At 41.6% G+C, this 243793-nt stretch overlaps 5 protein-coding genes and 2 long non-coding RNA genes across 27 annotated transcripts; 5 read left to right on the top strand and 2 right to left on the bottom strand.

The window, feature by feature from the left end:
• Positions 1-2354: 2354 nt before the first annotated feature.
• On the bottom strand, positions 2355-52046 carry IFT88 (intraflagellar transport 88). Of its 4 annotated transcripts, none has more exons than XM_075083206.1 (26): positions 51586-52046; positions 50779-50872; positions 49705-49767; positions 48910-48966; positions 47166-47219; positions 45599-45662; positions 45453-45522; positions 44353-44443; positions 41068-41172; positions 39863-39965; positions 39100-39214; positions 38769-39000; positions 37142-37212; positions 36603-36689; positions 33899-33998; positions 29355-29441; positions 28521-28707; positions 27824-27932; positions 26218-26368; positions 25013-25128; positions 22102-22154; positions 20013-20078; positions 18095-18201; positions 12350-12410; positions 4051-4146; positions 2355-3367 (listed from the first exon to the last, which is right to left on the bottom strand). In XM_075083206.1, exons 2-26 carry the CDS (start codon positions 50866-50868, stop codon positions 3246-3248), a joined length of 2457 nt encoding a protein of 818 aa, XP_074939307.1. In that variant the 5' UTR covers positions 50869-50872; positions 51586-52046; the 3' UTR covers positions 2355-3245. The 4 variants fall into 4 exon arrangements, with proteins under 4 accessions (XP_074939307.1, XP_074939318.1, XP_074939326.1 ...); XM_075083217.1 differs by having other exon boundaries at positions 51623-52029; XM_075083225.1 differs by having other exon boundaries at positions 51662-51770.
• Positions 52047-59767: 7721 nt separating this feature from the next.
• Positions 59768-122962, top strand: CRYL1 (crystallin lambda 1). 7 transcript variants are annotated; one of them, XM_075083134.1, is made up of 8 exons: positions 59768-60079; positions 62629-62736; positions 79919-80045; positions 93372-93533; positions 97620-97814; positions 106407-106512; positions 118441-118547; positions 120581-122962. In XM_075083134.1, exons 1-8 carry the CDS (start codon positions 60048-60050, stop codon positions 120692-120694), a joined length of 951 nt encoding a protein of 316 aa, XP_074939235.1. In that variant the 5' UTR covers positions 59768-60047; the 3' UTR covers positions 120695-122962. The 7 variants fall into 7 exon arrangements, with proteins under 7 accessions (XP_074939235.1, XP_074939277.1, XP_074939258.1 ...); XM_075083141.1 differs by having other exon boundaries at positions 59968-60102; XM_075083149.1 differs by lacking the exon at positions 59768-60079 and adding an exon at positions 60197-60310.
• Positions 107054-127119, bottom strand: LOC142052706 (uncharacterized). The gene is made up of 2 exons (XR_012658949.1): positions 126446-127119; positions 107054-111853 (listed from the first exon to the last, which is right to left on the bottom strand). It is a non-coding gene; the product is annotated as an uncharacterized LOC142052706 (long non-coding RNA).
• Positions 127120-129151: 2032 nt separating this feature from the next.
• Positions 129152-131627, top strand: LOC142052668 (uncharacterized). The gene is made up of 3 exons (XR_012658938.1): positions 129152-129255; positions 129811-129920; positions 130710-131627. It is a non-coding gene; the product is annotated as an uncharacterized LOC142052668 (long non-coding RNA).
• Positions 131628-154812: 23185 nt separating this feature from the next.
• On the top strand, positions 154813-166550 carry LOC142052728 (gap junction beta-6 protein). 6 transcript variants are annotated; one of them, XR_012658961.1, is made up of 3 exons: positions 154813-155081; positions 155580-155657; positions 164732-166550. XR_012658961.1 is itself a non-coding variant. In XM_075083262.1 (2 exons), exon 2 carries the CDS (start codon positions 164753-164755, stop codon positions 165542-165544), a length of 792 nt encoding a protein of 263 aa, XP_074939363.1. In that variant the 5' UTR covers positions 155579-155657; positions 164732-164752; the 3' UTR covers positions 165545-166550. The 6 variants fall into 6 exon arrangements, 3 of the variants coding, with proteins under 3 accessions (XP_074939363.1, XP_074939373.1, XP_074939379.1); XR_012658962.1 differs by having other exon boundaries at positions 154906-155077; XR_012658964.1 differs by lacking the exon at positions 154813-155081 and adding an exon at positions 155297-155457.
• Positions 166551-187911: 21361 nt separating this feature from the next.
• On the top strand, positions 187912-193733 carry LOC142052666 (gap junction beta-2 protein-like). Its single transcript, XM_075083112.1, has 2 exons — positions 187912-188002; positions 191034-193733. Exon 2 carries the CDS (start codon positions 191053-191055, stop codon positions 191728-191730), a length of 678 nt encoding a protein of 225 aa, XP_074939213.1. The 5' UTR covers positions 187912-188002; positions 191034-191052; the 3' UTR covers positions 191731-193733.
• A 10514-nt stretch (positions 193734-204247) lies between these two features.
• On the top strand, positions 204248-217679 carry GJA3 (gap junction protein alpha 3). Of its 7 annotated transcripts, none has more exons than XM_075083081.1 (3): positions 204248-204497; positions 206275-206365; positions 210403-217679. In XM_075083081.1, the coding sequence occupies exon 3, from the start codon at positions 210420-210422 to the stop codon at positions 211953-211955; it is 1536 nt and encodes a 511-aa protein (XP_074939182.1). In that variant the 5' UTR covers positions 204248-204497; positions 206275-206365; positions 210403-210419; the 3' UTR covers positions 211956-217679. The 7 variants fall into 7 exon arrangements, with proteins under 7 accessions (XP_074939182.1, XP_074939154.1, XP_074939191.1 ...); XM_075083053.1 differs by having other exon boundaries at positions 205981-206365; XM_075083100.1 differs by lacking the exon at positions 204248-204497 and having other exon boundaries at positions 204534-206365; positions 210403-211908; positions 214473-217679.
• Positions 217680-243793: the final 26114 nt, after the last annotated feature.

The raw sequence follows: 243793 nt of genomic DNA, 5'->3' as shown, positions 1-243793 counted from the left end.
GTTACGCAATCTCTAGTGAAGGATATTCAGGGTGAAACATGAAATATGTGAATAAGAATCCTTTGATATTGTGGAGTTAGGTTTGTTTAGAAACAAATAAAGAAAATTCTGCCCAGGTAATGATTTATATTTGGCTATTTATGCTGCCAAGATACTTGCCACCAAGGTAACCAACTGGAGTGTCCACAGCCTATGCTCTAAGAGGCTATTCTCAAAGTACTTTTTCCCCGTTTGCTTCTGAAGCAGTAATTCACATAAAAGAATCTAGAGAGAATCAAGACAACAAATGTCTGTTTCAAGGGACAGGACTGCTGCAATTACTTTCCACAGAAACTGAATTTCTGCATGTTTTGTAAAATGACAGTGACTCATAGTGCCATTACCAGAGAGCCTACTGTACAAAGAGAGATTTTTCATACGTGTAAAGAGAAAGGTAACTTTGTACCTAGCTGAATCCAGCATATCCTGAAGACAACTTACAGAATATCTCAGGTCTGAGAGGTCAACTGAGGATTGCTTAATATTGTGACCAATATATTTTTCACGATAATACAAGCTAAAATAGCTCATGAGTCAGTTCCTCAAGAGGATTAGCATTTTCCTGGGTTTAATACGGCTGTCTTCCTAAGATTAAAAAAACCCCAAACCCTAATATAATAGCAGTCCTACTGCATTTACCAGAATTTTATTCAGGAATTTTAAAAGATCTACTAATTCCAAAATCATAAACACAAAATCAGGGTTTAAGTGGTGCTGGAAGCACATACCTGCAGTGGGCCTCCTGGAGATGAAGTCTGTTTTGCACGACCAAACCTGACTAAATGTTTCTGCTTGAATTTCTGGGATCAAGGTAGACTTATTTAGCTCATGCAGTGTTTCCACTCCTGCAGTTTCTGAGACCTATCTCGGGACTGAGGGCATCCTACATCGCAGCAGGGAATACAACTCACATTGCACCCGAGCTAAATGCCAACCAGGATAGCTCCAGGACAGGAGCAGGGTCATCACATCAACATAGCACAATAATCATAGATAACCCAGGTAATTATTTTAGACACAGCACCCACTGGCATGGCCATGCTTCCTTCAAGACCTGAGCTGCATGAATACGCAGGTGTGTTCATCTACCAACAACGTGAGGCCTTCCAACAACATGCTGACATAGCACTTTGGACAAGCACACCACTTCTTCTGAATAGATTCCAGTTACATTAGTCCCCTTCAGGGATCACTCTCCAGCCCTGAGACCAGGTGGGATGTCCCATCTTATGTTCCCTCACACAGCAGAAGAACCAAACATCTACAAGTTAGGAAGCAGCCAAGTTAGGCTGCATTTAAGCTGCTTAATGCTTAATTAAGGTTCCTGGCCCAGGCTAACATTTGGGTACTGCAAGGAAATTGTCCAGGAGATTGCTAATAGTCACGGGCCAAATCTCTACCAGGGAGTGGGCTACTGGTCTTACAACATGGATGGTTACGCTCCTCTGCTTGGGCCTGCCCTGGCAATATGGCAATGCTAGTAGAGACACAGCCATAGTTAACATAGTTTTGAAGGAGCTGAACCTGGGCTAAATCATTTTGACTGTGAGCAGGACTTGTTATTCCAGTGTTGGAGCTGGATCTCATGGCTTTCTGTAAGTTCAGAACAACCTCAACTGTGCTTGCAAAGTAACGCGAAAATACATCATAACCCAGAGTATTATATAATCAGATCCTCATGCTATAGGAAACAACTTGTTCCAGAAGTTCCTTGGAGCCTGTAGAGGAGTGGAACAAAAGTATAATTCTTTGTTTGTAAATCACAGAATTTTACATAATGTACAGTCAGGCATCTGGGCAAACTGAACCAAGAAACTGCTGCTGATCAAAATCTCTGATGTCCATAGCAGTGTTTCTATAGACTAAGTCAGCCTGTAAACCATATTCTAAATTATTAGTGAGTCACACCACCTTATCCTGGACATGACTATGCGATTGCAGTGTTTGGTTAGATGGTCTACTCAAATGGTTTTGTATTAGAAGACCATGACAGTTTCTTGCCTGTCTTCTCCTTTGCCCTGTTTCACACTCCTACCATTGTGCCATTAAAGAAGTATTTCTGACCACTTGCGAGACATCTTATGAGACCAGGCAGATGCTTTTAAAACCTGAAAAGAACATGTCACAGAGATATGAAGAGAACTTTCCAGTGCCACTAGTTGGGAAACAGTCTAATCACCAACAGAGAATGAGCTTTAGAAATTTCAGAAGACAGAATCCTTGCATTTCGAAGTGTAATAACCAAAGTCTGACCATTAAACCAAATTCACCAATGTTTTAAAAACAAATCCCTGCTGCCCCAGTGAACTACTTTTGCAAGTATTTATTAGGAAATTCTGAACACCTGACTAATATTTTTCTCTGAAATGTGATACAAATTAGGAATCACATGTTCCTATTTAACATGTCTCAATGACTTCAGATCAGATTTGTACAGTTCATAAGCAAAATGATGATTTCTGTAACTAACATCTTTACACACACTCAACCTAGGCTGTAGAAAGCTACCTGTGGTAGCCAGTGCCACACTCCCCAACATAAGATTCAAAAGCTGAAATCTAATTAGATTGAAATCCTACCCATGCTGACCATTCGAAATAAAAAAAACAACCCTCATCTTTGTAATTGCAAAAATACCTAGGAGGTTGCCAAGAGTCTGCAAAATGGCCCTAGCTCAGCTAAGCACAGACTAAAATTAAGATGCTTTCTTCAGTATCAGTATTGAGTGCTTTGCTGAATTGGGGCCTTAGATGACCAATAGATGACCAATGTCATATCTAACATTTTCAGAAAGTCAACTGACAGACCAGTAAGTTCTGGCTTTGGATGAGGGATGCTGGACTTTCAACCTTATAACATTTCTTTGAGGTATTCTGCACTGAAAGGTGAAATTTTAGAGACTGCTGTGTTTCCCATTATCATCGGACACATCTCTGAAAGCAAAAGCTTTATGCACTTGATATAGTTCGCAATGAGTTTGAATACCTGTGTAGTTTTAATGTGTGAGTAAAATAACCTCAGCATTATTTTTTTTAAATCAGTTATAAATGACACTGCAACTTCAAATTTACATTTTTAATGTAAGATACCATATAACCAAGGTATTTAACAAATATTTTATCAAAACCCACTACAAAAATTATCACGGATTAAAGTTTTTCCGCTAAAACTTTTAAAGGGAGAAAAAGTTATGAGAGGAACATATGCTATTCTGGAAGCAAATCCTCTCCTAGTTCTTCATCAGCAAAGTCATCTTCCTCAGCTCTTTTTCTTGCGGCAGTTTTTGGTCTTTCTGCTTGTGGGCCAAGTGGATCTATGTAGGAGGCATCTAGGGTTTAAATACATTTGAAAGAGTTACCTGCAAGTAATTTTAGCTTTGTTTCAAACACACCCAAACACAAGAGTGGGTTTTCACATTACTTAGCTGTAAGGTGTCTTTGAAATGCAGAGCAGAAACAGCATAGGAACACTGAAGAAGAACAAGATACCACATTCGGGAAGCGAGGCATGGCACAAGAGCAAAAGTACCTGAGTGCTAGCGATAGAAGCTTTTTTCCCCTTCTTTTTTAAAAATATATTTCTCTTTATTTTATTACAGTCATTAAGGGAGAAAGACTTCTGAAAAGTGCATGGAATAGAAGACTGATGAGTTGGTTAAAGGAAGGGCGTTTTAGGACATATCACATTCCATGCTGATTTGGGATTTTAAACCCTTTTGAAAATTCAATTTTAGTGAACAACTTATGACTGCAGAACTTGAAGAACTGACTAAAGGATGCAGGAGACAGATATCAAAAGTAATGAATATTTACATGGGCCACACTTCTTAATATTTACAATTGCTCTATAGTGAGCTCAGAACAATGAAGCTAAAGCAATTCTTCACATTTATTCCATAGGAAAAATGTTTTCCTAATTGTCTAATTATACATGCTCTTCCAAAAAGTTATTTTTCCACCTCCTCTTTCTTTGAGGGCCAGGAAAGTAAGAAGATATAAGATGCCCACTTGCCTATTTCTTTAGTGCCACTGCTTTCATAGGGCTCACTTGTCCCAGGCAAAGCTTTTAGTTTGGCGCTCAGTCTTTCCCCTTTGGTACCACTGCTATCTGGGGGTGGGGGAGGAAAAAAAAAAGTTGAAGACAAATAACATGCTGCTATGTTCTGTGAAATCATGATAAAAGAACAACATACATTCAGCTACTATCTGTCAAACAAGATTTGGATGAAATCATCTTTTCATGATGGATACAGTACACATTTGTAATAGTGGTCATTAAAACACAATGGACACTGTGTCCACATGTTTTAATTTTTTTTTTTAAATATACACAGCCTTATTTACTTTGGAGTAAACACATTAAAATATTTCTGCTTCAAATGCTGACATTTCAGTTGCTTATAAATTACAGTCACATTTTGGAGTTAAAATAAGCATGATAAATATAAACACTGTCACAATATATATGAACATTTCATATGTCTGTGTGCTTACTAATATATTAGTATGATCCACCTGTTGAATGCTCTCAAGGTTAAATACAACACTAACTTTGCTTTTAATTAGAAGAACATATATGGCGTGTGCTGTCTGCATGGCAGGCAGGCACAGTTAATGTATACAGACCATCCTGGCCCTGCATCTCACTGTAAACACTGTGCTGGCAGCTCACTTTGCAGCAGGGCCCCAAGGAATGTGTCGGCTCTGAGGGCTGCCTCGTGCCCAGACAACATCAGATTAATATTCTCTTGCCACAGCAGTATTCCAGACACTTTAAATGTTCTGTTCACCTCTGAATCTCTTTTTCACATTCATGGCAAGCTTTCAATCTCGTCTGCCACAACAAATTTTTATGCATTTTTTTTTCTGCTAGGAGAAAACGTTCCATGTTTGGCTTGGTATATTTACAAGGCAGGATATGCCATGCTGCCAAATACAAACATGCTCATTCACAACACAAAACAATGCTGTTATTAGAAGTTCTCCATCTGTAAGGAGGAAAAATGGGTTTCATTCAGCAAACATTAATTACAAAGTCTGGACTTAGCGACGCATTTCCATTGTCTTAAGTTCTTTTTATAAATACTGTTACTATTTTATGAAAAAATCTTCCACAAAGATGACAAAACTTTATTTCTCCATAAATACTACTGCAAACTTCAGTTTACTCAGCCCTGAACTGGAAGACACTATCTCTGCTCCAAGAAATATCTAATACATACAGTCACATGTCAAAGAGTTAATATGTTTACAAGACATGGATTACCATTGAAACATCAAAGGAAGTACACCAACCTCCCTTAGATCAATTCTCACTGACAGGTTCCATGGAAGAAGTGAATGCTTAACGAAAGATTTGAAGAAATTGAAATAAATGAATGAGTTTGATTGGGGGTGCTCAAAAGGGCTGTGAAATTACAAAAGGGTCACCTCTTGATTTCACTGGGCTTTGGAAACGCCTGCGCAACGCAGAGGTGCATGCTGAGCCTCAAAGATGGTGTGGAAGAAAACATTTTGAGACAGTTTAGAGAAGAATACAAAATGTTTAATAGGGACAGAAAGTAGGGTAGGAGTAGGCACAGTCTTGTGCAATGGAAAACAAGTAATTTACAAAACAATGAATAAAGTTGGAAGCAGCAGTAACGAAATATAAAGACAGGAACAATACAGCAGAAACTACACTAGGGAAAGACTGAACTAGTCTAAGAAACTCTATAGGTTTAATTGGTTGGTTCCAGAAAGGAAGAACTGGATGTAATGAAAATAAAAGAGGAAGATGGTATATCAAATGTTTTCAACTGTGAAGGAGGAAAACATGCAGGTTTTAGTGATACTACTAAAGGAAGGTGAAAGATTTTATGTTAACTAAAAGAAGAAAAAAAAATATGTTAGGCAAGCCAAAATGGCTGAGATAAACATAATACCACACGTTACCTGCCCTAAAGTCCATCTTACTGTCCTAAAACAACCAGTTGAAAACGGAAGCTTTCTTGGACATCCTAGGACCCTTAAGTTTTATTAGTGCTACTAGGGCTACATCCAAGAAGTAAATGAAGCCACAAGCCCAAAATCTGAAGCCAAATTTTCCCACCTTTTCTCTTCCCATCCAGTGGATGTCCAACCCTTTAAAGTATCTAAACCTCACCAACTGCCCCCCACCCTGCATAGCTTTGAAGTTTCTTGAGCACTTATTGCTATGACTGAGTTGTCCAAAATGGCCATCCTGAGCAGCAAGATGCCTGCAGGATGTTCAGCATGCGATCTGGTACCTAAGCTCTGCTTTCTGTTTGTTAGCCAATATGGTGAATAGAATTGTGAGTGCTCTTACAGTGAGCAAATGTAGCTGTTCACACAAATGTAGCTTTTTAGGCTTCAGACTTGATTCAGCTGCCCAAACACATTATTTACTGCATTTAACGAATTAAACCAACTCACCAAAAGGTTAGATTAATGATCGAAATGGTGCAAGGGAACCAGCAAGAACATTTGACCAGAAATAGGAAAGTAAAAGAAGTGCTATGGGGGGCTGGACTGTTCTTTCCAGAAGCAGCAAGTTATTTGATCAGTACACCCCACCTTGACTAAACACACCCTGGAAAAAAACTGTGAAGAGCAAGTGTCTATGGGCACAGTGTCCTTTTAACACTTAAGCAGTAAAAACATATGGATGCCTTACTACATTAGCCTAAAGACCTATATAAACTGGCTTATTGTCCATACAAAAGAACAAGAAGATGCTTAGAGAAGAGCATCATAAAGTACAGCAAGCATATACAGCAGCTCTCCAAGAATAATTTCCTAGCTTCCAACAATCTGTAAATCAAGCATGTGTTTGAGGGAAGGGGGGCAGCTCTTCATATTTAATAATGGATTGATAGATTTGCTGTCCAAGAACTTGTTCAGTCTTCCCTCGAGGCCCTATGAAATTTTTGCGTCTGTAACAACCTGAGGTAAGGAGTTCCACCTTTCATTTACTTGGAACCTACCAATCTAGCCCCACCTTGCCATGGAAAGGAGTACCCTGCCCTTCCTACCCCGCACTGCATCCCCCTCTGCATGCTGTCAAGTGGTAGCAGACTGTGCCAGAGCAGGTTACTGCTACATTTAAAACTAACCTAATGAGAACTTCTTCTCAAGTGGATTGGCAAAGTAATACAGCTCACCCTACCTCTATATGACCATTATATCTACAGCAAAAGCGAAGGGAAGGTTAACACCTCTTCTGGTAGCAGCCCACAGTTAGTTTAAATTAAGCTCAAGTCTCCATGGACTGCACTATGCTCTGAGCATACCTAACAACGTGGAAGAGAAGCATCTTTCATTTTAAAGGACATATAGAAGAGAATAAGAGGTGGTTGACATCATCTACCTTACACAGAGGTGTCAGACAGCAGCTCAGGAAGCAGGAGGTCTGGCTTCAATGCCTGCCTTCACCCACAGCTTCAAACCCACAGCTCTATCTTTCAGGAGGAATGTCCTAGTTGTTGAGCCATTTGGGGTAAGGCTTTTCTTGACACTCTGCCACAGGATGCAGGATTCGGCTGCCAATATGACAGCTATTAAAAATTCTGCTGACCGCATAACATGATCTGCCAGAGTTTAAATCTCATCTTGAAATTACTTTTTCTAGTTCTATTTGCAGATAAATCTTATATATGTTTTTACTCAGTAAGCATACATAATTCGCCAAAGATTTTATACACACTCCAGCTTTTGGATTATGGGAGTGAATTAAGTAAATTGTTTATGGTGGGTCAGTTCAGCTAACTCCTTAGGTGAGTGCCGAAGCATAAAACAGATTAAGATGTTCTCTTCACTCACATATTTTCCCTGCTCATTTACAAAAACCACCTTTTTTTTTTTTGCACACACAGCACCATCCCACAATGATTTTGTAATTAATGAGGCATCAACAGACACACAAAGCCTAGAAAATAAGTGATTATGAAGTCCTGGCTGCAGAATAACCAGACAATCGCTTGACTCTATCACAGTCAAGACTATTTGGGATGCTTATAGCCCTAACATCTATAACATGCTTCCATGGTATACGAGGAGATCCTTATTGGCTGGTAAAGGGTGTTTGATTATGGGATGTTTGTTTGGGATGGACAAACCCATTTCCCCACTGACATCATTACAGGTGAAATGATAAAGGGAAAAGACACCTAAATTATTCTTGCATGATTTCCTTCCCAAATTCATCTGTGCAGGCTTAGGTAACGAGGAGAACGCAAAGTGCTTAGCCCTTCATGTTCTGAATTCAACACTGCTTCTCTGGGCTCCTGTCCAAGGCTCCATGGCTCCTCTCATCCAGTACAAAATTCCCCATTCAGAGAGCAGGGCAAATGCAGAGACAAAGTAAACACTGCTATGGTAATGTATTCTTAAAGTCATACTCTCCCTTATCTATAAAAGGCTTTACGCTATTGAACAGTAAAAATATCTCTTAGGGCAGTAAAAACCAGAGTGTCCTGACTTTGAAATTCTGGAAGTTACTATCACATCTCTGAAAAACACGAAACAGTGAGTATGAAGAAAAGAAAAGATTATTGGAAAGGCAATCTTTGAGAATTGCCTAAACTGAGATGTACAGATGTACTGTTAGGTCCCTTCAGGGTTGGGTTTTTGGGTGGTTTTTTTTTGTTTGGTTGGGGTGTTTTTTTTTTTGGGGGGGGGGGGAGGTGGGCTGTTTTTTTTTTATTTTTATCTTTTTTTTTTCTTTCCCCTTTTTCTTCCTCATTTTTTAAATTAAGAAGAAGAATTTTAAGGGAGCGTACCAATGTCATCTGCTTCCAACATGAATCAAAAAAAAGAAAATAAATCTGAGATTTATGGGGAGAAGAAAATGTCACATTTTTACAATAAGAGTGAACAAATGAGCTCAATTTTGGGTACACATTTTAGATTTAATGATTATTCTTCTCAAGACAAGAGCAGACTAACTGACTTCATTCCCTTTCATCTTAGCCTCCTCTTTGGAAGCAATTTTTGATCATATTTCCTACAACAAGGAGGCCTGAATTTTTAATACTCCTAATGTAAATAACCATATAGGGACAAAATTAAGGGACTGGGAAGCCTGCCATATGAGGATAGGCTGGGAGACCTGGGTTTGTTCAGCCTTGAGAAAAGAAGGCTCAGAGGGGATCTCACCACCATGTACCAGTACTTAAGGGGTAGCTACAAAGAAGATGGAGACTCCCTTTTTACACTGAGTCACATGGAGAGGACAAGGGGGAATGGACACAAATTGCTCTTGGGGAGATTCTGATTGGACACGAGAGGGACATTTTTCACAGTGAGGACAGTCACCCATTGGAATAACCTCCCCAGGAAAGAGGTTGACTTGGCCACGTTAGACACCTTTAAGAGTTGCCTGGATAGGGTGCTGGGCCACCTTGTTTAGACTGTGCTCTTCCTAGAAAGGTTGGAATAGATGATCCCTGAGGTCCCTCCCAACCTGGGATTCTGTGATTCTGTGAAAATACTTGGGGAAAAAAAACCTGTTAGGAATGCCAGCAAGTATGGGGACAGTGAGCTGGTAAGAGGAAAGAAATTAAACATGCATCATACCTAAAATATTTGTAATGCATACACACTTCATTTAGCTAGTAAGTACTTTGAGTTAGCTAGTACGTACTAAACTAAGGAGGGTTCAGTAATGATGGCAAATCCCTCATACGGTATAGGAAAATGATCCCTTTTTTGTGTTGGCAACACCACTGGAAAAGATTAATCTTAAAATGTATACAAATATTTTTATTTTGAAGCCATTAATTTATCAAAAGCATACTAAGATTCTGAAATGAAATAACCCATGTTTCTATTTCATATGTGTCTTCACACAGAAATTTCTTACACTACAAAATACAGACTCATAACCCAGATGAATAACACCAAACATTAGACAAAATGTTTGGGTCTTCAGGTTTCTCTCAGTCAACCTCAGTAAAAGGCAGATAAACTACAACATTGTTGTTAACATCTGTTGCTGTGAGCGTGCAGCTTCTTCATTGATAAGGTTCCCCATCAGCGTTACTAGTTAAAAAAAGGGTAATGCCTTTGACTCCTTCTAAAAAAATACAAGTAGTACATCTCACTGCAACTTTTGATCAGGAATCCCATAAAAAAGTTAATTCCCGGCTCAATACAGGACCTTCTTTATACCTCTGCTTGTTTGCAGAGTCATTTCGAGAAAGGTGGATCTTTGGCACTGAATTTGTATAACAGAAATTTCTCAAACATGCTCTTATACAGACTTGCTCCCAAACTCTGGTTTTTTTCCATTCTTTCATGAATTTGACATAATGTCTTGCGCAACAATCTAAGAATTACTGATAGGACAAATTCTAGGTCAATTCTGGCCCTGCTTATGCTCTCATTCTCTTCATGTTAGCATCTTAAATATCTGTGTTTGCTCTCCTCCTGTTACTCTGGTTATGGGGGGAGAGAGTAATGCCTTGGAATTCCTGGAGCTTGCAGTCAAAGCTTCTCATGTGTTCAATTTTGGATGGGAGGGGAAGGGAGCTTTTTTATTTTTAAATTTTTAAAAAAGGGTACCTTTTCATAGGTATTTCTGTCTTTAAAAGAAGTATTGACAAACTGGTAGTTTGTGGGATTAATGTTGTCTTAGGTTCTTTCCAGCTTGGTCTTTATTTATATCCTCTTTTGCTAAATTACTGACTCGCTCCTGATAACATGCCCCTTTTCACTAATGAGGGTAGGGATAATTACAAAATACAGCTGAAAGAAAAGACCCTTTGTGCTATTTGGCTGTATGCCTGATGCAATGTTTTGCACAGCTGTTAATACCCTTGCCTGCTACCAATGCTGCTCTTCATTCTTATTTATTATAAGCCAAAGTGGATCTCCACTTTATGACAGAAAACAGGTCCCCATGCTGTCTCACACTGCTGTTTTGCTGGCACCTCTAGCCAGCTGCATGCTCACAGGGCTTATGTAACAAATGAAAGTCCAGAAACATTTCCATCCATCTCTGTTACCAAAATAAGGAGTTTCACCCCAAGAATTACTTTGGCCTAAGGCCCAGAACAGGTAAAATTCAATCCTAGGTGGTGTTTTTTTTCTACATATCAAGAAATGATTTAAGAGCTTCTCTAGTGAAACTACTGAGCTGAAAAAGGAATAAGATCTCTCTGAAGCATCCAACACTCATTCTTAACTCTTAGAGAACACATGAGAGCAGTATTCATAAATGTAACAGCGCTCCAAGTTCATCGTAAGATTACACTAGTAATTTCCATGACTTTTCATGACCCTACAGAATTGGGTAAAATTAGTAAAGCATCTGCTATGTAGGTGGAGAAATAAAATTATTTCTCTGTAAAAGGAAGGGAAGAGAGGCAAGAATTTATAGGGTACCTCTTTTTATGAGACCCACTGATATTAAGATAAACCAAATGCAGAATACAAAGAAACCATTTCCTATTTGGGTCAAAATGGATTTTTTTCCAGGTGTCTGAAATAGCCTGAAGTCTGCTAGTTTCCTTAGAGCAGGAGCAGGGAACAGTTACGTTTAACATTACTAACATTTCATGGATTTAATAATGGGAGGGAAAAATCATTAGGTCTGCAATATGCAGGCTACCTAGTGCAGAAAAGACAAAGCAGGCCAATTTCCAGACTTATATTGCTAGAGTTTTACATTTATGAAAGTCAGCATTGTAAATCTATAGGAGCAAAGAGACTTAGCAGTCAGAGAGCAAGCTTTCCTCCATGGAAGACACTAGTACTTCAACTCTGCTATGCTGAGAAAAGGGGAGAAAGGAGCTCAAAGACAGTACATGTGTCATCTTATTACAGAGCTGGCTGCACAAAATAGCCTCTTGAACTTGTAATGAACACCTAATGTAATAGACTAGAGGGCATAAAATTCCCTTTTCTCCATGTTAAATAAAGACACAATGAATTCCTGTTTTTCATGGCTTACATGTTCTGTTTTGTTATAATAAATGGTTCCTTATAATAAATACTCTGAAGTTAATGGGATAAAAATGTTCAAGTCCACAGTACTGAAAACAAGTAGGAATTTAGCTTCAGGAATACAAGGAGATCTGTATATAAATCACAAATCTTAGACCAAATCCATGCTATTATACTGTTTGAGGTTTCATACAGCAATGAGATAATAAAAAAGGATTAAATAAAATTTGTGAAGTACTTGCATATTACTCAATGCATATTTGTATGTATTTCAGAATGTAAGGAGGTTTTACAAACACTAAGAAAAGTATTTTCTTTAGGATCCTGACAAATGTGATATTTAAGCAGAGGCATTAAGTACTTACCACCACCAGCACTTCCTTCTCTGCGGCTACGTGCACTGCCATCTCTGCCAGATTTAATGCGCTGGAGAACAGTTAAAAACGTTTGCAAAGAACAGAACAAAAACCCCATTTAGTAATATATATTAGAGATAATTATTGAAAACTCAGCTTATTAATAAAACAACAGAAGAACATTAAGCTAGGCTTACTATACTGGAACTAATAAACCTTGTTTTTCAATGCACAAAATTGTCCTTAAAATCAGTATTAAATCCAATGTTTACATAAAACAAGAGTTCTATGAAATTCAAACAGAGTATCTCGATAAATTATTTTTCTTCAGATAAAATTTATACAAGGAACATGCATAAAAGTAGTTCAGATGTACCTTTGTAAAGTACAGCTGAAAAAACAGGCAACACAGCCCTCCTTGCACGAGTTCAAAGTAGCCTCTGCCTATTAACATCTTGTAAATCCCACAAGCGTTTTATTATTGCAAAGATTCAAGGGGGGGGAAGTAGGGAAATCTATAAAAAGAACTATTCACCCCATAGATCTTAAATTTTTGAATACTTGGCACAGCACTGCACAGCAAAATTTAATTTACTGTTGAGTGTTAAATGCAAGATAAAGGTGAAGGTAAATACTCTAAAAGCTGTGTTTAAGAAGTCTGCTCTCTTGCACTGAGGAAGGTACCATAAACATCTTCCAGCTGTGTTTTTTTAAGTGTTATTTGAAAACTTTAACGCTTTATCAAAGCAATACTTCCCTATCACACGGCAGATGTGGCTTCTCCTGTCAAAACACCAGATTTCTCATGCATATATCTTGTCAGTTACAAGAAGGTACATCTCAGTGAGGGACTTTTTGATGGGGAGGTACAAAAACTTGGTGTTTAAAGAACTCAGCTGATAAAGGAATCTCTGCATCTTATTTCCAAATATTAATTCAGCACCTGATTAAAATACATGCACATGTTACCGACCATGTATTCAGCTCAATTACTGTAGCTTCTTCGTTCATTTTTCACCAGAAAAATATCATGGAGTCTGGCAAAGTTGGAATGACACAGAAGAAGTGAGAGAACTTTCAAGATTCATGCCAACAGAAAAAGGAAGGACCCTTAAATCAAAACTCGCAGGAGTCAGACAGGAAAGCAGTGAGCCTAACATGAAACCAGGAATGGTCTTGGAGTGATCCAGTCTGGGACCAGAATTTCTTCTACTTTTTATTTGTTTTGGGAAATCCTCAAGTCTAAAATATGTTCTCTGAATTCTGGATTAAATATCCTATTCACAGTCCAGTGAAGTAGATGTATCAGTCCTTCAGGAAACATGTTCAGACTCTACAAACATTAAATGACTGACAAGAAGTCTGCCAGTGGAAGCTCAGCTTCCGTCTGCCAGAGGGAAGCAGTCCCGTTAAGATAGTGACCGTGTGGCATTTACTTCCTAGGACTTTACTCCCCAAATATTATAGAAGTATTGCAGCTTAAGCATATGACTTATTCCTGTAAACTTCCAAGTGAGTAGTTTATAAGCCATCCCATACAAAAAGCAGACATTTAAAATAGGTCCAGTGATTTCCACCCTAAAAACGCCTATTTCCCATGACTGCAAAAGAAATTTAGGATGATTAGTCCAGATGTAGATGCCTGAAGGTAAAGGCAGTAAGTTCCCCCCAGTACTTGCACCTATCATCACTGCTTCACACCACACCCCATCAGTCCCTCATTTTCAGTCATTAAGCTCATTTAATGGAAATAAATAGTAATGTGTGCACACATCAGTGCCAAGAAGGTTGTGTGAACTTTTACACTATTACCTGTCTTTTTTGAAACTGAAACATGAAAAAGAAAGATTAATGCAGTAAAAAAAAAAAAACAACACCACCCTCAAAACAAAACCAAAAACCCAACACATGAATGTTACAGCAAAAATCCAATGCTGAGAGAGGCAGGGAGAAAAAGTTCTACAGGGAATAAACCCCACAGATGTTCCCAGATTCTTGGCTGGAAGTATTTAACAACTTGTCCATATTTGAGAACCGAGTGAAATAAGTACTCCAGAATATTTATTTTGGTATAAACTCCATGTGGACATACTTATTCTGGGAAAACAATGCCAGAATAGCAAATTTTGATAAATTTCTACAGGAAGACAAAGTCTGTGTGCAGACTTTGAAATGTAGGTATATTACATTAGCATTTATCTATTTTCCCTTTACTGGGTGCAACTGAGAAATTGTGGGTTAGTCTGGAATTAGGAGCAGGAATTGAACCATATCTGGTATTGCTAACTGAAACCAGTGTGCCTATTGGAAACTTAGGTGGTGAAATATTAAAATTTGATAATTTTAGAACTTGAAAGTATAGTTGATGACTATATGCTTGAGGATGACAGAAGGAATTTCTCTGGACAAAAATACCTGGTAATTTCCAAAGCCAGATGGTAGACATAAGACTAAAAAAAACCACACACAAACCAATCAACCAAACAAAAAAACCTCCTCAAAACCAGGGGATGAAAACCCAGATGCAATACCAATAGCAAAAAGGAACTGCAGGGGTATTGTTTGCAAGATAGCACTGATGTTGAGATTCTGGCACAGAAAGATACTCAACTTCTAATACAGGATGTCAGCATACTGATTGATAGTGCATTCTGTAACATCTTTTTTTTTTCTTAGCACCTTTGTTCCTTAGAAATCAGTGGTGTTGATTTTTAAGAAAACTGGGACAGTGCATTCCTTGGGGGGCAGAAAAAGTTGTTCCTTTCCTTGAGGAGACACTGAACTTTGTAGATTTCAGAGTGTGGCAGACAAGACAGCCAGAAGAGGGAGATGGGAGCGTGTTCCCCTATGACAAGGAGCTGCAAGAAGGAGCAGAAAGTAACCAATGAGGCTTCAGAGATTCTGAAGAGAATGTGCTAGGAACCACAGGGGCAGAATTTTGCTGCTCTTCAGAAACTCACTGAGGTTACTCAAACAGGCTGGAAGCATGGGCCTGCCCGCAGGGGTGAAGCTGACAGAGTTGACTAGAAACCTGTTTTATTCCTACTGTTGTGGTGGTTTGGGGGGGCAAGAGGGAGTTGTTTTGTTCTGGGGGTCTTTGGTTTTTTTTAAACCTAGTGCCTTTCAGTTTTTGCTGTTTAAAAGAAAATTTGCTTAGTTTAAATTATAAATTGAATCAGGCTTGTTTTTATTTAAAAGCCTGTTTTCTTTTCTGGGCAACACACTATAGGAAAACGTTTAATCAAATATACCTTAAAGCCTTGACTAGTTAGAAGTGCCAGAGAGACCTTTTTCTCCCTTCTACTCCACTCTCATGAGACCCCAGCTGGAGCACTGCATCCAGATCCAGGGTCCCCAACAGAAGACAGACATGGACCTGTTGAAGCAGGTCCAGAGGGCCACAAAATTTATCTGAGGGCTGGAACACCCCTCCTATGAGGACAGACTGAGAGAGTTGGGGTTGCTCAGCCTGGAGAAGGGAAGGTTCCAGAGAGACATTATTGCGGCCTTTCAGTACTTAAAGGGGGACTATAAGAAAGATGGGGACAGACATTTTACCAGGGCTGTAATAACAGGAAAAGGGGCAGCAGTTGTAAACTGAAATAGGATAGGTTTAGATTGGACATAAGGGGGAAAAAAAAAGTGTTTATCATGAGGATGGTGGGACACCGGACACTGGAACAAGTTGCCCAGAAAAGCTGTGGTTGCCCCATCCCTGGAAGTGTTCAAGGTCAGGTTGGACAGGACTTTGAGCAACTTCATCTAGTGAAAGATGTCCCCGCCCAGGACAGAGGAGTGGACTAAATGATCTTTAAAGGTCCCTTCCAGCCCAAACCATTCTATGATTCTGCTTTGCAAGGTTAGTTTTATAACAGCATAGAGTCACTAGACTCCTAAACAGGAATATATAAAGGTAACACACAGAGTGAGCTTTCCATGTCATGACTGAATTATGATCACTATTGAAGTCTGAACAGTCTAAAACAACTATGCAATAACTTGTGCTACCATGCATCGGAACTGAGTGCCACTGATACCTCTGTCATTCAGGTATTATGCAATGAAGTCCCTTCACACAATGTAGTTGCAATGAAAAACAATCCAAACAAACCTTAGTTTAAATATAATTTCTGTGTTACAAAAATCTTAAATAATTTAGATTATTTATTATTTTAAATATTTTACTGGTAGCTTTTTCCCCACCAGAAAGTATAGAAATGTGTTCAGGAAAACCCAGGCTTCCAATATGAAATAAACAGGTAGAGATGTGACAACTTTTGCTTTTGTGTTCATTTTTTTTTTTAACATACTAAAGTATTAACTTTTTTAAAGGGAAGAAATTATTTTCCTTAGAATCCTCAACATTTGCATATCTATGGTACATAATTAACACCTTCAGTGTAAAAAATGCTGGAATTATATGCAAGAAAATAGATAACCTCTCCATCTCCAGGGACCTCTCTCTTACCAACAATAATCCAGTTTTAACTGGTTTAATCTCTGAGCTTTCCTGAGTAAAGCACTGAGGTGTTGGAAATTATTGTAAAGAACGTTGTATGTCACTGACATTGAACTGACACTCCTTAGAAACTAAGCAAATACACTTCAGAGAGATCTCTTAATTACGAGTTTTGCAGAACAGGAACATTATGCCTGGTCATCTGTTTTGCTTACTGATATCAATACAGGGGAGCCATGGAGGAATATTAGCCCCACAACATATGTGGATTGCTTTCTTTTGTCCATTTCCCAGGTGCTTTAAATTTTACTTTTACTGAAAATCCAAACCAATGTACTTCAGCTAGCCCCACAAAGTAAGGTCGTAGCATAAATTTGGACTCCTTCGATCAGTGCTTCCCTTTGTGAGTTTCATTTTTAAAAGGTCCCAATGTACCTGTGCATACTCAGACTCAGGAATAGAGGTAAAAGTGAAGTAACTAAGGATGCATTTACACATTATCTGACATCAGAAGGAGCTAGTAAGTGTTACTAGAAGCAGAGTAAATCAGGTAAGACTTAACGTGTCCTAACATGACTATGTAGCTTTGAGGCGGCTCACTGGATAGGAAGAACAAGCTTGAACATTTTGCAGTTCAACAGCACAGATAATGCTTCCAAACAGGAAGCTGATTTTGAAGTGTTACTTTATCACAGGAATAGCAAGAAAATGATGCACGTGCATGTACACACACACTCGCTCCCTCTGAACAGAACACAAGTTATGATCTCATACCTTTCACAGCCTGCAGCTTTTCCATGGAAATTTTTTTTCACTTTAAAAATTGGCACTAATGTGAATAATTTACTTCTACCTATATACTCTGTCAATGCTACAGCTTTGTATATAGCAAAAAGGAGTTCTAGTACATGGACAAATTCTTACACTCCCCTTCTCTCCCTATAGTTGCATTATTACTTGGCTCGTAAATACACTTTATAGTGTCTGGCAAAAAAGTAGGAAAGATGACATTCCACAGACATTGAATTATGTGGGTGGATCTAGCATTCCCATCACATCCCCATAACCCATCTTTCACTAGTATTTAAAATCACAGAAAATCTTGTGCTCAAAAAGCATTCAGACAGATACAAGGCTGATCAGTAATTCAAAACTAAAAACCCCAAACCACAAGACATAAGCCTTTCTAAACCAGGAAGTTAACACACATTTTATCTTGAAGTATCACACACACTATTTTAGCTTCAATTATGTACATAGTGTTGTTATATAATCCCACGGAGAAACAAGCTTACCTGCTCTCTTATTTCTTTTAGTTTTTCCACTTTCTTGAGCTTTGTCATATATTCCTGGACTTCTTTCAGCCCCATATCTGTGCAAAGACGAACTAAAAATCGGAGGCCTAATTGAAAAGCAAAACATTGTTAAAAAACAGGCTTACAAGGAGGTCAAACCGCAAGTCCACCCTAACAGAACTGGACAAACAGAATGGCAAGCAATGCAAATAACTGGGAATATAAGGTGACTCTAGTTCAGTATCACTATGCAAGATGTGGTATTTTGCAAATAGTTCAACATTTTCTGTGATGCAGTGTCTACATCCATGAACAGTACAAATACCATTTATATATGTGGAAGACACAAGACACACTAACTCATCTGACTCTGAACTCTTGACATCTGCAAAATATTTTGGAAACTGGAAAGCATAATAACAATACTAAGGTATTACCAAGGAGCCACTACTAATAGCAGTTTGTTGAAAACGATTTTACAAATGCCAAATGAATCAGAATGGTTTGTTTCTTCTGTTGCTGTGGTTGATTTTTTAAAGATTAATATTTCTAGAATTAAAAAAAAAAACAACAAACCAGACACAAAGATCAATTATAACTGGAGGACGGGACCAAAAGAACCCCTAAAAATAGTCTCCCAAGACACTACACCAAACTCTGAAAACATTGTTCCTATTCCTATGTGTTTGTCAATATCGCTTTCAAAGAACTGCCTCTGAAGCAGAAACAAGCATGACATGATCCATTACCCTCCTCACTGCTTTCACAAATACATTATTTTCTTTTTGTGCTAAATCAGTGTTCTGCTGGTTTAGGGAGCTCAACTTGTTCACCAAGGGATCAGATAAGCATCAGAACGAGCGTAAGGAAGACAGCTGGGAACACACAGCTGGGAAGCAATGAGTAAAGAACCATCATTTCAGCAGCAGAATGATTTTAAATCAGGTCAATTGTCTTGCCTAACTCCTACCTCCATTTTGTAATTTGTAGAAACTACATTCAGAAAAATATTAGCATTCTAAAAAACATTAGCATTCTAAAACATTTACTAAATACCCATCTGAAATATGTGTGACCAATACGAACATGACATTTTGCTTATAACTTTGAGAAGTCACAGTACTGAATTTCTCTTGTACAATAGAGCTGCATGATTCATCTTTAAAAAAAGCAGTATGTTTGTTAAAGCAGAACAGTACAATTTTATTTTAAAATACAGTGAACGTTCTTCCCACATAGCATTTAAAAGTGTAGGCTTGTTGGCAACCACCTTGTATTTTGGAATTAGTGAGGCACAGTGTGGGATGCAAGAGGATGCTTTCACAAGCAGGGACAACTATCTTCTACAGGGCTTTTTCATTTAGAGTACAGGTGTGACTGATTCTGCAAAATGCATACTCTTCAAAGTTATGCTTCCTGTAGCTTAGTTTGAAATTCTCTATGGATTTTCTAGAGACTGGATGCCCAACTATACTTAAAGACCCAAGAACAAAATCTCACCCTCTACATTCTTTTAAAGGCCTGGCTTTGGTAAAGCTTAACAATTAAGATTTTCTCGTGTCTAGAAACTTAGAGCAGGAGTTTCAACTAGCAGGGGCTAAAAGTAAAATACATCTATTTTATCATAAGAAAGATGCAATAAGTAATGTAGTTGTAAAATTTAGAAGGTATGTATGAGAAAGAACTCTAACTGTAGCAGGTTGGTTATTTTCATCTCTCTTCTTCAGCATTACCCTAATATTTCTTAAATCATGCTTTAGTGTCCTCATAGAAAACATGCAGCATTAGCATGAGTAAAAACACTAGTTCATGAAAATATTTTCATATGAAAAATACTTACATGATACAATTACCAACACACATATTCAATGTAACAAAGTTTCCTTTGATAGTTGTACCACTCAATGAAACAACTTACATTCAACGTTCTCTGGGAATTTTCTGTGAATGACTTTGTATTTCTCTAGAGCTTTCTGATAGTTACCTGCAAACAAAACAAACACCTCCTATCCATATATTGAAGCATAAAAAAGAATATCTGATGAGAAATTGATGAAGTTTAACATCATGTCATCCTTTTACATTGGGTATGTGATTTACTACCATAAGACCCAATTTGACAAAACCAAATTTAAGAGTCTTTAATTACTGATAGTAAAAAATAATAGCATCTGAGAACAGTCCAAATTACTCTGTAAATAACAGAATTAATTCAGAGGAGTTTCCTGATTATTGCCCTTTTTTTTTGACCTGTGTCTAGGACCCCATTGTTCTATTACACATCTACTAGACAAGCTGTATCAAGCATACCAGTGCTTATCTGAGGCTGCAAATCTATGGATTGGGTTAAATAGAACTGTCTAACAGCTGAGCTCTGCCTACCCTTCCTTCCATCAGAATACTAATTGTGTGTCTCCCCTTCGCCCAGATCTGGTAGCAAAGTAATTATTCTTTAAGACTTTTGCCTTCAATTTTGGCTCAGATTGATTATTATGGAAAGGACTGATAGACCCTGTGAATCTAAAACCTCGTATCCATAAAATATCTGACAAAAAAGTTTGTTGAGATATCACTACTTTTATTTTCCTAGTGTGAGACAGAGATCAAACTGACCTGCTATGTGTGAACACAGTAAGCTGGGAATTTTGCCAATGAATCGTAAATGATCTAAAAAGCAGACAAAACCATTGTTTCCTTGCTGGAAAAGTTAATCTGCTTAGTTTTGGGTGGTGCAGACTATTCTTAATTCACTAACTTTCCTAGGTCCTGTTCCTTTTCTCACTGTTGTAGTAAGTAACTGAGCAGAGTGAGAAAATGCACCACTTTATTATAGAAGTCTGTTCTGCAAAGTTCTAAAGAAGCATAAAGGAAAGCAACAAAATGGGACAGCAAGAAAGAATAGTACCATTTACATCATCAAGTGCCTTGAATGCATTTTAGGTGATGAAAAAACCCAGAAGGATTAATCTCTTTCCATTTTGCTTGTTAGTGTATTATATTCCCAGTAAGAAATATTATATTCCTCTTCCTCTGGAGGACAGGGGGCTGAGGGGAGACCTTATCACTCTCTACAACTACCTGGAAGGAGGTTGTAGCAAGGTGGGTGTTGATCTCTTCTCCCAAGTAACAAGTGATAGGACATGAGGAAACGGCCTCAAGCTGCATGAGGGGAGGTTTAGATTGGATATTAGGAAAAATTTCTTCACTGAAAGAGTGGTCAGACATTGGAACAGGCTGCCCAGAGAGGTGGTGGCATCACCATCCCTGGGGGTGTTCAAACAACGTGTAGATGTGGCACTTCAGGGCACGGTTTAGGAGGCATGGGGGTGTTGGGTTGACGGTTGGACTTGATGATCCTAGAGGTCTTGTTCAACCTTAATGATTCTATGATTCTGTGAAAATACAGCTTATTAAGACTCTCTTTTGGTTTTGTAATGCAAATATTACTTTGATATCAAAAATTTATACGTGCTCTTGAAAAGGAATGGGAATTAAGCAACTTTAAAATCTAATTACTTACGTTAGATCAGATGATAGTAAAATCATCTTTATTTTACTTATTTAGCAGCACAAGGAGTGTTTCATACAAAAGAAAAAAATCAGAACATCAGCAAAAGAAATCATACAAACATAGAATGGTTTGGGTTGGAAGGGACATTTAAAGATCATCTAGTTCAACACCCCTGCCACGGGCAGGGACATCTCTCACTGGATCAGATGCTCAAAGCCCCGTCCAACCTGACCTTGAACGCTTCCAGTGATGGGGCATCCACAGCTTTTCTGGGCAACCTGTTCCAGTGTCCTACCACCATCATGATAAATATTTTTTTTTCCTTATGTCCAATCAAAATCTACCCTCTTGTAAAATAAAGAATTCTCTCTCCATCTTTCTTACAAGCCCCCTTTTTGTATTCTTCAGGCTTCTCTTCTCCCAGCTGAACAACCCCAATTAATCACAAAAGATGTTACAAACCTCCAACCAATTACAAAAAAGTTACAGAACTTACCGCTTCTCCTGTAGCAACTGGCAACCATCAGCTGCCACTTCACTTGTGTCGGTCTGCATATAAATAAAATGAAATTATCCCCACTGCCAAACAATCGATAAGCAAAATAAGGTGCATAGCATTGATAAAGACCTACTGTTAAGCTACTTTTAAAAATTTTCACCTACCATATTGCCTTCCTAGGAAGAATTTAGCCTGTTCAGTTCACACACAGTTTACCCCTGCGTCACGCTCCTGTGTTCAGGCCTCGATGTCACTCATTTGTAGTCTTAATATTACAGTCTTTCTCCTGCTCATGATCGTGTGCACCAGACACAATTAGCAAAACTGACACTGATCTTCATCTGAGGTACAGAACCTCGCAACTGGAGAGAAGAAAATGCTAAACTGTATTCTAAGGAAGTCCCACCAGTATGGTCCCAAGCAAGCCCAAAGGATCCCTGCCAGGAAGCACACTCCCCACTTACAGCTTCAAACTCTGGCTTCTCTGTGTCATCACCTTGATGCCCTAGCTGCTACCTGTCCTCTTTTTAGCACATAATGGTCATAGATAAGGTCAGAGAAAATATTTTATATGTTTGGGCATGTACAACAAAACTCTTACACTCTTTCCTCCTTTCTTATCAAGATAACATAAAAATGAGGAAATTTTCATGTCACCAGCATAAGGACACTCTAAGCCAATGCACTTTTCACATGGCTTAAAATTCAACAGTAGCATATCCCAAAGGCACTGTGTGCTCATATTTTCAGAACAGTTTTGTACTCATTCTCCTCAGCTTTTCCCTCCAGTCACAGCACAGGCCATTTTTAACTCCAAATAATCTGTTTGCCTGGTAGTTGCCAAACAGGCTTATGGAAAGACAGCTGCTTCACCTTTTTTAGTTTCAGCTGAATGTGTCTCCTGCAAACAATAAAGGCAGCCAAGCAGACACCATAATAAAGTTTGTTTCATAGTTCAGTATGAAAATTCTAGAGAGAATAAATTGTCAGCAGTCAGCATTAGCTGCACAACTCCTTTTATTAATGATAGATTTGTGCATGCTAGTAAAACGTAAAACAATGAAAAACTGTTTCTTAATTTATTACCTAATGTTATCTTAGAACGCAACTTATAATGTAATTATTGTAACTACAACACTGAACAATGGTAAACTAAAAAATGCCGGTCACAGTTAAAATAAAATTATAATATTAAAATGTAACTTTATTTACAATCTGTAGCAATTTATAACCCATATTCATATTTGTCAGTTAGCCTACCTAGACTCTATTTTTAATACCAAATAAACACCAACACATCTATGTTCTATTATCTACTAAGAATCTCATCCCACAGAAACAATTTCTTTGTATTACAGATATATGAAATTCTTCATTATTATTTGTAATTGTAATCTGGCAATTATTCGTAAGTACTTCACAGTCCACATACTTCATGTTTCATGCACAGACTGAGTGCAACATAAAGCATAAAATACCTAGATTTTTGCCAAAACAATATTCTGAAATAATTCTTTTTAGTTTCAGCTGTTTCTTTCTAAAGTTTCTAAGAAGGCTGTGAATGCCAGCATATGCTATCTCATAGCTTGACTAAAATACAATTTTTAAGGTGGTCAGTATTTATACTGAAAAGAATACCAGCAAACCCATGACCTGTGATTTCTGTGAACTGTCTTCTGTGCATTTTCACCTAATCTACGTCTATATTTCTTTATACCACAATTTGGGTGAAGTCTATATTTTTCTATTTTGTTTCAATTTTTAATCCTTATTTAGACCTCAGATTTTCTATTCTATATTAATGTCTACTCCAACTCAAGCCCATTCAAAACCAGAATTAGTATTTTTTACTGAACTTCTAACAACTTATTCACAGTATAATCTCTCCTTGAATAATATTGTACAAATTTTTGTTCATATGCTGACTTGTTCATGTATATCATGCAGATTCATAGAACAAAATAATGTCAAATTTTAGATCTTCACAAGAAAAGCAATAATGGAGTTTTGCTTAGCCTGATGTTTTACAGGTTTCCCAAAACACAAAATAGGAGGAATTCACACTTGTTGGAGTGAATTTTAGTTGAATGAATTTTAGTTTGTATATTAACACAAAATTCTTCATGAACATATTTGTTTCCACATAAAAAGACCAATGCATGCCATATTTGAATTCTGTTTGAACTCTGCATAGATTTAAATTTGAACAAATTCTTTTTTATTAACCATTTTTCTGGTAAGCTCCCTTTCTGATCTAAATTAAAATCTATGGCTATATACTTTCTTAAGTGCATCATATTCTGCTAAAGGCCAACTTCAGCAATTCAGTTGCTGAACTAAATATATTTCAAATATCTCTATCAGGATCAATTTGATCTGTCAACTTATTTTCAGTGACCATTTGTAATTCTGCACTGCACATTTTTGCTTACTTGTATACCTTATTTATAACAGCATTCTTATGGAAGTTATGTGAAAAGTGGAAATGCAGCAAGAACTGCTAAAAGATGCATTTATCTAAACTATCAAATCCACACTGCATGAAAAAATAATAGAAAGGAAATATTTCACATAAAGCCATAGAGAAGGTGGTCTTGGTGGCTTAGGAGAGCTGTTCCCCACTTCATAACTGTGTTTAATGGCAGAGGATAGAGAAAAGAGATTCTAATACCTAATACTATCTTGGGTCCAATGGAGGATCTTACTTAACATTAATATTGCACAGTAAGAGCAAAAACACACTGTAAACAAACAGAAAGTTGAGAAAATTAAATAATATCCCAAATATTCTTAACTCTGGTATTTGCTTATAGTATTAAAGTTATCCAACATTTAATTTATGTCTAGGTGTACTTATGGGCGTCTAATCACAAAATATTTGAGTAGGCATAAAATAAAAATTACTTACAGGATAAGTGCTGCTCTTTCAAAGTACTCAATGGCTTTTTCACAAAACTGAGTGTCAATGTAATAGGCTCCAAGCCATTCAATGACCTCAATGTTTGAAGGGAAATACCGGTATGACTGACAAAATAGGAACGGTGAAAGAAACACAATTTTAGTGATAAACAACATCTGTATGTTACTTCTGGAATATCTTACTCAAGTGTTTAATTCTCCAGATGCCAAAAGTGTATAATATATGAATGGAAGTAGTGTACTATATTAAGTAATCCTAAAAAAAAAAAAAAAAAGCAGGCCAAGTTTTCTAATTACAGAATAGTTTTTAGAAGGTACCTGGATGAGTCTGTCACATTTTCCATCTAGCCTTATTCAAAATATTATTTTAAATAGCTTGCAACAGCAAAAATGTTTACTTAGATCACATCTACATGTGAATACGCTACTTAAAATGTTAAAACAACGCTAACTAATACATGTACAATTCCACACTCCAATCAGCCTGCTGGAAAACTCACCTAAAAGCATTCTTTTCTATGAAATATGTATGTACATAAATAACATTTTTGGCTTTTTAGGAATTGCCACTGAAATAGGCAGCAAAATTATCAACTCCACTAGTATTCAGATAGCAACACAGCCTTCAGTCATCCTCGCTTTACACAGATAAAAAACCTCTCAGATTGCAGCAAAGCAACTTCCTGTCTAATTCCTGTTTCTAAAACAGAAGACTCTCTCTGAACTACAGACAGTACTATAGCTGGTTTGAAATGAGAGAGTATATATATTTTAATAGTACAGCTATACGTTATGTAAACTTACATAAACAAAAACATATATATCTCCATATGCATTCTACAGATATAGCTTCCAATCAACACAGTCATGTTACATGCCTTTAAAATTACGTTTATTATACTTATTTTATTTCATCTCAGACTATATTTTAAATTAAAATTAAGGGTCAATGTAAACAATGACCATACGAAAAATGAAAGTCTGAGCTCAAATACCATGGGGAAACACAGGCTATGTGTTTCCTTAGGATTTGACTACAAAAATCAGACTTTTGTCAACTCTTTCCCCCAAAATCTCTTTTTTTATGGCATTTTTAGAAGTTTAAATGAATCAGTTAATTTGATATAGGAATCTATGACAAAATTTTCTTTAATTATGACAAAGTGCACTGTAAAAGCAATAAAGAGCATGTACCTCATAGTAATAATGAAAGGCTTGGGATTTATCACCTTCATTATCATATAATTTCCCTAACTTTGAAAGTACATGTGGATCAGTTGGTACTACACTGATCAACTGCAGGAGCCACTCTATGGCTTGATTGGGATCTTCCATGATTTCATATCTGAGTTTCCTTCAGTCAAGGACTGATGCCGATGGTATTTTGATTTCCTCAGAATTCCTGCTACTCTACATAACATGATCCATATGCTGGACAGATAACACCAGTCTCTGTAGTGTGGAGCTACATTCAAATTTTTTAGACATTGTTTTGATACTTTCATTTGTATCAGAAAGTATTTTTGTTACACTGAAGACAGACAAATATTCCGAGGCTTTGGCTGCTCTTTCACCTAAAAACCACTTTGGGCCCAACAGAATTTCAGGCTTGGTTCTCCTCTCTCTCTGTAACTTTACTGTGACTTCCTCATTCATAAGAATGAAGTGTGAGAACCAGGCAATATATTTGTAGCCTTTACAACTTCGTTAGTTTTTCATAATACATCATTTTGTCCTAAAGTAAGTGATTAGGTAAAACTGCTGTCCTCAAGAATGGACGTTTGCCTGCAGTGAGATTTTCACTGCATGTCTAAGCAGTACAGGACAGACAGTGTACTATTCTGGTCCAGAGAACAGAGGCAGCTTTAGCTGTAATTAGGCCTGCATTGTGCTCTCCTGAGTGGCACAATGGCTCAGACCTCTGCAGTAATGTGAGCTGGAACTACTGCCCAGCATGTTTTTTCAGTTTCTGCTGCACCCTAACCTTCATGAAAAAAAGCTTGTGAGTATTGGTGGAAAGCAGTTTTACATAGCAGTGGAGCAGAGAAATTCTCCCCCAGACGGGAACTGGGAGTTGTAAGGCCATTTATACTGTTGTAAAGGGGCTATGCAAGGAATAGTGATCACAGCCCTTCTGTATTTTTAGAGGTTACTTATTTTACTGACTAAAATATGTTTTTATTACCTTCACTAGTCTTAAAAGTGCAGTACAGCAACTGGAATCTGTTCTGCCTTGGGGAGGATTTTATTACAGTTTGCACATCCTCAGAAGCATTGTTGAAGTGTAGAGTATCACTGGTGATGTGCAAAGCCAACCCCTCCCCTCCTCAGCTTTTCAATCTGTTGAGCTTTTGCACTGCTGGGAGACAATTATTTTCTTACACATATGCTAACTAATCCAAAAACAGCTTACAGAACAGAACTTCACTTTCATTAACTGTATTATTTTTTCTTAAAGGTTTTACTCAATTGTGCTTACAACTGCCACATTATTTTCATAATAACATCAGCAGCATTTTAAATATTCCAGGACACTTTAATACTGAGTGTAAATGTATTCCCTGCAATGTGAACAGTCTTATAGTATTTCTTCACTTGCTTCACTGGAAATGACCATGAAGGTTGTAAGTTCTGTTCTCGTTTTCACAAACGTAGGAGAATGAATCTATGCATGATCATCCTAATCATAATGGACACTACAGTAAATTTCTAAGTTGTCATGTCATGATTGAAACACATATTTCAGATTAAATAAATTTACTAAAACCACCACCACTGATCATAATCCAGAAAAAGATACATGCTTGCTATCTGATGAAGGACTTGGGCACTATTTCGAAGGATTGCATGGAGTTTCAGAAAACAATCCAAAGCTTCATCTATCCTGTTTAACTTCTTGTATGCTAAACCTGGAAAACAAAAGTTACAATATTAATGCAATGACAAAAAGATTACTTCAGCATATTAACTGATAGAATAACCAAGAAAAATTAAATACAAACACAGCGCTCAGAGGCAGTGTAACTGCTGTGGCATTGATGGACCCTATTCCTGAAAGCCATGCTTGTAATTCTTAGCAGCTAGTATGACTTACAAAACTGATAAACCCAAGTAACACTAACCTAATCAAAGACCAAGAACATATGTAATCTCACTTTCTGAACATGATAAATGAGGGAAAAGGGAGGGCTTTTAGAGGGATATGACTCTGATGGTTTAATAATGCTAAAACTTGTGTATTTTTAGTAGATAGTAGAAATATTTATCTTCAAAGTGACTTAATCATCTGCAATTACTAGACGATGTTGTTAACACCGGTATTTTTTTGCAGAACAGATAGGAAGTACAAATTAATACCTTGCTATAAAATAAAACACTGACTAAAGTACTAATAATTGGTATATATTTCTATACAAGAAAATTTTGAAAGCCAGATTCTCAGAAACATTAGTGTTACCTTTAGACAAAAGCTAAATCACAAAAGCACCTTGGCTTACCAAGATTATAGAGCGCTTCAGTGCATGAGGAATCATTCCTGAGAGCTTCCTTATAAAACTCAGCTGCTTTTTCATAGTCTCCGTTTGCAAAAACAGTATTTCCTTTGTTAGTTAGGGCTGCAGGATTGTACCTATCGGAATTTACAGCTAAGTCTGCATAGTTAGTTGCTTGTGCCAATTCATTCTCCTACATGAACAAAACAAACATTGTATTACTCATTTGTCAGTTAATTTTTTTGCAGCTGTGGCTTCATACAGTTGATACAGTAGAATTTCAAAAGCCTGAGGATGAAAAAACTAATACATTCTTCAGTCCTAAAATACTCCTCATGTACTTGCATAAGGCAGATCATCTCTTTCAAGTTTCAGAGAACTTGACGCTTGAGACGTGTGTTGCCATTCTGTCCCATTCAGTCTGGAAGTTTCCTTTGTTGCCACAAAGCAGTATTTTTTTTTTTTTTAAAGAAAAAAAAAAATCCCCATACCCTACAAACTTCATTCACAAACACACTTGCCTAAGCTACATTCTTCACATGTTCCTGAAGTTCAGCCAGGGTCTTCAGGACCTGAGTTTTAAATGCAGCTGCTGAGCTTCTACACAAATCCCACTGCAGACATGGGCTCAATCTCACTTCCTCCCAGCAACAGGACACAGAAGACATGCTCCAAACTTCAACTACAGACAAGAATGGGTGTTCCAGAACAACGCCTCTAACATGCAGTTTCTTGTTGTTTACAGAGATTATTTAGACAGACACAAAAATTGCTACAGAGGTACAAAAGTCGCTATATAAACTGCAGTTCTTAACTGGTTTTGTTGAAGCAAACACTTACCAAATAATAAAGGAATGAAAGGTTTGTTGCAGCTGCACTCTTTACTCTGCTATCCTTTTTTTCAAACATTTTTAAAGTCTCCAGTGCCTAGAAGTAAGGTGGAAACAACTTACTTCCCAGTGAAGCAAACTTACATCATAATTCTTTCATTGATAAACTTCACAGTAACAGCTAAAATTACTGACCCATATACTCACATGCATGATAATTACTAGAGCTTGTAGCACACACTTGTAAGCACATATGCACAGAAGTGTATCTATATTATATACAATATTAATCTTGGTCACAAAACATCAAAAGCATTGGCTATTTATTACTTCTTCGAAGTCTAGGTTAGATATGGCTACCTTGAAGTACACAGGTATCTGGTAATTCTACACATATGAACCACAAGTTTATATTACTTGCTTTCACCTAATCAACTAATTAAAATTCTCATACTTATTTTTCCAGTTAAGTGAACACAAAAAGGATTTACATTAAAACACTTATTAAAAAGCTAAAAAAAGTACACAATATATTAAAAAAATATGCAACAGTAGTATTGGATTTCAACTTGCAGTTGTTTTGTGTAATAAGATGCCGCCGCCTGTCTAAGTTTAAGAAGTACTCAAACATTAAACTGAGGCCAGAAGATTTTTTTTTTTTAATCTTTTACATAAAAAGTAAGTTTCATAAACTTCAAAATAAAGAAGTTTATGGACAAAAAGTAAACAAGTTTATAGCTAATAAACTATCAAAGAAACTTTGAACTACAAAGCCAGGTTTTTTTTTTTCCATTGACTATGTGGTAACATTTGTAACTGCAGACCAAATTATTAAGAAAATCTGGCTTTTTTACACTAAATATTTATATTAACTACTCAAACTGTTAGAATATCACAGCAAGCTCAGTTCTGTCATCTATTAAAACACAGATGTGGCAACCTCAATTCAGCCATCTACATTAGCAATTCAGAAGTTTCCTCCTTCCTTTAAATGAAATCTATAAGCTGCTGTTTACATATCAAAGTGAATGTATGATACTGTATGTGGAATGCCAAAACAAACATAAAGGAAACAAGTTTTAAGTGACTGTCATACAGACTGTTTTTACAGTTACTTTACACAAAAAACATGACTGTACTAATGACACATAAATGACAAAATATATACAGCTAAATGTAGTTCATTCATCTAGACAACTACATTCCACCCAAGAACTATGAACTACTAAAGATCATAATATTCTCCTAACAATAGAAAATTCTCTAAAAAAAATACACTAACTTAAATCAGGAAAAGCATTTGAAAAGTTAGGACTTAGATTTTATGGTCTCTCAAATGTAAGACTTCAACTATGATGATGTTAAACTTTTATATAAATTTGTGACTTTCTCCAAAAAGGGGTTGGTCCCAAATATTTATGGATGTAGCACTACTATATCTGAGGTACTTTACTCTTAAGCAAAGACTTGCTGCTTCGAGTAAAAGCTGTGCATTTCTTACAATGGAATTCATTTTTTGTGAACTTAGAGCTATACAGTTCTAAGACTCTCTGAAAAGCCGTTTCCCATCGTAGCTAAATTACCTTTGATTTTACTGCTAAATGGCACCTTTGACAATAAAAATTAGAGTGGAAGTAATCTCTTTTTCACGGCTAATGAAAAGTTCATATAACTCTGCACTCTGTTAACTTACTGGTAAATTATGTTGCAGGTCTCTTGAACCATTTCAACAATTATGAGCCCTAGGATGAAAATCCATAGCAATACTCCTTTTGTCCTTGCAAAGTAGAAATGCTGTCACTGTATCATCAGCTAAATTTATGTATTTCTAAATAAGTTCTAACTTTTAAATCCCAACAATAACTATCACTCAGATTCTACAGTCAAAACGTGGATATTCCAAATTATCCTTTCCGATGTACCTAAATTTCCAGCGTACCTAAATTATTTGCTTCCACAAGTTAAACTTCAAAGCAGCCTGCCTGACCCAAGCAAGGTCTGCCACAATGTTAAGGAGTTGCATGGTTAACCTGCAGAATTTTGTTTATAAATTAAATTTCAGAGTTTTCTTTGAAATAATAAAACATTCAAAGTATCTAATACAAAAAAACCCTAAGAACGTACAATCTAGACATATTATGGTAATTTCCACTGAACTTTTTTGCTAGGACTGTTATAAAATAACATATTCGTTATGATGAGGACATACTTAAGCCCATTATAGTTACAGCAGAAATCTATTTCAGTTCTTTTTTGAAACCCAATAAAACTTTCAGCCTTGAAACTGAATATTTCAAAAAGTTTCCATTCTTGTTCTTCAGCCAAAGGTGTGTTGAGCAGGTGGTGAGTTTGTAAGTATATGAACAACAGACAGACAGGATGAATATAAGTGGCAGCTGCAGTTTTATTAGAATAAAAAAATAGACTCTCTGAAATCACCATTCTGCAGTCCCACTCCACTATTAAGTCACTCCAGTGCAGGTTAGAAGTCTTCTACCACATAATCAAAATAAAAAGAGCATTTTCTCCACTTACTCCTAACTTCCAACACCCTCCCTCTCCCTCCATCAGAACACTACACAGAAACTTCACCAACAATCTCTGTATCTCATTTTACCTCTGAGAATTGATTTTTTTAAAAAAACCTATACTGGATACTAACTAGAAATCACAAAAAATTACCATCAAAATAGTAAATTCTTGAGATCATATGACTGTTTACCTACCTGTAACACACTCACCCTCCAAAAGCTATCATCAGTAAAGCTACTAGATTTGCCCAAGATTTTCCAAACTTTCAAACTGCTTCCTAATCTCAGAAAAGCTACCAGTCAGACATGCAGTATAATAAAGGATAACTCTCTTGCTGTATCTACAGGGAAAGAGAAGAGGACAGGACAGACAGGAAGAGCAAGAGCTGCTCAGGAAACCAGAAGAGCTTAGAAACGAGAAGGAAGAGTGGGCTAGAGTTAAGCACGTGGCCCTGTGCACATCCCTCCAAGCTATGGTAAGGTGAAGGACCTTGGAAGATGACAGAGGTACTCAGCTTCAGCTGTAATTTTGCTGTTTATGATCTCTCATACTTCTTGCCACTCATGCAAACCCGGGGGCTGCTATATTCCTTCTTATTTATTCAGCATTCCTATCGCTGAATTTACTGAACAGAGCACGTTAGAAGGAAATTGAGCAAATCCAGATAAGTAAGTTTCTTATAGTTCAGATGAAACTGTTTTCCAGCTGCTCATATGTCAAACCACGCTTCTTTTCACAGGCAAAGAAGAGATCATATGACAATTTTGATGAAAACCAGGTATAAATTTTCCCACAGCCTAGAAAAATTTGATTAGGAGCAAAAAAATGTATTTGTCTTAAAATAAAACATTTTAAGAAAGCTATACATTCACTTAGATAATACCAAAACCTTAAACAGCTAAGTTGTGATATTAATTTATACACCTACATTTACAATTTATATGTCTAGAAGAAGAAAGCTACAGTTAACAGCCTACTGTACCTATTAGCAAGAGATTGGTGACAATTTTTACCATGAAGGCAGTTCTGCATAAAATTCATTGTAAGAAATGTGTATAACTAGTGACTGGAGAGCCAGTTGCAGAGAGAGATCTTACCTACATAAACACACATAAGTCATTTCAACATAGCCAAGAGTTACTTCACATGTATATTTAAAAATACAACAAAACAATGAAAAGGGAACATGGAATAATATGCATGACAAAAACTGTAAAACCACAAAGATTTTGGTAGATCCATCTTCTGAACTCCTGCCAGTTAATTAATTTTGAGCAATGATCTATACTTTTACTTGGAAGTACTGATACTGTATTTTTCCTATGACCTTCTTCATTTGCTAATATACATTGTGGCTTAAACTGCTATAATATCTTTTCAGTAATGGTGATTCATCCTAGCCGTCTGTGCCCTCCAGGGGTGTAATCTTTTTTTATAAAGAGGTGCAGAACTGTCCAAGCCCCTGAGCAGATGCTTAGTTTAATTCCAGTTTGTATTTCAATGGAAGGATAGGAGGGCTCGCTAAAGTTCAAAGTCCGATTACATTAGGGAATGCTGTGGTACATAGAGAACAGTAAGAATACCTTAGCATAAATAATAAAGATACATATGAAGTGCATCTGCATGTTTTGGTACTATAGTCAACGTAAGAGAGAAAGATTCACCTCATACTAATGAAAACACCTCCACATTGATTAGCACCATGGTTTCTAGGCTCTATTGACTGTACTAATTACAGTTCCATTAACTGTAATGGCAGCTTGGACACCCAGTGAAGACAACTAAATTTAGGTGTCTTAATTTTGACATGAACTGCATTCACTGTAACTTCTGTGGCAGAAATTTCATTTACATAAAAGTAATCTCTTGTCAGTGTTTTTATAGAATTATTTTACTGACCAGCAGCAACATAATTATGTTTCCATAAACCATTCTTTCCCTTACTGAAAAATATGCTGTGGCTAAGAAAGATATCTTTGCCAATACAGTATTAAGAAGTAGTAATGTGAAAAATTACTCTACCTGGTTAAATTCCTGCTGCCTCAAGTAAGTAGTGGCTTTATTTATTTCCAGGTCATTGGCTAACTCTACATAGTGGGAAGCTTTTACTACTTCAACACACCTGCAACAGAAAGGAAGGCACAAATATAAACAAAATGCATTTGTGCAAATGCCACTTTAAGTTATAGACTTTTGCAGCTTTCCAAAGTGAGTTTTTCTTAGCTGTTCTTCCTTTGCTGGGGCAAAGAGCACTTTGATTAAAAAAATTTGAAAGAAACCATTTTATTCCCAGAACCAAGCTCAATAACACTGTCTCAGCTCTCATATTTTTTGTCAGCTGCCTGATTATCACATTATTTTCCATCACTGAGTGGTATCTGACATAAGATATTGACTAAGATCACTTTCCAAACTATTTTCTTTGGATACATTCTATCAGTTGATTTTTCAAGCCTGATCTCCTGTCACATATACTACCAAACCCATAAACCAGCATTACAAACAAAGCCAGAAACTGCAGATTGTGTCCCTGAGCTACATAATAATAAAGTCATCATAATAAACCTCCTCTTGATTGTCCCCAGTTACTTTTGGCTTAGGGTCTTCTGCAAAACGAGGGCAGAACAGAACACAGCAGACAGTTCAGATGTTCATTCACAGATGCCATCTTCCAGGGTTTCATGTGATGTACTTTAAAATTGCCTAATCCTTTGAAGATCTTTATTTATTGCATACATATACTGTTCTCTCAAACCGTTCAGAATTAAGCACATTAAACAAAAAAGTTTGTGGGATACTTCTTTACTCCCCTTCACTTTTTTATTTTTTAAGTGGTGGAAAGACTTTTTCTTTTCTTCTAACAGTTGGATAATTTACCAATAAAAGTTTAATTTAACAAACTGCTGCTATAATTGGGTTGGCACATGGACAGTCTCTATTCAAAGTATACAAATGCCGTTGCAGGTTGGAGGAAGAATCATATTGAAAAAATAGCAATTTCTGCAAAGACATCTGTAATATAAGAAAGGACAAAAACCAGTTTTCAAATGCTTCCATTAACATCTTTTAACCATAAAATGCAATGAGCTCTAACTACTCAACTGTTCCTTATGGAATATGGCAAAATAATCCCAAGATTATGTCACATTTTAAGTAAGAAGTTATGAAGTCTGAAGATTATTTGTCCCCACTTTATTTCTGTAAATAAAACTGATCTAATTAAAAGCACATTTAATACTCAAAGGACTCATAACAAAGTGCAGTATTTGGAAAACCAAGCTCAAACTGCTGGTTAGACTTCTTCACTGGGCTTGAATACCTCAGCCTAGAAGAGCAGAGAGTAAATCTGTCCTGATATGCACAAAACAATCCCACACATCTCACCATAAGTTAGTTAGTTAATTAGCCAGAACAGATACAAAAAAGTGGTTTACTTCATGACAAGTATTTTGTGGATCGCATTAATGAAAGTGAATATCTAACAACCTTTTCCAGTTTTCTTGTGCAAAAACACAAGATACAGAGCAAACAAATCTGACTTACTCATGCTAATGAGTTATAAAGCAGCAAGCTAATTTTCATAAGGCATACGTATGACAGAAGTCAGAGTGGCAAAAGTAGGGAAATTATAAGATGATAATGATTATTAAACCGTCACACACCACCTTGTGGACTCTAGCAGATTAAACATGTCTGTGTGAGAGATTACTTCATGTTAGTATAAACAGCTTTATTAGTAAATTATAATTATAGGACTTGCAAACTTGAAAAAAAATCCTAACTGGTCAAAAAAAACTGGTAGAGGAAAGTTCTCTTTTCCCATCAAACCTCCTTCACTTCCAAAACATTGAACATATCTGTAGTGGCAACATTGCTAACAGATACACAAGATTCATCTGTGTACATGTTATCTTCCAATAAAGTTATTAAAAGTACAAAAAAATATCAAAGTCCTTATAATAGAAAACTAAAAACCAGTTAAAAATTCATTTTGAAAAGTTGTATTAACAATTTTTAAACTGCCCTTTTAGAAAGTGTGTCTATTTTATTTTGATTTAAAAGAGTATTCTGCTGTAGAAAATACCACAGAAAGCAAAAGCTAAGCTGTAAATTGAAAAATAAAGCAGACAGAAAAATCAAAATGGTAAACTCTACCAGCAGCCTATTACTGTATACACTTGTACAGAGTTGTTTTGTTTAAGGTACAGTAGATTAAATTTACATTGATAAGCATTAAGTTTATAAATGAAACGCAAATAAACCTTTCTAATAATATTCAGATTCCAGTGTTACATAAAACAGCTCTGTAGAGTCATGAAAACTTCTTAGGCACCCCAAGTCTTCATTATGCTATCTTCAAACTTACAGTGAAGAGAAGCAATCATTGCCTCCTGTATAGCAGTTGTATATTAAGATTTTTAAAAGTTCTTGAATTTTCAAATTCAACTGAACTTTAAGATGTTTTTGTGCTAATACAGAACTGTTCAAAATGTATAATCAGTAGTCGAATTTCAACAAAAATGCAACAAAATTAATTTTTAACACAGAATGGATTCTAATCCTTTCTTTGGTTCTTCTCCAAAAGAAACTGAAAATAGCCTGGACATTATATTTGACATTTGCAAAAAACTATGTTTCCCAGGCTATGTTTGTGAATCTGGTTTCATAAGTGGCATGAGAGATTGGCATATAGTTTAGATAAAGAGCAACCCCGCTTGACTCTTACCAGTCATAGCCCACTGCAAAAGATGTCTCAATTACTGGTGCAATGAGTTTAGCAGCTGTCATGATGTATTCCTCTGCCATGGATTTCCTAACAAAACAAAAAAAAAAGAAGAACAAAAACCAAAACACAAATATGTCACTATTTCAAAAACAAGTATACAAAAAATAACTTGCTTCTCCCTGCACTCAGGACAATCTTAGAAGTCAATCTAACCAGGCCCCTGCTACTGCCCTGTATCTTGATAAAGGTCTCAGTTTTTAATGTTTTTGTTTCACTGCACACTGTAGTTTTATTTTTTAAAAGGCCCAATGCTGCAAATTTTAAGCAGTGTAACCTATAGCATTTGGGGTAGATATTCTACTTCAGTGCAGTACACTAAACTGAGTGATCCAACCAGTTCTTCCAAGCACGTTCTTTCCTAAGGACTATGAGGAAAAACTTTTATAGGAAGAGATATGGACACATGAGAAGACTGGTAATACTTTCAGGAGCTAAATTGCGTGGCACCACAGTGAAGAAAGAACAGATTCCACCATTACCTCTCACGTTCTATTTGTCTTAAGCTGTCATTTTTAATGGCTTCAATCAGTAGATTTGTATGTGGATCATCCTGGAGGGGGGAAAAAAACAACTGCAAATTATGCCAGTATACATACATTTTACAGACAATATGGCTGTAAACATAAATTGATGCAAATTACATAATCTATAATGTCAGTTAGTTACTTTTCACATTTCAAGAAGCTAGCTTCAGTTTAAAGGAGTTTTCTAACCACAAAATCTGACATTTGGCATTAAGACTACTTTAATCCTGTTTTTCTACTCACATATGTGGTCATAGCTCACATTAACTACACCTATTAACCACCCTAATGTCATGTGTATCAGACTGGGAAGCCTGCAAATCAGCATGAATATTCACATGCTTAAAAATAAAAGCATGCTTCAGCATTTGCTGAACTGCACTGGTATTCAGCAGATGAGGACTTGTGTTACCTTCTCATTACAGTAACTCACACAATCATCTTGTGGTTTCTATCACACATCTCAGTTCTAAAACAACTAATGCAGGTATGCTGCGTAGACACCCATTCCTCATTTATCAGGGATAGATCACAGATTTATAAGAAATAAAGACCAGAAGGAAACTTTGTGATCTTTTTTCTGACCTCCTCATAACATTACTTGGAACAGCTGTTAAAACTATAGCTTGCCTGTGCTTGGAAAGAACTTCTACAGTCTAAAGCTTTTCTTCCAATGAATGATCTTACATAGTCTTCAACTTATTCAAGTGTTTAATGACACTTACTGTCATATAAGTTCTAATATGAGAAATTTTATATATATATCAATTATCTATAAAAAGATATGTGAGAAATTATATACATATTTATCAAATAAATATATATGCTTCATATATTAAATTCTATTTGCTTATGCAAGGACAATAGGAAGCAACAGCTACTCTGAAGCTGCAAATAGTTTGAAGACTAATTATATCTTTGATCCTTAGGACTGAAAATGGAAGCTTTGCATTACTGAAATAAAGATTGCTAAGAGAATATAAAGGGCATGCCTTGATCTTTCTATAGACGACCCTTCTAAGAGGGACCCTAAACCTATTAATTACTTTCTCCTGTTTTTAACATCATAAGCTGCTAAAAAGGAAGTCCCGTTTCCAACAAAGTCTAATAAACTATCTGTAAACTTAACTAAAATTTTTTTCTGTAAAATAACACTACAGTATTACAAGTTTTATTAGCACTTGTGAGATAGCTTGCATAACTCACTCACTGCCTTACTCCCTTCATTTTAGCTTATAAGCTTTTACTAAAATTTTATATTAATAAAGGAGGCAAAGCAGTAAGTGAGCTACGTAAGTCAGACCAGATGAATTTCAATAAAATCATTATGAAGACAATCGTGTGGTGTGGTTTTTATGTACATCATATCTCTTGAGGAAAAAAGAATTTGAACGTTCTCAATATTATTTTACACTTCTGAGCAGTACTGCCACACTAAGTTCATGCTGGTAAAGAAAAAAATTATTTTAGATACATAAGTACACATGGATTTACATATCTGGTATGGTCCAAGCATTCAATGTCTCTCCCCATTTCTCCTCATTTACCTTACAAAGACATAGTTTATTTTGTTCAAACTTACATTTGGTGAAATGTATTTGTCATCATAATCCACTTCCAAGGGAACTGCAATCAGTTTTTGGAAGGCTTTTTTCATTTGCTCGCTGTTTCCAATAGCAAAATAACATAGGATCAAGTTGAAGCCTGACTTCAGGTTTGGGGACATGCTCATTATGTGTTCAAATGAAGAAATAGCATCAACGTATTGGCCAGTTTTAATAAATGCAACTCCGATATTTTGCATTATTTTAATCCTAAATAAAGAAATCAGGATTAGGTTATATTTTTAACTATCAAGTCATACTGTACCCAAAACTTGTATTTCAGAACCATGCCTACCAGTACAAACTCACCTCATCTCTTTGTGGACACTAGGAATCTGGTCTAAAGCCATACGGTAGAATTTGATAGCTTTGGAATAGTTCCGTTGCTTTAAATATATATTTCCCATATTCACCTTCAGTCTACCTATCAAAAGTGAATGAGTTACAGCCTTTTTTTAAAGCACAGTTACAGCTTTTTGAATTGTTTCAAAGTAACAGAGTAGAACAACTTCTTAATAAGTTTCTCATCATTATAGGTACCAGTGGCACTGCACAGAACAGCCCTCTGTGAATTTTCACTCAGGAGATGAAGTAGTAATGAAACCTAGAAAAGAACTATCAATGTAAGATGTATTGTGATTTTGATTGTAAATTGAGGGATGAGGTAGAGATTATAGTGCTCTCCAGGAAGACAGCCACAAATAAGTGTCTCTGAGAAAAGTGTACTGTAGGGGTCTGAGATGTGCAAAATACTAACAGAAGCTTTCAGAAGGAGAAAGCTGAGCCAACAGAGAAAAAAATCAGTATGAGAGCAGATAGTATAGTGTGTGCTGCATGACAAAATGATATATTTGGCTTTATGTTTAGCTTAGCCTACAGAAAGAAAAGACTTCATGAGTTGGGAGAGTCAAACCACATTAAGTTATACCAAGTGGGAGATTATGAGTACTTGTCATCCACTCTGACTGGCAGACATGAGGACTGAGATCTCTGTGAGTCAACATCACACAGACGAAGCCCTTATTTTGAGTGCCTGAATACCAATTTTAATCCACTTTGCAATGTAACCTACCTCCATTACTGAACATCTTGTTCTTCACTATAACTTGATAAGTATTCAGTGCTTCAGCATACATTTCATTAGCAGCATACTGACTGGCCAGATTGAAAAGAACCTATAGAAAAACAGAATTATAGTACAAGAAAAAAAAAAAGTTCTCTCAAGTAATAAACTTGAATTCATAATAGATAATTCCAAATTATTTACCTTGGAAGTATCGCTTTTACCAGTTTTACACTTCTCATCTTTAATGGTCCTTTGTTCTTGTACATTGACATAGAGAAAACACGTTTCAAATCTGCTTATTCTAGGCAATTCTTTTATTTTTGTACTTTAACTACCACTAAAAGTCATGTTAAGTGGGCCTTAGACCTAAGTAAACACAACATTATCATTCAAGGCTATTAAAAAACATTAATACAAGATAATTCTCAGAAACTGTGCATAATTTATGACTCCCAATGTGTGGAAGATGGTCCTACGACCTGCAGTTGCTCTGTTTACGAAGAGAAAATTTTTCCTAAACTGGTGTCAGGTAAAATACCTTGACATTTTTTTCCACAGCTTTACTCTGACCTTCTCCATAAAGTAAATTACTAGGTCTGCTTAACTCGACACATTCATTGTTAATATTCTTCTCTACAGCACTACTTTAAGTAGTACAACTTTATATTCTCCCTAGGTATTTTTATGGATATTTTTATGCTTGAAGATTCAGGATTTAGGAATATTAATATATCCTATTTTCGTGTAATACATTCTCTGTCACTATAGTTCAAGTCAAAGGCAGTGTCTGATATCTCCTGTTTTCTTCTCCTGGTGTGTTACATTTTCTAGACTATTTATTTTTGAAGTAAAGGGTTTACATCTGCTATATTTTGATATGCATGTTTTGTATATGAGTAGGTAGCTGGAATAGATACTCATGGGCATCCTTCTTCACTTAAAGTTGACTACGTGGTTTGTCTGGTATTTGAGATTGCAAGGGAAGAGACTCCATCATATAAATGGATCTTTGCAATCCAATGTTAAGTTTTTAACTTCGAGAAGTCATTCACTTTAGCTTCATGAACTTCCCCTGCCCCTAAATGTAGACCGTGTCTGATGTATACTGCTAGGAGCATTACAGCACACATATGCTCAGCAAACACTGAAATGTCTCTTTAGTAGGCTTGCTACCAACACCTTTCACTCATTGAAGACTTCTAAGCACTTACTGAGTAAGTGAGGTCTAAGTTGATGTTTTCTGGAGTAGCAATTTGTTCACGCTGTCTCACCAATACTCTCTCCTTTCTTCCAGCCTCTTTTGCTTTTTCCAGAGCCTTAAATAAAATACTAAAATTTAGCAATGCCTTGAATCTTACTAACCCAAGACAGCAAAAATGCATTCAAAACAAGTATGAAAAGAACATACTCATGTCTATTTTCTTTAGACTGTACCCAATGCCTGAAAAGTAGCAATAACCCACAGAAAGGTGTTAATTAACAATAAGCAGACATACAGTTAGTCTAAGTCTGCTCAGCTGTATAATTTTAGAGAAATTCAATCACACACATATATATATGCCATAATCACTTACAACCATCGAAGATTATTCTGCTTGTATAAATCATAGGAAGTGCACATATATGTTAAAAAAAATTTAAAAAGAGGGAACGTTTAGGCTTGGCATGTTTCCTTGGATCCAGAATCCCAGTGCAGGAAGGTGTTGGAAAGAAGAAAGTGAAGGCAGGAAGTAAACGCACATGTTGCACAAATGTATACTGTTCATACACCTTGACTAATTTTGGATGCTGGTAAACTGCTTCCCTTTTTTATCTATCCATAAGTGGTATTTCACATGTACATTCACAACTTGAGTAACTCCAATATTATTATTTTATCCAATGATAATCTTGTGCAGATTGGTGTCAAGGCCGTTAGTGCAAGTAATGCTACAGGTCTACAAGTGCCATTAGCAGTCTTGTGTCCCTCTGCAAGGATGCAATGGTTAAAAATGTAACAGCTAGCACTCAAGGTAGATATGTGATATTTGGCAGCTAGCGGTGAAGGAAGTACTTAATACACAGCTTGATTCTTAGTCCTTATGATAGAAGGTAAATCCAACTTGCTTGTTTTATAAATAATGAGTTGGCAACTTTGATGACTTCTGCAGGAAAATGGATACTCTGCTGAACTTGTCAGAAACTAATACAAACATCCTAGAGGACCCTCAGAATGGTCTGGTATAATCCACATAAGAAATAAACCTTTGACATCAAGAAATAAACAACATTCTTGGCCATAAATGCAAGAGTCAAGAAAAATTAACAAAACAGGTTGGGTGATCTTGTAGTGAACATGAAATTCAGACATTATATCAGAAATAAGTTAGGATAGGTATGTAAGGATACTTGCCCTAATTCAAATAATAAATGGATAGACTTCTTTCATACTCTCTGATCAGAAACTATCAGCAGCAGAAAAAAAAATGTTTTATTACAAAGTGCAACATAAGAGGATCTTATGATGCTTGAAAGGTGGACCCATCCAGTCTAAACACCAGACTTAAGTCCCCATTTGGGTCATAGAGTTTCACTGTTAGAAGCCTTCTTGTTAACTCCCCAAGGAATTGAACTCCCTACAGTGTGGGCTGCTAGACAAAGATCTGGTAAGTGAAATCCCTCTCTCCAAAGGAGCTATCAGCCTATTAGCTCAACAGATAATAATAATAAAAAAAAAATCCTTGGAAAGGAGTATGACTGAGGTAAACCAGGATTCCAGATGGTTGGCCTAGTAGATACAAGCATAAAGGCAGTCCTCACACAGTACAGTATCATCCTGATATCAGAACTGTCTAGGCTACCACAATCAAGACGATCAATGTTCAACCTTGTCTTAATTTGATCAGTATCACTGGAATTGCTGCACAAACTGAAGAAAGGCATACGCCAGGCCTTTTGACCAGAGAAGCAAGAATGCATTCACAGCTGGGACAGCTTTTTTGTCAAAAGCAATAGATACAATGTGTCTTTGTAGTAGGCAGAAAGATATAGGATGTTATCCATCTTGGAAGTCTGAAATCTTTCAGTAATAGTCTAATACAGTAAATGTCCTATTCTGTATTTGAAAATATTCACACTACATAGACATAAAATCATTGACAAAAGTCCATTCTTGCTGCACTTGTTCCAAAGGTAAACTGCCGTCTTGAAGAGGAGCGAAAACCTTTAACCAAGTATGCTTCTAAACGAAACACTGGGTATCTCTCTACAAAGGGCAGGTCCTGCACTGTAACATGGAATCTCTCACCTACAGGAGGCCTGAAACATGTAAATAAAGGATTACTACTTAAGAAATCTGCCAAATACAGATAAGACTGTAAGGATAACATATGTAGTCTGATGAGAAGCATCGCACAGGTGCACAGTATCACCTTGCATAAGAGAGCTAAGGAGGCCTTCATTGTGTGTGGAGAGCACCAGACAATATAAAGTCCCTTCAAGATAAGAAAGCCCTCAGTGTCATTGGGTCAGCGTGGCTCCCGAGAGCTGAATCAATTCTAGACCTCAATGCAAAGACAACGACTTCTGAACAAAGAAGGTCTATCAAAAGATGGACTGCATTCTTCTTAACAGATCCAAACTTCAGCTAAGACTACCTCTATATTAAGACAGCTGAGGTAAGATTAAATGATGCTGCACCCACCACATTTCACAAGACAAAGAGATATTTTAAATTGTCTGAATCAGAGTGCGGATAGAAAAATATTCCTTTGTGCCAGACAAAAGGACAACATTTATTAAAAATGCTAACATGTCCGAACAGCTTGAATTCACTAATTACATCTATAGTAGATGTAAATCAAATGGGCTAGAGCCTGTTATTCAGCCACTACTAACTGACACGATATTGCTCTGAAGGATGGAAAGGTTAAATTGTCCATGCTGACACTCATAGTGCAACGAAAGCAATATAGGGTCTACCATATGCTATAGCACCAAACAGCCTTAACATGGAAGGATACTATGGAGGTGGATTAAGTGAGATTGATCCTGGTGCTGAGCACCAGTCCTGGATGAAAATCACATTACCCAAAAGGCCCAAGCAACGTCAAGGAAATGGAATGTCACTCAGACAAGATCCTTACACATCTGAGGATCAAATGCTGCAAAGATGCCAATTACAAGCCTTGTATTGAAGATGTGTCACCCATTCCCCATAGGTTAGACTGGGCAAATCTGTGCCAGGATGTCTAACTGATCAGACCCATTTGAAGAGGCCAGAGATATGGGGAAAGGAGTTTTCCTAACACTGAAATCTTAAATATATATGCCAAGAAACAGCTCCTACCTTATTTTTTTGGGCAATACAAAGTATCACTGGATTAGAAGAGTCACAACAAAGTTAGAATTAAGATGATTTTAATAATTTGAAATGTTTAAACGTAAGTCAGTTTGAAACATCTATATATACAAGTTGTTCTTCACATAATAGCAAAAGCAAAATCCAAGAAGATTACCAATTTCAAGTCTCCACAGCTGTTGGCAATGCAGCTTTCCTCGACCAGCTCGTTCACTTTTTTTTCCAACTGCCTAATCTTCTCTTCTGAACTGAAATAAAAATAACAATAAGAAGATTACCCCTAGTAGCATAACAGCAAAGACTAAACTTTTACACAGGATATTTTCAATAAAACAACACAGCAATGTATCACATGTCAGAATTAACTGGTCTTCCCATCAAAGAAAATATAATGTGAAACTATGCCCAGAGAAGATTCTCCAAAGATAAGACATTCACGCTTTTAATTTGAGAACAGAGACCTAAAAAACCATAAATCCTCTTATGAGACCAAGGCAGACATGCAAATTTCACGGACCAAATTTGTTCGGGGGAAGTAATGGCAGAACAAACAGATGGGCTGATAAAACTTCCAAATCAAACACCTGATGAAATGAAATATTGTATTAATTCAACCTTTATTTGCATAGATAACACTTTAAAGTATAGCTTGCAAATGCAGATTTTAATTAAAAGTTGTTATTCTTCTAGAGTTTTTCCTCAGTTAAATAATCATACATTTCAGTAGGATCCCCTATTCCTATATAGCTATATTTGAGGAATACAACTTTTGTATTGAAAAGCTCGATGACTTGTTCTGAGCGAACTCCCCAACATTCACACCAGCCTGCAAAACCTTCACAATCTCAGTTTTACCTCAAGTGCTAAGGCCAGAGTGAACAGGGGGGAACAGGAGGCAAATTCCCAAGTTCTTCCCAGAGAGCTGCATGAATCATGGTGTTCCTTGGCTGTCACACATTCTTCCATGATCCTCTACAATTCTATGTAAGTATCACAGCATTTGTGTGGCAACAACTACGTCCAGGCTGCTGAGCTTGTCAGAACCAAAGCGTCAAAGCAGATGCTCCTGAAAGTCAGTGCAACTGCTCCAGTGACTCAGCTAACTGCATGCATAAATGCTTGTGGCTCTATTCCACAAAGTTAGAAGTTTGGCCCCTCAACGTTTCATAACTGCCTGGATGTTTTTTAACTCTACACATGATTGGGTTTTTGTTGCTGTTAATGCTTTGAAATAATTTAATGCAAAACTGAACAAACCTGTCTGAATTTTTCATTTCCAGAGGTGGAGCAGGACCTCTTGCTTGGCCAAGAGGATCAAATGAAGAACCTGCAAAATTAATGGAGTACTGAAAATTGTAAAATAACATTTCCCTCTGGCAGCCGGTGATTTCTACAAACTGTACCTCTCATAGCTGCCTTAGTGTAACCTGCAGCATGCACTGCTGTCATTGGTCGAGCAACCCCATCCTTAAATAAAAAGGAAGACATGTTAAAATAATGTTCCTAAAAAATAGACTGGGGACAGCATAGACATCGGTTACGTATTACAAAACCTTTAAATACAAAAATAATTTATCACCTCGTAAACCAAATATTTTTAAAATGGTTTTTTTTCTCAAATATCCTAACTATCTACAAAGTAAAGGAGCAAACACTGTTGGAAACTGTAACAGACACAAAGGAACACTTACTACCTCGTGAAAATTTTATATGTATTCAGAATACTTAATTTCAAACATCTTATTTTTAGAAAATTCTTAATTGTTAGTCTTGAGATCTGTAACGTACTCTAGCTTACTGTCACACTGTTTCAGAACTCAGTTGCTTTTTTGATTTTAACTGACATTACAGAGAATCCTATGTGATTATGGATCAGAACATTTTCCTTGAGCTAAACCAAGAGAGGCACAATTTCTTTTGTATTTTTAACTTATTACCAGACAATGCCTCACAACACAAGAATATCTGACCCTGCCCCATGCCAGCTTATTAAACTTTCCTGTCAGGATACTGAGTGCACTAACAAACCTTAGCGGCCCTGACCAGACTCACGCAGGGTCTCCAACCACACACCATACCCATGGATCCAGGAGCTTTAAGCTCAACACTGGTCTCTCAGCCCCTGCCTAAGCTTTGTTGGAGGACTACTGGTTTCCACATCAGCCATGGCTATGCCTGGCCACATAGTCCCTTGATCCAGATTTCAACCTGTGGACTGACCTCCTGGATTGATCTTAACTTTGCCTTGTCACTATGGACCTGGCCAGTGATCACTGGTCCTAGCCGTGGCCTATGCATTGACTTTTTGGCTTGACCTCGGACCTGCCTCATCACTATGATACCGCCTTACATTCTGGACTTCTGGTTGGACACGGCAACCATTTCTGGGTGGATCCTTCTTAACTTGCTCAGGAATTGCGGGACTGGGTCCTGGCCGGTGAGGGCCCTACAATGCTGACCATCCAATTTCCCTCTGGACTCCTGGCTTGCCTTCCCCTCAGGACTAGCCCTACTCTTGATACTCCCTGATGATTCCCGTTTCTTCCCTGGGCTGACAAAAGGATATAGTGGCTATGGATATATTTAACATTAAGTCAATATACTTAAGGGTGGTGATGGTAAAGTCATTGGTAAATTGCAGCAAGTTCTTATTAGAGTATAAGTACATAAGGAAAGCATGGAAACCAGAATCTACCTTTCTCCTATTTCAATGCAAAATTATTAATTGCATGTCAATAACTGTTAAAAAACACTACACTGGTATTACTTCCAACCCTGTGCTCAAATAAAATATTCATCGCAACCCTTCATGCTTTCCAACACTAGTATTTCCAAAAAAGGACAAATTGAACCAGCCTAATAATTTGTATTATTTCAATGAACTGTTAATTACTTGTATCAAACCCAAACATGTACCAGAAAACTTCACTGTTCCCAATCAACGTTAAATATAAATACTGAAACTTTTACCTGTATAGCTCCTGTCACTGGTCTTCCCATAGATGAAGTTAAAGTTGCCTTTGACTACAAAAATAAATAAGTTGTTTGAAACTACCATTCACAAAGCATTAGAAGCCTGTAAAGGCTATCTACAGTCTTCTCAACACTGAGTTTTAGGAGTTGATCTGTCACATAATTTCATTGTAAAATTCCTGTTTACGTTATTCATATGCAATATACTGCCACTGCCTGGCAGACTTAAAGGTGATGAACACTTCAGTTAGCACAAATTCACAGTATTTTTTTTAATGTATTTGGATAGTTCTGTCAGATCTTTTTTAAAAAATTTCATAGAAATTTAACTAGGCAGCAGTATTTTCCATTATTAAATTATTGAAATTACTACCTTTAAATTGAACAAGTAATTTGCACAAAATACTTCAGTAAGATTCCGAGTACAGCTGATAAGAGATTAATATGGGGTAGATTTTAAGTCATACTTCCATGAAGAATTATTGTACAATAAATACAGATATACTTTGAAACTGCCAATGGATATCTTTTGCATTAGCTGTCATGGCACATACTGTCCTTCTGTAGCAGTGTTAAAATGTAAATAAATAAGTGTGAAATATTTAGTAGCAAGCACTAAAGGTTGCTACAAAGGTACAATACAAAGACAAAAATAAAGGGTCCCAAGCCATGAAAAAGTATTCCCCTAATTCCCACCCAGAGGCCTATGCTTTACTGTTTTACCCACTATCCACCACACATCATGACTGTTTTTCATTTTTTCTGCTAAGGCTGTATCTACATTAACAAGGACTGTAGTGCAGGAGAAGCAAATCTGCAGAGTGAAACAGGTAGTACCGTGGACTGGACAATGTTTTGGAGGTTTCTAGCTCTACCAATGCAGCTGAACACCTCAGTCATTATTATCCTTAGGAAGCGTGCACTCCTTTAACCCATCAGTGTGATGCTACACTGAACACCTGCAAATACAACTGCTAAGAAAAAACATTCTCAGAATGAATATATCCAGAGCAGGTTAACAGAAGGTTCAGAATTAAGGTTGCACTGCAATGACTTATAACAGAATTTAGGTATTGAAATTGTTACCCAGCTAACTTGCATAAGAGATCTAAAGCAACGTGATCTCCCTCCTTTACTTGTCATAAAACATAGAGGAACTTTATATCCAAGAGCATTGCCTTTTCAAATTTGACTGAGACAGGCTAACAGGTTGAAAATTTATTGGGCTGAGAGGCCAGTGGATATACAACCAGAGCATAACTTCTGTTCCCATAGCAAAACAGGTTAAGGTGTTAGTTAAGAGTTAAAATGGGTTAAGTACACCAGAGTATATAACCAACTTTTTCTGGTTAAACTAGAGGTGATTTGAAAGCCTATATTTTAAAAGACTTAATTTCACCTTGACTTTCAGAAAATTTTCCCAAGCCCAAATTACAACCCATCCAGTTCCCCTGCAAGAAAATCAGGTTAATACCTCAGAATCTACTGCCTTATACAGTTCAGAAGTTCATTTGCAAAACTATTTGGGAGAAAAAGAAAAAAAAGAGATAAAAAGTCCGTAACCATGCCTTGACCAAGTGCGGAGTTGTGAATTAATTAAAATCAATGAATATGTGTAGCTCACTGGAAGGAAATACTTAGATAAAAAGAGCTCACTTTGTGCAAGGCATTAAATGGTAAATGTATTTTTTTTTTGTAAATACCTCATTTTCATTAAAAATAAAACAGAACAAAAATGTACCCCAAATCCAGTAGCTAAAGGTCTTGAAGCTGATGTACCAGGAATTTTGGCTGTCACCTGAGTGGAAAAAAAAAAACCAAACCCACCACCACCAATTAAAAACCATATATGTTAATTATTAGTCTTTCCATATAATTTCTATAATGAATTCATAGAAATAATGAGAATTCTTTCCGTGACAATTAAAGCATTTGTAGAACCAGATTATTCTGGCAAAGTAATAACATTAATTAGACAGTTCCAGCTCTTCTTTAGACATGCAATACGTATTTCTCAAGTACAGGTGCCAATTTTATATTTACTTTTGAAAACTGATAAAAGATTAAGTCACAGCTAAATGAAAGTATGAAAATTAATGCAAATTACATTACTATGGAGGAAAAAGTGATTATAACAATAACACATGATTTTCTAAATCCCACCGTCTAGTATGCATCTCAACCCTGTATGTCAGAGCCAATAATTCTATGTTAGAACATTAAACAAAGCCCTTTCAGAAAGTATCATTTTGCTCTCTAATAATGTTTTATCTCATTTTATCAAACAAGAATATGCATTTCCAACCAAAGTTCCTTGTTTGCTCTAGCTTAGCTCCAAAACTTAATGGAACTCGTGCTCTGCTAATTTTTAACTTATTTTTCATATAAATAACTGAAGTCTGTAGATTCGTGTTAGTAGCAGACAAAAAAAAAAAGATAAGAAATTCCCACGATAATTTTGTACCAGTGCCAAAATTAGAGGCTAGGGCTCTAGGGAAGGCCTACACTATTGCAATGTACTTTAAAAAGTACTTACAGGGGGTCTTCTACCATGACTTGTTCTTGCTGCCTGTTGAAAAGCTACATCATTTTCTAAGTCCTAGAAAAGATGAGATAAAAACATCAACACTTTTAAAACCCTGACACCCAAATCTACAATTCCAGAACCATATGACTACTGAATGCAGATTGGTAGAAAAACAATTCTTCGTCCAAAAATACTTGAAGTCAACTGAATGACAGGTTTTCCTGACAATGAATAATGATTACATTATATGGTCTATCTTTTTTGGTGTTTTAGATTAGGAAATGGAAAAAACTCATTATTCTCTGAAAAATAAAAACACACTGAGGAAGCAGAGTTCAAGTGATAAAATATAACATGAAATTGTATTTCCCTCCAAAAGCTTAGTACTGTTTCTAAATTTTAACATTAACGCCTGTCATGCTAATATATTAAGATATCTCATGTCTCTGAGGTCACAACGCAACTCCCATGAATTTGGTATTGGGATTTCTCACAAGATGCCAAGTCTTGCAACACTGGCCCTGCTTTGAGCAGTGTAGTGGGTTTGGACTAAACGACCCCCCATGTTGTTCCAATTCCACTACACCAGCAGTTACCAGAACGTGGTCTGCAGGGTTACCCTAAGTCATACCACATGCTCTAACAATTGCACAGAGGACCTCACACTACTGTTATCTCCTTCAGCTGCAGCACAGTAAGAGCTCAATGACCTATTGACAAATAAGTACCTCTTTTGTCCGAAAGCTTGCTGCTGCACACTGCCTGGGAAACACCACATTGAACGTGCCTGCATGTGAATATGGCCTTCAAATACCAAGGATTTTATACTTCGTAAATTCTAACCATTAAAGCATATTAGACCTGCTATGTGATGCACACAAGTATTTTGTTGGAATACAAAATTATCAAAAAATAACTACTCAAAAAGATCCTGGTGAAGCTTTATATATTTCATGCTAAACAAAGAAAATTTCACTGCAAAGCAGTAGTACACTTGTGCATTACTGTACCCACGTCCTTATCTTGTACTTAGAAGTTAAAAGCCTATGTATGGGAAAGGTGGGAAACAGCAAATATTTTTACCTCTGTGTCAAATGTGGGATTGTAATCATTGTAGCCAGAATAAAGATCATCTTCATCAGCCTCAGGAGCCAGATGCACATTTTGCATCATTTTTCTGTGAAACATTTAACATGCCAAATATTATCTCAGTGATTTTACACAGATATCGTAAAAAATGTAAAATATAAATAGTAATAAGGTTTACAAGTTCAAAAGAGCTGCTATTTAATTTTAATTGCTGCCGTTTAAATTAAAAATAAGCTATAATTAGTGATAAAAAACTAGAGTTCACCTATAAACAATATCAAGTGGCATCACTTAATAGAATTAGATTTTCTTAAGTATTCATAACACTGTCATTAAAACTGTTTTAAAGATATTTATCATTAAATGGTCATAACAAATAACTATTACTCTTCACATGGTAGCTTTACATTCTCAGATAATTCAGATTTAAAATAATTCTCTCATATTCTAAGTTTGCCTTTATTAGGCCAAGCCATAGTAGTCAGTCTAATGAAAGATATCTCTTCCAGCTTCAAACCTTCCTTCACCTGTGTCCTTATATCAACACAGCCACAGCTATTCTCTACATGCAACATTCTTCATGTAATTTTGCCATTTCAATTCAAGCAGTTTTTAAAAACTAGAATTAACACAGCCTGGGTCCCCATGTCTTTCTTCACAAACATTTTAGTGTGAAAGACAGCTGCATTCACCTTGCAGCCTTCCCCCCACTGAGGACACGAAGGAGGTCTCTCTTTGCCTGGCTACCTAATTTCACAAACACCCAACACTGATTTCAGCCACGGTATGAAATGCACGCACGATGGCAAGTAAGCCCCAGCCAGGGCGAAGGCCGCACCTCCCGCCGCCGCCCGGCTCCCCTCCCGCTCGGCCGTACGCGGTGCCACCGCCGCCTGAAGCCGAACCGCTCCTCTTTGCGGGTTCCCTCGGTCAGCCCCGAAGCCGGGCGGCGGCGGCGATGTGCCACGGAGCGGCTCGGCCCTCCCGGAGGCGGCGAGAAGGCGCTCGAGCGCCGGCGGAGGGGCCGCGCTGCCGAGCGGAGCGCGGGGGGACAGCGAGAAACTCAGGGAACCGACGCGACGGTGCCAGCTGTGCCAACCCCTCCCCGACACGGCGCCCGCGGCCCGCTCCCCCTGCCCCGAGCGCGGCGGAGGCCGCCGGACCCGCCCTGCCGGGTCCGCTGCGGCCCGCGTTGCTAGGGGGCACACCAGCCGACGCGGTCTCCTGAGACACCACGCCTGGTCCGCAGGCGCACGCGCAGAGCGGCTGCCGAAGCCTTTGCCCCCGTGTGGGCGTCGCCTGCTGTGAGGGGACGTTCCCGCGGCAAATGGCGGCGCAAGAGTGGGGCGGGCGGTTGGGCTGAAGGGGTTTGTGCCACTGGCATAGCTCATCCTCTCCGCCTGTCAGAGCTGCCGGCAAGCCCGCTGACGCGCTGCTCTAGGGCGTGCGTAGTCGGGGGGTTAAAATACCAAAGTCGACTCTCATCTCGTTTCTGCAAATCAAACAGTGAGAAAATTATGTCCTCCAAAATACATAACTGCAGGGAGTAACCCACACAAATCCAAAAATTTCCATTACCATTTTTCAGGTGGGAAACTACTACTCTGAACTCTTTCATTGTTGATCACCAGGCTAGAGCTAAATATGAACTAAATTTGACTTTTTGCTTGTTCTAGGACTTACTCTGAATTGATCCGCAAACATTTAAACATACATTTAATTTCCTGAGTTCAGTTGTGCCTCTTTCCAAGGTGGGAGCCTGTATGCTAAGGCATAAAATTTGTGTCATATGATGGACATACAAACAAATTTTGTTTCCCCCTACGCTTTCCTCATCTTCTGGAAGAGGAACACAAAATTACTTTGAAGGATGGTGGACTCATCCAACTGCCTACCTTTAGACCATGGGATAAGGAAAACATAAAAGGAATCAAGATCTGTTTTCTGCTATAAATTACTTTGCTGTGTGCAAATAAAAGTCTGTGACGTGGATAATATTTACCGATTTTAAAGGAAAAATTTTTAAGATAAATGAGTTAGTGTTTCTGAAATGTTAACTAGAGAGAAATTAAATTTCAGAATGTGGAAAAATTCTAGACTTCTACGTAACAAGGAATCTAGGATTACAGGATCATAGAATAATTCAGGCTGGATATCAGGACCTCTCTCCCATCCTTATATCTAGTTTAAATTTCTTTGTGTTTCTTCCCAAGAGTAAAGCCAACCCACTGTAATTTGATGGTGAAAATTGGTATTTTATGCTATAGATTTGCTATCGTGAGAGAAAAGCCAATCTACCATGGGAAAGTAAATGGCTTCTTGGATAGCTGTCAAACCTTGTGCTCAAGTGCATGTCCCATACCTGAGAGTACCTCATCACAGTGCATGCCGTTAGCACGTTTCTCCAGCTCCAGACTATCGCTGGCCTGTGCCCTCTGCCCACAGTCACCGCTCACTCCCGGGTTGCTCAGCTGTACCATTTCTTCCAGTGAGCTGAGAAATTTGCTCTCAAAACCGAAAGGCTCAATAAAAACTAAATAAAAAATTAAAGGCCCTAATGTCTTAGAAAAAGGTGATTCCTACTACCATTTTTACTACTTTCTCTTAGTTGGTATTTTGGAAACCATGGCGAGTGTCAGCTGATTTGCCCACAGCAAATGGTTACACTCTGGGGAAAGTTTCTCATGCCTAAATGGGAAAGGGAATAGAGCAGGAATCTCTGAACAGGCCTACACTACTTTTGAGAGAGAAAATATTTTACGAGGCCAATTGTAACCTACCCCTACTGCCTTATGCCTATGGCATAAGAAAGCCTCAGAGAGCAGAGTCAGTCAGAACACCCTTTTCATGGTCAGGGTCTGTGAGCATCATGCAGTGTCAGGGCTTTCTGCTGCTCACCTTTCAGCCTCAAAGTCCTTTCTGAAGAGATACTCCGGCTCCCAACAAGAGAAACAAAGATAACATAAAGAAGTATTAAGACGTTATCACTCTTGCATTAACGTGTTCACGTTCCAGGCATGAACCACTTTCAGACAGAAACTTCAGATGAGACCTTTGGACATGAGAATCTTTATACCTCAAGTTTCTGGAATACAAATATTTTGCAGAATAACAAACTTAAGGTGGGAAAAATTTTCAGGTGAGTTACTTGCCACAAATGATGAACTTCAGCATAAGAAATATAGATACATTTCTAGTCCCCCTTTCTGCCTGTGACTCCTCATATATAATTGAGCCTATGTTTTTTAGATTTTTCTGATTGTCTCCAGACATATTAACATGTACCTGAGCAGCAGGTACAGTCTGTGACAAGAGTCCTAGCTCTGCTATCCACCTTGTCTATATCGGGGACCTGGGCATACTGGTGTCCAGCATATTCTGATGTTTCAGCCCACTTATCTAGGGCAGTGGAAAGAAGGCACCGTGATAAGGAGGCAATGCCTCTATCTTGTAAATTCCATCACTGGAATCTGACCATGTTCATATTATCAAACTTTCTTACCCTCCAAGATTGGGTGTATACATTCAAACCAGCTCCTGGAAGTGGCCCCTGGCCCATATGGTCCCTGACCATACTGGGAACTGTTTGGGAGAATGATAACTAGCTAACACTATAATAAGCTATTTTAACCCCAGAGAGAGTCAACTCAGGCACCTGGCAATGCCGCACGTTGCCCATCCTGCCGGAGTGTGCACCAGGGGCCAGGATCTTGGGAACACTCCCCAGCCCAACTCCTGAGGTCTCTTGGTCCAGCTACTACTTCTGACATCCTCACAACAATGAGAGTCTCAACAGACTTTTTTTATGTTTCTAAAAGCTGTGTCGTCTACAATTTTTTTTTTTGGATGCTATGAAGTATAAATAGACCTTAACACATGAAGATTTAACACAAACCCCAAAAATCTCATGATCCTTTGTGGCAATATGGGATGTTAATCATGTGTTGTGCTTATAAGATATCTCCTAACAATATCATGCTACAGGGAGAAACCCATATGATGTAACTGTCTTTACTGGTTTTGGCTAAATCCAGAGGGCAACCTGGAATGTGAAGCTGCCAAAAAAAATGTCATAAATTTAGTACACAGCCCAAGCAGTGTTGTGTGTGGATTCCAGTTCATTTTAAGTTGGATTAAGCCAGCACTGTCACTGTATGAAGCTGCCCCATTCTTTACCTACTTCCTGATTTTCATTTCTGCCCCGCATCAGTCCTCTGACTGGCAATGAGTTAGATGCTTCTGCAGCTGAAGCAAACTGCAGATCTGATCAGGTTTTTGTTCGGTTATCTTTCAAGACATCAACTACCTGATCCAGTAAATTCAGTGAAAACTTAGGGCAGATTAAGGAGAGCATGAAGCAGTACTCTTAAACAGTACAAATTTCTTTGCTTCTCAATACATGGTATATGTGTCTTTTTGCAGCAGTAACATTGCAAATAAGGACTCAGACAAACTCTTCCAGGACCTACCAGTGTGAGTTCAGGGGTTACTGGCCACCGCTGCCTGTTGTAATCATTGTTAGCGTGTACCTTACCCTTGCTCGGGCAGTTTAACTGTTCGTCAGATCAGCCACTAATTGTTGTTTTTAGAAAATGGTCTGAATTGACAAAGTAATTCTCCCATTATAATCTTTTAAAAGTCCTTTTCTGCCATTGAATTCTGCACTGACCAGGTGTTCAGAATTTTCTGCTGTTGTGTGGGGACCATTCAGCTAGCTCGACTGCCACAAACAGTGAAGCTGCGTTTAACTACTCCTCTGGGAGCTAACGGATCTTGTCACCATACCTCTAAAAATTACCTAAGGGAAATACAGAATGTGTTTAAAATTTAAGCCTTTCTAATACTTAATCTTTCAAAATATTTTTTTTAATTTGAAGATTTAAGAGTTGACTGGTAATTGAACTTAATGGTAAACAATTTTTTTTAAAGACAATTAAAAATTAAAAAGTTAAAGCCTCATATCATGCTCTTCCTGTACTTGAAAATTCAAACTTCAGCTGTTCAGTATTTTGTTGACTGGTCTGTGTTACAGCCTTGATACTCTGGGCTCGTTTATCTCATCAACAGATACATATTGCATGTTACTTTCCTCTGTTATCAAGTGTATGAACAGTATGGGCATTAGAATGTTTATATATTAGCTCATTATTTCTGTGCTGTTAAAAACACACCTCGATAGCACTTTTTAACATGAAGTTCTACCAGTTAATGTTTCCTAACATAGAAACATTAAGTTAAAGAAGCCTCTCGTCTCTTGTAGATTTAAAAAACAATTTAAAATGTGTGATCACTGGGTTGGTGAGCATAAACATATATAAATTACGTTAAGAGAATTCAAGGGAAAAAATAAAGTTTCTAGAGCTACTCTTGATGCAACGATAAGTACAAGGGTCAGAATTATGTTCAGGGTTAGGTTTTTAATGAGGAATTAATTACATAAAAATATTTTATAGAGTTATATTGAAAGTTTTTTAAAAGGCTTTTCAGCACAGTTCTAAAGGTGGAAAATATTCAGTATAGTTCTGCTCTAAACATCAACTTACTGTACAGTCTGTATTAAAGCAAGTAAATAATTCAATTTACGTACAATTAGAAAACAAACAAAACAAATGGAAGAACCTCATTATGAATAACACGTTATTAATAATGTATATGTTGTATATAGTTTGGGTTTAAAAGACATTTGCAACAGGAAAATTATCTTGTTAACAGGTATTTTTACTATTAAAGGATAAAATTCCATCTAGTTTTGCTGAATCATATTTTTGTAACATCTATTTTATTACTATTTACTTGCTGATTCCTGCAAGTAGCTTCATTAAGAATCAGCAATATTGATAGTATTTGCATAAGACCATTTGCACTGTGAAAGACTGCCTAAATTAACTACATGAACTAGTAGCAATAATCAAAATTATAGTTTTAATTATATAATAATTTTAATATAATCACTAGTTATAATTACAATATGCAAACCATTAGTTAGAACTCTACAGAACAGGAATAAAGTTATTAAATTAAAGCTATCATTTGAAGACATTATGTTTTCTGAACCATTAGGATCAGAAGTAGATAATAGAAACGTACCATAGTCCATTACAATAGAAATGTACTTTCTGGTTGCTCTGCTGAGCAAGTAACGTATTAAACCGATCAAATACTTAACAAGTGTGAACTATGCCTCTGTTTTCATCCCATGCCAAAACCTCAGGCTAGGACACTCTATATTTTAGAAGCATGCAATTCCTTTATTTTCTGCAAGGGGGAATTCACATCTCCTTCATATTCTACCTCCCTGTGGCTCACAGTTAATGCGATTTATTTCCCCGTTTATTACACGACTCTCTTACACCATCCTGCTCCTCCCCTGCAGTAAGTCCACCTCCTCTCCACAGCCAGTAGCAGATTTCAGCTCCTCACGTGGGGCAGCAGAGGAGCATGCTCAATAGAAAGAGACTAAAAACATGGAGGGATCAACTTTGCAGCTCCCAACACAAGTCAAGTCTGCTTCTACTGCTGTTGGACTAAAAGAAAGACCATGTACGCTGGTGAGTGCATGTTTGCTCCACAGGGACCTCTCCTGCTGCCAGTACAAGCCCTACTTTTCATTCCCTAATGGGGCCCAGACCTTTCACCATATTATTGGTTATAGGTTTTTGATGTGTCTGGGCCTAGGGTACCTTCTGTCCTTCCCACATGAATTGCAGAAGAGGGAAGAGAGTTACTGTCCCTCATTCATGGAGGCTGCAAGTACTGGGCCTAAAAATTCTTATCCTATTACACAAAAATGAAACTTTGCACTTTTTAAAAATAATATTTTCTTCCATTGACTTACACTTCTAAGAATTTAATTCTTTATATTTTCCTTTCTTCTTGTAAAGTTCTCTCTTTCTCCACTTTTGATCTATTCAGCTTGGACTGACCAGTGTGTCTCGTCACCACAATGGGAAATATGGCTGCTGTCATACCGTCATTGAAGAACTAACGCAGCGCTATGTGGCTTTGTCACTGATATATGGGTGCTAACAATACAGTTCAGACTTCATTGCCACAGATCTCACTTTGCCCACCAACAGAACTTAAAGGCCCTGTAATTGTTATCATCACAGCTATGATAATCTCTCAAACCTCTGTGGTAACACCTCCTGAACAGTTTAACTTAGTTTTTAATGCTGCTGAATCCATTTGTCTATCTGTAATGGTGGTTGTCTCTCATAGTCTGTTACTTAAGACAACTTAAGGTATAAATACACATCTCAGGAGGTCAAAGAATATTAAAATAACTGATTAGTACTTCCAAATAGGAGCGATGGTGAATTTATTCTGACAACCATGTTGCCAAAGCCCAGGAGACATTAATGTTCTAGGAACTTAATTTTTCTTTCATTTAAGTAAAAACTTTAGTACAACAAAACAAGCATACTCTGATCGCTTCAGTTATGCTTTGGCTAGCCAAAGGTCTTTGTGTTTGTAACACGTGCTAAGTCATGCAGTTTTGAATTAGCCTTCAAAGGAGCAAATTTGTACTTGCTAAAATGATAAAGCAATGCTTTATATGCCAGCCCACACACGCTATAAACAGCAGAACTGCCAGGGCACCCTGCACCCTTCTGCCCCGCTTCCTTAAATCTTCCCATGGCCACTTTGCTCCACCTACATTTCCCAGTTACTGGCAGGTCTCAGGTTATGTGGTGGTGTTAAGGTCAGGAAGTGGAGCAGATACTAGTTTCGTTTTCAATGGGCTGCCAACTGAGTGGCCTTCCTCACGCCTGTAGGAATTTATGCTTTTGAGATCTCTGTCTCCTTGTTGAATGTGGTTGGAATTAGCAAAGTGCTAGTGAGGGGGGTGGATGTACAAAACGAATGTGTAGGTCTTCTACTTTTTTTTTTTTTCTTGGAAACTAAAAGAAATTATAGACAGAGCTTCAAATGATAGCCAAATAAAGGTTCACTGAACTTTGTCAGTAACTATGAAACGTTTATTTTGGAAACAAATGTATTGATTTTCAACTTAATTTTTTCCAGACCGCCAAAAACAACAAGAAAACTTGTATTTCTCAACTATGTTAAGAATACAGTAATATAATCATTGATAACAAGTAAACATTTAAAATGTTAACTTTGGTTCTTTTCAGGAACATCCAGCATGATTACAGAGCAATATGTAGATGAGTAGGAACTACACAGAATTAGAAAAAATTAGTAATGCAGCATGCCAAGAGGAATGGTAGATGCTATAGAGCAGCTTAAAGATTTATGTTGACATTGTAATGTCACATTTTTTCCCAATTTTTAAGTTTTTGTGCAAAAACCAAGGTCAGCAAATTTATATTTTTGAGAACTCAAGAAAGTATTTAAAAAGTATTTTTAAGAATAATAAGGCCCTGCTTAATGTGAAAAAAGTATGCAATTAATTTCAAATTCAAACTTTACTTTGGAATTAATTTGTGCCCTTGTCAAGAAATAGAGAGCAATGGGAGTTTGATGTATTCTAGTGCTGCCTCTGGCCAAAGCGAGATGGGTCTTTGCATCCTCAAAGGTGGCTGTGAATCCCAAGACCCAGACTCTTGCAGGACTGGAAGCTCCCCTGGGGCCGCATGAACACCTCTGCGTGGCCACAGGGCTCTACCTTTCTTAATGGTAGGTTAAAACTTTGGCCTTTGCCCAAACCTCGGCCTTCTCCCACCTCCAAGTGGGTACGCTGGGCATGCCTCTGCCCCGGGAAAGGCCACCCTCCTGCCCCTCGTCCTGCAGGTGACCACCCTCGCCTGCTACCTCGTGGTGCAGCTGGAGGGTGAACGTGCAGGGCCCACCTTCGCACGCGGGCTGGCGCAGCGCTGCCCGCACACCGAGATCGTGGGGACGGCTGCGCTCACGCTGCTACGGAAGACGTGGTGGCCGTGGCTTGGCCGTGCCGCCCCGCTCCGCCCCGCGGAGAGCCGTGAGGGGGAGGAGTCGAGCGGGACTCGGCCCAGGTGAGGCCGGGGGCGGGGGACAGCTCCGGGTGCGGGTGAGCGAAGCCACTCGCGCCCCGCCTCGCCTGTGGGCGGGCTTTTTCCGTCGGGGAGGCGAAGGCTGCTGGGCGACTCGAGGAGCGGCCGCTGAGGGGCGCGGCGCGCAGCCAATCGGAGCGCTCGTAGCAGGAGCCAATAGGGGCGGCCGTGACATGGCGGGAGTCGTGGGTGGGGGCGGGCGCGCATTAAGGCAGAGGTGGCAGTGGGCCTGCTGACCTATCACGCATCTCCCGGTCCTGACCCGCCGGCATGGAGCCCTCACAGGTCGCCATCATCGGCAGGTAAAGCCTCTCCTCTCCCGCGGGTAGGTGCAGCCCCTCGCGGAGGAGGTGCCGGCCCGGCCCGGCCCCCGGGGGCTCCGGGAGCCGGTGCCCGGAGGGGCGCGGGGCCGTCCCGGCGAGGTCCGTCCCGCGGGGCCGTGGGTTTGCCGCCTCGGCGTGGCGGTGGGTGGGCTTGCCGCCTCGGCGCTCCACGGCGTCGCATGCGGCGGGCAGGTGCTAACTCGGCAGCGGGTGGGTTTCGGCGTGTGGAGCCCGCGCTGGGGAGGGCCGGGCTGGGGCAGGGGGGCGGTGCGAGGGGGGTCTGGCCAGCGGCGGGTTTGTGATGCTGCCAGAGGCCGGGAACCGGGGGGTATGTGTGAATGCACCTCTGTGGCTCATTGGGAAGAATGTCTTTGCTTAAGTCCCTGACAGCTCTGTCCTTCAAAAAAAAAAAACCCAACCCAAACTAAACAAACATCTACAGCTGAAGTAAGGCATCCTTCAGGTTCGAAAGACTGCTAACTCTTTTCATTGCAATGTTTTGTGTGTGTAAGTGCAAGAGGAGTGGAGAAATCTAAGCACAGCTTTAAGATCCAGTTTGTCAACTACGTCAAGAAACTCCTGAGTTTCTCTTGGGCACTCCTGCAGTAATGCTGCAAGATACAGCGGTATTATTTCTGACATGTGTGGGAATGCCTTGTTTCATCCTGTTCTTCAGCTGAAACTCAAGTTCTCTATTTGAAGTTAATCTCTTGGGGAGGGAAAAAAAACTTCGCAGTAAAAGCCCCCTACTCACCAATGTAACTCTGTGCTAAAGGTGTGGGCTGCAACAAACTTTATTAGTGAGTCCGCTTGAGGTCTTGGGACACATGTCTTGGCACTGTCATGTGGTGGTGACAAAGCTGGCTCTTACTGGTGGTGCTCTGGGAGCTTTTATTTGCTGTAGGTGCAAGAAGGGTTGGGAGAGCTGGTGTTATTTTGTACACTCCATAGTTCAAAAGGAAAAAAAAAACACAATCCTAAAAACCTGGTTCAAAATAAAAGAAAAAAAATCTTTTTGTCAAACACTAACTTTAAGGAAACTTAATTTAAAAGTGCAATTCAAAAAAGGTGATGCTAGCTTATAAAGATACTGATAGCTCAGATATACTTGTTTAAGTGATCCAAATGCTTTTATTTTAGAAATACTTGTTACCCAGGAGGCTACAGTAGCTAACAAACCTTGGCCCATACCTTACTTTTTCCGTAAGTGTGCGGTATGTAGTTTGCTGCAAGCTTCTGAGGTCTTACTGGGCTTACTACGGTGAACTTGTGTGTTTTTTTGTTTTAAATGGTAATTTTTGAGTGAGAACTTACTGTCTGCTTAACAACACTTTGCAAAGTTTCCTCTTTTTTTGTCCCCATTATTTCCACAGATTTCCTGCTGTTTCCTGAAACTTCCTGTTTTGTTCTTTTTTTTAATATTTAAATCAAAGGCTGAACATGTTCCTGTTTTTTCTTCCTTCTTTCCTTATCACTCCTATTGCTTTTCTCTGACTTTTACTCTCCTTTTAATCTCTTATTGATGCCCTAGTGGACTTGCTTTTTCCAGCTGCTAAAGGCAGCTTAAGTTTAATGCTAAAAATACAGTGATTTTGGAAATGACAGGAAATACATGTAATTATGAAAACCCCACTGTAACAGGTCATGAGTATGGAGTTCTGCTCTTGTCTTTGTTAAGGAGGGTTCCTTGGTGCTTGTGTTTGAATAGGCTGATGCCTGCTATAAATCTAATATTTAGATTGTCTATAAACTCACCTGCATCTAATTAAGTTAAAACCTGCATTGTTTTGAGATGTGATAAAATTGTCACTTACTGCAAGTTTCCTTTGTATTTCTCAGTAATGTGACTTTACCAAAAGATGTAGGCAGACTGTTCCTGCATGCCTCCAGCATGGTAGGGTGCTTCATCTAAAAATAAGGGTAGTGCTAAAGGTCAGTAGGTGGAAAAGCTGTGTCAAACCCATAGCTGTTTGGGTTTTTTGTTTGGTTAGGTTCCTTCCCACCCACCATGCTTACGGTACTTCCTAAATTGTAGGTGACCCATGACTGTGATAGCTGGGCCTTAGGTTTTTTTTAATCATCTCTGAAGCAGGATCCTGAACTTTTAGACCAATGGGCTGGTGTCTGTCTTCAGACTATGAACCAAACAGATGAGTTTTAAAATAATAATTAAAAAAATCTCTAATGTAATTCCATGCACCAACTCCAGGTTAAGATTGCAAGTGACAAAACTGTTGATACTTGAGCCCAGTGTCCCAAGTAGTGGTTCCTACTGTTCTGGATTCTACTGTCCTTTTCCTGTTTTGTCTTCTTCCTCATTACCTTTTCCCAGCTCTCAGAGAAGCGGCTACACAGCTAGCAAAGGATATTTCTCTGTTCGAGAATTGTTTCTTATCAATATGTAACCAATTTTTTCATCAAGTGTTGAAGAATCCAAGCTCTGTTTTACTTCTTGCAATGCTTGTCAGACCCCCTTCCCCAACATAAATGCTTCTTTATTAATTAGCTGATATTTATTTTCTTTTCAGTGGACTCATTGGTCGCAGCTGGGCCATGGTGTTTGCTGCTGGAGGCTTCAAAGTGAAACTTTATGATATTGCACAGCAACAGCTAATGAGTGCACTGGAAAACATTCGGTAGGTCACCTGACTTGAAGTGACTAGGATTGTAACAAAACTGCCATTTCTGTTACTATGAATGAACAGTCATGTCTTACTATTTAAGGGAACATAGATTTTAAGCTTGGAAGAAGGACTAACTTAGAAGTACAGGTCCTGTTAAGATTGGAAGAACTGTGCTCCCAAATCTCTCAGTGATGCTTCTGAAGACTACTTTAATTCTTAAGTAATGATTTAAGAGCTTAAGTTTAGATCTGAATTCTTGAAGCAATGTTTACTGGGATTAAGTTACCTATAGGCTAAACTTAAAATGATCCTAAGACTTTCTGCATAGAAAGACAACAGACTTTCAAAATGATATTAGGTTAATATGAATTGCTGAGGAGCCCTGCTACAATTATTAGTGTGTTATAACTAGAATTTTTTAAAATTCTTAAACTAACATTTTTTTGAATCCTAGAAGAAGAGATTACTAGTTCTACTAACGATGCAACCACTGATCAGTTTTAGCAGAGGCTGGGAAACATCTTTAGAAGGAGCAAATTTAAGAGTGTGAATATAAGAACGATTGCACTGGTTCAGACCAACAATCCTGCAGCCCTTTACTCTGTTGCCCTGTGGCGCTATGGCTGAAGCCATGTGCGTTTGGTACACGACAGAGCTACAAGTTCAAGTCCTGCCTGTCTGCTCCCCTCCCCCAACCTTCAGTGCCTAGAAGTTGCTTATGTATTCAGTAACTCTAACTAGATTTCTTCCAAGTATTTCTCTAACCTTCCTTTGAACCTGTGTAAATCCTTTTGCGGCTTCCTTGCCAAAGGACTTTGTGTTCTGCAGCTTTACTGCTCACTGTGTGAAGAGCTATTCGCTTTTGTTTGTTTTCAACCTGGCTCCTCAGTTGCTTTCTTTGGCCCTTAGTTTTTAATCTACAAGGGGCAGTGGCTGGTTGATTCTATTCACCCTCTTCTTGCTGGACCTAAAATACAGCTTTTTGTATGCCCTTGAGAGAGTGCATTTATAAAGTGGTTTGGTGAACAATCTTATATTGCTGTATCAACATTTAATTGTAAAGTTCAGGCTGCTTCATGATCAGCATCAATCTAAATAGGTTAGCTCTCCCTTCATGATGCCTTGGAGTGAAATACGTCAGCCAGTATGGGGAAGAAGCTGCACCTAAAAAGATAATTGTAGTGTGTTGCATCGTGATTGTTTTCTGTAGCAAGGCTTATAGCAGGGAGGATTGACTTCAGGAGCCCCTTGTAGATCAGTTTAGTTGTTGGAGTTTAGAAGTTAAACTGTATGTGCTATCAGGTAAGATTTGCTAAAAGAGGCTTGATAATAAAAGAGGAGGAAAATCTATCTACTACAATTTTTTTTTCTTTCCGCAAACCTCTTTCCAGGTTCAGTCTGACTAACACATCTCTGTTGTTACACCTAGATGACAGTGGTTTTTGCAGAATTGCTGTCATAACGGTAGCCACAATGAAATTCTGGACTATTGCGGAGGGAGCAGTTCTGCAGTCTGCATTACTAAAGACAGCAGCTGCCCCTAAATTTTTTTTTTCTAATGGCAAAATGAGGACTTCAGTCTTCCAAGGTTTTCGGCTTGAAAAAGTGAAGCATAAAATGTCATCTGTAATAGGGTAGAGTGCTATTTGGGTGTGTCTGTGCTGTCCTATAGGAGTTCAAAGCAGGTTTTACCTTTTACATAAGGTGTTCTTAACTCAACATATAATTAACTTGTGTGTCTTGGCTGTTGTAACAGCCTAGTTAAAAAGCCTAGTTGCAGCATAGTTTTTGTGACAAGAATACAAGCTATGTGCTTCCTTCAACCAGTATTTTAATGATTGCATCTATCAAAATATGGTCAAACTTGAACTTCTTTGTGCTGATTTTGTATCACACAACCTGCAGTAAATCCCTTTGAGTTCCTGATATTATGCTTGTGTAAGAGCTGGAGCTTGAGTATGTAACAAGGGCTCACAGGAGAGGGTAACTGACAAAGCCAGTTGGTGGCTACTTCTCTGGACTCGCTGGGATTTGCTTTCCTTTTTATCTCTGAACAGCTAGTACTTCTAGGGAAGTTTTTAGGCATAAGATTTTAGTGGAGGTTTTCTTGTTTGTTTTAGTACTGAAAAGTATTTGTTCTACTCTAGTGTGCAGTCCATGAACTTCTAGTGTATGGAAGTATTCTACAAGTTAAGGAGAAACTGGAGGGTATAGAGGACTGTTTGTAGTCCCTTCTCAAAACAAGAGAAGTGGGATTTGAGTAGTAAACCACATTCACTTTACTTCCAAAAGGCGATGATACTTCTTTGACAGAAATGACAACATTTATTATTTTATGTGACAGACTTACTACATTGACTTGTAATTCGTTCTGAATTTATGTAAAGGGCATCTCAGGGTTCATTAACCTAATTAATTCAACTCTCACACAACAGTAGGTGGGCAGCAGGGGTGTGTAGTCCTGCAAGAGGAGTGGAGTGAGTCTGGGATGGACCTACAATCATCATGAGAGCCTGCAGGTATCTGTATGGAAAATCTGAAATGTACTCTGTAAATTTATTCAGAACACTTGGTTACATGGTACAGGGGTAGAAAATAAGATTGAAGTATGGAATTTGGATCTACTGAAACAAGTAGAAATACATATCATGTTGCCACAATATCAGTAGACCAGATACAGGAAAAAAAAGGAAAGTGTGTTTACTAAGGCTTAACATGGTATGATGGATTTACTACCTATCTACCTGTTGCCAGACACGTGGCAGTCAGTGCCCTGACACACAAAATGACCACCCATTGGATTGAACTAGGTGTACTGGTGACATCATTAACCAGTGTCTGCTCTAATGGAACAACCTTTTGTTCTGCTGAAGTAACAAACTAATGAACAGCTTTATGCCACGCTTGACCTACTGAATACATGCTGTAGTAACCTGCTTTGGAAAAATGTAACTTTTCCATATCTAGTATGCTTTCTTCTGAGTCAGTGTGATTCTGATTTGAGTGCAAGATTAATAACCTTTAAAATAATGAGAATTAGGAAAATTAGTACCCTATTTCTGAAAGTAATCCTAAAACAGATGATGCAGAAGTGCTTTAGTGCATGCCCCTCAAATAACCTTTATGGTTCTTGTAATATGTAATATTTTTTCAAGTAGTTACTGTACTACTGTTCTGAACATAATTATGCTGATGATAAAGACTGATTAATTACAGTAGAAATGCTGTATTTTTTCCCCTTGTGTAACTGGTTCATGTTTTATATAGACCAGTTCTTGCATTTAGAATGGAAGACTAATGCAAGGGCAAAAAGTTTAGTTGACTCTGAAAAGGATACTAAAACTTGGATATTTGTGCATGCATTCTGAGAATTTCTTTCTAGATGTACATGCTGATTAAATATGGTGTTTACTTAGCTACAAAACTATTTCCTCCAGGACACAGGAGCAGGTAACTGTTTTTAATATATAAGACCCAAACAGTTGTATGCATGAAGGCTAAGCTAACTTAAGAAAAAAAAAAAAATCTTACACTACTTCCTGAGATCTTCTGTGCTAAAATATAAAGACAAGATTATTTTTAAAACTACATTAGTATATTCAACTGCACTAATTATTGAACTATGTATGCAGTAAATTTATGCTAGGAACTCTTTTCTATCATCTGATCCTTCCTTTCTTTTCTTAGCCCAAGTAGAAAAATTTTCTGGGACGGATTGAAGTTGACTTTGTGAGGTGGTGGTAGTACCTAGGGTTATGGGAACATATAAACCTAGCAATAGTAATTTTTACTTAGATACAAGTGAGATGCAATAGTCGTATCAACACATGGAAGTATTTGGTTGGAAGGGAAGCAACTTTGACCCTCTCCTTATTAAATAATAGGGACCCTCTTCCTTAAATTTAAATTAATTTCACTTTAATTAAAATTAAAAGAAATTATTACTGAGTTCTGTTCTTCCAGATCGGAATTCTACAGAACTCTGCCTTCTGAAAATTGATGTATGGTGCTAAGGTTGCGTGGTACTGAATCTAAACTCAAAAGTGAGGCTGTTCAGTGAAAATTACTTGAATGTGAGCTTTATCTGACTATAAGTTGCTCTTCTGCAAAGACATTTGGCCTTTAAAGAGTTGGAGCCAAGCAGTCTTGAGATCAGAATGTCACACTTCCTCTCTTCATTAAGTATTAATTTAACCATAAATTTTATTGGATGTGATATGAGGTGCAGTATTGCACTAAGCAACCTTAACTTTTTATGCGCTCTAGAAGCACAATTGCTATGAAAAACAAACAAGATGCAGGGGCTAGAAAAAAGCAGTATTTCCCTGCCCACCCCTGGCCAAGCAGAGAGAATTACTTTGAGTTCTGTGCTGTTGTGAATGGCAATCTGGAACTTGCAACGATGTGCCCAATGTATGGCAGGTTGCAGGACCAGGAAAGTAGACTGTATCTATGCCTGTGACTTTGTTATAGACAGAGTTTTGAAAGACTGTTCCCTGTAACTCAAGCTTATAATCTTTCTTGTTCCAGGAGGAGACTAGACTCTAGAAGAGACATTTGTATGCTACTTCTTGCAGTCTGGTGCCCTCTTATGCCCGCTTTGTACAAAAAGGGGAACAGCTTACTGGATTGGTTTTGTGGCATGAGACATACACTAATACAGGCTTTGCTGTCTTTTCCTAGCTCATGACATGTTCCACGGCTGTGTGGTTAGATTCTTTTCCCAAGCGGGCTTCCTCTTCCAGTCTCTGGTCTATATTGCTTGTATTGACACTGTATCAAGGGCAAAATGCAGCTTGGCTCAGGTCTTCCTTGATAGTCTTATACACCTCCTTTGAGGGGACACCTAAGTAGACAAATCTTACTAAGGTATATTTTGATCTTGATTGCCTGACACTGGCACGTGAAGCTTGTGCTAAATTGTACGCTTGATTCTACATTTCAATTTTATCCACCCCCACACCCTCCCTGAAAAGTGCAGTTAACTAGCTAGGGAAGATGGCTTCATTTGCAGAACTAACTAGAGAATGTGTTAATAGGCTTTGGAAGGGGATAGATTCCATCTTTCCAAAAGTTCTGCCTGGCATTCTGTAGTCAAAAATACCTCTAGAGGGAAATATTGTCGTCTTACCTCATTCCTGTGTGGCATCCAGTCCCTGGGCAGCTGGAATACATTATATAATTAAGGCTGCTTTTTGCAATTACAAAGGCTGTGTTTTGGCAATGGTTATGGTGTTGACTTTTGCCTGTGTTGTGGTTTAACCTGGCAGGCAGTTAAACACCACACAGCTGCTCACTAAGGCCCCCCACCCCCAATCCAGAGGGATGGGGGAGAGAATTGGAAGGGCAAAAGAAAGAAAACTCATGGGTTGAGATAAGAACAGTTTAATAATTAAAATATAATAATAATATTGTAATGAAAAGGAAAACAGAGAGACAAAACCCAGGGGGAAAAAAAACAAGTGATGCAACCACTCACCACTTGCTGCCTGATGCCCCACTAGGCCCCAAACAGTGGTTGCTGCCCACCCTGCAGCCAACTTCCCAGAGTTAATGTACTGAGCATGATGTCATATGGTATAGAATATCCCTTTGGCCAGTTTGGATCAGCTGTCCTGGCTGTGCCCCTTCCCTTCCCAGCTTCTTGTGTATCTGGCAGAGCATGGGAGGCTGGAAGAGTCCTCGACCTAGTGTAAGCACTACTTAACACATTGATTTTTTAGTTGTTGCTATCAACATTTTCCTCATCCTAAATCCAAAACACAGCACTATATCAGCTACTAGAAAGAAAATTATCCCAGCTGAAACCAGGACAGCCTGGTATGTAGAAGTAACAGGTTGTCCAAAAAGCTGGTGAAATTTCCATCCCTGAAGGCTTTTAAGGCTTGGCTACACTAAACCAAGGCTAACATCATCTTGTGTTAGCAATAGCTCTGGTGCAGGTGCAAGATGGACTGGAGACTTCCCAGGACCCCTTCCAGCCAGTTTGTGACTGTGTGGGAGACTCAGGTTTCAGGCTGGGGTCTGCATGGTCAGAAGCAGTGATGGGCACTGTGGGTCTGTTTTAGGTAGGCCAACTTTGGTTTTGGTGAGAATTTCCATCTTGAACCTAAACTTAAATAAACAAAATATTAAGAACCATAGAAAATCCTTCCTAGCAGGAAGGTTTCCCAACATAAACCTGTCAGTTTGAATGCCAGGATGCCCAGAGAATCTTGGTAAACATAATGAGTAAACTTACTTAGCTCACTAGATCTAGAGACAGCATTGGAATTGATCCTCTAAGGGTAAGAGGTGACTTGTGATGAGTTGCATACCCTGTTCATGTTCGGCAATATTGGTGACTCTGCATTTACCCTGGAAAAATGACTGTAACTGTATTTTCCTATTACAAAATCTTTGCTGCTGTTTGTGTAATGCTGGTATAGGCATCCTGAGAGTGCCATGGCTGGAAAACAGTTTGTGTGTGATAACGGAGTCAGCAAGGAGCTCAGCGGTGGCAAAGGCGAGTCCCGTGGCGCAGCACTAGATCAGGGCAGGCAAAGCGGTTCCTCGTACCTGAGAAGCCCGGCGGTGAGCAGAGCGGACCCATCAGGAGCTGGCAGCTCTCACGAGCGAGGCTGACGTGCAGCTGACGTGTGGGGCGCTGCCAGAAGCAATGGTGGGAGATTTAAATAGCCCCTAGGGAGCGTGGCGAACAGGACGAGCAAACAGGGCATGGCACATCAGAAGGGCATGGTGTGGCAGTTTGCACGGCAGTTCGCGCAGGCAGGGTGAGCAGGAGGGACACCGCAGCCCACTTGTAGGTCTACAGCTCAGGCAAGTGCTTTGGCCTTGGGCAAAATGGTGGGCACTCACCTCAGAGCTAAAACCGCTGTTCATTCAGTGAAAGCCCCTGGGATGTCAGCCTCATCCACCCAGACGGGTCTGGTAAGAAAGGACACATCTGTACAGGCAGTAGGTTGTGGCAAATGCCCAAACCCCTCTCCTGACGAAAAGGTAAGTACCTGCACGAGGTGTGCACAGGTTGATGACTTGTTACGTCAGGTGGCTGAACTGCAGAAAATGGTTAAGAGGCTGCGCAGTATTAGAGGAGCTGAGGCAGAGATAGACAGGTGGCTTCAGAATCATGTTCCTGTGGCAGACACCACTGAGAATGAGGCACCGTGGACCCTGGTGACTCAGAAGAGCAGGATTCCACATCAGCCTGCACCCTCCACCATCACAATTAGAAGCAGATATGAAGCCTTAGCAACTGAGGATACCCATGAGCAAAGTCTGCAAAGTTCCCTGCAAGGGGGAACTGTACCAGCAACATACAGTGGATATCATAAAAAGAAATGACGAGTGCTTGTGGTGGGTGACTCTCTGTTGAAGGGTACTGAGGCACCCATCTGCCGACCTGACAGGGAGTCACAAGAGTTATGCTTCCTCCCAGGAGCCAAGGTCTGAGACGTTGCTGTGAGGGTGCCACAGCTCATCAGGAAAACAGACTACTATCTGCTATTACTATTTCGTGTAGGCATGAACGACACTGAGAGCTGTAACCTGGGTAAAATCAAGGAAGATTTTTTGAATCCCTGGGGGAGCAAGTGGAAAAACATTGGCGCTCAAGTGATCTTCTCTTCCATTTTGCCAGTTTGAGGGAAGGGAGCAGCCAGAAACAGGCGCATAATGTATATCAATTCTTGGCTACGTGGTTGGTGCCATCGTGAGCGGTTTGGCTTTTACGACAATGGGGTGTTCTTCAGTGACGACAACATGCTAGGGAAGGATGGAATCCATCTGTCTAAAAGGGGTAGGGGAATCTTCAGCAGTAGGCTGGCTAATTTGGTGAGGCGGGCTTTAAACTGAAGGACTTGGGGGGTGGGATCCATGGAGAAAACACACCAGCACATCCAATGGGGGAGTAAGTCAGGCCAAGCAGTGTGGTGACAAAGGTTCCTTAGCTGTCTCCCAAGAGGTGAAGCAAAAGAGTGTAAATACCTCAAGTGTATGTACACAAATGCATGCGGTCTGGGTAACAAACAGGAGGAACTGGAGCTCTGTGCCCACTCAGAAGGGTACAACATCATAGGAGTAACTGAAACATGGTGTGACACCTCAAAAGACTGGGGCATCGCAATGGACAGTTACAAGCTCTTTTGTAAAGACAGGCAAGGTAGAAGAGGTGGAGGAGTTGCACTCTACATCAAGGAACACCTTGAATGTATCGAAGTCGTCTATGGTGATTGTGACTGCTCTGTTGAATGCCTCTGGGTTAAAGTCAAAGGGGTCGTCTCCAAGCAGGACCTTGCAGTGGGCATCTGCTATCAACCTAACCACAGTGACGAAGCTGACGAAATTATATTTGGGGCACTAGAGCAAGCTTCTGGCCAACAGAACCTGGTCCTGATGGGTGACTTCAACTACCCAGACATCTGGAAGAACAATACGGCAGCTTGCATGTCATCTACCAAGTTCCTGGAATGTATAGAGGACTGTTTCCTGATACAAATGCTAGACGTGCCAACCAGGAAGGAGGCGCTGCTGGACTTGCTATTCACAAACCGAGAAAGCCTGCTTTGTAATATCTCGGTTAGTGATAGCCTTGGCTGCAGTGACCACAATATTGTGGAGTTCGGGATCCTGCTGAGTGTGCTGAAGGTCAGCTCTAAGACAAGGGTTCTGGATTTTAGAAGAGCAAACTTCAGAGGTCACGCAGGGCTCACTTGGGAGGGATTTGATGGGAGTCTTCCATGGAATACAAAGGAGCTAGTGAGAGCTGGGAATTCTTCAAGAACTCTCTATTGGAAGCACAAAGCCAATTTATCCCCTACAAAGGAAAAGGAAGTAAGCGGAGCAAGAGGCCCGCATGGCTCAATCATGACCACCTGGGCCTACTCAAATCCAAAAGGGAAGCATACCAGAGATGGAGAAGTGGAGGATTGTCGACCGAGAACTACAAGGGCATAGCCAGAGAGTGCAGAGATGCAGTCAGAAAAGCAAAAGCCCAATTTGAATTGAAACTGGCTGTAGACATGAAAAATAACAAGAAAGGTTTCTTCAGACATGTCAATCATAAGCAGAAAAAGAAGGAAAACATAGGCCCACTGTTAAATGGAAAAGGAGAATCAATCACAAATGATGCAGAAAAGGCAGAGGTCCTCAACACCTCCTTCACCTCGGTCTTTACCAGCACTGTAGGGTCCCAGGCTTTGAGAGCAAAATTGCCAATTGAACCAAACACCGACCCACCGTTGGCAAAGGAAGAGTTAGTATATGAACTACAGGAGCTTGACCCCCACAAATCAATGGGCCCTGACGCCATCCACCCAAGGGTGTTGAGAGAGCTTGCTGACATCATGGCAAGGCTGTTCTCCATAATCTTTGAGAAGTCATGGAGAACAGGGGATGTCCCTGAGGACTGGAGGAAGGCAGATGTTACCCCTATCTACAAGAAGGGCTCAAGGGAGGATCCGGGTAGCTATAGACCCATCAGCCTTACTTCAAACCCTGGGAAAGTTATGGAACGAATCCTCCTGGGGGCCATCACAAGTCAAATGAAGCACGTGATTGGGAAAAGCCAACATGGCTTCACTAAAGGCAGATTGTGCTTGACAAACCTGGTGGCCTTCTATGACAAAGTGACTTGCCTGGTTGACATGGGGTGGACGGTGGACATTGTCTACCTGGACTTCTCCAAGGCCTTTGATACGGTCCCCCACAGTCTCTTCCTGGAGAAATTGATGTGTTATGGCCTAGACAAGTGGTCTGTGCAGTGGGTGGGGAACTGGCTGACAGGCCACACCCAAAGGGTGGTGGTAAATAGCTCTTTCTCAAACTGGCAACCTGTCACTAGTGGAGTCCCCCAGGGATTGATATTGGGCCCAATGTTATTCAACATCTTTATAAGTGATCTGGATACCGGCATCAAGTGTAGCCTGATGAAGTTTGCTGATGACACCAAGTTGAGTGGGGAAGTAGACACTCCAGAAGGGAGAGCTGCTTTGCAGGGAGATCTGGATAGACTGGAGGAGTGGGCCAGCAGGAACCTTATGAAGTTCAACAAGGAGAAGTGTAAGGTCATGCACCTGGGAAAACATAATCTGGGAGTGCAGCACAGACTGGGATCCACCTGGCTGGAGAGCAGCTCTGTGGAAAGGGACCTGGGGATCCTGGTGGACAGAAAGCTCCACATGAGCAAATAGTGTGCTGCTGTGGCCAAGAAGGCCAACAGGATGCTGGGTTGCATCAAAAAGGACATCGCCAGCAGAGATAAAGTCATTATCCCACTCTACTCAGCGCTTGTCAGGCCACATCTGGAGTACTGTGTCCAGTTCTGGTCCCCTCTATACAAAAAGGATGTGGACAGGCTGGAAGGGGTCCAGACAAGGGCCACCAAGATGATCAAAGGACTGGGAAGCCTGCCATATGAGGATAGGCTGGGAGAGCTGGGTTTGTTCAGCCTTGAGAAAAGGAGGCTCAGAGGGGATCTCATCCCCATGTACCAGTACTTAAGGGGTAGTTACAAAGAAGATGGAGACTCCCTTTTTACAAGGAGTCGCATGGAGAGGACAAGGGGGAATGGACACACGTTGCTCTTGGGGAGATTCCGATTGGACACAAGAGGGAAACTTTTCACGGTGAGGACAGTCACCCATTGGAATAATCTCCCTGGGGAAGTGGTTGACTTGGCCATGTTGGGCACCTTTAAGAATCGCCTGGACAGGGTGCTGGACCACCTTGTTTAGACTCTGCTCTTCCTAGAAAGGTTGGACTAGATGATCCCTGAGGTCCCTTCCAACCTGAGTTTCTGTGATTCTGTGAACTTTAGGAGATCTCAGGACTTTGGCTTTTGTGCATCACCATGCTCTTATGCTATGTCCTGATTCCTCTGTAGTCCTTTGCTCTGTGCCCCTTCAAAACTGTGTCAAAGGCAGATGTGTAACTGTCTCTCTTTAATATACTGCTATTGCTATGGATGAAGTGCATTTCACAGTGCTGGATCTCTCTTGTCTGTGCAGAAACATATATACAACAGGTCCAGCTTGTATTGCTGTTTCAAGAAGATAGGTGTTGTGTTGTCTGCTTACTTTCAGACTGGGCAAAACAGAAAAAGGGAAGGTGATTGTTAATGCATTCTTATGGCCAACTGCAACTCAGTATTAGCTGTTTACTATTTGACTGTTGCATGTGTAGACAGTCAGCTGGGCCCAGTGTCAGGGGCTTTCAGTTGCCTGTTTGGTCTGTTGTGTCTCCAGGTAGGTATATGGGGCTGGTGATGGTTTGTTGTTTTGGGTTGTTTTTGCCATCCCAACTACCTTCTCATTCATCAGACTTCATAAGACAGCATGGTGCCATGACTGGTTCATAGTCCTAGTCTTTGGGCAGTGGTGGTTGGCTGAACTTGTGAAGAATAATATTGGTGTTGTCTTCTCTTGTTCTCCCTTCTCCTTGCTGGTTTGAGGAGTAAGTTTGTGATTAAGTGGTCTTTAATTTTACACGTACTTCCTTGTTTCAACAATGTGGGCTGAATAGTAGGACTGCCCAATTGTAGCTGTGGATAAAGGTGAGGCAATGGGGTGTGAACAAGATGAGTTAAGTATTAGCATCACTTGCAAGGTCCTTCTGTAAAACTTAGAATAGTATTTGTAACCATGAGCATTCCAGGCAGTTTATGTGGTCAGGAGTGTTATTATAGATTGGGTGCCTTATCTTGAAGCAAATACTGTCTCAGTTCCCAGAGTAGTGTTGACACGGGCAGTCAGGTACAGCAGTAAAACTCTGGAGGTAGACAGAATGTGGGCTCTAAAAGGAAGTAGTTTCTTATGGATGTGAATTCTTCATTCTTCAAATACCTTACAAGTACTAGTCAAACTCTTCAAAATGTGAAGTCTATACAATTGCAAAGCAAAGTCCTGTGGTGTATCCTACGGACATGGCTGCAATGATGTCACTCTGTGGTCATCTTCAGGCATGATCACCCTGAAGTCTAGACTGAATGACGAATGAATGATCATCTAGGATGAATAAAAAGTCATCCAATAGAGGTCAGTGGTGCACTGCTGGATGTACAAACCAGTCTGGTTTGTGCCTTAATGTATGATAAATACTAGGGGAAGCTCCCTTCCTTTGCCACAGAAGTGGGGGCAATCCAGTACCCCAGGGGAATATAAAAAGGGTTTAGCATTTGGAAGACTTAAAACTATCTTGTGGAAGCCAGAATGTCATAAATGTTGGTGAAGGGTGTGGGGAAAAAAACCCAAAACTTTCCTGGGCAGGAAGGCCAAAATTTGAGTAATGTGTAAATTGTATTTCCTATTCCATGCTTTAAATAGCCATACTAATTTAAATAAACGGCTAGCATGAAGAATGGTGGTGTTAACAGGAAGATTTTTGTTTATGAGGAAAAATCGATCCAGCCTTAAGTTCCAAAGTAGGAAGATGGTGGTTTTGTGGGTTAATTAAGAAATGGTGTTCTTGGTGCACAGTGTATTGTGTAATGGCTTATGGCAGAGAAGCAGAAATGATAGGATGATCATCACTGGCAGAGAAAGAAAGGTATGGAACAGGAGACAGGTGCTGCAAACTTCTGTGAAAACCTGTGGAAGAACAATAAAAATCAGGTCTCTTGGTTGCTCTCTTAGTCTGTCACTCTAGCCTTTTTGAATCCCTTGGTTACCAGTCATGGAGTGGAGTTTCAGAGGACTGGGGAGGATAAGATTAACGTCATGTTGCACAGAAAGTGAACAAGAATATCACCCTTTTCTTCAAAGAAAGAAATAATTCTGCTGTCTCTTCAAACTTAAATTTTGGATTTATTTTTTAAAAGAAATATACAGCCTACGAGCAAGAGGAGGATGCTGGATTTGGGCAAGTGCACCTGGGAAACGAACTTCTGATGAATGGAGAGTTAAGACCATTTGAATTAGAGGAAACAGCTTCAAGTTGTGCTGAGGGGAGGTTTAGATTGGATATTAGGAAAAATTTCTTCACTGAAAGGTTTGTCAAGCATTGGAAGAGGGTGCCCAGGGAAGTGGTTGAGTCATCATCCGTGGAGGTATTTAAAAGGCTGTAGATGTGGCTTAGGCATATGGTTTGGTGGTGGACTTGGCAATGCTACGTTAATGGTTGGACTTGATGATCTTAAAGGTCTTTTCCAACGTAAATAATTCTATGATGGTTCCTTACCATCTTGCCTCACAAGGTGTGAAGGAATCAGAAGTTTGGATCCTCTAGTTTAGGTGCACCTGTTTCTTTACAGGTGAAGCACTGGCACCTGTAGTGTGCTGGAAGCCTTAAGTCTTGTGTGGAGCTCCTGCCTAGCAAGCTGTGGTGTACCCTGGCAGCTTGGAAAAATGGATCTGAAGCTTCCTGCTTCCTATTTTTTACTATGCAGATTGTTCAAAGGCAGGAGTCTGTGCTTTTCAGCCGTCCATTTGCTGTGTTGTTAAGAAACCAAACCAGAAACTTGACTTGAAAACTCATCCTGCTTATTTCTGTGATGCAGCCTGGAGGGGTGTGCACTTTCTTCTTTTTTCCCTTTTTATTTTTCTTTCTTTCTTGAAGTGCTTTTAAACAAAACTTACCAGAAAAGAATTTCTGACTACTTTAACTTTGGGTAGGAAAGGTCTGGGTTTTTGAGCCTAAATCCACATTTGTGAAAAGAGGCAGAAAGCTATTAATGGAACTCTTTTTTCATCGGTTTTGGACCGCATAAACTGGTAGGAATACTAATTTTGGCGCCAAGTCTAAGTGACTCCATGGAAGCATACAGGACAGACCTGAGCAGTGTCTAAAAAGTATATGACTTTTGGCTTTGTTTTCCAGCTAAGAATGAATTGAACCTTTTCAAAGCTCTTGTCCAATGTAAACAGAATGCAAGGCCTAGTTTTTACCCAGGTGTGCTCTGCCTGAGAGTCAAAAATCATTGTCCATTATCAGCTCTGACAAAAATAAAGAAGTGTTGGAACTTGCAGTACAGAAATTATTTTCTGGAGTTAATTGCTGAAGCAGTTCATTGGAGGGGAGAAAGTTAATGCTTGTAGGAGTTAGCGCTGTGCGTGCACATGTATGTGGGTTGTTGTTGTTGTTGGTTTTGTTCTTCCCAATATGAAATATGGGTGTATATTCTGGTTTAGAAGGTGCACTGTCACCTTTACCAGTTTCAAACAGAGCCTTTGTTTGCATTTTATCTACTTCCAAGTTATTGGAAATTCTTTGATTTAATGTACAAAGTCCATGGTGATCTGAAGGTATTTGTTTCCTCTGATTGATGTGCTAAACCAGGAGCAGAACTGCTCTATGCATTTTTTGGCTACTGCTAAGTAGCTACTGAGTGTTCCTTACCTTGATTTTTAGAGGAGTTGTTCCCAGGATAAGGTATTGCTGCTCTGGGTTGGTGTCAGAAAGATATATTAGGAAGCTGTTTTGTTTGCTGGGAAACAAATGTTCTCTCTTCCACTACTTTGAGGGGAAGAAAGGACATCAAAGTAACTTACTTGCAGAGCAGATGTTATGACCTCTTAATAAAGCTACGATAAAAGTGGTAGAGCCTGTATTTGCTGTATTTTCTTGGACACAACACAATATGGATGCTGTTCTGGGTTAGCGCAAGTCAGCAACCAAGCAACAGCTCGCTCACTCCCCCCACCCATGTGGGATGGAGGAGAGAATTGGAAGAGTAAAAGTGAGGAAACTTGTGGGTTGAGATAAAGACAGTTTAATAGGTAAAGCAAAAGCTGCGTGTGAAAGCAAACCAAAACAAGTTATTCAATCACTACTTCCCATCAGCAGGCAGGAGTTTGGCCATCTCCAGGGAATCAAGCATAATGGTTACTTGGGAAGACAAATGCCATCATGCCGAACATCCCCCCCTTCCTTTTTTTCCCCCCAGCTTTATATACTGAGCATGATGTCATACGGTATGGAATATCCCTTTGGTCAGTTTGGGTCAGCTGTCCTGGCTGTGTCCCCTCCCAGCTCCTGGTGCACCCAGCAGAGCATGGGAAGCTGAAAAAGTCCTTGACTAGTGTGAGCACTACTTAGCAATAACTAAAGCATCTCTGCATTATCACCACTGTTTCCAGCACAAATCCAAAACATAGCCCCATACTAGCTACTACGAAGAAAATTAACTCTGTCCCAGATGAAACCAGGACAAAGTAAAATTCTGATTCTTTGGAAATTAACAGTAGATTTAGTAAGCCAGTTCAAGCTAAAGATCTGAGGGCCCAGTGAATCTCTGCTGAGGTTTGATTTGCTTCTGTATAGTTAAGTAGGAGCTGGAGTAAGTAGTCACCTTTGGTGACTTCAGAATACTGTGGTCTACATGTCTCATTCTGAGCTATTTTCTTTGGGGAGAAATAGGCATTTCCATCATAAGACAAGATGGATTACATACTTGGATGCCTAAAAAAGATCATACAAATGCACCTGAAGGGAGAACTAAGTGTTTCTTTAAGAGAGCTGAAGATTGTCTCAGATGTGGATGTTGACAGGGTAGGAGAGATGAATCGCACTCATTTTGTTTAGGACATCTGGAGGAGGCAGCTTATTTTTTATTTGAGCTATGGACTTGTTGACAGGAATGAGCTCTAAATAAAGGGATGGTTTGACAAACTGAGTGCATTATCACATGTTGCACAGCAGATGGCATGGAAAGAGTAAAGAGAGAAGGAAGATGGAGGCAGTGATCTACATCCTTCTCCCTTTTCAATTAATTTAAAATGCTGCTTGAAAAATAGAGATGACACCTCCTGCCACCTCATAAAGCAACTGAGAGCTGAGGTCCACTTGCCCCCTGCCTGGTTTGTGAGGTCCACTTGCCCCCTGCCTGGTTTGTGAGGTCCACTTGCCCCCTGCCTGGTTTGTGAGGTCCACTTGCCCCCTGCCTGGTTTGTGAGGTCCACTTGCCCCCTGCCTGGTTTGTGAGGTCCACTTGCCCCCTGCCTGGTTTGTGAGGTCCACTTGCCCCCTGCCTGGTTTGTGAGGTCCACTTGCCCCCTGCCTGGTTTGTGAGGTCCACTTGCCCCCTGCCTGGTTTGTGAGGTCCACTTGCCCCCTGCCTGGTTTGTTCGGGATTGCTGATGTAAAGGTGGCTGCAGCGGTGTCACTGGCAGGCGGTGAGGAAATGCTGCTGCAGGATGCAAGTGCTGGAGCTGGACTGGTGACGCAGTCTGGGGCTGACACCCCAGTCTGGTGGTGGGCTGCCTGCCCTGCTTCATAAGGACTAAGGATGCTTTCTGTCCCTGGCTGCTGTAGATTGAGACAAACATATGGGGTCCCATCTCCTCTGAAGTCTCTAGATACAAAAATAAATCCAGTATTACTGTCCAGGAACATGGAGGGGCCTGGGCAGGTGTATTAAGGACTGAGGTTTGGCTTGTATAAATAAGTTTTGCCTATTTAACATGCACTGTCCTCTCTTTGGGATGAGCAATTTCTGCTGAATAATAACCAAGGGCTCAGAGGAGTTCTGACTTGAGGTAACTAACAGATTTAACCCTGATAATGGCTACATCAGATAGCTTTAGGTTGATTGTCATCAGATAGTTTAATTCCACCTAATTTCTGTGCAAATAGCTCCTCTAAGTGACTTTTAACAGTTTTGAAAGTCCAGAGCAAGCAAGCCATTTTCAAGTGTTTCAAACTGTAGAGACTACTTCTGAGGTGGCATGTCCAGCCCCAGCAATGGTGTGTATTGAACATTCATTTCAAGCTCTGGCCACTCAATTTAGTAACTACTTCAGTTTCATGACACTTTTTCTGTAGTCATTATGGTTTTTTAAGGATAGACTCCTGGCTACATGGAATGTATCTATTTATTTCTGTACAGTTAAACAGTGTTCCTGTAGTGAGGCTCCATAACAGAAGAAAAGCTGTTATTTGTAAAGGGACTTCTCCTCCCGTTAAACATGAGTATAAAAACTCTCGCTGATCCTGCACCGGTGAAAACAGGTTTGAGGTGGTGACAAGCTTGTGTCTAGAAGTAGATCTTAGAGCTGTCCATGTTTGAAGAGAAGAAAAATGTTGTAAGGTGGAGGGAGCAAAGAGGAAATTACTGAAACTAACCTTTATATCTTTTAAGTATAAATATATGCAGTGGCATGGCAAATAGCATTATACTACTGGGTTGTTAGGAAGCTTTTTAAATAATTAATGGTGGCTTAACAATGATAAAGTACTTAAATGTGTGTTTTGTTTCTGTCAGTAAACAAACAAAGCAGCTGGAGGAGTCGGGATTCCTGAAAGGAGCTTTGAGTGCGGAGCAGCAGTTGGCTCTCATTAGCATCTGTACAGACCTGAAGGCAGCAGTAGAGGGTGCTACTTTCATTCAGGTAAGCGAAGATTTGACAACTCCTAGCAAACAGTTTAGAAAGATGATCAAGAGCCGTACTGTGCATTCAGTGGGCAATGGAGAGTTAAACATCCTCACCACATAAGGATGGTTCTGCTTGTTAAAGTTCTTTCTAGCCTAGTATCTTGACATAGGAAATGGTGCCTCTTTGCAGGATTTCCCTACTCGAGAGTCCTTGCAATTTTCTTTTGGGTTATGTTGGAAGAGGCTGGTGGCTGGCTAAGCCAAGAGAGCATTGCTTATGTCCATGTGTAACAAAGACTGTACACGTTAGATGAATGTGGGGCGATGGGGGGCAGGAGATTCTTGGGGGAGAGGTAGTATCTTGGGGAACAACCACACATTCTAGTGCTGGGACTAAAATGTGTTTCTTCCTCTCGAGGTACCTCAGGAAGGCAGTGAGTATGGCTATGTCCAGGGGTGACTTCTGACTGTGGGCAGCACTGTAGCCAAAGCAGCTATCTGACAGTGTTAAGAGTATTAAGGACAGGGTTGATATATAGGGCTGGAATCTGCTGCTCAGTAAAATTGGGATGGGGAACAAGCTGTATTACTGAACCTGATAGTCTGTGGCTGCTTAATATAATGTTATAGCACTATATTATAACCATGCTCACTGGCAAGGGAATAGGTAAATCGGGGACCATTTCTGGGATAAAGTATGAATGAGTTTGCATTGGGCTTGGCATCTTCTACCCTGCATAGTCCCCCAGTATTATTCCAGTGTTGTACTATTAACTGTCCCTACATTTATGTGTGCTGCACCCAAGAATTTACAATTTATACTGTTTCAGGCTGTAAATCCCACAGTCTGCTTAGCTGCAACACATCCAATTAAAAGGGGACAGATTTCCAGACCTTTTCTTCCTCCCAAGCTGGTGAGGTGGAGGAGGAGAGAATGGGAAGCAGAGCAAAGCCTCACACAGGAGTCAAGGTGTGAATGCGCTATAGATTTTTTTACAGTGGTATACTATTTTGTGTTCAATTCCTTTTCTCCAGATCATGAAACTCTATACTGTTACCCCAGTATCTCACTCCATCAGTAATGAGCTCAGAGCTTGTCAGTTCATACTATTGCTTTCACATATGTATCACATACTTCTACTGAGTTTAATGTGCAAATTTATTGTCTAGTCATTCAATCCTGCAAAGTCTTTCCACAAATGTTTGCGGTTGTAATGATGATGACTGACTTAATTTTATGAGCTAACTTTCAGGTCATTTATGAATGGATATAACAAAAGGTACAGGTATCTGTGAAACAACACTGGTCAGCATCTTCCACTGAGTAAGAACTGAGTGTTCTTCCTACTGTCTGCTTACTGTCGCTTTACTGTTACTGTCAATGAAAGGACCTTTTATCTCATGTGACCAGTTAACTTCCTTGAAACCGTCAATTTTTTTGTTGCAAGACTTCTGGGCATTCACACTGACTGCATCAGCTATGTGACTTCTGTGCCTGTGCTTGCTGCTTCCTTTGAAGAATTCTGCTAGGTCTGTGAATCAGGACTTCCCTCTGAAAAAGTTGCTTTGGTTCTTCCCCATTCAGTGGTACCCTTTTCTCTTAACTTGCTTGATAGAGGCATAGGGCTTACAGGCTTATTGTTGAGATCTTTCCTGAAGTTGCCTTAAAAGTTGCATCACACTTGCCACTCCTCTGCTCTTTGGTACCAAAATAGGGTACCTTCAGTTTTGTTTCAAGTGAGTAGTTGTATATCACTGTTCACTGTATTGGGTACTCAAACCATATCAAAACCTTGGTTCTGGTTCCCCAGAACTGTTCTGTGACTTGAAACAGACCCTGGGAGTCCCAGGACTATGGTTTCAGTCTTCAAGGATTAGAAGGAGAAACAGAACAGTTGCAAAGAAATCACTGTTCTGTGTGTGTTTTCCAGATAATCATATGCCTGTACTGATTGCCTCTTAGTCCTAAGCATTCTTCTTCTCCATGGACTTTGAAGAAAGAAGGGATTTTTTTAAAATGATTCCTCTTGTAAATTTCTGGGGTTCTATGTGTGTCTGTCTGCTTTGTTTTGTCTTGTTTTGAACAAATTATCAATCCTATGTGACCATATTAATTTGGGTACTGCCTCAGTTTTGTGAAGGCTGCCTTGTTTGTAGCAGGCTCTCCTTGTTCTGCCTGTTTTCTTTTGCCCTTTCAAGTGTTTCTTACTACCTGGTATGGCCATATGGTGTATTTACTTTCTGTGTATGCTACCTGTAAGGATCTGATCCTTCTTACTGCCAACTTTGCATCTCCTTAGTATCCTCACTTTTATTTTACTGTCATCTTTTGAAGCTAAGCACAGCTGTGATGGAGTTCTTGGCTCTTGTTGCTCCTACAGGGATGTTGAATCTTAGTATGCTGTTTTTCCTCTTAGAGAGGCTCTTCGGCACTAAGATTTTTGAACAAGGTCCTGCATGCTACTTCAGATTAAATCAGGGATACATCATCCATCCCTCCCACCATCAGCTGATCTATGAAAGAGGCATGAAGCTAATGTTGCAGAATCAAAGTTATTTTGAGTTGGAAGGGACCTGTGGAAGTCATCTAGTCCAACCTGCTGTGGGACCAACTTACATCAGCTTACTCAGGATTTGTGCAGCTGAGTTTTTGATATCCCTAAGGATAAACACTTCTGGTCTCTTTGGGTAACTTGTTACATTTTATTACTGTCATTGTTAAACTTCTTTCCTAATATCTAATTGGAATTTCCCTTCTTGCAACTTTAGACTTGCCCCTTATCCTACCACCACAGACCTCTGAGACGAATCTGGCTTCTCTGTGTGGTCCCTTCAGGTAGTTGAAGACAGTGGTGTTGTGTTGATAGTCTCTGAATAGTGACAGTCTACCTGGGATAACTATTTGTCTTTTAACATGTAGTCATTAAGCATATAAATTAAAAAAAAAAAAGTAGTTGCAGGATGCCTGTGGGTAACAAATTGTACATGTGAAACACTATTGGTGGTATTCGTATCAGGTTATCTGTTTCAAACCATAGCATCCAGTTCTGGTTTGATATGAAGTGTTAACAAATACACAATGTATGTGGGCAAATTATTTGAACTAGTGTTTAATTTGCTCTTGGAGCGGGAATGGTATAGACTTGCAAGAATCAATTCTAGGCTCACAGCCTGATTTCAGCAACAAAAAGACTACTTTCTGGCTGAACAGTATTAAACTTTAGAAACATTGCTGAGTGTAGCTTTGAACCTGGAAGGACAAAATGAACTAATTGTGACCTATGAGTGTAAGTGTTCTGACTTTTAGTTCCTTAAAAAATAAAACATTAGTTCCATTAATGTTAGTTGAATATGGAGGACTCTCTTTTCTTGCTTAATGATATAACATACTGATCAACTTGTTAGAAGATTTCCATGAGAACTGCGTTTCTTTACTCTAGATTTCAGTTGGTTAAATCTTAACTTTTCAGATTTGGTCTTTGTAGAATAAGTCCTCTTCAAGCTTTAAAAATTTCCTTGATGTTTGCATTCTGTGAATGAACCCTGCAGATAGTTGCCTTCTATGTTGTTTTCATGGGTCATAACTTAAAACAAATGGCATGAAGTAATAAAAAGCGGAACTTCTTAAATTATATTAGTGAAGATATAAAAACAAAAAAGATGCAAGAAATAATTAGAAGGACTGAGTAAGAAAATTCGTAACAGTAATGTGATGAACCTTTGAAAACAACGGATGCCTTGATGCATATTATTTTATATATTCCTTCTCCTGAGCATTTTTATGAAGTAACTTGTCTTGATTAGTGTGCTTCGCATCATTTTCAGAAGGAAATCAGTCTGGCTTTTGATCTAAAACTGATTATTCGCCCAGTTTCACTTCTCAGAGCTTTTCTATGCATAACCTATAGCATTTGGGTGAATGTGTACTGCAAACTTCTTGGATCACTAAAAGCTTTAATTCTGAAGTAACTTTTCCGTTAGCTGAAAACTCCATGGGGGCAAATTAGTGGATACATTTGTACTATAATGTCCCTGGCATGAAACTATCAGGGGCGAGATAAATGTTTCTTAATATTGTGCTCTTAACTTTACCGCATAAATACATTATGACTTCTGTCTTTTGTCCTTATGTGACTATTGGGTACTGAACTTATTAGCGTTCCTTTCACTATTAAAAACAGATTTGAATGGATGTGTCTAGTTCCTAAATAATATAAGCTGACTAGAACAAGCATTTCTGCCACTAGCTTTTGTTTTACTTTGATGGCTTTCAAGAGCCCTTTTACTTCTAGGGGTGACGGACTGTCTGCAGACAACAATGGGTGAGGATGTCTTTAGGCGCCCTTAACTGGTAGGATAGATAACCATCCAAGTTTGGAAGCTGTGTTAATGATGTATGCAAAGCTGCTGGAAGGCACAGTGTGCAAGCATTGCAGTAACATGGCTTCTTCTGGACTGGTCACTGGTCAGCTCTGAGCACTGGACAGACAAACATGGAGCTGTTAGCTCTTAGCTGGGTAAATACAGCCTTAGGCCTGGTTTTACCCTACTTATCTTGAACACTGACTGGAGGCACCAGAAGTTATGTTTTGCTTTCTGAGGGAGCTGGTTTTAAGCATGTGACCTGACTTGCTGTCTTTGTAGAAGTTTTGGGAAAACTTTTCCTGATTTTAGGGTTTGAAACAATCTCATCTCAAAGACTTGCTGTAAAATATAAAGTCAGTGTTTGAGTTGAACTAAAAGATGTTTGGGTAAACAGCTAGCCAGTGTCACTACTGTGACGCTGCTGCTGAATGGGCTTTTGTTCTTCTAAACTTTCTAATATTCACTCCTCATGTATCCTGTGCATATAACAACTGGTTGTGTCTACTGTTACAGGCTTGAATATGGTTTTGGTCCCTGTTTCAGGACATAGTTGTTGCTATAACTGTCATCTTGCCTAGTAGTTCATCTTGCTCTTCAGGTTCTCTTTCAGTGCTCCCTGGTCTCCTTTCTAGGGCTGTATTGTATTTCCATTGCCTTTCCTGGATCACTTCCCCTGTTTTTCAGGGTAGATGGGATCGCAGTAGAAGAAAACAGATAATATCTGATTGTTTGAGAGAGGATGTGGGGAGGAAGATGTCAATCAACCTGTTTGAGATCTTATTGCCTTTCCTTGAGGGAACAAAAAGGATCTCCATGTATTCTGTCGTGGTCTGATCAGCTTGTCTGTCCTTTGAAAGTTTTGTAGGACACATGAATGTCATGCAAAAAGATAGATCTCTTCATGGCATGATACTGATGCTAGATGAAGCAAAACTTGCCTTCATTTTTTTAATGTGTTTTAAAGAAAATCCAAACCAAAGAACCCCACATAATCCTCCCAAATCTGCAAGTTTGATTTTAGAAAATGTAGCTCTGAAAATCTGTTTTGTCATTTATACTAAAGGTTGAACAGACATTTGTAATTAGGTCACTTATTCTGAGCAGTATAAAACGGCAGTAACTTGATATTTTTATTGCTCCAGTTCCTTAACAGGGTATGTTTCTGAACTGTAGCAAAGTACAAAATGTTTCCATCTAAATGCTGGATTTCATCTCACCAAAGTGCTATTTGCTTGTAACAGTATCGTGTGGTAGACAGTCTTTCAAGTTATTCAAGAGGTACTGATTTAAGAGGAGTCAGATTTCACACTAGTATGAGTTCATAAATTCAAGACAACTAAGAAGTTATCACTTCTTTAGATTTGAAGTGAGTTATAGCCCTAAAGCACAGTGTTAAGTGTCTAAATTTTTAAAAAAATTTGAATGGAGATTTAAGCAAATTCAAATCCTATGAACTCGTATGGGGGTTTCTCCTGTGCCACTCTAGTCCTCTGCTCCTCAGCAGAACAGCGTATGAATCATAGAATAATAGAATGGTTTGGGTTGGAAGGGACCTTTAAAGGTCATCTAGTCCAAGCCCCCTGCAGTGAGCAGGGACATCCCCAACTAGATCAGGTTGCTCAGAGCCCTGTCCAATCTGACCTTAAATGTTTCCAGAGATGGGGCATCTATGACCTCTCTGGGCAACCTATTCCAGTGTTTCACCACCCTCATTGTAAAATTTTTCCTTATATCCGGTCTAAATCTACCCTCCTCTAGTGTAAAATCATCATCCCTTGTCTCGTGACAACAGGCCTTGTTAAAGATATTGCCCCCCATCCTTCCTGTAGTCCCCCTTTAAGTACTGAAAGGCTGCAGTAAGGTTTTCACTGCAGCCTTCTCTTCTCCAGGCTGAACAACCCTAACTATCTAAGGCTGTCCTTGTAGGAGAGGTGCTCCAGCCCTTGGATCATTGTTGTGGCCCTCCTCTGGACCCGCTCCAACAGTTCCATGCCTTTCCTGTGCTGAGGGCTCCAGAACTGGATGCAGCACTCCAGGTTGGGTCTCACCAGATCCGAGCAGACAGACAGAATCACCTCCCTTGACCTGCTGGCCACGCTGCTTTTGACACAGCCCAGGATATGGTTGGCTTTCTGGGCTACAAGCGCACATTTTTGGCTCATGTCCAGCTTTTCATCCACCAGTACTCCCAAGTCCTTCTTGCAAGGCTGCTCTCAGTCCCCTCATCCCCCAGCCTGTATTGATACTGGGGGTTGCCCCTGATGAGGTGCAGGACCTTGCACTTGGCCTTGTTGAACTTCATGAGGTTCTCACAGACCTACCTCTCCACCTTGTCTAGGTCTCTTTGGATGACATGTCATCTTTCTGGTGTGTCAACTGCACCACTCAGCTTGGTGTCTTCTGCAAACTTGCTGAGGGTGCACATGATCTCACTAAGTCATTGATGAAAGTGTTAAACAACACTGAGAGGACCCCATCTTTATCAGAAGATTCACATTTACCTTTGCAGCCCTACCAACTACAGAGCCAAACCAAAATCAGGCTGGAAGGGACTTCAGAGGTTACTTAGTCCAACCCCTGCCTGACAGCAGGATCAGTCATACCTAGCCAACTGTCTGTCAAAAATGGGTTAACCTGTTCTTTATAATCCTCATGTGATGCGATTACTTTTTCTTGCTGTGTTAAATGGTGATAATGTGGCCCCATCATTAACAAATTGCCAGTATACTTTTCAGTTAGACCCACTGTCCTTATCTGCTTTTTTACCTTTGGCTTACAGGATACCTGTTCAGGTTCAAAATAAAGTGTTGGTTGCCAAGGTTGTGTGGCTTGTTTTGGGCTAACTAGAGTTCTTTTACATCTAAGGAGTCTTTTGTTGGCAAACATATTTTTGTTAATGATCTGGTATTTGGACATGTGTTTGAAAGCATCTCGGATGAATTTGTGTACCGAGATATGGGGAACAAATATCTGCAGGGGGGAAAAGGGGAGAACAACTTGATAAGCTCAGTTCCCTTGTGTGTATCCCATATGGTTTGGTTTCCTGCATCACCTCTTAAGTGTTTCAGGGACAGTCCCACTTAACCTCACTTCTGTGCTGTGGTGCCCAGCCAGGTTGCGTCTCCTGTTTTCCCTGTAACCCTAGTTGCTGAGGTCTTGAGTTCTAGTTTTGGGTGGGGTAGGTTTGTTTGTGTTTTTTTTTTTTTTCTTTTAACCTTCCTCATTTTTAACTGATAATGCTGACATCACCCTGAAAGGTGTGGAATAGCCTGGGGACTCCTTCAGTAACAGCTGTTTGTACATGTCTTTTGTTTCTGTGCTGCACCCCAAACCTGTATAGATGTGAGCAGGAGTGTGTTTCCTGCCCAGCTGTTGTCCCTGCCTTTACTCTCAGATGAGGGTAGTAACACTTTCTAAAAGGAGGCTGAAGTAAATATGTTTTCTCCCTGTTGTGGTTTAACCCCAGCCAACAACTAAACGAACACTACACAGCCACTTGCTCACTCCACCCCTGTGGGATGGGGGAGAGAATCGGAAGAGTGAAAATGAGAAAACTTGAGGGTTGAGATAAAGATTGTTTGCAGTTTGAAATGATGCATTTTTATTTGGCACCTTGTATTAATTAATATCCTAGTATACTAGTATAGCCACATACTAAATGTCCACATACTAAAATGTCTCAGAATAAGCATCTAAAACTACTTTGCCATTCTGGGGGGAACATGATGGAAAAATCCAAAATAGTTGCAGTCAAGTATTTGCATTTGAAATATGTAATGATTTTCAATTTTGTAAAATTACCAAACCTATTTAATGCATGAACATTTTAGGTAGTTGAGCTGAATCATAATGGCTAACAATAATATCAGAAGCAAGATTGGTATTCTGACATAATAATTAGTTCTTATATTAAAAATATTTTAATTCTCTATGTGTTTTGTTAGCTGAATTCCTAAACTCTGCAGTCAAAATGTCACATTTGTGGTATATGTGTGTGACTCGTGTTTACTGAGGAGATTGTACGTCAGTGTCTGACATACAATTCAAAAGAAATAAGCTCTATTTTCCTTAATAGAAGGTGCATCTTCAGTCTTTGAGAACAGAAATAGAGACCTAAACCCTGCAGGAAAAGACAAAACTAGCATGTCAATAAAAAAGCCTAAATAGAAATAATAATAATAAACACTGAAGTGCTACTGATAGTAGTGAGCTGTTTTGCTTAAAATATGATTTGACTTTTATACGAAGTCTATAAAATTGAGGTAATGACAGAAACACAGTAGTCCATATATGTCTGCAAGTAGAGTAATCTTGCTTTGATAACCTCAGTAACCTCAACTTTGCCAGTAGTATTGGGGAGAACAGAATTGGGTTTAAAATTGCAGGTTTTAATTTGCAGAGAGATTATTTTAGCATATGTACTTTTTCCTTCTTAAGTCAACTAAGGTTTTACAATAATCTTCATAATAATTATTATTATTTAGTTGTGGTAAAATTATATGGAATAGTTGTATTTGACTGTACAATTGCTAGCTATTGTAATACTGCTTTGAAATCTGTTTCATTTAATTACGTTTCCAAGGCTCCTTTTCTGGTATTTTTAATGTCTGTCTTTACACAGATAACCTAAATGCTGTTTAAAATCCACAAGTCCCTGCTTTATGTAGCTTTATGTTAATCAGGCTTTGTTTTAGAAATACCACATTCTAGAGTCACTTGGTAGAACTATGCCTGAAGTCTTTTCTGGGAAGCTCTTTTTTCTAGTGGATTGTAACTATAGAAGATAATGAAAGTATTTGTATAAATGGATTAGGCACCAAAACTTTCAGAAAATCTGTGTTTTTGAGATTCAGAACTTTGTCTCTTAATCCTGTGAAGATCTTTGTGTTCCCACAACAAGCTGGACATAATGCGGTTGCTGTCGCAGAAGTGCTGGCAGTCTGGATCCAGCTTGTGAGACAGTTCAGTGCTCTGAAAGCTGCTGCTAGGTCTTCATTCTTTGAGAGGAGAGGATTGCTGTCACTTGACTCTGGGAACTGTTCTACAGAAGTGCCTCAAAATTGTCAGCTAAATCGCAGCACTGAGAAGCTGAGACCACTTGAATTGCTGTAAATTATAGGTGTATAAATAGAGGAACAGAGCCAGGGTTTGTGGTATGTTTGGAGATCTTCACTTAACTGCAGAAGATGAAGAATGTCCTTGTAGCAGTCAAAGTGGTTATGGCTTCTAAACAGTTTACCTGCTACTTGAAGCCCTATTGAATTTACTGGGAAGAGGAAGTCACAGAACGCTTGAAAATTATTTTCTAACTCAGTTGTGGTTAGGGCAAGGCTACAGGGTGCTCTTGCTGTAGTAGCTGTAGCATGGCAGTGCAGTACAGCTTTTAGGGGTTAGATGGAGCAAGATGAAGGTAGGAGAGGAATAGCTGCCTAGGGTATTGATGACATGCTGTGAGCTAGGATGCACAAAGCTCTACCTCGGTTTGAATGAGGAGCCAGCTGAGAGTTTATGGGTCAGGATTAATAGGACCACCAATGTGGAAGACATTGTGGTAGATGTCTGCTACAGACCACCTAATCAGGAAGAAAAGGCCTTCTTCATACAACTGGAAGAAGCCTCACATTGCCAGGCCCTTGTCTTCATGGCAGGACTTCATCCACATCAGTATCTGCTGGAGGGACAGCAAAGGAGGGCCCATACAATTTGCAAGGATTCTGGAATGCATTCATGGTAACTTCCTGACACAGATGGTTGAGGAATAGAAGAGGGAACATGCTGTGTTGGACCTCATACTTAAAAACAAGGAAGAACTGGTTGCACGTGTGAAGGTCAGGGGGAAGCCTTGGCTACAGTGGCTGTAAGATGGTGCAGTTGAGGATCCTGAGAGGAGAAGCAAGATAAAAAGTGGGATCACAGCCCTGGACTTCAGGAGAGACAACTTTGGCCTGTTCAGGCCAAAATCTGCTTAGAAGAATCCCATGGCATTTATCTTCACTTGCAGGAATTTACATTATCATGACTCTTCATATTAAGATTGCTAGGGAATAAATGTTGTCTTGATTATATTTTGAGTATGCAGCATCCAGAATCTAGTCAGTAGGTGGGAACTCATTGTGCAGCTGTGGCTTTCAAAGTTCCTTATTCAGCAAGTCCTTGTGGTTGGTGACTACCATCAGGCTCCATACTTGCTGTTGAGAGGGCTTGATGCTGCTCCCTGTAACAGCATCTCCAGATGCTCTTACACAAAGCGGCTTGCTTGTTGCTGAGTGGTTGCTAATTTTTTACCTTTTCCATGCCAGCTTAAATCTTTGACTTTCATCTTATACTGCCATGCTTGTATAGGACAATACCACTTATTTTAGGACCAAACAACTGTGCTGCAATGCTTTATTTCAGGCCATACTTTGTTTCTTTTACCTCCCAGTCCTAATAAATCCACAACCTTGGCAGCAATTCCCATTGCTAGTGTAAGGAGAAGATATTTTGCAAGATTTTGGGGAGTGTTCTCCTAGAAGGTGGTACAGCTGTGTTGCTACCTTGGCATATATCTGAGAATGTATAGGAAGAACCTGGGTAGATGCCAGCATTTAAATATAGGTAAATGAAGTTGTATGTTTAGATGAGCATGGACATGTGTGGGAGCACATGTGGCGGATAGCATGGTGCAAAAGGCCTCTACAAAAACACAAAGATGCTGGATTTAAACAGATAAAACTCCCTAGCTTTACATGTACAGGCATTCAAATGGTTGTCATGAGTATAACTTTTCAATTAGAGGCAACTAGACCTCAATCACCTTGTCTGGATATCAGTGTTGTCTGCTAGGGAGAGAGTCTAGTATATGTTTATCTTTTTGTAGTTCTTTAAGAGTTCTGAGGCTGGTCAAGTAGCTGCTGTGTATTCTCTGAACATATATTTGAGTAGTGTAATGCCTATTAGCATTAAGCCTTTAATTCAGTACAACTCTTCCAGGAGGTGGGTTTCAAAACTTAACAACTGTCATGTTCTGATCAGGCTGTTAAAAATGTCTAATGAAGTTTAAATTGGAAGTCAGATTAATGGCAACCTTGTTTGGTGTTCAGGCCTTGGAATAAAGGTGTACTGTTCACTGCAAATGAGAAGTGTGATATCTACAAAAAGGGCACAGAAATATACAGTGTCACTTAAAATGCGCAGAGATGTGTGCTAACCTTTTTGCACTGATTCTTTGAGAGAGACTGTGGTAGCTTTAAAACCATATCTTACCTGCTCACTGTTTGATCTTCTCTTTCTCAGGGTAAACAGAATAGCTTCAGATTTCTCCAGGCTCCATAACTGACAGCAAGCGAGGTTACTGTTTAATGGATTGTTTAGAGCTTAATTTTCTCCCTGTTCTTCAGGGAATTGGTGTCTCTGAGAAAATAATTGCATGCTTGATGAGGACAGAAACTTTACTGCAGTGGTCCAACAATCTGAATACAATTGTGACACTATTTGAGAAACTTAAAGCAAATGGCCCATTCAGAAACCTTACGTAACTGTGGCAGGTTTGAGTTTCCAGCAGATTTGAGTTTGCTGTTTTGATTATCATCTGATGTGAGAGGAGTCTTAGAGTTTCAAGTTCACAATAAACCCATTCAGAGCCACTCTTTTATTAGTCTGAACAATATCTGCAGAGTTCTCTTCATCTTTGGCTTTACTAAAAGAAACTATTTAAACTTAACCAACAAGCAGGGATCCAGGAATTATAAGCAGAGTATCATTTTGTTTTGATACGGTTGTCTGTTACTTTGAGCTCTATCTGGAATGCCTAAATGACCCCATTTATCTTTTCTGCATTGTGGAACTTTTAGTACTGTTCCATCCAACCTACTTATATTTAAGACTTCAAATTACTTTTAACCCATTTACTTGGTTAAAAACTCTGGCCCTGGGCATTCCTGCCACAGAGTCTGTCTGAAGCTGCAGGTATTAAATGTCAATTTTGGATTATATTAAATGTGTAGCCTTTTTCCCTACCCTCATGTGCAGTTCAGCATAACAGGAAGGACAGAATGAAATACTGACAGGTGGGAGAAGGTTAGAGTTGGAAAAAAGCAGGTATTTTCTGTGTGTTTTAAGGGGAAAACTGAGATTTTACAAGTCTAGGATCCTGTTTGGATTTTTTTAAACCCCTCCAAAACCACAGAAGTCAAGCTGGCTTTGTTCCCCTGTTTTCTTCTTGTAGACTGAAGTCTTTCCTGTCGATTGTGGGATCCACTGTAGTTATTCTCCCATGTCCTCATTGCTCCCAGACTTGTGGACTTCTGCATGCTCTCCTTCAGGCAGCTCCTGGGGTTTACTTTGAAATTCTAGTGACTGTAAATTGTGGCTCTTGGCTCATATATGTGAAATCTCACGCAATACTGCAGAGTTGAACGTGCTCAATAGCTTTGGGAGAAGTTCTGATAGCATACATTCTACTTCAGAAATCTTTTTCAGAGTTGAAACAAATTGAGATATTGAAGCTTTTTAAGTGTGCGGGTCACTGGGGGGTGTTTCAGTGCAGGTTCCAGAACTGTACCTTGGAATCTCCTGTTGTAGTTCTGGAGATTGATTGTTTTCTTTTGAGATACACCTATTAATTTCTATCTTCTCTGAGAGAGAATACTGACTTCTATCATGTGAAATTCTCTTAAATGGAGACTGGGTCTTATTCCTCTATACTGCGTTATACCTGAGATATATTTTGGGTAAAGCAGAATAATTTTTTTAATTAAATCTCCTGTGGTACATGGTGGTCCATCTTCTGCTGTAGAGAAGTTCTTGGGCTTTCAATTTCTTTATATGTGGGAAGGTATTTTTTGTGTTACGGCTCACGAGTATAGCTAGGCTGATTAAAATAGATGGTTTGTGCAGAGTTCGTAGGTGTCAAGTTGGGATCAGTGAAGTCTGAAATATAGGGATAACTACTATTGAACTAGAAGACTACTAATACTGATTTTTGTTTTTATTCCAGGAATGTACTCCCGAGAACCTGGAACTGAAAAAGAAGATTTTTGGTCAGTTAGATCTTATTGTTGGTGACAGTGTTATTTTGAGCAGCTCGACATCTTGTCTCTTACCGAGCAAATTGTTCACTGGCCTTAAACACGTTAAGCAGTGTATTGTGTCACATCCTGTAAGTATGATGGCATTTTTTTGTTTTGTAGCATCAGTAGTATAGGTGTTAAAATGAACTGCATCCCAAACTCCTCCCTGCAGACTAAGAGATATAGAAGGACATTTGGAGTGTTTGTATGCCATCATTAGTGTGCAGGGCTTGACTTATCAGAAAAGCTTTAGTTTGGTCATTCTGTGAGCAGCAGCGTCTACTAAATTGAGAGGATATATGCATGTTTCATACTGTTGGCTGAAGATATGTTCTGTGTAAGCTGTTGTGTTCATATTGTTGCATGTTACTCAAACTACTGGCTCTCAAAATGTAGGAATTCTGTCTTTTGAAGACAAACCTATAAAATTCCCTACTTCCTTCTTGTGGCAGTTAGTCTTTTCTAGGATCCTTTTTTAGCTCCTGTTTGGTAACAGTAAGGATCCAAGCAGTGAGCTGCATGTGCTTGTCAGGTAATGTCCATGAAAGATGGAAGCTTTTGACTCTGATTTCTTCAGACTTCTGATGTAGAAGCAGTATACCTGAAGACGGAAAGCACGTGGATGAAATGCAACAAATTGTATTTGGAGTTGAATTTGCATGCTTTGTGACCAGCTGAGGCTTGGCAGTAATGCAGAAATGGCATGACTAGAGATGGCAGCAGAACCTCAAAATGGTGAAGGCTTCCTGTGAGCCTCTGTAGAAGTCTATGTGGGGCTGCCAGACAGCAGTTTATCACATCTCTTCTCAGCATGGATGAGCATTTTGTCTTGATCACTGGGATTCTTACTGTTTCTGTTTTCTACTACTCAATAGCTGATGAATTTGTTAGCCTGATTAGTTAGTCTTAGTCTGGTGTTTGACAGATCAGTTAAGAGGACTGCGGTTATAAGGGTTTGCAGTATCTGGAGAAAGGTACTGCTCCGCTTTTTGCTATTTGGTAACTACACGTTGCCTCTCCAGGGCATCCCTCAGGGTGTAAAGTAAATGTCAGTTCCCTGGGCGTGCTCAAGAGTGGCAGTGCGAACACAAAAACACAGCACTACTTCACTGTAATTTCTCTACAGCTACCTGTAGCCTAATGCTACAGTGTCAAAGCATTTGGTCAGTCCCTTTCTTACACCCCTCCACTGCCACCATTGTGCCTTGGGGTGACTGGGAAGCAAAAGGAACAAAAGGATTGGTGGTTTTCTGTAAAATTAGTTTTCATCCCCTTTTAATTAAAAAAAAAAAAAAGTCAGACTTCAAGTATGTATCTGTACCCAGGTTTAGCCTTTCTCCAGTCTGAAATTCAGTAGTTCCATATCTTTCCAGGGTTGTAACTTTCTGTAGGGCAAGAGAAGAGATAATGTCTCTTCTAGATTTCTGTATTAGGTAGCTATAGCTATGATTTTTTTTTTAATTAATTCATGAGCTTCTGCCTCTTCTCTGTTTGTCAGTCTTTGATTTTACATTACTCTTTCTTATTGTTTTCCCAAGTTGGTCTGTACCAGTTGACTTGTTTAGTCTGAGCTGCAGTCTTCATAGGAGCCACTTCTGAAACCAGGTTTTATCAGATCTGGAACAGTAGCTAGTCCCTGCATAACCATTTTTGAGGTTGCTGTTGTAAGGATAAATGTATTTTCTGAAGTAAATACTCTGAAGTGCCTTAAAATGTCTCATTGTTCTGAAATGGCTTTGCAATCCAACTAAGACTATTTTCATAGTAATCTCAGCTTCACTCAAAGGGGAGTATACTGGAGAAACTGTGAGCTACTGTACTCTTCTGGGGGCCTTTCTGCATCTATTATATCAGGAAACATGCTTGCTTTGTAGTAGTTGTTGGCTTTTGGTGTTTTTTGTTTTAACCATGGCCTTACTAACACCTTGAACGTGACAGTAGGACATGGGGAATGGTGGCTGCAGGAGGCAAGCAGTGCTCCGGAAGACACTCCGAAAACAAAAAGTGTGTACTATGATATACCAGAAAAAATTAAAAGCTAAAGTTGTAAAGCCTCTGGCACAGGTGAGCATGTTGAGGAGAAATGAAATGAAATGCCCAATGGGCAGAAGGAGCTCATCCCTTTGGTTAGCATAGCAATACATTCAGTAATTAGAAAAAATAAATGAAATCACATAGCACAGCTCTATGATAGAAATGCACACAGTACTTCTAGGTAAAGCTGTTCTCTGCAAGCAGTTTCAGGAATTGTATTGGTCTTCTGCAGAGCGGTTCATTTCTCATGTACTGTATATGCCTGCTAGGCCACGCAGCTAGAAATATGGAGATAGAGACTGTGTGCCATTGAGTGAAGTCCCTTACTGTACAGGAACAGGAAGCCAAGTAATCTAATCACCTTAAATGTATTAAGCTCTGTTAATTTTTCTTTAACTCCACTACTCCTGTTGGAAGTTGTCTTCTAATTTTTGTTCCAATCTTATTAATAGTCCATCAAATTAATTTGATGTTTGTGGGCAGCTTTTGTGTAGCTTAATTCTTCCTCTGTGTTTACTTTGTCATAGCTGTTCTTAGCTTTCATTTTCATAAGGTGAGTAAGATAAGCTCTTCTCCCTGAAGAAAGGCTTTGTACTCCCCTTCTCATTTTTAGAAACTTTCTCCCATCCCATTTTCATCCACATTTTTGCACTTTTAGTTTTTACCAACATCTATTATCTCATTCCTTAAAAAACTGTCTTCCTAAGTCTCAGTGTGCTTATTAACACACCCATATACTCCCCGTGCCAAGTTAATGAAATAGAATGTTTCAGTAAGATGACTGTCAACACTAGAAATTTATAATAGCCTCAGTCTTTCTCAACAATTAACTTGTCCTCTTCCTGATTGGAACCTGTGATATACTTAAAGGTTAGAAAAGCCTTCCGAGAATTTCTTGGTGCTTGCAGTGGTTTGGGTCTTGCTAAATTGCCTGTCACCATGCCAGTGATGGTGTCCATCATGCCGTTCTCGGCATTGGTGGTGGCACTGCCAGAGAGACTGATGTGAGAAAGATAATGTTGGAACACAAGGCTCTTTAAAGGGGGTGAAGTGTGTTACATCAGTAGTTAGAGCAGATGTAGCCTACAACAGGTTATCTGTTGGTCAGACCCTATAGTCAAAGGAAGTACTGAAGCAAGTACTGAAAAGAAGGAACATCAGAGGAAAGTCTGCTTACACATTGCTGTGACTAAATCCTGTACTTACATTTACACGAGCACAGTTAAGAACAGTTGACTATAAGAGAAGATGGTGAAAGAATCAGTAGTTAATTACCATCCTTAAAATGTCAGTGTTATTTCTAGTAGTAATTTATGATGTTAGCACCTTCTACTGCCTGGAAACTTAGACTGAGAGCTGAGTTTAATACCTTAAGAATATGGCTGAAGGACTGCTGCTTTTGGAAAGAGCGTGCAGGCAGTGTTATGCCTTTAACACTGTAACCGGAAGAACTTTTGGCGGTTTCTAGGCTGTTCGTTAGAATTTTTGTTTATTACTTCAAAAATACATAAGTCTTGACTTGGTGAGAAATTACATTTGGGAATAGTCAGGGAGAGGTAATATTTTTCTCAAAGTAGGTACAGTGTTTGAAGGTAACCTGTTCTGCAACTTTTCAGAGTATGTTTTATGTGATACCTGTTACTGTGTTTAGCATCTGTTTACAGGCTTGGGCCAGTAGCAGCTTATCTATTAAGTGTTGCATCTTACAGGTAGTATTTAGCAATAATTTTGTTATAAGGTTCCAGAACATCTGAAAGGAAATGCCTTGATTCATTTGGAAAGACAGGTGGTGACCATATGTCTTAGAACAACAAACAGCCTGCATATTGAGAAAACATCAGTTACTCAAGCCAGTATAAAGTTTTCTAGCACTGTTTGAGTGCTATCATATTTAGTGTAGCTCCATTAACTTTGCTGGGGTTAAACAGAGTTAGATTTAATGCCAGATTAAGTATTTTTTTTAATTTGAATTAATACATCAGCGTTTATTGGATTGGTGAAGTCTTTCAGGGTCTGAAGATCAGTTTCATTGTCTCACTGGAAAATATCCACACTATTAGCAAGCTATAAAGATGCTGTATATTAACTTGTTCTTTTAATGTGTTCGTAGTTGACATCATTCTTTTGTGTTTTTTCTTGAGGTAAATCCACCTTACTTTGTGCCATTGGTTGAAATTGTTCCTCACCCAGAAACAGATGCTTCTACTACAGAGAGAACATATGCCCTGATGAAGAAGATTGGTCAATCTCCTGTCAAACTAAACAGAGAAATTGAGGGGTTTGTTCTGAACCGGCTCCAGTATGCAGTGATAAGTGAAGCCTGGAGACTTGTGGGTGTATGTGTATCTTTTTTTTTTTTTTTCATATCTCTCTCTCTCTCTCTCTCTCTCTCTCTCTCTCTCTCCTGGCTTTGTAGATGCAACAAGCGAGATTGTATATTTAAATTTCCTATAAATTTGTGTCACCTATATTAGACTGTTCCTTATGAATTTGAAATCTATATTAACATGTAAATTAAAGTCAGAAGTGATGTTAACTCTACCCTAGCTAAAACCTTGACATGATGTGAGTTATAAAAACCAAAGACTGAGAAAACCAAAGGGATATCATAACTATCATTTATTCTGCTTTCTTTTCAGAATACTGTCATTTTCAGGACAACCAAAAGAACAATCTTAAAAGCGCAGAAATCAAAATACTGAGTTTTCTTTTTTTCTAGGTTGTCTCATCATTTCCTGTTATTTTCTGAACGTTGCTGGCCTACTGTACAGTGGTTATGAAAATAATATTTTAAATGGGTTTCTCTTTGGCCTTTTAGGAATTGCGCTCATAGATGCGTAGTTATTTGATACTTTTAGGTAAAGACAGATTTCTCCTCCTCCTGCCCATTCAGACTTCTAGCTGAGAATAATTTTTTGTGCCCCTCCAGCTTTTCCCACAGTTACCTGTTCTGTGCTGCAAAGTCTAATCTTTCATCAGGAAGAACTGAATTATGAGTCTATTGCTATTCTGTTGAGAAGAGATTCAACTGGGCTTGAGTAGGGCTTTTTTGTCATGGAAAGTGTTTTGATTTTTCAAGCTGTTTAAAACCACCACGCATACAAATATAGGTAAAGATCTTAAAACCAAGGTAATATTAACGTACTATTTTTAAAAGCAACTCTTTTTCCAAAGCAGTATATAAACATAGTTGTTGAACTGATTTTGCTTACCTCTAGTTAGCTTCCATAGCAACACAATGATATAAAAGAGGTGATGAATAATGGTAAGTAAACCAGTATTGTTAGGAAGGAACTAATCTTCTACTGGAGATGTTTCTTTAAACTAAAAAAACCTGTTTCTGTTATTAAAGAAGTTAATACAAAGCCTTAAGTATATGATAAGAAAAACCCTCCAGAGAGCTGTAATCATGTTGAAAGAGACAGGATGGAAAGGATAGTAACCTCTAAATTGTTCTTTAAAGCCTAATAACCATAGATGAAAAAAATATTTTGAGAATAAAAATGTAAAAATTAATACTAAAAAATTTGAACAAGGAAGGTAAGTCCGTGGTGAAAAAGCTAACTGAAGGGCAATGTTCATTGTTCAGGAGGTTCCCACACTGTAACCTTTCCTTGAAAGGAAGGGATCTGAAGCAGAAGTAGAACAAATCATGCTAAGAACAAGATTTTTGGAGCAGGAAAAAGTCAATGGGTAATGTCAGAGTGTGACGGAGAAATTAAACTTATCCAAGAATCACAAAACTCAAATATGAAGTTGATGAAATACTGATTTAAGCACCGTTTTACACACCAACCAGCATTAAACTGCAGAAATGGAAGTTAGTACTTACATGTGAGCAAATACTTTTAAAGAGTTCAAAGTGTTGTTGGGAAACTGGACCAGTAAGTCTGATAATGTGTAGGCGTATTGATACAATACCCTTGGTCAGCACAGGTATCTGAGGAAGTAATGCCTCAAAAATCTAGTAGGATTCTTTCATGTCTCTGAGAGGCATAAACTGAATTGTGGAAGTCGCTGCCATAGAAACCTAGGATGCTAAAAGCATGAATGGGTTCAGGGAACATTTAGACGCATTCATGTTAAAGGAAGACCGTGCAGAAGCAACCTCCGGTTGTCGAAGTCTCAAAGAGTGGACTGCTGGGAGCTGAGGCAGTGCATATCATTGAAAGTATCACTCTGTATTTGGTCTTTGGTTAGGGAAAGAGTGTAAGAACACTTAATTGGCTACTGTTGGAAAAGAGGTACTGATTTGAGGTAAACCTTTTCTATGAACCTGTATGGATGCTTTTTGTGTGGGTGGGGGTATATGAATAGTAACAAAGCCGTGCTTGAAGGCACTGACAGATAATGGAAGTTGCTTTCATTGTGCATCATCAAAGTTCTGGTTTTGTATAATTTTATTGCTTTTCAGGCAAATACACATTTAAACTGTAACAACTTTGGCTGTTTCCGTTCCAAAAGCCTGGACAAATACCAGCTGTCAAAGGTGTATAGTTTCAGCTGTGTGACTTCAGGCTACACTCTGCCTTTGGTGGGAGGAGAATCACTGCAGATAGTTGAGAGCTGCAGGCCTGGGGCAGTTTCTGTGTTATTGAAGTTGTGCTGCCAATGTAGACATTTTTATTGCAAGTTATGTTCTTCTGGTGTTTCTATGTTCACAGTGGGGAAAAATACTTCTTGCTTCTGATTGTTAAGACACTTTTCAGTCCTTACTGTTAAAAATGTCAGCCTCCCCATCTCTCAGTCTTTGAGAGGCTCCTAAAAATCAAGTTTTACTCACATTGATTCCTTCTGGTAACAAAAGTTTTCCTTAGCCTAAGAAGCACTGGGAGTGGAAGATAAACGACGAATGTTATCAGGAGAGACCTATTAATAGAGCATTCTTGTCCAAAATGACCACACTATTAATCCTTTTGTAATTAGATATGAAAACTATGAGTATTGGATGAGGCAATCCACCTCAGCTTGGATGCAGAACACAGACGTTCTTAGAAAATTACTCTACGAACACTGTGGTATTTTGATGCTAATACTTGTATATTGCTTTTGACTAATGTAAAAGAACAATGAGACAGAACCATAAAACATAATTTCAAGCTTATTTGTTTTATTGGTGGTTGTAAAGGTCTGAACAAATACCTTTGCTTACAGTTACATGTCATAAATTGATCAGTGCTTTTATTTCTGTTATAAATTTCCTTTAATTTTAACATGGCAAGTGCTTGAGAAAAATCTGTGGTGTTGCTGGAGGACTGTTGTATTTGCACTGCAGTGTATCAGTTCTTTACCACATAACAAGGACATAAATATTCCAGATATAAATGCTGCATGAGAACCAGGAGAGAAACATAGCAGCAGTCTCCAACTGTTTTGAAGCCACTTGAAATGATCTTAAATAAGCATCTTTTAGGTAAACAACTGTCTGTTTTTTGAGGACTTTGCTGAGATACAAGCTTGAAAGTTCTCATCTGCATCCTTTCCTCAAAAATATTTATAGTAATGGCAGGGGAAAGACCTTATACATGCACACGTGCACATATACCTTTATCAAAGTCCAAGTTCAGACACCTTGGCATGGACCATCTCTCTTTTTTTTTCTGTCAGTTGAGCCTATTTCATTCAAGAAACTAATGGAAGCTTCTCCGGTAAAAGTATTAGTGTACTGTTAAAAAAGGCATTGGTGGTGAGACAGACATGCAGGTGCAGCTGCGCTAACAACATTTATCTGGAAAACTATCACAAATGGACTGTGCAGCTTGCGTGATATGTTTTAGTTCCTAAATGTAGCTCGGCAACTGACAACCTGCCAGGCTCTCCCTTTTCTTTAGCAGTGATGCACTGCGCTGTGTGATGGGTGAGGCATGGGACAGAGATTGTACAATGCTGAGGACTTTGGCCATGTGGATAATTAGGAATGTGGATTTAAGGATACAGAAATTTGACTTTACAAGAACTTAGAAGCAAAGACCATAGATTGATTTATAGGCCTAAAAGAAGGAATTCAAGCAAGAGCTTCCCTTTGAGGCAGGAGTGCTACAATGAGATGTTTTGGTGTGGATCCAAGTTAGTCTTTTGTGTGACAAGATGTCTTTTTGAACATTGTTTTCATTTCCAAGTCATGAGCACTTGGGCAATGCAGGAACTTTTGGCATCAGTTATCTTTGTCTCCCCATGCTCCACATTTATTCCATGAAAATGCAGGTGCTGGGAACACTCTGGTCTGTCTCTTTAAGGTCACATGTCTGAAAACTTTCTGTAGGACCACATAGCATGTGTGTGATTGATGTTCTTGTAGGTTTCTTATTTATGTTAATTCTTAGGCCTCTGTTAGAAGGGTTGCAAAGCTGGTTATGATGGCAGTAAAAAATGTACTGTGAGTTGTTGAGGTTGAAGATCTTTATTCCATTCTTCTCAACCCTAAATTTTGATCTTATAAATTTGGAACTGTTAGGATAATCTGTAGCCAGGAATAGGAAAAATATGTCAAACAGCTTTCTCTGTTATTCCCTGTTACCATTTATTTACTTTCTCATGCCTCCATTGACAGTGGTCACTGGTACATCTGATTTTGTTCATAACTCCTTCGAGCAGAGACTTACTACTTTCATTTGCGTGGGAAGCACCCTGGGCACTGCTGACACTATTACTGTTGCAAAAGAGTTAGTTAAATAGTTTTTGTCTTGTTCTGAAGGTAAGGTTTTGGTTGACTTCATCCAGAAAATAAAAATCAAACAGTTTCACCAATGCTTTAGATCAGAAGTCTCGAACCTTACTCTGAACATCTAGGACTGTCCTTTTACTGTGGATTACTGAGTGAAAGCTTATGTTGGTGAAATATCTTTCTAAGCATCACCTGGAATCACAAGGAGGTCATGAAATACAGCAATAGAAATAGTGAGGATAACATGGCAGTTTTTCAGCCCTGATCTAATTTGAGTTTCAGCTCCTTTTAAGAACCTGCTAAAACTATTTTGCGTGGTGGATCATGTCTTTAGAGTCTGTATTTTCCTCTGTATAAGCTTTTGATGCTGTCTTAATGTATGTTTTCTTTAAAAGTAGGTTTTCTTTTAGGTTATAGTACTTGTAAAAGACAAGAAGAAGGGGCAATCCTGCCATTCTTGTAAATCTTTTGGAAAATAAACAGTCAAGGTTTGGCTGTATGTCCATTTTAGTTCACTTTCACAGCAGTCAGGTGCATTGGCTTCAGTCCCTAATACCTGTACCTATCCCTTCTCAGGTGACTAGCTTGGCAGTCCTTAAATGCTGGCAAGATTTTTTTAAATTCCGAATTTCTTATTAGTAATTGTATTATAATGTTATCCAGAGGACCTTTCCAAAAGAGCAAAGATAAGGTAGAGGATTAATAGAGAGTTAAACATCTAGTTCCAGTGACTCGGAATAGGGGGGTTATCATAAAAGGAAGTTTAAAGGGCCAGGGAGAAAAATACTGTTGACACTGCTTCATACAGTGAGTATGTGAGGTGAGTACAGGTGCCGTGGAAGGAGGAAGATAAAGACCAGCAAAGTAAGTAGGTGTGACGTGTGTAGGACAACAAGTTTCTCAAATGTGATGAAATGGAAAGAGATGGAGCTGGTAGAGGGATCTAGGAGAAAAGTCATATGCTCAGAATGACAGGACTGGAAAAAGATCTCATCAGGGTGTGGATCGAAGTGACTTGATTTAAGTGATAGTGAAGAGAAGGGTGTAACAAGTGCTGCTGAGAGAGAATGCATATATTAGTAGCAATCAAAAAAAAAATACTGGATTTCAGAGATACAGAGGATGAAGTGGCAAATTTGGAGACAGGAAGTACATGGCCCAGGAGGGAGTGGAGTCCAAAATAACTCTGTAGATGGACCACAGGGAGAAGAACATGATGAATTCGTAGTATCAGGAAAAAGTAAGATTGTTTTTTTTGGCCATGTCACATTTAATATGATTAGAAACCAAGTCAGTGACAGGAGCTACAATGAGGGTGTGACTCACAGATGTAAAGACTGTTGATTAAAACCAGGCAGGTTGGGTCAGGGCCTAAAGGTGGAGACTGCAGAACTGCCACACATTTTTGGAAAGGAGAGAAGGGTCCCTGCATAGTGAGGTGCACTAATAAAATACCAAAGGAGCATTAGGATAATACTTGGCATCACAGGAGATTAAAATCTCCAGGAAGATGAAATTGTGGTATGTAGTGTCATAAGAAGTGTGAAGGATCCTGAGCTAGTCTAGATCTTGAAGTTTGACTGGCCATTGGGGTCACAGAGGATTTTGGTGGAATTTATTTTAAACTAAGATCTTAATTCTGTGGCTGTGAAAGCTTCTGGTGAACTCTAACACACTTCCTATTCTCTCTGACAAGTCCTTGAGGGGAAGGCTTACAAGAAGGATTACCCAGGATGAAGAGGATGAAAAATCCCCTTGGGAAGATTGTTTCACACCTAGACTTAATGAAATTGTATTGGAACACTTTCTTGTTTGTCCTAGCATATGCATCAATCCTTGTGGAAGACACCTTTCTGACCTTGTACCCACCCTGCTGAATCATTCCACCAACTTATGATCTCCTTAACAGACGTGGGAGTAGGGTTATTCCCTAGGGGAAGGCAGTCTAACTTGTTTCTCATTTGTGTTTTTCATTTCTGAAGAGAAAAAGTAAAAAGGCTTTTTTTCTCTAAGAGGGTCTATGTGACAAGGAGAAACTGAGCTCACATGTATAGAATAACATATCCCTCAACTGGAGGGATCTGTCATATTTTCCTTCTGGTAGCAGCAATTTTTGCCTTTTAGCAGCTGTAACCATAAAACTGCAGCTATAGTCAAAAGGCCAAGAACAAAGCACTCATCTCATGATTCTGAGTGCACCTGGTCTTCAAATGTCAGTACCAGAACTGAGGACTATGGTATATAAACAAAAAAAATCAGTTTGATTGCAGATTGTTTTAAAATTAAATTCTGAAGTGTTTCAAGAGCCTCTTAACTATTTAATGCTATGTTTGGATGGAGCAGTCCCAACAGAAAAGTGCTTTTGTTGATTCTGCTGCTGTTTTTCAGAGAAATTGTGTTGTCATGTCAGGGGGGAAAAACTTTCACAGAACTTATAGTGCCTGTGTTAGTTACACTGATGCTGGTTCTGCAGTCTAAATGTGAGGCTTGCATTCAGTCCTGTCTTTACACAGACCTTCCTGTCTAATTCTTGACAAATTACCTTACCATGCCTATGCCTTACCTTTAAGTTGAAGGAAATCATGCTTCCTTATCCCTGCCATTTTATGTCTAATTAAATTGTTACCAGAGCTGCGTGTTCCATATGTGGTGGGTAGATCTTGATAATTATGTTAGCTTTTTCTTTTCGAGAGAGAGTTCAAAAGCCACCTGCAACAGCGATTCAGCCAGGCTTATTTTTAATAGGAGCAATGCCTACTAACAGATCGAGCCTTGAAGCTGAGTCTTATAAAAGGCTCTGTTTAAGCCTGAGATAATGAAATTTGATGTCTGTGGCCAGCTGTAGAAGTTATGTTGGCCCTTGGCTTATAATTTTCTTTTAAAGTAACAGTAGATGTAGCTGATGAACACAGGGAAGACACTCTCGGTGGGATTCAACTCACTTAAGATGGGATTATTACAATGTAGATATTGATATCCAAGGTCCTTGGTCATCTTTCAGTCGGTGAGGAGAATTAGGCCCTTTTAGGACACAACTCATCTTACCTTTTCTTGATGCCTGCTTTAGGATGATGCTGATTTCTTTTTTTTTTTCCCCCAGTGATTATAGAGAGACTCTAGATATCTAGCTCAGATGTCAATGTCTGTAACGGGTCAGGAGAGCTGTTCTGCATGCCCGTAACACTAGCTGATCACTGCTACAAAGGAGCATTCAAACAGGACCCTGTGAGAGGCAAAGTTAGCAGAAAAAAGACCTGTCTTTGAACAAGCAGATGAGTATACATATTGGTATTCTGCAGCTCAAAGGGGCTTGTGGAGAAAGAGGCACTGAGTAGGGAGAGCACTACAAGATAGGGTGAGAAGGCAAATTAGAAGCAGTTCAGCATGTCTTCCATCATCTTAACCAGAAGCAAATGTGTTTATGTCTCTGGGAATAAAGAGGACAAGTTCCTGAAACCAAGCTTTATCTGATGGAATTGGTTAGAACAGGTCTTAGTTAATTCCTATCTTTCTTGTAGGTGGAAAACAACCTCATATAATAAATATTATTCTTCTCAAGTAAATCTGTAAGGTAATGAACCGAAACTCATTTTTTTATAAGCCTTCATGTGCTTGCCCTAACCTGATGGGGGCATTGGCTTTCTTGTAAGTGCTACCATGTGGGTGGAACAGCAGTGCTCCACTTTTAACAGGAGAAATACTTAATTTCGTGTACTCCATATCCTAGCAGCTTTGAGATGTGAGGCTGGCAATGAACTCGAGAACCTGGGCAGGTTGAGGCTGGATAGGTTGAATGTTCAGTAAGTTCTGTGGGAGGGAGTGGCAGCTGCATAGCCTGTGTGTTTGGTCCCAGCCTTGTTTGCAGGTGACCTCAGGGGTAGTACCCACTGCTGCACCCCTGTTCTTCCAATTGTGACTCTGCCCCAAAATCCAGAACTAAGAGAATATGAAGGGAGGTGTAAGATTTAGCCAAAACTCCTGTGTTTAAAAGGGATGGTGTAGTTACTTGGGTTTGGTATAAACTCTTTTGGTCATGTGCTTACATATCTTAGAGATGTGAATGAGTGTTTATACTGAACCACAGGAAGGCTTCATAATAGGTGGACGTTTCTGGCAAATGGTTGTGTTTCTGTTTGCAAGCTAACTGCTATTTCTAGCCTTAGTTTCTATTACTTCTTTATTTTTTATATACAAAAAGTGGGAAATTTTGCATTAAAACCAAACATTCACAAATCTTCCTTCCTGTTCTACTTTTGCTACTTAGGAAGGAGTAATATCTCCTACTGATCTAGACCTTGTGATGTCTGATGGATTGGGAATGCGATATGCATTTATTGGACCTCTGGAAACCATGCATCTTAATGCAGAAGGTAGGTAGTTTAAAATGGTTATGAATAGGAAGGGAAGGCTGATGTTGCACAAGTCTCTGGAAATGTTACATAACAAACCAGGTTAGGATTGCTGCAACTATGACTTGTCTTTCTCTTCACTGTAATGATAAGAAAAGGAAAACCTATCTAAAACTTGAGGTCAGATGGAAGGAAATGGATATTGATTATGCTATTGTAAATGATCAGATGAAAGATGACAAATCATTGAAACACTAGCTGTGCTCTTTGTTTTTTCCAAGATTTTTCCCAGTGCTTTGCAAACTGCTGTATCCATAGTTCAGGACTGTCTGAAGAAAGTATTGAAAAAGTTCATCTGATAATCCAGTGTCACCAGAAACTTATTTTCCATAGATGACTGCCTGCCTCCCCTGCCCCCAATTAGGTCCTGAACGAAGTAAAATTGCTTCTGTCCATAAAAGTTTGTGCATACAAAGTTGATTGGCAATGAGTCAAGTAACAGTTCAACATCTGTCTTGCATCAAGACAGATTTTTAAATGTTTTGGGAGTAATATACATGAATCCGAGCTAAATAAAAAGGTAATTGCAGAAAACAAAATAAAAATTACAAATCAGGGTTAAAGTTTTGAGCAATGAATTTAACAAAACATGAAAACTTCAAGAAGTGAAGATCAACTGAATACATTATTAGCTCTTTGTATTACGGGCTGTGTCTTTATTCTGGTTTTGTTTGGTCCCTGACATGGTAGGTCCCTGCTCTGTTACTGGATCTTTTAGGCACTGCTGCAATACTTAATAATACAACAGTAAAATAAAAATAAGAAACAAAGATCGTAAAATACTAGTGTTACGTCTACTTGTTGGTTAGTTACTTGGCAGAAACTTTTGTCTCTTAAGGCTGACTAAGCAATTTTGACGTGAATGTGGAGTCCTTCAGCTTGTTAGTTTGGTTGTATATCGTAAATTAAATGTCACACTATGTTTGCTTTTGTGCATTGTTAGGTAAACAACATCCATCCTCTAAAGAGAAGCACCTTCCTAAAAGTTTCCCTCTTCTGATCTATTAATATCTGGCAGTTTCTAGTCCTCATAGTGATTTTAGACTTACTCAATATAAACCATAGACATCCTTTACCTAGAACAGAACAGATGCACATAGTAGTAGCCTTAAGCACAGCAATCTGCTTGGAATCTTGCAGGCCAGGGTTGTCCAGTCCTGTCCCCACCACTCCACTAAGCTGCCATGCCATCCTCTGCAGGAACCATTGATGCACAGGGTCTTCCGTTAGAGTAACTTGCTGAACTGCCTCTGCTAAACCATAAAACCAAAACAAAATGCTTGTTAATACCAAAAAAATCTTAATCCATTTTAGAGATCAAATAATACTTGTGAATTCTTTTTTTATCCATGTTTTAGACTCCTTAATTCTAAAACAATATTTACCTGAGATGAATGGAATCATATAAGTCATCTGGGTTGGTTTTGATGCTTTTCCTGGAGTGCCCTTTGGCATTTGGTGTTCTGTCATGATCCAGTATAGCTTCCTTCTTCCCATCAGGAAGTAGTAATTGCTACAATAGTATTTCTGAAATTTCCCATCTCACACCAGTTTTAGGTAACATATGCAACTGGTTGCTTATTCATGGCAGAGATTATCCAGCTTCTAGATTTAATGCTACCTTCTGTTAGGAATTTTAGTATTCCAGATCAGAGGAAGAAAAATTATGAAATATAACCCAAGAGACTGATAAAAGGGAAGAGTAGTCTTGTGGTGGGCTTGCAAAATACAAAACCAAAATATACCTGTAGAGTTATTTTAACATTATATAATAATCTCAATTCAAAATAACCCTAAAATAACATAATTAGTGCACTTCTGGATGGGGCCACTTACACAAATGCATCTTATTGGCTTGTTCAGTAACTTGGATCATGAGAAGTATTGCTTCATTCGTAGTCTTGCAGATGCATTGTCTCTGAGTCTAGAGCTGCTCCTATTTGTGTGCTGGCAGGCTGACTCAGGCTGTTGCTGAGTTTAAAGACACACAGTTTAGAGACAATTTAAATCAAAATTGCTGATGTCAGGACACATGATGGTGTATGGTCATAGTTCCGTACCAGTGCCAACTTCTTTGGTTGCCCAGTATTGCCTCACATAATATGGAATAGTATGGATGTCCTCTTGATTGCGCAGGACAACCTGCTCTGATGCATTGTACTAATAGTGTCTGTTTTTTATCAGTGGAGCAAAATGGAGGTAGAGATAAGAAACTCCTTCTATCCTGTTTGTTAGCCTGTCTAGCAGCTTTACCAGCTTCACAGCAGCTGCCTTTCTTTACAGCCAAAGATATTAATTACCCACAATCTTAAAGTCTCTGCTAATCAGTGAGGAAGGATGCTGGGGGAGCAGGAGGCATGTGAGAGAAAAATAGTGTTACTTGTGAGATATCCTGGGAGATGGAGAAGGTTGGGGTTTTTTTGTCTTTAAGGGTGATGCGATATTTTTGTTTGGTTTTGAATAAAGAATATTATTCCAGTTACTTTGTTTCTGATATCAGCGTTCGTTCTTTCCCTGTGGGACGCATGCATCAAGATTCTCCCATGAACTTCCTATGTGCTAATGCCAGGTTTCCTCCATATTAGTTCTTATGTCCTTTCCTCCATATTCATAAGTGATCCTATCAAAAGCAATTATCCAGGCCACTTTAGATTACGTGTTAATCCATGCATGAATATTAGGAGTTCTGAATATATGGCAGTGAGCCAACAGCCTTGAACATGGAATAAAATGACAGTGTCAAGTCACTAAAAGGAGCAAAAGCAGCAATTTGAGAACTGAATTGCAATGGACAGGAAGGAAACCCCTTTTCGGGGGGAAAAAGCACATACAAATTGCATATTATATTGATTGTTGATTTCAGTAAATGAAGTTAATGCTAATTTCAGTTTCAGTAAGCTCTGTCTTTTGAGTCTGTCATCTTATGATTTCACATGGCAGCATCACAACAAATGATGTTAAGTCTTTTATAAGGAACATCAATAGACTTCACTATAGTAATTTTACCTGTTTACTTATCATGGGATTAGGTTAGCAGACACAGTGTCCCTCCTGTATATGTGCTTGGCTGCCTGTGAATATACTGACGGTGATCCAGCCTCAGGAAGATTGTATCTCCTGAATCTGTTGTTTCTTGAACTATCAGTTCCTTTTAAGTCCTTGCAAAAAATAATTAGTAAAACCAGAGGCTAGTGTATCGTATGCTGTGTTTTACATGTTTGCAGCAAAAGTTCTTCATATATGTTCCACAACTGGCTGTCTTAGATCAGTTACCTTATTAGTGGGTTATTTAGTGACCTATAATTGGAATTTAATCTTGATCTGAACTGCTCGTATTAGCATAAGAGCTGGATAGGGGGAGGTTGAAGGATCTTTGTTGCTATTTTCTCTGCTGCATTTATAAAAACACCATTCCAGGATCACATGCTACCTATGGTAGTGTGGTCTTCATACAGGTGTCTACAGGAGTTGTGTGGAAATTGGGGCTGATGTATGGTCCCTATAATATAAGTGCAAATATCCAGTATGAGTCCTCATGGTCAAAATCGTGATTCTTTTACTGGAAGGGGGGACAATTCCTTGTCTTAGAGGCACCTGCCAGATTAATTGGCTTTGGATATTATGAGCAGAATGACTGCTGTATGAAAAGCACAAAACACGAAAAGGAAGGAGGAGGGGAATCATAAGCTGTAGTTCAAAGGAAGGAAATTTTTCTCGTCTGGCTAGGCAAAACATAGCCAAGCATGTTTTTTAACAATTACTGTAGACGGGCATGCTGGCTGTTTCAAAAGTAGAGATTATTTTTATTGCTCTGGCTGCTGCTTTAATGCTGCCATATAGGGAGCAAACTAAACTTTAACCCAGTTCAGGAGATTTTGTACCACAAGCTAGTAAGCAGAAGGGGTGGGAATCTCTAACATAGCGAAATCTAAGAAAAGGAAGATTGTTTCCATTTCTGTCCAACCCATGTTTTAGTGTAATAAAATATCTCAACTTAATTCAGGAGTACTTGTAAGAGGGTACTACTGAGATGAAATATCACAGTGGTGCATAATCATACAAAACCCACCTCTTTCATGAACTCACCAGTTATTTCATTCATGTTTACACACATTGAATTCACTTCCCAATAGGCTGAAGAAAGCAGTTTATAGTCCTTCTAAGACTGCTATTTGCCTCTATGCTGCTACAGGGCTTTTTGATATGAAAAAGTTTCTGTGCAGTAAGCAAAGGTGTGAATTTTTCAGCACGCTGGTTGCTGAGCACCAGCTTCCTTCTATGGACTTTCAGCTGTAAAGTGGTTCCCTCCACCTTCTGAAAGGAGCACAGGACTTTGCACAGGTTTATTGCTCAGGTCATTATGGATGTGTCCTAAAGAACACCACCTTTGTGCATCCCTCTCCCTTGTGCCAATGGAAGAATGTGTATGGTCACCAAGTGACTCAGACTGAGGAATTCATCCCAGATTTGAAACTGGTCTAACAAAAGTAGTGGTTCATATTAATCTGGTTTAATTCCTTGATCCAGCTCACAGCAGTCCTGCACAAATATTTGAGCACTGATGTTGAGTTGGTAGCACAGGGACAGTGAGAATAAAACTTTTTCTGGTGCTACCACTGTCTTAGGGTAGTTGAAAGTATTCATGCAACTACAGTTTAAATGAATTCTTATGGGAATTAATGTAGAGTAGCAAGCAACCTGTGAATTCACACCATAACTAAGGCCATGTATCTGTGTTCAGACACACCCTTGGTAAAGATAGGATTACATTTAGAAGGCTTTTCTTGGAGCTATAATGTCTAGAAATGCAATCCCTCTTTCAGCAAAACAAAGAGGTTGGGACTTTTTTTTCTCTGAACAGAACCTAACCATGGCAGGTTCTTCCATGACATTCCTGAAATATGCCCCTTCTTTTCTGTTCTTATCCATACTCATCTTAAGTCTTATCAAGTGCAGCCTTTTCTTAGATTTTACCTCCTCAAATCAACCCCACCCCAATCTTTTCAAATTGTTGATGCTATTACATCAGTGGCTTGACCATCTTGCCTACTCTTTTTGAGTCATTACAGTATTTTATTATGCTGCTCATCAGTTTCAGAGTCATCAAGTTAATACTCAGACTTGTGAGGCACCCTCTGTCTTTGCCTTGTTCCCTGTCCTTGCCAGTAACACTTGCTCTTGTCTCTTGTTTTCTTTCACAAATATTGCCTTCCTTGTTTCACCCCCCGTGTAGTGTCCTTACCAGACGGGTTTACCAAGTTTGCTTGCTTGCATCCTTCGGCTCTCATGCCTGTTTTCTTTCCTGTGAATAGGAAGGAATGAGACTTAACATACAAGAAGCTAAGATACTTGAAGATGCTTACATGCTATAATACATGAATATACTACATTTTATACGGTCATGTTTTCCCTTCTTTTTTCCTACTACTCCCATCACCTTAATTTTTATGAACCTCACTTGCGAAGAGGTCTTCTCAGGGCAATGAAGCATTTTATGCATACTTCTAAGCTAAATATCTGTCCTGAGTTCCTTTTCCTTCCTCAATGCCCTGTTCATCTTGATGGTGTTACTAGATGCATTTCACTGATACCCATGTTTGCACCGCACCAGTGCAGGTCCTTCGAGTAAGGACCTGCAAACCCAAAGTGTAGTTATGTGAACAAATTCTTGTAGGACAGTTCATTAGCTGTTTTGGAAACTGCAGCAGCTTATTCTTCCTTTGTTGGTGGTATAAAGAGCCTTGCATTTCCTAGATACATATGGGCAGCTGAAGAGCGTTGAATCAATGCTCTAGTCTAGCTTGTGATAACATGTTCCTGTAACTATACTGTACAAGGCAGAAATGCTGAGTGGGTTTGGGACTTTCAAGGAGGATAGAGTATTCCCCTTTTCATCTCTATAATCTTGTATCCACTTCTCTCTTAGAACATTTTGTTACTCATTCCTCTTCCACTCTCCACCATAGTTGTAAACGTGTAGTGGAAGGAAGATTCAGGGAACTCCTACCTTCCCTGGAGGTGTTTCTGTTCTGTGTTCATGGTTCTCTGGTGCCTGCTGCAACATCGGCCTTCTCCCACAGCCCCTTCCCTCTAACATTGATGAGGTGAGTGTGCAAGGAAGATGGAAGTTTAGGCAGGGAGCCAACAAACCACATAGACAAGAGGAAACTATTGTAATTCCGGTGCTGCAAGTTGATTCCCCTCTTTCTCTGTCCCAGATGCATCTTTTGTCATTCTTTTTCTCTAGTTGGAGATAGCGGGGCACAGGGTGGGCACAACAACTGGATGCAAGGAGAGAGGTTGATTGTTTTTAACAGCCCCGTTTGCCATCTTCTTCCTGTTTCTCTAGCTCTCAGGTGTTGCCCTGGCTGTCTCACACTGTTTACAGATGCTAATTCTTCCAGTTTAAGTTGCTGCCTGGGCAGTATCAACAGGATTAAAGTTAAGGGGATTCTGTCATATTTGTTTTCCTTCTTCTTGTCCCTATGTTCCAGTCAAGTGGTCTTCTCATCCACCTTTGCAATAGCCCTGACCTTTGAACCAAAGGACTCCTAAATCTAAAGGCCTGGAGTCAAATATTTGCCAGTTTTGAGTTTGCAGTTGAAAAGCAAAGTGATTTTTCCAGCAGTGTTCCCCATTGCTCAAGTGCCTCCTTGAAGCTGGCAACATAGGGTTGATCTTGATTACTTAAACCAAGTTAAAGATTGCAGTAGTCTCCATTGATATTTCACACTGGGAGTGCTATCTGGAGTTAGCTATTTTGAAAATATTATTATTTTAATCTTTGAGTGAGATGATATGTATATTCTAACTTTTGGTATGTTTCCTTCACTTAAGACTCAAAAGATTTTGCAGTGTCTATCCCCTGCTTGGCATGTAGCATACATGCCTGCCTGTTGTCATTTCAGCCACAATATTGAGATCAACTGTACTAATGTTGCTGCTCTTCTCTAGACCTGTAACTTTTTTTTTACCTTTTCCTATTATGCTGAGTGCATAAGGCTTATTTTCATTCATACGTTGCATGTAGTGAGTGAATTGTATTACCCAACCTGCATTTAGCATGTATCTGTTGCACTGGTGAGCGACACCCACCCAGAACTTGTTCTGATTCACTCAAGCTATAGGTGAGCTGCCAGTAGGAGCTCAATTTCCAGGACTAGCTGCTTGAGTGAGCTTTGAAGGCTATCTCCAGCTCAGGAGTCCACATTCACCAGGTAAATTGTTCTGCCACATCCAAGCATTCATCTTTCCCAAGACATTAATATTATCTCTTCAGATTGAGGCTTGTGAAAAAGATTTCTGGCACACAGTCTTCTCTCTACTTTCTCCGGACTGTACCAGAATCAAAACTACTCAGATCTATGTTGTTATTGCACAAGCTTACCAGGTGGTTGAGAGGTTCCCCATGGCTTTTGGAAGAGTACCAAACCCAAACTATTCAGCACTGGTCTAGGTGTCACTGACCTGTGTCAGCTGGATAAGCACCAGAATAACTGGTAACTGACTCTGCTCTGTTTACCATTCTTTGTATTGCCAGTTGCTCATGTTGATTTGCTTGGATTGCCATATTTGACTGAATTGCCATTTTTTATTTTGTGGTTGTCCAGCTGGCAACAGCTGCTGCCAGCAGCTCTGAGTTAGCTAGGTATACCCAAGTCCACACAGTTCTGCACTCTTCAGCCTCAGTCATTTGTACTTCTACATCTGGGAAGTTTCTATGATGTTGCATGATGTGGGGGCAAACTTTTTGCTCAGACTCCTCACTGTTAAAAGAAAAAACTCACGTGAGCAAGGTGAAAAGTAAATATCATCACCTTGTGGCTGGTGCCTGAGTCTCATCCAGAATTGTCTTGGGTTCCCAAAATTGCTCATGTGGATAGCATTTCCCTTGTAGGTTGATCTGGGTTGGCTTCCAGTGCCAAAGTCTATGAGCCCAGCTGTTAAGATGTAACAGGCAAGCACTTATGTTAGTGACAGGGTATGGTCAGTAAACCCAGATAACCAGTGATCCTTTCCAGAGTGTTTATGGAGGAGGATGATCTCTGCTTATTCTCTCAGTGAAGAGATAGAATCGTATCACAGCCTGTTCCACATCCCACAGTAATGCTTCTCTTCCTGAATCTCACTTCCTGCCAATGATGTTTTGGAGCCTGCTAGGCAATATGAAAGTTTCTGGCTGTGTGTCAATCAAGAAAACTGAGCAAAATAGTCAATTTCCATATAATTAGAGCACCTATACACCTGTATGACCAGCTGACCTCCCTTTTTGTGTTGAAGAAGGCCAGAACATGCCAGAGTGTGTTCTAGGAGCACATGCTCCATGGGTAGATAACACAAGGAAACAGGCTGACTAAACGTTGATTGGCATGCTCTTGGCACCAAATATATGTTCAAGCTACTTAACAAGCTGCTGTTTTTCTCAGAGCCTGCTTACTTCTGATACTAGAGAATGTTTCTAGTCCATTTTTTAAGAGAGTTGAATACTCTCAAGTCTTTCCACATTGCTGTCATGCAGGGACGTGTTCTCCCATTCTGTCTTTTCAGTTGTTTATCTGATGGTCATCATGACTTCAGAGTGCTAATTTCTTAAAGGAAATTCAGTACTTCCTTAAGCATCTGTCCTTTGAAAATTCTGTCTTTGGTCCAGAAACAAGACTGTTCTCCGTACTCTTACTGACCTCAGAGGCCTTTCGGAAAACCTGTACTTTTCAGGCATGTTGAGCAGTGTAAGGGATGTATGATCATAGTTGCCAGTAGTCAGAGGTTTCTGTTCCTTCATCCACCTTTCAACCTCAACCATTGAGGGTTAGGCAGGTGTGACTTCTGTGGTACTGATATCACACAGTATTGCATTCCAGGGAACTGTCTACAAGCTGTTCAGGAAAGAGACTGCTTAATGACTCTTGGCCTGAGTTGCATTCTCTTCTGTGGTAGTCAGGCCACCCCACTTACATTTCCTGCATTTTGTGTTTGGATAAGACGATGAGCAGTTCAGGTTCATGCTTCTTGGTCTGTATGATCTCCTGAGTCTGTGTGAAAGAGTTGGTGACTGTAACTACTTGCCTTTGTCTTCTGCAGCTTTCTCCTCTTTGCTTTTATAATTAGCTCATAAAAGGAGAGTTAAGGATGCAAATACTTCAGTCTCTATGGTTCTCAGAAAAGGGAGACGGTCACAAGCTTTTAGTGGTATCCAGAACACTTCCTTTCTCAGATCTAGGGTGTTCATCAAGGTAATCACATTCTTACTCGTGGCAGCTTGCTTACTGCCAGGCAAGCATTGCTCATTTACTGTTGTAGTGCAGCTCATGACTTCTTGATCGATGTACAGTGGTAAAGGCTGCCTTACCCTTTCTTGATTTTGTGGTAGTTAATAGCACTGAAAAGTCTACTACTTCTATATGTCTGGCTAAATGACTGATTTCTCTTTTTGGTGCATTTATCACTCCAGTTCCTCTCTAGTGCCTCAACAATAATTTGAGATTCCTACTGGAGCTGATGGAAGCTGGACCTTTCCCTAATTCAGCCAAGGTCTACCTGACTACCGTTTTACCCATTAGTAGCAGTTAGCTGGTTCTCAGGTTCTCTGACCATATGTTTTTTAAGATGTTCGCATCAGGGTCAGCTCTCTCTCTACCACCACCACCATCACCTGCTGCCCAATTTGGTATAATTCATAAACTTTATGAGCAAGTGCCATTAAGCAGCACAGGTCTCAGGATAGATTCCTGCAATGGTCAACTTTTACTGGCCTCCAGGTAGAGTACAACCCATAAACCACTACCTCTGTGCCTGAGTATCCATCCCAATTTTTGTCCATCTAGTTGTCCAAACATCCAGACCTTAATGTCCTGACTCTGATGGAAGAATATAATGGGAGACAGTGTCAAATGCCCTTCTAAAGTTGAGGTAAATGAGATCCACTATTTTCCTATTTTCCACAAATCCAATGATTTTATCACAGAAGGCAACAAAGTCAATCAGACATGATTTACACCATGGTGTACCCATTGGTGACTACATGCTGGCTGTCACAATCACTTTATTCCTGTGCCCAGGAATTTGTTTCAAGAGAACTTGCTCCTTGATTTTCTCAGGGGCAGAAGTGAGATTGATTGGCCTGTAGTACCCCAGATTGTTCTTTTGACCTTTTCTGAAGATGAGTGCGATATTTGCCTTCCGTCATCTGGGGATCTCAAATGATGGAATTGATACATGGACTGGCATGATTTTTAAAGTACAATAGAAAACAGCCTTGCAAGGCCATGGGCCATTTTTCTGATATCCTTGGATACAGTCTGTGTCCTCCCATGGTCTCAGGTGGGGCAGACTTCTTGCAGATAGTCACTGACTGGATCGCCATCTACTGCTGATAACTCTTCTCTTGAACCCTGCCTCTAAGCACAGAGGCATAGGAGACCTTGTCAATGAAGGCTGAAGCAAAAGTGTAACTATGCTTTACCTGTTTCTCCTGTCACTACATCACCCACCCGTTCAGCAACAGGCCCACACTTTCCTTGTTCAGCCTTCTATTACTAAAGTAACAGCAGAAGTCTTGTCTTGTTGCCCTTGACATCCTTGCAAGTCACAACTGGAGCTGAGCTTTGGCTTTCCTGACACCATCCCTACATGCCTAGGCAGCGTTGTTAAATTTTTCCTTCACAACCTGTCTGTGCTTCTACCTCCTGTAGGCTGCCTTTTTGTGCTGGAGCTCATCCAAGCCAATCTCTTGATACATTTACTTGGCTTCCTGAATAGCAGGATGGACTGTTCTTGCCCTTGGAGGATGCTGACCCACAGGCTCTCACACAGCCAGTCACCCATCCCATAGAGCAGCTCTATAGATCTGAGCTGCTCCCTTACAGAGATAGCACACCCCCTCCTTGTCTTTTGTCCTTGTCTTTCTTGAAGTGTGTATCTGTCCTCTGCAGCACTCCAGCTGTGTGAGCCATCCCACCACACCTCAGTTGGTCCAACAATGTTGTAGTTGTGTGACCACACATGGAGCTCTTTTTTCCCCCTCTTGTTTCCCAAGCTGCATGCATTTATGTACATACACTAGAGGTGGACTCCTTATGCCTTTTTTTATACTTTCTTGAGGTTTCTCTTGTACCTGTTACCTTGCACTCTTTTCTTTCCACCTCCTACGCCCCTTCCTCACTTGACTACAGGTTGTGATCTCACTTTTCCAGTGTTCCTAATATAAAGCTTTTCTCACCAGATTGGCCAGGTTTTTGGCAAAGATGCTTTTTCTCCACTTTGTCAGGTGGATCCTGTCTCCCCCTAGCAGTGCTCAGCTGTCAGAGGGCTCTGTGGTCATAAAAGCCAAATCCTTGTTGTTAACCACAGTGGCAATACAAGGTATTGATCTACAAGATCCACCTGTTCCTCATTCACTGGAGGCCACCTGGGTCTCCATGCCTTTGACCCCTTTCCCCCAAGCCATGTTGCTCTTGATATACTCCAGACCAATAAATAAAAGTAACAACAGGAATGCTTCAGCTGGTATATGGCACATACCGAACAGGAGGAGAGGAGAGGTGAGAGCACTTTCCTCGTGGACACTGGTTGGGGAAGCTTTCTCGTCTCAGGTAACACAGCACAAATATATCCACAGTTGTGTACTACACCCCTCACATAGCATTGCCTGTTCGTATGTAACATTAATTGTTTTTGCAATGAAGGCATGTCCTAAATGTTTTTTCTGTGAACCTTAATAAAAATGTGGTAGATAGAATCCATATTTCCTTGATGACAATTAGGTGTCTTAAGCACAAGAGCACACCTTCTTTTTGGACTCTGATTTAAGACAGTGCTTAAGCACAGGCAGCCTTACTGAACTTAAGTAGGAATTTCTGTTGAAATGCAATTTTTCACTCTTATTTCTAGGTATTTCAAATTATTGTGACAGATACCGTGAAGGTATGAGACTTGTTCTGAACACCTTTGGACCAATTCCAGAATTTTCAGGTGAAATTGAGCAGAAAATCAGTCAGGTAAATATGGAGTTGCTAAATGTGGTGACATTCAGAACAAAGAATGTGAGCTTTATTTTAACATTTGTACCATTTCAGTTTACTGTTAGAGGTGTCTGTAGTCTGTATTTCTTGTGTGAATGTGTACTTTGAACAAAAAGATAAGTACAGAAGGCATGTAAGTCCCTTTTCAAAGCACTTTGACATGCGTCAAGGGAAAGTGATCTAGCGGCTAATGTTATTACTAGACAGAGGAGTTAACTGCTAAAAACTATGGGTTATTGACATTAAATCCCCCATGCTGTTTCTTACCACTTCTTTCCTGTGTCCTCTACCATAATATGCACAGCTCTAAGCTTCCTTTCCTACATGACATTTCTCCCCATGTCTTCCTCCTACTCCATCTTCCTGCATAAACCGTGCAGCTTTTTTCTTCTGGGTGTTCTTTTTCTTGTTTTTGTATACTTTACAAACAAGAGCTCCAGTCTGTGATGCATGCGAATACCCATTGAGGTTAAGCATATGAGCCGTCTGGTAAGGTTATTTGCATATTTTTAAAGATAAGATGTGTTCAAATGCTGTGCTGGATTGGGACCCAGTTTGTCTATTAACATTTCTAAGCCCACAATTTGTTTATACTCCCTGTATAGGCTATCTTGTATGATCATAGGAATTAACTGAAGTATCGTTATTTCCTAACTCTGCCTTTTCATAGTTGCCTTTTTTTAATGCTTCACTGAAGAACACGTTTATGTGTTGAATCATTCTTGATTAGCTCTCAGATTAATTCCATATATGGAAGTTCTCTGTCTGGAACACCACACTTTTGTTCCTATTTATACAGTTTCAACATCAGCTATGTTAAAAAGGAAAAGGATTCTTTTATGCTTAAACAAAATAGACTGCTTACAATAACAATCAATAATAATTGTGGAGTTATTAAAATTAGAAGCTTTTGATTAGTGTGAAACAGTTTGGGTTTCTTTACGGAAAGCTGGACTCCAACGTCTGTTTCTGTGTCTCTCTGTTATCTTTGGTCTTCAATGCTAAAGATGGGTTTACAAGAATCCTTTTAGAGAGTAAAACATTAAACATCTCTTATCTTACTCCTCTGTCCCTCCCCCTGACTTTTTCTGGAGTGACTGCAACTTGCCAATCATTGGTAGCAGGTCCAGGTTTTACCCAGCTTCTCAACACTTGCCTTTTAAACCTAAGACCTCAGGTGCTGTTTTGGCAAAGATGACCTTGTGGTCTCCACCTGCACTTTCAAAACAGCTTTTTTTCTTTGAGAGAAAATCTGCACAATGTACTAGCAGGCCAGAGCTTACTAACTCTTGTTCTCCTTTCAGTGGTACATTTAACTGGCCCTTCTAAGACAACTTTGATTATGCACGTAGAAATACTTTGGTTTTTTCCATTTTGTTTTAACTATAATTTTTGCATGCTAACTTGTTCGGACTTCTACCTCTGTGTCCTCAAACAGAGCTGTAGTTTCTCTCCCCCATATTCCAATAAACAACAAAAATAATTCTGGTTTTGTTATGTGTCTTTCCCTGTCATTTCAATTATAACTGGCACTCCAAAACCAAAATGTTTTTAATAAACATGGTACCCCTCATTACATTTATTAGGAGCCAGAAGAGAGATCACAGCTTTAAAGACACAGAGGAATTTTGTTTAGAGCACATTTTTAGCCACATAAATAGCCAGGTTGCCTCCTTCCTTTTTAATAAAAGGTTATTATCAAAGAGACTAGACAGTGGCTGTGTGGGACAAACCAAGAGAAGAGGCCGATGCTTTGATGTTTCTGTAGGTACCTTCATTGCCACATTCAGGCCAACCTTCTCCACGTGGGAGCACTTTTCTTCTCATACAGGTTAGCTCATTTCCAGTCACCCATGTCAAGAATTAGTGGCCCATTGCTTGTGATAGACTAAATTACAGTTTGTGTGGAAGGTTACTTGGTCTGACGCAGGGAAAGCAGGAAAACATTGCTGGTGAGAAACTTTCTACTCAGAACATGAGATTTAATTATCTGAAATTTTCTGTTCTAGGCAATGTCTGAAAAAATTCCAGTTGTTCCAAAAGTCCTGGATGCCAGGAGAAAATGGAGAGATGAATGTCTCTCTGGTCTTGCCAGACTGAAAAAACAAATGAAATCTGACTGAGGTGCACCTTGTCTAACAGGAGAGATCAAATGAAGAGCAGATCTTCATAAAAAGTGGAAATTTTTGGTCATGCAGAAGACGACTGTGCAACCAAAGATATGCACAAATGTAGAGACCAATGAAACATTTGGTTCAAATTTGTCGTGATGTAATTCATGAATAACTGGAAACAGTTACTAAAAAGTTCAGTTAAAATTTATCAAATAATTATATCTAAGCATTAGATGTGTAAGCATTAAGTAGCTTTAGCAATATTAATATTGTGCAATGCTGGAACACAATCATGTTTTAAATAATGCTTTTTTCAGCTTCCTTAGGAATTCAGCACTTGAACAATATTTGCTTATGCAGGGATCTGAAATAGGCAAACATCAGCTGTTTGTCACTGGAGAAAATAAGCCCTCACCCGCCAATCACTGTGACAGCAAGGTTAATTTGTAAAGCACTGACTGTAGATAGGAGAATATTGTGTTGAGCAAAGAGTAGATTCACTGGCTGGTGAGCTGAGACCTCAACAGCAGTAAGGGTCATTTCAACTTAGCTCCATAACTGTTCCACAATGTAGGGGAAAGAATTACTCCTTTCCCTCCCTGTGGCACTTCTGTACCTCTATGGAGATCCAAGTGAGAGTAAATAGAGCACAATTCCCCCCTCATCCCCTACCCCTGGTTCTGTAAGACTTACCAGAGACCTACTTGGTCTTTAAGACCATGCACTTCATACCCCATGGCTTTGCCCCAGCTTAAGTCAGATGTTTGATGCTGGCCGTTGGCATTGCTGCATAAATGTGTGCCCCATTTTAAGACTTGCCTATGAGAAACAGGAGACTTTGATTTAATAGCCAGTTTGGGAGACAGCATGGTGTAGTGGATCAGTCTGGATTTTCTCCCAAGCTACTCCACGACCATGTGAGTGACCTCAGGAAGGGAGTTCACCTCTCTGTTGCCATGTCTATTTTGTACATTATCTGAAGCAAGGAGTGCTTCTTTAGGAGTCATCTGTACTGCATTTAACAGCTGTAGCTGAAGGGACCCCAGAGGGAAAGGCACAGTGGTTTAGATGTAGCATGTATGCTTTACTGCTGCCCTTCCTACAGGAGACACAACATCTCCTCCACATCATACAAGGACACAGTATACACCTGGAAGTAGTAATATCCTCAGTTGCTGCAGTGGCGTGTTTTGGTTCACAGCAGACAAAGTGTTATTATGAATGTGTGTACCCTGTAATATAGTTGGTCTTTGATCTTGGCTGGAACCTTGGGGCAGTATCGTTATGCAGATAGTAAGAATAACTTGGACAGTGCCTCGCACCCATACAGCTTGGGTTAAGCATTTCTGAATTCGTGCTAACTGGTCATGTAGCTTCAGTCACAGCACAGATGCAGAAGTGTTAAGGTGTCATTTTGCTAATGCTCAGCTCAGGGGCTTTTCAAATCTTGTTTGTTACAGAGGGTGCAGCACACAAGTTGCTGAAACTTAATGAGTTGCCATTTTGAGCTGAACAGCAGAAATGTCTGCGTGAACTTACCAATACCACTTATTTCTGCTTAGGTGTAAAAGAGACATAAAATATCCGCAAACTCCACAAATATGTTGTGGAGTCTCCTTCCCTGGAGACATTCAAAATCCACCTGGATGTGTTCTTGTGCCCCCTGCTCTAGGTGTCCCTGCTCAAGCCGGGGGGTTGGACAAGATGATCTGCAGAGGTCCCTTCCAACCCCTACTGTTCTGTGATTCTGTGATTCTGTAAATTGTATTGCTTGACATAAGTGGTGCACAAAGAACACATCCCTGGGTGTGAAGCATGGGATGGGAGGCATAATACTGAGGTTGTCCTGTGCTCCTTTATAATCAGTGGAGAGAAAGGGAAATTTGTAAGCTCCATTTATATTATCCCGATATAGACTTAAAATTGTAAGGTTTCTTCTATTGTTTTTTATTGGCACAGTGACTGGCTCAACCTGCATTTAGACATCTGAAGTTGGGGAGGTCAATCCTCACTCCTGATGCCTTATCAAGCAACAGTAAATTAATTATGGTGCTGATTTCCTCATTTTATGTATGTTTTTGTATGTCAGGTGAGGCCTCAGAGGGTTCCAGTTACTTTCAAGATTAGACCTGTTTTTCTATGAGCATATGACATTGTCATAACTAATTGCTTCTGTTTATTCTGAGATTTTTTTAAAACTTGATCATGTCATCAAATATTTGCCTCCATCTTTATTATTTGCTTATGAATAAAATATTTTAATGAGGAAGGTTTTAACTTATGTGTTCCAGTGTGATACTGTAGTGGTAGCAGTACCTAATATGTCTTTAGAAACCAGTACCCTGGCAGAATAATTTGTGGAAGTCGGTGGGAGTAAATAGAAAAGAAATAATGTGCACTCTCCTACTAATGCACACTCTGGTGTGTTGGCGACCAGTTGCCGCAGACATGAGGCTCTGCCATGAAGGAATGGCTTTCTGTGGCGGGAAAAGCAGTCTTGAGAGTGCCAGTGCACTTCTGTGTGGCGAGCTGCTCCTCCGCAGGGTCTGGCGTACAGCAAAGCTCACCTTGGAGCATCAGTTCCCACCCAGGTTCACAGCTACAAGCTGTGGGGGGAGATGCTTGGCAAAAAATGTATCTTAGCTGACATTTGCTTAGGATTTGAAGCACACAAAGTTATTGGTTGGTAAATGCAACAACACCTGGAGAGCATTAGGAAAAAAGTAGCTAAAGGAATGAGATGAGCAGTCCTCATCCCAGGGACCTGTAACCTGTTCACAATTAACCCCCTTTACTCATCAGTCATTAGACTGTGTCTGAATCCTGTGCCCAGCTTGGGGCTCCCGGTACAACAAAGACATTGGACAAATGGTAGGGGCAGCCCCTGAAATGGTGAGCCTGGAGGAGATGGTGGTCTGGTGAGGACAGGCCAGGGGAGCTAGGCTTGGCAGCCTGGAGCAGAGACAGCTTCAGGGGTACCTACAAGCAGCCCCCAGTTCCTGTGGGGAGGTCATCGAGGAGACAGAGCCAGGCCTTCTGAAGTGGGGCTGGGTGAGAAGGTAGAGGCAATGGACATAAGTTGAAACACAAGAGTTTTAGCCCAGATGTAAGGAGACACTTTTCCCCCCATGAGGGCAGTCAGGCAGAGGCACAGGTGGTCCACAGAGGTGGTGCAGTCTCTGTCCTTGGAGGTTTTCAAGTCCCAGCTGGATGAAGCCCTGAGTGTCCCGGTCTGACTGCAGAGCTAAGCCTGCCGTTAGCAGGAGGCTGGAGCAGAGGCCTCCTGAGCTCCCTCCCAGCCTACATTTGCCTGATTCTAAGTTTTATTTGATTTTGGCCTAATTTTTATCAGAAATGTTGCTCTGGCTTAAGTCAATTAACTCCAAAGAATGTATATAGATTAGTTCAAATCGTCATATATGTTGAGAGGACCTTTTAACCGAAATCAGAAGTGAAATTTAGGATGGTGTGAATGGCTGTAAATACATCTGCATTCAGATTTTTCCATGCATTTTCCCCAGGCAGATTAACATAATATCATTAAATTGTCACAACTTTTCACTTATAAAGTATTCCTTACAGAAGAGTGTGAGCCAACAAAAGTCCTACATTGTTGATCCCCAGGAGCCTCCTGGTGATGGATAAATGCTGCATTCACCACTGCTCAGGGCTGCTGGCAGGAGCAGGGTTTGCCAGGAGGGGAGGGTTCCCCGTCTCGCTTTCCCTTTTCTCTTTTTTCCCTTACTTCTTCCTCTTGGTTCTAGGTTTCTTATCATAGTCCATCACTAACTTCTTCCAGGCTATTTAGCTGACAGTTTGAACAGAACTGCTAATAGGTTTGCTAATTGGACAGTGAAGAATCCCTCCTGGGGAGCAAATCCTCAGAGCTGAGCTGCTTGTAAGGTACAAACCCCAATTCTATTGAATTAATTGGTTTAATTCTTTTCTTCAAATTTGGCTTACTTCTTTTATCCCATTACATTTTTCCTCAAATGCAATATACTACTTGTGATGGATTGCACCTGGTATTTTATGTAGACCCTTTCAGAGTTAACACCAGTGGTCCTACAACGTTGCAGAACTACTGCAGATACCGTCAAATATTTATTTTGTTTGATTGTCAGCAGAAGAAGCAATAGTTGCTTGAATGTTTAAGCAACTATTTTATGGTAAACTATGAGATATTTTGGAATAATTTATCTTGTGGTTTCTTTTTTACACAATTTCATATTTTAAAATCCTGTATTATTTTTATTTGTTACACCTATAGAATTTTCTAAATCCCTGTCTTTGTTGCACTGTGTTTTTCTTTGTTTTACCAATTTGATATTTATTGTTTTCCTTATTATGTGTACTTTACTGTTAGTTACCGCTGCCTATTGGAAGCAGAGTCCAAAGTGTTCATACCAAAGCCTTAATGCTATTGGAAATCAAACCACCTAGCATGTGTAAGATAAGGAAGACGGGGCAGATGCAGGGAAATACTCGCCCGCTTCACTGAGGGAAGTCCAGTATCTCTGTTTCCTAAATCTCTGAGTGTAATGGAAGTAGTTTGCAGCTTGCAAAACAGTCGTGTCAATTTACTTTCTCTGTTCTGTAGTTATTCTTCTGTTGAGTCATGATAATAGTTTGAAAGCTAAAATGTGAGTATTTGCTGATTGCCATACTATCTAATTGGAATGGTATTAAGAAATTGCATTATCCTATCTATACCATCTTTTAGGCAAAAATCAACTGTGCTTCATAAGGGAGGCAGGATAGTGCTTGTGGTGCTTGTTATAAAAACAGGGAAAATAATTTTGAGACAAAATTATATCATTGTCAGACAGTTTTTCAAAAGAAAGATGAGGTATGCTGCCTGTGCCTGCATGGTTACATGACAGGATTGCTTTGCCATAGCATGGAGTTACAAAAAGGTCTTTGAAAACACCTAACTGTGGTGCCCATGCAGAGATGGAGGACAGGAGCCGTCCATGAGAAGAGGAGCTTGGCAGATGTGAGCCTAGCCATTAGTGTAAGTGTTAGTAGGAAAAACAAATGGTCGTCTGCTTTCAACAGCCTACCAGGCCCAAAGAGAATTCTTCACAAATTAGTTTGGATCTAGTTAAAGAAGTGTAAATGAATACATTTGTTCTAGCTGCCCACTCATCTGCTCCTGTCCCCCGAGCTGCAGTTGTGCTGGCAGGGTAACCCTCTGCTTGCGCTGCGCCTTCCCTTTTTCGTGTGTGTGTGCGCGCGTGTGTGCCTGCTACTGCAAATCAAAGTTTGTGGAAAGACGAAAACTGACCCCAGGGGAAAACTCGCCTTTGATTTGGTAAGGCTTTGTATCAAACCAATGGCCAAGGATTTATTTCCATTCTTTTCTGTGATATCAAAAAGAGAAAGGAATTCCTCCCTTCAGCGTGTGATTCGGAGTTAAGTAGAGATGCAGCTTGAGAGCATGCCGCTTAGAGAGAGTTACTTGTTAACTGGTATTTCTTATTTTTCATTTTTCAGGTAGAACTCTCTTCTCCCCTCTGAGTTTTTCCTTTTATTGTACAACTATAATTTGAAAGAACCACTTGACCATTGAATACAAGCTACTATTAATATGTGAATACTGATAAATACTGACTTTTATAATAAGGAATAGCAGAGAGACAGGAGCTTAAATCTGGTGTGTTCATTTAAATGTGTGCACTTAATCATGCAAGAGCAATATTCAAATGGCCAGGTTTAGCTGCATATCTTAATATTCATAAAGGCTTAAATATTTCTTACAGCATATGTCGGGACCTGAGCAGTAGCAAATGTTGATTCCTCACCGTGATGTCCATACAAAGCTCTCCATTGGGAAGAGTCAGCACCCACATCCTTCACTGCTGTGTTTGATGCCACAAGGCACAGAGCCGTGGCTACACAGGTTTTTTTATTAAATGAGAGGTCCAAAGAAAAATCTAGCAATTGAAATAGCATATGCTGTCATATTAGTAGTTTCATAACAATTGGGGAAAAATATGCTAGAGTGCCCTAATTTGGAGTGTCTTTGAGGCAAAACAGGGCAACCTTGAATGTTTGACCCCTAGAATTTGCTTTGAAGCTCCAGTTTGCACATGCTGATATGTTGTGAAACGCTCTGAGGATGGTTTCAGCTGACTCCGACTGCAAGCCAGCTGCAAGTGAAGCCATGAACAAATGCAACTGGACTGGCAGTTTTTTGTATACAGCTCATAAAAAATTGGTCCAATGTCCTCCTGGCTGTGAGGAAAAGCCTGTACCACTCCTGTGGGAGTAAAGCGAATTTTAAGGAGAGCTGTTGGTAAGGGCACTGTTTCCACAAAATTCAGTGGACTTTTGAAATACATCAAACCGCTTTGTTTTCTAGTTTGCTGGAAAACAGCATGACTTATTTTCTTAAAGTATATTCAAATAAATGCTCTGTTGGGTTGCACATCCCTCAGTATTTTCCCTTCTCTGCCTGACGTTTTTTGTTCCTTCAGTGAGGATGCCCTTCACCAAACACCGAAATGAAGGGACGCTTGGAATAAAATGGCACTTAGCATGTGTGAGATTTCTTCCTGAACCCCAGTGGGAAATGGAGATTTTAATGCATGGCTTTGTACAGTTCTTCCAGCTACTTGGATTTCAGACCTGTATTCACAAGAAGCAGAGATATAGGAGTTGCAGAATCATCCAGAAACTTGTTTTCCTTTTTCTATGAGTAAAACGTAGTCTAACATGGAAAAGACAAGAGTCCTACTTGCACGTGAATATAGGAAAGATTCATGCAGAAGTTTAATTTACTGGGTTTTTTAAAGATTCTATCAAAAACAAGCTGTAGATTTAGCCCAGATTGGATGTTTGTTCCATTTAGCTTAAGCCTAGATGATGAGTACTGTTATAGTATTAATGTACTGCCCAAGGGTCCCGTAAGGGTCCAACACCTCTGCACTGGCACAACAAAAGGAGGTGTTTTCCAACAGAAGACATTAAAAAGCATCTGTAATTTAAAGCATTGTGAAAACCTTCCTTCGCATTCATGATGTGTTTAAACTTTAACATCAGGTCTTGTACTAATTTTCGCAATATCATAACAGCACATACTTTCCATGTGAAGCCACAGTTGCTTGTTCTTTGTCCGCTTTAAAGAGATAATACACCTAAGGAATACAATGGAGGCATTTTTTTGCAGGCCAGGGAGAAAGTGATGGGGCTGGAAAATCCTTTCTGTCACTCTGATATTACTGAAGAAATTAGGTTGTCATTTAGCCAGGAGTTCCTGGGAACTGCCTTGATGCAACTGGTTCTTCTGAAAGATAAATAATTTTGGGGTTGTTTTTGTTTTCCTTGTCTTGCCCAGTAATTGTTTATCCATAAACTAAAACTTTTATTATGAGTGGAGATGATTTACCGTTGCCTTGTGCTTCACTGCAGCCTCTGCCTCACTGAAAACCTTGGTAATTTCCATGTAGCACAGACAAATTCTTGTGTGCATTGCTCCTGCATGCAGCAGCAGCAGCACTTGTATAGCAAAATTACCGGTCAGCTTTATGCCCAGCTGTGTTGCTGTGGAATTTGTATTTTCTTTTTAAGCTCCACTTAAAAACTTAATGGGGTGCAATCTGTCTACTGAGTTCTAAGTAGTCATATAGAAAGTATTTCTGTGCAGTTAAAAACAAATTATTGGAATTACCACTGTAATACAAAGGTGGCAGACCAAGAATTGCAGAGCTTTCCACATTCCAGAGCACCTTATGACCACAAAACCAGATTTTCTGTTATTACTCAGCAGTGTCATTTCAAACCCATGCAATAATGGAAAGATGTAATTGTGCCATTTCAAACATATGGGGTAGTGGAAACAGGGAATTGCATAACCAGGCAATTTAAACATATGGGCAGTGCCCGTGCCTGATCCATATCATACAGGAGTTTATGGAGTAGCGTAAAGTCACATTGTGTAATTCTGTAAACCAGAAATGTTTCCTGCATTTGCTTTTCCTTGTTTAGGAAATAAAATTAACTACAAACATCATCTCCTCCATCAAAATCTGTACCAGTGCATAGTAAAGGGTGATTACAGAAGTCTGATTGATTTTCAAAGTCTGAAAATGGCTTCAGTTGCTGAAAGAGAAAACATCATACTTCTCTAGTCTGTCATTTACCCCAAAAAAAGCTATTAAAAATAAGGATATCAGAGCAAAGAAAAATATAAAACATCAATTTTCTGACAAGGTGTAGGTATTATATTACTACAGATAAAAACTTATTTCATTAAGTAATAACCTGAGCTTAAGTTTTAATCTGATCTTAGTATCCAAATAGTTTATTACAAGGAAAAACATTAGATAGGGATTAATGCAATCTTATTTAATCATTGGTAAAAGTGAGGTATGTGTTAGTATTACCCTAGTGCTCTGTATGAACAGTGCTTACTGTGTCAGCATATAGTCTTTGTTTTCAAGCCTCTTCTTATAAAAATTACAGTCCAGACCCCTCTCCAGAGTGCTGCCTCAGGAGAGCACTGCCCTGCCTGCCATAAAACTTGCTGCAACAACTGTCCAGACAGTGGTCACTGACTGTGTCCTCAGGTAATTATTGCCACGTCCTCCCTGTTAGCAATTCTGTCCACTTGTGTATGCAGAGCAATAGAAAGCCTAATTTCCACCTGCCACCTCTCCTGTAAACTGCAGATGAGTTTCTTGAATGGACCTTCCTGTGATGCCTGGCTCCTGGCCATGCTGGTGCAGCTCAGTAAATATGCAATGTGGGTAGCCTTGCCCACAGTCCTGGGTTTTGCTCCATTTCTTAGGCTCCATGGGTCTGTGTCGGCATCCTGCCTGGCTTGTTGCCCTGTTTCTGTAGCAAAGGAGTTTTAGCTGTGACGTTTAAATAGGCCAGTCTACCCAGTCCAGCTCATAGGAAGGTCAGCCACAGTCCGTTGTGTAGCTCAAAATGGATGTTAATAGTTCATCCTCACTCACCTGTTTCCAGGCTAACAAGCTTGGACTATTCACCCACATAATCAATTTTTTCCTTACAAGATAATTTACCTGCAAAAGCTAAGTGAGGTCCCTCTGCCCTAGCACTGGCTGGTCCAGGCTCTCTGTTCCATGATCCCTGATGCAGCTTTTTCCCTAATGCAGGTTACTGTCAGCTGCCACCCATCTGATGGTATTACTTCAGTGTGAGGAAAGCTTGAGAACTTGCCCTGAGACAAATACTCATCAGCAGCATGCGGCTCTTCTGCCAAGATGTGAGTAGTTAGTTGTAGGACCTTCTTCAGGTAGTCATAGCAAAGGCTCAGAAACCTATATTATCATAATTAAAAGGCAGAGGTGATCACCACTGGTTGTTAGAGCCAACAAGAAGGGCTTGAATATGACCACGGTCATGATTTATGAGTAATATGGCATCAACAACAGAGATAATTTGGAAGCTGCCTAATTAAGGCAGTGTTGAGAGAATTCCAGAACAATACATGATCACCTTGTTTATAGTAAGAAAGCACAAAGATCAGAACTGAATAAAGGTCAGCTACCATGAGAAGACTGTTTTGTTTAGCCTTAAGTCTATAGCCGTCTCTGACTTGGTAACTCAGTGAGCTTATTTTCAGTGGTGGCACTGGAACTGTCTTACTCCGGTTGCTTCTTGTAACTCCTTCTTCTGGGGTACCTTTCCTCAAGAAGTTTCTTTGAGGGAACCAAGACCTTGTGTTTTTCAGCCCTTTTTTAATATATGATCCTCTGCATGATTTCCAAGCTCATTTAGCCATATGTTTATACATTATACTTTGTTCTTTTTCCGTTCTTTTTTAAACCTTCCTTTGAATTGTCCATTTGCCATTTACCATCCACCTCTGTTTCTGCATTAGTCTCTTCTGATGAAGCTTTTCTTTATTATTGATGTTTCTCAGCTGCGCAGAGGATCATCTTTAATTTCAGAGGATTAATGGCTACCCAGATGTTGTACCAACCTCCCACTCCAGCCTCTACAGGCAAACTGAGTTTGTGGTGATTACTGATTTTTTTTTTTTGCTCAATAGATGGGATCTAAATGCCAACCTCTGGCCACCTGGACCCTGCTTGATCATGGTGACATCTCGAGGGCCTGTTTTGGTCATTCCCCAGCAGCACAATGCAGTTCCCCAGGCACAGCCCAGCTGCCCATTGGCAGCAGCTCCTCTGGATCATGTTCCTCCTGGGAGAGCGCTGTGCGCTGCTGGTGGTGGAGAGCCAAACGCAGCCTTTCCTAATCCCCAATGTTGACAGTGATGTTTGGCTTCTCCAATTTAATCTCATGATATGTTCCAAGATAAAGCTGCTCCCTGTTTTATGGCTGACTCAGTATTTATCTGTTGACTCAGTGCCTGCTGAGATCATTGTGATCTGTGAGCCTTAAAACAAAGTTATTGGCAGAAGGCATTTTTGTACCACAGGATTTTTATATTTGGCCCTACAAGGCACAGGGTGGTAGAAGCATGACCCTGGTGGCGAGCATGGTCCCTGCAATGGGGGATATTATGTCCCCATTTTAGGTTCCCAAGGCAGCTCTTCCACCCTTCAGGTCCTGTTAGTGCTTTTTCAACTCCTTATGTCATCCCTGAGCGGCAGAGACCCTGCCACAGGTGGCACGTGTGGTGGACGTACCAGGCTGCTGTGTGCTGCCCTCACTGTTATAACTCTTACTGGTGCAGCTTCTGTGAGCCCCTGTTCCCTCCAGCTCTCACTTTATTTTCTTCATGTTCTCCAGCCATGAGATATATTTTTTTGCTGATTTCCAGGCCTGTTCAGCAAATACCGTTCTTCCAAACATAGTTTTCTCAGGGAGTCCTTACTCTTTTTGTTACTTGAACTATTATTTTCATGATTTTGTGGTATATCCTGCAGTTTCCCCTGGAGAAAACTGTTTTTAGCAAATCCTCCTTTGTGGGGAAATCATTAAATGCTTAGTACATGCTTCTACTTTTGTGAGTCTTTTTCTTGGTCTGGATATGGGACCAGCTCCAGTCATACAAACTTGGTAGTATCCTCCATCCTTGGTCAAAATTCCCAGCTCACAACACCTGGGAAAACCACAGTAGCTGGGTGGAGAAAGTATAGTCTCCACAACTGAACTGCAAGCTGACTTAATTAAGGCAATAACTATGGAGAGATTTTATGACAGTATGTTTTCACCTTTGGCAATAATCTAATAGGCAGCACAGCAGGCAGCGCAGGGCTCAATAACACCCCGAGTGCAGCCTGGGATGGAGGGAGGCTGCACTTGTTCATCCTCAGGTCTCTGCCAGCATCTCCCTTCACTGCACAGGAAGATGGGCAATGGTCCTGGGCCACTGTCATTGTTTCTCTCTGCCATTTATTCATACACAGTGTGCTTTCTCCTAGCAGCCTTTTTTTTTTCTCATTTGTGGCCTCATCTAGTTCCTGCCCTAATACCCCATCTTTTTTTTTTTTTTTTTAAATCCATGCCTGTTTGGCGGTCCTTACAGTTTCCCCTTTCTTTCAGCTGCCCACTCACTGCTCAATGGCACCTTTGCATTGCTGTTTCCCCCCCCTCCGGTGCAGCAGCTCTTGGTGGAGGCCAGCAGCCATCAGGATCATCCACCCTCCCAGGGGAAGCGGGTTGGAGACAGCAGAAAGAACTGCTGTGAGGGCTGCTTAGCAGCCTGATCTCAGGGTGACACCTCGGCAGAGGTTGTTTACTCAAGCCACAGTCTTATCCCTGAGAGTGGCAAGGTAGAAAAGCCTGGATGGGGGACTGAACCCGTGTCACCCTAAGGCAGCGATAAACCAGGCAGATTTATCACCTGCTGCTCGTATTTCCACATCTCCTAATGCCCATGATTTTGTCTGATGGTTATTTTAACTGTCCACTTTGCTCCTTTTTAGGATCATGGAGACCATCTTCACACACTTATCTACACTCTTGGGGTCGCTGCTTATGAAGTAGGTTTTAAAATATTTTTTCAAGCTTTTACAAGATTGTACGAAGTTCATCCTAGGTGAAAATACAAACATTGAGAGAGTTTGATCCACAGCTTAGATTTTTTAAAAAGGTCTTCCTAAGTGTAAGTTAAGCAACTGAACAAACTATTTAGAGCAGTTCCAAAGGTCTTTGAGTTCTTTTAGATTTGAGATCGTTTAGATACACATCTCTGTGTATGATGCAGATACAATTAGTACAAATCAGAAGTCCTTCATCCCTATAAACATGCAAATTAAAAACAATTAAAATATACAACATTGCCTAATGGTTAATTTAAGCATACACCCAAAGATCATGCAGCCAGCAATCAGTTTATCTAACAAAGAGACCAAGAGGAAGATCAAGAGAAAGGTGACGTGACACTTGATCACAATAAGTAAAGGCTAACTCTGAGAAGGTGCTTCCCAAAGAGATATTTTGGGAGCATTTCAGGTGATTAAAAGAAGGAAAAAAGCTCACTGTAAACCACAGGATAAATATTCAAGGAAGCGATCCAAGATAGCATGGTGGTGGGCATCGCAGAAAGGTGTAAGCAAACATCATAAAGCTATGCAGGCAATACAATAAAATCATTCCTGGAGAGGTATGAATAAGCCATTGCACAAAGTAATGAAGAAATCACCAAGAGTGGATACTCATACCTTTTAGAAAGGGGAAGTCATTAAGGAAATGGGCAATAAAGTCAAGATACAAGAATGTAGGCCAATAACACTAATCATAAGGAAACAAATGCTGTGAAGGTGCAGGGAGTGTGGAATGAGCTCTCGGATGAAGGGCTGAACCATATAGTCCGTCCCAGCATAAGCACTGGTGTGTTGAATTAACCAGGGAGCCTGTCAGGAGGGATCAGTGTCAACACTGAGGCTGTGACAGATGAGGCAACAGAAGAGGAGAACAGCTCCAGAGGAGGACATGTACTACAACTGGTGGGCAAAGGCCTCTGAAACATCAGAAAAGATATCCAAAAACATGCAGAGCACAAGGAGGTACTGACTGGCAGGTTTTACTACACTTTCCTGATTTTGTGGAGGGTCACCTCGATGCTTCCTTAGGGGTACAATGGGAATCAGTATTGAAAGGAGCTGTGGTGAAAGTAGTGGATTGACATCAGTTTTAAAGGCAGCAGTGAGCAAGGAAGAGCCAGTCAACCCTGACAGCCAGGGAGGGAGCTGGGGGACACCGTGGGCCGGTCATGCTCATTCCTCGCAGGAGGCATTTGCTTCAGGATGCAGCACCTTGCAGGGAAAGCAATAAATCATGCAGACATTTAAATGACAACAACATCATAAAAACAAATTATGTGACTGCAGTTTTCCAAGAATTGGAACCTTTAGACCACTGTTTGAAGTCAAGCGCTAATGGCAGCCAAGAAGTTGTGGAGCTCCGGTGCTTGTCGTTTTTGTGAACAAAGATTTGGCATTTTGGGGCTGGGAGAGGTATTCCCATGGAAGATCTGAATGCTGTTCCTTGGTCGCTGCAGGTAACACAGTATAAGTAGCAGTCATATTTAAATTAGTGACAACATTCATCCCAGCTGAAACCATGACATCCATCACCCTGCAAATATAATTTTTGCCAGCTTGGATTTACAGCCTCTCATCTCCAAGGTATTCATCTAAGGCAAAGGACAAAATGTTGCCATGCTGCAGCAGGAGTTAATAAAGAATGGGTAGATGCCATGTTTGCAGGAGCTGGGCTCTGCACCACTAATTCCCCAATGGATAATGGCAAGTGGAGATGTGGCTCAGCCACTGTGTTGAGCAGACAGTGGTACATGGAACCATTCTTTGAAACCTTTCTTTGGTGTCAAATGTGTCCGATCCTGTGTGCGATGGGTGTGTTGGTGTTATTCCAGAGAGTGAGGATGGCTGCAGAAGGCAGAAGGCTGGGTAAATTAGAGATGTAAGTTTGAAAAAGCCCCGCAGATTAGAAGAATTGGTTATTAAGACCAATAAAGAGAGTATGCTGTGAGATAAAGATACATAATGGGCTACAGCTGAAAAGATTATAGAGGTGATACGTAAAGAATGTCTTGAATTAATCACTTCCTTTGTATATTTGTGTTTTGTGAATCGTTATCACTTAGCAACCCTACACTGTTCTTTTTATTCTTTACAAACTTAAACTGTTTCCTGGGGGTATTATCTCTGTCTGGCTCAGCGAAATTAAAAGAGTATCTCATTTAACATTGTCTATAAGTAGATGGAAATAGTTGGCTCCAGATGTGTTATGAATTGCGCTTAGAGACTTAACATGGTTTAGATCATAGAGAGTGGGGCATACTTGGTGTTCAACACTTTCTTATAGAGCAGTAATCCTTGGTTAGCTTTATGGATCTTATCAAATGCTTGTTCAAGCCAAGCTATGACTCTTGCCAAGAATACTTAATGCCGCATTTCAGGCGGTGAAATGTAAACCAGAAAGGGACCCAGAGGGATCGCTGGGTTTACCCTCTGCACTGAGGCACCCCCCGTCTGCCAGGGAGCCCTGCCAAACCCCCGCCCGCAGGCACCGTCGGTGCAGGGAAACATCACAGGGAGTTTTGTCTAAGGACCCCTGCAAGATCTCTCTGGATGGGGATTCTCCAGCCTCTCCCCAGGCTCCACGCCTAGTACATCTTGGAAATGTTCCCTAGTAGCCAGTCAAATCACTCTTTGTTGCAGAAGGAAGACTGATTTCTTCATGTCTTTGTCTCCATGGATAATATAAAACTATCATCTCCTTAAGAAGGTTTTATATGTTAGAGGATTGTTCCCATCTTTGTTCCTAATATTCCTTTTTTGGACTAAATGAGCCAAGTTCCACAGTTTTCCCTTTTGAATCCCTTGGTCTATATTTCTCCTGACTCTTGTCTTCCTTGAATGCTCCTTACTTTGCCCAGGTCTGCAAACGCCAAGGACCCAGCACTCCAGTTAATTCATTCAAAGACCTTAGCGTATATTAAATCACACCAAATTGATTCTCGCTTCTGTGTCAGAGGAATGAAGACAGCACTTGTCTTCTCCCAGTCCTTCTCAGACTGATTTGCTTCCATGCCAGGGCAACCCAAACTGGGCTCGGTGGTGATCCCAGCTGAACTCTGGTGCGTGTGGACCTCCCGCCCGGGCCGCCTGCACCTGTTGCCCTTGCTCTTGCACACTGTTATTTTCAGCCTTGTCTAGATGAACAGAGAGCGAATGGGTGGAGGGAAGGGAGTGGATGACGAGTAGCTTTGTCCTCCTCCTCCTCCCTGAAATCTACTGCCCATTACTTGTGGTCAGCACGGAGGGAAGCCTGGGCTGGGCTGTGAGCCACCCTCTGCTCCCGCTTCCTCCCCAAGCCGGGGGCTGCGTGTTCCCTGCCAGCTGCAAGCTATGGCCAAGGCTCAGCCCCACACTTCGAAGAAAAAAGTCTTCCCTCCCTGCACATATCCACTGTCACTGCACAAACACAGCCCCATTTGGAGCAATGCTCCCTTCCCATCTTTCTGGTGGATGAGCCCTTCACGCCTCTGCTGGCACTGGACGTCTGCTGCTGCCCAGCTGCAAGGCCCAAGCAACGGCTTTGCTGAATTTCAGCATTAAAAATAGGCCAAAAAGAAGAAAAATAGCAATTGTCTCATGACGCTGTAATACCTGATTGGAGACCTGAGATAGTACAGGCCTGCAATGTGGGCATTTACAAACATGCAGAAAGCTACCATTCTTGTCCTGAGTAATAGCAAGGAAAGCTTAAACACACTATGTCATTTTACTGGCAGCTGCATTAACGCCAGAGGTACACAGCTGAAGGTAGAGGGGAACAGAGCAATTAAACATTAAATAGCTTTTAAGTGTTAAATATATGTCTATGTCCATAGCATTCCACCAAGAGCTCCCTTTAACACCTGAGCCTCTCAAACCCGCAAGCGGTCCACTGAAGGATGCTCTCCACCAGTGCCCGGTGCTGCAGCTGTGCGTGGGGCAGGATGGACGCTGCACAGGCTGTGCTGGAGGAGCCGTGGGATCAGAAAGCGGGTGCGCACACCCTGGCCCTGCTCCGGTGCTGCCAGCTCAGGGGCTCCAAACAATCAGGAGCCTGGCATAAAAATCATGCGAGTTTTTATTGCCAAAACCACTTTTTATTAGTTGTTATTAGCGTGGGGGTTTTTATTAGTTCTTTTTATTAGAGCACTTGGCTACTTTAAGATGACTTTTTGTTTCTTCTATCCACAATCCATAGGATTATAAATGTACTGTAGGAGCTGGTTTTGGTTTGATTTCTTCTGATTGATTGTACTGTTTGCAGAGATTTTCACATACTCCAGGTGATCTAAGCAGCCCTGGCTTTTCCAAGAGAGCATCTATCATCAGCCAACACTTGTAAAATCCCTCAAACCCATGAACAGCATTGCATGGCTGTGCTTTGGGCTTTGCTTGGCATTTGTAGACAATTTTGAGATGGTACTGTATGAAGGTGCGAGAAGCGGTGCCGGTTCTCATGCTGCAGCAGTATTTTCTGGTTATTTCTTTCCTATGCAAAACCTAAGCCCTCCCCACATGTGAAGGGGAGGGGAGACTCCCGCTTAGAATCTCTGAGGGCGGGGAAGCTTTTCTCACACTGCTCTCCACTCCAGCAGGAAATGGCCCTTCTCTCCTGTTCACCAGCCCTGCGGGGAACCGCTGGAGCAGCACATAGCAAAACAGCCCTGGCACTAACTAGGCCATTCTGGGGCCATTAGTCATCTGCTCTTCCCATGCCTCACTGCCCGCGCCCTGAACAGACGTGTTCCACTGGCTTTATGAAAACCCCTCCAAAGGGCTGGCTGGTGCTGGGGGGTGGCCACCGGCCCCACTGCCTGCCACCACATGCCACCCCAGCAGCTGTTGGGGACCGTGCACTTTGAGTGACTTTGAAGCCTGCCAAGAAAAGGCAGAGGTGCCCATTGAGTTAGGTGCAGGAGGACCTGCTGCAACGGTGCCAGCCCTGAGCTGAAAAGCCGACCTGGAGCAAAAGCCCAGTCCTGGCTGGTAGGGCTGACCCTCTCTGCCAACCCTCCCAGCTGGGGCTGCGTTGTCAGGATGGAGGGTCACCATCAATTTTTGTGTCAGAGGAGGGGGGTCCTCAGCCCCTTCCTGGCCCCCAAACCACGGGCTGTGTCACATCTCAATCCAACAGTTGATGTTTTTTTTAACAACCATGAGGGATTCGGTTTGGTCTAACCCCCTGTGCAGCCGGCAAGCAAGTTCTTATCTTGACTTAACCTACAGGTAGAACAACTCTGGTCATACTACCAGCATATTTCAGGGGTTTATGTCCACACCCCTGTGGCGTACGCACTCCAGTATCTCTCAGGTAGTCTTTCATCATTGGTTATGCTTCAAGCCTCTGCAATCAGATATGGTTATCTGGGCAACAGGGAGAAATATTTACCAAAATGAAATTTGGAGGGGAAAATGGGGAAGAAAGTAAGAAGGGAGGAAAAAAGAACTGAAAATGGAAGGAAACTCAGCATTATTTGAAATACTCATCAATGTTTGTTAGAAAACTGTTTTCTCTTTTGCACATTGGCAATTCTATACGTGAAGATTTATCTCATGCAATATGTTCTTTGCCTTCTGGTTTATATGGTAATGTGATTTTTAAGATATTTGTTTCTTTCCTCTCCCACATGTTCAGCTCCTGCTAATGCTGAGGGAGGTTGTTGGTGAGGCCCTCAAGAGAACTTGGATTGTGCTGAGCCAGGGATGTTGGTAATCCAGTTCTGGATAACATTTCTACATTTTTACTGTTCTTCAGTAAATATCCACTAACTCTTTCCCAGAGTTTTCTCTTACGGGATGTTGTCTTGGCCATGATCCACAGGGGGTGGCTGAGATCTGGGTACAGATTGCTGAGCAGAGGTGTTACTGCACACTGAGATACCCCTGTGTGTGGGTGACCAACCCCAAATACCATTCACCTGCAGAAGCAGCCTGTTAGGCCAAGGAACACCCCTTCCTCAGGACCCTTTAGTCAGGACACTTTGGTCCTTGTATGAGAAAATAAGACCTTGGCTACTCCTGCAGCCATGACTTTGGGTGGAGCAGCTCAGCAACCTTGTGTTCTTCTACCAAACCCTCTAGGCATGGCTGACAACATCCTTTATCCACCTGGTTCCCTGGTGGGAGCTAGGGGAGGCAATGGAGAAGCTGCTATAAACAACAGCTTAGTAGACCATCACTATCTATCACCATCTTTGCATGTGAGCATGTTGCTGTGAGGAAACCTTCTCCTGCGGGCTGGTAGATTCTTTGTGCTTGCCTCTCCCCCTGGCTGGTCCCCTCCACACCCTGCTACATGGCTTCCCCATGCCTATTTTTCAGCAGGTGTTGTGTTGTACCTGGCAGTTGGGTGGGATGAACCCACCTGCAACCTCCTGCAACCACACAGCTCAGGGCAGGACAGACAGCGACAGAATTCATACTCACATCTTTCCTGTAGCTAGGGAACAAAGGAAAATAAAAAGTGACAAAGCCTGAATGGTCTTGTGGAGAAGATGACCTTAGGACACAGATTTGCAGGTCACAGGCCTATGCCGACAGCTGCTTGAAGTTACAGCACTCAGGTTGCCTTCTCCATGTTCTGGTGTTCCTCACCTCTAAAATGGAAATTTCTGCTTCCCTGATGGCAGATTCCACTGATTAATCACTGTGGGCTTCTCTGAGCTCCAGAAATGGAAAGCTGCACCAAAACTCAGTGTTATTGCTGCTGGTACTGTCCACAGCCCTGTGGGATTCACATGGGATTTCTGGTCTCTGCAAAAGTTACTCATCTGGCTCTTCTGGACACACCCTGACTTGTGACTGCCATCTCAGCACTTACTGAAGGGGTTAATGGACATCTCCCCCTCCTCCCTGCTCAGCGCACTGGTAATGACAGCCTGGACCTTCAGGGAGGGAGAGTGTGAATGGATCTCTTCAGGGATCTCCTTTACAACAGTAAAACGCATTCCTGAAATCATGCTGTTGCCCTGTGAATATCTGACGTGGCACGGGTTATAGAGACATCTTTGTGGACATGGAAAGCATTAAATAGTACCTACTTATTGAGTTGCAAAGGCCATGCATTGTGAACTTGGGAAAGTATGTTAGGCAGCATGAATTTTGCCCTTAAGCAATACGTAATATGTGAATAACTTCTTAAGTTTAATAACTTATGCTTGTTAGGATTTGTTTTTTCATTAAGTTCCTTTGTTACCTTCTCAGCTTGTGTACATCTGACAGGTATTATTTTTTCAATTACTGCACACTTTCTACGAGGCCTTCAGGGATCAGGGCCCTCTGTACTAGGTTTTTTTACCCTGGGAGAACGCGATCTGCAGGACAAGAGCTGCCCAAGAGACCTGTGAGCGCTCTGGAGCAGTCTGAAAGCATGTAGGTACATGCTCTGCTGCACCACCAGCCCCCAGCCAGGCCATGGCAAGGTGAAAGCACTGCCCTGACTTTGCAAAGGGGGAAGAGGTCGAATCAAGGTGAGACTTAAGTAGCTCATGTAAAGTTTTCCTTCTTAAGACTCTTGCCTCATGCCAGTGGGTCCCCCAAGGAAAAGCCCCAGGGAACACTTGTTCTCTGGGGTTAGGCTAGGAAACTGAGCGGGGAAGCCAAGCGGATGTGTTATTTCCCAAAAGGGTTTGGAAGGCCTTCTACACATTCACAATGGTGTCAACGGGTAGGAGGCGATATGTGTCATGACAAAGCTATGGAGGTATGCAAAATGCAAGTTGGTCTGGTTCCCTCTCCTCCACAAGCTTTACTCTATGCTGATGAGATGGTCTTGGAGGCACAGTGCTTAGCACAGACAGGGTCTTAAAGCCCTCAGAGATGGGGGAAATTCTGACAGTTCAGTTTGGGCTTCAGAAAGGCTGTTTTCAGGACAAATATTTTTAAAAATTAGAAGAAAATAGAATAGGCTACTTGGAGGAATAGCAGAAGTGGAAGGGTAGGTCTTGGACACCATTTAACAAAACAAGACTCAGGGTAGCAACCCAGCAAGATGAGGAAATACTTTCTACGCCTGTTCAGCTTGTGGCATGGTCCAGAGGTCGCATAGGCTTTGCAGACACCAATTTCAGTCCTGTCACTAAGCCAGCAATTGCCTGTGTAAGCCATGGCTCTGCAACCCAGGAGAAGGCAGGGTCTCTCCTGGAGGTGAGACCCTCAAGCGGTTGCAGCAGCCCAAGGCTTGGGCAGCTGGATAAAGCTAGTCCTGGGAGGGTATGGGCCATGCTGGGAAACATCAGGAAGCACCTGGACAAACCAAAACCCTCTGGGCATCTGGGCCTCACAGCTCCTCTTCCTGCTTGCATTTGGGATGCAGATTTTATGCATGGGACTCCTCTCTCATAAAGACAGGGGAAGAACAGTTATTTGCCTCTTCCTTGTTCTCTGCTTTTGTTAATTTACTATGTAATTTTGTTTTACAGGCATGCAGTAACTTTTATTTTCTTATTGGTGCAGTTACTTTATGGCTGAAGAAAGGGCAAAAAGATATGAAGTACCAGGTAAAGAAGGAGTCCCTGATGCTCAAGGCCCTGGTGATGGAAGAGAGAACTCCTCTGCTCACATAAAATACAGGAAGCTTTAACAAAAAAGTCTCAGGTTTCCCTTTTAAAAATGCAGAATTTACTAGAGTCTCCTGAACCAAGAAAAATGCATCCATGGGAAGGGAATGCCAGTAATAACAGGCCTGCACTCATATCCAGTGGTAAAAGAGAAGTAAGCAGCAGTTTCCCCTGAGGGAAGGGGGATTCTGGAAGCTAAACAGAAATGTTTATGGTTGTAAAGAGTTAAAAGACTTCCTAGGCACCTTGGCTTCCCTTTCATATCCTGAGCACCTGAGGTAATGTATTAGACCTTCGCCACAGAGAAACAGCCCATCAAAGAGCTTGTTTTCTGCAGCTCCATCTTCTGCAGGGAGATTGAGGAAACACCAGAAAAAGGAGGTGGGTAAGAGTGAACTCCAAAATTCCTGGTGGGGATTATTTACGTGTTCTTTCTGTGCAGGAGACTGCTGGTTTCTCAAGAACAGAAGCCTTTGCCTGTTCTAGTTGAAAACAACTGCTGTTATGGGATTTGCTTTGTTAAATTTAAGGCAACTCACACAAAAATTAAGCAGACTCAGTTCAATGTGAGTCACCTTTTACACACTGATCAACCCTCCCGTTCTCATTTCTGCATTTGAATTATTCTGTTAAATTTGCAATTAAGACCTTTCTGTCATGTGACTTTTGGCTTGACACCAAATAATAATAATTATCCTGCTCTAATGACATCTGTATTCTATCAGCACTCCTGCAAATGTGCTATGTAATCTATACACACATTGATCTTAAATTAAAAGACAGCATCAAAATCTGAGTCACCTTTGCACATTACTAAGTGTTCATTTTGGTTAAGCTGGCAATGGTTGCCAATCCCATTTCATACATGCCCTTACCTTTTTTCTAGTCTTTCTCTCCTCCTGGCAGAGGACCACATAGATGACCAGAGCACAGCCTAACGCATCTTTGTGTCTGCCTTTCACTTGGTTTTTGTATGGATTTTGTCTCACGTCTTATGTCAGGGACACTCCTGTGGCCCCATTAAGTTGATGGTCTCCCCTCTTGCCCACCTCTCATAGAATCGTAGAATCGTTAAGGTTGGAAAAGACCCTTAAGATCGAGTGCAACCACTAACCTATCACTGCCGAGTCCACTGCTAAACCATATCCTCAAGCACCACGTCTACCCTTCTTTTAAATACCTCCAGGAATGGAGACTCCACCACCTCCCTGGGCAGCCTGTTCCAATGCCTGACAACCCTTTCGGTGAATAATTTTTTCCTAATATCCAGGCTAAACTTCCCCTGGCGCAGCTTGAGGCCATTTCCTCTTGTCCTATCACTTGCTACTAGGGAGGAGAGACCGACCCCCGCCTCGCTACAGCCTCCTTTCAGGTAGTTGTAGAGAGAGATAAGGTCTCCCCTCAGTCTCCTCTTCTCCAGACTAAACAACCCCAGTTCCATCAGCCGCTCCTCATAAGACTTGTTCTCTAGACCCTTCACCAACTTTGTTGCCCTTCTCTGGACACGCTCCAGCACCTCAATGTCCTTCTTGTAGTGAGGGGCCCAAAACAGCACACAAGTACTAGAGGTGTGGCCTCACCTGTGCCGAGTACAGGGGCACTATCACCTCCCTGCTCCTGCTGGCCACACTATTCCTCTCCAGTCCCAGCTGAGATGAGTAGATGAAAATCTTGCATGGAGAAGCTGAACTCAGTAGTCCAAAAAAATTTCCTGGCTCTGTTTTTCCTGGGTAGAGAAAAATCTACAGCCAAAGCAAATCTGGTTTCATGGCTAAGAGGCAAATCTTTACTCCCCTGCAGCCATGGGAGATACTGAACGTGGTGGAAGGAAAACAGTTTTGCTGCACGGGGTGAGGGAAGGAAGAGCAGGAAGCTGTTTCCAAAGGGCCACCTCACTTCTTTGTTCCACACAGCAAGGCAGGAACACCCTCTGCTGTGAGGACACCCGGGAGGCTGGAGGTTTGTAAACACAGGAGATCCTGGCCAGGCCCTGTTATCTCCAACCATACAAACTGCTGAGTGCCAGAATTGCAGATGTTAGCCAGTGCATACTACAAAGGGGATGACTGGCAAGACAAAGCAATTAGGAGCCCATTCCTCACTGGGCTGAAAGTTGGGATAAATGGGAAGGGTCCTTCCTTGGGAGGCAAACCATTTTGCTGGATGACAAAGAAAGAGGTTCTCCTGTAACCTAAATGTGTCTAGCACAGACTCAGTGGGGATCTTCCCACTACATGAGTCAGCTCTGTAATCCCCACACTGCAGATTACCACATAGACATGCACCCAAAGCAGCAGAAGAAATTGGACATTGCACCCCTTCAGGAGCCATGGGTCCTCCACAGGCCTTCCTGCTGCTCCAGAAAACAACATCATCTTGCCAAACCAGGAAAAGCAGAGGGTGTGACCATCTTGCATTGCCCAATGTCTGCCCACTCAGCTGGTGTCTGCTTGGCCATGCTGGTGGGGAGGGGAGGGGAGGGGAGGGGAGGGGAGGAGGCTGGGCACTGGGACAGAGGGAGCATGTTGGCATGTTAGCCCATGGTTAGGAGCAGCTGTGGCCTGGGGTGGTTTTAGATGGGTGGATTGTCCCCAGGTGAAATCATGACTGCATTGTCTGATGGGAGACACTGGCTAAGCAGAGACCATCTCTAATGAGAAGGTGTTAAAGGAGAGGCACTTGCTGAAAATCAATGATGTTGGCTGAATGAAAACTCTTAGATCATATAATCATAGAATCATTGAGGTTGGAAAAGACCTCTAGGATCAAGTCCAACTGTCAGCCCAACACTACTATGCTTCCTAAATCATGTCCCAAAGTGCCACATCTATACGTTCTTTTTAATACCTCCAGGGATGGTTACTCTACCACCTCTCTGGGCACTCTGTTCCAATGCCTGACCACTCTTTCAGAGTAGATAGTACTAATGAGCAGAGCAGACAGGCCAGAAAGATGCTACTAGTCACTGGCTGATCTCAGCACCCTCTCTTTGCCAGTGGCCCACATGCTCCAGGGGATGGAGGACACCCCATGGAATTTCTGGAATGACCTCCTGCGGGGTGAGGGATGTATTTCTTACCTTTTCAGGTAGGATCTCATACAGACCATGAAGCATGAGTTGTACCTGACCGAGTTAAAAAGAGGCAATGATTTTACGTGGGACTACTCTGACAAGACTGGCTTAACTACCCTGGCCCATCTACCTGGTGATCCTGGTACTGGAGGAGAGATTATCTCAGTGCCTTTGATTAATGGGGACTGAGGATCATCATAGAGGGATGAGAGCCGGGAAGATCCCTTCCTCCTTTCTCTTCCTTCAGGGCCTGGCAGCCCAACTTAGTCATTCTTTCCTGAAAGGAAGACGGAAGGTCTGTCAAGACCTTCATTAGTCACTCCATCTGCATACCTTAAGTCTTTCTAAGGTTAGGCAAGTACTGGGGCTGGGGGTGACAGTACTTGAGCTGGAAAATGCTGCTAGCTTTCTGTCCAGCCCATAACTATGTTGCAGAGTCCAGTTTACTCAGCTTGCATAGAAGTGCTTTCTTAAAGCATTTTGCTTTTGAGATGCTTCTGTGAGCGTGTGCTGGGAACGGCTCCTGTTCAAATCCAGTAGCTGACATAGCAAATTCTTGCACTCAATTATTGCAAATCATTAATTCAAAGCCATGATTCAAAATTGGAGTAACTCATGGAAACCCATTATTATTCTGCCACTGCTTGTTGAACTGCTTAGATAATCAAAATGCTTGTGAGAACAGGCAAAAACTCCTGCTCTTGGTCTAAAAGGTGCAAAAAGCAGTGACATGTCCCAGGTGAGAAGCAGCAAGATGTGTGGGAGGAGAGAAAGACGATGGGGGAGGATAAGAACCATAAGCTCCCCGGACCTTCAGTCACATGGAGCTCCTCATGGTTAAACCCAACACTTTCTTGAAAGGCTCTTGCTCTCTCATTTCATTGGTAAGGTGCAAGGGAGGAATGTAATGTGACTTTTTTCTTTTTAATAGCTAGTAAGGCAAAAGCCCTTGCCATGTTTTGGGAGCCCAGCACTCCTTAAGAAAGAGACAACACAGGAGGCTTGGCCCAGCTGTCTGGGGAGAGCTGGAAAGCTCCAGGAAAGCCTGCTCCTTTTTCATCCTGGAAGTCCGGGAATGGGCAGCAAATTAATGGGGAATGTTTCCTCTAAGTCATGAGATAAAAAGTGAATTACTGATGAGGTTTCTGTTCTGCACCAGTAGGGAGCCAGGTTTTAACTCTGGCTGAAGTTGTTAAGAAATATTTGGTATACAAGGACAGTGGCAACTGCCCATTTCTATCACATAGGCTTGAGACTGATGCCATTTGCTGATTTAGGTATTGATTCTGCAAACATGTAAGTAGGTGAATACGAAATGATTCCTCTGAATGATTTTGTGGACGTATGAAAACATCTCTATCAGACCCTCATACCTCAGGGGCACCAGGGAAAATGCCCACCTGGAGCTTTGAAGATTGACATTAGTTGTGACACGTCCAATAGGAAGCTAAATAATGACATTTCTTAGATATGATCATTTACCAAGTGAAAATGTCAATGTAATAGATTATATCTGAAGCTATTTTCTTATGACTAATTGTACATCTGGAAGTGAACATGCAGCTGCATTTCCCAACTGATGGGGCAAAGTCAAAGGCCCATAAATATAATCTAACCATAATCATCCTTTCTGCCAACAGAAAGCATGGTCTTTCAGGGCTGGAACACATATAACAGTATAAAATATATATGAAAGCAGTGACACTGCATAATTACGCAGTTTCTATACAAAGCCATGGTGGAAGAGAGCAAAGCATTTGAAGGAGCTAAGTAATTTGGAAACTTTGCTGCTAATTTGTTGTGGCTCTTTGCATTTTATAAGCTCCTGCACACATCGTGTCTCTACAGCCAAATTCCGCAGGACTTAAGTTTTAATTCATAGAGCCTCTGTCCTGCAGAATATGGTTCATTTTTCTTTGCACAGCTGCATAAAATATTGTAAATATTTAATAACAAATAATATTGGAGTAGAAAAAAAAAGGCAGATCTTTAGAGGAAGACCAGGTTTTTTTGTGGTATGCCTGGATGCTGTGAAACTAAAGCAGCTGAATTATAGGGTTATACGTATTTACTCTGCCTGATTAAGCCAGTAAGAAAAATGGGCAGTTTGTGTATTTATATAGCTCTGTATTTATATATTCTTTCCCAAATTCATGTCTCTCAGTGGCTGTCAAATAGGAGCAGGTACAAGTGGTTAAACTGCTTTGCCCAAACTTTGCTGTGATGTATATCCAACAGCATTCATTCAGCTCTTCCAGACATAGACTGCATATGGCTTCTTGGCTTTTGCAGTATATGTATGTGTAAGGAATGTGAGATCAAGCTAATCTAATTTTCTGTTACCTACATAGAACCCCCTGACCTGACCCCTGGAATGTTGCTTCTGAGAGATGCCCCCAGCGAGGACCCTCTTCTCCCTTAGAGGCTGGCCTTCTTTCAGAACAGTCTACCAGTACTTTCCAAATTCGAGGTATTCAACCACTCCTGCCCAGAGTCAGAGAAAATAATTATCAGCATGATGTAACTGGAAAATTTTCAACTCCTGACATACTGTGGTGACATTTGCAGGTGGTATTGTTAGGATGCATGGGAGGAACAGGGCTTTTTGCTAATGTGTGTATCTAAGGCAATGTGTGTAGGATTTGGCTTTTTCAGATCGCTGTACTAATGTTAACTAAAGGTTGGCACATTAGTAGGTGTCCTGTGTTTATAAAAATCATCTGGCATAGACATCACTAAGGGAAGTCAGGAGGATGCTGTGGTGGAAAGGGAAGTTTTTGGCAAAAACTGCTGTTTCTGCCACTGCTTAGCATGAGGGGAACTCCCACAGCTCTGGAGACATGGAGTGAAGCCACACACAGAGACTGATCCTGACTCCCATCAGGGCAATCCAGAGAAATGTCTTGTCCTTCACCACAGTCCTGTAATCTGAAATTGAGAGGAAGGAAAACTACAGGATGAAGAGAGAGGAAGAGAGAAAAGTCTCAGCTACCTCCCAGTGAGTAACCAGTGCTGCCTTTCATGACTGCATCATGATGAGTATCTCACAAAGCACCATGCATGGAAGCAGCACCCCATGCTCCAGGTACTGCACCTGCACACTGTGGAAGGTGGCACAACCATTCCAGGTGACAGGGTGACCTCTCTGAGCTACACACCACGCATGTGGAAGGGAAGAACCATGTCCCCATTCAGCTGGCAACAACTCCTCCCTGCATGCAAGTGCCTCAAAATGGTTACAACGTATTTTTTGTTTGTTTCTTAGTTTGGGACAAAACCATTTGCATAATCCTGTAAAGCTTTGGGGTTTTTTATCTCCGCCCGTCTCTTTATTAGAGCATACTGACACCACAATAATTACATCAATGCAATGACACCAGTGAAAACCTCTGAGACGCCTGCAGTGAAGTGACTTGCACAGATTTAGCTTCATTTGCAGTTTCTGGAGGAAGTGCAGAGTGCTTGATATCAGTGCTTTCCCAAACTGCAGAATTCTCTGAAGTGCAGGGAGGGGCTGAAAAAGGGAACAACCTTAGGCTGTCATTAACATTTAGCAAAGGACAGAATGCTTCACACCAAATAAAGGTAAAAGGCTATAAACACTTTCTTTATGTTAACCACCATTGCAGGTATTGTCCTTGCCACAGGGGTGCTTTGCAAATACAAAGGGAAAGGCCAGTTGTACATTGAAGGGCAGTTGTCCTCATTTCTCTCGTTCTTAATGCATGCTCCATACATTGAAAAGCCTGGAGCATCCATATTTTGCATATATCAATTCAGTGAATGGAACCATTACCAGAAAGATGCCTTACAAAATGCAGAAGATGGAAGAGGTCAGGAAGAGTCTGACAGCTGCTAATTCTACAGCTAATTTTAATGTTATTTTAATTACCATCATGGAGAATGGAATGAAGAATCTGCGGCCCAGTCCTGTTCTCATAACATTTCATGAGAGGTTTGGCACCAGCTTTCATGTGAACAGGGCCGAGTGTCATTCCTTCATATACTAGTAATGCGAGAGGGATTGCCAGTATCTGTATCATCTGTAAAGTCAGATGGCTTTTGTAAATCAAGCAAATGAGATGAAGCCAACAATAGGAGGACCTGCAAAGGTTCATTCGAAGGGGGTCACTTATATAGGAGAGAGAACAGATGTTAGAGATGTAGGAATATTACTTCATTGCATTAATTAGGGTATACAGAAGATGCGTAGCCTGCCCTGCCTACCATGCCGGGTCTCCCTTAGAGAATTGCGCTCAGGTTCAGGAGCCTGTAAGAAAAAGAAACAAGCTGAAATGAATTCGTGGCCGAAGGAAACAAACAGTTGAAAGCTTTTGGTGAAAAGTTCTGTAGCTGATTTTCAAGAACCCAAAGACCCAGCTCTCCAAAAGCATCTTCCAAGGTTCTTAGGTATTTAAAATCAATGGGGTCTGATATCTAAAAACCAGAGGGGGCTGACCAAAAATGCCCTGGGAATACAATGGCTTTTACACGCATCCAAAGCAAATCAGAGACAGGTTAATTCACTGCAAGTGAAATTGAAGAGCATCAGCCATGCAGTGTAGGATGAGTAGAGGTGTAGGAAGAGTAGAGGGGAAGAGAGGGCTGGAGAGGTGTCTTTGTAGACAGTGAGATACTCTCTTCAAGAAAACATTGACCTATTAGTGAAAAGAGAGAACCAGAGGCAGGAGGGGCAAACACCCTGAATCTGTTCCCAGGGATACTGAAGCCAGCTGTCAGTTTGGCCACTGAGTGATGGGGATTACACTGGACAGACAAGCATTCCTTCCTCAACTTTCTTCCAAGGCACTCGACAACACAAGAAAAAGAGAAAATGGGTAAATAAAAAGAGTGAGGATGGGCCAGAAAGAATTACAAGACCAACAGGGCCTGGCCAATGCAAAGCCATCAGGGATATATGCTCACACAATATGTTGTGCAGACTGGACTGACAGCACAGGTAGAGCTGACTTCACCTGTATGCACTGAACCGAAGCGGCCAAGGGGCAGCCTGGACTCACCCTGATCATTAACATAAATGCAGACTTACAACTTGAGACATCTGCTTTGAAAAACAGTAATTCTCTGCCTGCAGAAGTGCGTGTCTACTCCTAGCATTGACATAGGATGAATAGTGGAGCAGAAGAGCAGAGAAAAGAGGACAAGATATACCTATATCTCATTTTTCTGCTGGATGGAGACAGAGGGACATGAAGAGGGATAAGCCAAGGAGATCTGGGAGACTGGGGAATGAAGTGGAAGCCAGAGAGTGGAGGGTCAGAGAAAAACCTGAACCATCATCAGAAAGTTTTAGGTGAAACCAAAAAGTTAGAGTATGAGCTAAGGCGCAATCAGAGAAGATATCCTTACAGTGGACACAGAAATCTCAAAGGAAGTGAATGGATCCAGGGCAGGGAAGGAAGGAAGAAGAGCCAAGAGCCTAGATGATGCTGAATAACATACAAACAAGGGGAAAAGCTTCTCGATGATACCTTAAAGGAAGAGAAAGACAGGTGCAGGTAAGTAGTGGAAATGAAAGAAAAGGAGAGCACCAGACAAGCACTGCTGCCTATGTAGGATTCCTAGGCAGAATAGGATTTAAAAAAATCCCACTATAGGAGGGCAATCTGAGGCACATGAAGCAGGAGAAGTGCAGAGCCTTTGGGGGAGCTCAAGAGCAGCTTTAGAGGAATCTCAGCAGGGAGGGTTACTGTGGGATGCAGTGGTGACAGCTCTGGGAGGAAAGCTGGAGGTAGGCCCAGGGCTAAAGCCAGGAAAAGCAGAGGAGAAGGAAGAAGAGGATTAGAGGATGAGTGAGAGAAGCTCCTCGGGTTGGGGAAGGGCTATAGGACCAGAATGGAGAAGCAGGAAGGGAACAGATGATGCAGCTAAAGGAGATCAGAGAGCACATCCCAGGAGAAGAGCAGGTTCGTAGGAGGGAAGGGGCAGGGGCAGAGGCAGATGACATGGGTTTGGAGCCAGGAGCCATACTGGCAGTTGGCAGCAGGAATTTGCCTATTCAGCCAGTCAGGTGGTAATTAATTAAATCAAGTCAGGCAGCAATCAGTCAGTTAAATCGAGTAACAATGACTCAATTAAGTTGAACTGGGGAACAATGAACTTGTTACATCAAACCAGGGAACAATGAACTAATTAAATCAACTGGAAGCTGCCATGTGTCCATCTGGAGCCTCAGCTAGGTGCCACTGGAGTGAGGGGACTCCCTCTGCAGCTGCCTGCTCCAGGAGAAACATCACAACAGCAACTGTGCATCGCTGCTGACAGCTCTTCTTGTCCCCCTTTGCCTAGAGCAAAGAAGGACATGGCAGACTACAGCTGGTCTGATGAAATATTCGTAATAAACCAAAGGGGTGGGGAGATGGAAATGGTCAGCTTCCAAAGTAGCAATAGCGTTGCAGAAATTACTGGGCTGTCTAAGGACAGAGAAAGCTCTACCTTTTAAATCAAGCTGTTGCTGGATATCTGGAACTGTCAGCTTAAGAAATTAACTGAGAGGCTTTCATGGGTGTCTGACAATGATTTAGTCTACCCGACCTAGCATGCAGGAGAGGTACACTTTCTAACGGCGTCCTGGAAGAGCATGGCTATGTACTAAAACAGCTGCCTATGTTCATTTTGAGGTAAAAGGTGTAAATTATATGATTGGCATGAGTCAGGCTGATCATGTACTGGCAGTGCTAGGAACCGTTTTCATCCCCTTTTGTTGGTCCCCCACATCATTTGGGGTTGGGGTGGGTTTTTTTGTTCTCTCCTGTTCTTTCTTTGACCTCCACAAGCAGGGAACATCACTGAGATTGCTGAGTCACCTTAGCAGGAAAGAACCTGGTATGTTTCTCTTTTTATGACCATCAGTTAACTGAAAATAAAAAAAAAAAAGGAAGGTTTCATTGATGAGGACAACCTGAGGTCAAAAAGATAAGGGAGACAGCCATCTGCCCATTATTCAAGGAAAGTGCAAGCCTAATAGTTCTGCAAGAGCACCTGTAAGGCCCTTGCAGGTGGGAAAAAGTACAGCTTGTCATAGCAGTACACATGTTTGAGGAGCTGTAATGGTTAATAAACAGCGATATTGCATGGGCAACCACTGTGATACTACACATTGTCATTAAAGTAATTATACTGAAAAGGAAGTGACTCTCTGGGTGTTATTTCTGCGAGGTGAAGTCCTGGGATTTGCTGAGAGTGTGAAAATCACGGTTAATACAATCCCTGTAGGAACGCTGTCCGGTAAATTAAACTGAAAATAAAAGCTGAAGAAGAGCATACAACAAGGATGGGGCTTGATCCAAGACTTAGTATATAGTATCAATACCATATGCATGCCTGTCATTTCCTAATAAATGTGCCACAGGAGAGCATGCGCTTTGAGACACACCTGCACAACAGTTTCACACTGAGGGACTGGACTTAATTTTTGTTTTCCCCTTCTGAACTGATAAAATAGTCAGAAGGCTACAAAAGTCTAATTAGAGATGTGAAGGTTTGGAAAGGAACCAGGAATTTTCAGGAAGAAAAACCTCCCACTTCCAGTCTTCACCACAATGTTTGAGCAGCAGTTTGCCACAGGAAAATGGAAAAGAAACTTCCTGGTGGATTTTTTTTCCTCCTTTTTTATCCCTTCTGAATAATAAGAAAACTGAGAAGTTGGATTTGTTTTGTAAAAATCTTCAGTCTAATGAAATACGTGAAAAAGAGGTTAAAATTTCAGCCAAAAGTTACAGTCATCTCAGACTCTGGCTTGATTGGAGTGGCCAAGAGGAAAACTTGACCTACGCCAGTATTTTAAAAAGGGTGCTCATGATTCAAATGCTTTTACAGGGTAGTCAGCCTTGCCTGTGATTATGGTCTTATAGTTGGTGATATGCATTACCAAAGAGACTGGCCTGATTGATCCTAAAGTTAGGCTTCATACCTAAAGCTACTCTTGGTCCTCAACATTGTCATGACAACAATCCCTATTTATTAAAAAAAAAAGTATTTATGAAGATGTTTCTTTTGTATCTGCATTATTATGCACAGCACCTAGTGACACAGAATTTCTGAACCCTATAACTTTAATTTTCCTCTTTGTTTATATATGTCAGTAATAGATGGTTTCTATGTTTATCCGCCCCTTTCTTCTCCTTTTTACCTAAAAATTATGTCAACAAAATATACTCATGCACATTATAGTGCACAGCTACAGCTATTACAGGAGGAGGGGCTGTCATCATGTAGGAGTAATCAATTTACATGTATTTATTTCTCAGGTTCGCCAAACAGTACTTCTGATATGCTGGCTAAATAATACACAGAACAGCCCTCATCGGTAAAGGAATAAGTACAGTTTAGCTCTGATTACTAAGTAGTCAATTACTAAATAGATTTCATTTTTCCCCCCATAATTAAAGAGAAAACCGTAGGATTAAAACTAGAAAACTCTTTTTCTAGTCCTTAAATTTCCATCACTGACACATCTGTCATTCTTCCTACCTAGCGTCCCTTGCACCATCACTTATAATCAAAGAGCACGCTGATGTTACCAGGTCAGAGAAGTAGCATTCAACAGATGAGAGTGAAAAAATTACCCTGCAAGAGAACCTGGCCTGTTGCTCCCCACCACCCATTCACCCGGTGCTGCCCACCATGATTCCAGCTAAAGAACATCTAGCTTGATATTGTCTCATTTTTGAAACACAGAATATCATTAAAGATTCTTTGTTTTCTGCCAGAACTGGGTGTTTCTGCCCTGGGATAAGCACAAGTAGTTGGTGTCTAACCACAATACCCTCCCAAAGGCAGTGCAGTGAAGACCTGATGGAAGGCAGCTCAGAGAGGTGCATGCTGCACCCCTGCCCACAGCTCGTCTCCCTTAAGTAATTTCACAGTGAGACCCACAGGGTCTTGTCTTCACTAGCTTTCGTAATACTTTTCTTACTACCAAAACCTCTTTGGGCAGCACATGCAACCTTGAAAAACAGCACAAAACTAAAAAAAATCCTCTGCTGCAGCTAAATAGACCCAATGTTTAAAGTATTTTGACCTTGGAAAGACAGAGATGGGACATGTTTTACTTTTTCAAGGTCACTGAATCAAGCTGGACGGTGACTGGAGAGAGAAAAACACATGATTTCCAGATGTCTCTTCCAAAGCTTTTCTACATTGGGAGATGGGCTTCTCCTTTTGCAAAGTGCAGAGGTGTGGCCAGCTCCAGAGCCACCTCCCTTCCTGACACATGCCATAGCCCTACACATGACTTTGAATGTCATCTGAACACACAACTTCCACAGAGGTCAGTGAACACAGGAGGACTCAGGCCTCAGGTATTTATTGCTTGTCTAGCTCAGCATAGCATCGTATACCTTGAGCCTGGTCCTACAGTTGCTGCAGTAAACTGACTCCAGCTGCAGCAAGTGCTGGGTTCCCCATGGATGGGGCGGTCCAAGATAAAAGCTGACCCTGCTTTAGCCAGGAGGTTGGACAAGAGGCCTCCTGAGATGAATTTTCCTATGGTCCTAATATGCAGGTTGCATGGATCTAAGTGCAAGGGTAAGGGATGGTGGAGGAAAGATGAGAGCCACAGAAACAGAGGTTCATGTTTGAACCACAGCTGACAGCCATTTCTCATCCTTCAAGTAAAAGATTGCGTTGCTCATGCTAGAAATTTCTACCTCTTCTTCCTGAGCATGAAATCAATTAAGCCACTGACTTTTGCAAAAGATTTCCCCTGGGATTATTTTTTTCTAGGAAGTGAAGATAAAGGGCAGAAGAATTTAGCTGGAAATAATTTTCATTTGAGCCCTCATACTGATACTCTAAACAAGCACAAACATACATTTTTTCACCCAAAGCCTGAGTGAATGCACAGTTATGGTTGTGCTGTGTTTTCTTTGGAAATTTAGTTAAGAGGATTAGAAGGCATTTGTTTAGTTTGATGTGCACATGTGCAAGACTGAGTGTTCAGTTCTGGGCAAAGATTTTTGAACCCAAAGCAAATTGTTTCCTCAGCAACTGTATTCCTTGGAAACAGAAAACTTTCCAAAATAGGTCTTTGCACTGACAAATATCTGCAGCTTGGTGAAAGCCTGCGAGTTTGCAGGGCACTGCTGTAGCATTTCAATAACACTTGAAAATAAACCTCAAAAAGCCAGAAACTACTGGGTCTTACTGTGCTTGGCCAGTAATTCCTTAATGATTTCCAGTAGAAAAGGCCTGGCTTTATTTCTATCCCAAGGCCCTTTTGAAGACCTGGATTTGGTAAGATGGAAATATGACCCTGTTATCTTAACTAGCTATGCATTTCCTCTGAAAAAACACACATCTGTTATCTTGATTTCCCTTCCCCTCATGCTCTCCCCTGCAGTCTCAAACCAGACCCTGGGGGGCGGGAGATGCCCCCCGCCGCACCCGGGAGGGACACAAGCCCTTCTGCCCGCTCTTCAAGGCTTAGTTCAGCTGCCCCACCCTTTATTTTGGCTATTTTTTCCCTCACGTTTAAAGCCCTCATCTTCGCACAATCTCCTCCCCAGGGCACAGCAGCGGGGACAGGCGCCGGGCTCCACCCTAGGCTTCCCGCCGCCTCCACCGGGCGGCCTGAGGAGCCGGGTGGAGGCGGGCGAGGGGCGGGTTAAAAGTGGCGGCAGGTGAACGAGGAGGGACCTTAAAGCTCCGGGACGGCGAGGCTGGGACTGGCCGCTCCGCAGGAACCAGCGGGCCCGGCGTTGAGCCCTGCCACCCGCCCGCGATACCCAGTCCCGGGAGCTGCCGGAGAGGCTGATCTTCCCCTGCAGTTGTGGGTACTGCTGAGGCGGGTGAGGGGCGCGGCGGGAGGGGGCGAACCGGCAGCTCCGGCGGCAGGGAGGGCCGTTCCCGCGCCTCCTCCGTGAGGAACGGGCCCGGTGGCGGCGGAAGGGGCGGGGGGGCGCGGTGGGGCAGGCCTAGCCCGCTCTCTCTCTCTGCGGCCACCGCCACACTTGTTGCATTGCGGCGCGGGGCTGGGGCCCGCCGCGGCGGAGCCGGGAGCCGTGGCGGCGCTGCCCGCCGCGGAGAGGGAGCGGAGGCCGCTGTGGAGTCGGACCGGGGCTGGGCCGCCGTGTGCGCTGCCCCACCTGTGCCTGATAGGATTTGTCCCCACTCGCTCCGGGAGCTCTCGGTTTCGCTTCCCGAGCTTAAGTATGAAGGGGAGTGCTTGAACCTCGCTTGAACCCGTTTTAATTGGGAATACTCTTGTCTCAGTTAATGATGCGTTTAACCTCTAACAACCTCTCTTTTTTTTTTAATTCACCTTCTCCCAGCAACTCTTTGTAAGCACGTTATGTGAAGTACCCGACCAGCTAGAAAACCAAGCAAAATAAAGGCTTCTGCAATTACAGGTAATTTGTGACACGCCTACAGATGTTAAGAGAGCTGCATGTGGGTAAACAGCTTGCATCAGTAAAACTGACAGGTCCTGTCAGTGTCTGATCATACACTGGAAACATTCCTCAGAATTACAGGGGGAATAGGAAATGAGAGGTGTGAATCAGAAAAAAATGTATTTCTGAGTATCGGGGCTGGAGAAGATCGCACAAGGAATGAGTACTCAAGCCCTTAAATAAAACGCGAGGGGCGTGTTGGAGTAGGGGCAGGAGCGCTTGCTTGGCTTGCAGCAGTAGCTGCTAGCTGACCATGTTCCTGTGGCATGCTTGGCATGGCTGCCTTACCTACCCATCATTGGGCTTCCCTAGATTGGGTGTTACTTTTCCAACATCTTGTGTTGAAGAACCTATCTTCCCCCTCCCCCCTGCAATAGAAGAATTAATTTTGCTGTCTTGTGCTCTGTTGGTTTTCACTGTGTAGCCTGGAAGTACTCTAAGAGAACAGGCAAAGGGTTGAAAGAAGGAAGTCGCCTTTTGGCTTAAGAATACTCTTTTAAACCCACTTTTCGTTACTTTGATCACTAATGAGATTTTATTGGCTCTATGCTGTGTGAAATATGAGGGTTTGGGCCCAGATTCTGTTTGGGATTAGCATGGTGTATGTGTGTGCACTGAGCTGAGAGCAGAATAAAATGTTTTCATCCTTGATTTTGTTGGAGAAGTTATATGTGGTTTCTAGTATCTCTTGCTCTTCACTGTTCAGCCTGGAAACCCTGCTTACCAGATACTTACCTTGAAGAGTCCCAGAGGAAAGGCAGCAGGCAGAAGGTTGTGCACATGACTCTTAGGTTTAGCTTTGAGGACACGGTGGGCCAAGCCTCAGCCTGGAAGAAGGAGGCACCTCAGTGTGTTAACTAGGTATTGCAATGTGATTTTCCAGGTGGGATTTCCAATGCGCTTGCAGAGCCATGAGGTTACACCTCTACTGCCTGTGTCCAGCTTTCTGGGAGACTTCTGGGTGAAATTGCACAGTGAAAAAAGTATAGTAGACTATCTCAGTAGCTGGAAAAATAGCAGCACTTTGAGATATACATACGAGGTCTTAATAAGAGTCATTATGTAAGCTCAGTTGGTACCTGTGAGTAAAGCGGAAGCTTTACAAGGTGATTTTTTTTGTGTTATTCATGTGAACAGTTCCAGTTAAATCAGTGGTCCCAGAAAATGAATGGAACAGGAGCATGGGTCAAATCTTTGTTTTTTCTTTTGATGTTTTTCCTTGTTCTGTTCCTCACTGCTTTTAATTGTTATTTAATGATGACTGATGAGTTATCTGAAAGGAGAACTGTGACTCTTGTCTGGCTGAACACCAGTTTGTCTAAGGAAAAGCTTGAAGTGATGATATATGAGGAGAGATTATATGCTGTCAAAACAGAAGGAATGTGGAAAAAGAAACACATAAACTATTAATTGTTAAAAGACAACTGGAAAACTAATTCTATTCCTTATCTCATACAAATGTTTCTTCCTGTAATAGATTTTTTTAAAAAAAGGAAGAAGTCGCTTTTGTCTTCACTTTTGATGAAAAAATGTAATAAAATACATGTTCAAGGAAAAGCTGCACCTCAGTATAGAATCTTGGTGTTTATAAATTTAATTAGCATTTCCAAAAGGGTGTAAAAGTGTGTGAAAGAGACAGTGACTTTCCAATTTCATAGGAAATGGTACATTGAAGTGGGAGTGGGCAGGTTTGTAGAGGGGATGTAGATATTTGCCTGGGTCTAGGGGGAAGGAAATAGGAATTAAATAACAGGTTAAAAAAAATACATAAAACTGTCGTAACTAAAGTTGCTCTTTTCATCACTGGGAGCAGGGCACGCTGTGTATAAAAATTTCTTTTAAAATATGGTAAATAGAACACTTGCATCAGTGAATATATAGTCCTTAGAAATTTGTTTTTGTTTCAAAGCAAGAAATTTAAAGGATATTTTGAAGGAAAGGTTTACAGTGGAAAATGGCTGGGAGGGGCCAAATCCTAATAGGACTGGTGCTGTTTTGTTATGCCTTCAAGTGTACCTGGCACTTCTGATTTCCTGTTTTCCACAAGTGGAGTAAATTCTGTGGAGAGACTGTGCAGAGATGTTCTGGAGGATGGTAATCCTCCACTTACAGTTGTAGGCCCATAAAATAGCTATGGGTATTTCCAAACATGCTTAGAAGACTACTTAAAACTTGTGTAAGGGCATGAATACAGGGCAGTCATAAGGGGGTCGTCGTGGGTAGAACTGGACCCTTAATGCTGTTGATACTTAACTAGCATACTTCTTTTAAACATCTATCTACATACATATTGGGTCCTAATCTGTTGTGTTAAAGGGCTATCTCTGGGTGTCACACAGGGTTTAATTAGAGCAATGAATGTCTCCTGTTTTCATGAACTTGAGTAGAAGAAAAGTACAATTCTTGCAGTGTTCAGACCTGCAGCTGTCAGAGGTTTCCTGTTCCTTGATTAGTCTTTGCCTGTTCTTGTGTCAAATCAGATATACTGTAACTCCTCTGTCATGGCTCTTCTATTCTCTAGTTTCCACTCTGATCTGGAGATAGATGTTCAGAACAAAGTTTAAGAGCTACTACAGAACTGCACAGGCTTTTGTCATTGTTAAACTGCTCTTTTGATCTTTATTAATTTGTTTAGGAAAGAGGCAGAGTTGTTGATACTTCAGAGTGCTCCAGCTGCATGTTCCTTGAAGTTTTTAATGTACAGCTGTAGAATTAAAATAGCTGGAAGCTGCCTAGAATACTGAAATTAAAGGATTTTGGTTGCCTAAGTCCAAGTTCAAAGCTGCGTCTTCTTACACTTTGAACTCTGCATTAAAGCTATAGAAACATAGGGAGCTGTATTCTTTTTCAGGCAGCTGGAGTACCCTGGATGATTGAATTCAAGTTCTGTACTTCCAGTTTTGAACTGGTTCCTATCTGTCTTAGTCCACTGATAAAAGTATGAATCTGTGAAGCCTATAATTGTAGTGGAGCATTTCAGAACAGCCCAGTGAGATGGTGAGATTTTATTATCCCCAGTTTAATGTCTGGGAAACTGAGGCATGGGGCAGGCTGACAAATTAAATAGGAAGTCTGAGAGAGTTAGCAAGTAATTGCTGTAGCCTGTATGCCACCCTTTCTTGGTGAAATTAAAGGATGCCATCTTTGAAAGACATTAATTTGTATTTATTAGAGGCTTCCTTGGTTCAGTCCTGGCAATGCTGCTGTTCTTGTGGTACAGCACCAAAACTAACTCAGCAATAGGAATAACAAAATCGACACACTAACAAATGAAGTGCTTGCTGTTTACTCACCAATAAACTAGACCTCAGGTTGGCAGGGTGAAGGTATGCTGATACAAAACTGCTGAAATCCAGATTTGTGTGTTCTTCAAATCTGGGTATGAAACGACATATACAGCCCTAGGACACCTTGATGCTGGTTATCAGCCCCCATATGAGCTAGTGCTCTCAGTGTAACTGTTCAGATCAAGACTGGAAGTGAAAGTTGTGTCAGCAGTGCCTTTGGATGCGCACTGAACCTCAACATACAGCAATACTTCTTGTGTGAAGTTGGGTGATAAACTAATTTTGGTAATGATCTTGGGTCTGATGCAGTTTAAGTGTTCTAAAGCTTTTCTATGGCAAAACTTCTGCATTAGAACTACCATTCTTAGGCATCTGAGTTATCTTTGTCCCCAGCATGTGGGGAGGGACACTCAGGATCAGTGCTTTTTTGCTTAAAGATTATCTTGGTTAATGCATTCCCACATGGGATAAAGTGACTTTTGGCCTGGTGGACTGCTGATCTTGTGTCAGTATCTGGAGGCTGATGCTGAAAGTGGCAGAATGTCACACTGGACTGGTAACTTTTGGTACACCCTACACTAAAATTCTAATAGGAGTAGAGGCATTGTGAACACCCTGTACACTTCTGTGTAATTCTAGTAGAATAAGTAAATTGGTATCCAGTTTGTAGCTGTGGGGAGAAGGGTATAATTGTACTCTGAATTTATGTGTAAGTTGGCATACTGTGGACATCTTGACTGGGACTCTTAGAAGTTCCTATAGCATAAGCAAATATTGTAATACTTGCTAACTACTTTTTTGCTTGGTAATACCCTGTAGCAGCAAGTGCCATGCTGTTTATGTGAAAGGAATGTATCTTCTGTTGGTTTTACCTTCGCTGTGTTCTAGTTGTGGCTTGCAAAGCTGTGGATTTAACCATTGACTAATGATTTCCAGTATAACAGTCTTTAACAGAGTCGAAAAAGCATCTGTTAACGAGCTGTACTCAAACACAGGAGCTCAGTGATAATTGTCCTTAGTGTTGTGAATTGCAGGGATTTTTTACAGGGTGGATTCACTGCACTGTGATTGCGGTTTAATGTAGGCTTATAGGAGCTAGCTTTAAAGTAGAAGGCAGTCTAGCCATGGCAGCACAGAGTTCAAAACAACGCTGCCCCGAAGCTGTTGGAATACAGAAACAGTTAAGCTGTAGTTCTTTTCTTGCTGCTGTCTAGCCTCCTAGTGAAAAACCAGAACAAACAAAACCACAAAAAAACTCAAACAAAGAAAAAAGTAAAAAATAAAACAACCCCACACCAAAACTAAACTCAAAACAAAATACCTACTTATGTGCTTCTGTGTTGTGGGATCATATAGAACCATTTTGCTTGTAACAAACTTCAGTGGAGCATGGCAATCTTCTATGATTGTCTTTTTGTCTCCTATTGTAATAGCCATATACTATCATGATCCTCTGAACGTTCTGCTGCCAGCTGGACCTTCTGTGCCTTTTCAATAGAGATCTGTGCTGGGGCTTGGGAAGGCTTATTTTCATGCCCAGTTGCAATTTTTTAAAGGAAAATTTAACACTTAAAGATAATACTCCTGTGTTAGAATGGGTTCTAAATGCTCAGTTACTCAACCTTGCTGACTCCAGCTATCTTCTGTTTTTCCCAGCTTCTTCCTTTATAACAAGTCCTTATCCTCATTTCTACTTTACTTTTTCCCCAAAAAAATTCACCTAAGCTTTCTTGTCTTTAACTTATTCTTGTACTGTGCTGTACTTCTGAGACCAGCAAACCAGGTAAGTCTTTGATGGCCTACATAATATTAATTCTGTAGGCATTTAGCTGGATTTGCCTCTGTAGAAATAGTATCTGCACTGGCTCTGAAAATGAGAATTACCACCTGTTAAAGGGAAGTAGCTTTCCTGCTTTATTCTCCTTTGGTCAGCAAGACAGTTAATGTTTTACTTGCTAGTAAAAAGGTCTTAAAATCAAGTATCTGGAGGAAAGATAACCTACAGTGATGAGTCCACATCCTAGCTTTTGAGTACATTAGGAGTAAATGAGCCATCACATCAGTACAGATAGCCCAAACCTGATGTTTAGCTAGAGTGATCTGCACCGATGGCTTAACAGCATGAAGGGCCATACTCTGTTAACTTAAATTCTGCTTGGGTCACTGTGTCTGTTTATTGGACAGAGGTGGGCACTTCAGCAGTCTGTCTTGCCTTCATTAGACCCTCTAAATTGCATTGATGAGAGCAGGTTAAAGTCAGCTAGTAAGAAACACTGGGACCAAAGCATCTGGGTGGAATTCAGGCTGCCTGAATATGGCCCCGCAATCTTAACTCTGCCACCCTTCAGGGAGAAGATAGTGAGACTCGCTGGTATCTGGTCAGTGCCTGTATCAATCTCTGGAGGGTTCCAGAAGTCATATGACTCTCACCAGCATGAAAACAAGCCTGAGAGGCCATGAAGGTACAGCAACAGGGGGCAAAGGTTGGTGACTAACTCGGCAAGCAGCAGAAAGAATAGTAGATGGTGGCAGGAGGAGCTGCAGAGATAGTTGGAGGATTTGGAAAGGTAGGTGGGAATGGTGAAGGGGGGAGGGTTTGGGCAGATATGAAAGACAAAAGCTTTATTGGGAAGGAGAAGAAATGTCACTAGGAGACTTGGGGCGAAAGGCTGCCTCTCCAAAGTGTGGTGGCTTTTCTTGCATCATTCCAGGTACAGACGTGCTTTTGCTAGAATTGAAGCACCATGTTTTGGCTTAGCAAGCACAATATATTCTCAGATCAGTTGGAGCAAATCAGATGAATAGTATAGTTTCATGATGTATTGGCCTCAGCAATAAAGCTTTGCCAACTGCTCTTCTCCACTGGCTGCTCATTCTTACCCATGCTTTGCAATTTGCAGCCTTTTTTTAAATGAAGTTGTGCTTTTCAGATGCTTTGTGGGTCTGTGCTATAAAGCAGATTGGTGAAATAGATCAGGTTTAAAAAAACCCACAAGCATACTAGTACTGGAAATAACTTTTGTACGAGGCACTGGATTTATAATGCTCCCCCACAAAGTTGCAGGAGGTGAACTGCAGTGTGACCTCAGGAGCAAACAGTGGTGGGAAAGCATCTTGAGCGAACTTTGCCACTGAAGACAACCCAGAGGCACTTGTATTTTGAACCCCCTTTGCAGGGAGACAGGAAGGAGCAATTACATGAGGAAACAAATCCTCGTGAAGTTGTAATAACAGAAAGGCAGCGGTATCGGTGTACAGTGAGAGGTGAAGCATAAGAAATGGCTTATGAGGCGGGGATACACAGGTTCCGCTTCTCAGCCTCCCATGCTGACAGGCAGGGAAAAGAAGGAGCAATACCTGAGAGAGGAAATGCAAGGAGTCTGGCGGAATTAAAGGATGAGTGAATGATGTGTGTAATACCACAGTTTACATGGTGCCAGTCTTTTCCAGTGTTTATATTCAGGTGTGCATGAGTATTTCGAGTACTAATACTTAGTTGTAGTGTCATTTTACAAGTACTGTAATTGCAATGTGTGTGTGATAATAACAGAGAAAACTAATAAAGTTATAACTGTTCCTTTGTTTAACATACAATGATCTCCAAAGCAAATCCTGAAAGAAAGGCTAGTCTGACTGATGAAAAAATCAGATGGCAAAAAAAGGGATGGAAACAAATATTTGAAAATCTGGCTAGTATATTTTGTAAGTATCTCTGGTATTAAGGGTCTTTCCTGTGCCCTCATAGGGTTGTTAACCTACAGAGATTTTTCTCTATATCTGTATGCTAATGAAAAATAAACTTTCTTCTTGGAAAAATAACCTAGCAAGACAGGAAAGGTAACTCTGTTTCCAGGACTGTTTTCAGACAGATACAGAGGTGATGACCCACATAGATACTGCATCCTGAAGGAGGCTCAGGAAAGGTTCTCTCCAAGAAAATTTTTTCTCCAAAGAAAATCTTGGGTCCCCCCTCTTGGTTTTCACCTGCTGAAGTATAACACCACACAGTCAACCAACATAATCTGAGGGAAATGTAGTTCATGGAACCAGTGAAGGGAGATTACACTTATATTCCAATACTCAAGAAAAAAAACACTTGCATTTGTATAATAATTAAATGTCCTCATTTTCCCTGAGCTGTTGTGTTCTTTGACTGATGCTCTATATTACTGTATGTGACTTACAGCAGAATTGTATATAATCAGCGAAGCAGAAAGGTTTTTGGTGTTATTCAGAATGGGAGTGTGATGCAGAAGATAACTGCAAATGAATGTTGTAATTTTCTTCCTCATGCAATGTGACCCAGCTCAAGGTTCAGGAAATTATAAAAATTCTGTCATGTGACAGATATGATGGCCTTTGTGTCAGTGGCTGTTCTTCTCTAGAAATCTTGAAAATGTGGTTTTGCCTATCGGTGCCCTGTGCTGTAAATGCCAAAGAACGATCATCTTTGAGATGCAAACAAACAGACAAAGTTGAGAAATAAGAGTCGAGGAATTTCAGAGCAAAGAGATCTGTGACCACTTTTAGAGGGTCCTGGCTGACAGGCACAAGAAATGCTGGTTTATTTAATTCAGAATAGCTTGCAAACTAACTTTTTGTAAATCCACCTGAAGTGGAGGGGTGGGGGGGAGGTGTGCTGAAATGCCTCTGAATGCTTTCTGTGAAAGGCTCTTGTTTGTGGAAGTTAAGCAAACCCAGACAATTGTGATGTTCCTGGGGAGACATGTGGGAGACAAAGGTGAAATCCTTCAATTCATTACAGTCAAAGTTCTTTGAAACTCATCTACTGGAAAGCGCATGCTTCTGTTGAAAAGTCTCTGAGCTACTGCTGGCCTGTCTGAATGCTTCAAATGTTGGATTTAGCATGCTCCCAGCCTCTGGAATGTCTCCCCTATTGTAGGAGCAATGCAGTCTGTGTTAGGAGGGGAAGGGAAAAAAAGAAAATCACCTGACAGGCGTTGACAATGAAGGAGTCTCTGTCTAGTTCCCCCAGCCTCTCTGTAGTTAGTGGAGTGAAATGGCAATTTTAGGATGGATCTTTAAGCACTGGTTTTAAACATTCGGCTCAAGATGAGCTGGATAATGACCAAGACCTCATCTTCACTGCCTCAAGCTACTGTGTTTTCTTCCAATTAACAATATAGAACCCTGGAGTCACATTTTTTTTAAATCTGTGAAAGCAGGCTATCCAGGCCTGCTGGTGGAAGATGCAGAGCATCAGCAGCAGTTCTTCAAGGTCTGTCTGTGTTGCTGGAATGTACTCATGAAAATGTTGTGTACACTCTAAGGATGAGGCAACTTTGCTTCATTTATATAGGAATTCTAGCTGTCTAACAATTTCTTCTTTTAACATAACACCTACCTTCCTTTTGCTGATTTCATCTTCTTTTGTTACTGTTATCAAGCTACTAAAGTTGTACTTTTAATTTAAGGCTGTTTTCATTGAGTTCTTGTCTGCTTTACCTACTTAATGTGGCTAGTAGCTGTTTTCAGTTGGCAAATACACCTAGAAGTCAAATGAATCTGATACCATGTGTGTAATCAAATAATGAAATATTACCTGCTGATACATGATTGGATTATTATTTATGACCACTTATAAGTAAGCCTACTGCATCAACAAAATGTTACCACAGCCAATGGATATCCTGCAATTGTATGATATTGCCCTTATTTTATACCACATGCTTGATGGTATTTGTCTCCTATCTTGATTAGTTTTGTTTATTTGTCTTGTTTTAGGTGAACGATTAAAACAAGATAATGGATTGGGGATCTCTGCATACCATTTTAGGAGGTGTAAACAAGCACTCCACCAGCATCGGGAAGATATGGCTCACAGTGCTGTTCATCTTCCGTATCATGATCCTGGTTGTGGCTGCAGAGAGAGTCTGGGGAGACGAACAAGATGACTTTGTCTGCAACACACTTCAACCTGGTTGCAAGAACGTTTGCTATGATCACTTTTTCCCCATCTCTCACATCAGACTCTGGGCCCTGCAGCTGATCTTTGTTTCCACACCTGCACTGCTGGTGGCCATGCATGTAGCGTACAGGAGGCACGAGAAGAAAAAGCAGTTCAGAAAGGGAGACCAGAAGTGTGAATACAAGGACATTGAAGAAATCAGAAAACAGAGGTTTCGTATTGAGGGCTCCTTGTGGTGGACATACACCAGCAGCATCTTCTTCAGACTGGTCTTTGAAGCAGTCTTCATGTATGCATTTTATTTTATGTACGATGGGTTCCGAATGCCTCGCTTAATGAAGTGTAATGCTTGGCCCTGCCCCAACACAGTAGACTGCTTTGTTTCTCGACCCACTGAAAAGACGGTGTTTACTATTTTCATGATCGCTGTGTCCAGCATTTGCATTCTTTTAAATGTTGCTGAATTATGTTACTTAATGGCAAAATTTTTCCTCAGAAGGTCTAAAAGAGCAGGAAATCCAAAACATCACCCCAACCATGAGAATAAGGAAGAAACCAAACAAAATGAAATGAATGAGTTAATATCTGATAGCTGCCAGAACACTGTTACAGGATTTTCAGGTAGCTAAGGTGGTGGCAATGCTGGCGTTCATTCTTTTTGGGGTGAGTGTTCTTTGTTTAAAGGCTGCAAATGCAATTTGTTATATGAAACAATTTAAGTTGGGTGAGACTTTGATACGTAGTGTCAGGTGTCAATTATGTGCATGTCTGAAAAAAGTCAGGGCAGCCTAAACACAAAAATGTGAGGATTAAATAGGAGAGTGTATCTTCCTATGAGTACCCGTACAAGCTGACTCTGAGAAGTGAGGAACTCACTAATACCTTCATGCTGGCACAGCTCCTGAAAATGCAACAGCAATAAGAACAAAATACTTTCCAAGCTAGATAATGTAGTATTACAAGATGTTTTGTAATAGTGATAGTTTTTACTTGTGAACTGACAATTAAAATATTTTTCTAAAATCTAAGATTCCATGTTACTTAAGGTGCTTATAGTACACAACTGACTGCATTGTTGTTTCTTAACCAGGCGTACACACATGAACTCTTGTAATAGCATATTCACAGGGAGGAGGCAGCAACAGGCTACACTCTTACAGCTTTGCAAGCATTGAGGCTGGACAGGTATCCTGAGACGCTTGCATATACACTGCTGGCTCTAGGGGAAGTTGCATGAAAGCCCACCATGTGTAGTGTGGATAATTGAGGTAGCTAGGTCCTGAGTGCAAAGTCACGCCTGAAACCAGCATAACAATATAGATAGAGCCTAAGTAGGCTTGCTTTAAACATCTAGCAGACCTGGTAATCTTATTGATCTTTTACCTGCATACTACCAGTTTTATAGCAATGTCCATAACTTTATGTAAATGTTTTCCTCTGATGTATTAGCTGTATTTTTATTTCTTTATGCTATATCACATCATGGAACTCTTGGTTTTGATTTGTTTGCTTTTTTTTTTGGTGGTAGACTGATGGTGCTGTTATGAAACTAGGGCTCTTTGGTTTGAAGGACATGGAAAAGTATCACTGGAAAGAGCAAGTTTTCTCAATAAAAGGCAAACACTTTAACCTTTCTCAATGAAGTGGAAGTCTGTATGTCAATGCTAGTGAGATCTTAAGCAGGACAAGTGCTTATGAAGACCTGTTTTTAAGCAGGGACTTTACATCCACAGCGCATGCAGCCTGTACACCCCCCCGTTCCCAGCTAGAGCAGTGATGCCCTAATTAATTCTGTTGTCCATACCCTGATGGAGGTGCCCATAGAACTCCTGAGTGCACGGGTGTATGTGCCTGGGGGAGGGTTGTGCTGTCAACAGCAGGAGATCCCAAAGGTCAAAGAGGTGGGTGTAGTACACGACCCTAGCTGTAGTGTCTTGTGTGTGTTTCCTATGCTGGATCATATTTTACATGAGTGCAAATGGATTAGCATTGTTGGGTTTGTATCGTGGAGCTCCTCTTTCAAGGGGCATAACAAAGAGCAGGTATTGCCAGAAGCAGAGGTTACCCTCAGTGTGGTTTGCCTCTTGCCATTGTATCCCACTTTTTCTTACAGGTGCCAGCATAGCTTTGTGTGTGTCCATGCTGTAAGTGGGTTTGAGTTGGTTGGTTGTTTTATGTGTGGCCAGCAGAACCCTAACAGGGTGCAGGCACAAGCAATGGGACAGAGAAAATACCTAGAGTCAGCTCTGTCCCTGCATGAGGGCCTGAGCTGAGCCCTGTCACTTACCTGTTCTCTTCCACTGCCAAACTCCTGATCTTTCCTGTCTTCGCAGCATGTTTTTTCTTTAATTGCTGTTGTGAAAACAAAATTGCTGCTAGTCTTCTGGATGTGTCTACCAGCAAGCTCAAAAAATATACACAAAACTGTATATTAGTGTGCTTGTATTGTCTACAGACTGAAAATACAAGAAGTGAAAAGTGCTACAAAAGCTTGCACATTCTGGGTGGCTCTGTTGTGGCTGCCTCCCCAGGCTCCACGTCCTGCTATGGCAATGGTTTAAATCTTTACTTAATAGAGCTGCTCCTTCAGGATTGGGAAGGTGGGTGCTCAGGCTGTGCCTTGCCGGATTGCCCCCCAATCTGCCCAGGGGCAAACAGTGAGGGCTCGGGCCTCGTGTTGTGCTGATCCCAGGGCATGGAGACACAGATACTTCTTTTCCAGAACTGTGTTTCACAGAGCAACTTGAGCTATGGACTTCCCAGGGCATCTGCAAATCACGTACCATATAGTGAACATGAATGGAGGTCAGTTAATGGTTATCCTGATCATGTCTCACCACTTTTAGTGATCAAATTGAAATAGCCATATGCTGAACATCAATAAACCTGGAAAACAACATAAGGCAGATATTTTTCCTTAAATGGAGGAGGGGTAGTTTTTCTTGGTCTACAATAAAAGTGCAGGCCTGGCAAATGGGAATATGACAATAGTGTTCTCTATGAGATTTTCATTTCCTGCTTACAGGTTTTCAAACAGTGGTTTTTATTCCAGAAGTTGGATTTTTCTAGAAGATCAGTTCCATGTCTGTTGTTACTTTAAGCCTGGATAAATGGGCAAAGTTTAAATGAAATTGGGCACATGCGGTCCTTTGTGCACCCGCACAACTATTTGCATGGCCGTGCTGTAATGGGGTTTGGGTTAGTTCAACTTCCATGCACGGTCGCAGGACCTGGTAGGGTACAGTCAAGCAACACTGCTGTGCTCCTCGGGTGTCCCGGCAGCCAGACGGGTCAGGAGCAAGTGTGCCAGTCCCTGTCCAACCTATGCAAGGGCGGCTGTAAATCAAAGAGCTGGAGCTTATCCAAGGCTTCACTAGTGCTAAGTCATTGACTCAGCCGGAAGGACCCGTTGTGGCTGAGATGTGCTTGGCTGGGATCTTACCCTGATTTCAGGCACTATCCTTTGTCTGAAACATCCCCTGACTTTTGTTACCACCAGGGAAAAGTCCCTGGTGGTTTTAGTGCCCTCTAAATAATTCTTCATCTCCTGTTGTGTTAGGCTGAAGAGGATAGCCTCATGAGGAAATGGCAGCTTTCAGTGTCTTGTTTCTCCAAGTCACCTCCCCACCACCTGCCTGTCTTGTGGCCTGAGCAGGGGAGGCAGCTGTGTTTGGCAGGGTGGTAGGTAACCCCTTCTGCAGGGAAAAGCTGAGCTGCTTTTCTTGGTTTCAGACCTCCTCCTGCATCTTCGCAAGATTCTTGAGGCTGGTTGGGGCTGCTGTGAATCACAGAGCACACCTGCTCCCAGCCCTTCTATGTGCCTGCCCTTGCTCCTACCTTGTAGCCATTGCCTGGGGGGAGGGTCTGCTCCCCCAAATCTCTGACCCACTGGTGACTGGCAGTTTGTACTGTACTGGCACAAGCATCACCCCGCGGTAGTTCAGCCAGTTTCTCTTGATGGCAGCTGGCTTAATTGTCCCTGCCCATCCCTGCTTCATCTCCCCACCCTGTGATTTCCCCTTTGTTATGCCTCGGGCAGAAATTGCTTAAATTGGCTGTGGTGCCAAGCGATTAATCAGAGCCTCTGGAAAAGCTCGCTTTCAAATTCCCAGCATCCCCTCCCACCCTGGTATCTTGCTTTCCTATCAAACAGGTAGGAGCCATGACCATGCAGCAGCGCCTGCCTGACTCTGCTCCCATTACACACAACAGCCCTTGACTCCAGCCGCACTGCATGCCCTCCTCCATCCCTCCCTCTTCTCCGCCCAGCACCCCTGCAACTTTGGCTTTGTTTTTCCATTGTCCTAAGCCCTAAGCCCTGCATGCCAAAATGCTAAATGCAAATGAGACCAGTTTCAGGATGGTCTGAACCCACCCTCCTCCTTTTGCATAGTTAGGCTGCCTACCCTACCCCACACACTGCAGCCGCAAGCTCTTCACTGCCAGGTCAGAGCGAGTTTGGCTCCCCCAGCCCCTCTGCGAGCAGATTCTGCCAGTGCATGTCATTCATGCTGACCCATCCTTGCCCTGTGATGGTGTGGTGGAAAGCACCACCACAGTCAACACGAGGCAGACCTTTGCTCTTGATTAGTTGGTATATTTTTCTTTACCATTGTTACCTCTATTTTCCCTAGTGGCCCAACACTTCATTACAGTGCTCCTGAAATAAATCTATTTCACAGAATCATAGAATGGTTTAGGTTGGAAGGAACCTTTAAATGTCATCTAGTCCAACCCCCCCCCTGCAGTGAGCAGGGACATTGTCAATTAGATCGGGCTGCTCAGACCCCTGTCCAACCTGACCTTGAATGTTTCTAGGGATGGGGCATCTACCACCTCTCTGCGCAACCTGTTCGTGTTTCACTGCCTGCATTGTAAAAAATGTCTTCCTTATATCTAGTCTAAATCTACCCTCTTTTACTTTAAAACCTTTACACCTTGTCCTATTGCAACAGGCCCTGCTAAAAAGTTTGTCCCCAACTTTCTAATAAGCCCCCTTTAAGTACTGAAAGACAGCAATAAGGTCTCCCTGGAGCCTTCTCTCCTACAGGCTGACCAACCCCAACTCTTTCAGTCTGTCTTCATAGGAGAGGTGTTCCATCCCTCTGATCATTTTTGTGACCCTTCTCTGGACCCACTCCAACAGGTCCGTCTTTCCTGTGCTGAGGGCTCCAGAGCTGGACAAAATACTCCAGGTGGGGTCTCACCAGAGCAGAGCAGCGGGGCAGAATCACCTCCCTCGACCTGCTGGCCATGCTTCTTTTGATATGGTTGGCTTTCTGGGCTGCAAGCGCACATTGCCAGCTTGTGTCCAGCTTTCCATTCACAAATAGTACCCCCAAGTCCTTCTCCGTAGGGCTGTTTTCAATCCCTTCATCCCTCAGCCTGTACTGATATTGGGGGTTACCCAGCTCAGGTGCAGGACCTTGCACTTGGCCTTGTTGAACCTCATGAGATTCACACAGACACACTTCCTGAGCTTGCCCAGGTCCCTCTGGATGGCATCCTGTCAGTCATGTCAACTGCACCACTCAGCTTGGTGTCATCTGCAAACTTGCTGAGGGTGCATCTTGCTGTGTCATTGATGAAGATATTAACCAGTACTGGTCCCAATAAGGACCCCTGAGGGACACCACTTGTCACCGATCTCCATTTGCACATTGAGCTGTTGACCACTATCCCTGGATGTGACCATCTAACCAACTCCTCGTCCACCCATCAAATCCCTATCTCTCCAATTTAGAGAGAAGGATGCTGTGGGGACCATGTCAAAGGCCTTACAGAAGTCCAGATAGATGACATCCGTAGCTCTTCCCTTGTCCGCTGATGCAGTCACTCCATCATAGAAAACCACTAGGTTGGTCAGGCAGGACTTACCCTTGGTGGAGCCATGCTGGCTGTCTCAAATCACCTCCCTGTCCTTCATGTGCCTTAGCATAGCTTCTAGGAGGATCTGTTCCATGATCTTCCCAGGCACAGAGGTGCGGCTGACGCCCAGTTCCCAGGGTCTTCCTTTCTACCCTTTTTAAAAATGGGTGCAATTTCTATTCTTCATAAAGTACCACATGCTAGATTGCAGGCGCTTCCCATTGTCACTGCGGTGACCACAGCACGGAAAGATGAGGACGTGCTCAGCAGCCAGCCTGGGAGAAGAGTCCCTGTTGTATATATGTGAGTAATGATCACTCACAGCTCAACTTTCAGCTCATAGACTGTGTTTATTGATTTGCAGCAAAAGGAGTAGCTGGGGATGTGGTTTAAGAGCGATCATGCTGCTTCTTGTCTTTGTTACCCGACGCTTGCTGAGCTGCTCTTGTTCAGGCTGGAAGGCAGAGGGGCAGGCATTTAAGAGTTCTCCATGCACGTTTTGAGTTGTTTGGTGTGCGTTGAAAATTTCCACTGTGCTCTCAGAGAGTGTGGCCTCTGAAACCAGAGGAGATGTTGGATCTGAGATCCTACACCATACTGGCCGCTGTTCTCCCAGCAGGTGGGCCTGTGGGCAGAGACCATCTCCACCTCAGCAAACTTCTTTGTAGGGACTTTGCACCACTGACTGCAGTGACAGCACTACTGTTGTAGCAGCCTTTCCCCTACCAGAGGCAGCACGTGTACCTATCTGCCTGCACAGCCCTGTATTGTCAGGCTTTTATTTCTCAGTTAGGCATGTAAAGGAGAATGGCCTCCTTTCGACTTCCACAGAAGCCAAAAATTGGCCAGCTTCACCAAAAAATAGATGGGTGTGGAGTGCAAATAACACTGCTGCGATTTCCCACCTACTTGGCCCTGCACCCCGATGCTAGTTGCGGAGTATGACTGCTTCTTCAGTGTGCACACACAGCTGGGTGGGTTTCTCTGCACAGAAGCACCCAACACTTCATCTGACACACACAGCAATGACCAGGTGGGAGGAGGAGACAGGGAGAGGTTCTTGTAGAGCCCTGACTCAGCTATCAAGTCAGCACCCTGCTTCATCCCTGCCAAGAGGCGTATGGACAGGAATGCCACTCCCTGCACCTTGTCACCACCCAGCTATCACCTACCTGTGTCATTGGGTCACCCATCTGTGCCAGAATTTCTACTTCAGCCTCCCCCTACCTGTCAATGCTGTGAAAATCATGTTGGCACTTTCTGCAATCTTGCAGATGTTTCAGGGCCGGATCCAAAGCTCCTCACTGTCACTCAGCAAATCCCTGTTGATTCCAGCGGGCTTGGGCCAGGCCTGTAGGAAGGGCCTTAAAAACTCCTTAAAAACACTGCAATACCACTCAGCCAGTTTCTGCACAGCCTTTTTGCAACATCAGGTCCCATTCCACACAGCAGCTATTACCTCCTTGCAGCAGATCGGCAAACCGGGTAAATAATTCCCCAACTGGGCTGTGCCCACCCCCCACAGGCAGCTGTGCGGACCAAAGCACCCACGCCAACATGTGGGCATGCTCTCACAACCATTTTAGCTGTTTCCAGTGATTTGCTTGTGGCAGCAGCAGAGAGTTTATTACTTAGAGAAGGAGGGGGAGAGCTCCCTAAAGTGGTTTGGCTTTTAACAAATCTGAGAGCCTTTTTTCTCCACTGGCTTGGATGTTGGGTAGCCATTTACTTGTGTACGAGCCCGCAAATCAGTGGAGCTGGGGGTAGCAAGGTTAATAAAGCAGGAAAATTTTACACCCTGCTGGCTCCTGACCCACCAGGACTCCCAATCCATGAGAATTAGGCTATTTTACTCCCTTCAGAGCCAAGGGCAGAGCTGGTTATGCTCTTAACTCTCCAGAGCAGTGTGGTGCAGCCTTTCTGTATTATCAAAACCATAGTGGAGTCCTGGCTAAGGTAACTTCTGTTACCTTAGTCAGCTGTTAGTCCACTTCTCAGGCCAGGGACCCATCTCAGTGATGTCTTAGGGACATCTGGGAAATTTAGGCAATTATTAAATAACAATGACAATGATGACAACATCATATAAAGCATGATGATGACCTCAAGAGGCAATTGGATGGTGTCCTCTGATAATGCTTATGGTATATGAAAAGCATGGAAAGAAAAGCAACTTGCGAACCCTGTGGCCCAGGTAAAATTACCTGTATTTCCCTGAGGCTGAAATTCACAACAGTGAAGCCTGGATTGACTCTTGAAGCTTTTATCTGGGCCTGGGTGACCCAGGAGAGATAATTTGATCTTGTTATTAGGGCTGGGCTTGGGTTTAATCAAAACATCTTCCAGGTAGGCACAGAGTATATGTTCAGTTGGGGATAATAAAAACCAGTCTGAAAGCATATGACAGAGCTTTAATAGCCTGTCTGGAAAAAATGTCACCCTCACATTTATTCAGTGGCTGGTTTCTTATCTAGTCAAAATTTAACTAATTCACTTGGCCCTGCAAAGTTTCTCTTTGCAGATAAGGCTTGAGCAGAGAGCAGGAGCACTCATGTGTCGCACACGGCAGCCGCCTGGATGGGGCTGAACCCAGTTCTGACCCTGTGGTTCCTCAGCCAAAGGGAGGAATATTATTACTAATAATAGTTTGCATTAACATAGAATGAATGCAGCAAAAATTAAATTCTCAGCAAATGCTTTAAGCTCTGGGTTGAAGATTCAATTTTATTTTGGCATCCCTGACAATTACTTATGTTTAAAGGGATATTTTCACCAAAAGAGGCTGATAGAAGACAAAATCATCAGATGATGAGAAAGAATTTGTTGAGGTCAGAGAGGAATTAAGGCACTTTGGGGAAAGATTATTTTAGCAGTCACACAATGGTACGTGGGAAATAAAATGTACTTCCAGGAAAAATCTGAAATCCTCATCCAACTCCCTGGTTTCCAGTGGCCTGAACTGCTTCAGAAGCAAGAGCTGGCCAGGCTGGCACTTTGGTCAGCTCTGCCCTGTGCCCAGAGCTGACAGAGAAAAAAAACCCAAATATTTAGATGTATAAAGAAGGAAATTAATAATGAAACTGATAATGATGTCACCCAATCATGCTGGCATGTGGGGGACAGGTTCAGCTATCCATGGAGGGTCAAAGACACGAGGGGTTTGCTCTTAAAGACATGGGTGCCTTCTGGCAGAGAACTGGAAGGTGTGTCCACACCCAGCAGAGGTGAGGGGTGATGGCCAGAGACACCTTCCTACTTCTTGGTCACTGTAAGGAACAAAAGGACATCGATCAGAGTAACTTTTTCACTTGTCACAGACATATGAAACCGATAACCCGGAACCGTGCTGAATGTGTGATATTTCACAGGAATTAGGGATGAAAGGGGAATACCGCATAACTCAGGTTTCTCTCCTCACAGCCAAGAGTAATAACCTTGATCCCAAGATTATTTTTGTGTTTATCCACTGCTTATTGCAAAACACAAAGTCATGCTGGGGCTTCCTCCAGAGGGAGAGCCTGACCTGCCAGACTGCTGCCCATGGTTTCTTCCTCCAGTATTTTCCCTCTTCTTCCCCACACCAAGGTGAGGTTGGTGTGGGGGGAAGCACCTTCTCTACCCCCTGGCCCCTCCAGGGACACTGAAAAGAAGAGCTGTAGGTGAACCTGAAGATCATATTGGAAGACACCAGGTGAAATTTAAGTGCCTGGAGGGATGGGTGGCAGCTGGGTGGGGGTTTTCTTTATTACAGCGCTGAAAGTAGGTGTCTGACATTTATTTAAATCCTATTAAGTACCTAAATAGTCTCTTGGAACTCATCCCAAAACCTGTCTAACTATCACTGTGTAGGAAAACCTTGATTAGCAATCATAGGTTTTGGCAGTTAAAGACATTGTACCAGCTACTCATGAACCGAAGGGAGCTCTTCAGATGTGCCGCTGCCTCTGGAGGCTGACCCAAAGGATGATACAGCTGCACGTCCCCGGGCCTGAATGGTCTTGCGACATTGCCTAGTTCACACATGATTCACCAGCTTAATTTACTCCTCAGCAAGCTAACTCTCACTCTTGGTGGTGTATTTTTGTTTGTTTGTTTGTTTTGGAGGGTTTTTTTTGTTTTTTTTTTAACAGTGCTGGTATTATATAGCCTCCTTCACGAAAGAGCTGGGAGGCATTATCCAATTCACCACTGAAAAACTAATCAGTGAAGAATCACCTATTAAACACAATTCACCTATTAAACATAATTAAAAACCGACATCAAATGCATTTTTTCCTAATGGATCTGTTAGGAAGAAATGTTACTATTTTCTACACATAAACCAAGCAAAAAAAGTAAATATCAGAAATGAGTGGTCTCACAGCCCAGTCTGCAAACCTGAAGCAGAATCAAATTCACCTGGGTCATACCTGAGGTGTATTTGTCTGACATGGCATGCTGGAAAGATAAGGGCTATCTGGTTTTGCGTGGGCTTTTTCTATAGCAGAAAAGCTGTTTGGGTTAACTAAATTAATATTATATTTATCTCGGTAAATTCCTGGAAGAATCCTGTGGTAGATATGCTTCAGTTAGTCTAAAGATTGTATTCATTATTTTAGCTTAGTTTGGGAAGCCATGAGTGGCTGCTAAACCAATTTGAACATTGGATAAACTCTCAGCCCCACCCAGGCCAACCAGCACTGTCAGCAAAAGCCTGGATATGTGTTATTTTGGGGATTAACTACCACTTTTGGAGGGAATTTCTTAAATTCTCAACTCCTGAAAGCGAACCATGCTCAGGAGGTCACTTTTCCACTTGTGTGGACACACATAACGTGGTTCCTCAGGACACACTTCAGTGAGGCACCTCTGAGAGCTTTCCCCCTCAGCCCCTGGCATGGCTGCGAGGTGCCCTCAGGACACCCTGTCCCTTCTGCACCACAAAACCATGGTCATGAAGAAGGAGCCACTGATGTCCCCAAAGGATTTTGTCAGCGTGCTGCAGATGTACCTGCATGTGCTTGGGCACGATCTGGCACCACACAAAATGCCTCATTTCCTAAAGGAGCTGGCTGGATAGTTGTCTATCCCTCTGGGTGTGTCTGTCTCCCAACAAGGAGAAGACTGAGACCTGTATTTCCTTTAGACTGCAGGGTTCAATCTCACATCTCTCCTTCTATCCAACATCTCCATCAAACCCCCATCTCTCCTTCCCAAGGTTTGCAGATGGGTGTGGAGGCAGGGAAGGAAGAAAGGACACTCTTCACTTGTGTGGGACAGTGCACAGAAGGACAGAGAGAATGCTAGACAGATCCTGACGCACCTGATGATTAAGACTGGCAGCTAGGAAAGCATAATACTACCCTGAGCCATATTTGCAGCCTTTTATTCAGTGTTTAATGTAAAATGCATAAACAATCCTGGAAGCAGAGACTCCAGAGCCTCCTCCCCTTTCCCAGCTGAGTCCTTAGGGAATATTCTCCCACAGATTATCTTGTTGCCTCGCCATGTCTTTTTGTTTGTGTGAACTTTTGTTCCCCTCTGCCCAGCTGTATAAATTCTGTGGCAGAGGTGGATATCAATATTAGCCTGGGCTAACCTACAGCCTGGTGGCTGTGGCATTGTGTAGGGCATAGGAGGTGGAGGTGTGGGTCCTCTCAGGTCAAGCAAAGCAAAAATCTCCAAATCTTGGGTGAGTTTGAGAAAACCTAAGGAAGTTTCTACATTAGCATTCAAGTGGGGACCGGAACATATTGCTGAAGTGAATCCCCCGATTACCTCTACTCTGGTGTTCTGGTTCACATTGAGGAATGGGCCTGGGTCTCTTTTTGATTGAGCAAAACTGGAAAACTCTCTCCTGGAGCACAGTCCCTATGCTCCAGCTGCCCTGGCAGTCAGTCCACAGAGACTGGCCTGAAGCAAACCCTCTAGAAATGTATACAGTGTGCCTGCTGGATCCTCAGCACCAGCTGTTTCTACAGACTGCTCTTGCTGGGCTGCAGTGGCTGCTAATGTCTGTAGCTATAGCCTATGTCTGTAAATGTCATGTTGCAATGTTGTGTGCTGTAATGTGGTGTAATGTACTATAATGTAATGCAATGTAGGCATAGCCAAAAGTTATTCTATAAATGAGGCAGGTGTGAAAAAAGAGAGGATGCTCGATGCAGCATTCTGCATTTTACATTAAATCACTGCACCAGCAGCTGCTCTTAGAAGAAAACAAGCTGCTCAGCTTTTGGTAGGAAAAGCTGTGGGAGCATCTTCTGTGCCAAAGGAATGGCTTCTGGGCTCCACATCCAAAGGGACTGTCTAACCTCAAGAGAGAGAGGTGAGAGCACACCGCCACAACTGGCACAGCTTACAAGACCTCTCCTGCTGTCCTGGGGTGTGGTATAAAATTTAATGCTTACCAGAAAGTGCTGGATTTCAAAAATCTGGCCAGTAGCTTCTAGGGCTTATTAGAGAGTATTTAGCCAAATCTTCCCTTATCTTCCTTCACTATCCAGAATTTCAAAGTGAGCACAAGTTGTTTTATTCCTGAAGCCAGACTGTAGCTGCAACTCTCATAGCACATATCACAGAATTGGAATCACAGAATCACAGAATGGTAGGGGTTGGAAGGGACCTCTGGAGATCATCTTGTCCAACCCCCCTGCTTGAGCAGGCACCCCTAGAGGCAGGTACCCCTAGAGCAGGGGGCACAGGAACACGTCCAGGAGGGTTTTGAATGTCTCCAGGCATTCAACAATGCCTGGGCATGAACAATCTTGGGTTTTATGCCAACATTTCATGTCACTGAAGTTATAGACATGCATGTGTATTTTGCTGGTTTACAGGCAAAATTCCTGTTCCCAGGATGTACAATAGGCTACACAACAATGCAACATGTCTTGACACAAGGAAGAATGACCTCACCTGAGATTGTGAGCTGCAGTTTGGAAATAAAGTGTTTCAACAGCAATTGCAGTCCCTGATGAGAACTGGAAACTCAGCACATTCTGGTCTTGCCTGGAATTTCCTTGTAGCTTCACATAAATGCTGTCAATCAGAATAATTTCCAGTAGATTCTATCTCTTTTGAAATAATAGAAACTACTGCAACTGATTTATGAGCACCCTTGTCTGACACTCTATCCATAACAATAAAATACCTAGGTATAAAACATCTTGTGTGGTTTATGCCTGATTTATTTTACATTTTTTCCACAAGCTAGACATGTACAGAGTTGCTGTAAGGTTGTTTTAATCCCATTTTTCTGTTGGCCAAACAAAGCTCCTTGTACCACTCAGGCCATGAGCCAGCCTGTATCATGCCAGCAGAACCACTGTGTTCCCTGTGCCAGTCCTAAGAGGTGAGTCCCACTGTGAATGCTTCCTGGCAGTGCCTGATCTCATTTTTGTTTTGAACCCCACAGCCTGTGAGTCACCAAGACCTGAAATTTGCCTTTCGTCCCCTCCTCTCCATTTTCTCTGAAATCCCAGCTTTTTGGGGAAATGGCCTTTTCCTGCTTTTTACTTTTGCAAAAAAGTAGGCACCGCTATGTGCCAAGACAGCCCAACACCCAGTTCTCCTGTGCTGCCTTGACCAGGAAAGACATCCCATTCACAGTGCCATACTGGGAAGGGGCTACACACACAAGTGGAGACAAGGGAGACACTGAGGTGTAGGTAGCAGAGGGACTGCAAGCCTGGGGCTGCTACTGGGATCAGACGGAGCAGCATGGGACAAAAGTGAGTCTGCCAAAAGGGTTCAGAGGTACTCTAGGGCTGTCTTGGAGGACATCCTAGCACAGCTATGATCTCCTTCTCAGATGCATTTGGCAGCCTGTGTGACACACTGAAGTGTATGTGACTGTGCTAGGAAGCAGGGACACGGGAGGGTGCAGGACGGAGCTGCGGGCAAGCGCAGCCGTGGGCTGAACTAAGAGGAGTCTGGTAAGGAAGTCCAGGTTAACGCAACACTGCATGCACTCAACGCGTGGGGTTTGGGCATTTCCCCTTGAGGGTGCCCCAAATCCCTCCAACCTCTCTTTCAAAATGTTACCCTTTTATGTAAACATACAACAAAAGAATAGATTTTTTTTCATAGTCAATTTATTTTGCCACCCACTATTTACTCATAAAAAAGTCAGTTTATACAGGAACCACTTAGCACCAGCCACAATTTGGTGCTGGGAAAGAATCTCAGATAAGAGGGAGCAGCAACCTGTCAGAAATTTATTTAAGAAATAAATGATCTACTGACCCATTAAAATACGCCAGCAAGTCACCAAGTACCTGCCTAGCTGGAGCTCTTGACTTTTAGCAGTAAGTATTAAGAGTGCATGGGTAATGCAAACATTGCAAAAGATGGTGGTTTTCTTGGATGTCCACCTTTCCCTGCCTGAAGCAAATCCCTTTAAGATGTACTTGAATAAAGTGGAGAGCAGAGGCAGAAATTTTACTGACCCAAGGGGGTTAATTTTTCTTTTTCTGGGGGTGCTGGTTGAAGTGGGTGTTTCACAGAATCACACAGTATCACAGAATCCCAGGTTGGAAGGGACTTCAGGGATCATCTAGTCCAACCTTTCTAGGAAGAGTGCAGTCTAGACAAGATGGCCCAGCACCCTGTCCAGCCAAAGACATATTTCTTGCCTCTGCCTGGAGTTTTTGTAAACCTGAATGCATGCACTGCCTAGGAACAATCCCAGTGGCACTTCTGAGGAGATGCTGTGTGGCTCTTTGTCATTTCTTGGCATGATGGCTCTGCTTCTGTGTCTACAGGTTCCCTTCCGATAGATCTCTGCATTGGGCTCTGCTGAGACTTCTGCAATTAGCAGCATGATGACAAGCAGGGTGGAGAGACACTGGTACCTGGAACATTGCCTTCCCTGGGGCTCCACCACCCTTTGGAGCCAGATATCAAAGACTTGTTCCTTATTTTAATTTAGCAGTAATTACTACTCCTCTCCTGAATGATCTGGTCCCTTGAGCTTGGCCTAAATCCAGCTGATTCAGTCTAAGTGTAGACTTGATGACCTCCTGACCTCCTTTCCCTGGTTCTGTGCAGCTCAAATACACCTGCAGCTGCACAGAAATGCTGGAGAGGTCTTTTAAGGATCATCCTGGCAGTTTGCAGCTTATATTTTCCTTTCAAATCAGCCAATACAATTGTGTCCCCAAAGAGCTTGGAAGTCACCTTCTGCTGTCTGAGTCAGGCCCAGCAAACAGCCTTTCTTCTCTCTGGGAGTATTCTGCACACCAGGGACTTCTTGGTCCTCAACAAAAAGCAACACAGAAGTGAATCAAGGTCTCAGTTTTTCCAGCCTGTGACAGCTGCTGACTAAATGACGGGGAGAGTGACAGGGCTGAAAAGACACTGTTCTTTGGGCGTGGAAAAGGGGCTATTAGGAACGTCAGGACTGGGAAGCACAAATGTAAAGTTTGTAAGCGTGTCAGGAAGAGCCTAAAATAGCAGACAGACAATTCAGACTATCAGGGGAAGAGTTCCAGGGATTTCTTCACAGGCAGCCTTTGTACCCCAAGGATACTGCCATGTTCAAAGTGTTCTCCACCTCTTATTGCACAAAGCCAGGGAAAAACCAACATCCTTATCCCTTTCTAACCTGTTACAGACAAGGGCTATAAAACTTTGATGAATACAAAACAACAACCACTTCACCCTTCCCGTGGCTGTTCACATGATTTATACTGTCATAAATTACTGACTCTTTTAACGAACTGCTGGTTCAGTCTCTAGCTGTTATCTCCAATTGCAGACCAAATTTATCAGTGAGGGTAATAAATAATAAGCATTGATCATTATCTAGCCCTTAAATATTAAAAGTCCATCTATTTATACTGAACATTTTTTTATCACATGTAGAAGTGCAACAACGAAGCAATGTAGCAAACCCAGAAATTCTTGGGCATGAAGAGGGTCACACTTACTGGCCCATGAACCTTTCATTCAACTGCAGAAGAACCATTTTAGTAAGAAGTTATTTTGCTTTATTTAAACTTATGTTAGCAAGGTATCATTTCCCCTGGTATTACTTGTGTGTTTATTTATCAGGTTTTACATATCAAAACCACTATTGAGACTTGTGCTACTAGCCTGGGCTTTGCATATGCCATAGAACTCAGAACAGTCCTTCCAAGCAGCAATACTGTGCTGTAGTCCAGCCCCACCTTCCCCAAACCCCAGTGAACCAGGATCTGCCTTCCTCTGACAAAGGAAGCTGCCCTCAGCTCAATAGCATTGTTTTGTACTTTGTTGTTTGGTTTTGTGTATGGTTGTTTCAGGTCAGCAGAATCACTCCAGCAAGCTGACTTCACTCCCCACTCTGATGGTAACATTTCCCTCTTAGATATGAGGTAGCGTATGGATCGTCACTGGTATCTTTTCAAGTTTGTGTAACATCAATGAGTAAACAGTATCTGAATCCTTCCTTAATGCTGTCTGGTGTCCAGCATAGACATTGATGAAGCATAGCCATCACTCAAAAAGCACTGCTCCAAAGAGGAGGAATGGATCTGGACAGATATTACAACCTTACTTACTTATTTTGTGTCTTTGAAGTGTGAGTGGGTGTAGTTTCCCAGTGCAACTTGTGTTACTTTATATGGCAGGCTTCCACTGACCTTCCCAGTACACATACAATCTGGGAATATACCCTTTTTCATTACATACTCAGTGGTCCTCGGCCATATTGGTCTTCCTAAAGCCTACTTCAGCTTCCTTTATTCTTTCCTGTACAACGCAGAGCTTCACAGTCTTGCACAATTTCTGTTGACTTTCCAGCTCCAGATTGTTGCCCATTGACTAACAGTGTTCAAGCTCAAGCATGCAGCTGCCTGCTTGGTTTTCTGTCATGAAAGGAGCTCTCCTTTTGTTACCTCTGCACAGGGCACCGGTGCCAGCTTTGCAGGTAGCTTTGTGTGCTTCAGCACCCAAGAGCTCTGCAGGTGCTGTAGATTTTCCTCAATCTCACTCTGTCACGCTGTGCTCTTTTTTAATCTACTCCACTGGGTATAGATGGCCACCGAAAGTCAGCTGATTTTGAGCATTCTCCAAATCATGTGCATAACCCCCTTGCAGAGTGCTAAATTATCTTCACCCCTCAGTGGTGATGGAGCCCTTGCTCTTGAACACCTACAAATAAAGAAAGAACTGCTTGGCTTTGACGTGCGAAGAAGCCACCTGACAGGTTGAGTGACAGGTGCTGTTTGACAAGTAGTTGAATTGCCTGGAAGAAAAGTCTAAAAATGGGGAATGCAGAAAAACAGGGAATGAAAAAACAAACAGTGGGTGTTTGAGAATTTGACTTGCCCTTATTTCCTGGGACACTGCCCAGATGCATCCCATACGGCTTCACAAGCATGCTCCCAGGGGCATTGCTCCAGCGAGTACCACTGGACATGGGGATGCCACCCAAAGGGCTGCAGCTGGCTGAGAGCGCCACACAGACACATGATCTCCAGGTCACAGCTGTAATCCAGCACAGATCTGTTGGCGGAACACGGTGTGGGCTTGGCCGTAGCTTCTGCCTGAAAAGCTCTTTGTAATAGCCACCGCTTTTCTTTTTATTTTTTTAACAGCATGAGATTTTACCTTAACTCCCCTTACTTCCTCATGACTCTTCCTTCCCAAACCCAGTTCAATGCCTTTGTCTCTGATAGCCTAGCAAGAGGAAATGTTTCCCATTACTTATTTGCATTCAAGAAATGACTTGGTTAATATGATGCATATATAGGTGCAACCAGGTCGTTACTGAATCACCCTATTCTTGTTTTTAATCTGATTCAGGTCTTGCGCTTGAGACCTCAGCAAACTCTACTGGATTAGTCACATAGTCAGTGATTTGAATATTGACAAAAGGAACAAGAGAATGTACTTTATTTGGACTGAATTAAAAATATGCAAAACGTGAATCCAGTCTACTTTCCATGGAGGAACTGTAGGTCATTCTTGGGTGCTGCCTGCTCTCCCCTCCATTCCCCTTGAGCACCTGTCACTGAGTCCAAGGACTCAGTGGAGGTAAAAATTAATAGAAATAAAATAAAAATAAATAAAATAGAAATTAAATTAATAAATACAATTAAAATTAATTAATTAAATAAAATTAGATTACAACTAATTAAACTAAGAAGAAATTTTAATTCCAATGCTCCCTCCCATGTCTTCCCCTTCCCTCTGTGGGGTGTACAGGATCAGTCCTCCTCCCACTGTTGGCATCCAGCCTCTCCTCAGGTTCAACTAACCTTTGTACTTCGCAGCCTTTATGGCTACTTCATCAATACTGCCTTTAGTGATTTCTCTCCCCAGGCTCCAGCATTTGCCACCAATGATTTCTCTCATTGTCTTCTTCCCATTCTTATCTGTGAATATGTAAACTAATGTGGGTTTCTTCCATGCTCTGTGTGCTCCAAGAGACCCAGAAGAATAAAACCTTCTCAGATAAGCATCAAGGATTAAAATGTTCTTGGCAAACCTGAGGAAACTTTGCCTGAACTCTACTAGTGGTTTTACAGATACATAATATGCATGACAGTTGGGGAAATTAGTCAAAAGTAAGGTCTGCCCCTAGCTCTGGTCTGTACCCTATGACCCTCTCCTTTGGGGAGAGATTATTTCTGACGGACAGTGGAAAGCACCTTCCCAGAAGCAAAGAAAATCATGACCCTCCTTTATAAGTTCTCCTCTGTCTGCCGGTGCCTGGCCCATGGTGCATCTTCATGATATAGCTGTTGGTGAAATGGGAGCCTCTCTGTGAAAAGGTATCATGCCACCTTTCTCACATGAGACACTGCTACCCTCTCCCAAAACGTTTTTTTGATCAACAGATAAGAAATATGAGTCCTACCCACCAACTTTGCTTTACGCATGAAGGGGTTTGAGCCTTTGTGGACAAGCAGGGCCAGGGGCTGCAGAGCTTGGGGCAGTGGAGACCCCGTGAGCTGCAAGGCCAGCCAGGGCAAGTGAGCCGGGCCAGCCAGGTGCCCCCTATGAGGGAACAGGTGGCAGGTCTGGGAAGGCGTCTCTGGAGCTGCAGGATTTGGATGAGGGACCTGGGAAGTCGAGGGGACAATACTTATCTGTTTGAATTAGGGAGAAAAGGCAAACAGCAACTAACAAAAGTAAATTCTGGTTGCCACAAGGTGGGCATGAAATAAGGGAGCGGGCAGCTACTGACACTTTAAAGTGTCACTTGAAGTGTTGCTTTAAAGTCTCATACTGCTGGTTTTGTTGATTATTTTTTTACAGCTGGATGAAAATATGAAACCTGTTTAACCTCACTCTCCTGCACAGCCATGATTCCACCAACAGAAAAGACAGGGCCCACGGTGTTTTATGGAGTAACTTTGGAGAATAATTTTGAGGAACAGTCTGGTTGAAGACAGCTCTAACTTGTGAAAGTAAACTAAGTGCTGTGTCCCTCTTCAAAAGCGTCCTGACTTGTTTGAATTGTGAGCATAAAAAAGGTTGATGTCTTCTGCACTGGCTTCTTTTTTCAGTGGTCTTATGCTTTGTCTGACAGAGAAGCTTTTGGAGACTGTAAAGATTATGGGATCAGTGCCTGCCACAAGACAAGTGAGAGTGACCTGCAGCAACACTGGTAATAAATGAAACATTGAGTTTAAAAAGCACATCAAATGCTGTTTTCACACTCAGACCAGCCTCACATTCTCTGATTTTCCTCCTACAGCACTTAACCAAAGTGGTATTTTTATTAAATTAACATTTTACTGTTAAAAAACCTGAAAGATGATGAAGTAGCAAACAAAGTATTTGTGCCAAACAATAAAAGTTTGTTCTTTGTAAATAAAATGTTCATTGAAAATGACACATGACCCTATTTCTTCTGTGTGGGGAAGGAAGAGGCAGAGTGTACCAAACATCGTGGCTGCATAAGCTTTAAGAATTCAGTGTTGTATAGTAGACATGGAAGCTACAGCTTTTTGGATTTGAGCTCCTAAGACCATTAGCCAGACCTTGCCAACAACATTTCAGGCACTGTTCTATAAAATGCAAAGCTTATTTTTTAAAGGCTGGGGGGGCAATTAAAGTGAACATGAAAAAAATGGCTAGTGAAAATGAAAATAATACGTATTTCAGACACTATTATGCATATAAAGATATCAAAGAAGACAAAATTATTTGCTCAAAGGCTAAACGAGTATGGTATTTTTGGTCTTAGTATGACTAAAATGGGTGTTTGAAAAGTAAGGGCAGAGACAAATTGGTTACACATGCTGACTTGAACTGGGAAGGTGCTTTTATTGCTGATGGTAGTGCAAAAATGTCAGGTGTAGCACATGTTTAGCTCAGCCTCAAAGAAATGAAAACTATTTCCAAAGTACAATCTGAGTCTATAGCTGCATTTCCAGTTGATTAACAACGATTGTGCATGCCAAGTAGCAAGTAAGCAGCTAGGTGTTGAAAGAACTTCATTTTAAGCAAAAGCTATGCATAAGGAGGTTGCTACACATATGAATTAGCAAAAATCAGAATGCATGTGAATAGCACACTATAAAAGTGATTCCTCATGGTAGTCAAAACTAAACCTGACTATGAGGAATAGCAGAAGATCTTATCCAGTGTGAGTCACTGGATAATAAAATGGCAAATGAATCTCAGTGTCTGCCGGTGCAAACTGGTACACAGTGAGAAAATTAAACCAAAGTACACCTATTCAAGTATATGGGCATATATGTACCACAAGAGGTACTGTTCTAGTTTCTAGAAATGCTTAGGAAAAAATCTTGGAATGACTATGAAGAAGTCAACTCATTGCTTTGAGGTGTCTGAAAATGAAAACAAGTAAATAGGAACTACTAGAAAATTATGGAGAGTGCAGCAGAAAACATTGCTCTGTGCATATATAAGCTGTGCAGGTACTTGGACTGCTCTTGTGAAGGTGGCACAAAAAGTTGTGACGAGTATAATAAAGATATAATAGAACAGCTCCTGCATGGCACAGATTCAACGAATTAGGCCTTTCAGCACAGAATAAAAAGGATGGAGAGAGGATATGACAGAAGTTTACGCATTCATGGAGGAGATGAACAGGGAAAGACAATTAGCTATTACACCCAATGGTGAGGACTCCAGAATGTCTCATGAAATTATATAAGCAGGTTTTCAGCACATGAAACAATTTTTCTTTCACCACACATAATTAAGTTATTGAGTTAATTACTCCAGGATCTTGTGGATTTTGAGATAGATAGATATATATATATATATGGGATAAATATTAAATATTTATATAATCTAGATACAGGTGACTTCAAAATGTGGTTAGACAAAGCAGAGAGTGAAGCAAGGACTATTACAAGTATAGATCCAGACAGAGCCTCTGGAGGTGCCTGGAGGCTACTGAATGAAGAGATGCAGCACAGTCTTTGGAAAGCCACAAGACATTACTAGAAGATTATGCCAAGATTTCTGCTATCTTGAAATAAACTAAAATGTGTTTCTGTGCTGAGGAAGTTACAACAGTATTTATTTTCCTATTTTTATGAAGCTTTTATTTTCGCATAACTTTACAATCCATAAGAACGAATGTTTTGTACATACATACACACGTTGTAACATTCATCACCTTCAATGTCACCAGAATAACCCTTCTTTACAGCTTAACTTTTACAGGTGCCAGAGTTGTTGATACTTGGCTCTTGCACCTCCTGCCAACTAGCCAGGTGTTAAGCAAAGCACAGGCAATAAGCCTGAACCCCTGGATTTGTTCTCTGGCAGAATTCCTTGCCAGGATTCCCTTCTCCTTCCCAAATAAAGCATGACTTACATTCCTCATGCATACAAGCAAGCAAACAAAAATGAAGGAAAGTAAAGGTAGCACTCAGCTTTACCATAGATTTTGTTCAGTTGTAATGAAAACCGCTGTAGCAGTACTGAGCAACATGAGCTGTGGATTTCTTGCAAGCATTTACATTTATGACTATCAAACTTAGGTATTATAACACATGGTTGATTCTTCCAGACATCTCTTCTTAGATTTAAAGATCTTACATTTCTGACTTCATTTTCTAAACCTCCAACAGCAAAACCATTCACTTCGCCATTTTGCAGACACACATGCAAGTTCTAGTTTTTTGTAATTGGAATCTATACAAATTACTAGATCAAGCTTAAATTTTATTTAAATCCCTACTGATGAAAGCATTCCTACTTCCAGACACACCTCATTAAACCAAGCTCAGTACTAAGTATTAAGTGCAACATACAGGACAGATCTTTACTTCAATATACAGAAACAAACACACCATTTTCAGCAGTACTGTATATACTTCGACAGCATTTTATTATTTCACAAGTCATATGCACCACCTTCTAGCTTTCCTATACACCCTCTTTAACACAGCATTCTTTTTGCTAGGATTTTTGGTCACAGTGTTTTAAAAAGCAACGACTCTCTACTGTGTTGTAATCAAGTGTCATTTAACAGAAGTCATTCTTGGCTGGCTGCTTTGGGTGAAGCGCAGAGTGCCTGAGGCAGACCTGAGCCCGACGGCAATGCTGGCTATGCAGTACAATCAAAGCCCAAGGTAAGGGTTGCAGTGCTGATCCAACTAATCCATGTCTAGCTGGCCATGGTCTCCACCCCTAGAGACTTTCCTTAAAATCAGAGTTTAAAGGACACTATAACTAGAAGAGGCTTTTTCTTTTTATTGTCAACAACAGAGCTTAAGCTCCAGAAAAATAACACCTAGTGACTTTTCACATGGCAAGTAGCCCTTCTTTGATTCACTCCTTATGCTTTCTGCTAGATTATTTTATTTTCTCTCACAGAAAGAGCTCTAGCCCTCGGCTTGGGGCGGCAAAAGTGAAATCGAGGTTGTGCGCACTAGTGAGGAGACCAGAAATCTGTAAGAAACCCAGGATTTCAAAGGGAGAGCAGCGGTAAATGTTACTTCTCTCCTGCCCTTACCTGCCTGCTGCCCGGTGCCGGCGGTCCCCGCCCTCCCCCGGGGCGGGGATGGGTGCCCCACACCGACCGGACCCAGCCCCGCCCCGGGCCGGGACCCCGCCGCCTGCACGGGCGGCCGGAGGAGCCCGGCGCGGACAGAGGCGGGCGAGGGGCGGGTTAAAAACGGCGGCAGGTGAACGGGGAGGGACCTTAAAGCTCTGGGACGGCGGGGCTGGGATCGGCCGCTCCGTAGGAACCGGCGGACCCGGGAGCGGAGGAGCGCGGCGCGCCGGTCGCGCCTCGGGGGCCCTGCTGAGCCGAGCCCCGCCAGGTGAGGGTCCGGAGCGGGTCCCCTGTGCTGGAGCGGCGGGCCGGGGATCAGGCCGCGCGCCCCCCGAGCGGGCTGGGATCCCCGCGGCGTGCCAGAGCGAGGGGTGGGGTGGGCGCTGGGCCAGTCACGTCGCGGACCCGGCCCCCGCTTCCCTGCGCGGAGCCGTCGGTGAGGCGGCCGTGCCGGGGTGGGGGCTGGCTGCCCCTGGCCCCGGGGCTGCGGGACGGGTCGGGTCGGGCTGCAGCCCGCTGGGGTGCTCCCACAGCGCAGCCGGTCCCGGGAGGAGCCGTCGAGCCTATAAGCCAAAACTGGCGTTTGCAAAGGAGTGTCTGCCGGCGGGAGCTGCCAGCAATCGGCCGCGGCCGTTCCCGCCGCAGAAGGCGGGTTGCGTGCTCCCGGCCCTCAGCGGGAGCAAAGCTGGGCGCCGACGGAAGGACAAGCTGGGAGCTGCCCTAAGGCGTCCAGCTTGTGACCACGAAGCGGGGATTTCGGGTGGTTTCCAACAGCTGATATCTTGGTCGGCAGGGCGAGTGTCCCGGTAGGTTCGCTCGGTCGCCACGGCCCGTTTCAGCGTTTCTCATCAGCAGGGAGCAATGCTGGTTTTTCCTCCCAGACTCTCAGCACTGGCTCAGAACTGGAGTGTGAGCCCGTGCTTGGAGCCTGGGATAACCACTCCAAATGCTTTCCATCAGTCCCGATTAGCCCTTTGTGAAGGTTTGTTTGACTTTATTTTAATGACTATGCAACAGACATGAGGAAATTCGTAACAGAAAGCTGCAGGTATCTGATCATAGCCTAGAGTTTAGGTCAATGTAAAAAGTTGCATAAAATACTGCTAGTTTCACCAGACACAAAACATGAGAAGTCTAAGGAATTCCAGCCATCTTCTCAAAGGCTTTTTTGTCTTACCCAATTTCACCTTTCCTCATCACAGTAAAACTGACCTCTCCCTCTTGCCTCAAGGCTTGTCTGTACAAGCTAGGCCCTTGGTACAAGGGAGATTCCCTGTGTTGGGGCATGTTAGTCCTTTAGTTGTGTTGGAACTACACCAGGGTAGAGAAGTCTGGGGTTTTTTTTTTTTCTTCTCTGTTATGTGAGAATGAGAGGCTTTGAAAACTTTGACCAGTGTGGCTGTTCAGTGTACCATGCTCTCCCCACAGCATGCAGCCTGCACCAAGAGCTCTTATCGTGGCCAGAGTGGCTCTCCCACACAGCAAAGTTCGGCCCTAGCCTTGAAAGATGATGGACCAGCTATGCAAGTTCCCAGTGCTGGTTTCAGTGTTGTGTCCAATTCAGTGATTGTTTCCAAATGGCTGCGAACAGTAAAAGCTGAGCCCTGAGTCTGAATTCTAACTTCAGCAGAACTTATATTTAACTTTCAAAGAGTGTGGATTTTAGTTTTCAAGAGTAGGAGGAAAGCAGAAAAGATGGAAGGGAGCTTCCCTGAAGTTTAATCTCCTGTTTATTCTGCTGGGGTGTGACAACATCTAGAAAATCAACATAAACTTTTTAGCTGAGGGATTTTTCCTCCCAGCTCTGTGGCTTTCCTTGTCTCCTTTTTGGATGAGATAGCAAGGAATGGGGTATCTTCCTTTGCCTGTTGGTTTGTGCTCTCTCTATATACATAATCTATATACATAATCCAGGAGCGCAGCATAGACTGGGATCCACCTGGCTGGAGAGCAGCTCTGTGGAAAGGGACCTGGGGGTCCTGGTGGACAGAAAGCTCAACAGGAGCGAACAGTGTGCTGCTGCGGCCAAGAAGGCCAACAGGATGCTGGGTTGCATCAAAAAGGACATCGCCAGCAGAGATAAAGTCATCATCCCACTCTACTCAGCGCTTGTCAGGCCACACCTGGAGTACTGTGTACAGTTCTGGTCCCCTCTATACAAAAAGGATGTGGACAGGCTGGAAGGGGTCCAGACAAGGGCCACCAAGATGATCCAAGGACTGGGAAGCCTCCCATATGAGGGTAGGCTGGGAGAATTGGGTTTGTTCAGCCTTGCGAAAAGGAGGCTCAGAGGGGATCTCATCACCATGTACCAGTACTTAAGGGGTAGTTACAAAGAAGGTGGAGACTCCCTTTTTACATGGAGTCAGATGGAGAGGACAAGGGGGAATGGACACAAATTGCTCTTGGGGAGATTCCGATTGGACACGAGAGGGAAACTTTTCACGGTGAGGACAGTCACCCATTGGAATAATCTCCCCAGGGAAGTGGTTGACTTGGCCATGTTGGACACCTTTAAGAATCGCCTGGACAGGGTGCTGGACCACCTTGTTTAGACTCTGCTCTTCCTAGAAAGGTTGGACTAGATGATCCCTGAGGTCCCTTCCAACCTGAGATTCTGTGACTCTGTGATATATATGCATGCATGCAGCCTGACAGCAGTGTTAGCAAAATCAAATGCTGTACTTCTGAGATGAAGGGCCTGCCAAGAAAGGGATATGTCTGAGTTACAGCAGAAAGCCTTGGAGGCCTGCTGGAGGTATCTGGGAGGAGTGAGGGCTTCTGCTCAAGGAGGCCAAGTGGTTCTTACCTTGGAGACAAAGAAGGCACCAGACCAGCCTTCTAGGGCTGTGACGTTGGCAAAGAAATCTGATGAAAACTACAAGAGAAGTATCTACTTTGTGGCCTTAACTTGTGCAGTGATAGTAAATTCTGTTGCATTGGGAAATATACTGAGATGCAAAACACTGACGAGAGTCAACCACAGAAAGGGAAATATCTCAAGAAAGGGAAGGAGGGCATAGAGGATGTATGGAGGAAATGTTTTTGAGGATGTAAATTATTTCCTGGCCAAAGCCTTGTTGAGAAATATATCAAGGTATGCTTTCCCCATCATAAGTACATGGAAGGAGGGAGTTTAATAAGCTGTTTGAATCCATAAACATATGGGTGACGTTGGTGAAAGTGGCTTGCATTTGCCTATGACTCTTGAGTGCTAAGAAGTCCTCTTGTTTGTAGGTCTAGAGCTGATTCTTCACCCTTTGAAAACTGACCATTTGGTGTATTATGTCATCCTGCAGGTAAAAGGACACAGAAAAGATGGACTGGGGAACTCTGCAGGCTGTTTTAGGAGGTGTAAACAAGCACTCAACCAGCATCGGGAAGATATGGCTCACAGTGCTGTTCATCTTCCGTATCATGATCCTGGTTGTGGCTGCAGAGAGAGTCTGGGGAGATGAACAACAAGATTTTGTCTGCAACACACTTCAGCCTGGGTGCAGAAATGTTTGCTATGATCACTTTTTTCCCATCTCTCACATCAGACTCTGGGCCCTGCAGCTGATCTTTGTTTCCACACCTGCACTACTGGTGGCCATGCATGTAGCATACACCAGGCACGAGAAGAAAAGACGGTTCAGAAATGGTGAGAAAATTGATATTGAAGAGCTGAAAAATGAAAAGATTCACATTCGGGGTCCCCTGTGGTGGACATACACCAGCAGCATCTTCTTCAGGATCGTCTTTGAAGCAGTCTTCATGTATGTGTTCTACTACATGTACGATGGGTACCAGATGCCTCGCCTCGTGAAGTGCAATGCATGGCCCTGTCCCAACACAGTGGATTGTTTTGTGTCTCGGCCCACTGAGAAAACCACATTTACTATTTTCATGCTTGCTGTGTCTGGGATCTGCATGATGTTGAATCTGGCTGAGTTGTGTTACCTAGTGGTAAAAATTTGCATGAATGCATCCCGGAAAACAACAGTTTTAAAATAATTCCCCAGTTTCAGGATTTCCTAGCTCCCCATTTCCCTCAAACTTTCTTAGGTGTCAGAAAACATTCAGAATATTTTTCACACTCGAGGACAAGGGTAAAAATGAAAGTTCATTCACGTTTAAGAAATGGTAGCCTCCCTGGGAAGCTGCCACTGAGGCACGTTTTAAAGATCATGAGCTAATTCAGTATTCTTGCATCCTCAAATAGAAAGAGCAGCCGTCTGGCAGCAGCTTTTCCAAGTATGCCTACTGCTGGGATCCTGTTGCTGGGACAGAGTCACTTTTCAAAAAGTGGGACTGGAAAGGCCCAGAGAAGGGTCTAGTGCCCACAGGAGAGCCAGGAATTACAAATGCACTGTATCATCATCAGAGGTGAGCCAGTAACAAAGGGTTTTGGTCAAAAGTGGGGTGAAGGGTTTTTCAGGAGAACTTAATGAGAGGGAAGAAGACAGGGAGGGGGTTGTATTTATAGTAGGTGTCTATATGCTCTGAAGTATTCTGGAGAGCAAGGAAAGAGCCTAGGAACGCAGGTACTCCATGGTAATGTGTGCTATCAGCTCTGCTGGGCAACAGCAATGGTTTGTATCTTTTTACCTCACCGGCACTGAGGAGCAACTCCTTCAGGGTTGGGGGTGGCCAGTCTCAACTGCTTGTGCATGTCATTAGGTCAGCACTGCTTCCCTGCACTCACAGGGGCTGCAGCGGTCGGAGGAATAGTTTGTTTCTTCATTCTCTCGGTCAGGTGAAAGAAAGGATTGTCACCTTTGAGAAGGTGGGGCAGTGCAATAGTCTTCCTTATTCTCTTGTTCTCTCCCAACACTTTGTACAGAATTGCAGTACAGTAGATTTTATTCAGTGAAAAGACTTTTTACCTCCTTCCTGTGCCTCCTTCAGCTGTGGATCTTTAAAAGGTTGGGTTTGTGTTTTGTTTTTTTTTTTTTTTTTTAGCAAAAGCCAAGAAAAATTGCCTTGCTTCATTCTATTTGTGGTCCAAAATAAGTGCTTCAACACTTACAGGATGATATGCCGTAGATTGCACCTATGAGTACTCCTTCTGTTAGTCCCTTTTCCCTATCCAACCCACACAGCTTTTCTTAATAAAACCTTCTCCCTATCTGAGGTACTTTTCAAGTGAGTCCCTCAAACCACTCCCAATCTCTTAGAAGTTCCACACTGTGAGACTGAATCACCCTTACTTTTCTTAACAGTAGGTCTAGCAGGAATTGCAGACAGCTTGCAAAGCTAAAATAGCAAAGGAACCCAATCAGAAATGAGCAGGAAGTAGATGTTTTTCTTAAAGTTCGTGCTGCTGAGCTGTGAATTGTGTATTACTAACTTGAAGAATTATGTGAATCAGTCTGGTCTTGTCTCTCCAAAGTAGTCTCAAAACATGCTTTATGCCTGTCACAGGCAGTTACACCAGCACATACAGCAACACAGTTTGCCTCCCAAGTGCCTGCCTGTTGAACCCACTTCTAGGAAAGTGGCTGTTTCTCCTCCGTAGCTTTAATAACTGGCTTCTCCCCAGAATGAGTGAGTGCTGTCTCAGCTTCTCTATTTGCATCCATCTCTTACTGTATACTTAAGTTTATCACTGTTGGAGTAAACCAAGCTGCATCAAGACCCCTCACTGCACTGGAAGCAGAGCATAAGCAAGTCCCATTGCTTGTGACCTACATCCAGTGTTACAACCTGACTGTGGATGGAAATCTCTTAGATGAGAGGGGAGCAAGAAAAACACCATCCTCAGAAGCATGAACAAAAAGATGGAAAGTGATTAATAATGACCTGAACTGCAAACTTGGACTGTCAAAACATCCTTAATTCAACTCTAAAGAACAAGGCTTAGCACATATCGGGTTTGTGCTTGGTAAAGTTCCTGCGTTGTTCTGTGTACAAGTACAAAGAGAACAATCTATGCTCCCAGTGCTCTAGTATTGCATTTCTTTTGTAAAAACAGGATTTTTTTTTTCTGAAATTCTAATTAAAGCACTCTTGTGGCATCTGTTTTCTGTATTACTTGTATGTGCCCTGTATTACCTAATGTGTCTAATGAAAATCTGTTTACCATAATGGAAAATGTATGCACCAATACTACATTTAATAGCCAAGGGCTACTGTAAGGATTTTAGCCTTCTGCTGCAGTTGGTTTTTTCAATTGGTTATGTTGCCTGTTATCCTGCAGACATCATATGCTGATAGTGGAAGGTCACACAAGTGATGCCTACTAGAAATCAAATGTGTGGCCTAAGTCAGGCTTGTACTAGCAGAACTGCAGCTGGAAAAAGCTGGTGTTAAATAACTTAACCAGGTCCATAGGAGAGAGTGTTTGTTTCTCAGCCTGCCTCTGAGTTTAACTGGAACTTGGAATAAGACACTAAAACTGGTAACACTAACACTATGAGGTTATCTTTGGGCAGCAGTTTGGCAAAAAGATTATCACACAGGGAAAAAAAGATAGAAATAGGGAAAGTGTCTGGAAGTGGCCAAGAGAGGGCTTTGATCCAGAACTGCAGCAATTAGGTGATAATAGCTCTACCAGGACATATTTACTCTCTGAGATTTCTTTTTCTCTGTATATTAAATTTGACTAAATAGCTGCTTTGTAGGGAAAATAAGTTCAGATAACTTCATAGGAACATAGGAATTGCATCTATTTCTACATGCGCTACATTGCATGGTTGACCTCCTACAAATGGATGTCATACAGATTAAAATACAATGCTGTGTTGGAATTGTGTGTGTTCCTTCCTGAAATACATGAGAAGTGTCTACATTTTTGGCGCTTGGTTTCTAGACTCTTGTCACAATGAAGGCTGCAGGAGTGTTCAAAACTGAAGGAGCAAATCTGAAGTCATGACTGAAAGAGGCTGATTCCTCAGTGTCCAGTGTAGCCAAGATATAAAGTGCCAAATAATGTATCAGAACTGGGAAACGTAGGAGTGGGACTGGCTAGAACTATAGAGTGATCGAAATCACCAGGAAAATTCACCATTGACTTCATCAAGATAAACTTTCATCCAAAACCTTGAAACCAAAGCTACAAACATGTTTGTCAGAAAGGGGGAAGCAAATGTCACTATTAACTCTTAGACCCAGCTAGAGAAAAAACCCTAACTCCCATAGGAGAAAGACCGATTTAAAAGGAAATCAGAAGTATTAATGTGTATTCATGACATCTGGATATAGAAGTACCTTTATTAAAGGTTTTCTTAGACAAAAAAAAAGCCTTCAGATGTTTTACAGTTATGATGAGCCAATGTATGGTGTTATTTCCTACCTCACAGCAAGACTATAAAAGACAAATGATACGGTCCATACAGAGGAGAGCACTCCTGTACCATGAAGGTTCAATTCAATAGCAACACTGCTAAAAGTTGCTTTATTTTGTAAAACAATGTGCTGCAGCAAATAAGCAACAGCTAAAAGCACTTTACTACAAACTGGACTGGGTGAAAATGAATCTTTTTTTTCCCTTGATCACAACTCCATCCCCTGCAACTTAGGCCAATGTGTTTTACCGGGTAACAAAACCACACTCAAACAATTGCACTGTGTTTTGTGGTCACCTGTTCTGATATTCAGGACAGCCACTACACTGGGTGTTAATTATAGGTTTCTTTGGATTTTCACCATCTTACTATCTATACAGTCATTTGAACTTGTTTGTAGATGGTGAGGAGAGTAATGATAGCTATCAGAGACTTAATGAGCTAAGACTAATGGTAATGATCTTCAAGATGGTTCAGGAGGTACAGAGATATGTACACTTTTCCCCATCTGACCAACCCAGATTGTCATTGTAATTTTCTTTCACAGAATATGTTTTTCTTCTGTAAAGCTGGCCCAGCTCCGACCCGGGTATTTTCTCTCTAAGCCTTCCTAGCTGCCAAAAAAAAAGTATTTATGACCTAGGTTTGGAAATGTATTAAGCTTTAATCTGAGGAAACAAGTCAAATCGCTGACTGAGAATGTAGCGTGCCCCTGCTATGGCTGGACCCAGCACTACCGTAGAGTTCAGCCTCAGAATAGGCCACATAATCACACATAGCTTCTCCCTTTTTCTGCCAGTTAAACCACTGCCACTAACTCAAGGATTATTTTACATCTGCCACTCAATCCACTGTATTTGAATAGGCCATCTACTAAAAAATATCCTCTCCAAGAATACCACCAGGTAGCCAGATGCTTGCATAAGCCTTTCTGGTAAAGGAGTGATATGGTGTTGATATGACATACAGTTTAGGGAAGTATGCTTTGAGTGAACTGACAGAAAACTTGCACAGTTGAGCTGTGAATCACTGCAGGTTATGGATGAATGTTGGAAGCAGCAGTGTATATTCTGTGTGCTGCTAAGAACCAGCATTTCATGCATCGCCCAGCACAGTGCCCAGGATAATAAATACTGTAGTGTGTGAATGCAGTCCCACTGGCCTGAAGCAGGCGGCATTTTTCAGTGGATAAGCAGTGCTGAGCAGGCTTACTTGCTTAGGCAAGGTGTGTCTTATCTGTTGTCTTGGCAGTTATGGTAATACAGGCTTGTCAGCTGGGAAAGACAATAGCAGCCCTAAAACTGATAAGTGGGGATCATGAAATTTGGTTTAAAAGTGTTTTGCAGATCATTTTCTACTGAGGTTCAACCTTTAAGACAACACATTAAAATCCCTCCCACATCTCTACTATGTGATCCACACATTAGCAGGAATGCTGCACCTTCTTTTGATGGGGTGACTGGAAAACTTGGTCTCTGGTATCCAACTATCAACATCTCTTTGGTCACAAGACCTCTTTCACTTGATTTGAAAGTATTTTAACAGCCCTGGTACATGGAGTTAACCCTGAATCCCATTGTTTCTGAGTTTCCCCAACTGAAAGATAAAGGTGACGACTGTATCATGTTCACAGGGAGCAGAACAGTTTAATCAAGCATTGTTTGTTAAGATCATTGCAACAGGTGCCAGAAAAAAACGTATTATTATGTGGTAAAGATTTCAAACCTATTGTATGTTGCATCATTAGTGTAATGTCTGCTTATGGTTAGTCATGCCCTTGCCCTAAGTGTTGCACCCTTTCCATGGACTATGTATTTAATATACAGTTTAAATAACTTCCACAATCTCTCCAGCACAAATAAACAAAAAAATCTATACACTTACCCACACATGTGCACACAGACACAGAGGAAAAAACTGACTAAACCATTATCTTATTGTTATCTGATAGAAGACTGAGACATTGCAACATGGATTTGTCAGGAATAATTTCTGCCTGTGCCATGATAAAAGCTTTTGTGTATACCAGTAAAATAGTTATTAATGACTCATTGTCAGAGTGTAAGCACCCACCAAATGGGATAAACTGTATGCAGCTGGGAGGAGCTGCAGATACCTGGGAAGATAGGCTTAGAATTCAGTAAGATCTTTATCACCAGGAGAAATGGTTTAAGAAAAGCAGTTTGAGAAGTTAGGAAGGACAAAATGCTACTATTGTGAAACACTAAGCACTTGCAGAACTGTAGGATGGAGACCTGTTCTGAACCAAAGAACAATTTTGTAGAGAAGAGCTGGAGTTTGCAGTAGATCATCCATGGAACATGAGTCACTAACATTGTTGACATGGAAAAGCATCATACTGGTATGCATTAAAGGTTGGTGAAAAATAGGATGTTAGAAATAATATTTCCACTCTTCTTAGCACCTGAAAGTCCTTATCTGGACCCTACTTTTGAGTGCCATCTTCCTATTTATCAGCTGGAGAAATCCAGGAGTCAGGAATAATATACAACCAAATGTCTAAACCACAAAAGCTGTGAGGAAAGCCTGAAAGAAATGAGTTGGCCTGGTAAAAGTTTGAGGAAAGACCCAACAGCACTCTTCAAATAGGTAAAAGATTGTGGCAAAGAAGATGAAGATGTTGCTCTTTACATCCACTGGCAACAGGACAAGAAATAATTTACGTTTATGTTGCAGAGAGATGTAAGCTAGTTTCTGCAAAAGCTCTTTGTGAAGAGGGCTAAGCGTTGAGTTGAATGACAGACTTCCCATCACTGAAGATTGTTAAATGGCAACTCAGCCCAACATCTGTTGAGGATGGCCTAGGTGTAGGACTCTGCTCCAGGACAGAGGGAACTTCTAAAATCTGTGAGGAAGGAGACCCTAACTGAAAGAGTCAGTTGTTCAGGTCCCTTTTGCTGAGCCAAAGCTCAGCTGCTGTATCAAAATATTTTTCATATTAATTCAGTCTACCTGTCAGTGGAGGGTCCATCCAGTACAATCTGTCAGCATGGTTCTTTTGTGCTTTTAGCAATTGTAATAATAAATTATTGCACTATAATGAATTCCACCCGACAAAGCAAATGAGGTGGCATTGTGAGTGAATAAAACAGTAATCAATATGAATTAAGTTGGTGATGGAATTTTTGTTTTTTTCTCCTCAGCACAGTGGGTAAAAAGCTCCTTCTGCCTCTGTTTTGTGTCTCACAAAACAGGCATTCTTCCCAACAGGAGGAAAATTGAAACCCAGATTAATTTTCAGTTTTGATGCCCACTTGACTAAATATGCAAACATTGGTGGGGTTCACTGAAGCCTAGTCTGCGTCCAGGAGTCCAGAAGTTTCACAGCAATACCATGTCATTTTCTTTAATTTCAAAGGCAGATCATCATGTTGTGCAGCAGTTTGAATTTTGTTCAGAAATTCTTCCATGCATGAGCTTGTTTTTCTATTTCAATGCAAGATATCTATTGCTGTTCCTTTTGTGGAAGGTAGCCGGTATTTGAGGCCTTTACAAATTCATCACGCACATCAGTAAGGTACATTCCTGGTACAACATACTGTATTTGTTCATATCCTGAATATAATGAAGAACACCCTTGTTTGGGAGCTTTGGTTGTGGTTTGGAACTATGACTTGCTCACTGGTAGTACTAGTTGAAGGCATTAACACTGATGTCATCCCTTCCGGCTCATTCTTATCCTTTCTGTGTCTCTCTCCCACCTTGTTCAACACAGTGCCTCCACTCCAGGATCTTTACTGTGCCAGCACAGTTGTTTGCACAGCTGTGCTCAGCACTGGATTGGCTGACTGATTTAGCTGATGAAGAAACCAATGTTTTCCTTTGCTGGATTGTTTTTTAGCTGGATCAATTCCTTCATCTGGCTTACAGGGAGGCCACAGGAACTTCTATGCTGACGTGACTGTGGGGCAGCAGGCCATGGTGTTGGGCAAGAAGAGCTGCAGGGCGTGAGCAGAAGGGGCAGAGGGAATGGCAACATGTTGTATTTGCTGCTACACGCACTGTCATTTCAAACCACAGCCTCTGGCTGTATTTTCATAAGTGACTTCTCTAGAAAGGCAAAAGTCTTACTGCCTTTTCCTTCTTTCACTGCTTGTACTCTTCCCTGCTCTCTGCTGCTTTGTGCTGGCCCTGCTTCTCACCTTCTGGCCATCTTCTCCCTTGCTCTGACACAACCTCTCAACCTTTGTATGAGTTGATTTAACTTGTTAACTCAGCAGAGAACTATTTGAACTCTGCATTTTGAGTTGTTTTCAGCTCAGTTAGTTTTCTGCCAGGCTTGTGACAGGCATGAATGTATTTCAAATATCAGTATTCTTATTTCTTCATATTTCTGTCAGTAGTGTGGGGAAAAAAGCGTCACACCATGACAGAATGATAAAAAGCATCATTCCTCTTAGAATTCTGCATGTCCTGTGTCTCTCTTTTTTGATTCTTAACGGATGCCTGGCTCATACAGTTATAGTTCTTCCTCTGCCACATCTCACATGGAGCTTTTGCTTCCATGAAGATGACCTGAAAGCATCTCACTGCTACATATCCTGGAGCAGTCTGATTTTTTTTTTTTGTATTAGGAGACCTCACAGTTTCCAAAGGGCCTTTGAGAGGAAGCCTGTTCTGGTGGGTAAAACACCAGCCTAGGATCTCAGTACCATTCTCAGAACCATATAACCTAGGACGAGTCATTAAGTCTTCCTGTGCCTCCATTCCTACAAACTAGAATTCACAATAAGTCTTCCTACAAATGAGAAATAAGAATAATTCTTCCTGTCACCAGTGCTTATTTATTCATATGCTGCATTCTCTGATGTGCTTGTCAGTAGTGTCTAACAGAACAGAACACTAATCACTGGTTGGGACAATAATAATAATTACTACAGAATATGAGATTAAACTACTACTTCAGTCTTATTACCGTTTTATTTATTAGTTAATTAGTTAAAAAGTCTTTTGATTCATCCATGTAGAAATCAACTAGAGAAGAAAAGATTTTAATCCTCCTTGCTTCAAACGGGCAGTTGAACATGAGCCAACGGTGTGTCCTGGCAGCTAAGAGGGCCAGCTGTGCCCTGGGGTGCATCAAGCACTGCATTGCAGCGGGTCGAGGGAGGGGATTGCCCTGCTCTACTTTGCACTGGTGCAGCCTCACCTCGAGTGCTGTGTACAGTTTTGGGCGCCACAGTACATTAAGGACATAAAGCTACTTGAGAGTGTCCAGAGAAGGGCCGTGATGTTAGTGAAGGGTTTAGAGGGGAAACTGTATGAGGAGCAGCAGAAGTCACTTGGATTGTTCAGCCTGGAGAAGAGGAGACTGAGGGGAGACCTCATTGTGTTCTACAGCTTCCTCACAAGGGGAGGAGGAGGGGCAGGCGCTGATGTCTTCTATCTGGTGACCAACGGTAGGACCCGAGGGAATGGCAGGAGGATGTGCCAGGGGAGGTTTAGGTTGGATATTAGGAAAAGGTTCTTCACCCAGAGGGTGGTGGAGCACTGGAACAGGCTCTCCAGGGAGGCAGGCACGGTGCCGAGCCTGATGCTGTTCAAGAAGCACTTGGACAACGCCCTCAGAGACATGGTGTGAATTTTGGGGTTGTCCTGTGCAGGGACAGGAGTTGGACTTGATGACCGTTGTGGGTCCCTTCCAACTCAGGACATTCTATGATTCTATGAAACTGTGCCTTCTGAGGTAGCAGTACTCTTTCCCGGCATTTAAATATCTTTAGTGCCATCTTCTGTAGCACAGAGGCATGTCAAGCCCAATTCTTTTTATTGATGTACCATGCAGTGCCACAAGCTGAACAGAAGGCATTTGTAGCTCTTTTTTTTTTAGGCTGACTGTGTGGGTAGAACTGCTATCAGCACTGCCGAGCCATGTATCACTTTGGCATGGCTTGTTTACAACTAAGGACATGTTCCATAGTTTACAGGTCCTTCCACTAAACTGTGTCTGGATGCACAGCTGTGGTAAGAGTGATCCTCTTCTGTACTTGCAAATAGATGCTTAAATTAGAAATAGTATGGGATAAAACACTGTTTTGGATCTATGCTGATCTGAAAAATTTCCATTTCTCTTGTTGAGCAGCAGCCTAGGTTCAGACTAAGATCAAGATATATCTCCTTAACTTACAAGATCTTTTTATCATTTCATGAAGCTTGGAGTTTATTTTTGATCTTTCTTTGTACCTTGCCATGCAAACCTGATTCTTCTGATCTTAAAAATACCTGCCTGACTGTTCTGTCTACATGCTTCTTGAACACACTTTGTTTCAGCACCAGCCAAACCACGAACTGCTAAAGGTCTGTCTACACATGGAACAGGGGTTGTCACCTGTGTGGAGGCTTAGATGGAAGTGGTACTAAAGAAGATAATTAAAGGAAGGCTGAAAATTATGTAAATATGCATTTTAATGTAAAAATTTAAATGTTGCTTTAAGTTTTATTGCTGTCTAGTGTAAATGGCAATGGAGTGAACCCTTTAAGCATAATAAGGACCTAGGGATTTGGAGCACACTAAAGTGGCATCTGGCCACTGGCAGTGCTGTGTACCTTTAAAGATAGGTGAGAGTGAGGAAGCTAGCAGGATGGCTCTTTCATGGGAATCCCTCGGTCTGAAAGTCCACATGCAAAGACACTTTTTAACACTATTGTTTAAATCTGAGCATATTTTCCTTCTAAATAAATTCCTCAGGGAGGCAAGTCATACTTTTTCTGTTTCCCCCTTATTTGGCTTCAGATCCTCCTGTTCTGGTATGTGACTAACAAATAGCCCTCCATACCTCCTCAACATAATTCCATGCTCAGACTTTCACCAGTACATAATCGGTCCTTTATTTTTAAAGCTGCTCCCTTCAAGTTTCCCCCAGGGATTCTGCATCCTTGCCTGTCTCATTTTCTACAAATGTCCCAGAGGGTTTTGTCGACAGCCCAAACCTCTTCTTCTAAGAACGCAGAAGGGAATTCTTGGTAAGGAAATTGTTAGCTGAATGGTGTGGTCCCATGGTAGGCAGGCATTGCATCAGATTATCCCTGTTCGAAATGTATTAAACTCTATCTTAAAAACCTTCTGTGGCACTACTGAAAGGCCACTCTAGAACCTCACTGCTTGCCTGAGTAAGAATATTGTTCTTACAAAAAGGTGTCAAGGCCAGCTTGTACAGATGGTGGGAAATAATGCTTGAAACCTTCCAGAGACTGAAATAGCCGTCATGGAAACACACAGTGGTTCATGCTATTAAACCTTTTGGACAGATGGTTGAAAGTGAGAGATCTCTCTCTACTTCTCCCTAAAATCAAACCTCCTGCCCTTCAGCTGACCTGATGAGCTGAGGGACTTCACTGATGAAGGAAGTTATAATGTCAGGAGTTACTGGGGCTGCTGGGATTCCGTCCTGTACCCTAACACGGTCCCTCATGCCCCACTGCTTCAGGATGCACCCTGCAATACTACCACACTTACAATGATGGCAGCACTGCGTTTCAGATATATCACCCATCTCTGAATAAAGTAATTTGTCCTTGTGCCACCACTAGTGCTTAGGTCAACAGAGATCTTCAGAGCATTTTCAGCTGGAAGAATTATAGGGAGCAACCAAGTATTGCAAGGATACAAGAACATGAGGGTGGTCTGTTTCAGTTTGTCACCAATCGCCTGCTACACACAACTCCTCAAAGCATCTCAAAATTTTTCTTGGATGGTATTTTTACTAAATAGAGCAACAGAGAGCCTTGGGAATGACCTGGTGTGGTTAAGTTTTAAGCTCTATGACTTTAAAGTAGCTACCAACAGAAACTCAGGTTGCTGCTGAAAAGTCATCAAGTCGTCATACTAATTTAAGTCATTCTGTCTAATGTTTTCCTTTCTCAGGGCAACACTAAAGAGCACACAGAAACCTAAACAAAATATAGGTGATAGCAATACTTTTGGGTACTGATGCTGAAAGTATCAAGAGCCACCTTTAAATTATCATTTTGAAAGTAGTTGCAACTGATTTGGTTTTTCAAATCGTCTGTGCAGAGCAGCTTGACAGAGGACAGTCTGCGGGGGAAAAAACTTTTTTAAAAAATTATTCATAATGCCTTCTTTTCCTAACATAGGCTCAGTCCCAGGTATAGGCTGTCAAACTTTGAAGACCCAGGATTGTAATTTACAAAATTTGACAAGTGTCTTGAAATAGTTCAAGGAGTTGATGCAATGCTGCCTTCACTCTGAAAACCAAAGGATCTGCCTTGACCGAAGGGAAGTAGCCGCCGCCTGTGAAGCGCTCTGGTTCACGGGGCTGGCAGCCCTTTGGCGTTCTTCCCAGGGGACATGCAGGCAACAGCAGCAAAGCTTACCTCCTCTCAGGAAAAAAATCCCCTTCTTTCGGTGAAGAACTTTGTGTTGTTCGTTGTTTTGTTTTGTATTTTTTGTTTTAGTTTTTGCTTTAAGATGTATCTAACACCTCATGGATGAAAGTGGGATTCTCTCCTTTAAGACTTATAGGCAGTAAGTAAGGACACAGTGGAGAAGCTCTCCGCTGAAGCCAGCCGGCTCCGGCCAGCCGTTACGAGCCTGCCAACGTCCGGCGCGCGCGGCCGCCACCGCGCGGCGCTGCTCCGCCCCGTGAGAGAGCGTGTGAGTGTGAGTGTGCGTGAGTGCGAGTGAGTGTGCGAGAGGGCCCGGGAGGTGGGCGGATGGACACGCATGTGCCTTACGGCAGCCCCGCGCTGGGCGGGAGGGCACGCGGGCGGTGTCCTCTCTTCCGCGGCCGTCGAGGCAGACAGTGCCGCAGCCCTGCCCCGGCTACCGAGCGCCCCCCGGGCGGCCGGGATCGCAATTCTGAGGGGGAGCGGGGGGTGGCGGGGTCGTGCGGGTGGCGACTCCCGACGCGCTGCCTCCTAGCGGAGCCCTGTGGGGTGCGCGGGACCCCAGCGCGGAGGGGCTTCTTACACTTCTACCCTCTCGGTGGAAGAAGCTATTTCTGAGGAAATCCCACACTGGCTTGCGAAGGAGGATGGACTATCTGCACAGTGACAACGTTTTATAAACCAGGGAGAGAAGGGCAAACGCCACGGCCGCTCCCCTCGGAGCTCCCCGGGTGAGGAGAAGGCACTACCACCCCCGACCGCAGCCCTTCGGAGGGGGCTGCGAGTGAAGCCGGCGGCGCTGCTTGCCGCGGGAGGCGGGCAAGGGGAGGGGAAGAGAGGGAGGGGTGCCCGGTGCCTGCGGGGAGTGCCCCTGCCCCAGGGGCGGGCTGCGGCAGCCGGCTGCCCCAGGGGCGCCTCGCCTGCCGAGGCAGCAGGTAGGGAGCTGAGGACTGGCCTCCCGCCCCGCCCCTCCACCACTTTTTTTCCATAGCCCGAGCTAAGTTTTGGGGGCTTCTTTCTCCTTCCCCCCCCCTCCCCCCAATTAAATGAGCTATGCGGCATCAGTGGCGAGACTCTTGTGAACGAGTTAAGATTTTGCTCCTTCAAATAGCCTTGCTCCCGCAAAGCGTAAGTAGAGCAGCCCCGGGCTGCGCCGCTCGGCGGAGGGCTTGCGGGCCCGCAGCCCGGGGCGGGGGGCGCCGCCGGCGGGGAGGTGGCCGCGGGCGAGTGGCCCGCGCGGGGGCGGGAGGCGGGGGCCTGCCCGGGGCGTCGGCCCGTTTGCCGTGCCCCTCGGCCCTGGGCTGGGCGCCAGGGAGGGCAGGGCGAGGCCGGGAGGTGCGCATCGTGCTGAGGAGGAATACTAGAGGGGTTACTGCTTTAAATACCTCCGTGAGGGGCCCCGGTGTGAGCAGCCGCGGTTCTGCCCCACCGAGGGAACCTTCTGCAGGCAGCGGTGCTCGCAGGTGGGACTGATAACTGAGTCTGGCATGGCGGGGAAAAGTGTCCAAACCTCAAAAAACACATCAGAAAACGCAGTGGAGTGGGAAGCGCCGCATGTTTGTGCCCAGAATTGCCGCGGCTGTTGCCCACCCAAGTGTGGGCGTGTAGGGGCATGTAATTTCTTCCTTAAGGGTTGCCACTAACATTTGAAAACTGATGTGCATTTCAAGCCAGTTTTACACTGGGAGTGTAAAGTGCCAGAATTGCTTTCACCGTTGTAAGTGGTGCCACACTGAACGACGGAGTTCAAGAGTGTAACCCGAGGTGGTTCTGGGGTTTCTTGAGGTGAGCTCTGAGTTACCTGGCCTGTACAAACAACTTTTTCCTGAAGGGAAAACAGCTATGTGGCCTACCTGCGTTGACCTGGCTTTTATCTCACTCTGGTCACATCTTTGGTCTGAGACTTACCCACAAACATGTCAGTTACTTGCTTGTTCACTTAGAACTCACAAGGGATGCAAACTATTTGAGATTAATAAATATTCTTTGAATTCTTTGGAAGATAATTATAAGGAAGAAAAGTTGTTTAATTTGTTGTTTGTTTGGTTTTGGTGTTTCCCCCCCCGTAGGCAAAAAGAGTATCAGATAAGTATTTGGGTTCATCCCTGACTTACTGAAGAAATCATTTAAGTCTAGGATATCATTAGGAATCCTAAGTGCATGTTAGGTCTTTAAGACACTGACATAGATACAAAGAAGGAAGTGAACTGAGAAGCCAGAGCTTCTGTAGTTTCCCTTTAAGGGAGATTTAAAGGGAAAACTGAAAATTCTACTGGAACATTTTAGAATTAAACTAGAAAAAGATTTAAATGGCTTTCATAAGACAAAAGTGCCCTTTAAAAAGTTTGAACAGGGTGTATAGCACCGTCTCTCTTGAAGAGGGAGTAACTTGCCTGAAGTCCCCTCAGATACCTGTCTGTTGGGGTAACCGCTTCTCTGCAGTGAAAAAGGGTCTTGAGTCTTTGAACTCCAGAAAGGCTGTCTTTCCTTTGTATGTCTGGGGCAGGGGGCGGGACACTCCTTACTGTGCAGTTTTTAGATCCGTGCGGCTGGTCGATTGTGGGCACCTGACAGATCTGTCTCATTCATGCCTCACTCACTCGGGATGTAGGGACTGTTGCCCTTGTGTTTGACGGCTATTCCATAGTCCCCTGGTAACTCCACACCCATCACACCTTTCAGAGTTTTATTGGTAAGTCACTGTCTTTTAATTCCAATATAGAGCTCTAAGATGGCATTTGAGTATTCGGGGGAGAAAAGCGGTTACTTTTTGTTCCTGTTTTTCTCCTGTGAGTGTCGAATCAGTGCAAATGTTTGTTACGCCAAGGAGCAGGAGTTTAACAGGTGGGATGTAGCTCTCCTTCTGGGCTCAGCCCTGCACTCCTTGCGCTTTTCCTTCATTCAGGCCAAACTTTCACTCAGTGGTCAAGAGAAGTCAAGAAGAATACAAGAGAAATTTTGCCTGGGATTTAAGGAAGAGGCTCCATAGCAGTAAAGTAAGTTTAAGGTAACAACAAGATCATCTAAGGGATTTATTTTTAACAAGTGTTTAAAATACAATGAAAGTGGTAATAGATGTGTCTGAAAGTATGGCACTCTGAGCAAGAAGGGTATTTTTCAAGTCCTCCATTGAACAAGTTTATAAAGTGAATTATGAAACCACAGCCATTGTGTTTCATATATATGTACATGACCAAATACCATTAGGTTTCACTGGAAATTATAATAGCTCATTCCGTCCCTCCATATCTGCCAGTTTGGAATGACGTGGTCATGCTGCAGACTTTGTGCAGGGTGACTACTTTTATTGGATTTAAATTGGTAGCGTTAAAACCCTGGTAGTAATGGAGATGCCTAATTGTTTAGTGTAAAAACAGGAAATAGTGCAAGTTGTTTTCTTTTTAACAGCATTTTTTTTCTCATACTGGTTTGTAAAATCTAGATAATTCTGAAGATAAAAACCAAAATCCCAGAATTTTAGACTGACACAAGAAATGAAAGAAAACATAGGCTAAATTTAGGCAGTCTTACTCAGACAAACACATGTTAAGTTTCTAAATAATTGCTAAGGGACATATTTTAGATACACCAGTATAATAAAATCATAAAAACGTGAGGTGTAATAATCTGGTAATGTATATAACATAGCTGTGTAGTTACTTACGTGTGTGTATGTGTGCATATATGTATATAAATACATAAACATTTACATATGAGTAAAATTAAAACTATTCTGTGATTCTGTGAAAATTATAAATAATTAAAATATTGTGTTTCACAATAGTGATTAACCTTTTGGTGATGTCATCAGAAATAGAACTAATAACGGGCAAGTTTATAGATGCCAGATGAGAATTATTTCTCTCCTGTAGAGGGATATATATGACATCACAGCTTTTAAAATGTGTTCTCTCGCTTGTTCTCCTTGTCACACACACCCAAATACACACATCCCATCCACAAAGTGTATTTGTGCATGTACTAAACTTAGAAATTAATGGCACAGCATTGATTCTTAAACACAACGCTATGCCAGTTTTTATGAACTGCCCATTTTTCAATATTTGTCTCAGAGGAATGATTTACTAAGTGACACAAACAATATACCACTCCCAGTTGTTATTAAATGATCCCAAGGCTCATGAAGTCCTTGCTTTTCAAACCATTGAATTGGATTGCTTTCTGAGGCAGATTCTCTGTCATTCCCTAGTGGGTATTTCTTCATGAATGTAATGAAATACAGATAAAGATGTTTCATTTCTTAATCTGCATTTTTTCCAAGCACAGAAAGAAAAAATGTTTCCCTTCACAATCCATTTGTAAGATTAGCTCTGTATTTCAGCAGCCCTGAAAGTAGTATGGTACAGCTGAAGTTTGTGTAATACTACAAAAGCAAGCTTGGAATTGTTCTCAGCTAAAATACTGAGTTGTGGCTATATGAAGAACAGGGTGTGGCGTCTGTGCCATTGGAAGCAAGGGTAATGGCAGCCATGCTGAAAATGGACATAATTAATGAATTAAAGACGATTTAATGGGATAACTTTTGCTGATTAATAGAAAAGAACAAACTGTAACCATTGACTACTTATTATCTGAGCTGCCTATTTTGCTTGATCTGGATAGGAAACAGAGTGAGGCAGAAAGAACTGAACTGAGAGGCACAGAATAATGCAAAGGAAAGCAAAGAAACGAAATACTGCATTTAGGATTAGGCTAAACTTCTTTAATCCCTCAAATACCACATTATTCATTTTGCAGTTCCTACATAACAATCTTTACTACTCAAAATGAGAACATTCCCAAACAACAGTCTAGTTCTGTCCAAAGATGGAAGTAAACTTGAGTATATCTTCAAAAAACGTACAAAATTAGTTCCTTATTCCTTGAAAAATTAATACTTCCCAAGGTTAAAATTACTTCACCATCCAAAATATTGTAAACCTCATAAAATTAAGATTGAGGATTAAGTTTTAAAATCATATAAACATATTAAATTAGAATAATAAAACTAAAGTATTCTAACAAAATTTATTCAGGTTTGGGTTACTATTTTAAGAAGGGAAAAAGTACACTCCTTTAAAAAAAAATCAATATATTAAAAAAAAAGATTAAAAATTGTTTTAGGACCAGGAAAGTTACTACACAAAATTGGTACTTCATTGTTAGTATCGTCATTGGCAGTTTATTGTGCTACACTGGAAAAAGAATTCAATTATATTAAAGGGAACATGTTTTTGTAGAATATCAAAGATTTGGTTTTTTTAGAGAGAATTTTTGTTGAATTAGCTTTGTGGGGACAAAAAATGAAAGTATTCCAGGATTTACAAAAATTGAAAATACGAATGGGTGTGTTGTTGCTTTTTGTGTGAAAGTGTATTATTCTGCAGTTACAGGTATTTCATTGCCTCATAGTAAAATCAAGTTATAAAATAAGTAACTGAAATAACTTTAATTTCATTAATTACCTTAACTAAAAGCCTGAGAGAAGTTCAGTGCAGACTTTGGAAATGTTTCCTCTGGAAAAACAGTGACATCCTTGTTGGAAATCACAGTAAATATAATACTGAGCGGTACATTTTCTCAGTGGTAAATTCCTACTGGTAATGATGAATGCCTTTAGTATTTGGACAAGAAGTATAAAAATAAAAAGAGTAAAGTGGAATTCAGTTATATTTATAAAATATTCTGAGATTTTTAAATGAGGATGATCAGTCTTTTCTGTAGTGGTTTTTTGCATGCAAATTGTTATACCTGAACTATAATGATCTAAGTATTTCTGAAAGTATTGAAGTCAGCTGGAAATAAAGTTTTGTGTTTTGTTTTCAGTTGAAGGTTGACATATAAAGTATAGAAGCGTGTTCATTAGGAGAATGACATGTACTTCTTGCATATATTCCAATATTCTTATATATATTCTAGTTAGGAACAGGCCAAGGGTAACAGAATTGATACCAGCAGATAACAGCTTGTTTCTCAACTGAGGGCAGCTTGTGAGGAATCTGATCTTTAAAATAATCTTGTACTTTAAGCCTTTCTAAATCAGAAGTTATGTCACTGCCTAGAACTGGACATGGGAAGCCCATCATACATAAATTGGTGGAAACTACTGAGGATATATACCAGTTGTTTATCATAGAAGTGAGGTCATAGGATATAATTTTATTTTTCTGTGAAAATCTCTGTGAACAGTTGCTGAAGTGCCCTTGAGGTGGGGTTTGTTGTGTTTTTTTTTTAAGTAATGTTGCAGTACATGTGGTTCAGTAGCACCAACTGGCAGGACAGTAGGGGACGTGGCATAGAAACCTTACCACCATTCCTCTCAGAATTTCTCATTCTTCCCAGTATTTCAAGTTATTCAAATAATTCTCTCTTTTTAGAAATAAACAAACTCAAACACAAGTAGGCTTTGAGAACATGCTTTTTGTTGGTGTACGCATTCCAAAATTAAACTGTAAATTCCATAGGTTTTAAATAATTATTTTTCTGTGTTTGTACAGTATGAAAATAGCAGAGACGTGGGACATAGTTAACCTCCTGAATGCTGGAGAAAATAAGTCCTGATAACAGTAAAATGGTTAGAGTTAGGCAAACTTTGTATCACACGCTAATACAAATGCAGCCACGTTAATAGTAGGAATATTAAGTTTAACTGAACTGATTTCCATCTGTTCTTTTCTAAAAACAGGCAAGAACAGGTTAGAGGCATCTCAGGTGGAGGAAACAGAAACCATGTTTTTTAAATATTTAAACCTTGTAGAAACCCTTGTTACAAACTTTCTTGCCTGTCATTGTGTATAGACACTAAACCTGTGTCGGCTAGGTAAAAGCACTAAACATCCCTCTTCTGTGCTCACCAGAACCCATGGCTGCATGGTCAGAGGGTTATGTAGTTCTTAACATAGGTATGCAATATTCTGCAAAAGGAAGTGCACTTAACACGTCATTTGTTGAGGATCAATCTGTTCTGCCCTAGAATTGTGTAGTTATAAGATTTTTTAACATTGCTCTAATTGCTTTAATGTTCTTATTGTAGGTTAGAAATCTGAAACAATGGGTGACTGGAGCTTTCTGGGGAGACTGTTAGAGAATGCGCAGGAGCACTCCACAGTTATTGGCAAGGTTTGGCTGACGGTACTGTTTATCTTCAGGATACTGGTGCTGGGGGCTGCTGCTGAGGAGGTCTGGGGAGACGAGCAGTCGGACTTTACGTGCAACACTCAGCAACCTGGTTGCGAAAATGTTTGCTATGACAAAGCCTTCCCCATTTCTCACATCCGCTTCTGGGTGCTGCAGATCATTTTTGTTTCCACTCCAACTCTAATCTACTTGGGCCATGTGCTGCACATTGTACGCATGGAGGAGAAGAGGAAAGAGAAGGAAGAGCTGAAAAAGAAGGGAAGCTTCAAAGACAGCAACTATCCAGGAGCAGCAGCATCTGGCAGTGGTGGTGGAGGAGGCAGCAATAACATCAGGGATCCGCTTGGCAAAAAGGGGAAGGAGAGGCTCCCGATCCGAGATGAACGTGGTAGAATCCGTATGGGGGGTGCCCTGCTCCGTACCTATGTCTTCAACATCATTTTCAAGACACTGTTTGAGGTGGGCTTCATTGTCGGCCAGTACTTCCTATATGGCTTTGAGCTAAAGCCAGTCTACCAATGCAGCCGCTCACCTTGCCCACACACTGTGGACTGCTTCATCTCAAGGCCCACTGAGAAGACCATCTTCATCATCTTCATGTTGGTGGTGGCCTCTGTCTCCCTGCTGCTGAACATGCTTGAGATATATCACTTGGGGTGGAAGAAGCTTAAGCAGGGCATGACAAGTCGGTACAGCCTTGAGATGCCTGTCGCAACAATGACACCAGTCATGGTAACAGGGGAGGCCAAACCTGTTGCCCTGCCACCACCAGCACCACCAGTGGTGGTAACAACTGCTGTGCCCCCACCCATTCTGCCTGACACCCGCGCTGTCACACCACTGCTGGCCCCGGTGACCATGGCACCATACTATGCTGCAGCTGCTCCAAGACCGCGGCCCCCCTCCACCATGGCCTCTGTGGCCAGCTACCCTGTTGCTCCACCAGTTCCTGAGGAGAGGCACCGTGCTGTGACTCCCACACCCATCTCCACTCCTGTCACCATCCCGACCCCCATCCCCACGCCCACGCCAGCCGTCGTCAACTACTTCAACAGCAACAGCCATGCCCTGGCGGCTGAGCAGAACTGGGTCAACATGGCAGCTGAGCAGCAGGGGAAGGTGCCCTCCAGCTCGGCAGGCTCCTCTACCCCCAGCAGTGTCTGGCATCCCCTTCCCGAGCAGGAAGAGCCACTGGAGCAGCTACTCCCACCCCCAGCTGGGCCACCCGTTGCTGCAGCCAACAGTGGCAGCAGCGCCAGCCTGAGTGGGGCAAGCGGCGGCAAGTGGGATGTAGAGGGTGAGGAGGAGCTGTCAGAGGAACGGCCCATCTCAGCTGCCTGCACCACCGTGGAGATGCATGAGCCACCGTTGTTCGTAGACACACGGCGCTTGAGCAGGGCCAGTAAGTCGAGCAGCTGCAGAGCCAGGTCAGACGACCTGGCCGTGTAGTGCGGTCGCCTCTGCTCAGAGGAGCAGGTGATGGAAGGCAGAGTGGGCAGGGGAGCTGCCCAGGGAGACCAGGCCTGGCGTGGGTGGGAAGGCCTGGGTTTCAAACTTTGATGCTTGCTGTTTTTGCACTCTGTGAGTTGTAGTGGGGAAAATATCAACATTTTCTAATAGGTCAGGGGTGGCCAAAGCGCAGCCCGTGGGCCAGGGGACCAATCCCACTTTCCTTCATGTCCATGGCAGATCTCCCAAGGGCAGCCATAGGGGAGGCCTGCACAGATAACAGGTGGTGATGGCAGCTGGTCATGTGCCCTGAGGCTGACCTTCATCTGAGAAAAATGTTAATATCCCTAGTGCTCATGTGCCTGGCCATCATCTCCCTCTTGCCCTTGCCTTTACTTCCACCCTTTTTCACATAAGCTCTATTTGAGCAGATGCGATGACTTTTCCTCCTCTTAAATCTTACCAACCCTATGGCAAACATCAGGGTGGCATATTGCCTATCGGCACCTGTCATCTCTACGGACCAACTTGCCGTTTTAAAGGTGACTCAGTCTCTTCCGTATAAGATTATTTAATGAAGCTGTTGGGCTCATGGCAAATCGCCAATGTGGTCCTTGGCCGGGCAGAGTTTAGGTAACCCCTGTAATAGATTTTTGAGGTTCATCTTTCTATAATTTTTTTTTTTTACTCTTGACCTGTTAGGAAGTGTTCGGTTTGACCTTCTATCCAGTGTTTGCCGACCATGATCACACAGTGTTTTTAAGCCCACAAATATGTTTGAACATGTTTGATTATAATTTTAGATGACTTCTGAAATTGCTTAGAGGAGGACAGGAATTTAAACCACACCTCAGAAATTATTACACAGAACAATTTCTCTTCAGAAAGCAAGGATTATGATTTCAATACATTGTGGCCCCATACATTGCCCGTGGACAAACAATAGGATAAAGGACAGCTCTGCATTTTAGACTAATAGGTATCAGTGTAAGTTTGTTGGAAAAATGCTTTTTAGAAGTAAACTTGAGTGCATATTTTTAAGTATTTGAACATTTTGAGAATAATTTTGGATCTGTAGGTTTAAAGATACTTGACTGTGTACTTAATCATTTTAGTTTAATCTTCGATCTTACAAGAAAATGCAAGGGGAAAGAAACTTATTAATGGTAAAATTCCCAAAGCAACATTATTTCCTGTTGTGCTCTACCCTTTCCTTTAATAACAATCTGTAGTGTCTTACAGGTCAGCGAAAACAGATATAGACAATATTGTATTGCAGAAAAGGTGGCTAAAATATCTGGGCAACATGCAGTGGCTGAAGGGTCTGTTCTGATCCCGCTGAAGTCACTTGCAGACTTTCCATTCAGTTTAACAAGGAGCAAGATTTGGGGATGGATCTTGCAGGCCTTATTCAAGCAAAACTAACATTCACATGGAGTTTTGGGAGCCAGAAGGAATGTAGATTTGGGGCCTTAGATAAAGACATTAAAATCCTGCTTTTGAAAATTGTGTGTTTCCCTTAAAAATAGATGGAGGAAAGTACTGGGTATTTTTTTCTAAGGTGCAGCTTTCCTCACAACTGGCTCTGTCCTTCATTCCTTTGTAACATACACTCAGAGACATTAGTCAGAACTTTGAATACCTAATAAGGCTCAGGAGGGTTTGGGTACAAAAGGAATGCAGGATTAGGCCCAACTTCTGTTCTAAGCAAAAGCCAAAAGAGCTGAAGCTCGGAGTCAGTCCTATTGCTGCTGTAAGTCGAAAGTACTGTAATTGGAGAAGAGCAGTCAAACACACTGGGATAGCCTTTTGCATCTTCAAAGTATTTGGCCTGTCAGTGCAGTCCTTTCTCAGGCAAAGCAGGGTCACCCTGTAGCAAATAGTTAAAATTGCCAGTTATCTCTGCTGTTAAATGTTTTCCTGAATGTGTTTATTTTATGCAACAGTTAAAATATATTCCCACCACTCAAGATTAAACATTTATTTTTACTGCTTTCTGAGTAGACACAAAGAGCTTCTCATGATCAGAGGCACTGTTCTGCAATCCTTGGGCATGTTGTCTCATGATTTCCTTGACCTGCTTGTGGTGACCTCCTCCTTGAGGAGGCGTCTTTCTGCTGCCACTGACCTTGGGGGCAGACACTGCATTAGAAGTCAATGTACAGTAGTACAATAAAGATATTCACTATTGGTTGTTCAGCTTCAGACACGCTTTTGTGCATTTTCTGTTATAAGCCATAAAAACTTTCTGCAAGAAAGCTAAAAGCTAAATTCTGCTTTCTGTTGTATCCATGCAACTATGCTGAACTTAGACTAAAGCTGATAAAGTTGCCTAGATATGAACAAAAGCAGTTTAACACTCAAAATTTTTGGATTTACTCGCATCGATAGTAGCAGTTTTGTAAGTTTTGCTAAATGCCAAATAATTATATTGCTGAAAAAATGCAATATGCATATCTGTATTTTAGTACATCAAAATTCATGGGCTATGTTTTCCTTTCTTTTATGCTTCTGAAGAATGAAGTCAAAGTCTCTCTGGAGTGTACTTATATAAACCAGACCACCTGGATTATGTGCTTATTATATCAACGGCTGAGAGCAAAACTGGCTTGTTGTTTGATGGAGCTCTGAATCTTGCAGTCCTTACTTTAGTACAACCCTCACAGAGTGTGTCCTCAGGATTGCATCCATATTGTATATAAAAAATAATAACAGAGATAGGTTTGACTTAGGTTCAACTGATACCTAGTCTGCCCTTTTCAAATTAACGTGTGTGGTTAGACCTGCAGAGAGTTCTGGTGCTCTTGTGGAATATATGGTATTTTCAGGCAGAATAACTGCTGGAGAGTTGTTAAAAGATGATTTTTCATGTTAGGTGAAGCTTGGGGGGAGAAATGTAACTCTCTTGTAACCCTAGGAGAAATCTGACAGAGCAGCCTCTGCATCCAAGCAGTGCTGGTCTGAGAAAGCAAAGCTACTACTCACAAGTTGTGTTTTTAAGATCAGCTTAAGTTTCATCACATAACTATACAGCATCCAGCTTCTTGGTTACCTACAATTTCATCTGGTGTCCAGTAACTGTGTCTTCATTTAAGCCCAGGTAACTGTTTTGGCACAACTCTACCTTAGTGCTTACAACCGCTTTTAGTTTCCGCATAACATCTGGAATCAGATTTGTTGAAAGTAAGTCTTACTGATGTGGCCAGTAAGAGGGTACTTAAATTAATATTTACTCATGAACGGTCACTGAATTCACCATGCTATGAGTAAAGCATGACTTCCATATTTTTAGAAAATATGTACAAACACCAAATCCCTTGCAGAACAGAGTCTGTTGTAAAAAATAATTGCTAATTTCCAAGTCATTTAGTCTTTCACATCAATTAATTCTGAAGAGGGAACTGGTAGCAAATGATACTTTGCCTTAGCCCAGTCATGCAGCTGTTCAAACCACAGTCCTGAAGGATCTTATACACACGCCTAACATGAAACCAGTAGGTAAGTTACCGCAAAAGCGGAAGTCAGAACAGAATCATGCCTGACATTAAGCAAACTGAAAAAACCCCCGCTTATTTTTGCTCTTTGAGTAGAATGATTGTGGGAAAACTGTTCTCTCTGTTACCTGAAGTTAAAAAAATGCTAAGGAAAGCTATGGAAAAGAAAAGGATAAAACTGAAAAAAAAAAGATACTCCTTGAACAAGTTACCAGGTGTATGATGTGCTACTCCTTTTTGCAGTAAGTCAACTCACTGGTACTGGTTGACCCTGCTTGGAGCGTATGGGGTTGGGCTAGATGACTTTCAGAGGCCCTTTCCAACCACAATAACTATGTAAAATGTATTTTCCAAATCACCAATTTCATTACTATGTTTTTCATAATAGTTTTACAAAGATATAATAAAAATATATCTGCATTGCACATAAGTACGCAGTTTCTTGGGCATGGGCACAGTTGGTCTATTTTCTGTCACTGGGCTTTTTTAATTAGTACAGCTGCCAGTTAATACAAAAGAAAATGAAGTATAGACAAAAGCTCACATTTCTTCTCTTTGCATTTTGATTAAATGAAGACAGCCTGCTAGAACCTTCCCTTTATTAAAGTGGAATATTTTATCTATGAAAATCAATCTCTTGTTTTTTCATAGATAAAAAAGTGCTCCTTGAATTTGTTGGTCTGTGCTTGCATTGAAAAATCATAGCTTCTTGAAAGTAGGTAGCATGCGCTGTAAAAGCAGATGACCTATGTTCTTTCTGGTGTAATTTGGAAGCCAGTTGTGTGCAAAGTGATACCAGGGATTGATTTGGCTCAGTATATCTGTCATGCATAAAGGCACGTAGAGCTAATTAAATGTCTGACATTTTGCAGCTCTTGAGATTATTTTCTGGGATGAACATGTAAGTGTAGGATCAGTAAAATAATTAAGGCAAGCTTTAAAAATCGTATCAGTACTTAGATCCTTTTTTGGTTAGTCATGGGACCACCTCCTCAGCTGATAAGAACTGTTGTATTCCACTGAGTTCATGTGGGTGACAACAGTCTGCAGAAACAGAGTGTTGAGCCCCCAGGACTTTTTGTTTAATACAGACACTAACATGGTAGATTTGAACAGGCTGGGTTTTTTTTTAATTTCAAATGTTTTTGTTTCCTTTACTTTGGTTTTTCTTGTGAAAAGTGTGCTCTTGTAATTTTGATTTTTCTGAAGTTTACATTCAGGTTTTGATTTCAAATTGCACATTTGGATGAAATAAACTGTTTTCTAAGTTTACATTTGTATAAGAAGTAAAAGAATGACTCTGCCAATATGTTAAACCTAAGAGAGAAATGCCTTACTATATAACGTGGGAACTCTTCAGACATAAGGCAGTACCATTAAAGACAATTTAACCTAATCACTGATCTATAATATCAGTTTTCTCTGTACATTTAAAATATGTGAGCTGGATATATAGGGAGCACACTGTGGAAAAACATAGTTTTCATCATGAACTCAATTATTACCAAATAAATTAAGGTTGATGTGCCTTCTTTTGCGTTTAGAGGTTCAATGACAAAACTAGCTGTGACATACGTCCTTTAAGAGCTAAATTTACAGCCTGGTTTAAAATTCCAAAGAAAATACTTGTGGAGAAACACTGCACTGTTACACTGTAGAAGACCTTACAAAAAATAAGTGTTTTGCTTTCTAGCCAAATCTATGGTTCTGAGCCTGCAAATACAATTTCATGCAAGTTATTTTCACTCTTGCAAATAAGACCATTAAAGGTGATGGGGCTATTTGCATAAGCAAAAATCACTGATGTGAAAAAGAAATTGTAGATTTGCATTCTAAGTTTGTTGTAAGATGCCAATCAAATTCCAGCAGTTTCAGTCCTTGAAGAGTTATGCAAGATATGTGAACATATATTTAAGGTGGAGAATATATTCCTATTCCCATTGAGACTGTTTCTCACAGTTAAAGGGTTGTAAAGCATAAGAAGGCTTACTCAGAGCTTTCTTGTTGCTTACTGGATGTTTGTCTGTTCTATGACAGAATCTGACAACAAACACGAGTTTTCTGGGCCATCAGGAACTTGTAATAAGGAAAACAGCTAAAAAACAGTTAAAAGTGCTGTCTTCAAAGAAGTGCCTTGTGTATTAAATTCTGTAAGAAACAAGTTGATGTAAACGTTAATTTACCTCATATGTTTACAAGATCATGACTAAATAAACTTTTTGTACCACAACATTGTCTCTTTTAGATTAAATTTTCATGGTTGTGTAGATGGTTATTTAAGATACGAACCAGATGGAACAGATAACCAAAGTCAGCTGTCTCCCTTTATTCACTTACACCACTGCTTCCCTTCTTCATAAGAAGTGCTCACTCAGTTGCATCTGTTGGAAAACTGGATGTTGACTCCAGCTCCATGCAGAACTCCCAGTGGCTTCAGAGGAAGTTCACAATTCAGAAGACACGTGTGATCAAGACCCACTCTAGTGGGCACGAGGGCTGAAATGCTGAAATCAGTGGGAGGCCTACCTCTGCCTTCCGCCGAAGAGAGGTTTCACCCTTCTGTTTCCTTCACTGTTCGTCTCGTGCTGTGTCATGTGGTGTTAATAGTGACTCCCGTCTTCTTCCCCAGCTAACTCACGAACTTGGATTTATCCATCTAGCTGATGTGTCTAATGAGACGGTTACCTGTACATGCATGAAGGATTTTAGTGCAGGGAAGATGTGTCCTAACTGGGGATAGTGCAGAGTACCCGCTGCATTTGAAATTTGCTGATATGCCCCTTCTAGGCAAAGTTGACAGTTTAGCAGTCAGCAGTGTAACCCAATTTTGTACTGAAAATATATAACGTACTAGCGGCAAGTTAGTCTAAGTATCGTATAGTCCCATGAAGAGGCCACGTCCAGGTTTCCAAGAAGTTCAACTTGTGAAAAGCAGCAATGCGGGCAAGAGTAAGTGACTTTTGCAGAAGTCTTAAAATAAGTATGAAGGTTTTGTAAAACTTTATTTAACATGCAGCATGTACATGGATCTGGCAGGGCAGGGTAGTTTCCGTCCTGTAGTATTGAGCGTTTGTCGCTCTTGTGTTAGTGCAGCTGTGTATTTTTCTGGTGCCTCCTGGTCTCAGGCAGTGCTGTTTCTGCTTTACATGATGTAACCACACAGTGAACCAGATTATTCACTGTCTTTGAAGACTGGGCAGGGGTAAAGCAAGCTGACAGGAGTATCATATGGGTAGTACTAAGATGATGCGTAGCATTAATAAGCTAAGGAAGGAAGTGAATAAAGTGACAAGGTAACACCAGCTGTATTGCTAAAGATAACTCGCCTCTGACCAAGAGCACTTCTTACTACAGTCATATGTGGTCAGGATATGTTGCATACTTTGTATTTAAATGCATGTTTCATCATAAAGTTACACTATTTTGTCACCTGAAGACCGGACAGTCAGACTACTCCCAAGGGAGCTGGGATTAACAGCTGGTGCAGATGCATCTGTGCACCGGGCTCTCCCTCCCCGGGGCACAGCCACACTGCTGCCACCTTACATCCACTGTCTCTTAAAGAATTTCTGTCTGGAGTATGAAAGACGAATGTTGCTACTCTTGATCTCTGAAGGCCTGTGAGATGGAGTGGGTACTTTTTGCTGCCACATTGAGCAAGACAGCTTGATGGGAGCATGTGGAGAAAAGGTGAAAGGTACGCCCCACTCATCCACAGCTGCATAGTGAAGACCCTGATGGTTGTGGGAAGAGGTGTACTGGGGGAGGGAGGAGCTCTCTAACCTCTTCCAGTAAACCTCCTCTGTACAGCCATGCTGAAAGCCAAATGAGGAGCACCCCACACTCTTCTGTACTGCTGCAGTTGTCCCCAGGGAACTGGCACAGGAACAATCAGCTGGGCTTTAGCAAGTATTTTCACTGTGACTGCAGAAAGAATGCGATTTAATTTATTTAATCAGTGCTTTCCCACTCTGTAGCAGGCATAGAAATGAAGGCAATCGTACACATTGTCCTCCAAGGAAATGGATGTCAGGCCTTAGTAGGGCTGTCATTTTGATAATTTTTGGCAACTGGATGTGCATCAGGTCTAACTGTCTTTGTGTGTATTTTCAGCTGACAATAGAATAATCAGATGCTTAGCCAAGATGTCAAAACTGAAGAGAGCGCTTTCTCATAAAGATGGCCTAGGAAGAATGTGTTATTCTTGGAGTATTGTAGCCCAGGAAGACAGGGTGTTTGAGGAAATACACATTTTAGCACTTACAGGTACGTGAAATAATTTATTATGCCAGAATTACAGGTAACTTTAAGTACTGTTACTACATTAGTAGAACAGTTGGATTGCAGCAGCTGCACATCATTATGTAAGGTTTTTTTCATTTTTAGAAAGAAATCAGTGGTACATTGCAACAAAACGTTGTCCTTCATGGGTAGTTAGCTCCTTTTTCTTGCAGTAGGTGATCTCTGTATCTTTGCGTCACTAGCAGTAGTACAGGGTCTATCAGAACTGTTTTTAGTAGCTTGAGGAGGATCTTCAGTGTGTGAGTTTTCACCATACCTTGGTTTTAAGGGTGACCCTCATCACTTACAGCAGTGGTTACAGATGTGGTTAGGGTGTCTGATGCCACGGAGAGCAGGGATGAGTAGGCTAACACCAAAGTCATGAAGAGCTGCGTGGGCTCTCTGTGTTTGTCTGCATCACTAATGTAGCCAACTCTAACCTGTGTGTGGTGGGTGCATTTTGTCAGCCAGATCTCTGTCATTTTATAGGTTGTTTCCTGAGGAAAAAACCCAACCAAATAAATGCCTACAATTCTTAATCCTTGTTTTTTATTTGTCCCATGAAAGCATGATAAAATATATTAAAATGTCCAGACCTTTGCATTTCTAAGTAGCATGAGACATGGCTTTTTAAAGAGTTCCTGTGCTATTTTAGACAATATGTTTGAAAATACAAAGGGCTTAAAAGTTCAAACTCTCAAAAAGACAGTACATTTTTTCTGTGGGATACATTTTTCCTGTGTTTACACAAGATCCACCAAAGTCGGTGCATAGATGGAGTAAAGTGAAGTAAAGCCTTACTTTCCATGTGAGGATATGGATTGTATTTCTATACTCCTTGATTAAATGAAAACTAAAAAGGAGGAGCAAACAGTTATCAGCTATCGTATATCTCACTTCCCAGTTTAAGAAGATTAAACATTCTAAAGATTTTGGCTTTAAGGAATGTTGTGGTCTTCTGAGCAAAGACTAAGAGATGATTATGGTTGAACTGTCTGGCCCCACGGAGGAACCTACTGTTTGCTTTGCATGGCTTGAATAGTGGGTTTTGCTATGCAAATTCTACACAAAATGCAGAAGTAAGCAGTTGAGGATGGTTTGCCTAAGCAAACTCATTCGTGTTTGGATTATGGATACTCTGAGGGGAAAGTACCTTCTTCATTACGAGCAGTGGAAGATGAGGAAAGGCAGACTCAGCGAATTAAGAGTAGTTACCTTTCTTTCCAGTTCTCTGTTGAGGTGTTTAATACTCAATTGTACCAGGTCTCTAAAACAGAGGTAGCTTTCATCTCCCCATGCACCATCCCTCCTTTCTGTCTCTGCTCTGTAAGAGGGATTTAAGTTTTTCTTTAAGTAATAAAGTTGCTTCTGTCTTTCAGACTGCCAGTACATCCTTTAGGGCTGGTACACGTCTCTAAATAGTTCTGTGACTAAAATTTGAATACAATAAAATCAACAAAATCAGACAACAGAATGATCAGTCAGGACTGACAGTGTAAGTTAAACTTACTTAAATTAGCCACATTTAAGCATGGCTGAAGTTTTGTCATAAATAGCTGTCACAATGCTGAATGTGATTTGTCCTAATTTATTTATGACCATGAAGCTCTACTCATCACTGTCACATGTAACAGAAGTGCCCACACATGGTTTGTTTGAATAAAATATTGACTTTTTGTAAACCACGCCGACTGTTTTCTTGAGAAGACAGTCACCGTTGGCATGACCTGGACAGAACTGAGAAAAACCTGCAGCAAAGTCAGCCTGGCTGGGGTACCAGAAAGTCACATGGCTGACTCTGGCTTTTCAGCATCCTGGAGTCTTTTAAACTCTCTACTCAATTAAAGTAGTAAAGCCTAATGCTTTCAGAGCAAAATTCTTGGCCAAGAGTCTAGAAAATAATGCCTGCATTTACATTTTCCTGTGAATACAGCTGTACTAATGACTGCAGTGGTTTGGGATTTTGTGGCACTGAGAAGGATGCAGTCTGCACCAGCCTCTTGCTGTGGCCTGCATGAGGATTACGAGTTTAATTTCTGGGATGTATTTTTAAAAGCTCTGGTCTGCACTGTTTACACGAGTGGACCTTTTTTTCAGTGTATCTGTGGCTGTAGGTAGAGTTGCAAGTGCCTGCCTGTTAGCTGCCTCCATGCCATTCTTCTTGCAGCAAGCAAAGTCAGTCCTTCAGAGCAGCTTGGCAGCACAGGCTCCCAATTCATCCAAGCTATACATGGCTTAATTAAGGTTCAGAACTTACTTTAGCCCAGGGAGAAATTCTTGCCTTCCTGTGTAAGATAGAGCTATCTACTAGTGATATCTATCTACTAGCAATAGAACGAGAGAAAGATGGCTTCAAGCTGCATCAGAGGAGGTTTAGGTTGGATATTAGGAAAAATTTCTTCACTGAAAGAGTGGTCAGGCACTGGAACAGGCTGCCCAGAGAGGTGGTGGAGCCACCATCCCTGGAGGCATTAAAAAAAAGTGTAGATGTGGCACTTCAGGGCATGGTTTAGGAGACATGGTGGTGTTGGGTTGATGGTTGGACTTGATGATCCTAGAGGTCTTTTCCAACCTTAATGATTCTATGATTCTAAGATAAAAACCATAAAATGTGCCTCAGTGACTTTTGCCACCTTGTCCATCTTTTTGTGTTGCTTCCCCGCTATGAAAACCCAAATGTCTGGAGGTCCCAGTTAGCACAGTTGTCTGCAGTCTGCTGCAGTCGTAGCTTCTGGCCACAGCATACCCAATATTTCTTCAAAGGAAAAATATCTAGTCAGTCCAGCAACACTAGAAATTTAATAGAATTTTGATCCTCTAGGGCTGAAAAATAACATGCAAGATTGCTGCCCACTCATCACGCTGTTTTGATCAGGTAGGATCAAAAAAGGGTCCCTGTTTGTCATCATGTGTTTATAAAACAACTAAACTAGAAAGCAAATATTTCCAAGCCTGTAAAAAATAATGTACCAATGTGGCTATTCCTGTAGAAATAATGCTTGAAAAAGTGCATTTTGAACTGGGAAAAGCCTTTGCACACTGCACACAACTCAGTATTCTTTCATTTGGTGCTGAAGGTTCTGGATGAAGTGACAGGAGGCAAGCTCGAGACAAGATCAATTGTGAGAAGTCGACTGGAGTCAAACTCTGTCCATATTTTAGGGCTATAGAACTAGAGAGTAGAGCTGAACCCAGTACACGGCTATTTTTTATTTTTCTTTATTCTTTTTTGCCTTTAAAAGAAAAGCCTTGGATTTAAAAATACCACTAATAATTGAATTTTCACCACTGTCCTCAACAGAGAGAGAATTGTTAGCAGGAATGGAACAATCTGTAGGCTCATTGCTGACAATGTTTCCCTCACCTGGCTTTGTTCTGCCACCTGTTACATTTCAAAAGCTTCTTTCTCTTACAGAAAGTTTATAGGCCTTAGAAAAATGCTTTCAGGAAGAGGACAGTCCCTGCTTCTATTGGTCTAGTCTGTGAAAGAAAAGCTCATCATTGCACAATGATAGTTGCAACTAAGGTCAGCTGACATTCAGAATTTCTGTTTCCCAAGGGATCCTGAGATTTCAAATCAGAATGCAATATGTTTTCACATATTCTTCATGAAACCAAGCCTGAGAAATTTAGCTGAAAATATTTTGCATTAGAAAAACATCTAGATGATCATTTTGGAAGCAATGTGTCGTTCTGGAATGTAGTTCTTTTTTCTATTTTATATTATTTTAAATTCTTCTTGCAACACATGAAGGGTAGCTGCACTTCCTGCAGCATCAAGCCAAACAAAGCGGGGGTGGTGATGATGAGGTGATTTCTGAGCACTTCCCTTTAGGCACCTAAATTCCGTGTATAGCTGTGTTTTAGACACCTAGTTGTTATTTTGAATCTTTCACCCTTGAGTTCAAAGCTTTCATACCCAGAATGCTGAAGTGCCATCTCTGTAGATGATCCAGATGGGAAAATAATCCCATTGCTGCACGGTAAAATGGACAGAGTATGGACTGCTTGCCATCCATGCGTAACAGAAAAGCTTAAACATATTTGCTTAGATGTTGAAATCTGTTACAGCTAAAGCCATGACCTAACTTTCTAACAAAGTTTTGTGTATCACTCTGAATTCCTTTTCCCTACAGCTGCTATAGCAAGTCATGCATGACACTGAAATGTGCATTACAAGTTTTTTGGTGTATAGGAGAAGTGCAATGATCTGCAAGTAATTTGGGCAGCTGTCTTTATTTTCAGCTGAAAGAATTCTCTCAGTTGCAACAACGTAAATCCAGTATAACTCCACCACACTGGTGTCACACAGATAAGACTTTCTTTGTGTTTAAATGACTGCAGTGAACAAGATCAATTGCAGAAAGAATAGTTCTTTTTTAAAGAAAGATCTGCAAGTTTAGTACATAATGAGCGAAATTAATCTCTGCTGTAAGTACACTTGTTTCAGTAGTGTTGCAGCAGGAATGAATTCAGCCTGAAGCAACTTTACAATAACCCATATATATAAGCATGCACAACTAAATGTATTACACTTTAAACAAACTCAGCATTGTCTGGAGCACAGTTGTTCTGCTGAACCTCTGAAGCTAGGAACTAGCCATTGTGTGTTGAGTTTGTTTAGACAGTACCATTTTTGTTCAATTGGCTACATCCACAATATTTTAGTGATAGCAGAAATGTTCCACCTAGCTACAAAGTGACATTATAGCTGTCAGACATGATTTCTACTCTAGGATGTGCGTGCCTTAACTCTTTTGTGCACTTTGAAATAAAATTTTAACCAAATACAGAAAATAGTTTACTTGTTTCACCAATTCTGAAATGCTTCAGTTTAACTCTTTGATTGAGTTAGCTCTTTAATTCAAAAGGAGTTGAAATGCTCTAACAAAACAACCCTCAAAAATAATAGGAGTTGAAGAGTGTGAAGACTGAACCAAACCAGATCCAGAAACAAATAACTCAGCTTTAGATAAGTTAAAGTAACATTAATTTTCCTCTGTTTTCAGACTTGATTTCTGTATAGTTTTCAGTTATAAATGTTATAAGTGATACCAGCCATTGCTACATGCACTGAGTCCCTACAGTAAGTGTGATTCTTTTGGGGATCATTGTCTGTTCAGACTCCACCAGAGGAACACATGGGCTGCATGTTTTAGGCAATCACTATCTGTTAGAGTCGCACAAATGCCTTTTGCTTCTTCATGCTTTTTTTTGTGAGGAGATAAAAAGTATCATGCAATCATAGAAATGCTAGTTGAAGGCAACCTCCAAAGATGTGTCACCCTACCTCCCATTCAAAGTGGGACTACCCAAAAACTAGATATGGCCAGCCAGGGGTCTGTCTAGCCAAGTCCCGAATACCTCCAAGGATGATGATCCCACAAGCACTATCCTCTGGTTTTCTTAACATCCACTCCGAAAGTCCCAAACTGCAGCCTCTGGCTGTTGCCACTTTTTACACCAACTGTCATGACCAAGAAGAGTTGGCTTTATTGTGTTTGTAACTCCCTTACAAGTAGTTTTAGGCTCCTATTACATCTTTGAGGCTCAAGGCTCCTGGCTGTCTTGACTGACCATTGCTGGACCCCCTCCCCTTGAAGTGAGGACCAGGAAACTGAACACAGTACTCTAATTGTGGCCTCACTGGTGCAGAGTAAAATCAAGCAAGCCATCCTCACTTTTGTCCTTGAGAAGATGATTCCCAGGACAGCCACAGCATGGCATCGAGCATTCAGAGAGGTGTGCAGTTGACTCTCTGCTGGGGCAGGAGTGAGATTTCTGATTCATGGGTAGATTTGAAGTAGACCTTTAAAAAACAAGAAAATATCAAACACAAGTGAATCCAGAAGAGATTGAACTGAAAGCATTGCAAAGTATATTCTGGAAGAACTAGTCGTGAAATAGTTCTGTGCAAGACAAGAATTTTCATAGATTTTTGGTTTCATGGCTAGGGCCAGATTTGGACCTACTTGAGCGACTCCTAGCAAGAATCTTTGCACTTAAAAGAATATTGTCTCCTACATGGTGCATTGTCTTTTTTCTTCCATTGTCTATTGAATGTCCGTTATCTCCTCTGGTGTTTATTCGCTGTGTGTGGTGGCTAAATACCCAGTGGAAGTTTAGCCTTTCTCAGAGTGTAAAAAGCTGCTGCTTGCGATGCTTTTTCTATGATTAGAGCTCCAGCCACAGCGCCTCACCCCACCCACCACCACCCACCCCACCCATCCACCCCCCTTTTTTCTTTTTTTTTTTTTTTTTTGATACAATGAACTTTCAGGTCCTTTACAGCACCCTGAGACAATCTTGCCCAAGTGGTAGTCTCATCTTTGGAATTTCAGGCAGTATTGTCTTGCAGCTTTCAACCCCTGCTTGCAGCAAGATTAATGGGGCCCCTGAACTGATATGCCTTTGACATGTCTGCGTCTTGGCAGACTTTCTTTTGTACAGCTGCTGTGGCAGTCTGGAGTTTAGGCAGGAATGAAAATGCTGATTCTTGGGGGCTCTTAGCAGTATTCTCCCACACATTTGGAGCTTGGCTGGGCAGTGGGTGGGCTTTGCTAAAGAGCATTGGTACTTTGGGAATATTCTCTTCAGTGGAAAGGACTCTGCTGGCAGGGACAGAGACAATATGCTATAGAGCTTGGGTGACTTCTTTTAGTGACTGCAATTTCTAGTCAGGTAGAAATCCGTTAAGGACTCCAGCCAGGAGATCTCTTGCTGTCCAGAGATCCTGGGAAGCTCTGATATTGCCAGCCACAGGGGTCAGGGTTAGTTGGTTGTTCACCTAAGGAAATGTCAGAACTTTCTGGAGACAGGGTTTATGGACTGTGTAGCCTCTCCTTTAGCATCTCCTTGAGGCTATCACACATTCCCAGGGGAATTTCCAAGATAAAAGTTTGGCTTATAAGATGCATCATTTGAAGATGATCATCAGTTCCAGCTCTGCATAGCCAAAAGACACTCTATGATCTTCACGTCCAAACATTTTAAATTACTAAATGCTACCATCCACTCAGTCACTTACGGGCATTATCTGGGTGTCATTTTCTATGGAAATTTCTCTATGCATTCTTACAGCTGGGCCCTGCTTACACTGTGGGTAATACAAGGACTGCAAAGAGTCTTTTTGGGTAATATTTCTACATTTCGCTCCTGTAAGGAGTGGTATTGTGTTAGCACTGATCCTCTAAGCTTCCTGTGCCATCTTACAGGATATTGTTACTGGTGCTGCCCCCACACTCAAAGCCTGCTTGAGCTTGGCTTCCTGCAGCAGACATTGTTGAGCCATGTCATGTCCTGGCATCAACCAGTCCACGTCCTCTGCAGTCCTGGGCACCTCTCTAGGCACTTTCAGACAGTGTGTGGAGCAGATTAACAATCTGGGGAAGAATGAACCAAATGACAGGAGTATCTCACCAGAGGTGGTCTTCTCAAGACCTTGGAAGTCATCAGTGGGACATACCTATGCCTCAGAAAGGATTCTGGAGGTATCACTACCTATGCCAGACTCTGGTGCCTATACATTATAATCATTATGGCTACCTGACATGCAGAAGTACTGTGCCAGGTTCCTGGGTGTCACTTAGCGGGGTGTGTTGGCAGCATCAGCCCTGTAACAAAGGTTAAGCAACTTCTGCTGACTAAATTGCCAAAAGTTAGGTCCTGCGAAGGCCCAGCAAGGAGTTTTCAGGATAATGAGAGTTTCCAGGTTCTGGTGAAAGTTTGTGTTGATTTCTGATTCTGAATCATCTCCAGCTTCTCGAAATACCTGCTTTTAAATCTGCTTATCAATACCTAAATATGGGTTACTTACAAAACTGAGAGACCAATTTCACTTAGGACCAGGTGCTACTCAGCCTTTTTCTAAAACTAGCCCTCATGTAAATATTGATTTAGCTTAAAGCTACTGTGACCCTTCCCTCAGCCTAATTTGAAGCAGAGTTTTGTAGGTGATTTCTTGCGACACAATTGAAGTATAGCTTAAAAGATTGCAGTCTTCAAAGTTGCATACCTGGAAGGTGCTTGGGTTGCACTCTATAAGGTCAGTCATGAAAAATGAAGCAGGCCCATACATATCAAATGTCTTACAGATAAACACACATCATGAAGAGATCCAGACATAGAAACCTGCTCGGTTCTGGAACAGCTTCCAAGGACAGAGAGCTCTGCCTGTAAAAATAAACTATTTTTTCCTGATAGGTTGGCTAGTACCACCCAGACATGGCAGGCCGAAAGTGTATTTGCCTTCTTTGTACTTTGCTCAGAAGTATTTTTTTTTCCTTGAATGAAATGTTCTATCAAGCACTGAGTCTGAGTTGACTCGTTCTGGTTCTGGTCCCCAAGTTATTTCATTTAATGCTGTCAGGCATCTCTGCACTCTGCTGCAGTCAACAGTGTTGACACATCCCCATGCACTGGAATCTGCTCACTTCAGGATGCTTATCTGCCTTTGGCAGGAGCCCAGTTGTACTGAGACCCTGTGCAACACTGTCTCTGGCCAGATTTTCTGCTAACTGTATGATGGGTCTGTCTGCATTTTACCCCCAGAGCAGCTGATTGTGGAGCAGGTCCATTGGTATCTTGCTGCCTACCTGGACCAAAAAGGGGCATGCTCGCAGAATACCTCTGTGCTTGACTTATAAATATTTTGTACTAGAAAAACAACAAATTAATATCTGTGATATGCAAAGCGAATTTGCTTTTGTTTGACTGTTTCCATCTACTGGCCAAGCATGATAACTTCTGGCTGCAGGGAGTCTCAGCCAGGCTCCTCACCAGGAATGTTCCTCTTCAACGTTGCAGGCAGAGCCCTTTGTTGTGCGTCATCACCAACACTTGGCTAGCTGGCTGGTCTTTTGGCCAGCAGTGGTCAACTGAATTTTTCAAGCTATGCTTTTCAGGCTAAGGTGCCCAATTTTTACATCTAAGAAACTAAGATAAAATTTTGACTATTGGTGTCAAAGCTGCAATTTATTGGCTGTCCTTATATATGCACCAAACAAGGATAACCCTGAAGAGAAGAGCTAAAGGGTTAAATCTAAAATGCAGAGTGGTCACCAAGCAACTATTTTCCCTTCTGTATACAACACCGTGTTATCATTGTGCTGCTCAGAGATAGGCATGAATGACACAGTGAAGTGGGCCCAGGAAGTGTAAATAGCTTCATGTCCCTTACTCCTGCAAGCTCAGCTGGTCTGTTTGGAAGAATAGCTGCAAAGTACGGGACACCAAGCCAGAAAAGCACATTCTGAGTATCCGAAATCCAACTGTTCTGTTGACTTGACTGAACATTTTTCTGTATCTCTGAATTCATGTCAGAAAGACAAGGAATTGCAAACTGCGTATGTCAGCCTGGCATTTCTGAGGAGGGCTAGCTGGCCAGAGCAGTGTTTTCTAAAAATGCCCTCCTGCCAAGACCGGATTCACACAGCCAGCAAGCTTTGGCACTCACCACCCTTCTTATGAACTAAGTGTAGTAGCTTATTTTTATACTTCTCCGTAATGATCCCCCAGTATTTTAGTGCATTCTCTTCATGCTCAGTGTTAATTCAATAGCTACAAAACCTCACTTGTCTTAGCAATGCCTTTGCATTAACCCTGAGAATGTCCTGTCACCATCCAATACTTCCCTTTCCCCATCTGAAAAAGGGAGACATGACTTTCATCTGCTTTAAGAAGTGCTTTCACATCTGCAGATGAGCAACTTTATGTTGCACAGAGATACTTTCAGCCACTGGAAAGAAGGCAAATTTTTAAGAACCAAGTATAGTAATTTTAATAAGTTTTTGCTTATACACACATACACAATAATAGTTAAAGTTCAGCAAGTGTGATTTAGCAAATTGTGCATGATGGGTAAAACACAAGGCTTGTGGAATACAACCTATAGCAAAATTATTTATTTCTAATCATAACACTGCTGATTCTCTATATCACTTCATTCCTTGCTAGAGCTCTAAAAATCCCTGCCATGTTTCTAATGCTTCAGTAACTGGCCTAGGACATTTCAAACGATCCCATATAGTTTCATGACAATTACCATAGTCTTCTTTCATATGAATTATGTTCCACCAAGTCCCTAAAATATAATGCAGTATAATTTAAGAGGGAAGCCCCAAACTGAGGAAGAATTTGAAGACCTGTGATGAGTGATGGGGGTTCAGTGTAACATGGAAAGCACCAAAGCATCACTGATTGGGATGTAAACAGTACCACATGGGGAAATGAGCTGAGAGAGGCAGACTTGGTACATCTCCAGGCTTGTTTTGTCCATCATGAGAGGGCCGCTGCAGTGTGTTACTGATTATCTGTGTTAACTGCTTTTCATGCACTGGAAAACAATAAGAAACTTCCGACATTTTTAAACACTACATTTTGTGGGACCCTCCAAGCAGTGAGATTTTATTTTTGAGGAAGCCCTATGTCTGTGGTTAAAACCAAGTGCAATGTCTTCATGAAACTAGGACCACTGATAGAGGCAGAAGGAGCTTGTGGTCATGTATCAGGAGGCTACTGCTGAAAGTGTATTGTGGGATCAAGACAACAATTTTTAAAATGCCTTTTTATTGATTCTGCATTTCTCAGTTACTAACCCTGTCCCAGAATCCTTCAGTGGACAACATCTACTTATGGTTCATTTCAGAAGGCAATTATAGATGACAATCTGTTTTGGAAGTTCTCAGGAAGTGGAAAGCAGGAACATTGGAGTAGGCTTAGATATGGACTAGATGGATAGGATGGCACAGGGAATGGCAGGACTGGGAGCATCTCTGGGCTGTGGACATGACTCTATCCAGCCTGCAGCTATGGAAATGGTGCCCAGCTGTTTGTTTCCCCATTCCTGTGCAGATGTTGACACACTGAAAGCCACCATCACAAGAGACAACTTGCTGACAGTGCTAGTGATGAGGTCAAGCATTGAAAGTGCACCAGCGCTCAGTCCTTCATTCTTTCTCCTCCATTATGCCAGCACTTGAGATCCCAGCTGGAAGTAGTGTGGAGGGAAGGGGGTGCTTCTGATCTGTTGAAGAGGACTTCAGCGTCATCACACTGCTCTTCTCCATAGACAGTAACTTTCAGCTTTTACAGAAAACTTGAGGGAAAATGGTTAACAGAGAGATGCTTTCAGCATCTTGTTAGGAAATTAATTTGGTGTTGGATTCAGATTTCCCTTCATGCTGTGCCACACAGAGGCATTAGAGATTATTTCTTCCGGAAAAAACTTGCTATAGATGCTGCACAGATATGATATTGATGTGTAGCATCTACAGGTCAATGTTAAAGGTTAAAGATACTAGAATATAATGAGATACTGACAAATGCAGGGACTGATGATGCAAAGACTGAGGTATGCAAAGATAATGAGAGATGCAATAATAAGAGGTGCAAAGAGAGAACCAATGACAAGTTGGATACCAACACATGAGGTCTGGAGGTTATGTTGCAGTGACTGCTTAGAGAGGAGGTGTTGCTTTCAGTTTTGTTTTGAGAGAAAGGGAAAAAACCGATCCCAGGGAGACAAAAAGTAGGATGCTGTAGCATTTTTTCATTTACACACCTGAATATCATTTAATATTAATGGGAGGAGGTGACTAAGTTGAGGAGTATCAGAGTGCAAGAGAGAGACTAATGGAATCACACCTTACCTTCCCTGAGAGAGGTCCAACAGGTAGACAGGATGAATGATACAGAGGATTCCCTATCTTCTCTCCACCTGGCTGAACACAGTCATTTAAGGGATAGGGTGCAATGGCAGCGCGTTCCTGCCCAGCACAACAGGCACATCTCCTCTGCGACTACCCCACCTTCCCAGGTGCCTTTGCATAATAGGTATGAGCTCTGCAAGTGGAACCGAACAATAACCAGGACAATGGTTCATCTAGCTTGGAGGTGTCACCAAGGTTAAGTTGACCTATGATGCCCTGCATCAAAACTGCTTCCATAAATAAAAAAAGACAGGTTGTTGTCATAGGAGACCCCCTTTCTGAAGGAAACACAAGACCCACTATGCAGGCTGGACCCACTTCTTAGGGAAGTCCGCTGACTCCCTGGGGCTCAGATTAAAGATGTGAAGAGAAAGCTTCCTACCCTGGTACAGCCCTCAGATTGCTATCCATTATTGATTTCTCAGGTAGGCAGCAATGAAGTTGCAACTAGAAGTTCAAGGGCAATCAAGAGAAACTTCAGGAGACTTGGGATGACTGGTAAAGGCATCAGAAGCACAAGCAGTGCTCTCCTGTGTCCTACCAGTTGCAGAGAATGATGAGGGAAGAAACAGGAAGAGTCAGCAGATCAATACCTGGCCCCAAGCCTGGTGTCACCAGCAGAATTCTGGGGTTTTTTCATCATTGGTTCATTTACATGACACCAGGCCTGCTGGCAACAGAGGGGTACACCTGTCTCAAAAGGGGATGAGGATCTTTGCACAGGTGGTAGCAGGGCTCATTGAAAGAGCTTTCAGCTGGATTGGAAGGGGGAAGAGCATAAAACCAGGCTCACTAGAGATAAGCCTGGGGGCAGCATGCCAATATTTGAGGGATGGTGTGCTAGCAAGGCCCTTTGGTCTGCCATCTCAGTGGAGGTAGGGGATGGAGACACATGTGGCAGCAAAGACACAAGGGTTATTGATGTATTAGAAACCACGGAGGCACCCGAGAGTGGTCACATAGGAATTAGGGCTTCTCATCCCAAAAAGGTGGCAGGATCAACAGCCCAGCTGAAGTGCATCTACACCAATGCATGCTGCATGGGCAACAAACAGGAGGAGCTGGAAGCCATTGTGCAGCAGGAAAACTATGATATAGTTGCCATCGTGGAAACATGGTGGGACGCCTTGCACAGCTGGAGTGCTGCAATGCCTGGCTGTAAACTCTTCAGAAGGGATAGGCAAGGAAGGAGACGTGGTGGGGTAGCTCTGTATGTTAGTGAGGGTTCTGACTGTCTAGAGCTCAATGATGGAGTTGATAGGGTCGAGCATTTATGGGCAAGAATTGGGGGAAGGCCAACAAGGCAGATATCATGGTGCAAGTCTGTTACAGACCACCCAACCAGGATGAAGAGACAGACAAAATATTCTATAAGCAGCTGGGAGAAGTCTCACAATCACTAGCCCTTGTTCTCATGGGGAACTTGAACTTATCAGATGTCTGCTGGAAATACAGTACAGCAGAGAGGAAACAGTCTAGGAGGTTCCTGGAGTGTGTGGAAGATAATGTCCTCACACAGCTGGTGAGTGAGCCAACTAGGGAAGGCACCCCACTGGACCTGTTGTTTGTGAACAGAGAAGGACTTGTGGTTAATGTGACAGCTCGATCACAAAATGATGAGTTTGAGATTCTTGGAGAAGTAAGGAGGGGGGGCAGCAGAACTGCCACCTTGTACTGCTGGAGGGCAGACTTTGGCCTGTTTAGGAGCCTGGTTGACAGAGTCCCTTGAAAGGCAGTCCTGAAGGGTGAAGGAGTCCAGAAAGGCTGGACATTCTTCAAGAGGAAATCTTAAAGGCTCAGGAGCAGGCTGTCCCCACATGCTGAAAGGTGAGCCAGTGGTGAAGACCACCGGCCTGTCTGAACAGAGAGCTTTGGCTGGAGTCAGGAGAAAAAGAGGAGACTTTATGACCTTTGGCAGAAGGGGCAGGCCACTCAGGAGGACTACAAGGATGCCATGAGGTTATGCAGGGAGAGAATTAGAAGGGCCAAAGCCCAGCTAGAACTTCATCTGGCTACTACTGTAAAAGACAGTTAAAAAAATGTTTCTACAAATACCTTAGCAACAAAAGCAGGGCTAAGGGTAATCTCCATCCTTTACTGGATGCTGGGGGGGAATGATAGTGACAGAGGTTGAAGAAAAGGCTGAGGTCCTGAATGCCTTCTTTACCTCAGACTTTAATACTAAGACCAGTTGTTCTTGGGGTACCCAGTCCCCTGAGCTGGAAGATGGGGAGTAGAATGAAGCCCCCATAATCCAAGGGGAAATGGTTAGTGACCTGCTACAGTACTTAGACACACACAAATCTATGGGGCCAGACGGGATCCACCCAAGGGTACTGAGGGAGCTGGTGGAAGTGCTCACCAAGTCACTTTCCATCCTTTATCAGTAGTCTTCGGTAACTGGGGAGGTCCCTGTTGCCTGGAAGTCAGCAAATGTGATGCCCATCTACAAGAGGGGCTGGAAGGAGGATCCGGGGAACTACAGGCTGACCTCAGTGCTGGGGAAGGTTATGGAGCAGATCCTCTTGAGTGCCATCACATGGCACATACAGGACAACCAGGTGATCAGGCCCAGTCACCATGGGTTTATGAAAGGCAGGTCCTGCTTGACTAACCTGATCTCCTTCTATGACAAGGTGACCCGCCTAGTGGATGAGGGAAAGGCTATGGATGTTGTCGACCTTAAAAAAAAAAAAGAAAAACTAAAGCCTTTGATACCGTTTCCCACTGCATTCTTCTGGAGAAACTGGCTGCTCATGGCTTAGATGGGTGTATTCTTTGCTGGGTAAAAAAACTTCTGGATGGCCAGCCACAAAGAGTTGTGGTGAATGGAGTTAAACCCAGTTGGTGGCTGGTCACAAGTGGTGTTCCCCAAAGCTCAGTATTGGGGCCAGTTCTGCTTAATGTCTTTATCAATGAGCTGGCTGAGGGGATCGAGTGCACTCTCAGTAAGTTTGCAGATGGCACCAAGTTGGGTGGGAGTGTTGATCTGCTTGAGGGTAGGAAGGCTCTGCAGAGGGACCTGGACAGGCTGGATCAATGGGCTGAGGCCAACTGTATGAAGTTTAACAAGGCCAAGTGCCAGGTCCTGCACTTTGGTCACAGCAACCCCATGCAGCGCTACAAGCCTGGGGAAGAGTGGCTGGAGAGCTGCCTGGTGGATAAGAACCTGAGGGTGTTGGTCAACAGTCAGCTGAGTATGAGCTGGCAGTGTGCCCAGGTGGCCAAGAAGGCCAACAGCATCCTGGCTTGTATGAGGAATAATGCGGCCAGCAGGAGTAGGGAAGTGATTGTGCCTCTGTACTTGGCAGTGGTGAGGCTGCACCTCAAATATTGTGTCCAGTTTTGGGCCCCTCACTGCAATGAAGACATTGAGGTGCATCTCCAGAGAAGGGCAATGAAGCTGGTGAAGGGTCTGGAGCACAAGTCTTCTGAGGAGTGGCTGAGGGAGCTGCAATTGCTTAGCCTGGAGAAAAGAAGGCTGAGAGAAGACCTCTTCACTCTCTACAACTACCTGAAAGGAGGCTGTAGAGAGATGGGTGTCAGTCTCCCAAGTAACAAGTGACAGGACAAGAGGAAATGCCCTCAAGCTGCACCAGGGGAGGTTTAAGTTGGCTATTAGGCAAAATTTCTTCACCGAAAGGGTTGTCAAGCATTGGAAGAGGCTGCCCAGGGAAGTCACCATCCCTGGAGTTATTTAAAAGACACCTGAATGTGGCACTTAGAGACATGGTTTAGTGGTGGACTTGGCAGTGCGATGCAAATTTCCTGCTCTTGATCCTCGTCTCATAGATTGTTTGAATAAGAACCATGTGTTTGAAAATGCAGGGGTTAACGCTTCCCCCTAAGTGTCTGCAAGGTGTCTCTAAGATGATACCCTCACATAGGATGCTCCCTTATGGGAAGTTTCAAAATTGGATATAACCGTAAGGAGGGTGTATAAGGTGACCACTGTCTCAGTAGTGCATATTGAGCTGGGCTGGCAGGTACTGGTGAATTATCTTTAAAATGGAAAATAACTTTCCAGTTTACAGGTTTGTTCCAGAAGTCTTGAAGACTTCTTCACATTTCTACAAGTTTGGGATCAAACTGAAAAATTATATCCTAAAGGAATGAAACTGCTTTTAAAATACAGCCAGAAGATGTATTTCCATACTCTGATTTCTACTTCTATTATTTCTATTCTGAAGATTTGTATTTATTCATATTGCCAATGAAATAAAGAATTATTCTGAATTTCAGGAGGGCCTACCTGCTGGAGACATGAACAAGCTTTACTCTTGTGGGAAAAATAGTCAATTCTGTCTAGTTTTGATCCTACCTGGCTTTTCTACCCGCACAAACCTGAAGTCTGTGTTGTTCGCATTTCCACACCTCAGAAATATAGTCATCAATCCACCTAATACTTAAGTTTCTGTATGCCTATATTCCCACATGGGCTACCTAGGCTCCTGCTTTTCTCAGAAAATGGCAAGGAGTAACAATGGCTACTTTTCTGGAAGTTTTGTGTGTTCTACTCTTCCCGCCCTACAAAGCTGGTAACACTTGCTACGACTTCTGAAGGGCTCACTCAGAAGTCCAAGGATGGTAAAAGCCCAGAGCAGCTCATAAAATGCAGGCGATGCCTGGGCTGGGGAATGACAACGTGCTTTCTTTTTGTGGCCCAGACACAATAGACAAACCTATCTTAGAGCACAAACATATAAAAGGTTGGTCCTCAGGTCACAGCTCTTACTCCCACACCCATTTCCCTGTGGGAAGGGCAGAACACATCTCGTCCAAGTTGCCCAAGTGCTGCACAGCTGGTCCGTTCCATTCATGCAGGCTAATCCAATGGGCAATGGGGAGATAATGGTATTTCCTGACAGCAATTTAATCCTCAGTCCTCTGATTCCACAGTGGACTACAAACTCTTTATTTCTACCATGCTTTCCTCTGGCAAGTGCTTTCCTAAGCAAGGGCAGAAAGAGGCCCTGGGGCTGGTGATTCATGGGCAGGAAACTCACCCGTCACCCAGCACAAGGGTATGGGACCTCAGTGTCCGTTAGCAGAACTAAAACACTTTTCTGAGCAACCCTTTTCTAAGGGCGCATTTGCCTAATAAATAATTCACTTTTCTGACATGCTTGTTTGCTTATTGTCATACAACAACTGTGGTTTTAGCGCTTTGCTTTAGTCATGGGCTTTACAGGCATTCTTCCTGCCACTTAAGCTGTACATACTACTTTTGTTAATTGCTGTTTTATGAAGGTCAGAGGTTGAAAAGACACTGATATCACATAATGGCCACACTCATCGTCAGCAGAATAGGGCTGCCAAGAGAAAATTGGCTGGATATGGAGGCCATGGTCACCCTGTGGACATACTTATGAAGTTACCTACAGAGAAACGAAGGGTTTTCTCTGAGAAGACTGTGTTACAGTGCAAGAAGATGCCACCAGTGAATAATCAAGCAAGGCCTTTCTGGTTTCCCAGCTATTATCCAGTTTGTAAAATTCTGCTCGCATGAAAAACATAATCTTTGCTCTTGAGGAGAGTAAACAGCCTCTGACATTTCTCTTCCTCCAGCTGCAGAGGGCAACACCTTGCCTTGAACATCAGTTCTCCTGGAGCTTTGAAGGAAGACAATGTCCTACACTGATTACCCAAGGCAGAACAAATTGTTGTACTCTGAATGAACTTTGAGTGGCTTAGGAATTTTTTGTCTGTTGCTGACCATTGGTCCTTCTAATGCTGTGGTGCAGGTCCAGCCTAATCTTTCCAGCATGCTTTTCCTTGACTGATTTTCCCTTTAGCTTCTTTAGTTCTTTTCAACTTTGTACTTTTAAAACAAAAAAAATCCATGTTGATCACTTAGATGGTGCGCTGTATTACAATGTCCTAACAGTCATCTTTTGTTCCACAGTAGAGCACAACTCTGTGATATGGGAAACCATGGACATGATTTCTGATAACACACAGTGGTACTCCTTTCTTGTTGACCTTAATTTCCCCTTCCTTCTAGTTGAGCTGTGTAAAAATGTTTCTGATCCAAAGGACATATTTTGAACTCCTGTTGCTGTTGTCACTGTAAGGAGACAGAAACCAAGCAAGAGAAAGTGCTGTGGACACAACAATCAGCAGCTGCCGTTGTCATTTCACCTATGGTTTTTGCAGTGCTTTGTCTTGGCCTTCAAGTGCAGAACATTGCATTGTGCTCTTGCCAGGTATTCAGAGACTGAAATAACAGTAGAAAGGAGTTTGCATCAAGAAAAAGCCTGTATGAAAAAGGCAAGTGATACAGAGCTGACAAGTGAATCATATTTCCTGGCTGCAGTTGCCTGACTCTCAGGGATGCAGAAAATTATTTTCAGACATACCACCAGGTCTGTGTTCGTCTTCTCCAGTAGCTCCTGTTTCACCATGGACATCAGCACTTCCCTTTCTCCAGGGAAGACAGTATTTGCCTTGGGTTTCAGAGATTCCATTTGTTAACCTCATGTAATGATTTCCTCTGTGAATTTTGGCACATGTGAATGTTATTGAGATGCAAACTTTGCAAATATACACTTAAAAGATAATTTGATTCTAATCATGACACACATCCTGCATCAAGAACTTAGGGGAGATTTTCCATATATAAAGAGCATAAGAATGATTTTATGGTTGAGAAACTAGAGAAAGACTAAGACACAGGTTGAGGTTCCAGCTTTGCTGCAGACTTCCCGTCCGACCTGGGCTGCGTCATCCGTTCTCTTTCACTGCTTGTTGTTTGGAAATATGCAGAATTAACTCTTTCTTTCTTTCTTTCTTTCTTTCTTTCTTTCTTTCTTTCTTTCTTTCTTTCTTTCTTTCTTTCTTTCTTTCTTTCTTTCTTTCTTTCTTTCTTTCTTTCTTTCTTTCTTTCTTTCTTTCTTTCTTTCTTTCTTTCTTTCTTTCTTTTCCTTCCTTCCTTCCTTCCTTCCTTCCTTCCTTCCTTCCTTCCTTCCTTCCTTCCTTCCTTCCTTCCTTCCTTCCTTCCTTCTCCTTCCTTCCTTCCTTCTCCTTCCTTCCTTCCTTCTCCTTCCTTCCTTCCTTCCTTCCTTCCTTCCTTCCTTCCTTCCTTCCTTCCTTCCTTCCTTCCTTCCTTCCTTCCTTCCTTCCTTCCTTTCCTTTCTTCTCTCCTGTTTTGTCCTGATTTCTCAGATTAGAAAAACCTCATCTTAATAATTCTTTTATTGTGCATTTGTAAAGCTTGCACATGACTTGATACTGAGGTCCAGCTATGTTACTCATAATTACTTTGTCACTCTTACGCTTCACTTGACAAGGTAATCAGTGCTGCAGAACACCCAGTTATACACTGGTTTAATTTGGTTTATTTATAGATGTGCAACAGGCCTGGAATAGCTGAAGTCAGCAGCAACATGTAAGTAAGAAAAAAGAGACTTTTCTGAGGATGTCAGCCTATCTTGTCTGCTGCAAGAAAAAGATCTTAGCTTCAAGGGGAAGTTATGCTTGACCAACTTCACAAACGTCTATGATGAAATGAGTGGTTTGCTAGACGGGGGTGTGGATATTGCCTGCCTAGACTTGGTAAGGTTTTCAACACTGTCTCTAGTAAGTATGGGCTGGATGATCAGACAGTGAGGTGGACTGAAAACTGGCTGAATGGCCAGGCCCAGAGGGTGGTGATCAGTGGGACAAAATCTAGTTGGAGGCCAGTAACTGGTGGTGTAACCCAGGGGTCAATAGCAGGGCCTATCCTGTTTAACATCTTCATTAATGATCTGGATGATGGGGTAGAGTGTACCCTCAACAAGTTTGTAGATGACACTGAACTGGGAAGAGTAGCTGATACACCAGAGGGTCATGCTGCCATCCAGCGGGACCTTGAGAGGCTGGAGAAATGGGCCACTGGAAACCTCATGAAGTTCAATAAAGAGAAGCGCAAAGTCCTGCACCTGGGAAGGAAAAATCCCAGGCACCGGTATATGCTGGGGTCCACCCAGCTGGAAAGCAGCTTGGCAGAAAAGGCACTGGGGGGTTCTGGTGGACATCATGTTGAACACAAGCCAGCAATGTGTCCTTGCAGCAAAGAAGGTGAATGGTATCCTGGGTTGCATTAGGCAGAGCATTGACAGCAGGTCAGGGATGGTGATCCTTCTCTACTCACCACTGGTGAGGTCACACCTGGAGTGCTGCGTCCAGTGCTGGCCTCCTCAATATAAGAGAGACTCAGAGCTGCTACAGAGAGTCCAACGAAGGGTCATGAAGATGATGAAGGGGCCAGAGCATCTCTTCTATGAGGAAAGTCTGAGAGAGATGGGACTGTTCATCCTGAAGAAGAGAAGGCTCAGGGGGATTTTATCAATGTATATAAATACCTGAAGGGAAGGTGAAAAGGGGATGGAGCCAGAGTCTTCCCAGTGGTGCCCAGGGACAGGATAAGAGACAATGGGCACAAACTGAAATGCAGGAGGTTCCCACTGAACATCAGGAAACACTTCTTACTGTGAGGGTGACTGAGCACTGGCACAGGTTGCCCAGAGAGGTTATGAGGTCTCCATCACTGGAGATATTCAAAAGTCATCTGGGAATGTTTTTGGGCAATAGGCTGTAGGTGGCCCTGCTTGAGGAGGGGGTTGGACCAGGTGACCTCTGAAGGTCACTTCCAACCTCAACCCTTCTATGACTCTGTGAAAGACTGTGAGACAGGGCAAACTCTGGCGATGTTTATATCATCTATCAGCAAAGATCCTGTAACAACAAAACCAGACAATTATAGGCAGAGCTTTGCTTCAAAGACTTAAAATGTGGGCACATGCTCAGAAAAGACCTGTGTAGGATGGTGGCATGGTTTTATTCATGATCCTGCAGTTCTGGAAATTGAAGAAACTCTTACACTCTGTAACTCCAGTAGTGTTCCCCATAAGACTTTCTGCCATGGTATACCTCTTCCAAATTGCCATTTCCCAGTTCATATACCTTCTAAAATATTTCTTACAAAACTATTTTCAACCCAAGTCATGACATTTTTTTGTCTAAACCAATGCATTTCAAACCTGTGAAACCAATAATGTCCTTGATGAGGTTCCAGTGATACACAGGAGCATGGGGAGACAGCTGGTCTCCAGGGCATCAATAAAATATAGCTTTACAGTAATGTTCAGTTAAACTTTGATGATTAGGGAGCAGGGTGATGAGTAGTGCAGCTTCCTACTACAGAAAGCAGAGGAATCAGGGCTGTTGTGCAGTGTGGAGGGGAGGCATGACAGTCTGGTTTGGGGTAGCAGAAGGAGGCTCTAGGATCTGAAGCAACAGGGGTGGCTGGGCAGACCAGCCCCCACATTAGTGACAGTGTTGTAATCACAATTTCCAAGTGATGATACGGCACTGGAATGTCTCAATGCACACTTTCCCTTCAGGTACCATACTTCTTGACTGTCTTGAACATTAGAAATATTTTGTGACATATGTAACTAGAAGACTAGATGGAGTGTTGAAGATGCGTCAAAACTGATGATAGTATTTTCAGACATTTCCTCCTACATTTTGGCGTAAAACAGTCTATAGCTTAAGAAAATTATAATTAAATAACCACTAGAAACAATTTTAGAACAGAATTGGAGTTGAACTTTTTATGTTTGCATTTTTAATAGCACAATTTGAATTCACTATTTAAAATTTTGCAAATTTTTTTTAGCATAATAACCAAGTTTAGTTTCCACTTGAGCTCAGGGGTGGAGGTGGATACTGACTGCACACCCCCTTTTCAGGGGATGAATCCTCACACCCTGAAAAGACACTTGTTCTAACCGAAACCGGCTGGAAATACTTGCACTTATTTTAACTTCAGTTGTTCCTAGTTATCTAAAAAGATCACTCTGTACTTGCTTAAACAAAACATTTAAAAATGCAGTTGTCATCCATTCTACTCCTCCTGTAGTTGAACACTTTGTTGTTTTATAATAAATGGTGACATTAGTTCATATCATGTGATTAAAAAGGATTCATCACACATTAGAGCCCATAATCGCAGCCTATAGTCTCATTTTAACATTTCTCACTGGCATATCCTACTTGACCCTGCTTACTGCAGCACTTCTATTATGCTGTCTAAAAGGACAAGAGGACTGAACAGAAACAAAAATGCAGGGGTGAACATTGCTTTCACACTCACAGCTATGTGTTCAGTGCTGTTATAGCTCTAGATGAATAGAAGAAATCTGGAGTCTGGCCAACACTGCTCGATAGAAATCTCCATCTTCCAAAAAAAATGTCCTGATGTGTTTAAAATAAACTGAACAACTAAACCAGTGTGCAAGAACCTTCTTTCACAGAAATATAGGACAACACTCAAGACAACCTGATTTAATACGGTATCAGCTTCATACTTTATGCACTATCACTGTTTTGTGGTGTTTAATTTCTTCCTTGGCACGCTGGTAATATATGATGATGATAAGTGTTGAAAGGTTGAAGGCTACTGATTAGTTCTTTCTCTCTAGGTTTGTAATAGGTAATGAAGCATTGACGTATTGCTTAGGAAAGAAATCAAGCTATAATAGAGCAAAAGTGCACCTTCATGGTTCAACTTTGTTACACATGGTTTGCTGATAACATCATGAAAATAGCTTTCATGTCTCTATGGAGTGACACAAACAGCCAAAACAGATCTTTATTCTTTTAGCTCTTTCTTTTTTCCTCTTTTTCTTTTAAGAGAGCTGCATATCTAAACAATGTAAAAATAAAAGGTAGTGAGGTGCTGTCTGAAGCTTAGCAAAACAAGTTTTGCTAGAGCTGAGCTGCTGGCAGGTTTGTGCCATGGGCTCTTGGGGCCGGTGGAGGGGCAGGGAGGCTGCTGCAGGTCTTGGGGTTATGTGGGATGGGAGGAGAGCAGACAGCCCTGCTATGGGCAAGGGAAGAAGAGCTTCACATCCAGCCTGCAGGGCTCTGGCACACCATACGCTGGTGCCACAGCCTGTTTCTCTTGTGTTTTGCCCCAAGATCTTCCAGGTGGAAATACGGTGAGGAAGCCCAGGCTCAAAAGAAAGCCCAGCTTGAGGCTTACCCTGGTAGTTTGTGTTCCTCTGCTACTTACACTTCGTTATCATTATGCATCATTACTCATTTACCTCCTAACCAGTCTTAATGTTTGCCCCATCAGTTTTCTTTACTGTTGCCCTCTTTTACTCACTAAAAAAAGCCTATCTAGAAGCTTGCACCGCCCTTTTTACATTGCCAGAGTTTTTCTTGTTTTTCCCCTTGTAGCCTGTCTGATGGGGGTCATCTGCTGACAAAATTGAAGGAGCAGACCATGAGTACGAGCACTGGACACCTGATGTCCATGCTGTCTCGTTATGGGCTCTGCCACTCACCTCTCTATGGCAAATCTGCTTGAGATAGGGCTGGGTCAGAGCACTGCAGGCACTGTCTTCCTGGTGCCTCAGGACAGGGGGTTTGGTCTGGACTTCGTTTTATTTAGCAGTTCTAGGATAGCCTTAGAGAGTAGCAGGTCTGAATGAAAGCTGTTGAGTGGGTGCATGCTGTGGCTGGGGTGAGGCAGAAAATGTCCTTCTGTCCTTGTAACCCTGCTCCTAGGCCCTGAGCGCAGCTATCTGCACATTTCTGAGCTACACCTGGGGCCAAACCAATTTAACTCATCTTCTGAACCAAACCTTCTCCAGCTTTGCTGAAATTCAGGTGTGCAATGATGGCCGGTGTCCACCCAACAGTAGTTCCCCTTCCTGAGAAAAAAATCCTAATCGACCTGACTCACAACACCTCAGTTTCTCTGTTTTAAAACCCTACTCCACAGTGCTTATTGCTCCTCTTTCAGTTGCTCACATTTTCTTCTGGGACAGAGATGGTCTGTTCCAGTGGCCTCTTTTTTGCTTGGCAAAATCAAGCTAGACTTAGGTGTTCCCCAAATCTTTCATAGCTCTCAAAAAAATGATGTGTACAAACTCCTGTGTACAGAAAAAGCACAAGACATCGCACAGTCCGAAGTATTTCACATCACCACTGGGGGACTTTGCTCATATTTTCAAATTAAAAAATATCTTCCCTGCTCATTTTGCAGTGGCTGGTTATCCTGGCTGAGACTTTTTAAACAGTTTAATGTATTTTTCATTATATCTTCTGAAGTTTAGGTTTCAGGACTGCCTTACAGGGGATCTCTTTTATTCTTCCAGTCTGGCTGATAGTATCCTGCCCTTTCCATAGCTTTCACGGTCCTGTTGCACCTCGGCTCTCCTCCTACCGGGGTCCAGCCCCATGGGCACCAGTCAGATGCCATCCCCTTTTGCTTGCACATATGCTGCAGAGCTCTGATATGTGAATAGTGTCCGGTGCTGGAATCCGTGTGCCCATTCCCATGGCTGCCAGGGGCTCC

Source organism: Phalacrocorax aristotelis, chromosome 1 (genome assembly GCF_949628215.1).
Source record: "Phalacrocorax aristotelis chromosome 1, bGulAri2.1, whole genome shotgun sequence".
Lineage (NCBI taxonomy): Eukaryota > Metazoa > Chordata > Aves > Suliformes > Phalacrocoracidae > Phalacrocorax > Phalacrocorax aristotelis.
This window is presented reverse-complemented; position numbering and strand designations above follow the sequence as displayed.

What these genes read in the sequence shown, in the direction of transcription:
- IFT88 (XM_075083206.1), bottom strand. Translation starts at nt 50,868, where the DNA reads ATGATGCAAAATGTGCATCTGGCTCCTGAGGCTGATGAAGATGATCTT. An exon ending in ACAAATACATTTCACCAAAT is followed by an intron (nt 37,213 to 38,768) that starts GTAAGTTTGAAC and finishes TCCCCCCTCCAG; the next exon opens with GATGATCCACATACAAATCT. An exon ending in ATTCCCAGAGAACGTTGAAT is followed by an intron (nt 18,202 to 20,012) that starts GTAAGTTGTTTC and finishes CTTTTCAATTAG; the next exon opens with GCCTCCGATTTTTAGTTCGT.
- GJA3 (XM_075083090.1), top strand. Translation starts at nt 210,420, where the DNA reads ATGGGTGACTGGAGCTTTCTGGGGAGACTGTTAGAGAATGCGCAGGAG.
- LOC142052666 (XM_075083112.1), top strand. Translation starts at nt 191,053, where the DNA reads ATGGACTGGGGAACTCTGCAGGCTGTTTTAGGAGGTGTAAACAAGCAC.
- LOC142052728 (XM_075083262.1), top strand. Translation starts at nt 164,753, where the DNA reads ATGGATTGGGGATCTCTGCATACCATTTTAGGAGGTGTAAACAAGCAC.
- CRYL1 (XM_075083134.1), top strand. Translation starts at nt 60,048, where the DNA reads ATGGAGCCCTCACAGGTCGCCATCATCGGCAG. An exon ending in AGGGTGCTACTTTCATTCAG is followed by an intron (nt 80,046 to 93,371) that starts GTAAGCGAAGAT and finishes TTTTTATTCCAG; the next exon opens with GAATGTACTCCCGAGAACCT. An exon ending in AAGCCTGGAGACTTGTGGGT is followed by an intron (nt 97,815 to 106,406) that starts GTATGTGTATCT and finishes TTTGCTACTTAG; the next exon opens with GAAGGAGTAATATCTCCTAC.